Source organism: Lissotriton vulgaris, chromosome 11, assembly GCF_964263255.1.
Source record: "Lissotriton vulgaris chromosome 11, aLisVul1.2, whole genome shotgun sequence".
Classification (NCBI taxonomy): Eukaryota; Metazoa; Chordata; class Amphibia; order Caudata; family Salamandridae; genus Lissotriton; species Lissotriton vulgaris.
The window spans coordinates 747337238-747625595 of NC_141699.1; positions in this window are offsets into that span (position 1 = coordinate 747337238).

A 288358-nucleotide genomic window follows, 5' to 3' on the forward strand; every position below is an offset into this window, starting at 1 on the left:
CTATTTTTTTGTTTAGTTTTAAGTGTACTGTAATTTAGTATTTGAATCCTTTTCTGCCTTCTGCTTGTATTGTGGTCCCCCCTGTGCAGTTTACCCCTGCACCCACCCGCCCCGCTTCCCGCTGCCGAAAGTGTGGACACGCCCCCTTCTTTGTGTGCCCTCCCCGCTCCCGCCTCCCAGCTGCTCCTCCCTCCCTGCACTTGGCCATAAATGGCGACCGTGCGGCACAGGTGAGTGTGACCTATTCGTAGGACACCCCCGCGCCGCACGGCCACCAGCTGTCGCGTGTGCCCCCCGCAGCTCTCAGCCTCGCTGAGCCGTCCTTCCTACTGACCACGCCCCCCGCCGCCGCGCGTGGTTCTGCCGCTCTTCTGCTATTTTTTTGTTTAGTTTTAAGTGTACTGTAATTTAGTATTTGAATCCTCTTCTGCCTTCTGCTTGTATTGTGGGGCCCCTCCGTGCACCAGGTCTGTCAGGCCCGCCCCAGGCTACCAGGTGGAGAAAGAGCCGGTGAGCAGGGGGCACCAGCCCCGAACAGGGTCGTCACACAGGGGGTTCCAAACTCCACCAGGGTACAGCTGTCTGCGGCTCGCTCCGTAAGGGTGTGTCCTCCGGCCACGAGGCCTGCTCAGAGTGAGTATGGCGACTAAGGGCAGCTCTTCCCCACAGCCACCACCCAAATCGTGAGCTTGGTGCCGCGAGGCGATGCTTTACTGTCTTTTGTTTCGAGGGTCTTCCCGACCCCCCAATGGGACTGGTCCGCCGGCTACAGAGATAGCGAGGTAGGGGGAGCAGGCTACAGGAGATTTACAAAGGCCCAAGCTCTGCAGGGGCTACGTCGTGGTCTCGCGGCTCTCCCCCGGCTGGCAGTCTCAAAATGGCATCACCTCCTGGTTTAATGTCCCAGGTCGGTCACGGAACTCTGCACGCCTTGCCCCCTCCTCCTCACCTTGGTCCACCGTTGTTCGCGCTTTCTGGTAGTGTCCGCGGAGGGGGGGCAGGCAGCCCCCGCCGCCGCACAAGGACCGCAGGCCCCGCCTCCGCTAGTCCGGCGATCACCTTCCTGTGAGTCCTGGGATGCACAGGCCCGCCGCCCGGCCACAGCGCTACTCGACCTCCCGGCTTCAGAGGCCCTCGCCGCGATTACCAACCCAGCGCGTTCCCGTGCCGTCCGTCCTGGCCATCCTCCACGCCTCCGCACCAACTCCTGTGCTTCTGCCCCGGTACTACAGCTGTGCCGCACAGTTAAGTGGACGGGTGACCTTCACGGGTTCGTATATGTCGGTGAAAGCCCGGCCGAGCACGGAGCTCTAGCAAATGCCGTCCGCCATCGTGGCTGTTCTGTCACGCCCCCCACGCATCTCGCGTGTGGTGCTAAACCCCACGCATCTCGCGTGTGGTGCTAAACCCCACGCATTTCGCATGTGGTGCTAAACCCCACGCATCTCGCGTATGGTGCCAAACCCCACGCATCTCGCGTGTGGTGCCAAACCCTACGCATCTCGCGTGAGGTCCCAAACCTCACGCATCTCGCGTGAGGTCCCAAACCTCACGCATCTCGCGTGAGGTCCCAAACCTCACACATCTGGCGTGAGGTCCCAAACCTCACGCTTCTCGCGTGAGGTCCCAAACCTCACGCTTCTCGCGTGAGGTCCCAAACCTCACGCTTCTCGCGTTGGGTGCCAAACCTCACGCATCTCGTGTGAGGTGCCAGAAGGTAAATTGTGAATTACTAAAAAAAAAAAAAAAAAAAAAAAAAAACACAAACCACATGTTAAAGTGGACACTCGAATGGCAATCTGAATTCACCTGGTTTCTTTGAGAGCGTATGCAAACTGACTTCTAAATAGTATGTGAATAGTTGTGCAGGAGGCCGCTCGTGATTCTGCCGCTCTTCTGCTATTTTTTTGTTTAGTTTTAAGTGTACTGTAATTTAGTATTTGAATTCTTTTCTGCCTTCTGCTTGTATTGTGGTCCCCCCTGTGCAGTTTACCCCTGCACCCACCCGCCCCGCTTCCCGCTGCCGAAAGTGTGGACACGCCCCCTTCCTTGTGTGCCCTCCCCGCTCCCGCCTCCCAGCTGCTCCTCCCTCCCTGCACTTGGCCATAAATGGCGACCGTGCGGCACAGGTGAGTGTGACCTATTCGTAGGACACCCCCGCGCCGCACGGCCACCAGCTGTCGCGTGTGCCCCCGCCTGCCGCAGCTCTCAGCCTCGCTGAGCCGTCCTTCCTTCTGGCCACGCCCCCGCGCGTGGTTCTGCCGCTCTTCTGCTATTTTTTTGTTTAGTTTTACGTGTACTGTAATTTAGTATTTGAATCCTCTTCTGCTTGTATTGTGGGGCCCCTCCGTGCACCAGGTCTGTCAGGCCCGCCCCAGGCTACCAGGTGGAGAAAGAGCCGGTGAGGAGGGGGCACCAGCCCCGAACAGGGTCGTCACACAGGGGGTTCCAAACTCCACCAGGGTACAGCTGTCTGCGGCTCGCTCCGTAAGGGCGTCTCCTCCGGCCACGAGGCCTGCTCAGAGTGAGTATGGCGACTAAGGGCAGCTCTCCCCCACAGCCACCGCCCAAATCGTGAGCTTGGTGCCGCGAGGCGATGCTTTACTGTCTTTTGTTTCGAGGGTCTTCCCGACCCCCCAATGGGACTGGTCCGCCGGCTACAGAGATAGCGAGGTAGGGGGAGCAGGCTACAAGAGATTTACAAAGGCCCAAGCTCTGCAGGGGCTACGTCGTGGTCTCGCGGCTCTCCCCCGGCTGGCAGTCTCAAAATGGCATCACCTCCTGGTTTAATGTCCCAGGTCGGTCACGGAACTCTGCCTGCCTTGCCCCCTCCTCCTCACCTTGGTCCACCGTTGTTCGCGCTTTCTGGTAGTGTCCGCGGAGGGGGGGCAGGCAGCCCCCGCCGCCACACAAGGACCGCAGGCCCGCCTCCGCTAGTCCGGCGATCACCTTCCTGTGAGTCCTGGGATGCACAGGCCCGCCGCCTGGCCACAGCGCCACTCGACCTCCCGGCTCCAGAGGCCCTCGCCGCGATTACCAACCCAGCGCGTTCCCGTGCCGTCCGTCCTGGCCATCCTCCACGCCTCCGCACCAACTCCTGTGCTTCTGCCCGGGTACGACAGCTGTGCCGCACAGTTAAGTGGACGGGTGACCTTCACGGGTTCGTATATGTCGGTGAAAGCCCGGCCGAGCACGGAGCTCTAGCAAATGCCGTCCGCCATCGTGGCTGTTCTGTCACGCCCCCCACGCATCTCGCGTGTGGTGCTAAACCCCACGCATCTCGCGTGTGGTGCTAAACCCCACGCATCTCGCATGTGGTGCTAAACCCCACGCATCTCGCGTATGGTGCCAAACCCCACGCATCTCGCGTGTGGTGCCAAACCCCACGCATCTCGCGTGAGGTCCCAAACCTCACGCATCTCGCGTGAGGTCCCAAACCTCACGCATCTCGCGTGAGGTCCCAAACCTCACGCATCTGGCGTGAGGTCCCAAACCTCACGCTTCTCGCGTGAGGTCCCAAACCTCACGCTTCTCGCGTGAGGTCCCAAACCTCACGCTTCTCGCGTGAGGTCCCAAAGCTCACGCTTCTCGCGTGAGGTCCCAAACCTCACGCATCTCCCGTGAGGTACCAAACCTCACGCTTCTCGCGTGAGGTGCCAAACCTCACGCTTCTCGCGTGAGGTACCAAACCTCACACATCTCGCGTGAGGTGCCAAACCTCACGCATCTCGCGTTGGGTGCCAAACCTCACGCATCTCGTGTGAGGTGCCAGAAGTTAAATTGTGAATTACTAAAAAGAAAAAAAAAAGAAAAAAAACACAAACCACATGTTAAAGTGGACACTCGAATGGCAATCTGAATTCACCTGGTTTCTTTGAGAGCGTATGCAAACTGACTTCTAAATAGTATGTGAATAGTTGTGCAGGAGGCCGCTCGTGATTCTGCCGCTCTTCTGCTATTTTTTTGTTTAGTTTTAAGTGTACTGTAATTTAGTATTTGAATCCTTTTCTGCCTTCTGCTTGTATTGTGGTCCCCCCTGTGCAGTTTACCCCTGCACCCACCCGCCCCGCTTCCCGCTGCCGAAAGTGTGGACACGCCCCCTTCCTTGTGTGCCCTCCCCGCTCCCGCCTCCCAGCTGCTCCTCCCTCCCTGCACTTGGCCATAAATGGCGACCGTGCGGCACACGTGAGTGTGACCTATTCGTAGGACACCCCCGCGCCGCACGGCCACCAGCTGTCGCGTGTGGCCCCCGCCTGCCGCAGCTCTCAGCCTCGCTGAGCCGTCCTTCCTTCTGGCCACGACCCCCCCCCCCCGCCGCCGCGCGTGGTTCTGCCGCTCTTCTGCTATTTTTTTGTTTCGTTTTAAGTGTACTGTAATTTAGTATTTGTATCCTCTTCTGCCTTCTCCTTGTATTGTGGGGCCCCTCCGTGCACCAGGTCTGTCAGGCCCGCCCCAGGCTACCAGGTGGAGAAAGAGCCGGTTAGCAGGGGGCACCAGCCCCGAACAGGGTCGTCACACAGGGGGTTCCAAACTCCACCAGGGTACAGCTGTCTGCGGCTCGCTCCGTAAGGGTGTGTCCTCCGGCCACGAGGCCTGCTCAGAGTGAGTATGGCGACTAAGGGCAGCTCTTCCCCACAGCCACCACCCAAATCGTGAGCTTGGTGCCGCGAGGCGATGCTTTACTGTCTTTTGTTTCGAGGGTCTTCCCGACCCCCCAATGGGACTGGTCCGCCGGCTACAGAGATAGCGAGGTAGGGGGAGCAGGCTACAAGAGATTTACAAAGGCCCAAGCTCTGCAGGGGCTACGTCGTGGTCTCGCGGCTCTCCCCCGGCTGGCAGTCTCAAAATGGCATCACCTCCTGGTTTATTGTCCCAGGTCGGTCACGGAACTCTGCGCGCCTTGCCCCCTCCTCCTCACCTTGGTCCACCGTTGTTCGCGCTTACTGGTGGTGTCCGCGGAGGGGGGGCAGACAGCCCCCGCCGCCGCACAAGGACCGCAGGCCCCGCCTCCGCTAGTCCGGCGATCACCTTCCTGTGAGTCCTGGGATGCACAGGCCCGCCGCCCGGCCACAGCGCCACTCGACCTCCCGGCTCCAGAGGCCCTCGCCGCGATTACCAACCCAGCGCGTTCCCGTGCCGTCCGTCCTGGCCATCCTCCACGCCTCCGCACCAACTCCTGTGCTTCTGCCCGGGTACTACAGCTGTGCCGCACAGTTAAGTGGACGGGTGACCTTCACGGGTTCGTATATGTCGGTGAAAGCCCGGCCGAGCACGGAGTTCTAGCAAATGCAGTCCGTCATCGTGGCTGTTCGGCCACGCCCCCCACGCATCTCGCGTGTGGTGCTAAACCCCACGCATCTCGCGTGTGGTGCTAAACCCCACGCATCTCGCGTATGGTGCCAAACCCCACGCATCTCGCGTGTGGTGCCAAACCTCACGCTTCTCGCGTGAGGTCCCAAACCTCACGCATCTCGCGTGAGGTCCCAAACCTCACGCATCTCGCGTGAGGTCCCAAACCTCACGCATCTCGCGTGAGGTCCCAAACCTCACGCATCTCGCGTGAGGTCCCAAACCTCACGCATCTGGCGTGAGGTCCCAAACCTCACGCTTCTCGCGTGAGGTCCCGAACCTCACGCATCTGGCGTGAGGTCCCAAACCTCACGCATCTGGCGTGAGGTCCCAAACCTCACGCATCTGGCGTGAGGTCCCAAACCTCACGCTTCTCGCGTGAGGTCCCAAACCTCACGCTTCTCGCGTGAGGTCCCAAACCTCACGCTTCTCGCGTGAGGTCCCAAACCTCACGCTTCTCGCGTGAGGTCCCAAACCTCACGCATCTCGCGTTGGGTGCCAAACCTCACGCATCGCGTGTTAGGTGCCAGAAGTTAAATTGTGAATTACTAAAAAGAAAAAAAAAAGAAAAAAAACACAAACCACATGTTAAAGTGGACACTCGAATGGCAATCTGAATTCACCTGGTTTCTTTGAGAGCGTATGCAAACTGACTTCTAAATAGTATGTGAATAGTTGTGCAGGAGGCCGCTCGTGATTCTGCCGCTCTTCTGCTATTTTTTTATTTAGTTTTAAGTGTACTGTAATTTAGTATTTGAATCCTTTTCTGCCTTCTGCTTGTATTGTGGTCCCCCCTGTGCAGTTTACCCCTGCACCCACCCGCCCCGCTTCCCGCTGCCGAAAGTGTGGACACGCCCCCTTCCTTGTGTGCCCTCCCCGCTCCCGCCTCCCAGCTGCTCCTCCCTCCCTGCACTTGGCCATAAATGGCGACTGTGCGGCACAGGTGAGTGTGACCTATTCGTAGGACACCCCCGCGCCGCACGGCCACCAGCTGTCGCGTGTGCCCCCCGCCTGCCCCAGCTCTCAGCCTCGCTGAGCCGTCCTTCCTTCTGGCCACGCCCCCTGCTGCCGCGCGTGGTTCTGCCGCTCTTCTGCTATTTTTTTGTTTAGTTTTAAGTGTACTGTAATTTAGTATTTGAATCCTCTTCTGCCTTCTGCTTGTATTGTGGGGCCCCTCCGTGCACCAGGTCTGTCAGGCCCGCCCCAGGCTACCAGGTGGAGAAAGAGCCGGTGAGCAGGGGGCACCAGCCCCGAACAGGGTCGTCACACAGGGGGTTCCAAACTCCACCAGGGTACAGCTGTCTGCGGCTCGCTCCGTAAGGGTGTGTCCTCCGGCCACGAGGCCTGCTCAGAGTGAGTATGGCGACTAAGTGCAGCTCTTCCCCACAGCCACCACCCAAATCGTGAGCTTGGTGCCGCGAGGCGATGCTTTACTGTATTTTGTTTCGAGGGTCTTCCCGACCCCCCAATGGGACTGGTCCGCCGGCTACAGAGATAGCGAGGTAGGGGGAGCAGGCTACAAGAGATTTACAAAGGCCCAAGCTCTGCAGGGGCTACGTCGTGGTCTTGCGGCTCTCCCCCGGCTGGCAGTCTCAAAATGGCATCACCTCCTGGTTTATTGTCCCAGGTCGGTCACGGAACTCTGCGCGCCTTGCCCCCTCCTCCTCACCTTGGTCCACCGTTGTTCGCGCTTTCTGGTAGTGTCCTCGGAGGGGGGGCAGGCAGCCCCCGCCGCCGCACAAGGACCGCAGGCCCCGCCTCCGCTAGTCCGGCGATCACCTTCCTGTGAGTCCTGGGATGCACAGGCCCGCCGCCTGGCCACAGCGCCACTCGACCTCCCGGCTTCAGAGGCCCTCGCCGCGATTACCAACCCAGCGCGTTCCCGTGCCGTCCGTCCTGGCCATCCTCCACGCCTCCGCACCAACTCCTGTGCTTCTGCCCGGGTACTACAGCTGTGCCGCACAGTTAAGTGGACGGGTGACCTTCACGGGTTCGTATATGTCGGTGAAAGCCCGGCCGAGCACGGAGCTCTAGCAAATGCAGTCCGCCATCGTGGCTGTTCGGCCACGCCCCCCACGCATCTCGCGTGTGGTGCTAAACCCCACGCATCTCGCGTGTGGTGCTAAACCCCACGCATCTCGCGTATGGTGCCAAACCCCACGCATCTCGCGTGTGGTGCCAAACCTCACGCATCTCGCGTGAGGTCCCAAACCTCACGCATCTGGCGTGAGGTTCCAAACCTCACGCATCTGGCGTGAGGTCCCAAACCTCACGCTTCTCGCGTGAGGTCCCAAACCTCACGCATCTGGCGTGAGGTCCCAAACCTCACGCATCTGACGTGAGGTCCCAAACCTCACGCATCTGGCGTGAGGTCCCAAACCTCACACTTCTCGCGTGAGGTCCCAAACCTCACGCTTCTCGCGTGAGGTCCCAAACCTCACGCTTCTCGCGTGAGGTCCCAAACCTCACGCTTCTCGCGTGAGGTCCCAAACTTCACGCTTCTCGCGTGAGGTCCCAAACCTCACGCATCTCGCGTTGGGTGCCAAACCTCACGCATCGCGTGTGAGGTGCCAGAAGTTAAATTGTGAATTACTAAAAAGAAAAAAAAAAGAAAAAAAACACAAACCACATGTTAAAGTGGACACTCGAATGGCAATCTGAATTCACCTGGTTTCTTTGAGAGCGTATGCAAACTGACTTCTAAATAGTATGTGAATAGTTGTGCAGGAGGCCGCTCGTGATTCTGCCGCTCTTCTGCTATTTTTTTGTTTAGTTTTAAGTGTACTGTAATTTAGTATTTGAATCCTTTTCTGCCTTCTGCTTGTATTGTGGTCCCCCCTGTGCAGTTTACCCCTGCACCCACCCGCCCCGCTTCCCGCTGCCGAAAGTGTGGACACGCCCCCTTCCTTGTGTGCCCTCCCCGCTCCCGCCTCCCAGCTGCTCCTCCCTCCCTGCACTTGGCCATAAATGGCGACCGTGCGGCACAGGTGAGTGTGACCTATTCATAGGACACCCCGCGCCGCACGGCCACCAGCTGTCGCGTGTGCCCCCCGCCTGCCGCAGCTCTCAGCCTCGCTGAGCCGTCCTTCCTTCTGGCCACGCCCCCTGCTGCCGCGCGTGGTTCTGCCGCTCTTCTGCTATTTTTTTGTTTAGTTTTAAGTGTACTGTAATTTAGTATTTGAATCCTCTTCTGCCTTCTGCTTGTATTGTGGGGCCCCTCCGTGCACCAGGTCTGTCAGGCCCGCCCCAGGCTACCAGGTGGAGAAAGAGCCGGTGAGCAGGGGGCACCAGCCCCGAACAGGGTCGTCACACAGGGGGTTCCAAACTCCACCAGGGTACAGCTGTCTGCGGCTCGCTCCGTAAGGGTGTGTCCTCCGGCCACGAGGCCTGCTCAGAGTGAGTATGGCGACTAAGGGCAGCTCTTCCCCACAGCCACCACCCAAATCGTGAGCTTGGTGCCGCGAGGCGATGCTTTACTGTCTTTTGTTTCGAGGGTCTTCCCGACCCCCCAATGGGACTGGTCCGCCGGCTACAGAGATAGCGAGGTAGGGGGAGCAGGCTACAGGAGATTTACAAAGGCCCAAGCTCTGCAGGGGCTACGTCGTGGTCTCGCGGCTCTCCCCCGGCTGGCAGTCTCAAAATGGCATCACCTCCTGGTTTAATGTCCCAGGTCGGTCACGGAACTCTGCGCGCCTTGCCCTGTCCTCCTCACCTTGGTCCACCGTTGTTCGCGCTTTCTGGTAGTGTCCTCGGAGGGGGGGCAGGCAGCCCCCGCCGCCGCACAAGGACCGCAGGCCCCGCCTCCGCTAGTCCGGCGATCACCTTCCTGTGAGTCCTGGGATGCACAGGCCCGCCGCCTGGCCACAGCGCCACTCGACCTCCCGGCTTCAGAGGCCCTCGCCGCGATTACCAACCCAGCGCGTTCCCGTGCCGTCCGTCCTGGCCATCCTCCACGCCTCCGCACCAACTCCTGTGCTTCTGCCCCGGTACTACAGCTGTGCCGCACAGTTAAGTGGACGGGTGACCTTCACGGGTTCGTATATGTCGGTGAAAGCTCGGCCGAGCACGGAGCTCTAGCAAATGCCGTCCGCCATCGTGGCTGTTCGGTCACGCCCCCCACGCATCTCGCGTGTGGTGCTAAACCCCACGCATCTCGCGTGTGGTGCTAAACCCCACGCATCTCGCGTGTGGTGCCAAACCCCACGCATCTCGCGTGTGGTGCCAAACCTCACGCTTCTCGCGTGAGGTCCCAAACCTCACGCATCTCGCGTGAGGTCCCAAACCTCACGCATCTCGCGTGAGGTCCCAAACCTCACGCATCTGGCGTGAGGTCCCAAACCTCACGCATCTGGCGTGAGGTCCCAAACCTCACGCATCTGGCGTGAGGTCCCAAACCTCACGCTTCTCGCGTGAGGTCCCAAACCTCACGCATCTCGCGTGAGGTCCCAAACCTCACGCATCTCGCGTGAGGTCCCAAACCTCACGCATCTCGCGTGAGGTCCCAAACCTCACGCTTCTCGCGTGAGGTCCCAAACCTCACGCTTCTCGCGTGAGGTCGCAAACCTCACGCATCTCGCGTGAGGTCCCAAACCTCGCGCATCTCGCGTGAGGTCCCAAACCTCACGCATCTCGCGTGAGGTCCCAAACCTCACGCTTCTCGCGTGAGGTCCCAAACCTCACGCATCTCGCGTGAGGTCCCAAACCTCACGCTTCTCGCGTGAGGTCCCAAACCTCACGCTTCTCGCGTGAGGTCCCAAACCTCACGCATCTCGCGTGAGGTCCCAAACTTCACGCTTCTCGCGTGAGGTCCCAAACCTCACGCATCTCGCGTTGGGTGCCAAAGCTCACGCATCGCGTGTGAGGTGCCAGAAGTTAAATTGTGAATTACTAAAAAGAAAAAAAAAGAAAACAAACACAAACCACATGTTAAAGTGGACACTTGAATGGCAATCTGAATTCACCTGGTTTCTTTGAGAGCGTATGCAAACTGACTTCTAAATAGTATGTGAATAGTTGTGCAGGAGGCCGCTCGTGATTCTGCCGCTCTTCTGCTATTTTTTTGTTTAGTTTTAAGTGTACTGTAATTTAGTATTTGAATCCTTTTCTGCCTTCTACTTGTATTGTGGTCCCCCCTGTGCAGTTTACCCCTGCACCCACCCGCCCCGCTTCCCGCTGCCGAAAGTGTGGACACGCCCCCTTCCTTGTGTGCCCTCCCCGCTCCCGCCTCCCAGCTGCTCCTCCCTCCCTGCACTTGGCCATAAATGGCGACCGTGCGGCACAGGTGAGTGTGACCTATTCGTAGGACACCCCCGCGCCGCACGGCCACCAGCTGTCGCGTGTGCCCCCCGCCTGCCGCAGCTCTCAGCCTCGCGGAGCCGTCCTTCCTTCTGGCCACGCCCCCTGCTGCCGCGCGTGGTTCTGCCGCTCTTCTGCTATTTTTTTGTTTAGTTTTAAGTGTACTGTAATTTAGTATTTGAATCCTCTTCTGCCTTCTGCTTGTATTGTGGGGCCCCTCCGTGCACCAGGTCTGTCAGGCCCGCCCCAGGCTACCAGGTGGAGAAAGAGCCGGTGAGCAGGGGGCACCAGCCCCGAACAGGGTCGTCACACAGGGGGTTCCAAACTCCACCAGGGTACAGCTGTCTGCGGCTCGCTCCGTAAGGGTGTGTCCTCCGGCCACGAGGCCTGCTCAGAGTGAGTATGGCGACTAAGGGCAGCTCTTCCCCACAGCCACCACCCAAATCGTGAGCTTGGTGCCGCGAGGCGATGCTTTACTGTCTTATGTTTCGAGGGTCTTCCCGACCCCCCAATGGGACTGGTCCGCTGGCTACAGAGATAGCGAGGTAGGGGGAGCAGGCTACAGGAGATTTACAAAGGCCCAAGCTCTGCAGGGGCTACGTCGTGGTCTCGCGGCTCTCCCCCGGCTGGCAGTCTCAAAATGGCATCACCTCCTGGTTTAATGTCCCAGGTCGGTCACGGAACTCTGCGCGCCTTGCCCCGTCCTCCTCACCTTGGTCCACCGTTGTTCGCGCTTTCTGGTAGTGTCCTCGGAGGGGGGGCAGGCAGCCCCCGCCGCCGCACAAGGACCGCAGGCCCCGCCTCCGCTAGTCCGGCGATCACCTTCCTGTGAGTCCTGGGATGCACAGGCCCGCCGCCCGGCCACAGCGCCACTCGACCTCCCGGCTTCAGAGGCCCTCGCCGCGATTACCAACCCAGCGCGTTCCCGTGCCGTACGTCCTGGCCATCCTCCACGCCTCCGCACCAACTCCTGTGCTTCTGCCCCGGTACTACAGCTGTGCCGCACAGTTAAGTGGACGGGTGACCTTCACGGGTTCGTATATGTCGGTGAAAGCTCGGCCGAGCACGGAGCTCTAGCAAATGCCGTCCGCCATCGTGGCTGTTCGGTCACGCCCCCCACGCATCTCGCGTGTGGTGCTAAACCCCACGCATCTCGCGTGTGGTGCCAAACCCCACGCATCTCGCGTGTGGTGCCAAACCTCACGCTTCTCGCGTGAGGTCCCAAACCTCACGCATCTCGCGTGAGGTCCCAAACCTCACGCATCTCGCGTGAGGTCCCAAACCTCACGCATCTGGCGTGAGGTCCCAAACCTCACGCATCTGGCGTGAGGTCCCAAACCTCACGCATCTGGCGTGAGGTCCCAAACCTCACGCATCTGGCGTGAGGTCCCAAACCTCACGCTTCTCGCGTGAGGTCCCAAACCTCACGCATCTCGCGTGAGGTCCCAAACCTCACGCATCTCGCGTGAGGTCCCAAACCTCACGCATCTCGCGTGAGGTCGCAAACCTCACGCTTCTCGCGTGAGGTCCCAAACCTCGCGCATCTCGCGTGAGGTCGCAAACCTCACGCATCTCGCGTGAGGTCCCAAACCTCACGCTTCTCGCGTGAGGTCCCAAACCTCACGCATCTCGCGTGAGGTCCCAAACCTCACGCTTCTCGCGTGAGGTCCCAAACCTCACGCATCTCGCGTGAGGTCCCAAACCTCACGCATCTCGCGTGAGGTCCCAAACTTCACGCTTCTCGCGTGAGGTCCCAAACCTCACGCAACTCGCGTTGGGTGCCAAAGCTCACGCATCGCGTGTGAGGTGCCAGAAGTTAAATTGTGAATTACTAAAAAGAAAAAAAAAGAAAACAAACACAAACCACATGTTAAAGTGGACACTTGAATGGCAATCTGAATTCACCTGGTTTCTTTGAGAGCGTATGCAAACTGACTTGTTGGACAGGCCACATGACGGGCCGCTCTCCCCCGGCTCGACCAGGCCCGAGCCCAGTCACGCAAGCACCACACACCACCATTGCACGCCCTGCGTCCCCTCAGGGACCCCTGCCCTCGAACATGATAACCTCGTGGGTCCGATCCATTGCCGGCCATGCACCCAGCCGGGCCGCCATCTTGGACACCTCGCCACGAGGCCGCCTGGCCCCCGATCGACCTCAACCCTGGGCCTAGCCCAGCCTCAGACAATCCGGCACCACCCTCCACCCAGGAGGTGAGCGGGCTACTTGGCAAGTCAATGGGAGAAAGAGGTGCCGATGGCTCTCCCCCCGCCCAGTGCCGCTCGCCCATCGCCTCCCCGGGCGCTGGCTCCACCCCCCTGCTGGGTGTCTGGACTCCCTCATCCCGGACCTCCCGACCTCCAAGTGCGAGGGTCCGGACATCAAAGCACGCCAGCCCTATAACTGGGGCAGCTCCAGAGCAGGAAGGCAGTTGTATCTTGGAGTCGAGAGACGTAAGAGGAACTCATCCTGGACGGACTACTGGCGCTGCCGTAGCTCTGTCCTGTGCACCATCGTCCTGCCTGTTGGCGCTGCCACAGCCGTCGTAACCTTCATTCTTCACCGTCGTCCGGATCTGCTGGCGAGGCCGCGGACCGTTGTAACCATCATCTTCATCGGGACCTGCTTGGCTTCTCCACGGCCCGTCGACCATCCTTCATCCATCTCGGGACCTGCTTGGCTCCTCCACGGCCCGATCAGCCACCACGCCGAGCTCGAGGATTGAGAGCTATTTAACTCATTGGTAACTAAGACTGTCCCGCTACCCTTTCTCCTCAACCAGAGATCAGAACCGAGGGGACCCCTGAGTCCAGACCTCCTTGTATCATAACGACGTAACCTAAGAATTGCATATAAAGTCTCGTTAACCTTCAATCTTGTGTGGTGTCCGTCTGTGGGGGGGAAGTTACTTACCTGTACAGTCGTTGGAGACGGCTCTCCCTGGAGACCTCTCCCCGTAATCTCGGCCGACCCTCCCGGTCCGTCTAACATTGGTGGCCAGCGGCGCGATCCGAATCACCGCATAACGTACAGAGAGTAGCTCACCCCACAACGAACAACAAATGTCGACTAAAGAGAGCGGATCAACTGAGAAGTTCCAAATGGAAAAACTAGAGGAATACAGCCATCGTGAACTAAAGCAGTTCTGCATCGAACTAGGTATCGCTACCACCGGACTAAGTACCAAGGACGATTTTAAGCATGCCCTAGAATCTTGGGCAGAGACCGGGGATGTCGAAGCCCCTGAGCAAAGCACCGCGAAAAATACCAACACGGCCCCTGAGGGGCAAAGAACCAGTCTCTCGCAAGACGAGATCCAAGAAAGAGAAAAAGCCCGACTACACGAACTCGAAATGGCCCGACTCAAGATGGACATAGAACTCAAATTGGCCGAGCAAAAAATAAACTTAGAGCACCTTCGCCTCCGAGAAGAAAGAGAGGAGAAACAGAGGCAAAGGGAGCTCGAGGAAAAAAGACTAACGTACGAGCACGAACGGAACCTAGCCGAGATCAACCTGCGCAAACAAAATAAAGAGTTAGGGGTGCCCGACAGACCGTCCACCCCAGGGACCGCGGAGAAAAAAGTGCACATCCCCAAGGATGTGGTCCGAGAATATTTTCGAGAAGACGACATCCAGCAATGGTTTAAGGCCTATGAAATCGCGATGACTGCGCACCGGATCGATAGAGCCGACTGGGGAGCCGGCCTATGGGGCAAATTCCTCAATGAGGGCCGCGATACTCTGTTACAGCTCCCAGACCACCAGATGACCTCCTACGACCATATGAAAGCGGCCCTCCTCACCCGCTATGGCCTCACGCCCGAGATGTACCGTCAGAGGTTCCGAGACTGCACACGCATTCCAGGTACAACTTGGGTGGACTATGTAACGTACTTTAGCCGAGCCTTCGAAGGCTGGATCAGAGGGAACAACGTCACGACCTACGAGCAGCTGTTCAATCTGATGGTATGGGAGCATCTGTCCAACAATTGCTTCATTGAACTACGCCAACACCTCCTCGACAGCAAGTTAACCGATCCCCGGCAGCTCGCAGCCGAAGCTGACCGGTGGGAGATCACCAGAGTGGGCCGGAATGGGTCCTACGAGCAGAACAGGAACAACAATGGTCACTACCGACCCAGAGGAGGAGGAGGGGGCCAAGGACGAGGAAGAGACAATACTCCGGCCGCCCCCGCTACCAGCACCACCCCCCCGGCCAACCGGGGCAGCACCCCGGCGCGACCGGGATACAGAGCCAATGTTACATGTCACCGATGCCAACGAGTCGGCCACTATGCAAACGACCCAAGCTGCCCGCAGTATCAGAGTCCAAGACCCCGCCAGGTGGCCGCCGCGGCACTAGGGGAAGAACAGATCTCCGAGGAACAAGAAACAGGCGAGCAAGAGTATCAAGAGTGGGAGCCAGCCGCCATGACTCTCGCGTGCTTAGGGGGAAGAGACATGGTCCCGCGGGTCCCCCTACCCGCTAACACCCAGAAGTACAGCCAATGGGTGAGCATCAATGGACAACGGGCCGAAGCCCTTCGAGACACCGGGGCCAGTGTGACAGCCGTCCGCTGTCATCTGGTGACCCCAGAACAATATCTACCGAACGTTCTCTGCCCTGTGCGATCAGCCGACAACTCGGAAAGTCTGTGTCGGATGGCCTGCGTCCCCTTTGAGTGGGGAGGGGTCTCCGGCATGTTGAAGGTAACGGTCCGAGACGACGCCCCCGTGGAATGCCTCCTCGGAAATGACCTGGAAAGCTCCCCGTGGGCAGCCGTGGAGCGAAAAGAACACTTGGGGATGTTGGGCGTCCCAGACTGGGCGTGCGTCACCACCCGGTCCATGGCCGCCCGTGCCAACCATCACCCGGAAGAACCCGAATGGCCGGCGCCACCGCCTCCGGTCGCCCCCGCCGAGACCCCCGACCATGGCATCCCCCTCGAACTTGCTCAACCTTCCGACCTCGCTAATCTTGATCAGTGGGCTCAAGAAGGGGGACCCACACAAGAACAATTTCGTCAGGAACAGAAGACCTGTCCCTCCCTTGAGGGACTCCGACAACAAGCGCTCGCCCAAAGCGCCGGGGATACCTCCGGAACTCATTGGGTCTACTGGGACAATGATCTATTGTACAGCGAGCAACGAATCGCCGAGCTGGGGGCCAACCGAGTACTAGTGGTGCCCCTCCGCTTTAGAGACTTCCTGCTAAACCTGGCCCACGATGCCCCCCTGGCAGGGCACCTGGGACAGGATAAAACCTACAGCCGCCTAGTGACCCACTTCTTCTGGCCCAAAATGAGAAACGATGTGCACCAGCATTGCCGATCTTGCCCCACGTGCCAAGCCAGTGGGAAGAGCGGCCGCAAATTAAAGGCTCCCCTGCAACCCTTTCCAGTAGTCACAACCCCATTTGAGAGGGTCGGGATAGACATTGTGGGACCCCTGGACCCGCGTACAAGACAAGGCCATCGCTTCATCCTGGTACTAGTGGACCACGCCACCCGCTACCCTGAGGCTATTCCTCTCCGGACCGTGACAGCCCCAGTGGTCGGCCGGGCCCTGATGGGGATCTTCTCCCGTGTGGGGTTCCCCCGGGAAGTCGTCAGTGACAGAGGCACGAACTTTATTTCTAAATATATGAAGTCCCTCTGGCAACAGTGTGGGGTCACCTACCGCTTCACGACCCCCTATCACCCCCAAGGAAACGGACTTGTTGAGCGGTTCAATCGCACGCTAAAAGGGATGATCGGGGGATTGGAAGAGCCCCTCCGTCGCCAGTGGGACGTGCTGCTGCCGTGCCTCCTCTTCGCCTACCGGGAGGTCCCACAGAAGTCCCTAGGCTTCAGCCCCTTCGAGCTGCTCTATGGGCACCCAGTACGGGGGCCACTCAGCCTGATCAAAGAAGGCTGGGAGATGCCTCCGGCCAAGAGTCCTCCAGATGTCTTCCGGTACCTCCTCACCCTCCGCAACCAGTCCCGGCGGTTCAGAGACCTAGCAAAAGCCAACCTAGAGGCCAGTCAAGAGGACATGAAGAAATGGTATGACCAGAACGCCTCATCCATTGAATTCGAGCCGGGGCAACAGGTCTGGGTAATGTCCCCCACAGAACCGTGCGCTCTCCAAGACAAATGGACGGGACCCTTCAAGGTAATCGAGCGCAAGGGTCCTGCCACCTATCTGATCGATATGGAGTCCGCCCGGAATCCGCTCCGAGTCCTCCACACCAACAGACTGAAACCCCACTTTGCACGAACAGAACTCAGCCTCTTGATGGCCACAGACAATGGGGTTGAAGACGACTCCGAGCCTCTCCCTGACCTCTTGCGGACCCAGGAGCAAGACGGCTCCGTGGATGGGGTCCGACTCTCGGAGACCCTCACCAGAGAACAACGGCAAGAGTGCCAAGCCCTCCTATCACGGTTCGCCAGTCTGTTCTCCCTCACCCCGGGTGTCACTTCCTGGTGTGTGCACGATGTGGACACCGGAGACAGCCCTCCTATCCGCCACCGGGCCTACCGCGTACCTGATCGGGTACGGGCCTGCATCCAGGCGGAAGTAGCTAAGATGCTCACGCTCGGGGTCATCGAGCCCTCAGACAGTCCATGGGCCAGCCCGGTCGTACTGGTCCCCAAAGCAGCCGCCCCCGGGACCACACCAGAACTCCGGTTCTGTGTCGACTACCGGGGCCTGAATGAAGTCACCAGAACGGACGCACACCCCATCCCCCGGGCAGATGAACTGGTCGACCGAATGGGCGCTGCCCGCTACCTCAGCATCTTCGACCTGACGGCAGGCTATTGGCAGATCGGCCTCACACCCCGAGCACAAGAACGCTCTGCCTTCTCCACCCCCGATGGCCACTATCACTTTACGGTCATGCCCTTCGGCATGAAGAATGCCCCAGCGACGTTCCAACGGCTCGTCAATCAGGTCCTGGCGGGGCTCGGAGAGTTCAGCGCCGCCTACCTGGACGACATCGCTGTGTACAGCCACCATTGGACCGAGCACCTCCACCACCTCCAAGCAGTGCTGCAAGCCCTTCAGCGAGCTGGCCTCACGATCAAGGCCAGCAAATGCCAAATTGGACAAGGGTCGGTGACCTACCTCGGACACCAGGTGGGAAGCGGCCTAGTGGCCCCCCTACAGCTGAAAATTGCCGCCATCCAGAACTGGCAACCCCCTATCACTCAAACTGAGGTGCGAGCCTTCCTGGGCCTCACGGGCTACTACCGAAGGTTCGTGAAAGACTATGGTACCATCGTGGGGCCTCTCACCGAACTCACGTCAAAAAATCAGCCCAAGAAGGTGAACTGGACCCCAGAGTGTCAAGCGGCGTTCGAACAGTTAAAGGCCGCCATGTGTTCCGCTCCTGTGCTCCAGGCCCCAGACTACAGCCGGGAGTTCGTCGTCCAGACGGACGCCTCCGACCAGGGCATTGGGGCGGTCCTGTCCCAAGTGAGCACCGAAGGCCTCGATCAACCGGTGGCCTTCATCAGCCGGAGACTCCTACCCCGGGAACAACGCTGGAGCACCATAGAGAGGGAAGCCTTCGCTGTGGTATGGGCCCTCAAGAAGCTCCGGCCCTACCTTTTTGGCACCCACTTTCGGGTGCAGACTGACCACCGACCCCTGCAGTGGTTGATGCATATGCGGGGGGAAAACCCAAAATTGCTACGCTGGTCCATCTCCTTACAAGGTATGGACTTCACAGTCGAACACCGGCCTGGGTCCGACCACGCCAACGCCGATGGCCTGTCCCGGTTTTTCCGCCTCGACGAAGAGAGTCCCCAAGAGGATGGGTAACTCTCCCCGCCTTCAGCTGGGGGGGACGCATGTTGGACAGGCCACATGACGGGCCGCTCTCCCCCGGCTCGACCAGGCCCGAGCCCAGTCACGCAAGCACCACACACCACCATTGCACGCCCTGCGTCCCCTCAGGGACCCCTGCCCTCGAACATGATAACCTCGTGGGTCCGATCCATTGCCGGCCATGCACCCAGCCGGGCCGCCATCTTGGACACCTCGCCACGAGGCCGCCTGGCCCCCGATCGACCTCAACCCTGGGCCTAGCCCAGCCTCAGACAATCCGGCACCACCCTCCACCCAGGAGGTGAGCGGGCTACTTGGCAAGTCAATGGGAGAAAGAGGTGCCGATGGCTCTCCCCCCGCCCAGTGCCGCTCGCCCATCGCCTCCCCGGGCGCTGGCTCCACCCCCCTGCTGGGTGTCTGGACTCCCTCATCCCGGACCTCCCGACCTCCAAGTGCGAGGGTCCGGACATCAAAGCACGCCAGCCCTATAACTGGGGCAGCTCCAGAGCAGGAAGGCAGTTGTATCTTGGAGTCGAGAGACGTAAGAGGAACTCATCCTGGACGGACTACTGGCGCTGCCGTAGCTCTGTCCTGTGCACCATCGTCCTGCCTGTTGGCGCTGCCACAGCCGTCGTAACCTTCATTCTTCACCGTCGTCCGGATCTGCTGGCGAGGCCGCGGACCGTTGTAACCATCATCTTCATCGGGACCTGCTTGGCTTCTCCACGGCCCGTCGACCATCCTTCATCCATCTCGGGACCTGCTTGGCTCCTCCACGGCCCGATCAGCCACCACGCCGAGCTCGAGGATTGAGAGCTATTTAACTCATTGGTAACTAAGACTGTCCCGCTACCCTTTCTCCTCAACCAGAGATCAGAACCGAGGGGACCCCTGAGTCCAGACCTCCTTGTATCATAACGACGTAACCTAAGAATTGCATATAAAGTCTCGTTAACCTTCAATCTTGTGTGGTGTCCGTCTGTGGGGGGGAAGTTACTTACCTGTACAGTCGTTGGAGACGGCTCTCCCTGGAGACCTCTCCCCGTAATCTCGGCCGACCCTCCCGGTCCGTCTAACATGACTTCTAAATAGTATGTGAATAGTTGTGCAGGAGGCCGCTCGTGATTCTGCCGCTCTTCTGCTATTTTTTTGTTTAGTTTTAAGTGTACTGTAATTTAGTATTTGAATCCTTTTCTGCCTTCTACTTGTATTGTGGTCCCCCCTGTGCAGTTTACCCCTGCACCCACCCGCCCCGCTTCCCGCTGCCGAAAGTGTGGACACGCCCCCTTCCTTGTGTGCCCTCCCCGCTCCCGCCTCCCAGCTGCTCCTCCCTCCCTGCACTTGGCCATAAATGGCGACCGTGCGGCACAGGTGAGTGTGACCTATTCGTAGGACACCCCCGCGCCGCACGGCCACCAGCTGTCGCGTGTGCCCCCCGCCTGCCGCAGCTCTCAGCCTCGCGGAGCCGTCCTTCCTTCTGGCCACGCCCCCTGCTGCCGCGCGTGGTTCTGCCGCTCTTCTGCTATTTTTTTGTTTAGTTTTAAGTGTACTGTAATTTAGTATTTGAATCCTCTTCTGCCTTCTGCTTGTATTGTGGGGCCCCTCCGTGCACCAGGTCTGTCAGGCCCGCCCCAGGCTACCAGGTGGAGAAAGAGCCGGTGAGCAGGGGGCACCAGCCCCGAACAGGGTCGTCACACAGGGGGTTCCAAACTCCACCAGGGTACAGCTGTCTGCTGCTCGCTCCGTAAGGGTGTGTCCTCCGGCCACGAGGCCTGCTCAGAGTGAGTATGGCGACTAAGGGCAGCTCTTCCCCACAGCCACCACCCAAATCGTGAGCTTGGTGCCGCGAGGCGATGCTTTACTGTCTTTTGTTTCGAGGGTCTTCCCGACCCCCCAATGGGACTGGTCCGCTGGCTACAGAGATAGCGAGGTAGGGGGAGCAGGCTACAGGAGATTTACAAAGGCCCACGCTCTGCAGGGGCTACGTCGTGGTCTCGCGGCTCTCCCCCGGCTGGCAGTCTCAAAATGGCATCACCTCCTGGTTTAATGTCCCAGGTCGGTCACGGAACTCTGCGCGCCTTGCCCCGTCCTCCTCACCTTGGTCCACCGTTGTTCGCGCTTTCTGGTAGTGTCCTCGGAGGGGGGGCAGGCAGCCCCCGCCGCCGCACAAGGACCGCAGGCCCCGCCTCCGCTAGTCCGGCGATCACCTTCCTGTGAGTCCTGGGATGCACAGGCCCGCCGCCCGGCCACAGCGCCACTCGACCTCCCGGCTTCAGAGGCCCTCGCCGCGATTACCAACCCAGCGCGTTCCCGTGCCGTACGTCCTGGCCATCCTCCACGCCTCCGCACCAACTCCTGTGCTTCTGCCCCGGTACTACAGCTGTGCCGCACAGTTAAGTGGACGGGTGACCTTCACGGGTTCGTATATGTCGGTGAAAGCTCGGCCGAGCACGGAGCTCTAGCAAATGCCGTCCGCCATCGTGGCTGTTCGGTCACGCCCCCCACGCATCTCGCGTGTGGTGCTAAACCCCATGCATCTCGCGTGTGGTGCTAAACCACACGCATCTTGCGTGTGGTGCTAAACCCCACGCATCTCGCGTGTGGTGCCAAACCCCACGCATCTCGCGTGTGGTGCCAAACCTCACGCATCTCGCGTGAGGTCCCAAACCTCACGCATCTCGCGTGAGGTCCCAAACCTCACGCTTATCGCGTGAGGTCCCAAACCTCACGCATCTCGCGTGAGGTCCCAAACCTCACGCATCTCGCGTGAGGTCCCAAACCTCACGCATCTCGCGTGAGGTCCCAAACCTCACGCTTCTCGCGTGAGGTCCCAAACCTCACGCATCTTGCGTGAGGTCCCAAACCTCACGCTTCTCGCGTGAGGTCCCAAAGCTCACGCTTCTCGCGTGAGGTCCCAAACCTCACGCATCTCGCGTGAGGTACCAAACCTCACGCTTCTCGCGTGAGGTGCCAAACCTCACGCTTCTCGCGTGAGGTACCAAACCTCACACATCTCGCGTGAGGTGCCAAACCTCACGCATCTCGCGTTGGGTGCCAAACCTCACGCATCTCGTGTGAGGTGCCAGAAGTTAAATTGTGAATTACTAAAAAGAAAAAAAAAAGAAAAAAAACACAAACCACATGTTAAAGTGGACACTCGAATGGCAATCTGAATTCACCTGGTTTCTTTGAGAGCGTATGCAAACTGACTTCTAAATAGTATGTGAATAGTTGTGCAGGAGGCCGCTCGTGATTCTGCCGCTATTCTGCTATTTTTTTGTTTAGTTTTAAGTGTACTGTAATTTAGTATTTGAATCCTTTTCTGCCTTCTGCTTGTATTGTGGTCCCCCCTGTGCAGTTTACCCCTGCACCCACCCGCCCCGCTTGCCGCTGCCGAAAGTGTGGACACGCCCCCTTCCTTGTGTGCCCTCCCTGCTCCCGCCTCCCAGCTGCTCCTCCCTGCACTTGGCCATAAATGGCGACCGTGCGGCACAGGTGAGTGGGACCTATTCGTAGGACACCCCCGCGCCGCACGGCCACCAGCTGTCGCGTGTGGCCCCCGCCTGCCGCAGCTCTCAGCCTCGCAGAGCCGTCCTTCCTTCTGGCCATGACCCCCCCCCCCCGCCGCCGCGCGTGGTTCTGCCGCTCTTCTGCTATTTTTTTGTTTAGTTTTAAGTGTACTGTAATTTAGTATTTGAATCCTCTTCTGCCTTCTCCTTGTATTGTGGGGCCCCTCCGTGCACCAGGTCTGTCAGGCCCGCCCCAGGCTACCAGGTGGAGAAAGAGCCGGTTAGCAGGGGGCACCAGCCCCGAACAGGGTCGTCACACAGGGGGTTCCAAACTCCACCAGGGTACAGCTGTCTGCGGCTCGCTCCGTAAGGGTGTGTCCTCCGGCCACGAGGCCTGCTCAGAGTGAGTATGGCGACTAAGGGCAGCTCTTCCCCACAGCCACCACCCAAATCGTGAGCTTGGTGCCGCGAGGCGATGCTTTACTGTCTTTTGTTTCGAGGGTCTTCCCGACCCCCCAATGGGACTGGTCCGCCGGCTACAGAGATAGCGAGGTAGGGGGAGCAGGCTACAAGAGATTTACAAAGGCCCAAGCTCTGCAGGGGCTACGTCGTGGTCTCGCGGCTCTCCCCCGGCTGGCAGTCTCAAAATGGCATCACCTCCTGGTTTAATGTCCCAGGTCGGTCACGGAACTCTGCGCGCCTTGCCCCCTCCTCCTCACCTTGGTCCACCGTTGTTTGCGCTTTCTGGTAGTGTCCGCGGAGGGGGGGCAGGCAGCCCCCGCCGCCGCACAAGGACCGCAGGCCCCGCCTCCGCTAGTCCGGCGATCACCTTCCTGTGAGTCCTGGGATGCACAGGCCCGCCGCCCGGCCACAGCGCCACTCGACCTCCCGGCTCCAGAGGCCCTCGCCGCAATTACCAACCCAGCGCGTTCCCGTGCCGTCCGTCCTGGCCATCCTCCACGCCTCCGCACCAACTCCTGTGCTTCTGCCCGGGTACTACAGCTGTGCCGCACAGTTAAGTGGACGGGTGACCTTCACGGGTTCGTATATGTCGGTGAAAGCCCGGCCGAGCACGGAGCTCTAGCAAATGCAGTCCGCCATCGTGGCTGTTCGGCCACGCCCCCCACGCATCTTGCGTGTGGTGCTAAACCCCACGCATCTCGCGTGTGGTGCTAAACCCCACGCATCTCGCGTATGGTGCCAAACCCCACGCATCTCGCGTGTGGTGCCAAACCTCACGCTTCTCGCGTGAGGTCCCAAACCTCACGCATCTCGCGTGAGGTCCCAAACCTCACGCATCTCGCGTGAGGTCCCAAACCTCACGCATCTCGCGTGAGGTCCCAAACCTCACGCATCTCGCGTGAGGTCCCAAACCTCACGCTTCTCGCGTGAGGTCCCAAACCTCACGCTGGTCCCAAACCTCACGCATCTCGCGTGAGGTCCCAAACCTCACGCTTCTCGCGTGAGGTCCCAAACCTCACGCATCTCGCGTGAGGTCCCAAACCTCACGCTTCTCGCGTGAGGTCCCAAACCTCACGCATCTCGCGTGAGGTCCCAAACCTCACGCATCTCGCGTGAGGTCCCAAACCTCACGCATCCCGCGTGAGGTCCCAAAGCTCACGCTTCTCGCGTGAGGTCCCAAACCTCACGCATCTCGCGTGAGGTACCAAACCTCACGCTTCTCGCGTGAGGTGCCAAACCTCACGCTTCTCGCGTGAGGTACCAAACCTCACACATCTCGCGTGAGGTGCCAAACCTCACGCATCTCGCGTTGGGTGCCAAACCTCACGCATCTCGTGTGAGGTGCCAGAAGTTAAATTGTGAATTACTAAAAAGAAAAAAAAAAGAAAAAAAACACAAACCACATGTTAAAGTGGACACTCGAATGGCAATCTGAATTCACCTGGTTTCTTTGAGAGCGTATGCAAACTGACTTCTAAATAGTATGTGAATAGTTGTGCAGGAGGCCGCTCGTGATTCTGCCGCTCTTCTGCTATTTTTTTGTTTAGTTTTAAGTGTACTGTAATTTAGTATTTGAATCCTTTTCTGCCTTCTGCTTGTATTGTGGTCCCCCCTGTGCAGTTTACCCCTGCACCCACCCGCCCCGCTTCCCGCTGCCGAAAGTGTGGACACGCCCCCTTCCTTGTGTGCCCTCCCCGCTCCCGCCTCCCAGCTGCTCCTCCCTCCCTGCACTTGGCCATAAATGGCGACCGTGCGGCACACGTGAGTGTGACCTATTCGTAGGACACCCCCGCGCCGCACGGCCACCAGCTGTCGCGTGTGGCCCCCGCCTGCCGCAGCTCTCAGCCTCGCTGAGCCGTCCTTCCTTCTGGCCACGACCCCCCCCCCCCCGCCGCCGCGCGTGGTTCTGCCGCTCTTCTGCTATTTTTTTGTTTCGTTTTAAGTGTACTGTAATTTAGTATTTGTATCCTCTTCTGCCTTCTCCTTGTATTGTGGGGCCCCTCCGTGCACCAGGTCTGTCAGGCCCGCCCCAGGCTACCAGGTGGAGAAAGAGCCGGTTAGCAGGGGGCACCAGCCCCGAACAGGGTCGTCACACAGGGGGTTCCAAACTCCACCAGGGTACAGCTGTCTGCGGCTCGCTCCGTAAGGGTGTGTCCTCCGGCCACGAGGCCTGCTCAGAGTGAGTATGGCGACTAAGGGCAGCTCTTCCCCACAGCCACCACCCAAATCGTGAGCTTGGTGCCGCGAGGCGATGCTTTACTGTCTTTTGTTTCGAGGGTCTTCCCGACCCCCCAATGGGACTGGTCCGCCGGCTACAGAGATAGCGAGGTAGGGGGAGCAGGCTACAAGAGATTTACAAAGGCCCAAGCTCTGCAGGGGCTACGTCGTGGTCTCGCGGCTCTCCCCCGGCTGGCAGTCTCAAAATGGCATCACCTCCTGGTTTATTGTCCCAGGTCGGTCACGGAACTCTGCGCGCCTTGCCCCCTCCTCCTCACCTTGGTCCACCGTTGTTCGCGCTTACTGGTAGTGTCCGCGGAGGGGGGGCAGACAGCCCCCGCCGCCGCACAAGGACCGCAGGCCCCGCCTCCGCTAGTCCGGCGATCACCTTCCTGTGAGTCCTGGGATGCACAGGCCCGCCGCCCGGCCACAGCGCCACTCGACCTCCCGGCTCCAGAGGCCCTCGCCGCGATTACCAACCCAGCGCGTTCCCGTGCCGTCCGTCCTGGCCATCCTCCACGCCTCCGCACCAACTCCTGTGCTTCTGCCCGGGTACTACAGCTGTGCCGCACAGTTAAGTGGACGGGTGACCTTCACGGGTTCGTATATGTCGGTGAAAGCCCGGCCGAGCACGGAGCTCTAGCAAATGCAGTCCGTCATCGTGGCTGTTCGGCCACGCCCCCCACGCATCTCGCGTGTGGTGCTAAACCCCACGCATCTCGCGTGTGGTGCTAAACCCCACGCATCTCGCGTATGGTGCCAAACCCCACGCATCTCGCGTGTGGTGCCAACCCTCACGCTTCTCGCGTGAGGTCCCAAACCTCACGCATCTCGCGTGAGGTCCCAAACCTCACGCATCTCGCGTGAGGTCCCAAACCTCACGCATCTCGCGTGAGGTCCCAAACCTCACGCATCTCGCGTGAGGTCCCAAACCTCACGCATCTGGCGTGAGGTCCCAAACCTCACGCTTCTCGCGTGAGGTCCCGAACCTCACGCATCTGGCGTGAGGTCCCAAACCTCACGCATCTGGCGTGAGGTCCCAAACCTCACGCATCTGGCGTGAGGTCCCAAACCTCACGCTTCTCGCGTGAGGTCCCAAACCTCACGCTTCTCGCGTGAGGTCCCAAACCTCACGCTTCTCGCGTGAGGTCCCAAACCTCACGCTTCTCGCGTGAGGTCCCAAACCTCACGCATCTCGCGTTGGGTGCCAAACCTCACGCATCGCGTGTTAGGTGCCAGAAGTTAAATTGTGAATTACTAAAAAGAAAAAAAAAAGAAAAAAAACACAAACCACATGTTAAAGTGGACACTCGAATGGCAATCTGAATTCACCTGGTTTCTTTGAGAGCGTATGCAAACTGACTTCTAAATAGTATGTGAATAGTTGTGCAGGAGGCCGCTCGTGATTCTGCCGCTCTTCTGCTATTTTTTTGTTTAGTTTTAAGTGTACTGTAATTTAGTATTTGAATCCTTTTCTGCCTTCTGCTTGTATTGTGGTCCCCCATGTGCAGTTTACCCCTGCACCCACCCGCCCCGCTTCCCGCTGCCAAAAGTGTGGACACGCCCCCTTCCTTGTGTGCCCTCCCCGCTCCCGCCTCCCAGCTGCTCCTCCCTCCCTGCACTTGGCCATAAATGGCGACTGTGCGGCACAGGTGAGTGTGACCTATTCGTAGGACACCCCCGCGCCGCACGGCCACCAGCTGTCGCGTGTGCCCCCCGCCTGCCCCAGCTCTCAGCCTCGCTGAGCCGTCCTTCCTTCTGGCCACGCCCCCTGCTGCCGCGCGTGGTTCTGCCGCTCTTCTGCTATTTTTTTGTTTAGTTTTAAGTGTACTGTAATTTAGTATTTGAATCCTCTTCTGCCTTCTGCTTGTATTGTGGGGCCCCTCCGTGCACCAGGTCTGTCAGGCCCGCCCCAGGCTACCAGGTGGAGAAAGAGCCGGTGAGCAGGGGGCACCAGCCCTGAACAGGGTCGTCACACAGGGGGTTCCAAACTCCACCAGGGTACAGCTGTCTGCGGCTCGCTCCGTAAGGGTGTGTCCTCCGGCCACGAGGCCTGCTCAGAGTGAGTATGGCGACTAAGTGCAGCTCTTCCCCACAGCCACCACCCAAATCGTGAGCTTGGTGCCGCGAGGCGATGCTTTACTGTATTTTGTTTTGAGGGTCTTCCCGACCCCCCAATGGGACTGGTCCGCCGGCTACAGAGATAGCGAGGTAGGGGGAGCAGGCTACAAGAGATTTACAAAGGCCCAAGCTCTGCAGGGGCTACGTCGTGGTCTTGCGGCTCTCCCCCGGCTGGCAGTCTCAAAATGGCATCACCTCCTGGTTTATTGTCCCAGGTCGGTCACGGAACTCTGCGCGCCTTGCCCCCTCCTCCTCACCTTGGTCCACCGTTGTTCGCGCTTTCTGGTAGTGTCCTCGGAGGGGGGGCAGGCAGCCCCCGCCGCCGCACAAGGACCGCAGGCCCCGCCTCCGCTAGTCCGGCGATCACCTTCCTGTGAGTCCTGGGATGCACAGGCCCGCCGCCTGGCCACAGCGCCACTCGACCTCCCGGCTTCAGAGGCCCTCGCCGCGATTACCAACCCAGCGCGTTCCCGTGCCGTCCGTCCTGGCCATCCTCCACGCCTCCGCACCAACTCCTGTGCTTCTGCCCGGGTACTACAGCTGTGCCGCACAGTTAAGTGGACGGGTGACCTTCACGGGTTCGTATATGTCGGTGAAAGCCCGGCCGAGCACGGAGCTCTAGCAAATGCAGTCCGCCATCGTGGCTGTTCGGCCACGCCCCCCACGCATCTCGCGTGTGGTGCTAAACCCCACGCATCTCGCGTGTGGTGCTAAACCCCACGCATCTCGCGTATGGTGCCAAACCCCACGCATCTCGCGTGTGGTGCCAAACCTCACGCTTCTCGCGTGAGGTCCCAAACCTCACGCATCTCGCGTGAGGTCCCAAACCTCACGCATCTCGCGTGAGGTCCCAAACCTCACGCATCTGGCGTGAGGTTCCAAACCTCACGCATCTGGCGTGAGGTCCCAAACCTCACGCTTCTCGCGTGAGGTCCCAAACCTCACGCATCTGGCGTGAGGTCCCAAACCTCACGCATCTGACGTGAGGTCCCAAACCTCACGCATCTGGCGTGAGGTCCCAAACCTCACACTTCTCGCGTGAGGTCCCAAACCTCACGCTTCTCGCGTGAGGTCCCAAACCTCACGCTTCTCGCGTGAGGTCCCAAACCTCACGCTTCTCGCGTGAGGTCCCAAACTTCACGCTTCTCGCGTGAGGTCCCAAACCTCACGCATCTCGCGTTGGGTGCCAAACCTCACGCATCGCGTGTGAGGTGCCAGAAGTTAAATTGTGAATTACTAAAAAGAAAAAAAAAAGAAAAAAAACACAAACCACATGTTAAAGTGGACACTCGAATGGCAATCTGAATTCACCTGGTTTCTTTGAGAGCGTATGCAAACTGACTTCTAAATAGTATGTGAATAGTTGTGCAGGAGGCCGCTCGTGATTCTGCCGCTCTTCTGCTATTTTTTTGTTTAGTTTTAAGTGTACTGTAATTTAGTATTTGAATCCTTTTCTGCCTTCTGCTTGTATTGTGGTCCCCCCTGTGCAGTTTACCCCTGCACCCACCCGCCCCGCTTCCCGCTGCCGAAAGTGTGGACACGCCCCCTTCCTTGTGTGCCCTCCCCGCTCCCGCCTCCCAGCTGCTCCTCCCTCCCTGCACTTGGCCATAAATGGCGACCGTGCGGCACAGGTGAGTGTGACCTATTCATAGGACACCCCGCGCCGCACGGCCACCAGCTGTCGCGTGTGCCCCCCGCCTGCCGCAGCTCTCAGCCTCGCTGAGCCGTCCTTCCTTCTGGCCACGCCCCCTGCTGCCGCGCGTGGTTCTGCCGCTCTTCTGCTATTTTTTTGTTTAGTTTTAAGTGTACTGTAATTTAGTATTTGAATCCTCTTCTGCCTTCTGCTTGTATTGTGGGGCCCCTCCGTGCACCAGGTCTGTCAGGCCCGCCCCAGGCTACCAGGTGGAGAAAGAGCCGGTGAGCAGGGGGCACCAGCCCCGAACAGGGTCGTCACACAGGGGGTTCCAAACTCCACCAGGGTACAGCTGTCTGCGGCTCGCTCCGTAAGGGTGTGTCCTCCGGCCACGAGGCCTGCTCAGAGTGAGTATGGCGACTAAGGGCAGCTCTTCCCCACAGCCACCACCCAAATCGTGAGCTTGGTGCCGCGAGGCGATGCTTTACTGTCTTTTGTTTCGAGGGTCTTCCCGACCCCCCAATGGGACTGGTCCGCCGGCTACAGAGATAGCGAGGTAGGGGGAGCAGGCTACAGGAGATTTACAAAGGCCCAAGCTCTGCAGGGGCTACGTCGTGGTCTCGCGGCTCTCCCCCGGCTGGCAGTCTCAAAATGGCATCACCTCCTGGTTTAATGTCCCAGGTCGGTCACGGAACTCTGCGCGCCTTGCCCTGTCCTCCTCACCTTGGTCCACCGTTGTTCGCGCTTTCTGGTAGTGTCCTCGGAGGGGGGGCAGGCAGCCCCCGCCGCCGCACAAGGACCGCAGGCCCCGCCTCCGCTAGTCCGGCGATCACCTTCCTGTGAGTCCTGGGATGCACAGGCCCGCCGCCTGGCCACAGCGCCACTCGACCTCCCGGCTTCAGAGGCCCTCGCCGCGATTACCAACCCAGCGCGTTCCCGTGCCGTCCGTCCTGGCCATCCTCCACGCCTCCGCACCAACTCCTGTGCTTCTGCCCCGGTACTACAGCTGTGCCGCACAGTTAAGTGGACGGGTGACCTTCACGGGTTCGTATATGTCGGTGAAAGCTCGGCCGAGCACGGAGCTCTAGCAAATGCCGTCCGCCATCGTGGCTGTTCGGTCACGCCCCCCACGCATCTCGCGTGTGGTGCTAAACCCCACGCATCTCGCGTGTGGTGCTAAACCCCACGCATCTCGCGTGTGGTGCCAAACCCCACGCATCTCGCGTGTGGTGCCAAACCTCACGCTTCTCGCGTGAGGTCCCAAACCTCACGCATCTCGCGTGAGGTCCCAAACCTCACGCATCTCGCGTGAGGTCCCAAACCTCACGCATCTGGCGTGAGGTCCCAAACCTCACGCATCTGGCGTGAGGTCCCAAACCTCACGCATCTGGCGTGAGGTCCCAAACCTCACGCTTCTCGCGTGAGGTCCCAAACCTCACGCATCTCGCGTGAGGTCCCAAACCTCACGCATCTCGCGTGAGGTCCCAAACCTCACGCATCTCGCGTGAGGTCCCAAACCTCACGCTTCTCGCGTGAGGTCCCAAACCTCACGCTTCTCGCGTGAGGTCGCAAACCTCACGCATCTCGCGTGAGGTCCCAAACCTCGCGCATCTCGCGTGAGGTCCCAAACCTCACGCATCTCGCGTGAGGTCCCAAACCTCACGCTTCTCGCGTGAGGTCCCAAACCTCACGCATCTCGCGTGAGGTCCCAAACCTCACGCTTCTCGCGTGAGGTCCCAAACCTCACGCTTCTCGCGTGAGGTCCCAAACCTCACGCATCTCGCGTGAGGTCCCAAACTTCACGCTTCTCGCGTGAGGTCCCAAACCTCACGCATCTCGCGTTGGGTGCCAAAGCTCACGCATCGCGTGTGAGGTGCCAGAAGTTAAATTGTGAATTACTAAAAAGAAAAAAAAAGAAAACAAACACAAACCACATGTTAAAGTGGACACTTGAATGGCAATCTGAATTCACCTGGTTTCTTTGAGAGCGTATGCAAACTGACTTCTAAATAGTATGTGAATAGTTGTGCAGGAGGCCGCTCGTGATTCTGCCGCTCTTCTGCTATTTTTTTGTTTAGTTTTAAGTGTACTGTAATTTAGTATTTGAATCCTTTTCTGCCTTCTACTTGTATTGTGGTCCCCCCTGTGCAGTTTACCCCTGCACCCACCCGCCCCGCTTCCCGCTGCCGAAAGTGTGGACACGCCCCCTTCCTTGTGTGCCCTCCCCGCTCCCGCCTCCCAGCTGCTCCTCCCTCCCTGCACTTGGCCATAAATGGCGACCGTGCGGCACAGGTGAGTGTGACCTATTCGTAGGACACCCCCGCGCCGCACGGCCACCAGCTGTCGCGTGTGCCCCCCGCCTGCCGCAGCTCTCAGCCTCGCGGAGCCGTCCTTCCTTCTGGCCACGCCCCCTGCTGCCGCGCGTGGTTCTGCCGCTCTTCTGCTATTTTTTTGTTTAGTTTTAAGTGTACTGTAATTTAGTATTTGAATCCTCTTCTGCCTTCTGCTTGTATTGTGGGGCCCCTCCGTGCACCAGGTCTGTCAGGCCCGCCCCAGGCTACCAGGTGGAGAAAGAGCCGGTGAGCAGGGGGCACCAGCCCCGAACAGGGTCGTCACACAGGGGGTTCCAAACTCCACCAGGGTACAGCTGTCTGCGGCTCGCTCCGTAAGGGTGTGTCCTCCGGCCACGAGGCCTGCTCAGAGTGAGTATGGCGACTAAGGGCAGCTCTTCCCCACAGCCACCACCCAAATCGTGAGCTTGGTGCCGCGAGGCGATGCTTTACTGTCTTATGTTTCGAGGGTCTTCCCGACCCCCCAATGGGACTGGTCCGCTGGCTACAGAGATAGCGAGGTAGGGGGAGCAGGCTACAGGAGATTTACAAAGGCCCAAGCTCTGCAGGGGCTACGTCGTGGTCTCGCGGCTCTCCCCCGGCTGGCAGTCTCAAAATGGCATCACCTCCTGGTTTAATGTCCCAGGTCGGTCACGGAACTCTGCGCGCCTTGCCCCGTCCTCCTCACCTTGGTCCACCGTTGTTCGCGCTTTCTGGTAGTGTCCTCGGAGGGGGGGCAGGCAGCCCCCGCCGCCGCACAAGGACCGCAGGCCCCGCCTCCGCTAGTCCGGCGATCACCTTCCTGTGAGTCCTGGGATGCACAGGCCCGCCGCCCGGCCACAGCGCCACTCGACCTCCCGGCTTCAGAGGCCCTCGCCGCGATTACCAACCCAGCGCGTTCCCGTGCCGTACGTCCTGGCCATCCTCCACGCCTCCGCACCAACTCCTGTGCTTCTGCCCCGGTACTACAGCTGTGCCGCACAGTTAAGTGGACGGGTGACCTTCACGGGTTCGTATATGTCGGTGAAAGCTCGGCCGAGCACGGAGCTCTAGCAAATGCCGTCCGCCATCGTGGCTGTTCGGTCACGCCCCCCACGCATCTCGCGTGTGGTGCTAAACCCCATGCATCTCGCGTGTGGTGCTAAACCCCACGCATCTTGCGTGTGGTGCTAAACCCCACGCATCTCGCGTGTGGTGCCAAACCCCACGCATCTCGCGTGTGGTGCCAAACCTCACGCATCTCGCGTGAGGTCCCAAACCTCACGCATCTCGCGTGAGGTCCCAAACCTCACGCTTCTCGCGTGAGGTCCCAAACCTCACGCATCTCGCGTGAGGTCCCAAACCTCACGCATCTCGCGTGAGGTCCCAAACCTCACGCATCTCGCGTGAGGTCCCAAACCTCACGCTTCTCGCGTGAGGTCCCAAACCTCACGCATCTTGCGTGAGGTCCCAAACCTCACGCTTCTCGCGTGAGGTCCCAAAGCTCACGCTTCTCGCGTGAGGTCCCAAACCTCACGCATCTCGCGTGAGGTACCAAACCTCACGCTTCTCGCGTGAGGTGCCAAACCTCACGCTTCTCGCGTGAGGTACCAAACCTCACACATCTCGCGTGAGGTGCCAAACCTCACGCATCTCGCGTTGGGTGCCAAACCTCACGCATCTCGTGTGAGGTGCCAGAAGTTAAATTGTGAATTACTAAAAAGAAAAAAAAAAGAAAAAAAACACAAACCACATGTTAAAGTGGACACTCGAATGGCAATCTGAATTCACCTGGTTTCTTTGAGAGCGTATGCAAACTGACTTCTAAATAGTATGTGAATAGTTGTGCAGGAGGCCGCTCGTGATTCTGCCGCTCTTCTGCTATTTTTTTGTTTAGTTTTAAGTGTACTGTAATTTAGTATTTGAATCCTTTTCTGCCTTCTGCTTGTATTGTGGTCCCCCCTGTGCAGTTTACCCCTGCACCCACCCGCCCCGCTTGCCGCTGCCGAAAGTGTGGACACGCCCCCTTCCTTGTGTGCCCTCCCAGCTGCTCCTCCCTGCACTTGGCCATAAATGGCGACCGTGCGGCACAGGTGAGTGTGACCTATTCGTAGGACACCCCCGCGCCGCACGGCCACCAGCTGTCGCGTGTGGCCCCCGCCTGCCGCAGCTCTCAGCCTCGCAGAGCCGTCCTTCCTTCTGGCCATGACCCCCCCCCCCCCGCCGCCGCGCGTGGTTCTGCCGCTCTTCTGCTATTTTTTTGTTTAGTTTTAAGTGTACTGTAATTTAGTATTTGAATCCTCTTCTGCCTTCTCCTTGTATTGTGGGGCCCCTCCGTGCACCAGGTCTGTCAGGCCCGCCCCAGGCTACCAGGTGGAGAAAGAGCCGGTTAGCAGGGGGCACCAGCCCCGAACAGGGTCGTCACACAGGGGGTTCCAAACTCCACCAGGGTACAGCTGTCTGCGGCTCGCTCCGTAAGGGTGTGTCCTCCGGCCACGAGGCCTGCTCAGAGTGAGTATGGCGACTAAGGGCAGCTCTTCCCCACAGCCACCACCCAAATCGTGAGCTTGGTGCCGCGAGGCGATGCTTTACTGTCTTTTGTTTCGAGGGTCTTCCCGACCCCCCAATGGGACTGGTCCGCCGGCTACAGAGATAGCGAGGTAGGGGGAGCAGGCTACAAGAGATTTACAAAGGCCCAAGCTCTGCAGGGGCTACGTCGTGGTCTCGCGGCTCTCCCCCGGCTGGCAGTCTCAAAATGGCATCACCTCCTGGTTTAATGTCCCAGGTCGGTCACGGAACTCTGCGCGCCTTGCCCCCTCCTCCTCACCTTGGTCCACCGTTGTTTGCGCTTTCTGGTAGTGTCCGCGGAGGGGGGGCAGGCAGCCCCCGCCGCCGCACAAGGACCGCAGGCCCCGCCTCCGCTAGTCCGGCGATCACCTTCCTGTGAGTCCTGGGATGCACAGGCCCGCCGCCCGGCCACAGCGCCACTCGACCTCCCGGCTCCAGAGGCCCTCGCCGCAATTACCAACCCAGCGCGTTCCCGTGCCGTCCGTCCTGGCCATCCTCCACGCCTCCGCACCAACTCCTGTGCTTCTGCCCGGGTACTACAGCTGTGCCGCACAGTTAAGTGGACGGGTGACCTTCACGGGTTCGTATATGTCGGTGAAAGCCCGGCCGAGCACGGAGCTCTAGCAAATGCAGTCCGCCATCGTGGCTGTTCGGCCACGCCCCCCACGCATCTTGCGTGTGGTGCTAAACCCCACGCATCTCGCGTGTGGTGCTAAACCCCACGCATCTCGCGTATGGTGCCAAACCCCACGCATCTCGCGTGTGGTGCCAAACCTCACGCTTCTCGCGTGAGGTCCCAAACCTCACGCATCTCGCGTGAGGTCCCAAACCTCACGCATCTCGCGTGAGGTCCCAAACCTCACGCATCTCGCGTGAGGTCCCAAACCTCACGCATCTCGCGTGAGGTCCCAAACCTCACGCATCTCGCGTGAGGTCCCAAACCTCACGCTTCTCGCGTGAGGTCCCAAACCTCACGCTGGTCCCAAACCTCACGCATCTCGCGTGAGGTCCCAAACCTCACGCATCTCGCGTGAGGTCCCAAACCTCACGCTTCTCGCGTGAGGTCCCAAACCTCACGCTTCTCGCGTGAGGTCCCAAACCTCACGCATCTCGCGTGAGGTCCCAAACCTCACGCTTCTCGCGTGAGGTCCCAAACCTCACGCATCTCGCGTGAGGTCCCAAACCTCACGCATCTCGCGTGAGGTCCCAAACCTCACGCATCTCGCGTGAGGTCCCAAAGCTCACGCTTCTCGCGTGAGGTCCCAAACCTCACGCATCTCGCGTGAGGTACCAAACCTCACGCTTCTCGCGTGAGGTGCCAAACCTCACGCTTCTCGCGTGAGGTACCAAACCTCACACATCTCGCGTGAGGTGCCAAACCTCACGCATCTCGCGTTGGGTGCCAAACCTCACGCATCTCGTGTGAGGTGCCAGAAGTTAAATTGTGAATTACTAAAAAGAAAAAAAAAAGAAAAAAAACACAAACCACATGTTAAAGTGGACACTCGAATGGCAATCTGAATTCACCTGGTTTCTTTGAGAGCGTATGCAAACTGACTTCTAAATAGTATGTGAATAGTTGTGCAGGAGGCCGCTCGTGATTCTGCCGCTCTTCTGCTATTTTTTTGTTTAGTTTTAAGTGTACTGTAATTTAGTATTTGAATCCTTTTCTGCCTTCTGCTTGTATTGTGGTCCCCCCTGTGCAGTTTACCCCTGCACCCACCCGCCCCGCTTCCCGCTGCCGAAAGTGTGGACACGCCCCCTTCCTTGTGTGCCCTCCCCGCTCCCGCCTCCGAGCTGCTCCTCCCTCCCTGCACTTGGCCATAAATGGCGACCGTGCGGCACACGTGAGTGTGACCTATTCGTAGGACACCCCCGCGCCGCACGGCCACCAGCTGTCGCGTGTGGCCCCCGCCTGCCGCAGCTCTCAGCCTCGCTGAGCCGTCCTTCCTTCTGGCCACGACCCCCCCCCCCGCCGCCGCGCGTGGTTCTGCCGCTCTTCTGCTATTTTTTTGTTTAGTTTTAAGTGTACTGTAATTTAGTATTTGTATCCTCTTCTGCCTTCTCCTTGTATTGTGGGGCCCCTCCGTGCACCAGGTCTGTCAGGCCCGCCCCAGGCTACCAGGTGGAGAAAGAGCCGGTTAGCAGGGGGCACCAGCCCCGAACAGGGTCGTCACACAGGGGGTTCCAAACTCCACCAGGGTACAGCTGTCTGCGGCTCGCTCCGTAAGGGTGTGTCCTCCGGCCACGAGGCCTGCTCAGAGTGAGTATGGCGACTAAGGGCAGCTCTTCCCCACAGCCACCACCCAAATCGTGAGCTTGGTGCCGCGAGGCGATGCTTTACTGTCTTTTGTTTCGAGGGTCTTCCCGACCCCCCAATGTGACTGGTCCGCCGGCTACAGAGATAGCGAGGTAGGGGGAGCAGGCTACAAGAGATTTACAAAGGCCCAAGCTCTGCAGGGGCTACGTCGTGGTCTCGCGGCTCTCCCCCGGCTGGCAGTCTCAAAATGGCATCACCTCCTGGTTTATTGTCCCAGGTCGGTCACGGAACTCTGCGCGCCTTGCCCCCTCCTCCTCACCTTGGTCCACCGTTGTTCGCGCTTACTGGTAGTGTCCGCGGAGGGGGGGCAGGCAGCCCCCGCCGCCGCACAAGGACCGCAGGCCCCGCCTCCGCTAGTCCGGCGATCACCTTCCTGTGAGTCCTGGGATGCACAGGCCCGCCGCCCGGCCACAGCGCCACTCGACCTCCCGGCTCCAGAGGCCCTCGCCGCGATTACCAACCCAGCGCGTTCCCGTGCCGTCCGTCCTGGCCATCCTCCACGCCTCCGCACCAACTCCTGTGCTTCTGCCTGGGTACTACAGCTGTGCCGCACAGTTAAGTGGACGGGTGACCTTCACGGGTTCGTATATGTCGGTGAAAGCCCGGCCGAGCACGGAGCTCTAGCAAATGCAGTCCGCCATCGTGGCTGTTCGGCCACGCCCCCCACGCATCTCGCGTGTGGTGCTAAACCCCACGCATCTCGCGTGTGGTGCTAAACCCCACGCATCTCGCGTATGGTGCCAAACCCCACGCATCTCGCGTGTGGTGCCAAACCTCACGCTTCTCGCGTGAGATCCCAAACCTCACGCATCTCGCGTGAGGTCCCAAACCTCACGCATCTCGCGTGAGGTCCCAAACCTCACGCATCTCGCGTGAGGTCCCAAACCTCACGCTTCTCGCGTGAGGTCCCAAACTTCACGCTTCTCGCGTGAGGTCCCAAACCTCACGCATCTCGCGTTGGGTGCCAAACCTCACGCATCGCGTGTTAGGTGCCAGAAGTTAAATTGTGAATTACTAAAAAGAAAAAAAAAAGAAAAAAAACACAAACCACATGTTAAAGTGGACACTCGAATGGCAATCTGAATTCACCTGGTTTCTTTGAGAGCGTATGCAAACTGACTTCTAAATAGTATGTGAATAGTTGTGCAGGAGGCCGCTCGTGATTCTGCCGCTCTTCTGCTATTTTTTTGTTTAGTTTTAAGTGTACTGTAATTTAGTATTTGAATCCTTTTCTGCCTTCTGCTTGTATTGTGGTCCCCCCTGTGCAGTTTACCCCTGCACCCACCCGCCCCGCTTCCCGCTGCCGAAAGTGTGGACACGCCCCCTTCCTTGTGTGCCCTCCCCGCTCCCGCCTCCCAGCTGCTCCTCCCTCCCTGCACTTGGCCATAAATGGCGACCGTGCGGCACAGGTGAGTGTGACCTATTCGTAGGACACCCCCGCGCCGCACGGCCACCAGCTGTCGCGTGTGCCCCCCGCCTGCCGCAGCGTTCAGCCTCGCTGAGCTGTCCTTCCTTCTGGCCACGCCCCCTGCTGCCGCGCGTGGTTCTGCCGCTCTTCTGCTATTTTTTTGTTTAGTTTTAAGTGTACTGTAATTTAGTATTTGAATCCTCTTCTGCCTTCTGCTTGTATTGTGGGGCCCCTCCGTGCACCAGGTCTGTCAGGCCCGCCCCAGGCTACCAGGTGGAGAAAGAGCCGGTGAGCAGGGGGCACCAGCCCCGAACAGGGTCGTCACACAGGGGGTTCCAAACTCCACCAGGGTACAGCTGTCTGCGGCTCGCTCCGTAAGGGTGTGTCCTCCGGCCACGAGGCATGCTCAGAGTGAGTATGGCGACTAAGGGCAGCTCTTCCCCACAGCCACCACCCAAATCGTGAGCTTGGTGCCGCGAGGCGATGCTTTACTGTCTTTTGTTTCGAGGGTCTTCCCGACCCCCCAATGGGACTTGTCCGCCGGCTACAGAGATAGCGAGGTAGGGGGAGCAGGCTACAAGAGATTTACAAAGGCCCAAGCTCTGCAGGGGCTACGTCGTGGTCTCGCGGCTCTCCCCCGGCTGGCAGTCTCAAAATGGCATCACCTCCTGGTTTATTGTCCCAGGTCGGTCACGGAACTCTGCGCGCCTTGCCCCCTCCTCCTCACCTTGGTCCACCGTTGTTCGCGCTTACTGGTAGTGTCCGCGGAGGGGGGGCAGGCAGCCCCCGCCGCCGCACAAGGACCGCAGGCCCCGCCTCCGCTAGTCCGGCGATCACCTTCCTGTGAGTCCTGGGATGCACAGGCCCGCCGCCCGGCCACAGCGCCACTCGACCTCCCGGCTCCAGAGGCCCTCGCCGCGATTACCAACCCAGCGCGTTCCCGTGCCGTCCGTCCTGGCCATCCTCCACGCCTCCGCACCAACTCCTGTGCTTCTGCCCGGGTACTACAGCTGTGCCGCACAGTTAAGTGGACGGGTGACCTTCACGGGTTCGTATATGTCGGTGAAAGCCCGGCCGAGCACGGAGCTCTAGCAAATGCAGTCCGCCATCGTGGCTGTTCGGCCACGCCCCCCACGCATCTCGCGTGTGGTGCTAAACCCCACGCATCTCGCGTGTGGTGCTAAACCCCACGCATCTCGCGTATGGTGCCAAACCCCACGCATCTCGCGTGTGGTGCCAAACCTCACGCTTCTCGCGTGAGGTCCCAAACCTCACGCATCTCGCGTGAGGTCCCAAACCTCACGCATCTCGCGTGAGGTCCCAAACCTCACGCATCTGGCGTGAGGTCCCAAACCTCACGCATCTGGCGTGAGGTCCCAAACCTCACGCATCTGGCGTGAGGTCCCAAACCTCACGCTTCTCGCGTGAGGTCCCAAACCTCACGCATCTCGCGTGAGGTCCCAAACCTCACGCATCTCGCGTGAGGTCCCAAACCTCACGCATCTCGCGTGAGGTCCCAAACCTCACGCTTCTCGCGTGAGGTCCCAAACCTCACGCTTCTCGCGTGAGGTCGCAAACCTCACGCATCTCGCGTGAGGTCCCAAACCTCGCGCATCTCGCGTGAGGTCCCAAACCTCACGCATCTCGCGTGAGGTCCCAAACCTCACGCTTCTCGCGTGAGGTCCCAAACCTCACGCATCTCGCGTGAGGTCCCAAACCTCACGCTTCTCGCGTGAGGTCCCAAACCTCACGCTTCTCGCGTGAGGTCCCAAACCTCACGCATCTCGCGTGAGGTCCCAAACTTCACGCTTCTCGCGTGAGGTCCCAAACCTCACGCATCTCGCGTTGGGTGCCAAAGCTCACGCATCGCGTGTGAGGTGCCAGAAGTTAAATTGTGAATTACTAAAAAGAAAAAAAAAGAAAACAAACACAAACCACATGTTAAAGTGGACACTTGAATGGCAATCTGAATTCACCTGGTTTCTTTGAGAGCGTATGCAAACTGACTTCTAAATAGTATGTGAATAGTTGTGCAGGAGGCCGCTCGTGATTCTGCCGCTCTTCTGCTATTTTTTTGTTTAGTTTTAAGTGTACTGTAATTTAGTATTTGAATCCTTTTCTGCCTTCTACTTGTATTGTGGTCCCCCCTGTGCAGTTTACCCCTGCACCCACCCGCCCCGCTTCCCGCTGCCGAAAGTGTGGACACGCCCCCTTCCTTGTGTGCCCTCCCCGCTCCCGCCTCCCAGCTGCTCCTCCCTCCCTGCACTTGGCCATAAATGGCGACCGTGCGGCACAGGTGAGTGTGACCTATTCGTAGGACACCCCCGCGCCGCACGGCCACCAGCTGTCGCGTGTGCCCCCCGCCTGCCGCAGCTCTCAGCCTCGCGGAGCCGTCCTTCCTTCTGGCCACGCCCCCTGCTGCCGCGCGTGGTTCTGCCGCTCTTCTGCTATTTTTTTGTTTAGTTTTAAGTGTACTGTAATTTAGTATTTGAATCCTCTTCTGCCTTCTGCTTGTATTGTGGGGCCCCTCCGTGCACCAGGTCTGTCAGGCCCGCCCCAGGCTACCAGGTGGAGAAAGAGCCGGTGAGCAGGGGGCACCAGCCCCGAACAGGGTCGTCACACAGGGGGTTCCAAACTCCACCAGGGTACAGCTGTCTGCGGCTCGCTCCGTAAGGGTGTGTCCTCCGGCCACGAGGCCTGCTCAGAGTGAGTATGGCGACTAAGGGCAGCTCTTCCCCACAGCCACCACCCAAATCGTGAGCTTGGTGCCGCGAGGCGATGCTTTACTGTCTTATGTTTCGAGGGTCTTCCCGACCCCCCAATGGGACTGGTCCGCTGGCTACAGAGATAGCGAGGTAGGGGGAGCAGGCTACAGGAGATTTACAAAGGCCCAAGCTCTGCAGGGGCTACGTCGTGGTCTCGCGGCTCTCCCCCGGCTGGCAGTCTCAAAATGGCATCACCTCCTGGTTTAATGTCCCAGGTCGGTCACGGAACTCTGCGCGCCTTGCCCCGTCCTCCTCACCTTGGTCCACCGTTGTTCGCGCTTTCTGGTAGTGTCCTCGGAGGGGGGGCAGGCAGCCCCCGCCGCCGCACAAGGACCGCAGGCCCCGCCTCCGCTAGTCCGGCGATCACCTTCCTGTGAGTCCTGGGATGCACAGGCCCGCCGCCCGGCCACAGCGCCACTCGACCTCCCGGCTTCAGAGGCCCTCGCCGCGATTACCAACCCAGCGCGTTCCCGTGCCGTACGTCCTGGCCATCCTCCACGCCTCCGCACCAACTCCTGTGCTTCTGCCCCGGTACTACAGCTGTGCCGCACAGTTAAGTGGACGGGTGACCTTCACGGGTTCGTATATGTCGGTGAAAGCTCGGCCGAGCACGGAGCTCTAGCAAATGCCGTCCGCCATCGTGGCTGTTCGGTCACGCCCCCCACGCATCTCGCGTGTGGTGCTAAACCCCACGCATCTCGCGTGTGGTGCCAAACCCCACGCATCTCGCGTGTGGTGCCAAACCTCACGCTTCTCGCGTGAGGTCCCAAACCTCACGCATCTCGCGTGAGGTCCCAAACCTCACGCATCTCGCGTGAGGTCCCAAACCTCACGCATCTGGCGTGAGGTCCCAAACCTCACGCATCTGGCGTGAGGTCCCAAACCTCACGCATCTGGCGTGAGGTCCCAAACCTCACGCATCTGGCGTGAGGTCCCAAACCTCACGCTTCTCGCGTGAGGTCCCAAACCTCACGCATCTCGCGTGAGGTCCCAAACCTCACGCATCTCGCGTGAGGTCCCAAACCTCACGCATCTCGCGTGAGGTCGCAAACCTCACGCTTCTCGCGTGAGGTCCCAAACCTCGCGCATCTCGCGTGAGGTCGCAAACCTCACGCATCTCGCGTGAGGTCCCAAACCTCACGCTTCTCGCGTGAGGTCCCAAACCTCACGCATCTCGCGTGAGGTCCCAAACCTCACGCTTCTCGCGTGAGGTCCCAAACCTCACGCATCTCGCGTGAGGTCCCAAACCTCACGCATCTCGCGTGAGGTCCCAAACTTCACGCTTCTCGCGTGAGGTCCCAAACCTCACGCAACTCGCGTTGGGTGCCAAAGCTCACGCATCGCGTGTGAGGTGCCAGAAGTTAAATTGTGAATTACTAAAAAGAAAAAAAAAGAAAACAAACACAAACCACATGTTAAAGTGGACACTTGAATGGCAATCTGAATTCACCTGGTTTCTTTGAGAGCGTATGCAAACTGACTTCTAAATAGTATGTGAATAGTTGTGCAGGAGGCCGCTCGTGATTCTGCCGCTCTTCTGCTATTTTTTTGTTTAGTTTTAAGTGTACTGTAATTTAGTATTTGAATCCTTTTCTGCCTTCTACTTGTATTGTGGTCCCCCCTGTGCAGTTTACCCCTGCACCCACCCGCCCCGCTTCCCGCTGCCGAAAGTGTGGACACGCCCCCTTCCTTGTGTGCCCTCCCCGCTCCCGCCTCCCAGCTGCTCCTCCCTCCCTGCACTTGGCCATAAATGGCGACCGTGCGGCACAGGTGAGTGTGACCTATTCGTAGGACACCCCCGCGCCGCACGGCCACCAGCTGTCGCGTGTGCCCCCCGCCTGCCGCAGCTCTCAGCCTCGCGGAGCCGTCCTTCCTTCTGGCCACGCCCCCTGCTGCCGCGCGTGGTTCTGCCGCTCTTCTGCTATTTTTTTGTTTAGTTTTAAGTGTACTGTAATTTAGTATTTGAATCCTCTTCTGCCTTCTGCTTGTATTGTGGGGCCCCTCCGTGCACCAGGTCTGTCAGGCCCGCCCCAGGCTACCAGGTGGAGAAAGAGCCGGTGAGCAGGGGGCACCAGCCCCGAACAGGGTCGTCACACAGGGGGTTCCAAACTCCACCAGGGTACAGCTGTCTGCTGCTCGCTCCGTAAGGGTGTGTCCTCCGGCCACGAGGCCTGCTCAGAGTGAGTATGGCGACTAAGGGCAGCTCTTCCCCACAGCCACCACCCAAATCGTGAGCTTGGTGCCGCGAGGCGATGCTTTACTGTCTTTTGTTTCGAGGGTCTTCCCGACCCCCCAATGGGACTGGTCCGCTGGCTACAGAGATAGCGAGGTAGGGGGAGCAGGCTACAGGAGATTTACAAAGGCCCACGCTCTGCAGGGGCTACGTCGTGGTCTCGCGGCTCTCCCCCGGCTGGCAGTCTCAAAATGGCATCACCTCCTGGTTTAATGTCCCAGGTCGGTCACGGAACTCTGCGCGCCTTGCCCCGTCCTCCTCACCTTGGTCCACCGTTGTTCGCGCTTTCTGGTAGTGTCCTCGGAGGGGGGGCAGGCAGCCCCCGCCGCCGCACAAGGACCGCAGGCCCCGCCTCCGCTAGTCCGGCGATCACCTTCCTGTGAGTCCTGGGATGCACAGGCCCGCCGCCCGGCCACAGCGCCACTCGACCTCCCGGCTTCAGAGGCCCTCGCCGCGATTACCAACCCAGCGCGTTCCCGTGCCGTACGTCCTGGCCATCCTCCACGCCTCCGCACCAACTCCTGTGCTTCTGCCCCGGTACTACAGCTGTGCCGCACAGTTAAGTGGACGGGTGACCTTCACGGGTTCGTATATGTCGGTGAAAGCTCGGCCGAGCACGGAGCTCTAGCAAATGCCGTCCGCCATCGTGGCTGTTCGGTCACGCCCCCCACGCATCTCGCGTGTGGTGCTAAACCCCATGCATCTCGCGTGTGGTGCTAAACCACACGCATCTTGCGTGTGGTGCTAAACCCCACGCATCTCGCGTGTGGTGCCAAACCCCACGCATCTCGCGTGTGGTGCCAAACCTCACGCATCTCGCGTGAGGTCCCAAACCTCACGCTTATCGCGTGAGGTCCCAAACCTCACGCATCTCGCGTGAGGTCCCAAACCTCACGCATCTCGCGTGAGGTCCCAAACCTCACGCATCTCGCGTGAGGTCCCAAACCTCACGCTTCTCGCGTGAGGTCCCAAACCTCACGCATCTTGCGTGAGGTCCCAAACCTCACGCTTCTCGCGTGAGGTCCCAAAGCTCACGCTTCTCGCGTGAGGTCCCAAACCTCACGCATCTCGCGTGAGGTACCAAACCTCACGCTTCTCGCGTGAGGTGCCAAACCTCACGCTTCTCGCGTGAGGTACCAAACCTCACACATCTCGCGTGAGGTGCCAAACCTCACGCATCTCGCGTTGGGTGCCAAACCTCACGCATCTCGTGTGAGGTGCCAGAAGTTAAATTGTGAATTACTAAAAAGAAAAAAAAAAGAAAAAAAACACAAACCACATGTTAAAGTGGACACTCGAATGGCAATCTGAATTCACCTGGTTTCTTTGAGAGCGTATGCAAACTGACTTCTAAATAGTATGTGAATAGTTGTGCAGGAGGCCGCTCGTGATTCTGCCGCTATTCTGCTATTTTTTTGTTTAGTTTTAAGTGTACTGTAATTTAGTATTTGAATCCTTTTCTGCCTTCTGCTTGTATTGTGGTCCCCCCTGTGCAGTTTACCCCTGCACCCACCCGCCCCGCTTGCCGCTGCCGAAAGTGTGGACACGCCCCCTTCCTTGTGTGCCCTCCCTGCTCCCGCCTCCCAGCTGCTCCTCCCTGCACTTGGCCATAAATGGCGACCGTGCGGCACAGGTGAGTGGGACCTATTCGTAGGACACCCCCGCGCCGCACGGCCACCAGCTGTCGCGTGTGGCCCCCGCCTGCCGCAGCTCTCAGCCTCGCAGAGCCGTCCTTCCTTCTGGCCATGACCCCCCCCCCCCGCCGCCGCGCGTGGTTCTGCCGCTCTTCTGCTATTTTTTTGTTTAGTTTTAAGTGTACTGTAATTTAGTATTTGAATCCTCTTCTGCCTTCTCCTTGTATTGTGGGGCCCCTCCGTGCACCAGGTCTGTCAGGCCCGCCCCAGGCTACCAGGTGGAGAAAGAGCCGGTTAGCAGGGGGCACCAGCCCCGAACAGGGTCGTCACACAGGGGGTTCCAAACTCCACCAGGGTACAGCTGTCTGCGGCTCGCTCCGTAAGGGTGTGTCCTCCGGCCACGAGGCCTGCTCAGAGTGAGTATGGCGACTAAGGGCAGCTCTTCCCCACAGCCACCACCCAAATCGTGAGCTTGGTGCCGCGAGGCGATGCTTTACTGTCTTTTGTTTCGAGGGTCTTCCCGACCCCCCAATGGGACTGGTCCGCCGGCTACAGAGATAGCGAGGTAGGGGGAGCAGGCTACAAGAGATTTACAAAGGCCCAAGCTCTGCAGGGGCTACGTCGTGGTCTCGCGGCTCTCCCCCGGCTGGCAGTCTCAAAATGGCATCACCTCCTGGTTTAATGTCCCAGGTCGGTCACGGAACTCTGCGCGCCTTGCCCCCTCCTCCTCACCTTGGTCCACCGTTGTTTGCGCTTTCTGGTAGTGTCCGCGGAGGGGGGGCAGGCAGCCCCCGCCGCCGCACAAGGACCGCAGGCCCCGCCTCCGCTAGTCCGGCGATCACCTTCCTGTGAGTCCTGGGATGCACAGGCCCGCCGCCCGGCCACAGCGCCACTCGACCTCCCGGCTCCAGAGGCCCTCGCCGCAATTACCAACCCAGCGCGTTCCCGTGCCGTCCGTCCTGGCCATCCTCCACGCCTCCGCACCAACTCCTGTGCTTCTGCCCGGGTACTACAGCTGTGCCGCACAGTTAAGTGGACGGGTGACCTTCACGGGTTCGTATATGTCGGTGAAAGCCCGGCCGAGCACGGAGCTCTAGCAAATGCAGTCCGCCATCGTGGCTGTTCGGCCACGCCCCCCACGCATCTTGCGTGTGGTGCTAAACCCCACGCATCTCGCGTGTGGTGCTAAACCCCACGCATCTCGCGTATGGTGCCAAACCCCACGCATCTCGCGTGTGGTGCCAAACCTCACGCTTCTCGCGTGAGGTCCCAAACCTCACGCATCTCGCGTGAGGTCCCAAACCTCACGCATCTCGCGTGAGGTCCCAAACCTCACGCATCTCGCGTGAGGTCCCAAACCTCACGCATCTCGCGTGAGGTCCCAAACCTCACGCTTCTCGCGTGAGGTCCCAAACCTCACGCTGGTCCCAAACCTCACGCATCTCGCGTGAGGTCCCAAACCTCACGCTTCTCGCGTGAGGTCCCAAACCTCACGCATCTCGCGTGAGGTCCCAAACCTCACGCTTCTCGCGTGAGGTCCCAAACCTCACGCATCTCGCGTGAGGTCCCAAACCTCACGCATCTCGCGTGAGGTCCCAAACCTCACGCATCCCGCGTGAGGTCCCAAAGCTCACGCTTCTCGCGTGAGGTCCCAAACCTCACGCATCTCGCGTGAGGTACCAAACCTCACGCTTCTCGCGTGAGGTGCCAAACCTCACGCTTCTCGCGTGAGGTACCAAACCTCACACATCTCGCGTGAGGTGCCAAACCTCACGCATCTCGCGTTGGGTGCCAAACCTCACGCATCTCGTGTGAGGTGCCAGAAGTTAAATTGTGAATTACTAAAAAGAAAAAAAAAAGAAAAAAAACACAAACCACATGTTAAAGTGGACACTCGAATGGCAATCTGAATTCACCTGGTTTCTTTGAGAGCGTATGCAAACTGACTTCTAAATAGTATGTGAATAGTTGTGCAGGAGGCCGCTCGTGATTCTGCCGCTCTTCTGCTATTTTTTTGTTTAGTTTTAAGTGTACTGTAATTTAGTATTTGAATCCTTTTCTGCCTTCTGCTTGTATTGTGGTCCCCCCTGTGCAGTTTACCCCTGCACCCACCCGCCCCGCTTCCCGCTGCCGAAAGTGTGGACACGCCCCCTTCCTTGTGTGCCCTCCCCGCTCCCGCCTCCCAGCTGCTCCTCCCTCCCTGCACTTGGCCATAAATGGCGACCGTGCGGCACACGTGAGTGTGACCTATTCGTAGGACACCCCCGCGCCGCACGGCCACCAGCTGTCGCGTGTGGCCCCCGCCTGCCGCAGCTCTCAGCCTCGCTGAGCCGTCCTTCCTTCTGGCCACGACCCCCCCCCCCCCGCCGCCGCGCGTGGTTCTGCCGCTCTTCTGCTATTTTTTTGTTTCGTTTTAAGTGTACTGTAATTTAGTATTTGTATCCTCTTCTGCCTTCTCCTTGTATTGTGGGGCCCCTCCGTGCACCAGGTCTGTCAGGCCCGCCCCAGGCTACCAGGTGGAGAAAGAGCCGGTTAGCAGGGGGCACCAGCCCCGAACAGGGTCGTCACACAGGGGGTTCCAAACTCCACCAGGGTACAGCTGTCTGCGGCTCGCTCCGTAAGGGTGTGTCCTCCGGCCACGAGGCCTGCTCAGAGTGAGTATGGCGACTAAGGGCAGCTCTTCCCCACAGCCACCACCCAAATCGTGAGCTTGGTGCCGCGAGGCGATGCTTTACTGTCTTTTGTTTCGAGGGTCTTCCCGACCCCCCAATGGGACTGGTCCGCCGGCTACAGAGATAGCGAGGTAGGGGGAGCAGGCTACAAGAGATTTACAAAGGCCCAAGCTCTGCAGGGGCTACGTCGTGGTCTCGCGGCTCTCCCCCGGCTGGCAGTCTCAAAATGGCATCACCTCCTGGTTTATTGTCCCAGGTCGGTCACGGAACTCTGCGCGCCTTGCCCCCTCCTCCTCACCTTGGTCCACCGTTGTTCGCGCTTACTGGTAGTGTCCGCGGAGGGGGGGCAGACAGCCCCCGCCGCCGCACAAGGACCGCAGGCCCCGCCTCCGCTAGTCCGGCGATCACCTTCCTGTGAGTCCTGGGATGCACAGGCCCGCCGCCCGGCCACAGCGCCACTCGACCTCCCGGCTCCAGAGGCCCTCGCCGCGATTACCAACCCAGCGCGTTCCCGTGCCGTCCGTCCTGGCCATCCTCCACGCCTCCGCACCAACTCCTGTGCTTCTGCCCGGGTACTACAGCTGTGCCGCACAGTTAAGTGGACGGGTGACCTTCACGGGTTCGTATATGTCGGTGAAAGCCCGGCCGAGCACGGAGCTCTAGCAAATGCAGTCCGTCATCGTGGCTGTTCGGCCACGCCCCCCACGCATCTCGCGTGTGGTGCTAAACCCCACGCATCTCGCGTGTGGTGCTAAACCCCACGCATCTCGCGTATGGTGCCAAACCCCACGCATCTCGCGTGTGGTGCCAACCCTCACGCTTCTCGCGTGAGGTCCCAAACCTCACGCATCTCGCGTGAGGTCCCAAACCTCACGCATCTCGCGTGAGGTCCCAAACCTCACGCATCTCGCGTGAGGTCCCAAACCTCACGCATCTCGCGTGAGGTCCCAAACCTCACGCATCTGGCGTGAGGTCCCAAACCTCACGCTTCTCGCGTGAGGTCCCGAACCTCACGCATCTGGCGTGAGGTCCCAAACCTCACGCATCTGGCGTGAGGTCCCAAACCTCACGCATCTGGCGTGAGGTCCCAAACCTCACGCTTCTCGCGTGAGGTCCCAAACCTCACGCTTCTCGCGTGAGGTCCCAAACCTCACGCTTCTCGCGTGAGGTCCCAAACCTCACGCTTCTCGCGTGAGGTCCCAAACCTCACGCATCTCGCGTTGGGTGCCAAACCTCACGCATCGCGTGTTAGGTGCCAGAAGTTAAATTGTGAATTACTAAAAAGAAAAAAAAAAGAAAAAAAACACAAACCACATGTTAAAGTGGACACTCGAATGGCAATCTGAATTCACCTGGTTTCTTTGAGAGCGTATGCAAACTGACTTCTAAATAGTATGTGAATAGTTGTGCAGGAGGCCGCTCGTGATTCTGCCGCTCTTCTGCTATTTTTTTGTTTAGTTTTAAGTGTACTGTAATTTAGTATTTGAATCCTTTTCTGCCTTCTGCTTGTATTGTGGTCCCCCATGTGCAGTTTACCCCTGCACCCACCCGCCCCGCTTCCCGCTGCCAAAAGTGTGGACACGCCCCCTTCCTTGTGTGCCCTCCCCGCTCCCGCCTCCCAGCTGCTCCTCCCTCCCTGCACTTGGCCATAAATGGCGACTGTGCGGCACAGGTGAGTGTGACCTATTCGTAGGACACCCCCGCGCCGCACGGCCACCAGCTGTCGCGTGTGCCCCCCGCCTGCCCCAGCTCTCAGCCTCGCTGAGCCGTCCTTCCTTCTGGCCACGCCCCCTGCTGCCGCGCGTGGTTCTGCCGCTCTTCTGCTATTTTTTTGTTTAGTTTTAAGTGTACTGTAATTTAGTATTTGAATCCTCTTCTGCCTTCTGCTTGTATTGTGGGGCCCCTCCGTGCACCAGGTCTGTCAGGCCCGCCCCAGGCTACCAGGTGGAGAAAGAGCCGGTGAGCAGGGGGCACCAGCCCTGAACAGGGTCGTCACACAGGGGGTTCCAAACTCCACCAGGGTACAGCTGTCTGCGGCTCGCTCCGTAAGGGTGTGTCCTCCGGCCACGAGGCCTGCTCAGAGTGAGTATGGCGACTAAGTGCAGCTCTTCCCCACAGCCACCACCCAAATCGTGAGCTTGGTGCCGCGAGGCGATGCTTTACTGTATTTTGTTTTGAGGGTCTTCCCGACCCCCCAATGGGACTGGTCCGCCGGCTACAGAGATAGCGAGGTAGGGGGAGCAGGCTACAAGAGATTTACAAAGGCCCAAGCTCTGCAGGGGCTACGTCGTGGTCTTGCGGCTCTCCCCCGGCTGGCAGTCTCAAAATGGCATCACCTCCTGGTTTATTGTCCCAGGTCGGTCACGGAACTCTGCGCGCCTTGCCCCCTCCTCCTCACCTTGGTCCACCGTTGTTCGCGCTTTCTGGTAGTGTCCTCGGAGGGGGGGCAGGCAGCCCCCGCCGCCGCACAAGGACCGCAGGCCCCGCCTCCGCTAGTCCGGCGATCACCTTCCTGTGAGTCCTGGGATGCACAGGCCCGCCGCCTGGCCACAGCGCCACTCGACCTCCCGGCTTCAGAGGCCCTCGCCGCGATTACCAACCCAGCGCGTTCCCGTGCCGTCCGTCCTGGCCATCCTCCACGCCTCCGCACCAACTCCTGTGCTTCTGCCCGGGTACTACAGCTGTGCCGCACAGTTAAGTGGACGGGTGACCTTCACGGGTTCGTATATGTCGGTGAAAGCCCGGCCGAGCACGGAGCTCTAGCAAATGCAGTCCGCCATCGTGGCTGTTCGGCCACGCCCCCCACGCATCTCGCGTGTGGTGCTAAACCCCACGCATCTCGCGTGTGGTGCTAAACCCCACGCATCTCGCGTATGGTGCCAAACCCCACGCATCTCGCGTGTGGTGCCAAACCTCACGCTTCTCGCGTGAGGTCCCAAACCTCACGCATCTCGCGTGAGGTCCCAAACCTCACGCATCTCGCGTGAGGTCCCAAACCTCACGCATCTGGCGTGAGGTTCCAAACCTCACGCATCTGGCGTGAGGTCCCAAACCTCACGCTTCTCGCGTGAGGTCCCAAACCTCACGCATCTGGCGTGAGGTCCCAAACCTCACGCATCTGACGTGAGGTCCCAAACCTCACGCATCTGGCGTGAGGTCCCAAACCTCACACTTCTCGCGTGAGGTCCCAAACCTCACGCTTCTCGCGTGAGGTCCCAAACCTCACGCTTCTCGCGTGAGGTCCCAAACCTCACGCTTCTCGCGTGAGGTCCCAAACTTCACGCTTCTCGCGTGAGGTCCCAAACCTCACGCATCTCGCGTTGGGTGCCAAACCTCACGCATCGCGTGTGAGGTGCCAGAAGTTAAATTGTGAATTACTAAAAAGAAAAAAAAAAGAAAAAAAACACAAACCACATGTTAAAGTGGACACTCGAATGGCAATCTGAATTCACCTGGTTTCTTTGAGAGCGTATGCAAACTGACTTCTAAATAGTATGTGAATAGTTGTGCAGGAGGCCGCTCGTGATTCTGCCGCTCTTCTGCTATTTTTTTGTTTAGTTTTAAGTGTACTGTAATTTAGTATTTGAATCCTTTTCTGCCTTCTGCTTGTATTGTGGTCCCCCCTGTGCAGTTTACCCCTGCACCCACCCGCCCCGCTTCCCGCTGCCGAAAGTGTGGACACGCCCCCTTCCTTGTGTGCCCTCCCCGCTCCCGCCTCCCAGCTGCTCCTCCCTCCCTGCACTTGGCCATAAATGGCGACCGTGCGGCACAGGTGAGTGTGACCTATTCATAGGACACCCCGCGCCGCACGGCCACCAGCTGTCGCGTGTGCCCCCCGCCTGCCGCAGCTCTCAGCCTCGCTGAGCCGTCCTTCCTTCTGGCCACGCCCCCTGCTGCCGCGCGTGGTTCTGCCGCTCTTCTGCTATTTTTTTGTTTAGTTTTAAGTGTACTGTAATTTACTATTTGAATCCTCTTCTGCCTTCTGCTTGTATTGTGGGGCCCCTCCGTGCACCAGGTCTGTCAGGCCCGCCCCAGGCTACCAGGTGGAGAAAGAGCCGGTGAGCAGGGGGCACCAGCCCCGAACAGGGTCGTCACACAGGGGGTTCCAAACTCCACCAGGGTACAGCTGTCTGCGGCTCGCTCCGTAAGGGTGTGTCCTCCGGCCACGAGGCCTGCTCAGAGTGAGTATGGCGACTAAGGGCAGCTCTTCCCCACAGCCACCACCCAAATCGTGAGCTTGGTGCCGCGAGGCGATGCTTTACTGTCTTTTGTTTCGAGGGTCTTCCCGACCCCCCAATGGGACTGGTCCGCCGGCTACAGAGATAGCGAGGTAGGGGGAGCAGGCTACAGGAGATTTACAAAGGCCCAAGCTCTGCAGGGGCTACGTCGTGGTCTCGCGGCTCTCCCCCGGCTGGCAGTCTCAAAATGGCATCACCTCCTGGTTTAATGTCCCAGGTCGGTCACGGAACTCTGCGCGCCTTGCCCTGTCCTCCTCACCTTGGTCCACCGTTGTTCGCGCTTTCTGGTAGTGTCCTCGGAGGGGGGGCAGGCAGCCCCCGCCGCCGCACAAGGACCGCAGGCCCCGCCTCCGCTAGTCCGGCGATCACCTTCCTGTGAGTCCTGGGATGCACAGGCCCGCCGCCTGGCCACAGCGCCACTCGACCTCCCGGCTTCAGAGGCCCTCGCCGCGATTACCAACCCAGCGCGTTCCCGTGCCGTCCGTCCTGGCCATCCTCCACGCCTCCGCACCAACTCCTGTGCTTCTGCCCCGGTACTACAGCTGTGCCGCACAGTTAAGTGGACGGGTGACCTTCACGGGTTCGTATATGTCGGTGAAAGCTCGGCCGAGCACGGAGCTCTAGCAAATGCCGTCCGCCATCGTGGCTGTTCGGTCACGCCCCCCACGCATCTCGCGTGTGGTGCTAAACCCCACGCATCTCGCGTGTGGTGCTAAACCCCACGCATCTCGCGTGTGGTGCCAAACCCCACGCATCTCGCGTGTGGTGCCAAACCTCACGCTTCTCGCGTGAGGTCCCAAACCTCACGCATCTCGCGTGAGGTCCCAAACCTCACGCATCTCGCGTGAGGTCCCAAACCTCACGCATCTGGCGTGAGGTCCCAAACCTCACGCATCTGGCGTGAGGTCCCAAACCTCACGCATCTGGCGTGAGGTCCCAAACCTCACGCTTCTCGCGTGAGGTCCCAAACCTCACGCATCTCGCGTGAGGTCCCAAACCTCACGCATCTCGCGTGAGGTCCCAAACCTCACGCATCTCGCGTGAGGTCCCAAACCTCACGCTTCTCGCGTGAGGTCCCAAACCTCACGCTTCTCGCGTGAGGTCGCAAACCTCACGCATCTCGCGTGAGGTCCCAAACCTCGCGCATCTCGCGTGAGGTCCCAAACCTCACGCATCTCGCGTGAGGTCCCAAACCTCACGCTTCTCGCGTGAGGTCCCAAACCTCACGCATCTCGCGTGAGGTCCCAAACCTCACGCTTCTCGCGTGAGGTCCCAAACCTCACGCTTCTCGCGTGAGGTCCCAAACCTCACGCATCTCGCGTGAGGTCCCAAACTTCACGCTTCTCGCGTGAGGTCCCAAACCTCACGCATCTCGCGTTGGGTGCCAAAGCTCACGCATCGCGTGTGAGGTGCCAGAAGTTAAATTGTGAATTACTAAAAAGAAAAAAAAAGAAAACAAACACAAACCACATGTTAAAGTGGACACTTGAATGGCAATCTGAATTCACCTGGTTTCTTTGAGAGCGTATGCAAACTGACTTCTAAATAGTATGTGAATAGTTGTGCAGGAGGCCGCTCGTGATTCTGCCGCTCTTCTGCTATTTTTTTGTTTAGTTTTAAGTGTACTGTAATTTAGTATTTGAATCCTTTTCTGCCTTCTACTTGTATTGTGGTCCCCCCTGTGCAGTTTACCCCTGCACCCACCCGCCCCGCTTCCCGCTGCCGAAAGTGTGGACACGCCCCCTTCCTTGTGTGCCCTCCCCGCTCCCGCCTCCCAGCTGCTCCTCCCTCCCTGCACTTGGCCATAAATGGCGACCGTGCGGCACAGGTGAGTGTGACCTATTCGTAGGACACCCCCGCGCCGCACGGCCACCAGCTGTCGCGTGTGCCCCCCGCCTGCCGCAGCTCTCAGCCTCGCGGAGCCGTCCTTCCTTCTGGCCACGCCCCCTGCTGCCGCGCGTGGTTCTGCCGCTCTTCTGCTATTTTTTTGTTTAGTTTTAAGTGTACTGTAATTTAGTATTTGAATCCTCTTCTGCCTTCTGCTTGTATTGTGGGGCCCCTCCGTGCACCAGGTCTGTCAGGCCCGCCCCAGGCTACCAGGTGGAGAAAGAGCCGGTGAGCAGGGGGCACCAGCCCCGAACAGGGTCGTCACACAGGGGGTTCCAAACTCCACCAGGGTACAGCTGTCTGCGGCTCGCTCCGTAAGGGTGTGTCCTCCGGCCACGAGGCCTGCTCAGAGTGAGTATGGCGACTAAGGGCAGCTCTTCCCCACAGCCACCACCCAAATCGTGAGCTTGGTGCCGCGAGGCGATGCTTTACTGTCTTATGTTTCGAGGGTCTTCCCGACCCCCCAATGGGACTGGTCCGCTGGCTACAGAGATAGCGAGGTAGGGGGAGCAGGCTACAGGAGATTTACAAAGGCCCAAGCTCTGCAGGGGCTACGTCGTGGTCTCGCGGCTCTCCCCCGGCTGGCAGTCTCAAAATGGCATCACCTCCTGGTTTAATGTCCCAGGTCGGTCACGGAACTCTGCGCGCCTTGCCCCGTCCTCCTCACCTTGGTCCACCGTTGTTCGCGCTTTCTGGTAGTGTCCTCGGAGGGGGGGCAGGCAGCCCCCGCCGCCGCACAAGGACCGCAGGCCCCGCCTCCGCTAGTCCGGCGATCACCTTCCTGTGAGTCCTGGGATGCACAGGCCCGCCGCCCGGCCACAGCGCCACTCGACCTCCCGGCTTCAGAGGCCCTCGCCGCGATTACCAACCCAGCGCGTTCCCGTGCCGTACGTCCTGGCCATCCTCCACGCCTCCGCACCAACTCCTGTGCTTCTGCCCCGGTACTACAGCTGTGCCGCACAGTTAAGTGGACGGGTGACCTTCACGGGTTCGTATATGTCGGTGAAAGCTCGGCCGAGCACGGAGCTCTAGCAAATGCCGTCCGCCATCGTGGCTGTTCGGTCACGCCCCCCACGCATCTCGCGTGTGGTGCTAAACCCCATGCATCTCGCGTGTGGTGCTAAACCCCACGCATCTTGCGTGTGGTGCTAAACCCCACGCATCTCGCGTGTGGTGCCAAACCCCACGCATCTCGCGTGTGGTGCCAAACCTCACGCATCTCGCGTGAGGTCCCAAACCTCACGCATCTCGCGTGAGGTCCCAAACCTCACGCTTCTCGCGTGAGGTCCCAAACCTCACGCATCTCGCGTGAGGTCCCAAACCTCACGCATCTCGCGTGAGGTCCCAAACCTCACGCATCTCGCGTGAGGTCCCAAACCTCACGCTTCTCGCGTGAGGTCCCAAACCTCACGCATCTTGCGTGAGGTCCCAAACCTCACGCTTCTCGCGTGAGGTCCCAAAGCTCACGCTTCTCGCGTGAGGTCCCAAACCTCACGCATCTCGCGTGAGGTACCAAACCTCACGCTTCTCGCGTGAGGTGCCAAACCTCACGCTTCTCGCGTGAGGTACCAAACCTCACACATCTCGCGTGAGGTGCCAAACCTCACGCATCTCGCGTTGGGTGCCAAACCTCACGCATCTCGTGTGAGGTGCCAGAAGTTAAATTGTGAATTACTAAAAAGAAAAAAAAAAGAAAAAAAACACAAACCACATGTTAAAGTGGACACTCGAATGGCAATCTGAATTCACCTGGTTTCTTTGAGAGCGTATGCAAACTGACTTCTAAATAGTATGTGAATAGTTGTGCAGGAGGCCGCTCGTGATTCTGCCGCTCTTCTGCTATTTTTTTGTTTAGTTTTAAGTGTACTGTAATTTAGTATTTGAATCCTTTTCTGCCTTCTGCTTGTATTGTGGTCCCCCCTGTGCAGTTTACCCCTGCACCCACCCGCCCCGCTTGCCGCTGCCGAAAGTGTGGACACGCCCCCTTCCTTGTGTGCCCTCCCAGCTGCTCCTCCCTGCACTTGGCCATAAATGGCGACCGTGCGGCACAGGTGAGTGTGACCTATTCGTAGGACACCCCCGCGCCGCACGGCCACCAGCTGTCGCGTGTGGCCCCCGCCTGCCGCAGCTCTCAGCCTCGCAGAGCCGTCCTTCCTTCTGGCCATGACCCCCCCCCCCCCGCCGCCGCGCGTGGTTCTGCCGCTCTTCTGCTATTTTTTTGTTTAGTTTTAAGTGTACTGTAATTTAGTATTTGAATCCTCTTCTGCCTTCTCCTTGTATTGTGGGGCCCCTCCGTGCACCAGGTCTGTCAGGCCCGCCCCAGGCTACCAGGTGGAGAAAGAGCCGGTTAGCAGGGGGCACCAGCCCCGAACAGGGTCGTCACACAGGGGGTTCCAAACTCCACCAGGGTACAGCTGTCTGCGGCTCGCTCCGTAAGGGTGTGTCCTCCGGCCACGAGGCCTGCTCAGAGTGAGTATGGCGACTAAGGGCAGCTCTTCCCCACAGCCACCACCCAAATCGTGAGCTTGGTGCCGCGAGGCGATGCTTTACTGTCTTTTGTTTCGAGGGTCTTCCCGACCCCCCAATGGGACTGGTCCGCCGGCTACAGAGATAGCGAGGTAGGGGGAGCAGGCTACAAGAGATTTACAAAGGCCCAAGCTCTGCAGGGGCTACGTCGTGGTCTCGCGGCTCTCCCCCGGCTGGCAGTCTCAAAATGGCATCACCTCCTGGTTTAATGTCCCAGGTCGGTCACGGAACTCTGCGCGCCTTGCCCCCTCCTCCTCACCTTGGTCCACCGTTGTTTGCGCTTTCTGGTAGTGTCCGCGGAGGGGGGGCAGGCAGCCCCCGCCGCCGCACAAGGACCGCAGGCCCCGCCTCCGCTAGTCCGGCGATCACCTTCCTGTGAGTCCTGGGATGCACAGGCCCGCCGCCCGGCCACAGCGCCACTCGACCTCCCGGCTCCAGAGGCCCTCGCCGCAATTACCAACCCAGCGCGTTCCCGTGCCGTCCGTCCTGGCCATCCTCCACGCCTCCGCACCAACTCCTGTGCTTCTGCCCGGGTACTACAGCTGTGCCGCACAGTTAAGTGGACGGGTGACCTTCACGGGTTCGTATATGTCGGTGAAAGCCCGGCCGAGCACGGAGCTCTAGCAAATGCAGTCCGCCATCGTGGCTGTTCGGCCACGCCCCCCACGCATCTTGCGTGTGGTGCTAAACCCCACGCATCTCGCGTGTGGTGCTAAACCCCACGCATCTCGCGTATGGTGCCAAACCCCACGCATCTCGCGTGTGGTGCCAAACCTCACGCTTCTCGCGTGAGGTCCCAAACCTCACGCATCTCGCGTGAGGTCCCAAACCTCACGCATCTCGCGTGAGGTCCCAAACCTCACGCATCTCGCGTGAGGTCCCAAACCTCACGCATCTCGCGTGAGGTCCCAAACCTCACGCATCTCGCGTGAGGTCCCAAACCTCACGCTTCTCGCGTGAGGTCCCAAACCTCACGCTGGTCCCAAACCTCACGCATCTCGCGTGAGGTCCCAAACCTCACGCATCTCGCGTGAGGTCCCAAACCTCACGCTTCTCGCGTGAGGTCCCAAACCTCACGCTTCTCGCGTGAGGTCCCAAACCTCACGCATCTCGCGTGAGGTCCCAAACCTCACGCTTCTCGCGTGAGGTCCCAAACCTCACGCATCTCGCGTGAGGTCCCAAACCTCACGCATCTCGCGTGAGGTCCCAAACCTCACGCATCTCGCGTGAGGTCCCAAAGCTCACGCTTCTCGCGTGAGGTCCCAAACCTCACGCATCTCGCGTGAGGTACCAAACCTCACGCTTCTCGCGTGAGGTGCCAAACCTCACGCTTCTCGCGTGAGGTACCAAACCTCACACATCTCGCGTGAGGTGCCAAACCTCACGCATCTCGCGTTGGGTGCCAAACCTCACGCATCTCGTGTGAGGTGCCAGAAGTTAAATTGTGAATTACTAAAAAGAAAAAAAAAAGAAAAAAAACACAAACCACATGTTAAAGTGGACACTCGAATGGCAATCTGAATTCACCTGGTTTCTTTGAGAGCGTATGCAAACTGACTTCTAAATAGTATGTGAATAGTTGTGCAGGAGGCCGCTCGTGATTCTGCCGCTCTTCTGCTATTTTTTTGTTTAGTTTTAAGTGTACTGTAATTTAGTATTTGAATCCTTTTCTGCCTTCTGCTTGTATTGTGGTCCCCCCTGTGCAGTTTACCCCTGCACCCACCCGCCCCGCTTCCCGCTGCCGAAAGTGTGGACACGCCCCCTTCCTTGTGTGCCCTCCCCGCTCCCGCCTCCGAGCTGCTCCTCCCTCCCTGCACTTGGCCATAAATGGCGACCGTGCGGCACACGTGAGTGTGACCTATTCGTAGGACACCCCCGCGCCGCACGGCCACCAGCTGTCGCGTGTGGCCCCCGCCTGCCGCAGCTCTCAGCCTCGCTGAGCCGTCCTTCCTTCTGGCCACGACCCCCCCCCCCGCCGCCGCGCGTGGTTCTGCCGCTCTTCTGCTATTTTTTTGTTTAGTTTTAAGTGTACTGTAATTTAGTATTTGTATCCTCTTCTGCCTTCTCCTTGTATTGTGGGGCCCCTCCGTGCACCAGGTCTGTCAGGCCCGCCCCAGGCTACCAGGTGGAGAAAGAGCCGGTTAGCAGGGGGCACCAGCCCCGAACAGGGTCGTCACACAGGGGGTTCCAAACTCCACCAGGGTACAGCTGTCTGCGGCTCGCTCCGTAAGGGTGTGTCCTCCGGCCACGAGGCCTGCTCAGAGTGAGTATGGCGACTAAGGGCAGCTCTTCCCCACAGCCACCACCCAAATCGTGAGCTTGGTGCCGCGAGGCGATGCTTTACTGTCTTTTGTTTCGAGGGTCTTCCCGACCCCCCAATGTGACTGGTCCGCCGGCTACAGAGATAGCGAGGTAGGGGGAGCAGGCTACAAGAGATTTACAAAGGCCCAAGCTCTGCAGGGGCTACGTCGTGGTCTCGCGGCTCTCCCCCGGCTGGCAGTCTCAAAATGGCATCACCTCCTGGTTTATTGTCCCAGGTCGGTCACGGAACTCTGCGCGCCTTGCCCCCTCCTCCTCACCTTGGTCCACCGTTGTTCGCGCTTACTGGTAGTGTCCGCGGAGGGGGGGCAGGCAGCCCCCGCCGCCGCACAAGGACCGCAGGCCCCGCCTCCGCTAGTCCGGCGATCACCTTCCTGTGAGTCCTGGGATGCACAGGCCCGCCGCCCGTCCACAGCGCCACTCGACCTCCCGGCTCCAGAGGCCCTCGCCGCGATTACCAACCCAGCGCGTTCCCGTGCCGTCCGTCCTGGCCATCCTCCACGCCTCCGCACCAACTCCTGTGCTTCTGCCTGGGTACTACAGCTGTGCCGCACAGTTAAGTGGACGGGTGACCTTCACGGGTTCGTATATGTCGGTGAAAGCCCGGCCGAGCACGGAGCTCTAGCAAATGCAGTCCGCCATCGTGGCTGTTCGGCCACGCCCCCCACGCATCTCGCGTGTGGTGCTAAACCCCACGCATCTCGCGTGTGGTGCTAAACCCCACGCATCTCGCGTATGGTGCCAAACCCCACGCATCTCGCGTGTGGTGCCAAACCTCACGCTTCTCGCGTGAGATCCCAAACCTCACGCATCTCGCGTGAGGTCCCAAACCTCACGCATCTCGCGTGAGGTCCCAAACCTCACGCATCTCGCGTGAGGTCCCAAACCTCACGCTTCTCGCGTGAGGTCCCAAACTTCACGCTTCTCGCGTGAGGTCCCAAACCTCACGCATCTCGCGTTGGGTGCCAAACCTCACGCATCGCGTGTTAGGTGCCAGAAGTTAAATTGTGAATTACTAAAAAGAAAAAAAAAAGAAAAAAAACACAAACCACATGTTAAAGTGGACACTCGAATGGCAATCTGAATTCACCTGGTTTCTTTGAGAGCGTATGCAAACTGACTTCTAAATAGTATGTGAATAGTTGTGCAGGAGGCCGCTCGTGATTCTGCCGCTCTTCTGCTATTTTTTTGTTTAGTTTTAAGTGTACTGTAATTTAGTATTTGAATCCTTTTCTGCCTTCTGCTTGTATTGTGGTCCCCCCTGTGCAGTTTACCCCTGCACCCACCCGCCCCGCTTCCCGCTGCCGAAAGTGTGGACACGCCCCCTTCCTTGTGTGCCCTCCCCGCTCCCGCCTCCCAGCTGCTCCTCCCTCCCTGCACTTGGCCATAAATGGCGACCGTGCGGCACAGGTGAGTGTGACCTATTCGTAGGACACCCCCGCGCCGCACGGCCACCAGCTGTCGCGTGTGCCCCCCGCCTGCCGCAGCGTTCAGCCTCGCTGAGCTGTCCTTCCTTCTGGCCACGCCCCCTGCTGCCGCGCGTGGTTCTGCCGCTCTTCTGCTATTTTTTTGTTTAGTTTTAAGTGTACTGTAATTTAGTATTTGAATCCTCTTCTGCCTTCTGCTTGTATTGTGGGGCCCCTCCGTGCACCAGGTCTGTCAGGCCCGCCCCAGGCTACCAGGTGGAGAAAGAGCCGGTGAGCAGGGGGCACCAGCCCCGAACAGGGTCGTCACACAGGGGGTTCCAAACTCCACCAGGGTACAGCTGTCTGCGGCTCGCTCCGTAAGGGTGTGTCCTCCGGCCACGAGGCATGCTCAGAGTGAGTATGGCGACTAAGGGCAGCTCTTCCCCACAGCCACCACCCAAATCGTGAGCTTGGTGCCGCGAGGCGATGCTTTACTGTCTTTTGTTTCGAGGGTCTTCCCGACCCCCCAATGGGACTTGTCCGCCGGCTACAGAGATAGCGAGGTAGGGGGAGCAGGCTACAAGAGATTTACAAAGGCCCAAGCTCTGCAGGGGCTACGTCGTGGTCTCGCGGCTCTCCCCCGGCTGGCAGTCTCAAAATGGCATCACCTCCTGGTTTATTGTCCCAGGTCGGTCACGGAACTCTGCGCGCCTTGCCCCCTCCTCCTCACCTTGGTCCACCGTTGTTCGCGCTTACTGGTAGTGTCCGCGGAGGGGGGGCAGGCAGCCCCCGCCGCCGCACAAGGACCGCAGGCCCCGCCTCCGCTAGTCCGGCGATCACCTTCCTGTGAGTCCTGGGATGCACAGGCCCGCCGCCCGGCCACAGCGCCACTCGACCTCCCGGCTCCAGAGGCCCTCGCCGCGATTACCAACCCAGCGCGTTCCCGTGCCGTCCGTCCTGGCCATCCTCCACGCCTCCGCACCAACTCCTGTGCTTCTGCCCGGGTACTACAGCTGTGCCGCACAGTTAAGTGGACGGGTGACCTTCACGGGTTCGTATATGTCGGTGAAAGCCCGGCCGAGCACGGAGCTCTAGCAAATGCAGTCCGCCATCGTGGCTGTTCGGCCACGCCCCCCACGCATCTCGCGTGTGGTGCTAAACCCCACGCATCTCGCGTGTGGTGCTAAACCCCACGCATCTCGCGTATGGTGCCAAACCCCACGCATCTCGCGTGTGGTGCCAAACCTCACGCTTCTCGCGTGAGGTCCCAAACCTCACGCATCTCGCGTGAGGTCCCAAACCTCACGCATCTCGCGTGAGGTCCCAAACCTCACGCATCTCGCGTGAGGTCCCAAACCTCACGCATCTGGCGTGAGGTCCCAAACCTCACGCTTCTCGCGTGAGGTCCCAAACCTCACGCATCTGGCGTGAGGTCCCAAACCTCACGCATCTGGCGTGAGGTCCCAAACCTCACGCATCTGGCGTGAGGTCCCAAACCTCACGCTTCTCGCGTGAGGTCCCAAACCTCACGCTTCTCGCGTGAGGTCCCAAACCTCACGCTTCTCGCGTGAGGTCCCAAACTTCACGCTTCTCGCGTGAGGTCCCAAACCTCACGCATCTCGCGTTGGGTGCCAAACCTCACGCATCGCGTGTTAGGTGCCAGAAGTTAAATTGTGAATTACTAAAAAGAAAAAAAAAAGAAAAAAAACACAAACCACATGTTAAAGTGGACACTCGAATGGCAATCTGAATTCACCTGGTTTCTTTGAGAGCGTATGCAAACTGACTTCTAAATAGTATGTGAATAGTTGTGCAGGAGGCCGCTCGTGATTCTGCCGCTCTTCTGCTATTTTTTTGTTTAGTTTTAAGTGTACTGTAATTTAGTATTTGAATCCTTTTCTGCCTTCTGCTTGTATTGTGGTCCCCCATGTGCAGTTTACCCCTGCACCCACCCGCCCCGCTTCCCGCTGCCAAAAGTGTGGACACGCCCCCTTCCTTGTGTGCCCTCCCCGCTCCCGCCTCCCAGCTGCTCCTCCCTCCCTGCACTTGGCCATAAATGGCGACTGTGCGGCACAGGTGAGTGTGACCTATTCGTAGGACACCCCCGCGCCGCACGGCCACCAGCTGTCGCGTGTGCCCCCCGCCTGCCCCAGCTCTCAGCCTCGCTGAGCCGTCCTTCCTTCTGGCCACGCCCCCTGCTGCCGCGCGTGGTTCTGCCGCTCTTCTGCTATTTTTTTGTTTAGTTTTAAGTGTACTGTAATTTAGTATTTGAATCCTCTTCTGCCTTCTGCTTGTATTGTGGGGCCCCTCCGTGCACCAGGTCTGTCAGGCCCGCCCCAGGCTACCAGGTGGAGAAAGAGCCGGTGAGCAGGGGGCACCAGCCCTGAACAGGGTCGTCACACAGGGGGTTCCAAACTCCACCAGGGTACAGCTGTCTGCGGCTCGCTCCGTAAGGGTGTGTCCTCCGGCCACGAGGCCTGCTCAGAGTGAGTATGGCGACTAAGTGCAGCTCTTCCCCACAGCCACCACCCAAATCGTGAGCTTGGTGCCGCGAGGCGATGCTTTACTGTATTTTGTTTTGAGGGTCTTCCCGACCCCCCAATGGGACTGGTCCGCCGGCTACAGAGATAGCGAGGTAGGGGGAGCAGGCTACAAGAGATTTACAAAGGCCCAAGCTCTGCAGGGGCTACGTCGTGGTCTTGCGGCTCTCCCCCGGCTGGCAGTCTCAAAATGGCATCACCTCCTGGTTTATTGTCCCAGGTCGGTCACGGAACTCTGCGCGCCTTGCCCCCTCCTCCTCACCTTGGTCCACCGTTGTTCGCGCTTTCTGGTAGTGTCCTCGGAGGGGGGGCAGGCAGCCCCCGCCGCCGCACAAGGACCGCAGGCCCCGCCTCCGCTAGTCCGGCGATCACCTTCCTGTGAGTCCTGGGATGCACAGGCCCGCCGCCTGGCCACAGCGCCACTCGACCTCCCGGCTTCAGAGGCCCTCGCCGCGATTACCAACCCAGCGCGTTCCCGTGCCGTCCGTCCTGGCCATCCTCCACGCCTCCGCACCAACTCCTGTGCTTCTGCCCGGGTACTACAGCTGTGCCGCACAGTTAAGTGGACGGGTGACCTTCACGGGTTCGTATATGTCGGTGAAAGCCCGGCCGAGCACGGAGCTCTAGCAAATGCAGTCCGCCATCGTGGCTGTTCGGCCACGCCCCCCACGCATCTCGCGTGTGGTGCTAAACCCCACGCATCTCGCGTGTGGTGCTAAACCCCACGCATCTCGCGTATGGTGCCAAACCCCACGCATCTCGCGTGTGGTGCCAAACCTCACGCTTCTCGCGTGAGGTCCCAAACCTCACGCATCTCGCGTGAGGTCCCAAACCTCACGCATCTCGCGTGAGGTCCCAAACCTCACGCATCTGGCGTGAGGTTCCAAACCTCACGCATCTGGCGTGAGGTCCCAAACCTCACGCTTCTCGCGTGAGGTCCCAAACCTCACGCATCTGGCGTGAGGTCCCAAACCTCACGCATCTGACGTGAGGTCCCAAACCTCACGCATCTGGCGTGAGGTCCCAAACCTCACACTTCTCGCGTGAGGTCCCAAACCTCACGCTTCTCGCGTGAGGTCCCAAACCTCACGCTTCTCGCGTGAGGTCCCAAACCTCACGCTTCTCGCGTGAGGTCCCAAACTTCACGCTTCTCGCGTGAGGTCCCAAACCTCACGCATCTCGCGTTGGGTGCCAAACCTCACGCATCGCGTGTGAGGTGCCAGAAGTTAAATTGTGAATTACTAAAAAGAAAAAAAAAAGAAAAAAAACACAAACCACATGTTAAAGTGGACACTCGAATGGCAATCTGAATTCACCTGGTTTCTTTGAGAGCGTATGCAAACTGACTTCTAAATAGTATGTGAATAGTTGTGCAGGAGGCCGCTCGTGATTCTGCCGCTCTTCTGCTATTTTTTTGTTTAGTTTTAAGTGTACTGTAATTTAGTATTTGAATCCTTTTCTGCCTTCTGCTTGTATTGTGGTCCCCCCTGTGCAGTTTACCCCTGCACCCACCCGCCCCGCTTCCCGCTGCCGAAAGTGTGGACACGCCCCCTTCCTTGTGTGCCCTCCCCGCTCCCGCCTCCCAGCTGCTCCTCCCTCCCTGCACTTGGCCATAAATGGCGACCGTGCGGCACAGGTGAGTGTGACCTATTCATAGGACACCCCGCGCCGCACGGCCACCAGCTGTCGCGTGTGCCCCCCGCCTGCCGCAGCTCTCAGCCTCGCTGAGCCGTCCTTCCTTCTGGCCACGCCCCCTGCTGCCGCGCGTGGTTCTGCCGCTCTTCTGCTATTTTTTTGTTTAGTTTTAAGTGTACTGTAATTTAGTATTTGAATCCTCTTCTGCCTTCTGCTTGTATTGTGGGGCCCCTCCGTGCACCAGGTCTGTCAGGCCCGCCCCAGGCTACCAGGTGGAGAAAGAGCCGGTGAGCAGGGGGCACCAGCCCCGAACAGGGTCGTCACACAGGGGGTTCCAAACTCCACCAGGGTACAGCTGTCTGCGGCTCGCTCCGTAAGGGTGTGTCCTCCGGCCACGAGGCCTGCTCAGAGTGAGTATGGCGACTAAGGGCAGCTCTTCCCCACAGCCACCACCCAAATCGTGAGCTTGGTGCCGCGAGGCGATGCTTTACTGTCTTTTGTTTCGAGGGTCTTCCCGACCCCCCAATGGGACTGGTCCGCCGGCTACAGAGATAGCGAGGTAGGGGGAGCAGGCTACAGGAGATTTACAAAGGCCCAAGCTCTGCAGGGGCTACGTCGTGGTCTCGCGGCTCTCCCCCGGCTGGCAGTCTCAAAATGGCATCACCTCCTGGTTTAATGTCCCAGGTCGGTCACGGAACTCTGCGCGCCTTGCCCTGTCCTCCTCACCTTGGTCCACCGTTGTTCGCGCTTTCTGGTAGTGTCCTCGGAGGGGGGGCAGGCAGCCCCCGCCGCCGCACAAGGACCGCAGGCCCCGCCTCCGCTAGTCCGGCGATCACCTTCCTGTGAGTCCTGGGATGCACAGGCCCGCCGCCTGGCCACAGCGCCACTCGACCTCCCGGCTTCAGAGGCCCTCGCCGCGATTACCAACCCAGCGCGTTCCCGTGCCGTCCGTCCTGGCCATCCTCCACGCCTCCGCACCAACTCCTGTGCTTCTGCCCCGGTACTACAGCTGTGCCGCACAGTTAAGTGGACGGGTGACCTTCACGGGTTCGTATATGTCGGTGAAAGCTCGGCCGAGCACGGAGCTCTAGCAAATGCCGTCCGCCATCGTGGCTGTTCGGTCACGCCCCCCACGCATCTCGCGTGTGGTGCTAAACCCCACGCATCTCGCGTGTGGTGCTAAACCCCACGCATCTCGCGTGTGGTGCCAAACCCCACGCATCTCGCGTGTGGTGCCAAACCTCACGCTTCTCGCGTGAGGTCCCAAACCTCACGCATCTCGCGTGAGGTCCCAAACCTCACGCATCTCGCGTGAGGTCCCAAACCTCACGCATCTGGCGTGAGGTCCCAAACCTCACGCATCTGGCGTGAGGTCCCAAACCTCACGCATCTGGCGTGAGGTCCCAAACCTCACGCTTCTCGCGTGAGGTCCCAAACCTCACGCATCTCGCGTGAGGTCCCAAACCTCACGCATCTCGCGTGAGGTCCCAAACCTCACGCATCTCGCGTGAGGTCCCAAACCTCACGCTTCTCGCGTGAGGTCCCAAACCTCACGCTTCTCGCGTGAGGTCGCAAACCTCACGCATCTCGCGTGAGGTCCCAAACCTCGCGCATCTCGCGTGAGGTCCCAAACCTCACGCATCTCGCGTGAGGTCCCAAACCTCACGCTTCTCGCGTGAGGTCCCAAACCTCACGCATCTCGCGTGAGGTCCCAAACCTCACGCTTCTCGCGTGAGGTCCCAAACCTCACGCTTCTCGCGTGAGGTCCCAAACCTCACGCATCTCGCGTGAGGTCCCAAACTTCACGCTTCTCGCGTGAGGTCCCAAACCTCACGCATCTCGCGTTGGGTGCCAAAGCTCACGCATCGCGTGTGAGGTGCCAGAAGTTAAATTGTGAATTACTAAAAAGAAAAAAAAAGAAAACAAACACAAACCACATGTTAAAGTGGACACTTGAATGGCAATCTGAATTCACCTGGTTTCTTTGAGAGCGTATGCAAACTGACTTCTAAATAGTATGTGAATAGTTGTGCAGGAGGCCGCTCGTGATTCTGCCGCTCTTCTGCTATTTTTTTGTTTAGTTTTAAGTGTACTGTAATTTAGTATTTGAATCCTTTTCTGCCTTCTACTTGTATTGTGGTCCCCCCTGTGCAGTTTACCCCTGCACCCACCCGCCCCGCTTCCCGCTGCCGAAAGTGTGGACACGCCCCCTTCCTTGTGTGCCCTCCCCGCTCCCGCCTCCCAGCTGCTCCTCCCTCCCTGCACTTGGCCATAAATGGCGACCGTGCGGCACAGGTGAGTGTGACCTATTCGTAGGACACCCCCGCGCCGCACGGCCACCAGCTGTCGCGTGTGCCCCCCGCCTGCCGCAGCTCTCAGCCTCGCGGAGCCGTCCTTCCTTCTGGCCACGCCCCCTGCTGCCGCGCGTGGTTCTGCCGCTCTTCTGCTATTTTTTTGTTTAGTTTTAAGTGTACTGTAATTTAGTATTTGAATCCTCTTCTGCCTTCTGCTTGTATTGTGGGGCCCCTCCGTGCACCAGGTCTGTCAGGCCCGCCCCAGGCTACCAGGTGGAGAAAGAGCCGGTGAGCAGGGGGCACCAGCCCCGAACAGGGTCGTCACACAGGGGGTTCCAAACTCCACCAGGGTACAGCTGTCTGCGGCTCGCTCCGTAAGGGTGTGTCCTCCGGCCACGAGGCCTGCTCAGAGTGAGTATGGCGACTAAGGGCAGCTCTTCCCCACAGCCACCACCCAAATCGTGAGCTTGGTGCCGCGAGGCGATGCTTTACTGTCTTATGTTTCGAGGGTCTTCCCGACCCCCCAATGGGACTGGTCCGCTGGCTACAGAGATAGCGAGGTAGGGGGAGCAGGCTACAGGAGATTTACAAAGGCCCAAGCTCTGCAGGGGCTACGTCGTGGTCTCGCGGCTCTCCCCCGGCTGGCAGTCTCAAAATGGCATCACCTCCTGGTTTAATGTCCCAGGTCGGTCACGGAACTCTGCGCGCCTTGCCCCGTCCTCCTCACCTTGGTCCACCGTTGTTCGCGCTTTCTGGTAGTGTCCTCGGAGGGGGGGCAGGCAGCCCCCGCCGCCGCACAAGGACCGCAGGCCCCGCCTCCGCTAGTCCGGCGATCACCTTCCTGTGAGTCCTGGGATGCACAGGCCCGCCGCCCGGCCACAGCGCCACTCGACCTCCCGGCTTCAGAGGCCCTCGCCGCGATTACCAACCCAGCGCGTTCCCGTGCCGTACGTCCTGGCCATCCTCCACGCCTCCGCACCAACTCCTGTGCTTCTGCCCCGGTACTACAGCTGTGCCGCACAGTTAAGTGGACGGGTGACCTTCACGGGTTCGTATATGTCGGTGAAAGCTCGGCCGAGCACGGAGCTCTAGCAAATGCCGTCCGCCATCGTGGCTGTTCGGTCACGCCCCCCACGCATCTCGCGTGTGGTGCTAAACCCCATGCATCTCGCGTGTGGTGCTAAACCCCACGCATCTTGCGTGTGGTGCTAAACCCCACGCATCTCGCGTGTGGTGCCAAACCCCACGCATCTCGCGTGTGGTGCCAAACCTCACGCATCTCGCGTGAGGTCCCAAACCTCACGCATCTCGCGTGAGGTCCCAAACCTCACGCTTCTCGCGTGAGGTCCCAAACCTCACGCATCTCGCGTGAGGTCCCAAACCTCACGCATCTCGCGTGAGGTCCCAAACCTCACGCATCTCGCGTGAGGTCCCAAACCTCACGCTTCTCGCGTGAGGTCCCAAACCTCACGCATCTTGCGTGAGGTCCCAAACCTCACGCTTCTCGCGTGAGGTCCCAAAGCTCACGCTTCTCGCGTGAGGTCCCAAACCTCACGCATCTCGCGTGAGGTACCAAACCTCACGCTTCTCGCGTGAGGTGCCAAACCTCACGCTTCTCGCGTGAGGTACCAAACCTCACACATCTCGCGTGAGGTGCCAAACCTCACGCATCTCGCGTTGGGTGCCAAACCTCACGCATCTCGTGTGAGGTGCCAGAAGTTAAATTGTGAATTACTAAAAAGAAAAAAAAAAGAAAAAAAACACAAACCACATGTTAAAGTGGACACTCGAATGGCAATCTGAATTCACCTGGTTTCTTTGAGAGCGTATGCAAACTGACTTCTAAATAGTATGTGAATAGTTGTGCAGGAGGCCGCTCGTGATTCTGCCGCTCTTCTGCTATTTTTTTGTTTAGTTTTAAGTGTACTGTAATTTAGTATTTGAATCCTTTTCTGCCTTCTGCTTGTATTGTGGTCCCCCCTGTGCAGTTTACCCCTGCACCCACCCGCCCCGCTTGCCGCTGCCGAAAGTGTGGACACGCCCCCTTCCTTGTGTGCCCTCCCAGCTGCTCCTCCCTGCACTTGGCCATAAATGGCGACCGTGCGGCACAGGTGAGTGTGACCTATTCGTAGGACACCCCCGCGCCGCACGGCCACCAGCTGTCGCGTGTGGCCCCCGCCTGCCGCAGCTCTCAGCCTCGCAGAGCCGTCCTTCCTTCTGGCCATGACCCCCCCCCCCCCGCCGCCGCGCGTGGTTCTGCCGCTCTTCTGCTATTTTTTTGTTTAGTTTTAAGTGTACTGTAATTTAGTATTTGAATCCTCTTCTGCCTTCTCCTTGTATTGTGGGGCCCCTCCGTGCACCAGGTCTGTCAGGCCCGCCCCAGGCTACCAGGTGGAGAAAGAGCCGGTTAGCAGGGGGCACCAGCCCCGAACAGGGTCGTCACACAGGGGGTTCCAAACTCCACCAGGGTACAGCTGTCTGCGGCTCGCTCCGTAAGGGTGTGTCCTCCGGCCACGAGGCCTGCTCAGAGTGAGTATGGCGACTAAGGGCAGCTCTTCCCCACAGCCACCACCCAAATCGTGAGCTTGGTGCCGCGAGGCGATGCTTTACTGTCTTTTGTTTCGAGGGTCTTCCCGACCCCCCAATGGGACTGGTCCGCCGGCTACAGAGATAGCGAGGTAGGGGGAGCAGGCTACAAGAGATTTACAAAGGCCCAAGCTCTGCAGGGGCTACGTCGTGGTCTCGCGGCTCTCCCCCGGCTGGCAGTCTCAAAATGGCATCACCTCCTGGTTTAATGTCCCAGGTCGGTCACGGAACTCTGCGCGCCTTGCCCCCTCCTCCTCACCTTGGTCCACCGTTGTTTGCGCTTTCTGGTAGTGTCCGCGGAGGGGGGGCAGGCAGCCCCCGCCGCCGCACAAGGACCGCAGGCCCCGCCTCCGCTAGTCCGGCGATCACCTTCCTGTGAGTCCTGGGATGCACAGGCCCGCCGCCCGGCCACAGCGCCACTCGACCTCCCGGCTCCAGAGGCCCTCGCCGCAATTACCAACCCAGCGCGTTCCCGTGCCGTCCGTCCTGGCCATCCTCCACGCCTCCGCACCAACTCCTGTGCTTCTGCCCGGGTACTACAGCTGTGCCGCACAGTTAAGTGGACGGGTGACCTTCACGGGTTCGTATATGTCGGTGAAAGCCCGGCCGAGCACGGAGCTCTAGCAAATGCAGTCCGCCATCGTGGCTGTTCGGCCACGCCCCCCACGCATCTTGCGTGTGGTGCTAAACCCCACGCATCTCGCGTGTGGTGCTAAACCCCACGCATCTCGCGTATGGTGCCAAACCCCACGCATCTCGCGTGTGGTGCCAAACCTCACGCTTCTCGCGTGAGGTCCCAAACCTCACGCATCTCGCGTGAGGTCCCAAACCTCACGCATCTCGCGTGAGGTCCCAAACCTCACGCATCTCGCGTGAGGTCCCAAACCTCACGCATCTCGCGTGAGGTCCCAAACCTCACGCATCTCGCGTGAGGTCCCAAACCTCACGCTTCTCGCGTGAGGTCCCAAACCTCACGCTGGTCCCAAACCTCACGCATCTCGCGTGAGGTCCCAAACCTCACGCATCTCGCGTGAGGTCCCAAACCTCACGCTTCTCGCGTGAGGTCCCAAACCTCACGCTTCTCGCGTGAGGTCCCAAACCTCACGCATCTCGCGTGAGGTCCCAAACCTCACGCTTCTCGCGTGAGGTCCCAAACCTCACGCATCTCGCGTGAGGTCCCAAACCTCACGCATCTCGCGTGAGGTCCCAAACCTCACGCATCTCGCGTGAGGTCCCAAAGCTCACGCTTCTCGCGTGAGGTCCCAAACCTCACGCATCTCGCGTGAGGTACCAAACCTCACGCTTCTCGCGTGAGGTGCCAAACCTCACGCTTCTCGCGTGAGGTACCAAACCTCACACATCTCGCGTGAGGTGCCAAACCTCACGCATCTCGCGTTGGGTGCCAAACCTCACGCATCTCGTGTGAGGTGCCAGAAGTTAAATTGTGAATTACTAAAAAGAAAAAAAAAAGAAAAAAAACACAAACCACATGTTAAAGTGGACACTCGAATGGCAATCTGAATTCACCTGGTTTCTTTGAGAGCGTATGCAAACTGACTTCTAAATAGTATGTGAATAGTTGTGCAGGAGGCCGCTCGTGATTCTGCCGCTCTTCTGCTATTTTTTTGTTTAGTTTTAAGTGTACTGTAATTTAGTATTTGAATCCTTTTCTGCCTTCTGCTTGTATTGTGGTCCCCCCTGTGCAGTTTACCCCTGCACCCACCCGCCCCGCTTCCCGCTGCCGAAAGTGTGGACACGCCCCCTTCCTTGTGTGCCCTCCCCGCTCCCGCCTCCGAGCTGCTCCTCCCTCCCTGCACTTGGCCATAAATGGCGACCGTGCGGCACACGTGAGTGTGACCTATTCGTAGGACACCCCCGCGCCGCACGGCCACCAGCTGTCGCGTGTGGCCCCCGCCTGCCGCAGCTCTCAGCCTCGCTGAGCCGTCCTTCCTTCTGGCCACGACCCCCCCCCCCGCCGCCGCGCGTGGTTCTGCCGCTCTTCTGCTATTTTTTTGTTTAGTTTTAAGTGTACTGTAATTTAGTATTTGTATCCTCTTCTGCCTTCTCCTTGTATTGTGGGGCCCCTCCGTGCACCAGGTCTGTCAGGCCCGCCCCAGGCTACCAGGTGGAGAAAGAGCCGGTTAGCAGGGGGCACCAGCCCCGAACAGGGTCGTCACACAGGGGGTTCCAAACTCCACCAGGGTACAGCTGTCTGCGGCTCGCTCCGTAAGGGTGTGTCCTCCGGCCACGAGGCCTGCTCAGAGTGAGTATGGCGACTAAGGGCAGCTCTTCCCCACAGCCACCACCCAAATCGTGAGCTTGGTGCCGCGAGGCGATGCTTTACTGTCTTTTGTTTCGAGGGTCTTCCCGACCCCCCAATGTGACTGGTCCGCCGGCTACAGAGATAGCGAGGTAGGGGGAGCAGGCTACAAGAGATTTACAAAGGCCCAAGCTCTGCAGGGGCTACGTCGTGGTCTCGCGGCTCTCCCCCGGCTGGCAGTCTCAAAATGGCATCACCTCCTGGTTTATTGTCCCAGGTCGGTCACGGAACTCTGCGCGCCTTGCCCCCTCCTCCTCACCTTGGTCCACCGTTGTTCGCGCTTACTGGTAGTGTCCGCGGAGGGGGGGCAGGCAGCCCCCGCCGCCGCACAAGGACCGCAGGCCCCGCCTCCGCTAGTCCGGCGATCACCTTCCTGTGAGTCCTGGGATGCACAGGCCCGCCGCCCGGCCACAGCGCCACTCGACCTCCCGGCTCCAGAGGCCCTCGCCGCGATTACCAACCCAGCGCGTTCCCGTGCCGTCCGTCCTGGCCATCCTCCACGCCTCCGCACCAACTCCTGTGCTTCTGCCTGGGTACTACAGCTGTGCCGCACAGTTAAGTGGACGGGTGACCTTCACGGGTTCGTATATGTCGGTGAAAGCCCGGCCGAGCACGGAGCTCTAGCAAATGCAGTCCGCCATCGTGGCTGTTCGGCCACGCCCCCCACGCATCTCGCGTGTGGTGCTAAACCCCACGCATCTCGCGTGTGGTGCTAAACCCCACGCATCTCGCGTATGGTGCCAAACCCCACGCATCTCGCGTGTGGTGCCAAACCTCACGCTTCTCGCGTGAGATCCCAAACCTCACGCATCTCGCGTGAGGTCCCAAACCTCACGCATCTCGCGTGAGGTCCCAAACCTCACGCATCTCGCGTGAGGTCCCAAACCTCACGCTTCTCGCGTGAGGTCCCAAACTTCACGCTTCTCGCGTGAGGTCCCAAACCTCACGCATCTCGCGTTGGGTGCCAAACCTCACGCATCGCGTGTTAGGTGCCAGAAGTTAAATTGTGAATTACTAAAAAGAAAAAAAAAAGAAAAAAAACACAAACCACATGTTAAAGTGGACACTCGAATGGCAATCTGAATTCACCTGGTTTCTTTGAGAGCGTATGCAAACTGACTTCTAAATAGTATGTGAATAGTTGTGCAGGAGGCCGCTCGTGATTCTGCCGCTCTTCTGCTATTTTTTTGTTTAGTTTTAAGTGTACTGTAATTTAGTATTTGAATCCTTTTCTGCCTTCTGCTTGTATTGTGGTCCCCCCTGTGCAGTTTACCCCTGCACCCACCCGCCCCGCTTCCCGCTGCCGAAAGTGTGGACACGCCCCCTTCCTTGTGTGCCCTCCCCGCTCCCGCCTCCCAGCTGCTCCTCCCTCCCTGCACTTGGCCATAAATGGCGACCGTGCGGCACAGGTGAGTGTGACCTATTCGTAGGACACCCCCGCGCCGCACGGCCACCAGCTGTCGCGTGTGCCCCCCGCCTGCCGCAGCGTTCAGCCTCGCTGAGCTGTCCTTCCTTCTGGCCACGCCCCCTGCTGCCGCGCGTGGTTCTGCCGCTCTTCTGCTATTTTTTTGTTTAGTTTTAAGTGTACTGTAATTTAGTATTTGAATCCTCTTCTGCCTTCTGCTTGTATTGTGGGGCCCCTCCGTGCACCAGGTCTGTCAGGCCCGCCCCAGGCTACCAGGTGGAGAAAGAGCCGGTGAGCAGGGGGCACCAGCCCCGAACAGGGTCGTCACACAGGGGGTTCCAAACTCCACCAGGGTACAGCTGTCTGCGGCTCGCTCCGTAAGGGTGTGTCCTCCGGCCACGAGGCATGCTCAGAGTGAGTATGGCGACTAAGGGCAGCTCTTCCCCACAGCCACCACCCAAATCGTGAGCTTGGTGCCGCGAGGCGATGCTTTACTGTCTTTTGTTTCGAGGGTCTTCCCGACCCCCCAATGGGACTTGTCCGCCGGCTACAGAGATAGCGAGGTAGGGGGAGCAGGCTACAAGAGATTTACAAAGGCCCAAGCTCTGCAGGGGCTACGTCGTGGTCTCGCGGCTCTCCCCCGGCTGGCAGTCTCAAAATGGCATCACCTCCTGGTTTATTGTCCCAGGTCGGTCACGGAACTCTGCGCGCCTTGCCCCCTCCTCCTCACCTTGGTCCACCGTTGTTCGCGCTTACTGGTAGTGTCCGCGGAGGGGGGGCAGGCAGCCCCCGCCGCCGCACAAGGACCGCAGGCCCCGCCTCCGCTAGTCCGGCGATCACCTTCCTGTGAGTCCTGGGATGCACAGGCCCGCCGCCCGGCCACAGCGCCACTCGACCTCCCGGCTCCAGAGGCCCTCGCCGCGATTACCAACCCAGCGCGTTCCCGTGCCGTCCGTCCTGGCCATCCTCCACGCCTCCGCACCAACTCCTGTGCTTCTGCCCGGGTACTACAGCTGTGCCGCACAGTTAAGTGGACGGGTGACCTTCACAGGTTCGTATATGTCGGTGAAAGCCCGGCCGAGCACGGAGCTCTAGCAAATGCAGTCCGCCATCGTGGCTGTTCGGCCACGCCCCCCACGCATCTCGCGTGTGGTGCTAAACCCCACGCATCTCGCGTGTGGTGCTAAACCCCACGCATCTCGCGTATGGTGCCAAACCCCACGCATCTCGCGTGTGGTGCCAAACCTCACGCTTCTCGCGTGAGGTCCCAAACCTCACGCATCTCGCGTGAGGTCCCAAACCTCACGCATCTCGCGTGAGGTCCCAAACCTCACGCATCTCGCGTGAGGTCCCAAACCTCACGCATCTGGCGTGAGGTCCCAAACCTCACGCTTCTCGCGTGAGGTCCCAAACCTCACGCATCTGGCGTGAGGTCCCAAACCTCACGCATCTGGCGTGAGGTCCCAAACCTCACGCATCTGGCGTGAGGTCCCAAACCTCACGCTTCTCGCGTGAGGTCCCAAACCTCACGCTTCTCGCGTGAGGTCCCAAACCTCACGCTTCTCGCGTGAGGTCCCAAACTTCACGCTTCTCGCGTGAGGTCCCAAACCTCACGCATCTCGCGTTGGGTGCCAAACCTCACGCATCGCGTGTTAGGTGCCAGAAGTTAAATTGTGAATTACTAAAAAGAAAAAAAAAAGAAAAAAAACACAAACCACATGTTAAAGTGGACACTCGAATGGCAATCTGAATTCACCTGGTTTCTTTGAGAGCGTATGCAAACTGACTTCTAAATAGTATGTGAATAGTTGTGCAGGAGGCCGCTCGTGATTCTGCCGCTCTTCTGCTATTTTTTTGTTTAGTTTTAAGTGTACTGTAATTTAGTATTTGAATCCTTTTCTGCCTTCTGCTTGTATTGTGGTCCCCCCTGTGCAGTTTACCCCTGCACCCACCCGCCCCGCTTCCCGCTGCCGAAAGTGTGGACACGCCCCCTTCCTTGTGTGCCCTCCCCGCTCCCGCCTCCCAGCTGCTCCTCCCTCCCTGCACTTGGCCATAAATGGCGACCGTGCGGCACAGGTGAGTGTGACCTATTCGTAGGACACCCCCGCGCCGCACGGCCACCAGCTGTCGCGTGTGCCCCCCGCCTGCCGCAGCTCTCAGCCTCGCTGAGCTGTCCTTCCTTCTGGCCACGCCCCCTGCTGCCGCGCGTGGTTCTGCCGCTCTTCTGCTATTTTTTTGTTTAGTTTTAAGTGTACTGTAATTTAGTATTTGAATCCTCTTCTGCCTTCTGCTTGTATTGTGGGGCCCCTCCGTGCACCAGGTCTGTCAGGCCCGCCCCAGGCTACCAGGTGGAGAAAGAGCCGGTGAGCAGGGGGCACCAGCCCCGAACAGGGTCGTCACACAGGGGGTTCCAAACTCCACCAGGGTACAGCTGTCTGCGGCTCGCTCCGTAAGGGTGTGTCCTCCGGCCACGAGGCCTGCTCAGAGTGAGTATGGCGACTAAGGGCAGCTCTTCCCCACAGCCACCACCCAAATCGTGAGCTTGGTGCCGCGAGGCGATGCTTTACTGTCTTTTGTTTCGAGGGTCTTCCCGACCCCCCAATGGGACTTGTCCGCCGGCTACAGAGATAGCGAGGTAGGGGGAGCAGGCTACAAGAGATTTACAAAGGCCCAAGCTCTGCAGGGGCTACGTCGTGGTCTCGCGGCTCTCCCCCGGCTGGCAGTCTCAAAATGGCATCACCTCCTGGTTTATTGTCCCAGGTCGGTCACGGAACTCTGCGCGCCTTGCCCCCTCCTCCTCACCTTGGTCCACCGTTGTTCGCGCTTTCTGGTAGTGTCCTCGGAGGGGGGGCAGGCAGCCCCCGCCGCCGCACAAGGACCGCAGCACCCGCCTCCGCTAGTCCGGCGATCACCTTCCTGTGAGTCCTGGGATGCACAGGCCCGCCGCCTGGCCACAGCGCCACTCGACCTCCCGGCTTCAGAGGCCCTCGCCGCGATTACCAACCCAGCGCGTTCCCGTGCCGTCCGTCCTGGCCATCCTCCACGCCTCCGCACCAACTCCTGTGCTTCTGCCCGGGTACTACAGCTGTGCCGCACAGTTAAGTGGACGGGTGACCTTCACGGGTTCGTATATGTCGGTGAAAGCCCGGCCGAGCACGGAGCTCTAGCAAATGCAGTCCGCCATCGTGGCTGTTCGGCCACGCCCCCCACGCATCTCGCGTGTGGTGCTAAACCCCACGCATCTCGCGTGTGGTGCTAAACCCCACGCATCTCGCGTATGGTGCCAAACCCCACGCATCTCGCGTGTGGTGCCAAACCTCACGCTTCTCGCGTGAGGTCCCAAACCTCACGCATCTCGCGTGAGGTCCCAAACCTCACGCATCTCGCGTGAGGTCCCAAACCTCACGCATCTCGCGTGAGGTCCCAAACCTCACGCATCTGGCGTGAGGTCCCAAACCTCACGCTTCTCGCGTGAGGTAGCAAACCTCACGCATCTGGCGTGAGGTCCCAAACCTCACGCATCTGGCGTGAGGTCCCAAACCTCACGCATCTGGCGTGAGGTCCCAAACCTCACGCTTCTCGCGTGAGGTCCCAAACCTCACGCTTCTTGCGTGAGGTCCCAAACCTCACGCTTCTCGCGTGAGGTCCCAAACCTCACGCTTCTCGCGTGAGGTCCCAAACTTCACGCTTCTCGCGTGAGGTCCCAAACCTCACGCATCTCGCGTTGGGTGCCAAACCTCACGCATCGCGTGTGAGGTGCCAGAAGTTAAATTGTGAATTACTAAAAAGAAAAAAAAAAGAAAAAAAACACAAACCACATGTTAAAGTGGACACTCGAATGGCAATCTGAATTCACCTGGTTTCTTTGAGAGCGTATGCAAACTGACTTCTAAATAGTATGTGAATAGTTGTGCAGGAGGCCGCTCGTGATTCTGCCGCTCTTCTGCTATTTTTTTGTTTAGTTTTAAGTGTACTGTAATTTAGTATTTGAATCCTTTTCTGCCTTCTGCTTGTATTGTGGTCCCCCCTGTGCAGTTTACCCCTGCACCCACCCGCCCCGCTTCCCGCTGCCGAAAGTGTGGACACGCCCCCTTCCTTGTGTGCCCTCCCCGCTCCCGCCTCCCAGCTGCTCCTCCCTCCCTGCACTTGGCCATAAATGGCGACCGTGCGGCACAGGTGAGTGTGACCTATTCATAGGACACCCCCGCGCCGCACGGCCGCCAGCTGTCGCGTGTGCCCCCCGCCTGCCGCAGCTCTCAGCCTCGCTGAACCGTCCTTCCTTCTGGCCACGCCCCCTGCTGCCGCGCGTGGTTCTGCCGCTCTTCTGCTATTTTTTTGTTTAGTTTTAAGTGTACTGTAATTTAGTATTTGAATCCTCTTCTGCCTTCTGCTTGTATTGTGGGGCCCCTCCGTGCACCAGGTCTGTCAGGCCCGCCCCAGGCTACCAGGTGGAGAAAGAGCCGGTGAGCAGGGGGCACCAGCCCCGAACAGGGTCGTCACACAGGGGGTTCCAAACTCCACCAGGGTACAGCTGTCTGCGGCTCGCTCCGTAAGGGTGTGTCCTCCGGCCACGAGGCCTGCTCAGAGTGAGTATGGCGACTAAGGGCAGCTCTTCCCCACAGCCACCACCCAAATCGTGAGCTTGGTGCCGCGAGGCGATGCTTTACTGTCTTTTGTTTCGAGGGTCTTCCCGACCCCCCAATGGGACTGGTCCGCTGGCTACAGAGATAGCGAGGTAGGGGGAGCAGGCTACAGGAGATTTACAAAGGCCCAAGCTCTGCAGGGGCTAGGTCGTGGTCTCGCGGCTCTCCCCCGGCTGGCAGTCTCAAAATGGCATCACCTCCTGGTTTAATGTCCCAGGTCGGTCACGGAACTCTGCGCGCCTTGCCCCGTCCTCCTCACCTTGGTCCACCGTTGTTCGCGCTTTCTGGTAGTGTCCTCGGAGGGGGGGCAGGCAGCCCCCGCCGCCGCACAAGGACCGCAGGCCCCGCCTCCGCTAGTCCGGCGATCACCTTCCTGTGAGTCCTGGGATGCACAGGCCCGCCGCCCGGCCACAGCGCCACTCGACCTCCCGGCTTCAGAGGCCCTCGCCGCGATTACCAACCCAGCGCGTTCCCGTGCCGTACGTCCTGGCCATCCTCCACGCCTCCGCACCAACTCCTGTGCTTCTGCCCCGGTACTACAGCTCTGCCGCACAGTTAAGTGGACGGGTGACCTTCACGGGTTCGTATATGTCGGTGAAAGCTCGGCCGAGCACGGAGCTCTAGCAAATGCCGTCCGCCATCGTGGCTGTTCGGTCACGCCCCCCACGCATCTCGCGTGTGGTGCTAAACCCCACGCATCTCGCGTGTGGTGCTAAACCCCACGCATCTCGCGTGGGGTGCTAAACCCCACGCATCTCGCGTGTGGTGCCAAACCCCACGCATCTCGCGTGTGGTGCCAAACCTCACGCTTCTCGCGTGAGGTCCCAAACCTCACGCATCTCGCGTGAGGTCCCAAACCTCACGCATCTCGCGTGAGGTCCCAAACCTCACGCATCTCGCGTGAGGTCCCAAACCTCACGCATCTCGCGTGAGGTCCCAAACCTCACGCTTCTCGCGTGAGGTCCCAAACCTCACGCTTCTCGCGTGAGGTCCCAAACCTCACGCATCTCGCGTGAGGTCCCAAACCTCACGCTTCTCGCGTGAGGTCCCAAACCTCACGCATCTCGCGTGAGGTCCCAAACCTCACGCTTCTCGCGTGAGGTCCCAAACCTCACGCATCTCGCGTGAGGTCCCAAACCTCACGCTCGCGTGAGGTCCCAAAGCTCACGCTTCTCGCGTGAGGTCCCAAACCTCACGCATCTCGCGTGAGGTACCAAACCTCACGCTTCTCGCGTGAGGTGCCAAACCTCACGCTTCTCGCGTGAGGTACCAAACCTCACACATCTCGCGTGAGGTGCCAAACCTCACGCATCTCGCGTTGGGTGCCAAACCTCACGCATCTCGTGTGAGGTGCCAGAAGTTAAATTGTGAATTACTAAAAAGAAAAAAAAAAGAAAAAAAACACAAACCACATGTTAAAGTGGACACTCGAATGGCAATCTGAATTCACCTGGTTTCTTTGAGAGCGTATGCAAACTGACTTCTAAATAGTATGTGAATAGTTGTGCAGGAGGCCGCTCGTGATTCTGCCGCTCTTCTGCTATTTTTTTGTTTAGTTTTAAGTGTACTGTAATTTAGTATTTGAATCCTTTTCTGCCTTCTGCTTGTATTGTGGTCCCCCCTGTGCAGTTTACCCCTGCACCCACCCGCCCCGCTTCCCGCTGCCGAAAGTGTGGACACGCCCCCTTCCTTGTGTGCCCTCCCCGCTCCCGCCTCCCAGCTGCTCCTCCCTGCACTTGGCCATAAATGGCGACCGTGCGGCACAGGTGAGTGTGACCTATTCGTAGGACACCCCCGCGCCGCACGGCCACCAGCTGTCGCGTGTGCCCCCCGCCTGCCGCAGCTCTCAGCCTCGCTGAGCCGTCCTTCCTTCTGGCCACGCCCCCTGCTGCCGCGCGTGGTTCTGCCGCTCTTCTGCTATTTTTTTGTTTAATTTTAAGTGTACTGTAATTTAGTATTTGAATCCTCTTCTGCCTTCTGCTTGTATTGTGGGGCCCCTCCGTGCACCAGGTCTGTCAGGCCCGCCCCAGGCTACCAGGTGGAGAAAGAGCCGGTGAGCAGGGGGCACCAGCCCCGAACAGGGTCGTCACACAGGGGGTTCCAAACTCCACCAGGGTACAGCTGTCTGCGGCTCGCTCCGTAAGGGTGTGTCCTCCGGCCACGAGGCCTGCTCAGAGTGAGTATGGCGACTAAGGGCAGCTCTTCCCCACAGCCACCACCCAAATCGTGAGCTTGGTGCCGCGAGGCGATGCTTTACTGTCTTTTGTTTCGAGGGTCTTCCCGACCCCCCAATGGGACTGGTCCGCCGGCTACAGAGATAGCGAGGTAGGGGGAGCAGGCTACAGGAGATTTACAAAGGCCCAAGCTCTGCAGGGGCTACGTCGTGGTCTTGCGGCTCTCCCCCGGCTGGCAGTCTCAAAATGGCATCACCTCCTGGTTTAATATACCAGGTCGGTCATGGAACTCTGCGCGCCTTGCCCCGTCCTCCTCACCTTGGTCCACCGTTGTTCGCGCTTTCTGGTAGTGTCCTCGGAGGGGGGGCAGGCAGCCCCCGTCGCCGCACAAGGACCGCAGGCCCCGCCTCCGCTAGTCTGGCGATCACCTTCCTGTGAGTCCTGGGATGCACAGGCCCGCCGCCCGGCCACAGCGCCACTCGACCTCCCGGCTTCAGAGGCCCTCGCCGCGATTACCAACCCAGCACGTTCCCGTGCCGTCCGTCCTGGCCATCCTCCACGCCTCCGCACCAACTCCTGTGCTTCTGCCCCGGTACTACAGCTGTGCCGCACAGTTAAGTGGACGGGTGACCTTCACGGGTTCGTATATGTCGGTGAAAGCTCGGCCGAGCACGGAGCTCTAGCAAATGCCGTCCGCCATCGTGGCTGTTCGGTCACGCCCCCCACGCATCTCGCGTGTGGTGCTAAACCCCACGCATCTCGCGTGTGGTGCTAAACCCCACGCATCTCGCGTGTGGTGCTAAACCCCACGCATCTCGCGTGTGGTGCCAAACCCCACGCATCTCGCGTGTGGTGCCAAACCTCACGCTTCGCGCATGAGGTCCCAAACCTCACGCATCTCGCGTGAGGTCCCAAACCTCACGCATCTCGCGTGAGGTCCCAAACCTCACGCATCTCGCGTGAAGTCTCAAACCTCACGCATCTCGCGTGAGGTCCCAAACCTCACGCATCTCGCGTGAGGTCCCAAACCTCACGCATCTGGCGTGAGGTCCCAAACCTCACGCATCTGGCGTGAGGTCCCAAACCTCACGCTTCTCGCGTGAGGTCCCAAACCTCACGCTTCTCGCGTGAGGTCCCAAACCTCACGCTTCTCGCGTGAGGTCCCAAACCTCACGCATCTCGCGTGAGGTCCCAAACCTCACGCATCTCGCGTGAGGTCCCAAACCTCACGCATCTCGTGTGAGGTCCCAAACCTCACGCTTCTCGCGTGAGGTCCCAAACTTCACGCTTCTCGCGTGAGGTCCCAAACCTCACGCATCTCGCGTTGGGTGCCAAACCTCACGCATCGCGTGTGAGGTGCCAGAAGTTAAATTGTGAATTACTAAAAAGAAAAAAAAAAGAAAAAAAACACAAACCACATGTTAAAGTGGACACTCGAATGGCAATCTGAATTCACCTGGTTTCTTTGAGAGCGTATGCAAACTGACTTCTAAATAGTATGTGAATAGTTGTGCAGGAGGCCGCTCGTGATTCTGCCGCTCTTCTGCTATTTTTTTGTTTAGTTTTAAGTGTACTGTAATTTAGTATTTGAATCCTTTTCTGCCTTCTGCTTGTATTGTGGTCCCCCCTGTGCAGTTTACCCCTGCACCCACCCGCCCCGCTTCCCGCTGCCGAAAGTGTGGACACGCCCCCTTCCTTGTGTGCCCTTCCCGCTCCCGCCTCCCAGCTGCTCCTCCCTCTCTGCACTTGGCCATAAATGGCGACCGTGCGGCACAGGTGAGTGTGACCTATTTGTAGGACACCCCCGCGCCGCACGGCCACCAGCTGTCGCGTGTGCCCCCCGCCTGCCGCAGCTCTCAGCCTCGCTGAGCTGTCCTTGTTTCTGGCCACGCCCCCTGCTGCCGCGCGTGGTTCTGCCGCTCTTCTGCTATTTTTTTGTTTAATTTTAAGTGTACTGTAATTTAGTATTTGAATCCTCTTCTGCCTTCTGCTTGTATTGTGGGGCCCCTCCGTGCACCAGGTCTGTCAGGCCCGCCCCAGGCTACCAGGTGGAGAAAGAGCCGGTGAGCAGGGGGCACCAGCCCCGAACAGGGTCGTCACACAGGGGGTTCCAAACTCCACCAGGGTACAGCTGTCTGCGGCTCGCTCCGTAAGGGTGTGTCCTCCGGCCACGAGGCCTGCTCAGAGTGAGTATGGCGACTAAGGGCAGCTCTTCCCCACAGCCACCACCCAAATCGTGAGCTTGGTGCCGCGAGGCAATGCTTTACTGTCTTTTGTTTCGAGGGTCTTCCCGACCCCCCAATGGGACTGGTCCGCCGGCTACAGAGATAGCGAGGTAGGGGGAGCAGGCTACAGGAGATTTACAAAGGCCCAAGCTCTGCAGGGGCTACGTCGTGGTCTCGCGGCTCTCCCCCGGCTGGCAGTCTCAAAATGGCATCACCTCCTGGTTTAATGTCCCAGGTCGGTCACGGAACTCTGCGCGCCTTGCCCCGTCCTCCTAACCTTGGTCCACCGTTGTTCGCGCTTTCTGGTAGTGTCCTCGGAGGGGGGGCAGGCAGCCCCCGCCGCCGCACAAGGACCGCAGGCCCCGCCTCCGCTAGTCCGGCGATCACCTTCCTGTGAGTCCTGGGATGCACAGGCCCGCCGCCCGGCCACAGCGCCACTCGACCTCCCGGCTTCAGAGGCCCTCGCCGCGATTACCAACCCAGCGCGTTCCCGTGCCGTACGTCCTGGCCATCCTCCACGCCTCCGCACCAACTCCTGTGCTTCTGCCCCGGTACTACAGCTGTGCCGCACAGTTAAGTGGACGGGTGACCTTCACGGGTTCGTATATGTCGGTGAAAGCTCGGCCGAGCACGGAGCTCTAGCAAATGCCGTCCGCCATCGTGGCTGTTCAGTCACGCCCCCCACGCATCTCGCGTGTGGTGCTAAACCCCACGCATCTCGCGTGTGGTGCTAAACCCCACGCATCTCGCGTGTGGTGCTAAACCCCACGCATCTTGCGTGTGGTGCCAAACCCCACGCATCTCGCGTGTGGTGCCAAACCTCACGCTTCTCACGTGAGGTCCCAAACCGCACGCTTCTCGCGTGAGGTCCCAAACCTCACGCATCTCGCGTGAGGTCCCAAACCTCACGCATCTCGCGTGAGGTCCCAAACCTCACGCATCTCGCGTGAGGTCCCAAACCTCACGCATCTCGCGTGAGGTCCCAAACCTCACGCTTCTCGCGTGAGGTCCCAAACCTCACGCTTCTCGCGTGAGGTCCCAAACCTCACGCATCTCGCGTGAGGTCCCAAACCTCACGCTTCTCGCGTGAGGTCCCAAACCTCACGCATCTCGCGTGAGGTCCCAAACCTCACGCATCTCGCGTGAGGTCCCAAACCTCACGCATCTCGCGTGAGGTCCCAAACCTCACGCTTCTCGCGTGAGGTCCCAAACCTCACGCATCTTGCGTGAGGTCCCAAACCTCACGCTTCTCGCGTGAGGTCCCAAAGCTCACGCTTCTCGCGTGAGGTCCCAAACCTCACGCATCTCGCGTGAGGTACCAAACCTCACGCTTCTCGCGTGAGGTGCCAAACCTCACGCTTCTCGCGTGAGGTACCAAACCTCACACATCTCGCGTGAGGTGCCAAACCTCACGCATCTCGCGTTGGGTGCCAAACCTCACGCATCTCGTGTGAGGTGCCAGAAGTTAAATTGTGAATTACTAAAAAGAAAAAAAAAAGAAAAAAAACACAAACCACATGTTAAAGTGGACACTCGAATGGCAATCTGAATTCACCTGGTTTCTTTGAGAGCGTATGCAAACTGACTTCTAAATAGTATGTGAATAGTTGTGCAGGAGGCCGCTCGTGATTCTGCCGCTCTTCTGCTATTTTTTTGTTTAGTTTTAAGTGTACTGTAATTTAGTATTTGAATCCTTTTCTGCCTTCTGCTTGTATTGTGGTCCCCCCTGTGCAGTTTACCCCTGCACCCACCCGCCCCGCTTCCCGCTGCCGAAAGTGTGGACACGCCCCCTTCCTTGTGTGCCCTCCCCGCTCCCGCCTCCCAGCTGCTCCTCCCTGCACTTGGCCATAAATGGCGACCGTGCGGCACAGGTGAGTGTGACCTATTCGTAGGACACCCCCGCGCCGCACGGCCCCCAGCTGTCGCGTGTGGCCCCCGCCTGCCGCAGCTCTCAGCCTCGCTGAGCCGTCCTTCCTTCTGGCCAAGACCCCCCCCCCGCCGCCGCGCGTGGTTCTGCCGCTCTTCTGCTATTTTTTTGTTTAGTTTTAAGTGTACTGTAATTTAGTATTTGAATCCTCTTCTGCCTTCTCCTTGTATTGTGGGGCCCCTCCGTGCACCAGGTCTGTCAGGCCCGCCCCAGGCTACCAGGTGGAGAAAGAGCCGGTTAGCAGGGGGCACCAGCCCCGAACAGGGTCGTCACACAGGGGGTTCCAAACTCCACCAGGGTACAGCTGTCTGCGGCTCGCTCCGTAAGGGTGTGTCCTCCGGCCACGAGGCCTGCTCAGAGTGAGTATGGCGACTAAGGGCAGCTCTTCCCCACAGCCACCACCCAAATCGTGAGCTTGGTGCCGCGAGGCGATGCTTTACTGTCTTTTGTTTCGAGGGTCTTCCCGACCCCCCAATGGGACTGGTCCGCCGGCTACAGAGATAGCGAGGTAGGGGGAGCAGGCTACAGGAGATTTACAAAGGCCCAAGCTCTGCAGGGGCTACGTCGTGGTCTCGCGGCTCTCCCCCGGCTGGCAGTCTCAAAATGGCATCACCTCCTGGTTTAATGTCCCAGGTCGGTCACGGAACTCTGCGCGCCTTGCCCTGTCCTCCTCACCTTGGTCCACCGTTGTTCGCGCTTTCTGGTAGTGTCCTCGGAGGGGGGGCAGGCAGCCCCCGCCGCCGCACAAGGACCGCAGGCCCCGCCTCCGCTAGTCCGGCGATCACCTTCCTGTGAGTCCTGGGATGCACAGGCCCGCCGCCCGGCCACAGCGCCACTCGACCTCCCGGCTCCAGAGGCCCTCGCCGCGATTACCAACCCAGCGCGTTTCCGTGCCGTCCGTCCTGGCCATCCTCCACGCCTCCGCACCAACTCCTGTGCTTCTGCCCGGGTACTACAGCTGTGCCGCACAGTTAAGTGGACGGGTGACCTTCACGGGTTCGTATATGTCGGTGAAAGCCCGGCCGAGCACGGAGCTCTAGCAAATGCAGTCCGCCATCGTGGCTGTTCGGCCACGCCCCCCACGCATCTCGCGTGTGGTGCTAAACCCCACGCATCTCGCGTGTGGTGCTAAACCCCACGCATCTCGCGTATGGTGCCAAACCCCACGCATCTCGCGTGTGGTGCCAAACCTCACGCTTCTCGCGTGAGGTCCCAAACCTCACGCATCTCGCGTGAGGTCCCAAACCTCACGCATCTCGCGTGAGGTCCCAAACCTCACGCATCTCGCGTGAGGTCCCAAACCTCACGCATCTGGCGTGAGGTCCCAAACCTCACGCATCTGGCGTGAGGTCCCAAACCTCACGCATCTGGCGTGAGGTCCCAAACCTCACTTATCTGGCGTGAGGTCCCAAACCTCACGCTTCTCGCGTGAGGTCCCAAACCTCACGCATCTCGCGTGAGGTCCCAAACCTCACGCTTCTCGCGTGAGGTCCCAAACCTCACGCTTCTCGCGTGAGGTCCCAAATCTCACGCATCTCGCGTGAGGTCCCAAACCTCACGCATCTCGCGTGAGGTCCCAAACTTCACGCTTCTCGCGTGAGGTCCCAAACCTCACGCATCTCGCGTTGGGTGCCAAAGCTCACGCATCGCGTGTGAGGTGCCAGAAGTTAAATTGTGAATTACTAAAAAGAAAAAAAAAAGAAAAAAAACACAAACCACATGTTAAAGTGGACACTCGAATGGCAATCTGAATTCACCTGGTTTCTTTGAGAGCGTATGCAAACTGACTTCTAAATAGTATGTGAATAGTTGTGCAGGAGGCCGCTCGTGATTCTGCCGCTCTTCTGCTATTTTTTTGTTTAGTTTTAAGTGTACTGTAATTTAGTATTTGAATCCTTTTCTGCCTTCTGCTTGTATTGTGGTCCCCCCTGTGCAGTTTACCCCTGCACCCACCCGCCCCGCTTCCCGCTGCCGAAAGTGTGGACACGCCCCCTTCCTTGTGTGCCCTCCCCGCTCCCGCCTCCCAGCTGCTCCTCCCTCCCTGCACTTGGCCATAAATGGCGACCGTGCGGCACAGGTGAGTGTGACCTATTCGTAGGACACCCCCGCGCCGCACGGCCACCAGCTGTCGCGTGTGCCCCCCGCCTGCCGCAGCTCTCAGCCTCGCGGAGCCGTCCTTCCTTCTGGCCACGCCCCCTGCTGCCGCGCGTGGTTCTGGCGCTCTTCTGCTATTTTTTTGTTTAGTTTTAAGTGTACTGTAATTTAGTATTTGAATCCTCTTCTGCTTGTATTGTGGGGCCCCTCCATGCACCAGGTCTGTCAGGCCCGCCCCAGGCTACCAGGTGGAGAAAGAGCCGGTGAGCAGGGGGCACCAGCCCCGAACAGGGTCGTCAAACAGGGGGTTCCAAACTCCACCAGGGTACAGCTGTCTGCGGCTCGCTCCGTAAGGGTGTGTCCTCCGGCCACGAGGCCTGCTCAGAGTGAGTATGGCGACTAAGGGCAGCTCTTCCCCACAGCCACTACCCAAATCGTGAGCTTGGTGCCGCGAGGCGATGCTTTACTGTCTTTTGTTTCGAGGGTCTTCCCGACCCCCCAATGGGACTGGTCCGCCGGCTACAGAGATAGCGAGGTAGGGGGAGCAGGCTACAGGAGATTTACAAAGGCCCAAGCTCTGCAGGAGCTACGTCGTGGTCTCGCGGCTCTCCCCCGGCTGGCAGTCTCAAAATGGCATCACCTCCTGGTTTAATGTCCCAGGTCGGTCACGGAACTCTGCGCGCCTTGCCCCGTCCTCCTCACCTTGGTCCACCGTTGTTCGCGCTTTCTGGTAGTGTCCTCGGAGGAGGGGCAGGCAGCCCCCGCCGCCGCACAAGGACCGCAGGCCCCGCCTCCGCTAGTCCGGCGATCACCTTCCTGTGAGTCCTGGGATGCACAGGCCCGCCGCCCGCCACAGCGCCACTCGACCTCCCGGCTTCAGAGGCCCTCGCCGCGATTACCAACCCAGCGCGTTCCCGTGCCGTACGTCCTGGCCATCCTCCACGCCTCCGCACCAACTCCTGTGCTTCTGCCCCGGTACTACAGCTGTGCCGCACAGTTAAGTGGACGGGTGACCTTCACGGGTTCGTATATGTCGGTGAAAGCTCGGCCGAGCACGGAGCTCTAGCAAATGCCGTCCGCCATCGTGGCTGTTCGGTCACGCCCCCCACGCATCTCGCGTGTGGTGCTAAACCCCACGCATCTCGCGTGTGGTGCTAAACCCCACGCATCTCGCGTGTGGTGCTAAACCCCACGCATCTCGCGTGTGGTGCCAAACCCCACGCATCTCGCGTGTGGTGCCAAACCTCACGCTTCTCACGTGAGGTCCCAAACCTCACGCATCTCGCGTGAGGTCCCAAACCTCACGCATCTCGCGTGAGGTCCCAAACCTCACGCATCTCGCGTGAGGTCCCAAACCTCACGCATCTCGCGTGAGGTCTCAAACCGCACGCATCTCGCGTGAGGTCCCAAACCTCACGCATCTCGCGTGAGGTCCCAAACCTCACGCATCTGGCGTGAGGTCCCAAACCTCACGCATCTGGCGTGAGGTCCCAAACCTCACGCTTCTCGCGTGAGGTCCCAAACCTCACGCTTCTCGCGTGAGGTCCCAAACCTCACGCATCTCGCGTGAGGTCCCAAACCTCACGCATCTCGCGTGAGGTCCCAAACCTCACGCTTCTCGCGTGAGGTCCCAAACCTCACGCTTCTCGCGTTGGATGCCAAACCTCACGCATCTCGTGTGAGGTGCCAGAAGGTAAATTGTGAATTACTAAAAAAAAAAAAAAAAGAAAAAAACCACAAACCACATGTTAAAGTGGACACTCGAATGGCAATCTGAATTCACCTGGTTTCTTTGAGAGCGTATGCAAACTGACTTCTAAATAGTATGTGAATAGTTGTACAGGAGGCCGCTCGTGATTCTGCCGCTCTTCTGCTATTTTTTTTGTTTAGTTTTAAGTGTACTGTAATTTAGTATTTGAATCCTTTTCTGCCTTCTGCTTGTATTGTGGTCCCCCCTGTGCAGTTTACCCCTGCACCCACCCGCCCCGCTTCCCGCTGCCGAAAGTGTGGAAACGCCCCCTTCCTTCTGTGCCCTCCCCGCTCCCGCCTCCCAGCTGCTCCTCCCTTCCTGCACTTGGCCATGAATGGCGACCGTGCGGCACAGGTGAGTGTGACCTATTCGTAGGACACCCCCGCGCCGCACGGCCACCAGCTGTCGCGTGTGCCCCCGCCTGCCGCAGCTCTCAGCCTCGCTGAGCCGTCCTTCCTTCTGGCCACGCCCCCGCCGCCGCGCGTGGTTCTGCCGCTCTTCTGCTATTTTTTTGTTTAGTTTTACGTGTACTGTAATTTAGTATTTGAATCCTCTTCTGCCTTCTGCTTGTATTGTGGGGCCCCTCCGTGCACCAGGTCTGTCAGGCCCGCCCCAGGCTACCAGGTGGAGAAAGAGCCGGTGAGCAGGGGGCACCAGCCCCGAACAGGGTCGTCACACAGGGGGTTCCAAACTCCACCAGGGTACAGCTGTCTGCGGCTCGCTCCGTAAGGGCGTCTCCTCCGGCCACGAGGCCTGCTCAGAGTGAGTATGGCGACTAAGGGCAGCTCTCCCCCACAGCCACCGCCCAAATCGTGAGCTTGGTGCCGCGAGGCGATGCTTTACTGTCTTTTGTTTCGAGGGTCTTCCCGACCCCCCAATGGGACTGGTCCGCCGACTACAGAGATAGCGAGGTAGGGGGAGCAGGCTACAAGAGATTTACAAAGGCCCAAGCTCTGCAGGGGCTACGTCGTGGTCTCGCGGCTCTCCCCCGGCTGGCAGTCTCAAAATGGCATCACCTCCTGGTTTAATGTCCCAGGTCGGTCACGGAACTCTGCGCGCCTTGCCCCCTCCTCCTCACCTTGGTCCACCGTTGTTCGCGCTTTCTGGTAGTGTCCGCGGAGGGGGGCAGGCAGCCCCCGCCGCCACACAAGGACCGCAGGCCCGCCTCCGCTAGTCCGGCGATCACCTTCCTGTGAGTCCTGGGATGCACAGGCCCGCCGCCTGGCCACAGCGCCACTCGACCTCCCGGCTCCAGAGGCCCTCGCCGCGATTACCAACCCAGCGCGTTCCCGTGCCGTCCGTCCTGGCCATCCTCCACGCCTCCGCACCAATTCCTGTGCTTCTGCCCGGGTACTACAGCTGTGCCGCACAGTTAAGTGGACGGGTGACCTTCACGGGTTCGTATATGTCGGTGAAAGCTCGGCCGAGCACGGAGCTCTACCAAATGCCGTCCGCCATCGTGGCTGTTCGGTCACGCCCCCCACGCATCTCGCGTGTGGTGCTAAACCCCACGCATCTCGCGTGTGGTGCTAAACCCCACGCATCTCGCGTGTGGTGCTAAACCCCACGCATCTCGCGTGTGGTGCCAAACCCCACGCATCTCGCGTGTGGTGCCAAACCCCACGCATCTCGCGTGTGGTGCCAAACCTCACGCTTCTCACGTGAGGTCCCAAACCTCACGCTTCTCGCGTGAGGTCCCAAACCTCACGCATCTCGCGTGAGGTCCCAAACCTCACGCATCTCGCGTGAGGTCTCAAACCTCACGCTTCTCGCGTGAGGTCCCAAACCTCACGCATCTCGCGTGAGGTCCCAAACCTCACGCATCTCGCGTGAGGTCCCAAACCTCACGCTTCTCGCGTGAGGTCCCAAACCTCACGCTTCTCGCGTGAGGTCCCAAACCTCACGCATCTCGCGTGAGGTCCCAAACCTCACGCATCTCGCGTGAGGTCCCAAACCTCACGCATCTCGCGTGAGGTCCCAAACCTCACGCTTCTCGCGTGAGGTCCCAAACCTCACGCTTCTCGCGTTGGGTGCCAAACCTCACGCATCGCGTGTGAGGTGCCAGAAGTTAAATTGTGAATTACTAAAAAGAAAAAAAAAAGAAAAAAAACACAAACCACATGTTAAAGTGGACACTCGAATGGCAATCTGAATTCACCTGGTTTCTTTGAGAGCGTATGCAAACTGACTTCTAAATAGTATGTGAATAGTTGTGCAGGAGGCCGCTCGTGATTCTGCCGCTCTTCTGCTATTTTTTTGTTTAGTTTTAAGTGTACTGTAATTTAGTATTTGAATCCTTTTCTGCCTTCTGCTTGTATTGTGGTCCCCCCTTTGCAGTTTACCCCTGCACCCACCCGCCCCGCTTCCCGCTGCCGAAAGTGTGGACACGCCCCCTTCCTTGTGTGCCCTTCCCGCTCCCGCCTCCCAGCTGCTCCTCCCTCCCTGCACTTGGCCATAAATGGCGACCGTGCGGCACAGGTGAGTGTGACCTATTCGTAGGACACCCCCGCGCCGCACGGCCACCAGCTGTCGCGTGTGCCCCCCGCCTGCCGCAGCTCTCAGCCTCGCTGAGCCGTCCTTGTTTCTGGCCACGCCCCCTGCTGCCGCGCGTGGTTCTGCCGCTCTTCTGCTATTTTTTTGTTTAATTTTAAGTGTACTGTAATTTAGTATTTGAATCCTCTTCTGCCTTCTGCTTGTATTGTGGGGCCCCTCCGTGCACCAGGTCTGTCAGGCCCGCCCCAGGCTACCAGGTGGAGAAAGAGCCGGTGAGCAGGGGGCACCAGCCCCGAACAGGGTCGTCACACAGGGGGTTCCAAACTCCACCAGGGTACAGCTGTCTGCGGCTCGCTCCGTAAGGGTGTGTCCTCCGGCCACGAGGCCTGCTCAGAGTGAGTATGGCGACTAAGGGCAGCTCTTCCCCACAGCCACCACCCAAATCGTGAGCTTGGTGCCGCGAGGCAATGCTTTACTGTCTTTTGTTTCGAGGGTCTTCCCGACCCCCCAATGGGACTGGTCCGCCGGCTACAGAGATAGCGAGGTAGGGGGAGCAGGCTACAGGAGATTTACAAAGGCCCAAGCTCTGCAGGGGCTACGTCGTGGTCTCGCGGCTCTCCCCCGGCTGGCAGTCTCAAAATGGCATCACCTCCTGGTTTAATGTCCCAGGTCGGTCACGGAACTCTGCGCGCCTCGCCCCGTCCTCCTCACCTTGGTCCACCGTTGTTCGCGCTTTCTGGTAGTGTCCTCGGAGGGGGGGCAGGCAGCCCCCGCCGCCGCACAAGGACCGCAGGCCCCGCCTCCGCTAGTCCGGCGATCACCTTCCTATGAGTCCTGGGATGCACAGGCCCGCCGCCCGGCCACAGCGCCACTCGACCTCCCGGCTTCAGAGGCCCTCGCCGCGATTACCAACCCAGCACGTTCCCGTGCCGTCCGTCCTGGCCATCCTCCACGCCTCCGCACCAACTCCTGTGCTTCTGCCCCGGTACTACAGCTGTGCCGCACAGTTAAGTGGACGGGTGACCTTCACGGGTTCGTATATGTCGGTGAAAGCTCGGCCGAGCACGGAGCTCTAGCAAATGCCGTCCGCCATCGTGGCTGTTCGGTCACGCCCCCTACGCATCTCGCGTGTGGTGCTAAACCCCACGCATCTCGCGTGTGGTGCTAAACCCCACGCATCTCGCGTGTGGTGCTAAACCCCACGCATCTCGCGAGTGGTGCCAAACCCCACGCATCTCGCGTGTGGTGCCAAACCTCACGCTTCTCGCGTGAGGTCCCAAACCTCACGCATCTCGCGTGAGGTCCCAAACCTCACGCATCTCGCGTGAGGTCCCAAACCTCACGCATCTCGCGTGAGGTCCCAAACCTCACGCATCTCGCGTGAGGTCTCAAACCGCACGCATCTCGCGTGAGGTCCCAAACCTCACGCATCTCGCGTGAGGTCCCAAACCTCACGCATCTCGCGTGAGGTCCCAAACCTCACGCATCTCGCGTGAGGTCCCAAACCTCACGCATCTGGCGTGAGATCCCAAACCTCACGCTTCTCGCGTGAGGTCCCAAACCTCACGCTTCTCGCGTGAGGTCCCAAACCTCACGCATCTCGCGTGAGGTCCCAAACCTCACGCATCTCGCGTGAGGTCCCAAACCTCACGCTTCTCGCGTGAGGTCCCAAACCTCACGCTTCTCGCGTTGGGTGCCAAACCTCACGCATCTCGTGTGAGGTACCAGAAGGTAAATTGTGAATTACTAAAAAAAAAAAAAAAAGAAAAAAAACACAAACCACATGTTAAAGTGGACACTCGAATGGCAATCTGAATTCACCTGGTTTCTTTGAGAGCGTATGCAAACTGACTTCTAAATAGTATGTGAATAGTTGTGCAGGAGGCCGCTCGTGATTCTGCCGCTCTTCTGCTATTTTTTTGTTTAGTTTTAAGTGTACTGTAATTTAGTATTTGAATCCTTTTCTGCCTTCTGCTTGTATTGTGGTCCCCCCTGTGCAGTTTACCCCTGCACCCACCCGCCCCGCTTCCCGCTGCCGAAAGTGTGGACACGCCCCCTTCCTTGTGTGCCCTCCCCGCTCCCGCCTCCCAGCTGCTCCTCCCTCCCTGCACTTGGCCATGAATGGCGACCGTGCGGCACAGGTGAGTGTGACCTATTTGTAGGACACCCTCGCGCCGCACGGCCACCAGCTGTTGCGTGTGCCCCCGCCTGCCGCAGCTCTCAGCCTCGCTGAGCCGTCCTTCCTTCTGGCCACGCCCCCGCCGCCGCGCGTGGTTCTGCCGCTCTTCTGCAATTTTTTTGTTTAGTTTTACGTGTACTGTAATTTAGTATTTGAATCCTCTTCTGCCTTCTGCTTGTATTGTGGGGCCCCTCCGTGCACCAGGTCTGTCAGGCCCGCCCCAGGCTACCAGGTGGAGAAAGAGCCGGTGAGCAGGGGGCACCAGCCCCGAACAGGGTCGTCACACAGGGGGTTCCAAACTCCACCAGGGTACAGCTGTCTGCGGCTCGCTCCGTAAGGGCGTCTCCTCCGGCCACGAGGCCTGCTCAGAGTGAGTATGGCGACTAAGGGCAGCTCTCCCCCACAGCCACCGCCCAAATCGTGAGCTTGGTGCCGCGAGGCGATGCTTTACTGTCTTTTGTTTCGAGGGTCTTCCCGACCCCCCAATGGGACTGGTCCGCCGGCTACAGAGATAGCGAGGTAGGGGGAGCAGGCTACAAGAGATTTACAAAGGCCCAAGCTCTGCAGGGGCTACGTCGTGGTCTCGCGGCTCTCCCCCGGCTGGCAGTCTCAAAATGGCATCACCTCCTGGTTTAATGTCCCAGGTCGGTCACGGAACTCTGCGCGCCTTGCCCCCTCCTCCTCACCTTGGTCCACCGTTGTTCGCGCTTTCTGGTAGTGTCCGCGGAGGGGGGGCAGGCAGCCCCCGCCGCCACACAAGGACCGCAGGCCCGCCTCCGCTAGTCCGGCGATCACCTTCCTGTGAGTCCTGGGATGCACAGGCCCGCCGCCTGGCCACAGCGCCACTCGACCTCCCGGCTTCAGAGGCCCTCGCCGCGATTCCCAGCGCGTTCCCGTGCCGTCCGTCCTGGCCATCCTCCACGCCTCCGCACCAACTCCTGTGCTTCTGCCTGGGTACTACAGCTGTGCCGCACAGTTAAGTGGACGGGTGACCTTCACGGGTTTGTATATGTCGGTGAAAGCTCGGCCGAGCACGGAGCTCTAGCAAATGCCGTCCGCCATCGTGGCTGTATGGCCACGCCCCCCACGCATCTCGCGTGTGGTGCTAAACCCCACGCATCTCGCGTGTGGTGCTAAACCCCACGCATCTCGTGTATGGTGCCAAACCTCACGCATCTGGCGTGAGGTCCCAAACCTCAAGCTTCTCGCGTGAGGTCCCAAACCTCACGCTTCTCGCGTGAGGTCCCAAACCTCACGCATCTCGCGTGAGGTCCCAAACCTCACGCTTCTCGCGTGAGGTCCCAAACCTCACGCATCTCGCGTGAGGTCCCAAACCTCACGCTTCCTGCGTGAGGTCCCAAACTTCACGCATCTTGCGTGAGGTGCCAAACCTCACGCATCTAGCGTGAGGTGCCAGAAGTTAAATTGTGAATTTCTAAAAAGAAAAAAAAAAGACAAAAAACACAAACCACATGTTAAAGTGGACACTCGAGTGGCAATCTGAATTCACCTGGGTTCTTTGAGAGCGTATGCAAACTGACTTCTAAATAGTATGTGAATAGTTGTGCAGGAGGCCGCTCGTGATTCTGCCGCTCTTCTGCTATTTTTTTGTTTAGTTTTAAGTGTACTGTAATTTAGTATTTGAATCCTTTTCTGCCTTCTGCTTGTATTGTGGTCCCCCCTGTGCAGTTTACCCCTGCACCCACCCGCCCCGCTTCCCGCTGCCGAAAGTGTGGACACGCCCCCTTCTTTGTGTGCCCTCCCCGCTCCCGCCTCCCAGCTGCTCCTCCCTCCCTGCACTTGGCCATAAATGGCGACCGTGCGGCACAGGTGAGTGTGACCTATTCGTAGGACACCCCCGCGCCGCACGGCCACCAGCTGTCGCGTGTGCCCCCCGCAGCTCTCAGCCTCGCTGAGCCGTCCTTCCTACTGACCACGCCCCCCGCCGCCGCGCGTGGTTCTGCCGCTCTTCTGCTATTTTTTTGTTTAGTTTTAAGTGTACTGTAATTTAGTATTTGAATCCTCTTCTGCCTTCTGCTTGTATTGTGGGGCCCCTCCGTGCACCAGGTCTGTCAGGCCCGCCCCAGGCTACCAGGTGGAGAAAGAGCCGGTGAGCAGGGGGCACCAGCCCCGAACAGGGTCGTCACACAGGGGGTTCCAAACTCCACCAGGGTACAGCTGTCTGCGGCTCGCTCCGTAAGGGTGTGTCCTCCGGCCACGAGGCCTGCTCAGAGTGAGTATGGCGACTAAGGGCAGCTCTTCCCCACAGCCACCACCCAAATCGTGAGCTTGGTGCCGCGAGGCGATGCTTTACTGTCTTTTGTTTCGAGGGTCTTCCCGACCCCCCAATGGGACTGGTCCGCCGGCTACAGAGATAGCGAGGTAGGGGGAGCAGGCTACAGGAGATTTACAAAGGCCCAAGCTCTGCAGGGGCTACGTCGTGGTCTCGCGGCTCTCCCCCGGCTGGCAGTCTCAAAATGGCATCACCTCCTGGTTTAATGTCCCAGGTCGGTCACGGAACTCTGCACGCCTTGCCCCCTCCTCCTCACCTTGGTCCACCGTTGTTCGCGCTTTCTGGTAGTGTCCGCGGAGGGGGGGCAGGCAGCCCCCGCCGCCGCACAAGGACCGCAGGCCCCGCCTCCGCTAGTCCGGCGATCACCTTCCTGTGAGTCCTGGGATGCACAGGCCCGCCGCCCGGCCACAGCGCTACTCGACCTCCCGGCTTCAGAGGCCCTCGCCGCGATTACCAACCCAGCGCGTTCCCGTGCCGTCCGTCCTGGCCATCCTCCACGCCTCCGCACCAACTCCTGTGCTTCTGCCCCGGTACTACAGCTGTGCCGCACAGTTAAGTGGACGGGTGACCTTCACGGGTTCGTATATGTCGGTGAAAGCCCGGCCGAGCACGGAGCTCTAGCAAATGCCGTCCGCCATCGTGGCTGTTCTGTCACGCCCCCCACGCATCTCGCGTGTGGTGCTAAACCCCACGCATCTCGCGTGTGGTGCTAAACCCCACGCATTTCGCATGTGGTGCTAAACCCCACGCATCTCGCGTATGGTGCCAAACCCCACGCATCTCGCGTGTGGTGCCAAACCCTACGCATCTCGCGTGAGGTCCCAAACCTCACGCATCTCGCGTGAGGTCCCAAACCTCACGCATCTCGCGTGAGGTCCCAAACCTCACGCATCTGGCGTGAGGTCCCAAACCTCACGCTTCTCGCGTGAGGTCCCAAACCTCACGCTTCTCGCGTGAGGTCCCAAACCTCACGCTTCTCGCGTTGGGTGCCAAACCTCACGCATCTCGTGTGAGGTGCCAGAAGGTAAATTGTGAATTACTAAAAAAAAAAAAAAAAAAAAAAAAAACACAAACCACATGTTAAAGTGGACACTCGAATGGCAATCTGAATTCACCTGGTTTCTTTGAGAGCGTATGCAAACTGACTTCTAAATAGTATGTGAATAGTTGTGCAGGAGGCCGCTCGTGATTCTGCCGCTCTTCTGCTATTTTTTTGTTTAGTTTTAAGTGTACTGTAATTTAGTATTTGAATTCTTTTCTGCCTTCTGCTTGTATTGTGGTCCCCCCTGTGCAGTTTACCCCTGCACCCACCCGCCCCGCTTCCCGCTGCCGAAAGTGTGGACACGCCCCCTTCCTTGTGTGCCCTCCCCGCTCCCGCCTCCCAGCTGCTCCTCCCTCCCTGCACTTGGCCATAAATGGCGACCGTGCGGCACAGGTGAGTGTGACCTATTCGTAGGACACCCCCGCGCCGCACGGCCACCAGCTGTCGCGTGTGCCCCCGCCTGCCGCAGCTCTCAGCCTCGCTGAGCCGTCCTTCCTTCTGGCCACGCCCCCGCGCGTGGTTCTGCCGCTCTTCTGCTATTTTTTTGTTTAGTTTTACGTGTACTGTAATTTAGTATTTGAATCCTCTTCTGCTTGTATTGTGGGGCCCCTCCGTGCACCAGGTCTGTCAGGCCCGCCCCAGGCTACCAGGTGGAGAAAGAGCCGGTGAGGAGGGGGCACCAGCCCCGAACAGGGTCGTCACACAGGGGGTTCCAAACTCCACCAGGGTACAGCTGTCTGCGGCTCGCTCCGTAAGGGCGTCTCCTCCGGCCACGAGGCCTGCTCAGAGTGAGTATGGCGACTAAGGGCAGCTCTCCCCCACAGCCACCGCCCAAATCGTGAGCTTGGTGCCGCGAGGCGATGCTTTACTGTCTTTTGTTTCGAGGGTCTTCCCGACCCCCCAATGGGACTGGTCCGCCGGCTACAGAGATAGCGAGGTAGGGGGAGCAGGCTACAAGAGATTTACAAAGGCCCAAGCTCTGCAGGGGCTACGTCGTGGTCTCGCGGCTCTCCCCCGGCTGGCAGTCTCAAAATGGCATCACCTCCTGGTTTAATGTCCCAGGTCGGTCACGGAACTCTGCCTGCCTTGCCCCCTCCTCCTCACCTTGGTCCACCGTTGTTCGCGCTTTCTGGTAGTGTCCGCGGAGGGGGGGCAGGCAGCCCCCGCCGCCACACAAGGACCGCAGGCCCGCCTCCGCTAGTCCGGCGATCACCTTCCTGTGAGTCCTGGGATGCACAGGCCCGCCGCCTGGCCACAGCGCCACTCGACCTCCCGGCTCCAGAGGCCCTCGCCGCGATTACCAACCCAGCGCGTTCCCGTGCCGTCCGTCCTGGCCATCCTCCACGCCTCCGCACCAACTCCTGTGCTTCTGCCCGGGTACGACAGCTGTGCCGCACAGTTAAGTGGACGGGTGACCTTCACGGGTTCGTATATGTCGGTGAAAGCCCGGCCGAGCACGGAGCTCTAGCAAATGCCGTCCGCCATCGTGGCTGTTTTGTCACGCCCCCCACGCATCTCGCGTGTGGTGCTAAACCCCACGCATCTCGCGTGTGGTGCTAAACCCCACGCATCTCGCATGTGGTGCTAAACCCCACGCATCTCGCGTATGGTGCCAAACCCCACGCATCTCGCGTGTGGTGCCAAACCCCACGCATCTCGCGTGAGGTCCCAAACCTCACGCATCTCGCGTGAGGTCCCAAACCTCACGCATCTCGCGTGAGGTCCCAAACCTCACGCATCTGGCGTGAGGTCCCAAACCTCACGCTTCTCGCGTGAGGTCCCAAACCTCACGCTTCTCGCGTGAGGTCCCAAACCTCACGCTTCTCGCGTTGGGTGCCAAACCTCACGCATCTCGTGTGAGGTGCCAGAAGGTAAATTGTGAATTACTAAAAAAAAAAAAAAAAAGAAAAAAAACACAAACCACATGTTAAAGTGGACACTCGAATGGCAATCTGAATTCACCTGGTTTCTTTGAGAGCGTATGCAAACTGACTTCTAAATAGTATGTGAATAGTTGTGCAGGAGGCCGCTCGTGATTCTGCCGCTCTTCTGCTATTTTTTTGTTTAGTTTTAAGTGTACTGTAATTTAGTATTTGAATTCTTTTCTGCCTTCTGCTTGTATTGTGGTCCCCCCTGTGCAGTTTACCCCTGCACCCACCCGCCCCGCTTCCCGCTGCCGAAAGTGTGGACACGCCCCCTTCCTTGTGTGCCCTCCCCGCTCCCGCCTCCCAGCTGCTCCTCCCTCCCTGCACTTGGCCATAAATGGCGACCGTGCGGCACAGGTGAGTGTGACCTATTCGTAGGACACCCCCGCGCCGCACGGCCACCAGCTGTCGCGTGTGCCCCCGCCTGCCGCAGCTCTCAGCCTCGCTGAGCCGTCCTTCCTTCTGGCCACGCCCCCGCCGCCGCGCGTGGTTCTGCCGCTCTTCTGCTATTTTTTTGTTTAGTTTTACGTGTACTGTAATTTAGTATTTGAATCCTCTTCTGCCTTCTGCTTGTATTGTGGGGCCCCTCCGTGCACCAGGTCTGTCAGGCCCGCCCCAGGCTACCAGGTGGAGAAAGAGCCGGTGAGCAGGGGGCACCAGCCCCGAACAGGGTCGTCACACAGGGGGTTCCAAACTCCACCAGGGTACAGCTGTCTGCGGCTCGCTCCGTAAGGGCGTCTCCTCCGGCCACGAGGCCTGCTCAGAGTGAGTATGGCGACTAAGGGCAGCTCTCCCCCACAGCCACCGCCCAAATCGTGAGCTTGGTGCCGCGAGGCGATGCTTTACTGTCTTTTGTTTCGAGGGTCTTCCCGACCCCCCAATGGGACTGGTCCGCCGGCTACAGAGATAGCGAGGTAGGGGGAGCAGGCTACAAGAGATTTACAAAGGCCCAAGCTCTGCAGGGGCTACGTCGTGGTCTCGCGGCTCTCCCCCGGCTGGCAGTCTCAAAATGGCATCACCTCCTGGTTTAATGTCCCAGGTCGGTCACGGAACTCTGCCTGCCTTGCCCCCTCCTCCTCACCTTGGTCCACCGTTGTTCGCGCTTTCTGGTAGTGTCCGCGGAGGGGGGGCAGGCAGCCCCCGCCGCCACACAAGGACCGCAGGCCCGCCTCCGCTAGTCCGGCGATCACCTTCCTGTGAGTCCTGGGATGCACAGGCCCGCCGCCTGGCCACAGCGCCACTCGACCTCCCGGCTCCAGAGGCCCTCGCCGCGATTACCAACCCAGCGCGTTCCTGTGCCGTCCGTCCTGGCCATCCTCCACGCCTCCGCACCAACTCCTGTGCTTCTGCCCGGGTACGACAGCTGTGCCGCACAGTTAAGTGGACGGGTGACCTTCACGGGTTCGTATATGTCGGTGAAAGCTCGGCCGAGCACGGAGCTCTAGCAAATGCCGTCCGCCATCGTGGCTGTTCGGTCACGCCCCCCACGCATCTCGCGTGTGGTGCTAAACCCCACGCATCTCGCGTGTGGTGCTAAACCCCACGCATCTCGCGTATGGTGCCAAACCTCACGCATCTGGCGTATGGTGCCAAACCCCACGCATCTCGCGTGTGGTGCCAAACCCCACGCATCTCGCGTGAGGTCCCAAACCTCACGCATCTCGCGTGAGGTCCCAAACCTCACGCATCTCGCGTGAGGTCCCAAACCTCACGCATCTGGCGTGAGGTCCCAAACCTCACGCTTCTCGCGTGAGGTCCCAAACCTCACGCTTCTCGCGTGAGGTCCCAAACCTCACACTTCTCGCGTTGGGTGCCAAACCTCACGCATCTCGTGTGAGGTGCCAGAAGGTAAATTGTGAATTACTAAAAAAAAAAAAAAAAAAAAAAAAAAAAGAAAAAAAACACAAACCACATGTTAAAGTGGACACTCGAATGGCAATCTGAATTCACCTGGTTTCTTTGAGAGCGTATGCAAACTGACTTCTAAATAGTATGTGAATAGTTGTGCAGGAGGCCGCTCGTGATTCTGCCGCTCTTCTGCTATTTTTTTGTTTAGTTTTAAGTGTACTGTAATTTAGTATTTGAATTCTTTTCTGCCTTCTGCTTGTATTGTGGTCCCCCCTGTGCAGTTTACCCCTGCACCCACCCGCCCCGCTTCCCGCTGCCGAAAGTGTGGACACGCCCCCTTCCTTGTGTGCCCTCCCCACTCCCGCCTCCCAGCTGCTCCTCCCTCCCTGCACTTGGCCATAAATGGCGACCGTGCGGCACAGGTGAGTGTGACCTATTCGTAGGACACCCCCACGCCGCACGGCCAGCAGCTGTCGCATGTGCCCCCCGCCTGCCGCAACTCTCAGCCTCGCTGAGCCGTCCTTCCTTCTGCCCACGCCCCCCACCGCTGCGCGTGGTTCTGCCGCTCTTCTGCTATTTTTTTGTTTAGTTTTAAGTGTACTGTAATTTAGTATTTGAATCCTTTTCTGCCTTCTGCTTGTATTGTGGGGCCCCTCCGTGCACCAGGTCTGTCAGGCCCGCCCCAGGCTACCAGGTGGAGAAAGAGCCGGTGAGCAGGGGGCACCAGCCCCGAACAGGGTCGTGACACAGGGGGTTCCAAACTCCACCAGGGTACAGCTGTCTGCGGCTCGCTCCGTAAGGGCGTCTCCTCCGGCCACGAGGCCTGCTCAGAGTGAGTATGGCGACTAAGGGCAGCTCTCCCCCACAGCCACCGCCCAAATCGTGAGCTTGGTGCCGCGAGGCGATGCTTTACTGTCTTTTGTTTCGAGGGTCTTCCCGACCCCCCAATGGGACCGGTCCGCCAGCTACAGAGATAGCGAGGTAGGGGGAGCAGGCTACAGGAGATTTACAAAGGCCCACGCTCTGCAGGGGCTACGTCGTGCTCTCGTGGCTCTCCCCCAGCTGGCAGTCTCAAAATAGCATCACCTCCTGGTTTAATGTCCCAGGTCGGTCACGGAACTCTGCGCGCCTTGCCCCCTCCTCCTCACCTTGGTCCACCGTTGTTCGCTCTTTCTGGTAGGGTCCTCGGAAGGGGGGCAGGCAGCCGCCGCCGCCGCACAAGGACCGCAGGCTCGCCTCCGCTAGTCCGGCGATCACCTTCCTGTGAGTCCTGGGATGCACAGGCCCGCCGCCCGGCCACAGCGCCACTCGACCTCCCGGCTTCAGAGGCCCTCGCCGCGATTCCCAGCGCGTTCCCGAGCCGTCCGTCCTGGCCATCCTCCACGCCTCCGCACCAACTCCTGTGCTTCTGCCCGGGTACTACAGCTGTCACGCACAGTTAAGTGGACTGGTGACCTTCACGGGTTCGTATATGTCGGTGAAAGCCCGGCCGAGCACGGAGCTCTAGCAAATGCAGTCCGCCATCGTGGCTGTTCGGCCACGCCCCCCACGCATCTCGCGTGTGGTGCTAAACCCCACGCATCTCGCGTGTGGTGCTAAACCCCACGCATCTCGCGTATGGTGCCAAACCCCACGCATCTCGCGTGTGGTGCCAAACCTCACGCTTCTCGCGTGAGGTCCCAAACCTCACGCATCTCGCGTGAGCATCTCGCGTGAGGTCCCAAACCTCACGCATCTCGCGTGAGGTCCCAAACCTCACGCTTCTCGCTTGAGGTCCCAAACCTCACGCCTCTCGCGTGAGGTGCCAAACCTCACGCATCTCGCGGTGGGTGCCAAACCTCACGCATCTCGCGTGCGGTGCCAAACCTCACGCATCTCGCGTTGGGTGCCAAACCTCACGCATATCGCGTGAGGTGCCAAACCTCACGCATCTCGCGTGAGGTGCCAGAAGTTAAATTGTGAATTACTAAAAAGAAAAAAAAAAGAAAAAAAACACAAACCACATGTTAAAGTGGACACTCGAATGGCAATCTGAATTCAACTGGTTTCTTTGAGAGCGTATGCAAACTGACTTCTAAATAGTATGTGAATAGTTGTGCAGGAGGCCGCTCGTGATTCTGCCGCTCTTCTGCTATTTTTTTGTTTAGTTTTAAGTGTACTGTAATTTAGTATTTGAATCCTTTTCTGCCTTCTGCTTGTATTGTGGTCCCCCCTGTGCAGTTTACCCCTGCGCCCACCCGCCCCGCTTCCCGCTGCCGAAAGTGTGGACACGCCCCCTTCCTTGTGTGCCCTCCCCGCTCCCGCCTCCCAGCTGCTCCTCCCTCCCTGCACTTGGCCATAAATGGCGACCGTGCGGCACAGGTGAGTGTGACCTATTCGTAGGACACCCCCACGCCGCACGGCCACCAGCTGTCGCATGTGCCCCCTGCCTGCCGCAACTCTCAGCCTCGCTGAGCCGTCCTTCCTTCTGGCCACGCCCCCGCCGCCGCGCGTGGTTCTGCCGCTCTTCTGCTATTTTTTTGTTTAGTTTTAAGTGTACTGTAATTTAGTATTTGAATCCTTTTCTGCCTTCTGCTTGTATTGTGGGGCCCCTCCGTGCACCAGGTCTGTCAGGCCCGCCCCAGGCTACCAGGTGGAGAAAGAGCCGGTGAGCAGGGGGCACCAGCCCCGAACAGGGTCCTCACACAGGGGGTTCCAAACTCCACCAGGGTACAGCTGTCTGCGGCTCGCTCCGTAAGGGCGTCTACTCCGGCCACGAGGCCTGCTCAGAGTGAGTATGGCGACTAAGGGCAGCTCTCCCCCACAGCCACCGCCCAAATCGTGAGCTTGGTGCCGCGAGGCGATGCTTTACTGTCTTTTGTTTCGAGGGTCTTCCCGACCCCCCAATGGGACCGGTCCGCCGGCTACAGAGATAGCGAGGTAGGGGGAGCAGGCTACATGAGATTTACAAAGGCCCACGCTCTGCAGGGGCTACGTCGTGGTCTCGCGGCTCTCCCCCGGCTGGCAGTCTCAAAATGGCATCACCTCCTGGTTTAATGTCCCAGGTCGGTCACGGAACTCTGCGCGCCTTGCCCCCTCCTCCTCACCTTGGTCCACCGTTGTTCGCGCTTTCTGGTAGTGTCCGCGGAGGGGGGCAGGCAGCCGCCGCCGACGCACAAGGACCGCAGGACCCGCCTCCGCTAGTCCGGCGATCACCTTCCTGTGAGTCCTGGGATGCACAGGCCCGCCGCCCGGCCACAGCGCCACTCGACCTCCCGGCTTCAGAGGCCCTCGCCGCGATTCCCAGCGCGTTCCCGAGCCGTCCGTCCTGGCCATCCTCCACGCCTCCGCACCAACTCCTGTGCTTCTGCCCGGGTACTACAGCTGTGCCGCACAGTTAAGTGGACGGGTGACCTTCACGGGTTCGTATATGTCGGTGAAAGCCCGGCCGAGCACGGAGCTCTAGCAAATGCCGTCCGCCATCGTGGCTGTTCGGCCACACCCCCCCCGTATCTCGCATGTAGTGCTAAACCCCACGCATCTCGCGTGTGGTGCTAAACCCCACGCATCTCGCGTATGGTGCCAAACCCCACGCATCTTGCGTGTGGTTCCAAACCTCACGCATCTCGCTTGAGGTGCCAGAAGTTAAATTGTGAATTACTAAAAAGAAAAAAAAAAGAAAAAAACACAAACCACATGTTAAAGTGGACACTCGAATGGCAATCTGAATTCACCTGGTTTCTTTGAGAGCGTATGCAAACTGACTTCTAAATAGTATGTGAATAGTTGTGCAGGAGGCCGCTCGTGATTCTGCCGCTCTTCTGCTATTTTTTTGTTTAGTTTTAAGTGTACTCTAATTTAGTATTTGAATCCTTTTCTGCCATCTGCTTGTATTGTGGTCCCCCTGTGCAGTTTACCCCTGCACCCACCCGCCCGGCTTCCCGCTGCCGAAAGTGTGGACACGCCCCCTTCCTTGTGTGCCCTCCCCGCTCCTGCCTCCCAGCTGCTCCTCCCTCCCTGCACTTGGCCATAAATGGCGACCGTGCGGCACAGGTGAGTGTGACCTATCCGTAGGACACCCCCGCGCCGCATGGCCACCAGCTGTCGCGTGTGCCCCCCGCCTGCCGCAGCTTTCAGCCTCGCTGAGCCTTCCTTCCTTCTGGCCACGCCCCCCGCCGCCGCTCGTGGTTCTGCCGCTCTTCTGCTATTTTTTTGTTTAGTTTTAAGTGTACTGTAATTTAGTATTTGAATCCTTTTCTGCCTTCTGCTTGTATTGTGGTCTCCCCTGTGCAGTTTTCCCCTGCGCCCACCCGCCCCGCTCCCCGCTTCCCGCTTCCCGCCGCCGGGAGTGTGGACACGCCCCCTTCCTTGTGTGCCCTCCCCGCTCCCGCCTCCCAGCTGCTCCTCCCTCCCTGCACTTCGCCATAAATGGCGACCGTGCGCACGTGCAGCGTTGACGCGCAGTGGGCGCGCCGATTGTGCGCCAAAGGTGCGCCAAAGGTAAGACCGCCTGCGCCCGTCTGCGTCTGGACCACGCCCAGTGCCAAGACCCCTGGCTCCCGCAGACACCAACCCACCCGCCGGACCTACGACGCCACCGAACTCTACGCACTCAACGCCGGTCGAATCCCGGGCTGCTGTCGAGCCACCCCGAGACGCACCCACGGACCCTTCTGCTGCCACTCCTGCAAGTTCACCTGCATCCGGACCTGCACTACACCAGCTCCGACCAAGCCGAGCACCAGCAGCACCAGCAGCAGCAACAGCAGATACCACCTGAAGTGCATCCTGCTCAACACCCGCTCCATCCACAGACACGCCGTCGAGCTCTGGAGCCTGCTCGACACAACATCACCGGACGTCGCCTTCCTCACAGAAACCTGGATGAACGCCTCCTCAGCGCCCGACATCGCCATCGCCATCCCAGACGGCTACAAGATCATCCGGAGGGACCGCGTCAACCACACAGGAGGAGGCATCGCCATCATCCACAGAAACACCATCCGCATCACGACCAACACCGACGACACCCTCGCACCCGCCGAACACCTGCACTTCCAGATCCACATCAACTCCAAGACCACCCTCAGAGGCACCCTCATCTACAGACCCCCGGGACCACGCACACAATTCAGCGAAGACATCGCCGACTTCATCAGCCCACACGCCCTCCTCTCCACTGACTACATCCTCCTCAGGGACCTCAACTTCCACCTGGAGAACAACAACGACCGCAACACCAACACCCTGCTGGACAACCTCGCCAACCTCGGACTCAAGCAACTGGTGACCACCCCCACCCACTACGCCGGACACACACTCGACCCCGTGTTCTCATCCAGCAAGGACATCACCTTCAGCCACGCCACCGGACTCCACTGGACGGACCACAGCTGCGTCCACTTCAGCTTCAGAAGGACCACGATCCACCACCACCAGCAACTGGTTGCATGCAGGAGCTGGAACAAGATCACAGCCGACCAGCTCGCGACTTCCCTGAGCATGAACCCTCCCACCAGCGCAACGAACCCAAGCCAGGCGGCCACCAACCTCGCGAAGTGGATCAGCAACTGCGCAGACGACCTCGCCCCTCTGAAGACCCAGCCTAGCAGACCCGGCAGCAAGAAAGCCCCATGGTTCACCGACAAACTCAAGAGCTCCAAGAAGAACTGCCGAGCACTCGAGAAAGCCTGGCGCAGAGACCCAACACCGAACAACATGACTGCCCTCAAGCTCCCCACCCGAAAACACCACCAACTGATCCACGTCACCAAGAAAACTGCATTCAAGGAACGACTGGACAACAACGTACACACCAGCAAGGAACTCTTCAACATCGTTAAAGAGCTCTCCAACCCCAACGCCAGAAACAACGACATCACCCCTTCGCAAGACCTCTGCAACTCCCTCGCCTCCTACTTCCACAACAAGATCGCGGACATACACAACAGCTTCAGCACTCAACCGACGCACGCCACGACTGAACTACCGCCCCCCACCACCACCCTCCGCGCCTGGACTCCGATCAGCACCGAAGACACCATACGCACGATGAACTCCATCCACTCCGGATCCCCGACTGACCCCTGCCCTCACCACGTCTTCAACAAGGCCGACGCTGTCATCGCACCCCAGCTGCGGGACATCATCAACACCTCCTTTGACACCGCTACCTTCCCGGAGAGCTGGAAGCACGCCGAACTCAGCGCTCTACTAAAGAAGCCATCAGCCGACCCCACCGACCTCAAGAACTACCGCCCCATCTCGCTGCTCCCGTTTCCTGCAAAAGTCATCGAGAAGACCGTCAACAAACAGCTGGCCACCTTCCTCGAGACGAACGGATCCCTCGACCTCTCGCAGTCTGGCTTCCGGGCCAACCACAGCACCGAGACCGCCCTGATCGCAGCCACTGATGACATCCAAGCCCTGCTCGACAAACGGAGAAACAGCGGCCCTCATCCTCCTAGACCTCTCCGCGGCCTTCGACACTGTCTGCCACCGTACCCTAGTATGGCGCCTCAGCAACGTCAGAATCCAGGAGAAGGCACTGGAATGGATCATCTCGTTCCTCGCTGGAAGGACACAGAGAGTCCGCCTCCCCCCGTTCAGATCAGAAGCCACCGAAGTCATCTGCGGCGTTCCTCAAGGCTCCTCGCTCAGCCCAACCCTCTTTAACGTCTACATGAGCCCCCTCGCAGCCATCGCACGCCAACACAACCTCAACATCATCTCCTACGCCGATGACACCCAGCTGATCCTATCCCTCACCAACGACCCCGCCACCGCCAGAGCCAAACTACACGAGGGGATGACAGACGTAGCCAAGTGGATGATGAACAGCCGCCTGAAACTGAACTCGGACAAGACGGAAGTCCTCATCCTGGGATCTTCACCCTCCGCCTGGGACGACTTCTGGTGGCCTCCCGCCCTGGGCAGCGCACCCAAACCAACAGACCACGCACGCAACCTGGGCTTCATCCTGGACTCCTCCCTCTCCATGACCAGACATGTCAACGCCGTCTCCTCGTCGTGCTCCAACATCCTGCGCATGCTACGTAAGATCTTCCGGTGGATCCCCACCAAGACCAGGAAGACGGTCACCCAGGCCCTTGTCAACAGCCGTCTGGACTACGGCAACTCCCTCTACGCCGGAACCACCGTCAAACTCCAGAAGAGACTCCAGCGGATTCAGAACGCCTCAGCACGACTCATCCTGGACATCCCCCGTCGCAGCCACATCTCCGGACACCTGAGAGATCTGCACTGGCTCCCGGTCAACAAGAGAATCACCTTCCGTCTCCTCACCCACGCACACAAAGCCCTACACAACCAAGGACCAGGATACCTCAACAGCCGCCTCAACTTCTACGCTCCCACACGCCGGCTTCGATCGACCGGCCACGCCCTCGCCGCCGTCCCCCGCATCCGAAGAGCCACCACAGGAGGAAGGTCCTTCTCCTACCTGGCCGCCAAGACTTGGAACTCCCTCCCGACCCACCTCCGCCTGACCCAGGACCACCTTGCCTTCAGGAAGCAGCTCAAGACCTGGCTGTTCGAGCAGTAGCGGACCCCCCCTCCCCTAGCGCCTTGAGACCCTCCGGGTGAGTAGTGCGCTATATAAATGCTTTGATTGATTGATTGATTGAACTAACTTGATATAAGGGCATTTGTTTAAGAAAATTATTGAATTTGTTCTGTTAGCTAAAGTACGCTTTTTCCCTTGAACATGTCATATACAGTGCCCTTTGTAGAGGGCAGAAAGGTATCGTTAGCTGACAATTCTTAGCGTACTTTAACAATATATTCCTACCTCAAAGACCAATTGTGAATATCATTTTTCTTAAGTGCCATTGGAATGATCATATCTGAAAAACCAAGCCAAAAGGGTAAATGCAATCTGGTAATGGACAACATAACCTGCAAGTTACCAAACTTAATTCCACGATGAGATTTTATTATTGTTCATAAATCGGACACAAGAAAGATTGGCAGATCTAGTTCTGCCTGGTTTCCAGGTTTCCAATACATACAATGGATAAAGCAACTTTCACAAGGCTCTCTGCAGCTTTTAAATGTAGAGGTGCACCCCTTAACTCCATTCATATTTAGAGCTAATTATGAAAGGCTACTGTTTAAAATCACCATCTGTTGTGTTATTCCACCAGATGTTTGCCACCTTGTGAGGAACTTGCTTTTGCTGGCTATAGGCCTCTACCACTGGTCAGCAAGAGTAAAGTGGACAAAGTGCTTGTGCTTGTCAGGTTGCTTCTTCCTCAGAGTCTGGAGTGATGATATAAGGGGCCCACCTCTCAATACCTCCAACTCTGATTGTAATGATTACACAGAGTATTGAAGTGATTAAGCGGGGGGAAAGGTAATTAGGAAGGGAACAGCTGGGAAGGAGATCTGAAAAGGAAAAGTTACTCACAAACAAAAATACACGCACTTTCCTTTGCACAAAGACGTAAATTAGTACATCAGATTCTGTCCTTTAATCAGGAACTAGCTTAAGAGCTTCGTGGCTTGCGTTTATTCAGACAATCTGACTCTTAGCTGGCCTTTCTTAGATCCGCTATATTGTGGCGATAATACTTCACTTCAGTATCAACTGCTCAAAGACATAAGCGGCAGAATTTGGTTTAGGTCTTTCTATGACTAGGTTTTCAATCACCTAAACAATCAGTGTCTTATATTTCCTTATTTTATGTGACTTTAAAAGTATTCCCAAAAACATTCATGGAACTACTATAGAACAAGTATTACACTTGTGAGAATTACACTCGTGAATATGGTAATGAGCTAGAGAAAACGTGCATAGAATTTCTACTGAACAAGAATCACACTCGTGAATATGGTAATGATCTTGAGAATCAAAACGAATGTTCCTAATAATTCACTGAGATGGTTTTAACAAGATTCGCAATCTTACCTGTAGAGTACGACCTACTCTACTTCTGAATCTGGGTTAGTGACAGGTAACCTCCAAAAGCTAGCCTCACCGGGAGCCGATCAAGAAGAGAAGCCTCCGCAGATTCTAAACTCCTCCTGCAGTTCAGCGAGCGTTGTAACAGTCTTCAGGCACCCAGAACTCTCCACCGATCAAAAGAAGAAAGCTGGCCACGCCGAGAAACGGAGCCCCAAGATCCTCTTCCTCCTTCACCAAAAGACGCTGAATAGTGAGCAGGGGAACTGGGCGCGTCCGCTGACGTCATCGTAGGCACGCCCATGCCAAATCCCACGCATCTCGCGTGAGGTGCCAAATCCCACGCATCTAACGTGAGGTGCCAAATCCAACGCATCTCGCGTGAGGTGCCAAATCCCACGCATCTCGCGTGCGGTGCCAAATCCCACGCATCTCGCGTGCGGTGCCAAATCCCACGCATCTCGGGTGAGGTGCCAAATCTCACGCATCTTTTTTTTTCTCAAAACTTTATTCGTGAATGCATATTCATCACATATATATGTTGTTATGGCAGCAGATATGCTATACATCACGCTTTTCAATTTACTCCCAATTCGTAGACAAAGGGTAGAGACTCATCTTCCAGGACAGATCCGTACATTATTGTACACATTATTAGAGTCCTCCATTATTATCAAAACACGCTCCCATACCCACCCTCCCCAACTATCCCTCCCCTACCCAACCAACTCAGGTGTCCAATTCCTCCTAACTGTTCCATTCCAGCTCCCCAGCGCTGACCACTCTCTACCAGGATTATACAATAGAAGCTCATTAAACCACCTCTGTCCCGCCACAGTACTCGGTAGCTACTACAGTAAATCCTCTGGGTCTCAGTGTGCTCAGGTGTCCTGAGACAGCGGCCGATCCATACTATCTGATTCTAGTAGCATGACCTCCCAATCCAGTGCCATGGGGTTTTTCTCCTCCCGCCTTCTTCCTCCTTTCTAAGGGCAACACATTCCGTTCTACCCCATTTCACCACGTCCGCCCGCCATGCCTCCGTCCTAGGCGCCCTCTGGGACTTCCACTGCATTGTAATCTTCCTGATCCCCAAGAGGAGAGCTAAGTCCACAAATCGCAGTTTGGGTTTTAACGATTTAGGGCGAGGGCGGGCTCCCACTAGGCAATACAATGCACTCTCCCTCACCTGGATCTGAGACACTTCTCGCACTGTCCGGCAGACCTCGCTCCAGTAACCGCCCAATTTTGGGCACGACCAAAGCATATGCAGGAGGCCTGCCTCATCTGCCCTGCAGCGCGGGCACTGATGAGAGGCATCGGGGAACATCCTATGGATCCTCACCGGGGTAAGGTATGCCCTATGGAGTATCATGGCTTGGATGTATTTGAATCTCACATTCCGGGAAACTCTTTCGGGATGTTCTAGGGCCACCCGACAAGTTACGTCAGTAAAATCCTCCCCATTGTCCCGTGCCCAGGTCTCCCGCAGGGTGTCAAGGGGTAATGCAGCATGTGTCCTAAGCCCTGTGTACAGCCGTCTTACCAAGTGGCCACCAGCCCCCATATAGTGTACGAGGTGTACTATTTTGTGTTGCTGTGGTTGTATTTGTTGTGGCGCCCAAGCCGTCCTGATAAAATGAGAGACAGTGGCGTGTAAGAAGTAGTGTCTGTCCGAAGACCCAGTCACTTGTACAAAGGTGCGATGGTCCAGCAACAGATTGTCCCCGAAGAAACTGCCCACCCCCTCAATCCCGCATGCCGTCCATTCCCTCAGGGCACATCTGGTAAGTTTCCCCTGCGGTGTCGGGATACCTAGTTAGGGAATATTGTATGCGTATGGCTGTGCCGAAGATGTGTAAGCCAACGCCTTCCTCCAACAAAGAAGGGCAGTGTGGAGCAGCGGATGACATTCTCGCGGAAGTATACACTTGGGCAGCAGTAAAGTATGTAAGTCCCCCCGGCCTAGCCGGCCCGTTGTCCACCCGATCTCATGGAGGTTTCTCCCAGCCAGCCAATAAGACAACCATTGCAGTTGACTTGCATAATAGTATGCCTGGAAGTCAGGGGCACCCAGTCCCCCCTGAGAGGTGCCAAGTTGTAATTTACTCAGACTAATTTGTCTCCTGCCTGATCCCCATATAAGAGTAATCAATAAAGACTTAAGGGTCATAAAGATATGATGTGGGATACAGATAGGTAGATTCACGAAGTAATACAGCAAGTGTGGCAGCATTACCATCTTTGCTATCGCAATGCGTCCCATGACTGATAAGGGGAGTGAGGTCCAAAAACCGATGCTACCACGGAGGCCGGCGATGGCCCTAGAAACATTACCATCCAGCTGGTCCTCCAGTCTCATATATATGCGGATTCCCAGGTATTTAAAGCTGGATTGGGCTACCGGGATCGTGTAGGCGCCAAACGGCAGGGACGGCGGATGAGGCCCGTCACGGAAGTAAAATCCCACATATTTTTCTGGGTTGATGGCCAGTCCCGATACTGTTTCGAATCGGCGGAAGGTGTCATACAACCTCCCATGGTCGGTTTCCAAATCCCTGAGATATAATAACATGTCATCCGCATATACTGATATGAGATGGGACGTCCCCGCCATAGGTATACCCAGCTCCGCTGCGTGTTGGCGAAGGGCAATGGCCAGTGGTTCAAGTGCTAGCACAAACAGCATTGGGGACAGGGGGCATCCCTGCCTAGTGCCCCGGTGGACTGTATATTCAGCCGATACATACCGTCCCGTTCTCGCCCTTGCCGTGGGGTTGGTATAGAGCAGCCTGATCCACCGTATTAACGGCTCAGGAAAACCAAATCTGTGCAGGACTGCGAACATAAAGGACCTGGAAAGTGAATCGAATGCTTGTTTGAGATCTAAAGCTTTACAACCCGCCTGTGGCATCTCCGCCGGCGACGCAGTCATTATAGCGTGAAGGCGTCTCATTTTGAGGGAGGTGTTGCGCCCCGGCAGAAACCCACACTGGTCGCAGTGTATAGGCGCAGTCAGGTGGGGTTGGACTCGGAGGGCTATAGCTTTGCTCATGATTTTATATTCCGTGGCCAGCATGGATAATGGTCTTTAGTTCGCTAGCTCCAAGCTGTCCCTACCCGGCTTAGGTATAGAGATCACCATGGCCTGCATGGTTGTGTGTGGGAGATGGCCTTTCTCGAAGGCTTCCTTGTAGACCTTTTCCAGAACTGGTACCAGTGAGTCGGCATAAGTGGAATAGAACTCCACCGGTACTCCGTCCATGCCCGGCGTCTTATTTCTGTTTAAATGTTTGATCGCAGCGCGTATTTCTTGTTGGGTAAAGGGTCCCTCAATCGACTTTTGTGTCTCTGCTCTCAGTCGGGGGAAGGGGGGGGTCCCGGATGAAGCCAAGTATGCGAGTAGGATCGTCCGACTCGGTCCAGCTATATGGGGCCTTTAAGTGGTCATGGAATGCCCGATTGATGTCAAGTTGTGTGCCTACTAGGTCACCCACATGGTTACGAATCTGAGTGATAGTTGGAGTGTCAGGCCGGTCTCGTACCAGTCGGGCCAACAGCGCACCAGAGCGGTCCGCTTCCGTGTGTTGTCTCTGCAAGTAAGCTTTGTAATCAAGGGTGTGTAGTGTTTCTAATGTCTCTGCGTGTAGGATATGGTGTTCCTGCAGAACCTGTCTTTTCCCCGGCTCTTCAATTACCTCTCGTTCAAGCCCCGTTAGTTGGTCCTCCACCTCGCATAACTTCCTGTGTATCTCTTGCCTGGCACGACCAACTTCCCAATCGCTACCCCCGCACTACCACTTTCATCGCGTCCCAGACCATCAAGTTGGAGGAGGCAGTATCCCAATCGATCTCCCAATAGTGTGTCAGGGCCTCCAAAAGAATCGCCCTGAACGATCTGTCTTCCAAGTGCTGCGGATTGAGTCACCATGTGGGGACTGGGGTCGGGACCCGGCACCAGGAGAAGGTGCATTTTAGTGGCCTGTGATCCGAAAAGGTCTTTGCTAGGTATTCTGGGGCAATCATCCTCGCAATCAGCGCCTGAGAGCACAGGAGCCTATCGATCCGTGTCTGTAAGTCGTGTACAGGGGAGTAGAAGGAATATTCTTTGTGTGTGGGGTGTACCTCTTGCCAAACATCCCTCGGCCTCCAACCCTCCACCCAGGCCTTGAAGGTGGCAGTAAGCTTATTATCGCCGGCAGCCTGTAGGGGTGGGTGTGACCTGTCCAGGGCCAGATCCAGCACGGCGTTCCAATTCCCCCCGAGTATCATGGGGATCTCAGCCCACGAGGAGAGTGCCCTCCCGACCCTCTGTAGGAACAATTCCTGGTCATAATTCGGGGCGTAGATGCTGCCCAGGACAATCAGTTTGCCGTCTAGGGTACCTTTGATTAGGATGTACCTGCCCTGCTCATCCACCTTCCTTTCCACTTCAGTAAACGTGGTCCCGTGTTTCACCCAAATAGTGGCCCCCCTAGAAAATGCGGAGTATGACGTGGAATATATAGTCCCTCTCCATTTCTTCTGCAACTTCTGAGCCTCAAACACCGTGAGGTGCGTTTCCTGTAGGAAGGCGATTTGCGTCTGCTGTCTAAGTAGGTAAAAGTGTACCCTGTGTCTTTTCTGCACTGCCCCTAGCCCTCGCACATTCCAGGTGACAACTTTGTACATTCCAGAGTGATCAGCCATAATCTACCTGTGGCGGAACCATTACTGTCAGTGGTCGTGTTCCGAAAACTCCGGGGAGCCGAACCCAGGAGACTACACCTTTAAAAACATCTAACAGAATTAAAACAAACTTGGCGCAGCCAGTGAACGTGGCTGTGCCCAACATTGATTATAGAAATAAAAAGAACCAAAGTTTGGTGCATTCGCCATTGGGGGGGGTGGCCTAGCACATACGTCTCCATTTTGTTACCAGTTCCAGCCTCCACCGGCTCAACAGTGGCCCGGCCGGGCCCTTGATGCTTATAAAAAAAGTCAGTGTGGTATAAAGACAGCGCCTGTGGAGATGTCAGGGAGCAACCTCAAGCCTTGTCCCCAAGTACCTAGTACAGTGCCAAGTCTAGGGGATGTGATATCTATTGTGGAAAGAGTCATCATGTGTATCACCCCCATCCCCCACACATATCTTCTCAAATAGGGCAGGCATCAGAAGCCCCAAGTTCAACAAAAAAGGATACCGTGCAGTGACAGCTGCAGAGGTGTCAGTCCTGGATATCACCTGACAGGTTAGCTATCGATGAGGACATCAGCGGCTCTGGGCGTGATTGTAGGAAAGAGCAGCACACTGTTTTCCGAGTCGGAATGCACCGTGTTGTCGTCAGAGTCCGTGGCTATTTTCGCCGAGTCCTCTCTGAAGGTACCGGCAAGCGTGAGAGCCGCCAACTGTTCCTCCTTCTGGTGATCCCACGATGGGCCGCGCTCAGCAGGTCTCCCACCTGATCCAGAGGGGGAGCGGCGGCTACCCCGGAGTTCTTCTCAGACGTCCTCACCACCGCCTCCTGGGATGCTTCCTGGCTGCCGTCCAAACCCATCACCTCTAGCCATTCTTCGGCGTCCGCGGGGCTTTCGAAAAAGTGAGATTTCTTCCCGTGGACAACTTTCAAGCAGGCGGGGAAGAGTAATGCATATTTTAGCTGTGCGCCTCTCAGTTTCTTCTTCACCTCCATGTAGGAGGCCCGCTGTTTTTGTACCATGTTCGTATAATCCGGGTAGAGCGACACCCTCTCATTCTAAAAATGGATGATGGATTTCTCACGGGCTTTTCTCAGGAGGGCGTCCCTGTCGCTGTAGTTAAAGATACGAACAATGAGAGGGCGCGGAGGGCGCCCCGGCAGTGGCTGTCCCGTCGGGATCCTGTGCGCTCTCTCCACACAGAAGTACGGAGAGAGCCCTTCCGCTGCCATGTGTTCTCTGAACCACCGCTCCATGAACTCTTCAGCCCGCGGTTCCTCACATTTTTCTGGCAGGCCGATCACCCTTATATTATTCGTTCGGTTGCGGCCTTCCGCGTCCTCGACCCGTTCCATAAGCGCGGCGACCTGGCCTTGTATTTCTTGGATGGACGTGCCATGATCAGCCACCTTGGGCGCAAAGTCTGTGAGTGTCAGGCCATGGTCTTTGACTTTGTCTGCCAGCTTGCCGTGATCGGCTTTTAGAAGGGAGAAGTTAGTAGTGAGGGTTCCGAGTTGGTGCTCCAGCGCTTGTCTGGAATCCCGGATTTCTTGGAGTATAAGGTCCAGCTTGTCCGGCTGTTGGGTACTCAGCATCGTTTGGTCAGCCAGGCCAGGTCCGCCACCGCTCACCCCCGCACCCGCCTGCGGACCGCGTCCCGACGGCTCCCCCGGGCCTTCCATGTTCCTCTGGCCCTTCCGGACCATTGTGCACTTGTCCTGTAGTGTTTTTAGCCGCCCTATAGGTGAGCCGGCCTCCCGGGCGCCCCTCCGTGCACCAGGTCTGTCAGGCCCGCCCCAGGCTCCCAGGTGGAGAAAGAGCCGGTGAGCAGGGGGCACCAGCCCCGAACAGGGTCGTCACACAGGGGGTTCCAAACCCCACCAGGGTACAGCTGTCTGCGGCTCGCTCCGTAAGGGCGTCTCCTCCAGCCACGAGTCCTGCTCAGGGTGAGTATGGTGACTAAGAGCAGCTCCCCCCCACAGCCACCGCCCAAATCGTGAGCTTGGTGCCGCGAGGCGATGCTTTACTGTCTCTTGTTTCGAGGGTCTTCCCCGACCCCTCAATGGGGCTGGTCCACCAGCTACAGAGATAGCGAGGGGGGGGGGAGCAGGCTACAGATTTACAAAGGCCCACGCTCTGCAGGGGCTACATCGTGGTCCCTCGGCTCTCCCCTGTCTGGCAGTCTCAAAATGGCGTCACCTCCCGGTTTAATGTCTCCAGGTCGGCAACGGGACGCTGCGCGCCTTGCCCCCTCCTCCTCACCTTGGTCCACCGTTGTTCCCGCTTTCTGGCAGTGTCCGCGGGGGAAGGCAGGCAGCCGCCGCCGCACAAGGACCGCAGGCCCCGCCTCCGCTAGTCCGGCGATCACCTTCCTGTGAGTCCCGGGATGCACATTCCCGCAGCGCCACTCGACCTCCTGGCTTCAGAGGCCCTCGCCGCGATTCCCAGCGCGTCCCCGAGCCGTCCATCCTGGCCGTCCTCTACGCCTCCGCACCAACTCCTGTGCTCCTGCCCGGGTCCTACAGCTGTGCCGCACAGTTCAGTGGACGGTTGACCTCCACGGGTCCGTATATGTCGGTGAAAGCCCGGCCGGGCACGGAGCTTTAGCAAGAGCCGTCCGCCATCGTGGCAGTTTGGCCACGTCCCCCCACGCATCTCGCGTGAGGTGCCAAATGGCACGCATCTCTCGTGAAGTGCCAAATGGCACGCATCTCGCGTGAGGTGCCAAATGGCACGCATCTCGTGTGAGGTGCCAAATGGCACGCATCTCGCGTGAGGTGCCAAATGGCACGCATCTCGCGTGAGGTGCCAAATGGCACGCATCTCGCGTGAAGTGCCAAATGGCACGCATCTCGCGTGAGGTGCCAAATGGCACGCATCTCGCGTGAGGTGCCAAATGGCACGCATCTCGCGTGAGGTGCCAAACCGCACGCATCTCGCGTGCGGTGCCAAACCGCACGCATCTCGCGTGAGGTGCCAAATCGCACGCATCTCGCATGCGGTGCCAAATCGCACGCATCTCGCGTGAGGTGCCAAAACGCACGCATCTCGCGTGAGGTGCCAAATCACACGCATCTCGCGTGAGGTGCCAAATCGCACGCATCTCGCGTGAGGTGCTAAATCGCACGCATCTCGCGTGAGGTGCTAAATCCCTCGCATCTCGCGTGAGGTGTGAAATCCCACGCATCTCGCGTGAGGTGCCAGAAGTTAAATTGTGACTTACTATAAAAAAAACAAAAGAAAAAAAAAAACACAAGTTAAAGTGGACACTAGAAGTGCAATCTGAATTCACCTGGTTTCTTTGAGAGCGTATGCAAACTGACTTCTAAATAGTATGTGAATAGTTGTGCAGGAGGCATATTTGAACTAACTTGATATAAGGTCATTTGTTTAAGAAAATTGTTGAATTTGTTCTGTTAGCTAAAGTACGCTTTTTCCCTTGAACATGTCATATACAGTGCCCTTTGTAGAGGGCAGAAAGGTTTTGTTAGCTGACAATTCTTAGCGTACTTTAACAATATATTCCTGCCTCAAAGACCAATTGTGAATATAATTTTTCTTAAGTGCCATTGGAATGATCATATCTGAAAAACCAAGCCATAAGGGTACATGCAATCTGGTAATGGACAACGTAACCTGCAAGTTACCAAACTTAATTCCGCGATGAGATTTTATTATTGTTCATAAATCGGACACAAGAAACACTGGCAGATCTAGTTCTGCCTGGTTTCCAGGTTTCCAATACATACAATCGATAAAGCGACTTTCACAAGGCTCTCTGCAGCGTTTTAAATGTAGAGGTGCACCCCTTAACTCCATTCATATTTAGAGCTAATTATGAAAGGCTACTGTTTAAAATAACTATCTTTTGTGTGTTATTCCACCAGATGTTTGCCACCTTGTGAGGAACTTGCTTTTGCTGGCTATAGGCCTCTACCACTGGTTAGCAAGAGTAAAGTGGACAAAGTGCTTGTGCTTGTCAGGTTGCTTCTTCCTTAGGGTCTGGAGTGATGATATAAGGGGCCCACCTCTCAATACCTCCAACTCTGATTGTAATGATTACACAGAGTATTGAAGTGATTAAGCGGGGGGGAAAGGTAATTAGGAAGGGAACAGCTGGGAAGGAGATCTGAAAAGGAAAAGTTACTCACAAACAAAAATACACGCACTTTCCTTTGCACAAAGACGTAAATTAGTACATCAGATTCTGTCCTTCAATCAGGAACTAGCTCAAGAGCTTCGTGGCTTGTGTTTATTCAGACAATCGGACTCTTAGTTGGCCTTTCTTAGATCCGCTATATTGTGGCGATAATACTTCACTTCAGTATCAACTGCTCAAAGACATAAGCGGCAGAATTTGGTTTAGGTCTTTCTATGACTAGGTTTTCAATCACCTAAACAATCAGTGTCTTATATTTCCGTATTTTATGTGACTTTAAAAGTATTCCCAAAAACATTCATGGAACTACTATAGAACAAGAATCACACTCGTGAATATGGTAATGAGCTACAGAAAACATGCATAGAATTTCTACTGAACAAGAATCACACTCGTGAATATGGTAATGAGCTAGAGAAAACATTCATAGAATTTCTACTGAACAAGAATCACACTCGTGAATATGGTAATGATCTTGAGAATCAAAACGAATGTTCCTAATAATTCACTAAGATGGTTTTAACAAGATTCGCAATCTTACCTGTAGAGTACGACCTACTCTACTTCTGAATCTGGGTTAGTGACAGGTAACCCCCATAAGCTAGCCTCACCGGGAGCCGATCAAGAAGAGAAGCCTCCGCAGATTCTAAACTCCTCCAGCAGCTCAGCGAGCGTTGTAGCAGTCTTCAGGCACCCAGAACTCTCCACCGATCAAAAGAAGAAAGCTGGCCACGCCGAGAAACGGCGCCTCTCCACAGGGAGCGCAGCGGGCATGCCGTCAGCACGCCGAAGTCGCGCCAAAGTTCAGCCTGTCTGCACCCGTCCGCGGCCAGACGGGCCCAGGGCTCTTGGATGCTGCTCCCTCCATCACCTATACTTCCGCCACACTTAGAGGATTGCAGCACCCTCCCTGCGCCCTTTTGTCCACAACTTGGGATCGTCTTGTGACCCTCGGCATCTCGGCTGATTTGCCATCTCCCCGACTCACACGGAAACCCCCGTCGGCCCCCACCCCGCCTGAGACCTGTATTCGCATACTTTATCTTAATACACTCTCCCTTCTCCAACATCACGTTGATTTTTTCCTTTTGCTGACAGCTGAGAACCCGGATGTCATGTTGCTCACCGAGACCTGGCTGTCTGATCTCTCCCTCCCTGACATCTTGGCTGCCTTGCCAACTAACTACTACATGCTGAATGCCAACCGGCTTACAGCTCGTCGTGGCGGAGGTGTGGCGGCAATCATACGTAAAGATCTTATATTCATCGCGTCTTCCTCGCTATGCCTCCCCGAGGTTGAGAACCTGGTCATCAGCCTGGCAACGGAAGCTGGAGCTTTGACCCTCATCGTCTTGTACCGCCCCCCCCACCCCTATGCCCTTGTTCCCCGCTGCCCTTAGCGAACAGCTCGCCGCCCTGATGACTTCTTCCGCTCGCATTGCCATGTTTGGCGATTTTAATTACTGGTTTAATCATGCTGATGCCGGTCCTCACGCAACCGGATTGTTTGAGGCACTCCTCAGCCTAAATCTGACTTAGCACGTCACCACCCCTACTCACACCGGGGGTCACACTCTGGATCACATCTGGACGCAGGGGGTATCGCTCTCTTGCCCGATCATCTCCCCCTGTGTCTGGCCCGACCACTCGCTGATCGAGTCCTCTATCTCTGTAAAGGGCCTGGTTAGGCTTCCTCCTTTGGAGGGCGGGGTCGCTCGGAAATGGAATGCTCTTGATTCCTCTGCCTTCCTTCCTTTTCTTGCGGCGACCCAGCCCTTACCCAGCAACACTCCAGGTGTCAATGCATTGGATGCCAATATCGCTCACTGGCTCACGACGGCTAGCAACCAATTCGCTCCCCTGTCCCGGTTCCCTTGCTCCCGCCATAGCAAATCCCACAAATGGTTCAACTCAGCTTTGAAATTACAACACCTTGAGCTGCGCCAATTGGAGCGTAGGTGGAGGCGTAATTATCTCAGTACCGACAGGGAGGCGTACGTGCTCGCACGTAAAGAATATAAAAAAGCTATCACTACCACTAAGTCTGCTTTTGTCTCCGAGAGAATACTAACAGCTCCTAATAAATCTAAAGAGATATTAAGGTCCTCGGCGAATTAACATCGGACGCCAGGACACTCCCGAACCTGGCCCCCTCCGCAGAGTCATGTAATGCCTTAAACACCTTCTTTATTGATAAGATCTTGGCAATTAAAAACTCCATCCCTCATTCCCCTCTCTCAGCTACAGTTGCAGCCTCCCCTATTAATACCTCCATCCTGACTTGTTTCCCTATACTTGACTCCGACTCCCTAGCCAAGCTGGCTACGCGAGTGAAATCCGGCTCCCCCAAGGATTGCTGCCCTCCTTCAGTGCTTCGTGACATCTGCCACACTTTACCGCACTACATTTTACCCTTGCTCAACAACTCCCTCAGCTCCGGCACAGTCCCCAGGTCGTTTAAGGAGGCCGTACTAGTGCCTTTGTTAAAAAAAACTGGCACGGACCCAGCGGTCCTCGCCAATTATCGGCCCATCTCCCTCTTGCCTTACCTGTCTAAAATATTGGAGGCACACGTTACTGCTTGCTTATTGATGATTGGTTGTAAGTCAACCTTATAGACCAGCTATCCTAGTAGCGTGGATACAAGCAGTCTAAGGCTAAAGACTCGAGAGGGCGTGTTAAGCCAGCTGTTATACCACACATATACCCCTTGAACACCAAGTGAAAGGACACCACACAAGTGTTGTGAAAATAAACAGTGTATTTATTAAAATCACAACAGCCCTGTACTCTTTATGAGGACAGGGTACTAAGCACAAAACAAAACTCTTACGAAAATACTTAAGTTAGCACAGTATATACAAATGCCCGAGGGGCACGGAAAACCATATACTCTGAAAGTGGAATGCGAAATTACTAGCAGGTAAGTACAGTACTAATAGGCTTTGGAATCGCTAGGACTTGACTATAGAATCGTTAGATTACTTCTAGGAGGCCTAGGGGACTCGGGTGCAGAGTGTGCACTCTCACGCGTGATGCGGGACAAAGTCTATGATAGCTAGGAATTGCAAAGTTAGTGTTCTCGGGCGAACCCGACCTGGTAGGAGGAAAATGAAAGTGGATCCTGACCCTTGGATAGTGAGGCTATGCTGGGGCACTGAAATGCCGAAGTTACCTAGCCCAGGGGCTGCAGCTGCATATGTCTCAAAAGACGTCGGGAATCCTCGTAGACGGACCAGGAGCCTGGAAGAAAGATGCTGGCAGGCGACCAGTGAAGAGAGTTCGAAGTGATCGAAGCCTGGATCTTGAAGAGAGATGACACCTGAAAGCAGAGGGGACCAAGTTCGTGACTACTAGCCAGTAGTCAGGTGGCACCAGGAGGGCACCGGATGGTAGTCACCTCGACTAGGTGAGTGGGTGACGCTGTGCTCTGCAGATCTCACGGACCAGGAGGCGTTGTCGGCGACCAGGATGGAGGAGCGAGCTGTCCCACGATGGATGAAGCTGTCGGCGTCGCTGGACTCAGGATTGGGCAACAAAGCCTTGGCAAATTCAAGCCCACGCGGTGGACTCAAAATGGCGTCTGGAGTGGACCAGGAGGGTCCGGGGTGCTTCTCATTTGGAAGGAAGCAAGGGCCAGTCTGGAGCAACCAGACCAGCAGCAGTGATGTCGTCGGGCGTCGTGAAGAAGGCCACAAGCCAGCCGGCTAGTAGCCAAACAACGCGGTGAGCAGCAAAAAGCAGAAGGGCCCCACGCAGATCGTGGAGATGCTGGAGGGCTGATCTTCGGTGCTGGAGCTGCTCAGGGTCGGGGCTTCTCGGACCCCAAAGCACTCACCAGTGGAATACTCGGTGGGCTTGTTGCAAAGAAGTCGTGCATTCTTGGCGATCGTCGGTCCCTCGAGGTCTCGTCGCACTCACGGTTCTCAGCTTGGCTGTAGAGGTGAGTAGAGGTCAGAGGTGCCAGGGAAGCCGGGTCTCGTCAAGCTGGGTCGTCGGATTCCTGAGGAAGGACTTGCAGCAGACCGCAGTGTTCTTAGGATGGTGCCTGCGGATGCAGGGTGACTACTCCTTAGCCACAAGGGAGAATCTTGAAGAAGAAATCTTGATGTCCTTTCACAGAAAGTCGGGTCTTGATTCCAAAGATGATCTAATTTGAACAGGGGGCCCGCTCCTACCTTTATACTAAGAAAAGGGGCTGACCCGGTGACTAGGTCCTGCCTATGGGTGGGACTAGGAGGGGGGTGGTTACACCCCTCTCCCATGCCGGACTTTCCCCAGGCCAGGGGCTGGGGTGCCCCTGGAACTGGTTCTGACCGGCCTATGCGTAGTGAGCACCGGGGTGCCACTCAGCAGTCACCTTCCTGTAAAGCCCTGCCTACCCAGGATACACAAAACCCTGTCTGGGATGGTGCTAGCACCGCCCCGGACAGGAAACCCTTTGTCCAAGCTCTCCTCGCTGGAAGGACTCCCAGCAGTAGGAGGTCAGACTTGTGTCTGTGGTGGCAGCATCCATTTTGTGGAGCTGAGGCTTCGTTTAACTTTAACCGGGGTTCACAGTTACATACATGTCGTGTCCCTCTAGAAGGGTGGAATGCTAACCCCGTCGCCAGAATTGGCGAGGGGTTAGTATTCCAATTCGTATGACACCTTACTCGACATGTTTTGATAAAGCAATACCAAAGATAGCATTTAACCGCGAGGATTATAATGCACTTAAGAGTATATGGTATGCGTTATCATGGAACAGCTATTAGGACTTGGTTCCGCAAGCTGCAGACAGGCTCAGCTCATGCCAGAGCACCATCTCACACGATTCCAAGCACTCTGCCTTCAGGATTGTTAAGGCCTGCCATAGGAGTGACTGATAGGAATCTGTGTGTCCATTTTTAGGGTTAGATATAGGTATACTATATCTACAGCAAAGTGTGATTACACGACTTTGCCCCAGCTGTCATGCAGCCAGTTGTGTCAAATTTAGGAGGCCAGCCAGGGGTGGCATAATACATGCTTCAGCCCCTGGTAGGCCCTGGGTACACCTATGCCCTGAGTTACAGGGTCTGATAAGGTGGCCCAGTACCAATTGGAAATGTACCTAGGGTACATGGAATCCATTTTACAGAGAGAGCAGTAGGCCTGGGGTCCTGATTGGTAGGGCCCCAGGTCGACTATGTCAAAAACCAGCTAAGTGGAATAGAGTGTTTCCCTTGGCACAGTTTATTCGTTAAGCCCACATGTTAACTTTGGATATTTAAACATTTAAACACTATAAAACAAACCAATACATATATAAAAAGGCTGATATAAATTTATTCTTCTTAAAAACAATGACAATCACAAATTTAAAAAATATGGTGTTACCATATTACACATGATAAGAACATCCAAGGTAGTGTACATCTTGTTTAAAAAAACCTCTCAATTTCATTTCTCATTTGCTATGTTAGAACCATTTTTCTAACCACCCTTAGCGACTGCATCAGGTTATACCAATGTCTCATCATTAGTAGCCAACTTTGTACCTACAGTTATCCAATCTTACCATGTGTGCTACTACAATTCAATGTCACCCACCCGCATACCTTGGATGTATAAAGTTTGATTGCACTAGGGATAGGTGCGGTAATGTAATGATTAAATTGGCAATATAAAATAGATACTGATGGCCATATGTTTGCTCATAGGAACTTCTAATTTAAGGCAACCATCCAGTGCCGCTGATAAAGGGAGACGAAAATACAACAGTCTTGAAAAAGATGGCAAGAATATGAAATAAGCCATCGAAACGCGTCGACGCAAAACGAATTGCACAACTGAGTAACCGTGTCAATTTTGCAAAGTACAATAAGTATATGTACCCAAGATTGCCAGTCTGAGATTGATACACTCGGTGTGCCATAGCTGGAATGACAAAATTGTATTGTCTTTATGTGTCTCTCTTTGTTGTGGTGTAGCAGAATTTGATTTATTTATCCTGTACTGTCCATTGAGCTCGTCATTGATTTTCCTTCTGATATTGTTTCCAGTTGCATTATAAATTGTTAGAAGAAAAGGTTTTTTGCTTTCTTCCCTTTGTTCTTATCATGTGTAATATGGTAACACCATATTTTTTAAATTTGTGATTGTCATTGTTTTTAAGAAAAATAAATTTATATCAGCCTTTTTATATACGTATTGGTTTGTTTTATAGTGTTTAAATGTTTAAATATCCAAAGTTAACATGTGGGCTTAACGAATAAACTGTGCCAAGGGAAACACTCTATTCCACTTTGAACAAGTACCTTATTCCCCTGGTCTAAGGGGTCTCTCTCTTTTAAATTAAAAACCAGCTAAAACACAGGGCAAAAAGTTGGGGGCAACCATAGTCAGGAGGTACCTTCCTACACAACCCCCCCCCCCCCAAACGAAAGGAGATAAGGCTATCCTTGTCCAGGTAAGCCTCTATTACCTAAGTGGCCATATAAGGAAGGACCAGCTCTGGCTTGGTTTCCCCTGTGTCATGGTCCACTAGGCAACCCCTCACCCTAAGGGTATCTGAGGGTCTTCACCATAGGGAATCTCTGTCTTTGGTGTGTCTTGGGAAAGAAGAAGGCTGATGCTGGGATGGAGTACTGAAGTGAGGCTCCTCTACCTTTGGGCTCAACTTCCTCCAATCACCATTCATCATGTGTGCCTTTCTTTAGCTGAGATGCACTGAGCTCTCAGGGTCAGCCTCTGGCTACCTAAAGCTGGAGGCTGACTGTTTGGCTTACTGGAGGGACAGGTCAGGTTTGGGGTTTTTAGGCCCCGTGTTTGGCTGTGCCCAACAGTGTCCGGCTGTGGGAGGTCCCTATCTACTTTTAAGGGGGATCCCTCAGGAGTCTGATTTATTTTCACTTGGCTAGGGTTACCAGCTTCAGTGATCCTAATCTGTTTATTAAGGAGTTCTGGACAGGGGGCCCTTTGGGGTCTACCACTGACCTCCCTGACCTCCTGTACCGACCGGATTTTTGGACCAGATGGGATCAGCCCCTAGGGGCCCCTCTAACCCAGCCGGAACGTAACCATCTCCCTCCTCAGGACCATCTATCCAGGCACCTGGGTACCTACCTGAGGATGGGGAACTCGCAATATACAAGCTCATATTATCAGAAACACCACTAAATCTATAGGGATACTAAGAGTACTCACTGATCACTAAGGATATCCATGCCCTACACCACACTCATACCTCATAGTCTCGCGACCACATGGGTCCAGACTAATCTACCCTGGGGCAGTTCTGATTATCTACCATTACACACTAACCTCAGTTAGTGCTCTCATTAACGCCTCTTTCTCTAGAGACGATCTCATTACACACCAGTGTCCTCCCTGGCGCTCTCATTAACATGCCACAATCCTGTGGGTATACACACATGGGTCTGCAGCCCCAGTGCTCTCATTTACACACGGTCCGCAATCCGGCAGACCTACACACCCCTCTGTCTTAGGTGCTCTCATTTACACACGGCCCGCAATCCGGCAGGCCTCCACACTGGTCTCCTCCCCAGCGCTCTCATTAACGCCACTTACCAATGACGACCACTTTCCTATGAATACCTTCAGCTCTCTGTCTCTCTATGTTGGGAAGTCTCTCTCTCTCTTCACTAAGGGCTCGCTACTACAATAATATTATGGGATGACCGAATGACTTAGTGTCAACAATTCCCTAGCTCAAGGGCTCCTTGTTCTCCCTATTTATTCAGACTTACCGGATCAGGGGCAGCATCTGTTCTGGCTGTAACATCTGACTAGAAGAAAAAGGTTACCTATGCTCTGAAATAGAAGACGCTGTTTACAGGAGTCTCTCTCCCTATTCACTAAGGGCTTGCTACTACAATATTAGGAGTTAGCCAAATTATAATATGTACCTTCTGCTCTTGGCATCAAATGTTCCCTACCTCCCTTACTCAGTCACTCCTTACCTGACCGGGTTTCGCATCCGTTCATGCAAACAATGTCTGACCAGAAGCAGATTACCTTGATTGAACAAGAATACAAGGCACATGTCGGTTCACTAAGAACAGGGCTCTCTGTTTATTTTAACAATGATAAAATACACATACATAAATCTGCGGGGTTTCTATGACTAGCAGTAACTTTAACACACCGCTGAAAGAAAAGGATTAGACATACAATTTATCTGCGGGGTAACAGGAACTTTTAACACAACGCTGAAAGAAAAGGATTAGACATACAATTTATCTGCGGGGTAACAGGAACTTTTAACACACCGCTGAAAGGGAAAAGATTAGACATATAATAGCCTAGGGAATAAGGACAAGATTAAGGTGTAATTGTAAAGGGGACTAGTTCAGACTACCTCACCTATTAGAAGGAAGATTTCTCTCTGACTCTGGTGGGATCAGGGCTCTCTCTGTCTCTCCCTCCGTCACCACATCACCACGCCTCTGGTTCAATTGCTCCAGCTGACAGCCTTCTTTGATGCTCTCTGCACTGCTCTCTCTCTTCATCTTCAGCAATCATCTGCCTTCTTTCTCCATTCCAGAACTGCACTCTATTCTGCAGCTCCAGCAGACATCCTGCTCTCTCCTCTGCAAGAACCACACTGCTCTGGCTCCAAGCTGAACTGCACACAAGCTGGACTGAACACTCCTTCTCTCCTGCAGCTCGCTATTATGGATTCCTCCCCCCTCATGGAAATTTCCAACAGAGGGCTGCCTCCTACCGAATTCCTGTGCCAGCTCCAAGGCTTCCACGCAACCGCAGTGGCCAGCTGCTTGTTACGTCTGGGCCCAAGAGAAAAACACATTCCTCGGATAAGAAGCAGTCCTAACCGGTTTTCCTCTAGCACACAAACAGCCTTAACTATAAACTCTACCTTTACCCCTGAAGCCTCTCAGCTCCATCAAAATGGAGTCTGTCTAGTTCTGGGCCTATACGCCTGAGAAGGATGAAATAACCCTTAGCTCTGTCAGAATACCTACATAAACCATACCAATGTGTAATATAAAGTCAGGACCACAGGATCCAACCTCTACTATAAGAAATAATGACAGGCCAAAGCCAATAGGCAATAGATGGCCTCTTCTAGGTCTGGAAGAAAGGGCTTAAAAGGGCCAACACAAGCTAGGAATACATATCCTAGATGTGAGCAAGATTAAAGTCTATATCACTGCTAAATAGAGCCAAAACCCCTGTCAAGACATTCCACCCTTAGACTTTATTTTGCGAACATCTATAAACAACAACATCCATATAAACAAACATCAACATAATCTATCAACAAATCAAAAACCAAAAAACTCTCTAAAATGAATGACAACTTAAAGAAATTCCACCTGAAACTTAATGTAGGGAATACAAATCTAACAACCAACTGAAAACAAATCAAAGCACCCTCGACCTGAATGCTGAAACATATCTAAGATTTGATCTGAGAATAACAGAAACTAAACAAAGCATCCTCAAACTAAATGTGCCTCAACTTCTAGTGATAACTGATGAAGTCTAGTGATATTGGGACTTATTTGTTGAATGAAAACAGCAAGGGGCCTAAATGGGGCCTACCTACTTCGGACAACTTAAGAACTAAATGTGCTTCAACTTCTAATGAAAAAACAACAAAGGGCCTAAATGAGGCCTACCCACTATGGTCAACTTAAGCTAATGATAACTCATGAAATCTATTGGTGTAGGGGCTTGTTTGTGGAATAAAAATAACAATGGGCCTAAATGAGGCCTACTGACATTGGTCAACTTAAGGAAAAATTTGGTGAAATCTGAAAAATAAACATGACAAACGGTTCTCAAGGTCTGGGCAAACATTAATAATAGATGTAGGACATAATCATACTAAAAGACACACCTCCCAGGACAACCTAAAGTCTAGGGTAACCACCCTTGGATCAATAAAAGTGAAAGTGTAATAACAGGAAAATAAAGACAACCCCATGTCTACAAAATAGCTGGTGTAGCATTATGCATGTTAAAATGTATCTAAATGTGGCGCATATCTAAAAGACACAATATCATAAAACAGTTAGCACCTAGTTTCTCACACTGTGGAACACATGTGTGTACCACCATTTAAAAGATTAAAATGTATCTGCATCGATCTTTCATTGGCAAAAACTTGTTCTGCAGAAAACAGGAAAATTATAATAGGCGAACACAGTAAGAGTAAAATATATTGGCACTGCATAATCATCAAAATCACGAAATTTTTAAAAGTGGGGCCTGTTTGTGATAATGTCCATCTGGGGGAAAAAAAAGCAAAATGGGAAAAAATGCAAGGCCCAATTATGCAGTCAAGGAAATACTGTTCCGCATTCCAACATTAGGGATTATAGCACATGACTCGTGCAATATTATAATAATTTAGTGTCCAAGGCAGTCAATTTTGGGACATCAGTGTAGGTCACCACCCTGCATCTTCATCCGGTACCAAGGAAGCATTTCCTCCACCGTTGATCCACCACCAATCCGGTCTGGTCTGGTCTGGTTCCATCTTCCAAAAATAATAAACTAACATAAGAAAGTGAAAACAAAAAAAAGTAAAACAAAAAAAGGGAGTGGGAGGGGGGTGGGCCGACGCACGCACCAAACACCACAACCCAGCAACCTAGGACGAGAAAACCAGTATCATTAATCTAGCAAGATAACATTTTCCATTTAAAAAGCACCCCAAGTGCTTTTCATTGTCGAAAAAAAACAACTTAATTAATTAAAAACATTCTTCTAAAGTCAAGAAATAATTAAAATCATATACTTTTAAATTTGTTTGGGCAAAATCTAATTTTTACATACACAGCCAGAAGGGCTGGGGCCTAATAATGCCCTAATCCTCTGTGAGACAGCCCCTCCCTTCAGAAAGATGTTCGTGCTCAGAGCTTTGAATCTGCTCCAAAAAATACGCAGAAGCCAGGCTACAGTGTGAAGTAAATTGAATCACTGCCAAGTGCTGATCTCATTGCAGGAGCAAGGCGCTGCCAAGCACTCGGACCAAGCATCTCTAGTCTCTAATCAGGGAAGCCCACCCAGGCCTACTGTATCTAACTAACTCCAAGGGCCAAGAGTCTGCCAACTACTCTGCATGTACAAGGATCCCTTATCTGAAGGCAATGACGCTGTCTGCGCCGACAGCAAGGAAGAGCGAGTTGACCCCCCCCTTACATAAACATTCCGTCCGCGGAACAAAATTGGATGTTGGCCAATCATAACAAGACAGGCAGTGTTCGAAGCGGAGCCTTCAGAGGAAAAAACCCTCCCTTCACAAAACAGCTGTCTGAGAGCCAGGCTAACTTCAAGGTCGAAAAACACATTCTTTGTAAGCCGTTCCCAGGCCAGAACCTGTATTCTCTAACTAACGAAAGCAAATCCAAATGTGGTAAAAAGCAAATTAATCTGTAACACAGTCATATGCAAGCATTTTAAAATAATTCTGTTACAATGTACTGCTACTTAAAAGCTCCACTTTCTAAAAAGACTTTTGTCTAACTAATTCAGCTAGAAGGCAAGACATTTGAAACATGGGCATCTATTTAGCATGCAGATCAACACACAAAAAGGGGCAATTTGCTTCTGCACACAAGCCCATGCATTTTGCATTTGAAAAACGAATTATCATGGACTGTTGGGTTTAATATTTCTCTGCATATATATATATATATCAGGCAGCATGTTTAATGAACACTGCTTTTACCGTGCAAGGTATTACCTTTCTATCAACAGATTGTCAAAGTACATAGGCGAGCCTTGAAACTAAATGCAAATTAAACTAATGTAAGGGACCAGCAATGCATTAAGATGGTAGTGTGTCATAGTTATCATTTTAAGTCAAAATAGAACAATATATTCTGCTCCACCCTAACTATACACACTAGCATCCAAAAAAAAAAAAAAAAACGAAATCACAATATATACTGTCAGCTGTTGAAAGGGAAATAATATTAAAACAACATAAAATGCAGACACATTTCATCATTGTTTTTTTTTTCAACCAGGGGCAACATGTAATTTTGCATTGCAGCATAATTTAGCGTGCAAGCCTTTCAATTCAACCTAGTAAAACGGCCAAATACATATATTATCAAACAGCCATTTATTTTCTAACTGAGTGGGTTAGCTTACATATGCTGGTCTGCTGCATATTAAAACATCTACATTTGAAAAAAGGTTCAGCTTGCATCAGGGAAATACACATTTATATTTTCTAGAACATTTTTTATAAAACCACACGGTTGCATTTCACCAATTAAAGCACATTTTACTGTGCACTGTTGGGCATGATTGATTATTCTCAACCTGTGATCATTGCAAAACACCGGTCAGCACATTCCTTTCTAGTTGGAAACCCCCTACGAAATAATAATGAAAACCGCCCCATAGCGCGAGCACACCAACTGGGCCATCTTCTAATATTTCACTCATTTTAAATTATGCATTCAAAAATAATTCTCCACACGTCTGTGGATGCATATTAAGTAGCACATTTAAAAGAACACTGCTCCCTCCGTGCAAACCCTTATCTCAATCCGACTGGTTGATTTATAACTTACCGACCTCTAAGAGTCAGACACATGAAACATCAGTTCCAAGGCAAACCCACACAAATTCGTAGACGCAATTCAAAAAGAATGTTAAATGAACAGAGCCCTACGCTCAGCACAAGATGTTACCTTTCCGTCAAGAAGCTGACAAAGCACATAGGCAGACCCAGAAACCAATAAAAGTCAAATCAAACCATAATTCATCTAAACACTCACTGACTTTTAGTGTCAGCTCAAATAACCATGCATGTTAAACAGCATGTTAAAATAAATACTGCCATCTCAATGCAAGATATTAACCCTTTGGCAGCTCAAACAAAATCATTCCCCAATGACTGCAGTACATGGGAAATTAAAGATATTATCACTCCACGTTTTCACATAACATGTACGCACATCTTCAAAACAAATCCCCCAAGCATTTGAAAGAGATCCAGCTCTCTCCTACCTAATGCAACAATAACATGCTCTGTCCAAGCCATGACCACATGGCGCTATTCACAAGCCATATGTACAAAAAAAGTCAACAAGTTCAAAAAACGACATGCTCCTCACAAAGAATATATGCAAGGCGTAATTCACAAGGAACACAGCAAGTCAGAATGAGAACATGCTCCTCACAAGACACAAATACATGGCGCTATTCACAAGCCATATTTACAAAAAGAACTCCACAAGTCATATTACATTGAACACATTTCACATTGCACAGCATAAGCAGACGCAGCAAGCAATTTAATGGGCAATTTAAAAGCATTTTTCACACACATTTGTACAATTGGATCATCACAAAGATGTTACTGGCTCCCTCATGTAATGTCATCCTTCAACCCCGACAGTTCAAACACCAAAATAAAAACCATTTTGTCCACCCTGAATAAGCCAAATGCCATGATGTAGTACAATCTCCTCACACTGCAACTGTTCAAGCCCATAGGTCACACAGGCTACATAAACTGCAAGACCACACCAGATGGAACTGGCACTCAGGGCACTCCCTCACAACACATGGGAAACAATCCAAGCACATGGCCAGGTCACACAGGATTCGTAAACAGCCGACTACGCCAGATGTAACTGGCGCTCAGGGAATTCCCTCACAACATATAGGAACCTCTCCAAGCACATGGCCAGGTCACACAGGATTCGTAAGCAGCCGACTACGCCAGATGTAACTGGCGCTCAGGGCACTCCCTCACAACACATGGGAAACAATCCAAGCACATGGCCAGGTCACACAGGATTCGTAAACAGCCGACTACGCCAGATGTACCGACCGGATTTTTGGACCAGATGGGATCAGCCCCTAGGGGCCCCTCTAACCCAGCCGTAACGTAACCATCTCCCTCCTCAGGACCATCTATCCAGGCACCTGGGTACCTACCTGAGGATGGGGAACTCGCAATATACAAGCTCATATTATCAGAAACACCACTAAATCTATAGGGATACTAAGAATACTCACTGATCACTAAGGATATCCATGCCCTACACCACACTCATACCTTATAGTCTCGCGACCACATGGGTCCAGACTAATCTACCCTGGGGCAGTTCTGATTATCTACCATTACACACTAACCTCAGTTAGTGCTCTCATTAACGCCTCTTTCTCTAGAGACGATCTCATTACACACCAGTGTCCTCCCTGGCGCTCTCATTAACATGCCACAATCCTGTGGGTATACACACATGGGTCTGCAGCCCCAGTGCTCTCATTTACACACGGTCCGCAATCCGGCAGACCTACACACCCCTCTGTCTTAGGTGCTCTCATTTACACACGGCCCGCAATCCGGCAGGCCTCCACACTGGTCTCCTCCCCAGCGCTCTCATTAACGCCACTTACCAATGACGACCACTTTCCTATGAATACCTTCAGCTCTCTGTCTCTCTATGTTGGGAAGTCTCTCTCTCTCTTCACTAAGGGCTCGCTACTACAATAATATTATGGGATGACCGAATTACTTAGTGTCAACAATTCCCTAGCTCAAGGGCTCCTTGTTCTCCCTATTTATTCAGACTTACCGGATCAGGGGCAGCATCTGTTCTGGCTGTAACATCTGACTAGAAGAAAAAGGTTACCTATGCTCTGAAATAGAAGACGCTGTTTACAGGAGTCTCACTCCCTATTCACTAAGGGCTTGCTACTACAATATTAGGAGTTAGCCAAATTATAATATGTACCTTCTGCTCTTGGCATCAAATGTTCCCTACCTCCCTTACTCAGTCACTCCTTACCTGACCGGGATTCGCATCCGTTCATGCAAACAATGTCTGACCAGAAGCAGATTACCTTGATTGAACAAGAATACAAGGCACATGTCGGTTCACTAAGAACAGGGCTCTCTGTTTATTTTAACAATGATAAAATACACATACATAAATCTGTGGGGTTTCTATGACTAGCAGTAACTTTAACACACCGCTGAAAGAAAAGGATTAGACATACAATTTATCTGCGGGGTAACAGGAACTTTTAACACAACGCTGAAAGAAAAGGATTAGACATACAATTTATCTGCGGGGTAACAGGAACTTTTAACACACCGCTGAAAGGGAAAAGATTAGACATATAATAGCCTAGGGAATAAGGACAAGATTAAGGTGTAATTGTAAAGGGGACTAGTTCAGACTACCTCACCTATTAGAAGGAAGATTTCTCTCTGACTCTGGTGGGATCAGGGCTCTCTCTGTCTCTCCCTCCGTCACCACATCACCACGCCTCTGGTTCAATTGCTCCAGCTGACAGCCTTCTTTGATGCTCTCTGCACTGCTCTCTCTCTTCATCTTCAGCAATCATCTGCCTTCTTTCTCCATTCCAGAACTGCACTCTATTCTGCAGCTCCAGCAGACATCCTGCTCTCTCCTCTGCAAAAACCACACTTCTCTGGCTCCAAGCTGAACTGCACACAAGCTGGACTGAACACTCCTTCTCTCCTGCAGCTCGCTATTATGGATTCCTCCCCCCTCATGGAAATTTCCAACAGAGGGCTGCCTCCTACCGAATTCCTGTGCCAGCTCCAAGGCTTCCACGCAACCGCAGTGGCCAGCTGCTTGTTACGTCTGGGCCCAAGAGAAAAACACATTCCTCGGATAAGAAGCAGTCCTAACCGGTTTTCCTCTAGCACACAAACAGCCTTAACTATAAACTCTACCTTTACCCCTGAAGCCTCTCAGCTCCATCAAAATGGAGTCTGTCTAGTTCTGGGCCTATACGCCTGAGAAGGATGAAATAACCCTTAGCTCTGTCAGAGTACCTACATAAACCATACCAATGTGTAATATAAAGTCAGGACCACAGGATCCAACCTCTACTATAAGAAATAATGACAGGCCAAAGCCAATAGGCAATAGATGGCCTCTTCTAGGTCTGGAAGAAAGGGCTTAAAAGGGCCAACACACGCTAGGAATACATATCCTAGATGTGAGCAAGATTAAAGTCTATATCACTGCTAAATAGAGCCAAAAACCCTGTCAAGACACCTCCACAGCCCTGGGCTGACTGAGGCAGGGTAGAGAGGGGCAGGTTACCTGCTCCAGACTGGGTCCCACCTTGGAAGGGTCCACTGACATCCGGGGCCCTGCCAGGCTAGGCCTGACTACCTCTGGGGCAGTTCCTTCACAAGGGGTCAGATCAGTTCCCTGAGGAGGCTGATCCTTTCCTAGAGTCTGGTGGGAGGGAGATTTCTCTTCCTCCTCAATGCTCTCTGTCTGAGTGGAGTGATCCATTGTTTCAGGCTTCACAACACTATCTGTTTGAGTGGAGGCTGAGACCATTACAGCCTTGCCAACCTTTTCAGGAGGGCACTCAGTTTGTGTTTGGGCTGTGACTGTCACAGCCCTCCTATCCTGTTCAGGAAAGTCTGTCTGAGCCTGGGCAGTGGCTACCACTGCTCTTCCAACCTTTTCAGGGAGGAATGGTGCTTGGACTGGGGCTGTAGCTATTACTACCCCACTAACCTTTCTGGGTAGGCCTATCATCCTGGAGTGAGTTTCTTGCTCCACCTCAGCCCATGCTGAGAGTTCCAGGTCATTCCCCAGTAAGCAATCTACAGGTAGGTTATCTGTCACTGCCACTCTCATGGGCCCTGTGACATTACCCCAACTGAGCTTGACTACTGCCATGGGATGCCTTCTTTTCACTCCATGAAGGTGTCTGTCACCTGATAACTGAAACCAGGGGTCAGTTGAGCAGAGGGGACCAGATGGTCAATCACCATGGTGATGCTGGCCCCTGTGTCTCTGAATGCCTCAACTTTCTGACCATTGACTAGGAGCTCTTGTCTATACTTTCCCAAAATGTGGGGTCCAGTAGTGAAGTTGGCAAACCCCATGCCAGTCTCACAGACAAGAGTGTTGTTAGGGGACCTGGCTAGGCCATAGTCCTCCTGATTGCCCAAAGTAATGCCCACCACATTCTTGGGGGCACTCCCACCACCTGGGGGATTACCACTAGTGGTAACAGGAGGTTTGGGAGTATTACCTGGGGGTATATTTCCCTTATTGCTATTTTTAGGGCAACTGGCATCACTTTTGTAATGGCCCACCTGTTTACAGGTATGGCAATAAGGTTTCTTCTGTTCTGAAGGAGTGTTCTGGGACCCACCACCCTTGTTGGAGTTTTGGGGCCCTTGGGAAGTCTTCTCTGTGGATTTATCCCCACCCTTCTCTTGAGGCTTGGTTGATTCCTTCTTCTGGTCACCACCCTGGTTCTTAGGCCTGACCCTGGTTCTGACCCATTTGTCTGCCCTCTTACCCAATTCCTGTGGAGAGGTCAGATCAGAGTCTACCAGGTGCTGATGTAATAACTGGTTCTGACAATTACTTAAGATTTGCTCCCTCATAATTAGATTGTACAATCCTTTAAAATCAGTAACCTTACTACCCAGTAGCCAGCCTTCAAAAGCCTTAGTGGCACAATCAACAAAGTCAGTCCAATCCTGAGACTGAGTTTTCTGGGTGTCTCTGAACAGCATTCTGTACTGCTCAGTGGTTAAACTAAACCCATCAACCAGTGTATTTTTCAGGACTTGGTAATTGTTAGCATCCTCAACTCTAGTAGTGAGGAGCTTATCTCTACCTTTACCTTCAAAGGAGAGCCACAAGATAGCTGCCCACTGACTTTGGGGAACACCCTGCACAGTGCAGGCTCTCTCCAAAGCAGTAATCCATTTGTGGATGTCATCCCCTTGCTTAAAGGGGGGCACTATCTTATTCAGGTGTTTTGTATCAAAACTCCTTTCCCTATTGCTAGGTATAATGCTGCCACCAGTGGGGTTTGACCCACTCAATTCCTGCTCTCTAGCAAAGGCAAGTCTTTCTTTGGCCAGGGCAAGTTCTTCCCTGGCAATCCTCAGATTGACTTCCCTTTCCTTGGCTTCGTAAACTCTCCTCTGAGGGGAGGTCATCCTCCTCAGAGCAGAGGCCTGAGAGCCATTGGTTTGAATGGATCTGTTAGAGCCTCTGGATAGAGACCTAACTCGTCCATTCCCAATGTTAAGCTGGCCTGAGAGGGGTCCCAGGGATCTCCTAGTACCATTCTCATGCCTGCTTAAGTTGTCCCTAGTTAGCTGACTAACTATTTCTGGACCTTTGTCTGCCTCATCCCCAGATGTCTCCTGATCATCATCCTCCTCACCTGAGAGATGGATGAGATCTGGGTCACCCCTGGTTCCTTCTAGGGCTGGCATGTCCCCTTCTGGATGAGAAGAGCTAAGAAGTTTCTCAGCCTTTCTAGCATCATAAGTCTCTAAGAGACCAATCAGAAATGGGATTGTGGGGTTAGACCCCTGTTTTAGCTTCCTGGAGGTACACACTTGTCTCATCTCCTGGAAGCTAAGGGCTGCATATCTAGAAGAGGCCTGTGGAGGATCCTCAACCATCAGAGGGGTCTCAGTAGACTCTCCGAGGTTAGACATGCTTCTAGTGTGGTGTAAGTGATGCACCTACCTACACTATGTGTTTGTCTACTGATCCCTTGCTAAGAGTTGCAGCCAAGGTGTGCTAAGCCTTGAGGAGCTGCAACAGCTGGTTCAGTAGAACTCAGAGTATTCTAAGCTAAGTTATATGTACCTAAAAGTACTTATGTGATCTTTCAACAAGATATTCTTAGGATACGTGTGGTAAAACAACAGCAAGCTCAAATCCCAAACGCTGCTCACCAATGTGAGAAGGTGGCCTGATATGCAGTGCTCACTATTCTAGTGAGCACTATGTATCAGTTCAGAAACCCTTATTGATGATTGGTTGTAAGTCAACCTTATAGACCAGCTATCCTAGTAGCGTGGATACGAGCAGTCTAAGGCTAAAGACTCGAGAGGGCGTGTTAAGCCAGCTGTTATACCACACATATACCCCTTGAACATCAAGTGAAAGGACACCACACAAGTGTTGTGAAAATAAACAGTGTATTTATTAAAATCACAACAGCCCTGTACTCTTTATGTGGACAGGGTACTAAGCACAAAACAAAACTCTTACGAAAATACTTAAGTTAGCACAGTATATACAAATGCCCGAGGGGCACGGAAAACCATATACTCTGAAAGTGGAATGCGAAATTACTAGCAGGTAAGTACAGTACTAATAGGCTTTGGAATCGCTAGGACTTGACTATAGAATCGTTAGATTACTTCTAGGAGGCCTAGGGGACTCGGGTGCAGAGTGTGCACTCTCACGCGTGATGCGGGACAAAGTCTATGATAGCTAGGAATTGCAAAGTTAGTGTTCTCGGGCGAACCCGACCTGGTAGGAGGAAAACGAAAGTGGATCCTGACCCTTGGATAGTGAGGCTATGCTGGGGCACCCAAATGCCGAAGTTACCTAGCCCAGGGGCTGCAGCTGCATAGGTCTCAAAAGACGTCGGGAATGCTCGTAGACGGACCAGGAGCCTGGAAGAAAGATGCTGGCAGGCGACCAGTGAAGAGAGTTCGAAGTGATCGAAGCCTGGATCTTGAAGAGAGATGACACCTGAAAGCAAAGGGGACCAAGTTCGTGACTACTAGCCAGTAGTCAGGTGGCACCAGGAGGGCACCGGATGGTAGTCACCTCGACTAGGTGAGTGGGTGACGCTGTGCTCTGCAGATCTCACGGACCAGGAGGCGTTGTCGGCGACCAGGATGGAGGAGCGAGCTGTCCCACGATGGATGAAACTGTCGGCGTCGCTGGACTCAGGATTGGGCAACAAAGCCTTGGCAAATTCAAGCCCACGCGGTGGACTCAAAATGGCGTCTGGAGTGGACCAGGAGGGTCCGGGGTGCTTCTCTTTTGGAAGGAAGCAAGGGCCAGTCTGGAGCAACCAGACCAGCAGCAGTAATGTCGTCGGGCGTCGTGAAGAAGGCCACAAGCCAGCCGGCTAGTAGCCAAACAACGCGGTGAGCAGCAAAAAGCAGAAGGGCCCCACGCAGATCGTGGAGATGCTGGAGGGCTGATCTTCGGTGCTGGAGCTGCTCAGGGTCGGGGCTTCTTGGACCCCAAAGCACTCACCAGAGGAATACTCGGTGGGCTTGTTGCAAAGAAGTCGTGCAGTCTTGGCGATCGTCGGTCCCTCGAGGTCTCGTCGCACTCACGGTTCTCAGCTTGGCTGTAGAGGTGAGTAGAGGTCAGAGGTGCCAGGGAAGCCGGGTCTCGTTGAGCTGGGTCGTCGGATTCCTGAGGAAGGACTTGCAGCAGACCGCAGTGTTCTTAGGATGGTGCCTGCAGATGCAGGGTGACTACTCCTTAGCCACAAGGGAGAATCTTGAAGAAGAAATCTTGATGTCCTTTCGCAGAAAGTCGGGTCTTGATTCCAAAGATGATCTAATTTGAACAGGGGGCCCGCTCCTATCTTTATACTAAGAAAAGGGGCTGACCCGGTGACTAGGTCCTGCCTATGGGTGGGACTAGGAGGGGGGTGGTTACACCCCTCTCCCATGCCAGACTTTCCCCAGGCCAGGGGCTGGGGTGCCCCTGGAACTGGTTCTGATCGGCCTATGCGTAGTGAGCACCGGGGTGCCACTCAGCAGTCACCTTCCTGTAAAGTCCTGCCTACCCAGGATACACAAAACCCTGTCTGGGATGGTGCTAGCACCGCCCCGGACAGGAAACCCTTTGTCCAAGCTCTCCTCGCTGGAAGGACTCCCAGCAGCAGGAGGTCAGACTCGTGTCTGTGGTGGCAGCATCCATTTTGTGGAGCTGAGGCTTCGTTTAACTTTAACCGGGGTTCACAGTTACATACATGTTGTGTCCCTCTAGAAGGGTGGAATGCTAACCCCGTCGCCAGAATTGGCGAGGGGTTAGTATTCCAATTCGTATGACACCTTACTCGACATGTTTTGATAGAGCAATACCAAAGATAGCATTTAACCGCGAGGATTATAATGCACTTAAGAGTATATGGTATGCGTTATCATGGAACAGCTATTAGGACTTGGTTCCGCAAGCTGCAGACAGGCTCAGCTCATGCCAGAGCACCATCTCACACGATTCCAAGCACTCTGCCTTCAGGATTGTTAAGGCCTGCCATAGGAGTGACTGATAGGTATCTGTGTGTCCATTTTTAGGGTTAGATATAGGTATACTATATCTACAGCAAAGGGGGATTGCACGACTTTGCCCCAGCTGTCATGCAGCCAGTTGTGTCAAATTTAGGAGGCCAGCCAGGGGTGGCATAATACATGCTTCAGCCCCTGGTAGGCCCTGGGTACACCTATGCCCTGAGTTACAGGGTCTGATAAGGTGGCCCAGTACCAATTTGAAATGTACCTAGGGTACATGGAATCCATTTTACAGAGAGAGCAGTAGGCCTGGGGTCCTGATTGGTAGGGCCCCAGGTCGACTATGTCAAAAACCAGCTAAAACACAGGGCAAAAAGTTGGGGGCAACCATAGTCAGGAGATACCTTCCTACACACGTTACTGCTTGCCTCTCGCAATTCATCGAGGAGTCCAAGTTCCTGGAAATAAACCAGGCCGGCTTTAGGCCAGCCCACTCCACCGAGGCTGTGATTCTTGCCGTGTTGGACCACCTCAGAGGCAATGCCGACAGAGGACTTTCCCAGGCACTGGTCCTACTGGATCTGTCGGCGGCATTCAACACGGTGGATCATAACATCCTACTCCACCGTGTCGAGTCAGCCGGAGTCCGTGGGCCTGCCTTGTCCTGGGTCAAGTCTTTCCTAGAGGGAAGATCTCAAGCAGTCAGCTTGGGCCCTTTTGTGCGCCAGCAGCGCTCCTTCGCTCTGCGGTGTCCCCCAAGGATCATCTTTGTCCCCCCTCCTTTTTAATTTGTATCTTCAACCTCTTATTCCCTCCCTGGGTAGGTGGGACGTCACCGTGTTCAATTACGCTGACGACCTACAAATTATTTTTCCCCTCACTTCCCCTGACGCCATCACCAACTTTCAGGCGGTCATGACACACATCCAGCATTGGATGAATCAAAATCAATTAAAGCTCAACCCTGGGAAAACTGACCTCCTCCTTCCTGGGAGGAGCGCCTCCCACTGGGGCCCCCAGTATTGGCCAACTGAGCTTGGTCCACCGCCTCTTCCTGCTGGCTGTGTAAAGAGCCTCGGGGTCATTATTGACTCTGAGCTCACTCTCAAGGCCCAGGTGAGCGCCGTAACATCTTCCTGCATGTTCCAGCTACACAGGATACGGAAAGTCGCCCACCTCTTGACTCCTGAAGCCTTGTTACAAGTCCTAATAGCACTGGTGATGTCCCGTTTGGACTTCTCTAATTCCCTGTACCATGGCCTTCCCAAATCCCTGCTGTCTAGGCTACAGATCGTCCAAAACCAGGCCGCCAGACTGGCATTCAAAATTCCAAGATGGCAGTCGGCCAAACCTTTACTACATCAACTACACTGGCTACCAGTCAGCGAAAGAATAGCCTTCAAGGTTTGTTGCCTGGTCTTTAAAGCCTTGACTGGCCCTTCCCCCGCTTTCTTGAAGTCCTTGATCACCCCCTACTGTCCCCCCCGCACTTTGAGGTCTACTCACCTTCAGCTTCTGGTCACCCCCCGTTTCAAACTCACCAAACTAGGTGGCTGCAGCTTCACTCACCTGGCTCCCAAGTTGTGGAATTCTCTTCCACTCTCACTTAAGACCTCGTGTTCTCTCTTATCATTGAGGAAATCCTTAAAAACTTTGCTCTTTTCACACCCCCGCTAAGTCCCTCTTGCACAGCCTCAGTGTCCAATCAGCGCCAGGAAACTCATGGTGGCAGTGTGCTCAATAAATTCCCTTTAACATTAACATTAACATTAAGATCCTCTTCCTCCTTCACCAAAAGACGCTGAATAGTGAGCAGGGGAACTGGGCGCGGCTGCTGACGTCATCGTAGGCACGCCCATGCCAAATCCCACGCATCTTGCGTGAGGTGCCAAATCCCACGCATCTAGCGTGAGGTGCCAAATCCCACGCATCTCGCGTGAGGTGCCAAATCCCACGCATCTCGCGTGGGGTGCCAAATCTCACGTATCCTGCGTGGGAAAAAGTTAGTAAAGAGAACAAACATACTAGGACACAAGAACATGCATCTTTAAACATTTTCGCCACCACAATCCTCCAGGGGCTACTCTATGGCTTTTACCACATAAGGGTTGATCGCACAGGAACAGGCGTATGTGCCTACAGGATGGGGCGGGCCCTAGACCGCAAGCCGCCCTAGTCCTGACAGTGCTCTCCTTTTTGAACATGTTAGAATTGGCATAAACCTAATTGGCACATTTAATTTACTTGTAAGTCTCTAGTATATGGTACCACTGTACCTAGGGCCTACAAATTAATGCTACTGCGAGAAATTTGGTATTTGTTTGAGGGGTGTGGAGGCCCCACTCGGGCAACTACCATAATCCTTGTCAGGGAGAACCACATGTCACTAAACTAACCTGTGCTTAACCTTTGGGTAGCTTGGTGCAAATGAAGGAGTAGGAAGAGATAAAGTGTCTTTCGAGTGGTGGCACGTTCTGTGTGTCTTAATACTGCCCTCACTCACACAGTTGTGACATGCTTTTTCATAGGGCTGCTACAACACACCCCTGCGCAGCAAACTCCTGGCGTGGAGCAATAGGGTAGGGGAAGACTAACACAACACACGAGAAGCAAATGATTTCTAAAGTGACTGGGATCACCAGAAGTGAATGTGCAGTGTAGATTAAAATGAGCTCGGAGGTGTTGCTGTGCCTATAGTAGTGAATAACTTTATTCAGTTAAATAACCAAAGTATACACAACAAATAAAACCAAGCTCAGACAATCAATTCACGGGAAAAAATACAGGGTCCTATATACACCAATACAGCCTCACTACAATTATCAAACATTTCAATCAGTTCAATAAAATATTCTTAATAGCAATAATGTACATAATTTTAACATTTCCCTCCAGGCAGTTTAAATAAATTATAAAAACACAAAAAAAATCCCATATAAAGTACATCAAACTTAAATATATATATACAAGTTTACCCAAAAACGAAAGGGCCCAACAGGTAGGTATGGCTTCCAATCTTTAATGGACGTTGTTGATGAAGAGTCAAAGGCATGTCAAACCAGGAATAAGTTCAGCCTCATGCCGACGCGTTTTGTGTACTTCCACTTCTTCATGGGCTTGGCTGACTCGGGCATGCACCAACAATTTTCAAAAGAGCACCTGAGTTCGTTTCTAAATACCTGCCCGGGTGGGCGTGGCCAACCGCTCGGCCTGCTGGTATTCGTAGTGCTTTTCGTCTTACAACAGTGAGCTTGTAGTGCATCCCAAATGAAAAGTTAATAAAACCACAGTGGGTTGTTGCACATCCATGAATCACTTCACCAACACCTTAGCTCCTCCATTAGCAGCTCCTGTCCCTCACACTGGTTTCACCAACTGGAGTTACCGAGGGTCTGCCTTCGTGCAGCGGGCTTCTTTCACGGCGTAGGCGAGCCGTTCACATCAAAACACAAGTTTACCCAAAAACGAAAGGGCCCAACAGGTAGGTATGGCTTCCAATCTTTAATGGAGGTTGTTGATGAAGAGTCAAAGGCATGTCAAACCAGAAATAAGTTCAGCTTCATGCCGACGCGTTTCGTGTACTTCCACTTCTTCATGGGCTTGGCTGACTCGGGCATGCACCAACAATTTTCAAAAGAGCACCTGAGTTCGTTTCTAAATACCCGATTCATGGATGTGCAACAACCCACTGTGGTTTTAGTAACTTTTCATTTGGGATGCACTACAAGCTCACTGTAGTAAGACGAAAAGCACTACGAATACCAGCAGGCCGAGCGGTTGGCCACGCCCACCCGGACGGGAATTTAGAAACCACACTTTTTAGAAAACCTACCGCAGGTAACACTACTCTACACACCTCCAGTCTCCACCCCAGGCACACCATAAATAGCATTCCCTTTGGAGAAATTCTGCGTCTCAAAAGAATATGTATATATATATATATTGAAGTATCGACCACTCTGACTATCAGGTTCACTTTATAGTCATTTGTTTGAACCAGCAACCATTTAAAAAAACAGTACATGCTTTTCATCTGCAGGTGCCAGGTTGCAAATAGGGCAGATTTCAGTTTCTTGGTTTGCTGACCATTTGCTTGTAAGGATTCTCAGTGGTAAAATTCCATAACTAAATCTTCTATACAAGTTTCTGGTTTCAAGATGGGAAAATTAAATCTAAACATTCGTCAAATAGTGGAGAGTGCTTATGAGCCAAGAACATATTAGTAGCAGGGGCATTGTGGGTATTCATAACAGATTCGTCATTTATATAAGCCCAATACCTATATTTAAGTACTTTAATATCCGATTTTAAAATAGAGTTGGGCTCATCCCACAAGTTCTGCATACAGAGTTTGGAAAACCATCCAGAAACAGATTTAACCCAAGAATTTCCCTGGCTCCTTGAAGGTTCATTACCTCTACTAGAGAGTCTTTAAAGCCTATAAGTTCTGGTGTAGACCACAGTCTGATCCAATTTATTAAAGTTTTCAAAATAGCCCGGTGAGCAACTCGTTTTATTCCAACATGAAGATACATGGGGATTAATGGGGTACTAGATGGTAAGCCTAATAGTCTTCTGAAAAAGCTGTTCTCAGCAATGGTTAACAACTGTAAATTACAATAACCCATATCTCTGCCCCATAAAGAGCGGCACCCTGAGCCGTTGCTTGGTAAACTTCCACAACCGGGGAAATAGTACTCAAGATTGTTTGATTATAAAACCTTAAAAAGGCATTGGATCGGTGTTCAGTAATTGGTTTTGATTTCTCCAATTGGTTTTCCCACCCTAAATTGTCTTCAAGTCTGACCCCCAAATAATAAAAACTCTGTACTCTGCCCAGGGCCTCGCCCCCGGCATGAATACTACGACTTCCTTTTTTCTTCTTTCCAAAAACCATAAACATAGTTTTGTTTATATTCAGTTCTAAGCCTCTCAAATTACAACATTTTAAAAAGTATCACTTAAAATTTGGAGGCCCATCGAAGATTTAGATATGAGGAGGGAATCGTCAACAAAAAGTAAAATAGGTATCTTTGTTATTTAAATTTTGAGTCATTTTTACAATGTTCTAGGGTGTACACAACATCATTAATATATAGAGAAAATAGGGTGGGCGCTAGCACACAGCCCTGGCGAACTCCTCGTTCTATATGAATATGATCCATCAATTCTCCATTTGGACCCCAGCGGACCTGTGCAAAAATATTCACATTTAATCTACTTATTAAATGCACTAGGTTGGCCAGAGCACCCATGTTTATCAGGGCTTGCCAAAGGGCCGATCGTGGTATAAGTTCAAACGCTTCTCTAAGAACAATAAATGCCACGTAAAGGTGTTGTTTCTGAAGTGAAATATATTCCAATATAAAACAATATATCTAAACATTTGATCTGTTGTACTAATTCTTGGTCTGAAACCTGTCTGGAGGGGACAAAATCTCTTATGTTTCAACCCAATCCAAAAGTCTCATCGGGATTTGTTTTGATAAAATCTTTTGGGCATTATCAATGAGGCTGATAGGCCTATAATTAGATAACTCCCCTAGATCACATGTTTAATGTACAGCTATAATTTCAGCTCCAAGCCATGAGTCGAGTACCTCCCCCCCCCCCCCACCCCAGCTGCAATGGCTTTAAATAACATATTAAGGTAGGAGGACCATATCAAAGGTTCAGATTTATATAAGTCCCCGGTTATTTTATCTGGTCCAGGGCTGTAGCAGATTTCTGTGAATCAATTGCTCTAATTGTTTCACCTAAGCTAAAGACAATAGGAGTGGGATCTAATATAGGCCATGCATTTAGAAAGCTAGTGCTAACAGGGACCTGGCAGTCACCAGAAACATAAAGCATTGTAAAATGAGATACCCATTTATCCGGGGAAATATTATATTGATGTAAATTAGGTTTTTCTGACTTAGTTTGGGTAACAAGGCGCCAAAGTAGTCTGTCATTCTTTTTCCTGGCATCCAAAATATCTTGCCGTAAGTTTTTATTCCAATTACTCTTGGCTTTAATCAAGATAGATTTGTAGTGAGATCTTGCTGCTTTAACATTAGTACTATTTCCCTCTAAGATAGCCTTCTCAGAGCTGATTTGGCTAACTTGCAAGCCAAATTAAACGGTTTCTCCAACTTCAATGAATTCGAGGGTCCTAATAGTACAATTTTGGTAAAAAATCTCCCATAAGGCATTAGACAGGCCAACATGAATGTCTAGAATAGGACCTACATCCATATTCAGTCCTACATATGCTTCAAAGTACTTAACATAACGTTTGTAAATCTTTGATAACAGTTCCTGATTAGACATAACATTTGGCCATGAAACATAACGGCGATTATTAGTTACCACCAGGGCAGGTACCATAGTTTTGTGGTTATTTTTTATATTGGTTTAAAGAGTCACTGGTCAAAGTTACTTCAAGGGAATTATGATCACTATCAAAGCGGACCACCACTTCCATATCATACAGTAGAGGCCATAAACTTACATCGACCAAGACATAATCAATAGTGCTGGTACATACCCCTCTCTTAAATGTAGCTGCCCTTGTAGGATCAGAGCGAGTATGCCCATTACACGTTCTAAGGCCCTTGCTTATTGTAAACGAGGCCAGTTCTAAGGCAGTGCTTGAAAACGATCTCAAAGTGGGACCAGCCAAAGGTGGTATACCCCATACTTCATCTTCCTCTCTAGTTATCTCATTTAAATACAATGAGGTTCAAAACTGGCATTAAAAACAACTGCTACAATGACTTTTACACTAGAATACAAATTGTCTAGAAGTTTCTCCAAAAGAGATAGTATAGGTGATTTATCCAATCCCCTAGGACACCTAAGATAAATATTAAAAATAGTCAGTCGGAAACCCGAAGAAAAGGTTAAAGTAATCCCCATCAGATCTAAGTTATCAATCACCATCAAGGTAGAGCTGCTAACACAGCCATTATTAATTAAAATCAAAAGCCCACCTATGGCTCTCCCAAAATGGGCTGCAGGTTTGGCCTCCACACTATAACTAGTTAATCTATCAAGAGGCACTTTTTCTGTCGCCCATTTCTCTTGTAACAAACAGATATCTTGATTGGCTATATATGCCAACCAATCTGGATCTACTAGTTTTGGTCCCAAGCCAGCAATATTCCAAGATAATATCTTGAGAAAGGGGAAAATACTATTCTGCCGGATCAAATAATTTCCAGACTTAATAACTAGTAATTCTGCCTGGTCAGGTTTTTCTGTAGGATTAGTACTCTCAACATGTGAGTACTTACACCTATTATCAGTAGGATTCATGTCCAAATAACAAGGGGATAGAATTATTGATGATTCATTAATGTAACCCCCTCCCAACTTGGTTAGTTGTATCAATAGGCCCCACCCAATCATGGGGCTTATAAGGGGACACTACCTCCCTTTAACTCGATTCACAGGGATTACTTGGGGCAACAGGAGATAAAACATGGGCATTAATACACCCAGTATTGCAAGAAGCTACATAACCCTGGTTACCAATTGTAACCTGGATCACCATACCTTCCCCAGTTAAATGCTTTATGGATGAAACAGTCTTCATTGAGGCACCACAAACCTCTCCCCCTTATTCACATGAGGATCAGGAGTTCGATGTCCAATAAAGACATCTGGTGTCCTTGGAACCATACTGGGGGTAGTTGAATTTGGCACAGAAGAACCAGGTAAATCCATTACATGCCTACTCCTACAACAGTTTCTTCCTATGTTTCTCTCTAAGACATAGGGCTTTAACCATATCCATCCCCGATCTACTAGTTCGCCAAATTGAGCCCGCAGTCAGTCAATCTCTATTAGGCCAGAGAGAACACCAAAGTGATTTGGATGGATAAATGAACAATGATGGGGAGGAGGGTATCTTTTTGGGCCATGCCCCAGAGAATGTTGCCACCCATTTGGCTCCTGTTGGGGAGGGGGGGTAAAAAAAGCCCAAGTGGTAAATCTTTATTGTATTGTTAAATAAGGTTGTGACATGCTTTAGGACAAAAGACGCACACCTTACATCGTTAAAATTAAGTACAATGCAATTACATTCACTGGATTTAATTTTAGAACCCAACCATCCCACTCTCGTAGCCATAATAATAACATTGAGCCAATTAAGAGGGGATGGAATTCTTGTTGAGCACCAGTGAGCTGCCTTATTAATCAGACTTGAACAGCTTTTTTTGTTGTCCTGGAGGAAGATGAGTAACACCTGTCAAGACAACTATATAGGGGGTGCAGTCAGGGAGTAGGTTTAAAATAATATCCTCCCCTTGGCCCGCAGGTACTCTATACCCTGGGTCCAAATTACTTCTTGCTTCTTGCATATGTCTCACTGCCCCAGGTGTTAGAGTTCTTGGGTCAATTTGTCCACCTTGCCCATTGTCCACCCCCCCCTAGTCCAATCCTACTATACTTTATTCCTGGACTCTCCGGCCAGGATTTAAAACGTGAAGGATGGTAGTGATTGGGAGATGTAATGTGCTCCTTACACCCCTACTTACTGCCAAATTGTCGACATGTTTCGGCCGTGTATTTGTGCCCCTCAATTGGGTACACGCCGGCCTTCTTCGGGACTCTGCGGGTCCCAGAGTATTTGTGTATTTCTCTCACCTTGTGTTGAGATAAGAGGGTGTTGGAACCAATGTTTTCTCAAATTTTTTCCTCTGTGTGTAGCAGTGGAGGGTCTCTGTGAGCTGCAACCATGGCTGTGTGTGCCAGGAACCAGACCACGTGCGTGTTCAGCGCCAAATGTCACTCCAAACGTTTACTTAAAGTGAAAAGATGGTGCATTTTCACACATACAGCGCCACATTAAGGGTCTTGAGACCGATTTGTAAACTGGATAAACATGCCTTGACATGAATTGGTTACACAGGCAAGTACACTTTTTGTTTAGAAAAGCACAAGACTCCAACGGTGGTAGCATCATAAGATTTTACTAAATATTCTTAACTGGAGCACTGTTCATTGGGTGGGGAAATGTTGAGAGCCTATACAATATCACATATACACAATAAGTTACAAAATGACATAACATATTTACAATTTGATGTGAAAGCTACTGAGTAATGTTGGGCTATCCTGCCAGAGATAGTTTGTAAAACTCTTACATCCAGGCAAACATGGACTGTGGGAGAGGGTTGTTCAGGCACGTCAAGTGGCATCACTAGATGGGTGACTGGGTTGCTTCTCACGGCGATCCTTGCCATTTTTCCAGTGCTGATAAACTCACGCTGTGTTGTAAATATGCTGCATTTCCTTTCTAAAAAGATAGAGGCTGCGGGGTGATTGTGTGCCTTTGTTAAAGTTTTCAGGTAATTGCAGCTCATGGGTGGCACTGTGATTAACCTGAAAACTTTATCAAAGGTATGCAATCACCCCGCAGCCCTGATCTATTTAGAAAGGAAATGCAGCACATTTACAACACAGCGTGTGCTTTTTAGGTTAATCTGCCTTGTTTGCAGACTTGCTGTATTGTTTTGTTAGTAAAGCGAGGCTGCGGGACAGATTGTGTGCTTTTATTCAAGTATTCATGTTAATTGCAGCCCCTTCACGAGCTGCAATTTGGCACGGAGTAGGTGAGTCCGTTATTATAGCTTGGTGCAAAAACATTCAAGCTTAACTTGGAGCTACTGTGTTAAGTATTTATGCAGCACACAATAACAAAGTGAAAATACAATTCAAGACCAATCCCAAATTAATTGAGAAAAAATTGAGTACATTTTATTAAATAAAATGACACCAAAACAAATTAAATCAGTAGAACCGGTGTTATGAATTTTTAACGTTTTTAGTGTGAAATGGAGCCTTAAAGAGCCAAACGCAGGCATCTAATAGTGCAAATCTGGGACAAAGTTGAAAGGTATGGCCGGCTACAATGGAGTGCAGTAATGGAAACGAGTCATGGATTGGGACCGGTCTCTGCTTACCTTAGGAAGTAAAAAATTATTGAAGAAAAATGTCTCGGATTGTAAAGTGTAGCCGAGCCGATGAGCCCTTACTAGAGCGAAACCAATCCTAGTTTGCTTGTATTCAGGGAGAACCTGGATTGGCAGTTCAGGCTGGACTGTTTCCATCGGAGCAAGGTCAAGACTCGCCTGCTGAAGTTGAAACTGAGATGGCATGGTGTACAAAATATCGATGGATTGGGATGTGGCCCGATTGGGATGTGGCCCGAGTATTTGCCAGTAGCGGAGAAAAGTGCAAGCAATACATCCTTCACTTTTTTGCATACTTTAGTGAGTCACCCTAAGTTGGACGTGTATGTCCAGACGCTGGTCCTGTGCACACTGTCATGGGAACAAAACTATACCTCGCTAATAAGCCATACATGGGGCAAAACTGGCTCCAAGTTGCATGTATTCTGGTGAGACCTGGCCTGGACGTCTAGGCTGGACTGTTCCCATTGGATCAGGGTCAAGAGTGATTTGAACATGACAGCAACATGGCTGAGTAAGACGTGCCTGTTGCTAGCTCTAGCTGGAGCTACCAAATCCGACCTAAATCCTGCAGTTCAAAAACCTTGAAGCCAGTCAAACTCTGTTAGCGCTCACCCCATAGGGTAGGGGGTCCTTCTGACAGCTGGGGGCCAGAATATATATCGAAGCGAAAATTCTGTGAATTACGGGTCAACGTAACTGAGATAAGCTTGAATTGGGCCCACCTGTGGCGGAAACCGGAGAAGCTGCCAGAGTCACGGATAATGAGGGAGCTTCCTGGCCTCGCTCCCGCATGACTTCCGGGAGAGAGTGGAGACAAGATTGCATCGGGCGGAGACCCCACTGGGTCAGGTGATCCACCCACTGAAATGGAGTCCTGACAAGGGTACCTCGCTGGGCCTGTCCAGAGGCCTGATTGGGAGGTACCCTGCAGCTGGGGGAAAGAAACGAGACCGCCCGGAGTGACTGCGTCCGGCCTGAGGACCTGGAGGGAGTGACTGGATTCAGCCCTGAGGCTGCAGCCCCCCCCCCCCAACCAGACATTAGAGCAGAGAGAGGAGGCCGAGGTAGATGGCTGATTAGTGCCCCGAGAGATCAGCCCAGGCCCTGGGACAGTAAGGATTCTCCACTCCCCCGAGCAGACTGCATAAGGTAGGAGATGCACCCAGGAACACAGAAAATGATCTGGCTTCTGGACAAACAGAGTTGGGCTGTGCAGCGGGAGGGGCCGCAAGGAAGCGGCCACGACATTACTCAACCACCAGAAGAGCTGGCCCGTAGGCCCGGAAATGCCAGCCTCTGGATAAGCTTAGAGGCGGACCGGTAGGACTGAAGGGACCGCCTAGACACTCTACTCATCTGCCACAATCGCAGGCCTGGAAAACACTGGTGAGAGGCCACACAGAACGTGGCCAACCTACCTGGAGGTGAAGGACTCCATCCACTGCCAAGTAACTGGTGAGCAAGGCTGTGCGAGCAAGAAACACACAGGTGACACCCAGGGCAGCAGTGAGCAAGGATTGGAGAGGCTTGGGACTAAAAAGCCTGAGAGACTTCTGCCCAGGCCTCAGGAATCGAAATGCAGAACAATGGGGAGCCCTGAGATCATCAACATTTGGGGTCCCCCCTACAGCACAGACTCTGCATGACCCAGCGCATTTGGTCATGTGAAGACAAGGGACACAGCAAGAGAAGATAGAGGGTGGAGGGGACCCTGGAATAAGTTGAGTCTCCCTTGCAACAGAACATTTCCACTAAAACGGTGGAGAACTCCCTGTACAAAACCCTAAGAGAGCCTCCCAACCCCATGACGAATTAATTTGGCAATTCGAGGAGTAAACTCCTGGTGAAGAATACAGACCAGGGATCCGGGAACCAAGACCATTGTGAAAGGATGTAACCCGACCCCTCTGCCATAATAAATACAGATAGATGAGAAAGGATTGCTACCCACTAGAGAAGCCATATGTTGGATGCTCCGACACGATAAAACAGGGAGGGGAAGACCTGAGAGGGCCAGACACCGTCCTAAAGATTAAAAGTGAGCCCTGAATGAGAGACTACATACATCATGGGCAAAGACCCTAACCCCCACAGAGAAGGAAAGATTGACCAGTATACCAGAATGGTCACCCACCTCCTGACACAACAAAAATACCTCTCCCAGACATGGCTGCAAGTGATTCAGTTGTCCGACAACACTGGAAGATAGGAGAGGTCCGTTCAGAAGTCGCACTACTCCATCAAGACCTACGGAAGCTTGCTGATAGGGTGACTGAATCTGAAACCTGTGTTACAGAAGCGGAGGAAGCATTTAAAAAAAAATTAACTTCTGAAAGGGGTTTATGAGCTACAGATGACTGGCAAAAACATCCTTTTGTGCATCGAAGATGCCAAAAACAGGGCACCCAGAAACAATCAATGATTTGTGGGCTTTCAGGAGGGGGTTGAAGAGACAAGTACCCCGGACTTTCTGATTTCCTGGTTAAAAAACATCATCTCACCAGATAAGTTAGCTTCTTGTTGGAAAGCTCAGGGCCCACCAAATCCAATATATGCTTATGTTCCTGGCAAAGCTCAGTTCTCTTCTTGAGAAAGAGGCGTGGTCATGGGTGGAGAAAAGACCAGTGCTTTGCCCGGCCGAGAGGTCACAAACAGAAGGGGTGCCACCCACGTAACAGAGACCAGTCCCAAGGGATTGCAAAGTAGGAGGAGGAATGCGGAACAATGAAGGAGACTTATGATTGGGGGAACCCCCTATGCCTTGCAGGGGACCGGAGTTCACAGAGAAGGGACCCTGGCTCCAAGGGAGTCTGCCAGTGAGACCACACTTATACCATGGATGGCGACAGCAAAAAGACTCCCTAACGAATTTGGAGAGCCAAGAGTTATCCTTGGGAGACTAGGCCCAAAACCCCCTGGCTATCGAAATGGGGGTCCTGGTACAAGTTATGGAGACGGACTATGTCTGCCTCTTTCAATAACCTGTTCACTGCAGCCCCTTTATCGTGCAGGATATGTGAACTTTTACAAGGCAGCTACTTCTACCGGGGCAGGAACGCCTTGAGGATGAAGCCGGGTCTGGTGGCTAAGTGGACTAATGTATCCACTGCAGGGGCCTGTGTTAAACCTCATGGTCACAGGTTCAAATCCCGGCAGGTCCACTCATCCATTTGAGGTTGATAAAATGAGTACCATTGAGTTGGGTAACACTATACATCTGTTATTTCAGCGCCAAGATGCCCTGTTGCTGAGGTGAACATGCACTTTACAAATACACCTGTTATGTTATGTTATGTTACAATATAGGGGAAAACCACCATCTTAGGCTTGGTGAAGGAGGTTACAGTTAACTCCTCAGACATTATATCCTTTAGTTTGGCCGCTCACCCGGAAGTGACATATCTATATATATAAAAACTAAAGTATGTCTGTTTGTCCTTTATGCATTACTACACCATTCATCCGATCGCCATGAAACTTTGGGAAGTTGTTGAGTTCACTCCCGCGAAGGTTTCTGACAAAAATAAATAAATAAATAAATAAATATCGGCCCCCCAGGGCCCTCCTAATCTTTCGAATACTGAACCTTTACAGTTTACGGTGCGATCGCTTTTGCAATGACCATCAACAAAGCACAAGGACAATCGCTGCAAGAGTGTGGACTAGATTTGGAGAATCCGTGCTTCTCACATGGACAACTGTATGTGGCCAGCTCACGCGTCTGAAAACCATCTGATTTATTAGTGTACGCACCAGATGGAAAAAGAAAAAATACTCTGTATCCACAAGCACTCGAATAAATAAACAGAATTAAAACAACTCTTTAAAATGTTTTCCATATTAAAATGAATAAGTTTCAATAAAAATGACACAATGTAAATTGAATGTTATCATAACAAGTTTCCTTTCTTCGGAGATCGCAGCAACGCGCGACGGGAAAGCTAGTTATATATACATTGTATACTGTAGTCCCATTAGGAACCGGACAGAATTAAATGTTGTAGATCTGAATGAGAATTTAGCTTCACTTCCAGCTTCTGCAAGGAAGATAGTAGGGGGAGATTTTAACTGTCAAGTCGAACCATTGAGTACAGATAACTAAGTGCTGACCGCAAATGTCAGAGAATTGTAATGGTCGACATGTTTCAGCCAAACGCCCCCGTTAGAGATGAAGCTGCTTCTGCAGGGCCAAAGTATGTAAAGGCGTCCTAACTTCTGACCGTTGGAAATATTTGTACAATTCCTTTACAGCCATTTGAAGGTTCTTGTGTTAGAAAGCATTACTTTCTGCAGCATTTCCTTTCACAATTGCTTCCCCAGCAGGCTTGTTACATACTTCCCTTTACAGAATCTTCTTTCTTTGCAGTACGAGAAAAAAAAGTAAACGCCAATCTCTCATGTTAAAAAACATAAAAGCAGCAATTTGTTAGAAGGCATAGCCTGTTATTTGACCTGTCTTTGAGCACAGAGAATATGACCAGCTAGAAACACAATTTCAATATATTTCTCTACTTATTGGTCATTCACCTTCTGAACTCCAGCGTAGTTATTTTGGTAGTGGTGCAGCACCCTTACTACCCCTACTACCAGCGCCTGAGACTAACTTCAATCTAAGTACCTATTAGAGGGAAAGCCTCATTTGTTCAGATTTCTTAAGTAATGTTGCAGGGAATAGAACTCTGCTTAGGACCATAGAACATCAGTTCAGCACCTATGAGCCAGACTACCTATAGTTCCTCACTTGCCCTTTTAACCTTTCCAGAGGAACAAGTGAATTGGCACCCCATAACACAACCTTCACCCTCACTGTGATCGCGGTGACAGACACACTATTTTGCTCTTGCTCGTTCTTGTCCACAATATGATAAACAAGAGGCACAAAGGAAGCTTATAATAATTATTTAAACTATATCATGCTGTAAGATGCAGTATTGCACCACAATTGGAAAACAAATGCATTCCAAAAATATCTTTAGCATGGTTAATCAACCAAATACCATAAAAATCCCTGGCATGTTATAAGATAGTGAAGCTAAATGATTATATAGCAAATATCTCTGGAATTAGAGGTGGACCCCGTACCGTAAGCATACATAGACGGATGTTGTACATTTCAGCTGACAGTTATCATGCTTCAGGACCTTTGCTCAGTGTGTTTTTAGAACTTCTGTCGATGACAAGACATGTTTGCTCACAAACAGCAACCAAATTCTCGTGTTATGTTTGGGTGCTAGTGCTTGACCAGAGAGAATACCCAGGGGTATTGTTGTTTGACCTAGTTTATGGTGTTCAAACAAAATCCCAGGAAAAGAAAAAAACACAAACGTATGCAGGTTCGGTGTGAAAATACAATGTGGCCCAAAAGCAAGCAGTTTTATTGTAGTGATGTGTGCAAAAAGAAATATGCCCTACAACTATGCAAACTAGGCTAATGTAGGGAAAACGACAATGGGCCATGCTAGAAAAATGACATTAAGAGATGTTAATTCTTATGGTTATCTTCAGTGTATCCCAGGAAGTGGAGGCCTTCTAGTTAGACTGACCAGATTTTCAGAACCAAAAACTGTGAGCCGTTAAAAATAGTAAAAGGACTATGGTGGCACTGGTCAGTGCAGTACCCACATTTAGTCCTATTTCTGTGTAAGTATATATCATATATATCCATGTGCATGAAATATTAATGGCTCCCTCTGCCATGGGCAGGTTTATACTATCCTTGGGTGATAGGCCCCACATAGTTTGATTAATCCCTCACATAAAATCCTGCTATGCTACGTCAGTGAGGTTAGACAACACAGCAGGAGACTCTTTAAACACACTTTGTTCCTGGTGTGAGGATAGGGTTGCTGTGAAAGTGAGCTTTCACAGCATTGCAATAAATGTGCATGCTTGGTAGGCAATACGACACGCACTGGCGCTGAGTGAGCTGGTTCCCCCTCCCTGTCCCACAACTCTGTGCTGAGATTTCCTCTTCCGAGTGCATAAAATTTGACGTTGCCACCAATGCTTGAACCGCTGAGGGACGCTCTGACACGTCAAGACGCGTAGCAACGGTAAGGGCTGCTTTCCTTGGTAGTACTGCCTCACTGACCCAGACCAAGCTATCTCTCATGGCTCTGGTTGCTGTGGGGTGCTGCTCCCCGGAGGTGCGCCGGCTGAGCCTTGGCTGCTTTGGATCCTCGTGGCTGCTCCAGGGCTCTGCTTAGTGAATTACCGTGGGAATATCAGGACAGTCCTGCAGGATGCTTAAAAAAAAAAGGGTGGAAGTTGATGTGTTTTCTTCAGACTTCAAATCCCGAGCTAAAAGCTGTAAGACCTTGAGGATTATTAGAGCGCTGTTAGACATGGAGTCTCTAGTTGGCAGAGGTAGGTACCTTTGTCCAAATAGGGACCCTTGCTTCTAATCAGGGTAAGGGGGATACACACCTAAAGTGACCCCTGCTCACCCCTTGGTAGCTTAGAGGTGATGCGTCACTTCCTTATTGCGCGGGGACTTGATGCGTCTGTTTCTTACTGCGGAGCCCAAACAATGTGACAGTCTTTGGCGCCTCAGTGCAATGCCTCGATCCAGTAAGATGCGAGTCTTCGTGCAGCCCCGCAGCAGGCTTGTGTTGGGATCAGTGCGGCGGCAATTTCTCAAGCCGCGGCAGGCACTGCGACTGTTTCCCCGTGATGCGTCCGAAAACCAGTGCCGACGAGACACGCTTCTTCTGTGTTGCATCGATTTCCCAGCTCCCAGCAACAAACAGTCTCCAGAGGTCCTAAACAGCCAAAGGGACCTATTTGCAGGTTGGAATTCCAAGCTAGGGAATTCAGGGGAGCTGGTGCTGAAGTCTTTGTGTCCCTGAGACTTCAGAACAGGAGGCCAGCTCCGTTTCAAGCCCTTGGAGATATTCCTCTAGATTACAAATCAAACAGCAAAGCCCTTTTCTCCTTTCCTTGGCTGCAAGTAGCCGCTGCAGGCCAACCCCAGACATCAAACTGCACAGGGACAGTGTTCCTCCTCCGCCAATCAGGCTCTTCTCCTTGGCAAAGGTTTCCTCTTGATTTCCCTGATGTGATCTAAAAGTCTGGGCCCCTCTTTTTATACACCAAAATCCTTTTGCTTTATGAAGGCAGAGAGTGTCTGTACCCAGCCAAAACCAGTTCTGTGGGGCACACTTTGAACCTCCTTTGTCTGTGTGAACCCTGGCACAGCCCTATTCAGATGAAGGTTCTACTCCTCCCACCATTCCAAATGCAGATCAGGCCTTTTCAGCCCAGCCCTGACTCATCAGACTTCTGGAACCACTATCCTCCTACAGCCCCTGTCATCCAAAAGCCAGACATGCAATACATAAACCGAGCAGATGCATGCTGGATGGTTAGGCAAGAAAATACCCACTTTCTAAAAGTGGTATTTTCAAATGCAGAATGTAAAAATCACCCTCACTAAAAGATGCACTTTAGCATTCTGAGTTAAACTTTATTTTCCTATCTTGTTCCCAGGCTCAATTATGTTTATACGATGTTAGAAACTAACTGCCCATTCTGGTCTATGAGAACAGATAGCCTTGCAATAGTAAAAAAACAAAGTTGGCAGTATTTCACTATCAGTACATGCTACACACATCAGGGCATGTCCTACCTTTCACATACAATGCATCCTGCCCACAGGGGTACCTTGGGCCTACCTTGGGGGTGACTAACGTGTAGAAAAGGGAAGGTTAAGGGGCTGGCAAGTGTGTGCACTTGCCAAGTCGACATGGCTTTCCCGGACTGCACAAAGCTCTGCAATGGCAGGCCTGAGTCACATTTTACAACCTGCTTCTGTGGGTGGCACAATAAGTGCTGCAAGCCCACCACCAGCATTTGATTTACAGGCCCTGGTCTCACACAGTGCACTGTACTGGGGTCTGGCAAGTAAATGAAATAGACATTCATGGAAACACTGATCCATAACACAATTTACAAAAGAGAGCATATGCACTCTAGCACTGATCAGCAGTGGTAAAGTGCCCAGAGTCATAAAACCACCAACCGGTCAAAAAAAAAAGTACAGGAGGAAGGCAAAAAGTTCTGGGATGACCCTGCAAAAAGGGCCAAGTCCAACAAGCGCCCTGCAAGTTTTTTTTGGTTCTGTTGGTATACTGTGCCCTCTACGAACTGAGCTTCATATCTATTGTCTGGGACTTGCTGTGTCTATTTTTCTTGGGGTGGTCCACTACATAATTTAGGGGTGTAGAAATACCTCATTCTAGGATTTTAGAGGGACACCTGAACCCCTAGTCCGTGTTGAGGGGATCACCAGGTTTCACTACAGACGCAGCCTTCCCATGGTTTTTCTCAGAAAAGCTTCCTGGGAGTGGGTCGACGGTGGATCCCCTGCCAAATCTACTCTAAGATTTAAGAGTGAATATCCCAACCTAACGCAATGGGAATTTCCAGCAAGATGATCAATACATATTCTACTGCAAGCCTCAAAATGAAAGCACGCTTTTCCCAAGTGAAATATGCGGCAGCAAGGGCATACAGCAATCTAAAATCCCAGCATGGGTCTGCTGCAGTATGAAGCCCATTAAGTTCAGAGGAAGATATTGTGGACAGTGGAATCGAAGTTCGGACACTCAACAGGCGAGACCACAAGACCAAGAAGGAAAGGAGCCCAATCCGGTTCCACAGGACGTGCCTTTAAACCCCTTCAGTGCGAAAAAGATGGCAGGGGATAATAAAGAGGCATGACCAAGCAATCTTACTGCAGGAAGGGAGTTCTTCTATAACTATAACAGTTGAAGGGATTGCGTGTTCAACCTCAGGGCAGGCGAAAGAGTATCCACTGTTCTTCAAACCTAAAGCTACTACAGCCACACTTTGGGGGTCTCCCATTAACATGCATTAGTCTCAGGACTTCAGTTATTCATTCCCAGCTCAGATCAGGTGGCCCTCTTGAAAGAAACCAGTACTAAGCAAGGTCCTTCACAACAAAATGCTCTCATCAATACGCAGCGGCTGCCTCGGCCTTCCATAACTGATGTAAGCAAGGATGTCACTCCACAAGAACAAAGCCAGGCTGATTCAGAAAGATCATTCTAGATGCATCAAGGGGATGAGGCAGCTGTACAATGGGATATAAAAACCATGTTAAACCTCATCCTGGGTGAAATAAGAGAACTGAAATACAAGCAACCAAGATGGCTTCTCCGCATCATAGCCTAACGAAAATCGAGGACGCAGTGGCAAGCTTCCTGCTCAGGAGGAAGAGTCCAGGATTTCACAGGTCAAGGATCCGATCAATAGAATGCAGCAGCAAGTGGATTTAGTGCAGAAACAAGTCCTTGCTGGAGACTAAGAATGCATTGGAAAACCACTCGAGCTGTTCCAACCTTCCATTTGTTGAAGTACCAGAAGGCTGTGAAGAGACCCAAACTATGCAATGGGTCGAGACATTTAATGCAAACTTCGGGTTTTAGCGAAAGGGAAGTTTCACATGCTCACCAATCTCGAAGCTTAAAAACTACTGAAAAGAATGTCTACTTTGAAAGTCAAAAGAAGAGCGAAATCAAGTATTAAGATCTGTCAGGGAGAGGGGGTTGGGGGATTTTCACCGCGGGAGCACCATCATGGCCCCTAGCACATGTAGGTGCCAGTCGAGGGAGGCTGGAGAGGGGTATTGTGGGCAATTCCCTTTCTCCCAGGGTGGGAGGGGAAGTGATGGGGGTTGGTGGTGGGTATGGTATGGCAGTCCTAATAAAAGAGTAGAAACCTAGATAAGAATGCAACAGCAGGGGATTTTTTTCAGATTTGAGGTTTTAACTCAAAACTTATTTGGGGAGATGGGGCTTGAAATGCATATTATATCCGTAAATATTAATGGCGTATCCACTGAGCAGGAGTACGGCCGTCTAATTAGATGGGTAAACCTCTTTAACCACAGTCTTTTTCTTCAAGAAACTCCCTTAAAGACAAATACACCTAAGCTTTTCATTTCTAAATATTATTTGAAGGTGTACTTTGTTTCTTCCGGATTGGCTAGAAGGGGCGTTTCTATCTATCTATCTATCTGAGAAAGGGGACAGGCTGGCAGGTCACACAAGTACAGAGGAAACTCCAGGGTGGATGGATTTGGATTACATTTGGGGTAAATGGCAATTTATTTAATTTTGTGAACTATTCCGCCCAGGTGGGGGATGACCGAAGCCTATCATTGTAAATGTAAATGTAAATGTATTTGAGCTTATATAGCGCACAGCTACCCGCAGTGGGTTTCCCGGCGCTTGTTTAGGGAACCCGTCCTGGTATTCCCCTGTGAGATAGCCCCGGCAGGGTATCCACAAGGTGAAAGCCAGGCATCCCGCTGCGAGGGGCCGTTGTGGAGATTAAGCAAGCTATTGCCCAGAGTCGCAGAGTGTGAACCCGTGAGTCGAGAAGGCACCGGAGCGAGAATTATCGAGTCCGTGGAATTTTTAGCCCAAGACCCGCCGGGGCGGGGAATTGAACCCTGGTCCAGGGCCGATCTCAGCTTCCGGGTCTGCCGCCTCTAACCCCTGAGCCACACTTCACACTTCTCCTCATTAAGATTGAGTTAGCCAGAGAAACTGTTGGCCCCATAATTTTCGGGAGGGGATTTTAACTACATTCAGGACCTAGCACAAGACACTAAGAATACAACTATTTAGGAGCTAAGGGATTTTTTTCATAATTGAAGAATTAAATATTTTGCTGACATTTCACCAACAGATGTATGAAGAAAATCAGTTGCTGGATACATTTTTGACCTGGTCAACACGGATGAAGTAGGAGGCTGCAATTTACAGAAATGTGGGAACCAGAAACTGGGGTTTTGGTCTCCAAAAAGAAAAAAAAATAGCATTTTATTAGCACTACGTTAACCTCTTTGTGACTAAATATAGCTTTTCATTCCTAAATATTATTTGAAGGTGTACTTTGTTTCTGCCGGATTGGCTAGAAGGGGTGTCTCTATCTATCTGAGACAGGGGATAGACTGGCATGTCACACAAGTACAGAGGGACATCCAGGATAGATAGATTTGGATTACAGTTGGGGTAAATGGCAATTTATTTAATTTTGTGAACTATTACACCCTGGTGGGGGATGACCGGGGGTCTATCATTAAGATTGAGTTGGCCAGAGAAACTGTTGGCCACATAATTTTCGGGAATGGATTTTAACTACATTCAGGACCCAGCACAAGACACTTCGAATAAAACAAAAAAATCTGCTGAAGCCAACTACTAAAAAAATGACTAGATTTATTGATACAAGACCATCAGTTGATTGACCCATGGCGCAGAGTCTCTTCCACTTTTTATTCTCAACGGTTCCAATCAGCCTCTCGTATAAATGATTTCCTTGTGTCTACCACCCTAAGGTGCCTAAACTCTCAAATAATGGCTAATTATTTTTCAGACCATTCACTGATTAGTCTGAAGATAGAAATGGAAGCTAGGCGAAGGGACAGGCCCAGTTGGCATATGGACAACATCATGCTCTCTAATCAAGAGTGGCTGTTAAATATGAAAAATTGGATAACCATTTTTTTCAGATCAATAAGGGCACTGCCACACCTTTTGCAGTCTGGAAGACTTAAAAAGCATCTATTTGTGACCAGATCATTACCTTTACGATAGCCCAATCAAAAATGTGTGTGGCAAGCATAACTGAACTTCAACTATCAGTCAACACTGCCTTGCAGGCAATGTCTTTTTCCTCTGGAGATTGCATGGTGGTTGACCTTGCAGTTGGCTGTAGCCCAACAGGAACTAAGATTTTTTTTCATAATTGTAGAATTAAATAATTTGCTGACATTTCACTAACTGATGCATGTAGAAAATCAGTTGCTGGTTACATTTTTGTCCTTGTCAACATGGATGAAGCAGGAGGCTGCATTTTACAGAAATGGGGAAACTAGCAACTGGGGTTTTGGTCTCCAAAAAGAAAAAAAGGAGCATTTTATTTTAGCACTATATTAACCTCTATGCGACTAAATATACGGCTTTGAGGGAAGCGATATGACAGTATGTCTTGGAAATTAATTTGCAGCAGATGTCAAGTTCCCAGGCAGAGGAAATAGTGGCTGATATCACTACATTAGGAATCTGGGAGGCTTCAGCTTCAATGCCATCTGGCAAGGCCAGTGGAAAAGACTTCCTTCCAACTGAGTTCTACAAAGAGTTCATACCTTTTTCAGTAGAGCCTTTTAGTTTTGTAAAAGCAGGCAGTGAGGTTCCATCAATTTTTAAGGAATCACAGTAGTTAGCTTTGTTAAAAAGGGAAGAATCCCAGAGATATAAATTCTTACAGACCAATAAGTTTGCTAAGCTCTGATTATAACGTGTTAATGAAAATCTGGACCAATCTGGCTGGTTGGCAAATGTCATCTAATACTGCTTTTTTAATACATGCATTAGATTTCCTCAACGTCAATCAGATTTTTGAATTTATAATGTTGGTATATGCTGAGAGCTTTTGCCTTGGTCAATTGGGAGACCCTTTTGTATGGCATTAAGGTGGGTTTCCTAACTCCATTACTAACATTCTATGAAATCTAGAGCAAGGAGTTCAGACTCAGTTTTTCGTGAATTCTAACTTAGCCAGAGTTGTAGATCTAAATTGTGGAAGTCCGAAGTGCTATCATTTCTTGCCTGTTTTATTTACTTTTTAATTGAAGCATTGGCAGCCAGGATTAGGGCAAATGTAGGTTTAGAAGACCCTGTAGTGGGCATGACTAAATGAAAGCTGTTTGCAGACAATAATATTCTATACCTAAAGCTGCTAGAACAAAATCCAACATCTATGTCCGCTGAGTTTGCTCAATTTCAATCAATCGGAGGGTATAAAATTAATCGTAAGAAAACTGAAGTTTTGATATTTAACACCTCGATTAACATCCTTACCGCTACTCTTCAATGTCAAGCTCTATCCAACAATCCAATTCGATATCTCATAGTATACATAACTAATTCTTATGCAGGAATGTATAATGTAAATTGTTATCATGATGAAGAAAATTAGAGCTTTATTATATAGGTGGTCACTTCTGCTGCTCACCTTAATTGGTTGGGGTTCTCTAATTTAAATGTCAGTTTTACCCCTGTTAATTTTTCTTTTTACCAACGTTCCGATAAAAGCAAATTCAGCATTATTTAAAGAATCTAAGCACTATTTTGCCAACTTGTTTGAAACAAAAGGGCACCCAGAGTTAAATATCCAGTACTTACACTGGAAATTAATCGGGGGGAGGGGCATAGCTCTGCTCCAGATCTGAACATATGTTCACATAATCGACCTCCAGGGATTCTTAGATTGCTTCTTTTTGGAGAAAACGGTAAAGGAAGCAGGGTCCCAGCTCTCAGTAGTGATAAAGATAGTAAAACTCCCACATACACTTAATTTTGCAAAAAAGTTCTAGGAGAGTCCTTGGAAAAACCAGGATGTCTGGTCACCCCACTGCTGGGAGGTGTGGGAAACATTCCATTGGAGGTGTACCAAGAATATCAAGTACTTTAATTCAGGCATCCTTGTAATCTGGCACAGTTTGGAGTAGTGGTTGGTTTGTCAGTCAAATCAGTGGCTAAGTTGAAGTGGGAGATGGCGTAAAGTACGACCAAAATGGACACTCTAATTGAGCAGCAGATCTGTTCATTCCACATACATAGAGCTTACGAAGTGGATAGTTGAAGGACTGTTATTATTGGAGCTGCACAAGATAATTCCGGGCACCTCAACATTTACCTAGAGGTGTGTTTGTGTCATTCAGTTAGATACAATAACTTTGTCCATATATTGAGCTGGATATTTTCACCAATACTGATCCCAGGGTCAACATCTGAGAATTTTTATATTACTGCAGCTTCCTTGTTGCATAAAGGATCTGTGGACTGTTTGTTGGAACAGTGTGTAACTGGAGCTATGTTGTGCCATCATTTCCTATTGTAAGTACTGTTTCATTCTTTTTAGGGCCTGCTGATGGCTACCATAACTCCACTATCGACCGCTATGCAGAAACTTGAGGATGTAGAAAGTAACTGCAAAAAGAGAATACGCCATTACAAGGTGAGTGGGTGCTTCTCTTCTGTGTCAGGGTAAATGGCAGGAAGTACAGTTGAGGTTAGTATGTAATGTTTATCATGATCTAGACACAAAAGTACAAATGAAGTAAATGAACTTCCACCATCATTCATCTGCAGTTTCGTGCATTTTCATCCTCGTCAAGAAGTTCCCCCAAATCCCCTTTAAAAAAAAAAAATTTTTAAACACAAGAAGCTCATATTAGTTACACTGGAACAATAAATGTAGGTTGGTAGCAAGATGTTTGACAGATTAGAATGGACTAACCCACATTTTATGGTTAAGTCGTTGCCGTACTAAATCTCAGAACACTGTTTACTTTCACTGGTGACTAGACTGAACTGGTTTTGCAAACCCCCTGCCCCCCTCACTTTATTTTAGGACATTATCTTACTTTTCCTTGCAATATTTTTAGATATTTTTGTTTTTTTGTTTTTGCTACTGTTCTTGCTAATGTTTGGCACTATCTTTCTGTTCGGTCTGTGTACCTGCCCTTCTATGGTAGTCAGGAGGTTCTAGGGGAAAATGTCCAGGAAGGGTTAACATGTGTGCGGTCTGCCTTATGTCCTCTTCTACCACTGAGGAGCATGATACTTCTAAGACCGTGACTGGGATGAGAAGACTTTTATATCAATGTAACTACAGTATGTCAGAATCTGACATTTGGCAGCAGATGTCCTGCTGAAGGATAGTGTCTGGCACTGAGCCCTATGTATAAACATCAACGTAGGCACTGTTACTCGTATATGCTTTCTTTGAGGAAAACTGTAGAAGGGCGTTTTTCTTGTTCCTTCTCTACCCCGGAGAACTACATTGATTTCACAACCCATTACTGTGTTTTTGATTTCTGATCCTGCTCACAGTAGAGGCGTGTGATATTCTAGGATGTCAGTGCACTCGAAATTGATGCAGAGGTATACTTGGCTACCCATGTTATACCTCCTATCCTTGGTATGGTCCTCCCGCAAACTTTTTGCTTTCTCCCCTCTGGTTTTCTGAATTTGTTTTTGTTGGTAATGGGACTCTGTCCAAACTTTCACTTCTAGCCAGTGCTAAAATAACTTTTCTCTCCCTCCAAAATGGTAAAATTGGCTTACAAGAAAATTAAATGTGCCAATTGGGTGTAGGTGCCAGGTACTACATGTATCCAGGACCTGTAAGTTAAATGCTACTTGTAGACTTGCAGCACATAGTGTGCCACCCAGTAGAGTAGTACTATAACATTTCTCCGGCCTGGCGTAACAGCCTGTAGTGCAGTTATCAACTGCCAATTTGATCTAGCAATATAAACTTTTTTGCTTGACCCAACCATTTATTTTTAATGTGTATGTCACTGCTAAAGTAGGCCTTAAACAGCCCATAGGGAAGGGTGCATTGTATTTAAAAAGTGGGATACATTTTTAAGCATAACAAGTCAAGATAGTAAACTAAATTCGTTATTCACTATTCTAAGACTTGCTTTTACCATAGGATCGCTTTCGTTTACTTTATTACGTTTGATCAGTGCTATTTCATTTAGAACGGGTATAAATATGATGTTTGGCCTCAAATGAATTGTAATTTATAATACTTCTTAATGGTAAAGGCGAATTTTAAGTCACAATTCTGAAAATACCACTTTTAGAAAGTTGGTAGTTTCTGGTCCTAGCCATTTGTTGCCTCATGCCAGTGAGCCTGCTGTTGGGCTTTGTGTATGCATCGCAGACCATGAGACAAAAGGATTTAGTTGTGGGCAGGATGGATGGAGGCGGAGCTGTTCCCTGCCCCACTTGGACTTCAATAGGGACTGCATCCAGCACACACAAATAAACCTAACTAGTCTTCTGTTACCATAGAGTTCTTGGAGCCTTGGGAGGGAGGGGAAGGGACTACTTTCTAGACCCGGATGTGGGGGTATCCTAGAAGTTTACCCCATTTCAAAGGCTAGCACTAGTTATAAATATTAGACCCTCAGCAACTTCTCAGTACATTTGCGCACCTGCGGAGGACATCACAACTGCCTTGGATCCCCAGAGGCCTGCTTTAATGCTTGAACTCAGGACTAAAATAGTGACTCCAAGGGCAGGTTGGCTGCCCTCCAACCCCCCCCCCCCCATTCCTGCCAGAGCAACAGGGACATAACCGACTCCAGGGACCTTAAGCCCTGCATCTAGCCTCTGATGGAGTGACTCTTTACTCTGCAAGTGGTGCCCAATCAGTCCTGGACATTTGGGAGTGTTGGTTTTATAAATGTGGTACTCATGACTAACCCTAAAAGTTGGGACTTAAATCCTTTTCACCAAAAAAAAGCATGGGAACTAACACAAGACAGGACCTACTTGCCTGCCGATCCACCTGAGGTGTATTGTTGCTCGGCCTGACTTTGCTGTAGCTCCTGCTAAGTTCTTTTCCACAGCAGCAAATCCCGTTCAGTTGGACCTATTGCCTATGGTATTCGGCATCGTGAGTCCTTCCTGGCTACTGCCTTCAGCTTTGTCCTGTTGTAGATTTTCCGCTTCCAAACAGGTGACTAAGACCGAATGTAGAAATCTTTACGTCAACCCTGTCCAAGGGGTCCCAGACAACACATCCTGCTCTACCACCACCAGCTGCCTAGCTCTGCGGTACTTCACCTTTCAGGAACATTTTGTTGATATTTCTTCCAAATCAGAAGGTAAGCCTAGGCCCGGCCCAATCCATCTTGTGTAGGAAAACCACTCTTTATCGTGGTTGGCCTTAACTTTTAACTTAGACCATGTCTTGTGTGACCAGATTGCAGCAGTTAGCACTTTGATCTTTTAGGTGTTATTTTTCACTTAAAACTTTAAAGACTCATAACTCTGAGATTTCTTTTTTTGTGTGTCATTTTATGTATTTAATAATAGTCTAGTTTTGAAAATTGATGTGGGATTATTCTTGTGTTTTTACTTTATTACGGTTTGTGTGCTGCATAAATACTTGAAGCAAAAACAGCTGATGGACAGAATGCAGAACAATGTCATACATTCCCCCCAGTACAGAGATCTGAGCCTAAATCCATTGTTGTTTTGCACTCCGCACCCCCCCCAGTTCACACATAGCCATATGCAAATCAGCCTTCACCCTGTGCCTCATGGGAACAGTCCAGCCCGAACTGCCAAACCATGTCTTCCCTGGACCAGAATCCAGCATCCTAGGACCGGTTTCTGGCTATCAGCCGTCATCAGCCAGGATAGCTTGACTCCAGTGGTGTGGAGAGCACGGAACTCACGTCTGAGCCTACCCGTCCCACTCGGGGTGACGAATGCAAAAACAGTGTAATGGCATGGTGAGCAAAAAAACGATGGATTTAACCCAGATCTCTGTACTGGGGTGAATGTATGACATTGTTCTGCATTCTGTCCATCAATTGTTGTTTTTGCTTTTGTCACCCCGAGTGAGTCGGGTATGCTCAGACGTGAGTCCCATGCTCTCCATGCCACTGGAATCAAGCTATCCTGGCTGATGAGGGCTGAAAGCCCGAAACCGGTCCTAGGATGCTTGTTTCCAGTCCAGGGTGGACCTGCATTAGCATTTTGGGCTGGACTGTTCCTATGGGGCACAGGGTCAAGAATGAATGAATGAACAGAAACTTATAAAAGCGTAACTTAGCCCAAGGGCATCAAGGCGCTGAAGCAGGTCATCCAACACACAGTCAGAAGAATCGGCTTTACAAGTACGCTTCAGAGAAAAGCCAGGTTTTTAAGGCCTTCCGGAACAGAGAGAGAGAGGGTTGCCCTATAAGCTCAGGGGGGGAGAGTTCCACAATCGTGGCGCCACAGAGGAAAACGCTCTACCTCCCCATTTTGCTCTTACAAACCTGGGGACCTCAAGAAAGTTCTTATCTGAGGAGCGAAGGGATCTACTGGGGTATAGAGATGTACAAGTGACTTGATCCCCTCTGGACCAGTACCATAAAAAGCTCAATGAGATAGACAAAGGATTTTAAAATTGATCCTATAATGTATGGGAAGCCAGTGTAAATTTTCCCACGCTGCCAAGGCTGAGGCACATCTAGGGAGGTTCAGAACAATTTCGCCGCAGCATTCTGGACCATTTGAAGACGATGGATCAGGCTCTTGTTAATGCCCAGATAAAGGGCATTACAATAGTCTAATCTGGAAGAGACTAATGCCACCGTAGCATGTTTCCGAGCAGCAGGGCAAAGATAATGAGCGATCTTTTTAAGAACCCTAATAATGCCACAGCAGGTGGAGACAGTCCTATTGACCTGACGGTCAAAGGAAAGGCAGTGCCCATTAGCACCCCTAAGTTCTTGCCGTAATGGCGAGGGAGGGGGCATTCCCCAAGTGAGGGTGGCCACCAATCCCTTGACCAGATATCTTGATTGCCCCCAAAGATTAAAACTTCACCATCCACTGAGAGCCTCCATACAGCTCCTAAAATTCTGAGCAGAATCCTTCACTGAATGAGTGAGAGAGACCATTATTTGGGTGTCGTCAGCGTAAGACAGCACCTCCAGCCCAAATGATCTAACCACCCTGGCAAGGGGGGGCCCCAGAGATGTTAAACAATGTAGGGCTCAATGAAGAGCCCTGAGGGACCCCACAGTGCACAGGCTTAGGGGCAGACAGAAACTGGCCCAGTTTCACTCTGTTCCCTTTCATTAAGAAAGGAAGCAAGAAGACTCAGGGCAGGGCCTCCGACCCCTATCTCCCTAAGACGTGACACCAATATAGATGGGGACAGAGTGTCGAAGGCCGCTGTAAGGTCCAACAGGACCAAAATAGTGGTATGGCCCTTGTCAACCTGAGAGCGAATATTATTAACAACGCAGTGAGAGCAGTTTCAGTGCTGTAAAATCTCCTGAACCCATGTTGGGAGGCATCCAAAAGGGCGAAATCCCTGAGATAAGTTTTAAGATGAAGATTGAGATGGGACTCCAACATCTTTGCGGGGGCGGGAAGTAGAGAGATGGGGCGAACATTTTTCAAGACCCCTGGGTCCAAAGCAGGTTTCTTCAAAAGTGGTTTTACAACAGCCGTCTTCCATAGGGAGGGAAAAACTCCCTCCAAGAAGGTTCATAACCTTCATAAAAGGTGGAATAACCACTTCCCGACAGGCTTTCAGTACTTTGAGCGCGCAAGAATCTAAGGGAGAGCCAGAACTAATATTGTCAAGAAGCTGCGTCATCGTCTCAGATGATAAAAGAGGAAAAGACAGAAGACTTGGGAGCTGCTCACCAGGCAGACTCACGACCTCAAAAGAGGCCGGAGGATTAGTAGGTCCCTTACAGGAGTTTAAAGATTCAAGCGTGCCATAAATATCCAAGATCTTTGTATGAAAAAAGTCAGAGATATTATCGCACAATTATTGAGATTCCACTATTGAATCTACTACCTGGGGAGAAGATAAAGAATCTATGACCTTAAAGAAATCTCTAGGAGAGTTAAGTAAGGCAGTAACTTTAGAAAAGTAAGCTCTCTTTTCCTCCACGATGGGTAGCTTGTATTCCTTTAGGCAGAGTTTATGTGGTTCCTTCTCCAAGGGATCAAGATGGACCCACCAAAGCCTCTCCTGTTTTCGGCACCCTTGTCTCAGTTGTCTAAGTCTATCTGAATACCAGGGAGCCGAGGGGCTCTTCCTTGCTGAATAATGCTGTTTAGGAGGGGCCAGGTTATCCATAGCTCCTGAAAGAGCATGCAAGAGTTCACGAGCAGCAGAATTAACATACTGCAAGTCAACAGACGCCAACTCATTCAGATAGGGAGAGAGTACGTCGTTATTCATGAATTTAAAATTCCTTCTGAATTCCTGCTTCTTACAGTCTGACAAGGGAAAAAGTGCTTCCTGAAAGGACAGGTCCAGCGGTACAGCAAAGTGGTCAGAACATGCTAAAGGGACCGGAGGTCCCACCCTCAGCCTAGGGTCATTAGAAAAGACTCCATTGAGGGTATGTCCTGCCAGATGGGTAGGGCCTACCACCAACTGAGCCAGACCACAAGAGTCCAGAGTTTCCAGGAGAGCCTGAGTATCTCTAGATCCTGTATTCTCCAAATGGAAATTAAAATCACCAAGAAGGGTAATATTGGGTTTCTCAATAAACGGCTCTAACAATTTGCCAATGTCCTGACTGTAAGAGGATCTAGGTCCAGGTTGTCTATAAAACAAAATGGCGGAAAAGGAGACCGAAGGACAGGAATTAATAGAAAAATAAAAGGCCTGGAAAGGATCTGAGGGAGTAGAAAGAAATTCAGTGCGACAGATAAGAGAGTCCTTATACAGGATTCCCACTCCTCCTCCTCGGCGACCAACTCTGTCCATCCTAGACAGCGCATAGCCGGTAGGAATGGCATCTACCTGAGCAGGTCCCGAGGCATCCGTTGCCCTGGTCTCTGTGATAAACACCCAAGTCAGGTTCCTGGCTGAAACAAAGTCTCTAAACAATATTATTTTTTACTAGCGACCTAGCATTAATAAGAAACCCCTTTTCAACCATCAGACTAGAGGCGGGCTTACACACAGTAGGATCCGACAGTGACTTCCATACATTCCCCTTTCTAAAATCACAGCATTGGCACCCACCAAACATTCTATCTAAAAAAGCCTCCAGGTTAATGGTTTGGTGGCAGGACTTAGTTGTGGGCCTAAGTTCAAACAAGAGCCTTCTTTCATAGCAACGCCTTACTTGTAAACATGTGGCCGGTAGAGCAGCCTCCCTGGCGCGATCTTGGCGCGGACGGGCGCAGACGGGCTTGCCTTTGGCGCGTGTCTGCTACGCGTGGAGCAAGTCATAAGATTTAAGTAGAGAGGCACCGGGACGCTGATCCAACGCGTGACCCTCGCTCTCCAATCAGGGAAGAGCTACAATCTGCGCCTCCGCCATCCACGACAAACGGGAAAACCCATGGTGGAACGGGGCGCGGCCGAGACCCCTGACTAGAGCAGGGAGCAGAGAATAAGGTAGGCAGTCAAAGCCAGAATAAACACAGTAAAAAGTTTTAAATGTTAAAAACACAGCGCAATGTAGGACACAGCCAACAGCAACTAAAATGCATCAGAACCGCTGATTTGCATATGGCTGGGTTCAAACTGGAATGGCATCTTGAGCAAAAAAATGATGGATTTAGGCCCAGATCTCTGTACTGGGGTGAATGTATGACATTGTTCTGCATTCTGTCCATCAACTGTTGTTTTTGCTTTTGTCACCCCGAGTGGGACGGGTATGCTCAGACGTGAGTCCCGTGCTCTCCATGCCACTGGAACCAAGCTATCCTGGCTGATGAGGGCTGAAAGCCCGAAACCGGTCCTAGGATGCTTGTTTCCAGTCCAGGGAGGACCTGCCTTAGCATTTCGAGCTGGACTGTGCCCATGGGGCAGAGGGTCAAGACTGATTTGCATATGGCTGGGTTCAAACTGGAATGGCATGGTGAGCAAAAAAACGATGGATCTTGGCCCAGATCTCTGTACTGGGGTGAATGTATGACATTGATCTGCATTCTGTCCATCAACTGTTGTTTTTGCATAAATACTTTAGACATTGCCTCTAAGTAAAGCCTAACTTCTTTTGTGCCCAGCTACGAGAGCATTAAGCACAGGTTCAATTATTGACTTTTGTGGTTCACCCTGACTTGGATTGTGGTTGTTGCTCTAAGGATTTTCAACACCTTTCAACCAATAACCCAATTTCTTAAATGCCTCATTTGACGTAGATGGCTCTGACTTCAGTGAAATTATCAGTCTGCGCCATCAACTTAAAGACTGAACACAAGGATACGGAGTTGTAAGTCTTTAAGGATTAAGGCATTTGTTTTTCTTTTCCAGAGCTATCCACTCCAGAGCTTGTGGCAATCTTGGCGTCTGAGGCTTGTATTTGCACACTTATTGTGCTAGCTTTAACTCCTGACCTTACTAAGATGGGACAACCACTGCCCGATTACTTTCACACTCTGTGGTCAGCATAAAGATGCATAGCAAGAACAAATAGGGTATCTTGGAGAACTTCTAGACCTTGTCAGCGAAGATCAAAGGAAGACCACCACAAAAAAGGATTGAGTGACCGAGGAGGAGCCAAGGATTGTGTTGCATGGCATAAGTGTCATCCCTAGGCATCATCAGTTGTCCTTGACATTCGAGGAATGATGTCATAAATACACAGCTGACCTTTTCAAACGACGCGCTGTCCCCATTAAACCTGTTTCTTTCCTTCTTCAAATGTGTCTGGCTATGTTTGTGGCATTCCAGGAGGGTTTCCACCATAGCAGAAATAAACTGAACATCACAATTTAATCTCTTGTAGCCTTCAGTAATCTTTGTTCTGCAGCAAAAGAATCTGCGAGACCCATTCTTTCTGTGGTCTTGGATGTTGTGGGTCTACCGTGGGCATGTTTCCCCATGCTTAACTTCATACTGCGTGTATGATGTCTTCTGAACGTCTTAAAAAATGCCAATTCAGTTTTTTCTTGCACATGGATGTGTTTGTTTGTCTATAGAAGCCGGCTGGTATGAAAACTTGGAAGGAAGCAGATGTACTACTTTACATGGATAGATCTGGCTTTCAATTTTACTGTTGTATGTGCCAGTTGGATGCCATTACTGCTTATTGAAAGTGCCCTATGATCCATGTGATTAAAGATTTCTTGCAAAAAGAACAATTGATGGACAGAATGCAGGCCAATGTCATACATTCACCCCAGTACAGAGATCATAGCCTAAATCCACAGTTTTTTGCTCACCATACCATTCCAGTTTGGACCCAGCCATATGCAAATCAATCTTGACCCTGCACCCAATGGGAACAGTCCAGGCCGAACTGCCAAGACAGGTCCTCCTCCCTGGACTGGAAACAAGCATCCTAGGACCAGTTTCGGGCTTTCAGCCCTCATCAGCCAGGATAGCTTGACTCCAGTGGCATGGACAACACTAGATCATTAAAGATTTCTTGGCCTTAGACCAGTAGTATGGTTCTTTTATATAAAATACTGAATTCCGCTGACTTACTGTGTATTTGTCTCAAAGAAAAGAAAGCGGGGTTTGGTCAAGATGGGGACTTCGGACGGTCTGTTTTGAGAACTGGAAGTTTCACAATCCTAATCGGTAGGTAAAGCGGTTTTGTAGAACACTTGGTAGAAAAATGTGGTATATTGAACCGACTTCAAAAATGGCTTGCCATTAATACATACTGAATGTCTTTGGCTTTTTCCCCACAATAACGGAGGTTAAAGATGTATTTGGCAGGCTTGCTTTATTAAGAAGACACCATCTCCATGAGAGCTATATATACCCTGTAGTTTAAATGAGTGGGCCCACCTTTTTGAGATAATGGACGCAGCAGAGTGCAAACATCTGTTCTGAAAGGTCGCCATTTTAGAACCCAAATGAACGTTGTGGGAACACCACATCAGTAATCCTCTGCACAGAACGCCGTATAGCAACGATTACAGTAATTTCAAGGAGAGTAGCTCACCACAAGGTCACTTGGAGTTTTCTGGAATAGGGATTTGCATGCGAGATCGACGTGTTTCAATCCTTGCCTGTTTTCCCGATTATGGACCTTTTCTTTGAAGACTCATCACCGGTCTTTACTGCTGATGTGCCCAGGTGAAAGCTTCATGTGTGCTATGTTCTCCCACTCTTTGCATACTAAATTCTGCAATTGTCACGTTTGTCTGAATTGGATTAACATCCCTCCCTTCTTTCTCAGGATGTATCCCATGCTAGGGAAGGGTGAGTGAGCGCCTTACATAGTCTGATAGTGAAGGTGGTGGTATACGTCTGATATACTAGAAAGCTAGCATATGCAATAGTTGAGCAAAAACCTAAAGCAATCTGAAGCACTCCATGAAACTCTTAGGACTCTCAGTAATTAAACTTTGTGTGCTAAAGTATTGATGGGACTCAAAGGGGTAAATGTGGTATGCGTTGTTTGATCACCATGCCTCTGCTCATCTTGTATGCTGATCTTTGATACCCAGATTTCAGTGTTCTGTTTCGTGAACACATTAGCAGGTGGTTTTCTTGCAGAGCTGGGTCAAAACACAGTTTCCAATCTGGAGGCCTTGTGCTTGATGCTGAACTTGTTTCTTTAACGCTGACCTTTGCCTTAAGCTTTTCCATAAAGGGGATGTATAGATGCTAGATCAGGCAGTGCCCATGTATGTGTTGTATGTTGCACATGTTAAGTGATGTATACTTCAACCAGGACCCGGTTTCCCGCCCTGTGATCAAATTTAATTGTAACCTTATTGAGCTGCTTGAGGGATGGTGAGAAGAACTATAGGAAGACTAGTGTGTATAGCATTGTTCTGCTCGCAGTCAAGGCTACAGTTATATCCTGAATCAAGTTCTCAGTGTGTCTTCCCCTCAAATCCTTTGAAAGTTGCTAGCTACTGGCCTTTCTGTGATCAGTTTGATCCTCCTATGTGGAAAGCAGGTAAGAGTTTCACAGTGAAAGGGCTCACCTGGTTCACAGAAGAAATTTTGGAAGCTTTGTAATTTGGTGATAATACCTTTTGAAAGGAGAGACCACCTATTCAGTCATGGCACGTGGAAACTCGGAAAACAGACCTGATACTACCACTCTACAAGAAAGGCAAGACCTCTGATCCCAGCTCCTATTGACACTTCTCTAAATTCATCCTGAAACCTCTGATCTTCATGCGGTTATGGGAATCACTTAAAGAACCCTATAAAGTGAAGTTTCAGGCGTGGACTTTCTGTTCTAAATGAGACCTTCATTCTCTACTATGTCTTCTATTAGTTACTCACCAGAAGACTTCTACCCCTGTCTGTGGACTTTGCAGAAGCATTTGGCCTGGTCAATAAGCAGCTGCTTTGGTCTGACTGTATATGCGGTCTCCCTTCAGCCCACTTCAGGTTCAGTCTACATTCAGTCTGAAACGAAGGCACAACAAGCAGGTAATTTACCAAAGCAATATGATGTAGCCTTGTTCCTCTCCTGTTTAACCTATTCAAATAACCTGGAGGGCAAGAATGGCCGCATCCCCAGATATCGTGAGTCAACCAGAGAAAGTTTATTTTGCTTCTGCACACTGAATTTTATCCTTCTTGCAAGAATGCAATATGCCTGCAGTCCCAGCTCTGAGCAGTAGAAGACAATCACGATAAACGTACCTGCAAATGAACCCAGCATAAACTTTGGGATCTAGGGACTGTAAACAAAGGCATTACTCAGTCCATCAATACTGTGAAACCAGATAGCAAAGAAGCACTTATAAATATCTTGGAGTGACCGCGAACAAGTCACCTAGTGAGAAGCAACCATGAAGATTCCCTTACCAGGGCCAATGACACTGCAAAGAGAATATAACTGGTTACAGGACATTCTCACAATCCCTAAGAAATCTGAAAGCAGTGTTACAAGCAAAGATGGGAGGCATCTGTTACAGTGGTGAAAAGATGAGTGGGTGCATCAACCATCATGTCCGGCATAAACCATATGGCGAGGAGCCTGTGGAAAAAACATTCTACATCCCTCAGTCAACATTTATGTGCCCCGCTCAAAATAGACCTGGAGTATGTCTCCACTGAAGATTGAGCTGCATACACCACACTCAAAAGTAGCATTAAAAGGAAATTTACCTCAACCAACCCCCTGTTAAACCGTCCTTGGGATGAGGCCACAGCATCAAATAACAGAAGTGATCCATCTAGGAAAACTGTTTGTAGCCATAAACAAAAAAGATCTGCTGGACATGCACCCTAGCACCTACTAAATTAAAGATGTGAGGGATGGCAAACGTTCACTCTCATGGAGTTATTACACAAAAAGAAACCAGGAAGGGACGAAGCAAGCAGTGCTAACATTTGACCTGTGTCTTTTGAATGCACAGCAGATCTGACGAGATGAGAACAAGATCAGGTCTGTTTACATAATATGCAGTTTGGGCCGAGTGAAAACATGAGTGCTCCTGTGAACTGCTCTTCAACAAAGCAAAAATTAGTTCCTACGACAGTTCCTGAAATGGGAGCAGTGGTGGTATAGTAGTAATTGGTCCATACTCTTTGGGAGGGCTGAATACAAAAAGAGGCATGACTCATCCATAATGTTATATCCTATGTCTCCTAGTTCCTTGGTGCTCAGCCTGTGTGAGTGTGATGTAATAGAATGTTCATGAGTGCATGGTTTGGATGAGTGGTCAGTTGGAAGTGCGGCTGAGCAGCAGGATACTTCTCCCGGTGGGGCTGTACCATCTTACCTGTAACTGAATAAACCTACATTATCTACAATACTGGACTGATTACTACAAGGGCTTACCTTCATTTACAAAACATACCATGGACAAATGGGGAGAAAGAATGAGCGCAGTGATTGAGCCAGCAAATGGGAAGCCTATGGGTGGGCTGGAGACTCTTTCTGAGACTTCTAAACAAAAGCCCACAAAAAGCAAATGGTCTCTGAGTAAAGAGTATCTCTAGGCCAAACGTTTATGGCTCCCTCCACAATAGGCCAGCTGCCTCCTCAAGAATCTTTCCTTAAGGCAAGGAATACTGCTTCTAATGGCTCAGAGCAACAACTTTCACCAAACATCTGGCCGGAGATGCGAAGTCTGACCTTTGGCACGCCCATGTTACTATTATCTAGAAACCTTAAGTCCTGCATTAATGCAGGTCATACGACAAAAGGTTCAGAAACATATGGGCACTTGTGAGAATCACGCTTATACAGAACCATGACTGCAATTTACTTTTTGACAGTTGAATTGGGCCTTTCTGTGCACTGGCGTTCACTTTCAGGGGACATGTTGCTATACTGACTCCTAAACGTCAGCAATTTCTGAATCAAAGATTCACTCAATTTTTCTGTTCCTTACTTGGGCACATACCTCCATCTGCAGGACTAGTTTACAGCTCAAACCTTTCTGCTCCAAACCGACCATTTCTGTCATCTATTATCCACCATCTAACTGGCCTGCTAACCAGAAACTTCTTTGTATGCATTTTTTGCTTCCCACAGGTCTTGGTCTGAGTCCTTCAACTTGGCCTCCATCACTCTCTCCCTTCTTTTCTGCTTAATTACCACTCCGTTTCGCAGGTTGAGTCACTGTATAGAACCTGTATAACACTTAACGGATCCTACATTTTCAAGTACTGCATATGTTGGTCTTTTAGCAAAGTCCTTTTAGGACTTCCAAACTTCTTTTTAGGTCTAAGCATACCAGACCCTGCAGCTCTCTGGTTTTAAAGACATATTGGGGACATGTTGAAAGCTTCCCTGGGAGTGCATTCTACCCATTGCTTAACATGGGCTTTGTGTTATGTAACTGACATGTACGTGTTTGCTATTTGCTGGCTTTGTTGGAAGCTATCCAGCATGTTTGTCCCTCCTTTGAAGCATAGCCTCTTTATCACTTCTGACTGGCTTAATGTAATCTTACAGGAGTGCTCTTTCTGCGAATTACTTTTTCTTTTTTGGCTGAGGCACTCCACGAGAGAACATGCGTTCAGTTCTCCTCGTATCCTAGTTCACATTAGTAAATGTGCTGCATTTCTTTGAAAAAGTTTCCTGTCTCATAGCTTTCTGCTTGGCTGATTCTGCTAATCCTTGCCACTACCAGTCTGTTAATCTTGTATACCTGTGAGGAACAATGTTCCCTCTACCAGCTTGTTTATTTTTGGTCAGTGATCACTGCAGATAACTTAACTTAAACAATCCTGTTCCTCAAATAATCCTGTTCCTCAATTTCAAGTCTATTCCTTAGACACTGGAAGGAGAAGTGTCCCCAAAATAACCATGCTGGAGTTCAGAATTTGAATGAGCAATAAAGTAGCCTTTAAATGTTATTCTTGTCACATCTCCTGCACATGCAAAGATAGAGCTCAAATGTCAGGCTCTGTATTCTGGCAAATTGCAGTCTATTATTTTTAAAGGGAGCTTGGTGTTTGCTTTTCATTGCCTGACTGCAAAGTGAGAGGTTTTGCGTTTAAATTTTGCTGGGTACTGGAAGTGTGAAATGAAAGGCTGTAGGATGTTTTTATCCTACCACAAAACAACATTTAAATGCATGTAAATAAAGTATACTAATTTAAAATATATCAATTACAAATAAAGTGTATCTTTTCTGCAATTCTTAAGTGTGCTGGAAACAAAGATTTTAATATGATCAAAATAAATCCATACATTTGGTAATACTGATTTCCACGCATTATAGCATTTGTGCGCTGTATAGTTTTATTAGTAGATCTGTTTGTCTGTGGAAATGTAATGGGCATTTCAATGGAAAATGAGTCGTCTGTAATGGCACCCCTACCACACCATGCTTTAGCTCTAAATGTGTGGTAGTGTGCTCCCAATTTGTACCTCCAGCTACAGACCACATCCTTGCCACTCTTCTGCTGAATATTTTGGCGACCCGTTTTTTGTGACACCTGGATTTTTACAAACCCTAAGTCCTCGACGACGTAACCAATGCAGCACCCCCCTCAATCACCACGGGCGCTGCCAATAGCGAAATGTCCATTTATGCATGAGCCCTTGTTGGTACACACTTTTTCAGCCATCCTGTTTCTACGGAGGTCTTTAAAGAAGCAGCCCAATGTAGTTTAAATAGCATTTTTTTAAATATCTGGCAGGCACTTCTGAACTTAAACTATACTTCAGCACTGAACGTTTACTAATCTTTAGTCTTTAAGGATGAGATATCTATTTCCTAATGGCAGTCATCATTAGGTAGTTATAGTTAAGACTATTTTCCATAGAAAGTGTTTTTTGACTTGCCCATATCTTTACTGCTGGTTGACAAAGCTTCACAAACTTTTTCAGAAAATGTGTGCCAATGTTTTTGGTTGTGCATGGAAAGTTTTCGGGATGATCAGTCAAGTGGGGGTGGTAAAAAAATTAATACATTTCTCATGTTAATTTCTATAGTGATTTTTTTAGACTGGGCTACAGCCCAAACTGCTGGATGGAATTACATCAACTTTGACAGAAAGGTAGCTCTTGGTCCGCAGATAACACTTCTTCATTTTTGGCGTAAATCTGTTCAGTAGTTTTTGAGAGATTTTATTTTTAATTGTCCATATAGGGACGCCAATCTGACAGTCTTGGTTATCAAATCTGATTGCCTGCCAATACTTCAACCAGGAAGTGTTGGCAGCCATCTTGTGACTCTGCTTCAGCTGAGCTCCACAAAATGTATTTTTTTTTAAAGGGGGCAGGGTAGGAATACCCAGACCCCCTTGCTGGGGTCCCCCTGGGATCCTGACAAGGCCAAAAGGAACTTTGAAAAAAATTGTAGCCTCCCACGTTTGTTTTATTCATGAAGACCCCAATTGGGCCAGGTCGAAGTTATTTTTTTTATTTTTATTTTTTCAAAAAAGGGTGCGGTGTTCCTAAAGGTACCCCCTCCCAAAGCGTTGTACCCGGGGACTTCCTTCTCCCTGAGGCTTTTTTACAGAATGAAGGTCCCCCTCCCTCTTCATGGCTCTCTTGATCCCCGGGGACCATCACTCCACTTGGTCAGCAAGTAAAATACTTGGGGGGGGAGGGAGATGCGGACCCCTTCCTGGATCAATAATGGCCTTGGGGACCTCCGCCCCCAAGGGCTGGCTCCTGCTATGTCCTGCGGTGCCCACCCTGGGACATAGTTGTTTGCTTTTGCTCAATTAGAAGCACTCAGGCCAAGTTACTGTGCTGAGGGCCCCCTGAAGCTCTGGCCCCTCCGCACAGCAGTGGCCTAGGTTATGTCACTGCATACAGTCTCTCTCACATACACACACACACACACACACACACACACACACTCACAGGCTTGTACAGCACCTCCCCTACCTATGCAGCCACTCACCCACCCCCTCTCAACAGTTATAGGTTTCAGTTGGGAAATACAATTTTTTTTTAAAGTAGAAATTCTCTTAAAAAAAAAAAAAGACTATAGGGACGTTCTAGTTAGGCTCAGATTTCACTTGTACAAAACCATTGAAATTCATCAGTTTTAGTTAACTGAGCAAACTAGAATTTGCGACCCCCACAATGCACTGCTTAGGATTTCACATATTACATCACTCGTGACCAAATTTGTGACCTCACTCATGATGTTATTGATGACCTCCATAGAACCTCTTGCACGTCCACCCGCTCACACCCCCATGCAACCTCTCATACACCCAGTCACACACCTACACAACCATTAACATACCCATTCAGACCCATACAACTACTGACACACACTCGTGCGTCCAGCTACTCGCACAACTACTCTCTCCTTATCCAGCCACTTACTCATACAGATACTAACGGAGCTACTCACTGACACATTCAGCCACTCACGCAGCCAGAAATCCGTTTGTATACCCATTCACACATCAATACAATCACTAATATGCTCTCTCACTCATCTATATAGCCACTCACACAAATACTTACTGTGTAAAACAGCCACTCACACACTCCCCTGTCAAACGGCTACTCACTTACCCATACATCTGCTTAAACATCGTCACTCACTCAGCCATTCACAGTCACTTAATCACCCACACAGCCACTCACATTTGTCCACTCATAGAGCCACTCAGTCACTCACTCAACCATTCAGCTACTCCCACCCTTACAGCCACTCAGACACCCACTCCCACACAGTCACAGTGCCACTCAGATGATCTATATTTGAAATGGTATCACTCCGTAGTAAAAAATGAATAGTAATTTAATGTATGCAGTTGCTTAGAATACATCTTTAACTCTCAAAATTTTACAAAACTCACTGGATGATATCAGTGATGTCCCTGACCACGTCATGAGTGATGTAATATGAGATCATAGGGTGTGCATTGCGGGAACTTAAGTTATCGTTAGCCCAGGTAACTAACTGCTGCATTTCTATGGTTTTGTATCGGTGAAATCAGAGCCGAACAAGACGTCCCTGTAACCTTTTGGTTTTTCAGTATACATACATACATACAGGTTTCCCTCCACGTCCGTTTCCCACAAAGGATATCTAATTGTCATTTGCTGGCCCAAGGAAACGGGCAGCACAGCCTGGTGGGTTTACCACAAACAGTATTTATTTAATCTTTTTCTTCTCCTTAGTGCAAATGATACAGGTATAGCGAAGCTTTTTGTCTGGAGCCTTCAACTGGCCATAGAGTTTAAGGTGCTCAAAAGGGACAAAGCCCCCCCCCCGCCCCCCCTCCCCAAACTATACAAATACTACACTGCCAAGGTCCGTTTTTAAAAAAGTGCTCTTGAATTGACTGCCATCTTGTTTGTACCGTGGAACCCCTGCCCTGAGCGAAATACATTTGTAATGCATTCAATACAATTCACATTATAATAATTTCACAATCCTGGTAAAATTCAAATATGGGCATGGCCTCTTTATTCAACAATTTTGAAAGCTCTGGCATGAAGTAATTGTGTATATTATGCTTTTTTTTAAAATACTTCTATAGGTAAGGGTATACAGTGGCAAACAGAATAAATATCCAGTCGGAAAGAATGGTTACATTATAGAGGGGGGGGTGGAGTGTAGGCTGTGCAAACGATGATGAATCAGATGATGGGATGAGCAGCCCAAAACTTAAGTGATCAGTATAATGCATTGAATATAAAATATAAACACGTAATTCCAGAACATAAAGGATGCATATCCTGGCAGTATGGTCTGAACATATCTATTACAGATGGTCATAGCTGTTGAAACAAATGAACCGGTTGTATAGCATGCATACCTAACAGCAACGTTATACACTTGATAATTAGCGATGTGTTGAATAAGACTAGACAGAAGGATACACCATGGCAACTGTTATCGTACGGAATGCACAGGGGAGAATAGAAAGGATTTGCCTCACAAGTATGCAGGGGGGTGTTAGTGAGATAGATTGTGTGATCTAGTAGCGAGGAACACTGATTTGTATTGAAGGAGAAGACACAACATAAGGAGATAATGCGGAGATGCGGAAGCCATAACGTGAATCATGGCGGTTTGGAAGTAAAGCTCCTTGAATCTAGCATCTGCCAGATTGAAAGACGTGAGGCCCTCCATGGGGAAATTTAGAGAGCAATGGTGTCAGCACCCCTCAGGAAAGGGAGCCATTCCTGCCATTTGGTGGAGGAGACCGCTCTGAAGTTTTTCCAGTTGGCTAGGATTCGTTTTCAAGCTAGTGTAAGCATTTAAATCCAGGAGTAATCGGTCATTGTCGCATTTGAGTTGGGGATCCAAAGGACCAAGTAAGATGTATGCGATCTCTCTTATTGGGAGAACCTTTAATGTGAGTGCGATGTAATCAAAGACCTTCGTCCAATAGGTATGAAGTAGTGAGCAGCTAAATAGCATGTGTTCAAGGGAGCCTTCATATTTGTTGCAGGACCAGCAGGTGGGGCTTTAAGTAAGACAGAGCTTGAAGAGTTTTGCAGAAGTCATCAAGTCTTGTTGATTAGCATGACTTTAGTTTATGATAGTATTGGTGATACTTAATGTGAGAAGGGGGATTTGTTAATGGCTGGCCAGTTGAAGGCAGTGTTTATTTTGGTTAGTTCAGATTCCCATTTCTTTTTGCTAAGAGATAAAGATTTGCTTTCGTTCGGTAAGAGGATTTTATATATGTGTGACACTAGGTGTCCTACCTTGGATAGGTGACAAAATAGGGCAGCGATAGATGGCCGAGAACACAATAGGTTTATTTTTGTAAGCCCTACTTTAAGCTGAAGGAATTTGTAGACATCCAAGTTAGTAAGATTAAACCGATTTTTGTATGGTTGAGAATGGTAGTGGAGAGTTCTCCAGTATTGGGGTGTCTTTCATAGATTCACATGCTTGAATATTCCCCGTCGTCGGAGTGGGAGTCCCACGGTAAATAAAATAGCAATAAATACTAAATATATAATAATATACAATAAATATATATATAAACATAGTAAGGAAAAACCCAACAAATGCATACAAGAAGCATAGGGTTCCTAACCAAAAAGTTCTCCATAGGAATGCATGGGAGTATAACAGTTGCAATGCAGCCTATCCTTGTCATTATGTTAGTCCAAACTGCAGCCAATCAGGCGCCAGCAGCCCTCTAGAACATTCTCCTCAGAGCTCAAGCCCTCAGATTTTCTACCGCACGTCGTGTGTAAGGGAGTCTCCCTGAGCTCTGCTCAGTTTTTCTTCTCTTCAAGTGTTTCCTGTTTCTCCACAATGTCTTCAAGTAAGAAGTCTCTCTTCAGAGCTTGTTCCTCCTGTGGAAAGCTGAGATTATTTCATGATGACCCACACAGTAAGTGTATTTACTGCCTTTACCCGGAGCATGAAGTGGGAACCTGTAAGCTCTGTAGAAAATTCTCAGAGAAAACTCTTAAGGACAGAGAAGGCCGCTTACTAGTTTGGCTTCAAAGGCTGAAAGACAAAGACAATACACTTTCTGATGCTGAAAGTCTTGTGTCAGGCCGTTCTAAAGCAGCTTCTAAGCGTGGTAGTGTGCAGGAGGTGCCTTCCCCATTTCTTAAAAAGAGGAAACTATCCCTCGCTTTGACCCCTGCGGTGTCCTCACCACTACCTACCACGTCTGGGCCCACGAGACATAGCTCTCAGGCTCCTTCTGCTTCAAATTCCAGTTTTTCTGTGAAGAAAACGGATTTTTCGTCGACGACGGTAGTTTCAGCTCCGTCGACGAGAATGGCTGTCTCTGGATCAAAATCGACGACGACAGTCACGACGACGCTGGCCTCTGGATCGTCGTCGGCTTCGGCGTCGACGTCTTCGTCGTCGATGAGAGTGGTTCTCAGTTCTAAGACTGTTTCCTCTTTAATTCCAATTTCATCTTCGTCGACGAAGGGAGTTCACTCGTCGACGACCCGGTCGTCGTCGACGAAAGGATCGAAGACTCTGGGTTCGTCTACGCCCTCGACGACGAGTGTACCGTCGACGTCTGTCCCGTCGACGAGAGGACCTGCTCCATCTGCCCCGTCGACGACCGCTCCGTCGACGACGGCTCCGTCGACGAAGACCTTGAAAGTGAAGGTTCCGTCGACGACGGCAACGACGATGATGCCCGTGAAGATTACTCCGTCGACGGTCTCCTCGTCGACGACGGCATCCAAGACAGTTCCCTCGCAGAAGACGACTGATGTCATGCCGTCGACGCGTACGCAGGACACAGTTTCCACGCCAGCCTCTTCATTTGCTTCAATGCCTTTATTGCCTCTACAGTCCAGCAAATCTGTCCAGATCGGGACTTTTACAGAAGGAGAAATGCTTAATCCTCCATCTCCTTTGTTGCTACTGACTCAGATCAAGAGTCTGATGACCAAGCTCAAAGTCTTTCGGACTTGAACATAAAGTGCCAAGACTTCAGTAACGATGAAGAGGATCAATATGGCCAACATCAAGCAACTCACCCTCAAGTACCAGCTGCGATGTTGCCTATATCAATGATATCGAACCTCCAAAGTATGTTGGAAGATTACAATCGACGATTCCCACCATCTCCACAGGTTACCGCAGTCCCATCGGTGTTGAAACCAATAACGGAGCCGGCACAGGCTCCTCCACAACCGGCGCCGCCTGTTACTGTTCACAGGAGTACATCAGTTCGTGTTCACACAACCATTTATCCAGATGATGATGATGACGAGAATCCTCCAGAGCGTGAGGATGGAGAAGTTTCTGAGGTGGATGAGGATGGTGAAGAACATTTAGCGGAGTGGGATGACTATCGTGCTCAAACACCATCCCCTTCTCAAGTGCCGCCAGGGGATTCTCCTCCAGTAGATATTGCAGGCTTCCACCAATTAATGGACAGGGCGGCGCAACGGTTCAAATTACCACGAGCCCACAGAGAGGAGGATTGCTTCCTATATGATTTCAAGAACCAACCATTAAAACAGATACACACAGTCCCAATTATAGACTTCATCTGGACTGAAGGGGTCAAATTAATGAAAACGCCTAACTCTTTACCAGCACAACTGCCGAGGTTGGAAAAGAAGTATAAGGCGCCGGTGGGATCTCCAGCATGCCTTACAGGTCAACCTAAGCCCGATTCTGTTGTCACGCAAGCAGCTCAAAGAGGATCCAAAAATCCAGCGTCTACAATCACCGCTCCTCCAGACCGAGAGGGCCGTCGCCTAGATGCTATTGGGCGTAAATTTTCCTCTATGTCCTCTACAACGGTTCGAGTAGCTAACGCTATGGCTATCTTGGGTCGTTATGACCGTCAGGCTTGGTCTGATATGTCCGCCTATGTGGCGTTACTCCCGGATGCTTCCAAGGCAGAAGCACAGAAAATTCTGCAAGAAGGAGAAAGAACTGCAGAGGAACTCATTGATTGTGCAGTGGATGTGGCCTGCACTGGTTTTCGCCAACTCGCTGGAGCGGCCGTCCTGCGTCGACAAGGTTGGTTACGCTCAACTTCGTTTCGACAGGAAGTTCAGACAAGAATCCTGGATATGCCATATGACGGCGAGTCATTATTTGGAGAGCATATTGATGAAGCGCTACAAGCCATAAAAAAGGACACGGACACTGCACGTGCTTTGGGTACCCTTCAATTTAAGAAGCAGCCCTTTCGGGGTGCTCGAGGACATGGCACTACATCCACTTTTCGTGGAGGAAACAGTCAATATCGGTCCTTTAACCAAGGTAACCAACGTTTCACCGGTAACCGTCAACAGTCTTCCCGTCAGCAACCTGCCAGAAATTACAGAGGAAAGTCCACTTTCAGGGGACAATCCAACAAACGTCAATGACTTGTCTGTCGAACGGAGAATTGGAGGTCAAATCTCTCTGTTTGGTGCTCAATGGTCCTCCATTACTACGGACCGTTGGGTACTCGACATTGTGAAAAGAGGCCATGCATTGGAATTTGTCGAGGTACCTCCTCCGACGCCACCTTCCGGACCACCACCTCCGCACCTCAAGGAACTATTTCATCAAGTTCGCCTTCTCATTCAAAAAGGTGCGGTGGAAGTAGTACCAAAGTCTCAGAGAGGGAAGGGGTTTTATTCCCGTTTTTTCCTTGTTGTCAAGAAGAACGGAGAATGGAGACCCATATTGGACTTGAGAGCACTCAATCACTATCTCAAGGATCAGACCTTCCGTATGCTAACGCTTACAGAAATCTTGCGTTTACTCTCTGTCGGAGATTTCATGACGACCATCGATCTCCGAGACGCCTACTTCCATGTCTCAATACTCGCAGGTCATCGAAAGTTCCTGCGCTTCAAGGTGGGGCACCTTCATTGCCAATTCAAGGTCCTTCCATTTGGCCTCCGGTCGGCCCCCCGAGTCTTTACAAAAATGTTGGCTCCGGTCATGGCCTTTCTTCGTCTCCAAGGCATCCAGATATTCCCATATCTCGACGACTGCCTCCTGAAATCGCAATCCCGCTCATTACTCCCAACACCATACTTCCATTTGTCAGACAGTATTCCGTTCCTTGGGTCTGTCCATCAATCTGGAGAAATCTCAATTGCAGCCAACAACTTGCAAGGATTTCCTAGGAGCAACGCTGGAGACCAAACTAGCAAAGGCGTTTGTCTCCCGGGAGCGTCAGCAAAGGATTCTCTGATTAGTTTCGCTGCTTCTGACAAAGAGGTGCGCTTCAGTCCGTTTGTTGAAGTCCTTTCTAGGGATGGCCTCGTCGTGCATCGCTCTTGTCCCTCATTGCCGACTACGAGTGCGACCTATCCAACAAGCTCTAGACAAACAGTGGCGCCAAGTCACCGGTTCCTTCAACGATCAGGTGACCATCACCGTCTCCATGAAGAAAGCGTTCAGATGGTGGGTACAACCACATCAGTTAGCGGCAGGCACGTCCTTTCTGCTCAACACCCCTGATCTAACTTTAACGACGGATGCATCCCTGGAGGGTTGGGGAGCTCACCTCCAAGACCTTTACGTCAAGGGGAAATGGACTGTGCATCAAAAGACCTGGCACATCAACAAACTGGAGCTAATGGCTATCTTTTTGGCCCTGAAATCATTTCAACCAGTGCTGCAAGGGGAGTCGGTTCTCATACAGACGGACAACACAACCTGCATGCATTACATAAACAAGCAGGGCGGAACAAAGTCTCCGGTGTTATCCCGCCTTGCAGAGGCGATTTGGGACTGGTCCATCAAGCATCAGATCACAATCACCGCAGTTCATCTTCCGGGGTTGTCCAACCTTCTGGCGGATTCCCTAAGCAGATCCAGATCATCCAACCACGAGTGGGAACTCCACCAGCCAACACTCGATATGGTCTTTCGTCGTTGGGGATTCCCGGAAATCGACCTCTTTGCAGCTCCAGAGAACCGCAAATGCCCCGCTTACGCAAGCTGGCATCCCCACAAAGGATCCCAAGGCAATGCCCTTTTGATGGATTGGTCGAATCTCTTCGCCTACGCCTTTCCTCCGATCCCTCTAGTGCCACGAGTACTTTGGAAGATCCGGAGAGAACCCTGCCACATCCTTTTGATTGCTCCCAGGTGGCCACGACAGGCGTGGTTCTCGGAGCTGCTGCTCCTGTCTCAATGCAAACCCATTCTTCTTCATCCTCAAATGGATCTTCTTTCCATGAACAGGGGTCAAATCTACCATCCAGACCCCTCTTCTCTGAGCTTATCAGCCTGGAACCTGAACACTGTGAATTTGCACATCTAACCATCCCTCAGGAGTGCCGTAACATCCTTTCTCAGGCCAGGGCTCCATCAACTATAAAGACCTATAAGTTGAAATGGAAACGCTTTTGCCACTGGTGTGCAGACGCCGGAGTACATCCTTTGCGTGCCACGCCCGCCGAGCTCCTCCCTTTCTTTTTCCAACTGGCTCAGTCGGGTTTGTCACATGCTACTTTAAGAGTCTTTCTGGCGGCAATATCACGCTTCCGCCATGATGGCTCCGCCTCCCTATGTTCATCCAGATTAATACGTCAATTTTTCAAAGGACTTCTTCGGACTTTTCCACCAGTTCGGCGTCCCCCTCCCGAGTGGCGCCTCAACATTGTCCTATCACAATTAATGACTGCACCTTTTGAACCAATCCATAAAGCAGACCTCAAGTATGTCACCTGGAAGGTCGCGCTTTTACTTGCTTTGACGTCTTCACGTCGAGTGAGTGATATGCATGCATTCACGATCAAACCACCATTTCTACAGTTTAAACCAGATTCTGTGCTTTTACGCACTAACCCTACTTTTCTTCCAAAAGTGCCTTCAGACTTCCATATTAATGAGCCTGTTATACTGAAGTCTTTCTTTGCCAACCCGCAATCTCCTGCGGAACAACGCTTGCACTCTTTGGACATTAGAAGATGTTTAAAGGTTTACATCAGCAAAACTGCCCAGTTCCGAAAGTCGGATCAGCTCTTTGTGGCCTATGGCCGCTTTCAAAAAGGGCGGCCAGTCACCAAACCTACGGTAGCCCGCTGGGTGGCTTCGGCGATTGCTTTCTGCCATCAGAAAGCGGGAAAGCCTTTACAGACTGCAGTACGGGCCCACTCTACCAGATCTATGGCCTCTTCGACTGCACTCTTTGCCGGAGTTCCATTGCATCAGATTTGCAGAGCACCCACGTGGTCCAGCAGGCACACGTTCACAAAGCACTACAATCTGGGTGCCATGGCTGAAGGAGATACCGCAGTGGGACAAGCTGTGCTCCGTATCTTTTTCAATAAGGTGAGCCTCTATTCTACCCTCCTCCTACTAGTTTCCAGTTTTTATGCATGTCTTCTCTATGTACACATATAGTTGTATAACTTTTATGACATGGGTCATTACACCCGTTGATTCCAACCTTTTGTTTATACATTGCATTCTGGAAACTTTGTGTTGGGATACGGACTGCTAACTATTCTATATTCAAGCATGTGAATCTATGAAAGACACCCCAATACTGGAGAAGAACAATTGTTACTTACCTGTAAACAGGTGGTTCTCCAGTATTGGTGTCTTTCATAGATTCACATGCGACCCTCCCATCCTCCCCTCAGAGGCTCTCTTCTCCTCATAGACTCTATGGTCACTCTTGTGCTACGAAAATCTGAGGGCTTGAGCTCTGAGGAGAAGGTTCTAGAGGGCTGCTGGCGCCTGATTGGCTGCAGTTTGGACTAACATAATGACAAGGATAGGCTGCATTGCAACTGTTATACTCCTATGCATTCCTATGGAGAACTTTTTGGTTAGGAACCCTATGCTTCTTGTATGCATTTGTTGGGTTTTTATTTTATTTACCGTGGGACTCCCACTCCGACGACGGGGAATATTCAAGCATGTGAATCTATGAAAGACACCAATACTGGAGAACCACCTGTTTACAGGTAAGTAACAATTGTTCGCGTTTTTGAAAACGTCTTGCACAAGGTTAATGCCTTTGCCTGACCAGAAGAATGAAGAACCATCAATTTTGAGGGCTTGGTTATCCCATAGAGTGGATAAGTGGGTACGTTTTATTATGATCTCGAGTTGTCTAAACGCAAGATGGCTCTTTTGGTGTTCTGTATGATCAATCAATCAATCAATCAAGGCATTTATATAGCGCACTACTCACCCGGAGGGTCTCAAGGCGCTAGGGGAGGGGGGTCCGCTACTGCTCGAACAGCCAGGTCTTGAGCTGCTTCCTGAAGGCGAGGGGGTCCTGGGTCAGGCGGAGGTGAGTCGGGAGGGAGTTCCAAGTCTTGGCGGCGAGGTAAGAGAAGGACCTTCCCCCTGTGGTGGCTCTTCGGATGCGGGGGACGGTGGCGAGGGCGTGGCCGGTCGATCGAAGCTGGCGTTTGGGCGCGTAGAAGTTGAGGCGGCTGTTGAGGTATCCTGGGCCTTGGTTGTGTAGGGCTTTGTGTGCGTGGGTGAGGAGACGGAAGGTGATTCTCTTGTTGACCGGGAGCCAGTGCAGGTCTCTCAGGTGTCCGGAGATGTGGTTGCGACGGGGGATGTCCAGGATGAGTCGTGCTGAGGCGTTCTGGATCCGCTGGAGCCTCTTCTGGAGTTTGGCGGTGGTTCCGGCGTAGAGGGAGTTGCCGTAGTCCAGACAGCTGGTGACTAGGGCCTGGGTGACCGTCTTCCTGGTCTCGGTGGGGTATGATGTTACTAGCATGTTGGAGGTATCCATTGTGGCTAGTTCGGTGAGTGGGATGTTCTGTAGGAGGAACTTTTCTATCAACACCCAGGGTGGAATGCATGATTGGTTGGCAATAATCCAGTTTGTGCCCCGTTTGCATAGAAAGGCCGTTTGATAGATTCTGAAAATAGGAAGGGAGATGCCCCCATTTTTTTGGGCCGGTTTGAGCGTTTTCATAGAGATTCTGGACTTCTTACCCTGCCATAGAAATTTGCTGAATGTTTTATCCATGTTTTTTAGGAATTCTTCTGAAAGGGTCATGGGTAGCATACTGATGAGATAATTGACGGGTGGAGTTAACATCATTTTTAGGGTCTCTGCTCTACCCCACCATGATAAAAAATGTTGGATACCAGGTATCTAGGAGAGAGTTTTTGTTGGTTAGTACTTTTTCGTTAGTATGCAGGGTAGTAATTAAATAATTTGTGAATTCATGATCTAGATACTTGATTGCTTCCAGTTGCCAGGCTAGTCCTGAATGGCCTAGAATACTTTTATCACCGTAGCAGCTGATAAGTTTTAGCTCAGATTTATCTTTATTAAGGGATTATCCGGAAATTTCAGAGAAGTGGTGTATGGTATTCATGAAGGTTGGGATTGCAGGGGCGTGGCTAAGCACGCAATGGCGACGGACGCTCTTGGGTAGAGCTCCGCTACCGGCTCCCCTTCCCTGAGCCAATTATCCGGCAATTTTGGACGTGGCCGCTCGAAACCTCGAGCGGACCCCCCCGGAACCCGCCACGACGCAGCTGGAGAACTTTTGATCTCGAGCTCCGGCGGGGCCGACCCCGACCTCTCTCACAGCCCCCTTGCGGGACAGAGCGCTCCCGGGCCGGCGGCGCATCCAAGACAGACCGGGGCTTGGGCCCAGAAGACAGGCCCGACGGCCCACACTCACCGAGCTGCCCGGGCCTCCCGGGCTGCACACTGCCTTGCCAGGAAGACCCGCTAGTGGTCCGGAGGACACCCTGCACAGCCACAGACCACCAGGGACGAGCCCGGGCGACGGGGAGAACGGGACCCCCCCCATTCGCGCCGTGGCCCCCACACACGACCTGCCCAGACCAAGGAGAGGCACGGCGGGGCGGAGGTCGACCCGGAGAGGACGCAGGCGACAGCGGTTGCCCCGACGGCGGACTGCCCCCCCCCCCGGAGGGACCACACAGCAGCCGGAGCCACCCGGGGCACCCACCACACTGAAGCGGACACCGAGGGGCCGGCAGGAGGCAGCGGCCCCCGAGCCAGGCGCTGAGGGCCTGGGACTCTGACCAGGGGGCAGCGCACCACCGGGGATAGAACAGCCATCCCCCCCCCCCCGCATTGTAGACGCACGGAGGGGCGCTCCTGCAGACCCCCCCCCACACGGAGGTGAAGGCGGCCGGAGAGGAAATGGGGCATGTGTGATGAGAGGACCAGGCCCCGACCGACCTACCCAGACCTCACGGGCACCTCGGCCACAGCGACAACCGAGCCGGTGAGGCGCAGCCGCGGGACGGTAGGGCGAAACACCCACTGGAGGACCCCCTCCCCCCCCCCCCTTGGGGGCAACAACGACGGCCTAACCTGAGGGACCAGCTAGCTCTCGTGGAGCCCCAACCCAGGAGCGCAGTCCTTCAGGGGACACCGTCACTGGAGTAGCACCGGGGGACGACCCTGCAAGACAGGCGCCACCCGCACATGTCCGGGGGAGTGCGGACCCGCACTGGGACTGGTGGGGCCCCGCCGAAGGGGAAGACGGGCAGACCGATACACAAAATGGCCGCCGAGCAACTGGCTGCGAGGCTCGACAGCGTGCTGGCAGCGGTGGAACGGATGGAGCAGTCCCTCCAGCAAACTAGAACCTCCCTGGAGTCCAAGATTGATGGGGTCGCAGTGGACCTGACCCTCCTGCGTGATGACCACAGGAAACTGTCCGACCGAACCAAGACCCTGGAAGGCGCAGTGAAGGAGATCGAGCCCAAGGTCACTCAGACGGACAGGCAAGTGCAGGACCTCCTGAACAGAGTGGAGTTCCTGGAGGACAGGGCCGAGGACGCGGAAGGGAGGGCGAGGCGCAACAACATTAGACTTGTGGGGGTTCCTGAAAAATGGGAGGGGGCCCGCCCGGCCGAACATGTGGAAGACTGGCTGCGGACACTTTTGCCCGAAGGCTCGCTGTCACCGCACTTTGTCGTGGAGCGCGCACATCGGGTGCCAACGAGGCCCTATACCACCGGCGCCAACCCGAGGCCGCTGCTCTTCAGGTTACTGAACTATAGGGACAGAGACACGGTGCTGCGAGAGGCACGGCGATTGGGCGAGGTACGCATAGACAACGCGTCGATCATGTTCTTCCCCGATTACACCATCCAGGTACAGCGCCAGAGGCACGACTTCATGGAAGTGAAGAGGAGGCTACGCACTGCGGGCCTCAAGTACTCCCTACTATTCCCTGCCAAGCTGAGAGTGGTGGCGGGAGACAACACTTACTTCTTTAGCACACCCGAGGAGGCCAGCGAGTGGCTGGACGGGGGCACGGACACGGCACCGAAACACTCTCGCGGAGGCGAGGCGAGGGCCAGGCCACGAGGACCGCGACGACGCCGCAGACACAGGACCCAACAGTCCCAACACGCGGAGGAGGGGGCGGGACACTCCCCCACACTGGACCAGATGCTCCAAGAACAACGCGATGCATTACAGAAGGTTTCCCAAATAAGCAACTCACCCTCCCATGAGACAGCCCAGGAGGACGGCCAACAGCCGGTACCTAGCGACGACGACGAGGCCATATACGGGATCCCGAACTCACAGATCTCGGTGGAACTGCCCATCGTCACGCCGCAAACCTCTGACCTGATCCACTGATCCTACAGGAGATGTCTGCATTGGCCTTGCCACAACGAGGGAGGGCTGGCAGTGGTCGACTGGACGATGATGCGCAATCGGCGCCCGCCACTGTTGGGGCCACTTCCCCCCCGTCCCCCCCCCCCCCCTGCCAGCTGACCGAACTGTGGACACTTGGAACAGTGAGTAATGCCCTTATGGCACTAGTGGTAAGCAGGGAGGACACTGAAGGGGGGGTCTTTTAGCACGCATCTGCGCCTGGCCACACACAGGATGGGCTACTTGGAGCATTGGACCGTAGTGGGTGGCCACTAACGTCCTGTATTGGATGGCTCAGGGAAGCGACTTGCTTCCCCTAACTGACTATATATCTGTCTTGCCGAACTTGTGCTTAGCACGCACTGCCCCTTAAACAAGTAAGAATGTTCCTCTCCCTTGAGAGCATGGACGGTGGCCCGTTCCGCCACTGCCCTTTTGGTATTTTAGTGGGGATAGCCCGCTGTTGGTTGTTGTTCTTTATTGTTTTTTTTCCCTATCCTAATGTTTTCCCGAACTTTGCTGAGTGTACTGTGGGGGGTGGGAACGGAAGAGCTGGGAGAGCCACTGCTGGGGCCTTTGGTGGAGCCGCTACTATTGGGAATGTCAGGGAGGACTGTGTATTGCCAAAATGTCTGCCATAAAAATATGCACATGGAACATTAGAGGTATGCACACACCCGCGCGCAGGTATCAAATCTACTCCTACTTGAAGAGGCAGAAAGTGCAGGTCGCGCTATTGCAGGAAACACACCTGAGTGGGGCGGAGGTGACAGCGCTGAGGCGGAGATGGAGGGGACAATTGTATGCCACTGAGTACTCCTCATACGCCCACGGAGCGCTGCTGTGGGTAAAGCCGGGAACCCCCTTCGTGATGTCAGAAGTTCACATAGATGCGGAGGGGAGGTATGTCCTGGTGAAGGGTCGCATAGACGGGCAACCAGTGGTCCTGGCGTCCATTTACGCTCCAAACACGGATCAGGGCACCTTCCTGGCGCGCATCTCAGAGAAATTGGCGCCCTGGCACGGCGTCCCATGGATACTGGGAGGCGACTATAACACGGTACTGGACCCAGTGCTGGACCGCTCGGTCCCGCCAAGGCCAGAGGCGACATACCAGGGGGCCACGAGGGCACTCACACAGTGGGCGACACAGTGGGATCTGAAAGATGCATGGCGTGCGCACAATCCGGACACTAGGGTGTACTCATATTTCTCGGGAGCGCATGCGTTACACGTTCGCCTCGACAGATACATGGTATCAACGGAAATGTTGCCCCATATCACCGACTCTCAATACCTGGGTAGGACACACTCGGACCACAACCCCCAGACACTACACATGGCTTGGGAACGCCCGCGCCCACCAATCCCCACGTGGCGATTGCAACCTGCATTACTGCTGGATGGCCCCTTTAGAGACTCCCTGCAGGCCTGCGTAGCGCAATACTTCGATGACAATTCAGGTACAGCATCCTCCCCGAGAGTAGAGTGGGACGCATTCAAGGTGGTGATACGGGGACATTGCTTGAGCACTCAGGGGAGCATACGGTGGAAGCTGGAGGAGGACTTGCGCAGGGTGGAAGCGGACCTACTCGGCGGGGAACAGGAGGCGGTGGGAGGCGCAGGAGACCGGCTGCGGGCGGCCCGGGCGGAGCACGAAACGCTTCTGGAACGGCTGCGACATGTCAACTTTGCGGCCCATTCGGCGCGAGTGCACCAGCACAGTGACAAGCCCGGTAGGCTATTGGCCTGGTTAGTCAGGCAGGAGGAACGCACGGAGCCGGTCTCCGTCATCCGCACGGCTGAGGGAGAGCTAGTGTACACCCAAACCAGGATACATCAAGCGTTTGTGGGACACTATCAGGCCCTATACAAATCGCAACTGAGAATATCCGCGGCCTACATAGCAGAATACCTGGCGGATATCCCGCTGCCCTCCCTTATAGGCTCGCAGCAAGACGCCCTGGGGGCACCATTCTCCTCGGAAGAAATACGCGAGGCCGTTTTCGCACTGTCCAACGGCAAATCACCTGGCCCGGATGGACTACCCGCCGAATTCTTTAAGGCGTGCTCGGACACGCTGGTTCCGGAGCTGCTCAAACTGTACAATACTGCGATGGAGGAATCAGCACTCCCAGACTCGCTTAACGAGGCAAACCTGGTCTCGCTGCTGAAGCCGGGCAGAGATGGCGCACTCATGGGGTCCTATAGGCCGTTGGCCATGCTGAATACTGATTATAAAATCTTTACCTCCCTCCTGGCCCGCCGCCTGGCCCTGGAGGTATCAACTCTGGTGCATGCGGATCAAAACGGCTTCATGCCGGCGCCGAGCACGTCTCGTAACCTACGCCGCCTCTTCCGGATTCAGGAAGCGGCTCTGACGCATTGGCCTAGATCGGGGTGTCTGGTCTTGGACCTGGAGAAGGCCTTCGATTCAGTAGAATGGCCGTACCTGGGAGCAGTGCTGGACAGATTCGAGGTGGGAGATGCATTTGCTGACATGGTCGGACTGCTCTACCAGAGACCCAGTGTCCGAGTGAGGACGGGTGGGCTGCTGTCGGAGAAGATCGGGGTGCGTAGAGGCACCAGGCAAGGCTGCCCCCTGTCGCCCCTCCTCTTCTCCTTAGCCATTGAACCACTGCTCTGCTACGGGACAGAGGAGCGGAATGGGGGATCCCATTGGCTGACGGAACGCACACAGTCTCACTCTATGCAGACGACCTGCTGCTTTATGTGCGGGACCTCACCGCGGTGCCAGCCGAGCTATCGGACATCTTCCAGACCTTCGCAGAGGTCTCGGGCCTCAGGGTCAACTGGGCCAAGTCCGGGGTATACTCGTTCAGCCGCGATCAGGAGGAATGCGATGTGCATCTTGGAGGGGCCAGGCTCGCTTGGTACCCGACCACGTTTAAATACCTAGGACTACACATCTATAGAGACCCACAGGACTTACTAGAGGGCAACCTGGTGCGCGCCATTTCCTCTCTGCGAGCCCAGATGTCCTTCTGGAAAACCCTGCCGCTGAACGTGCCCAGCCGAATAGCTCTTTCTAAAATGATAGCGCTCCCTAGGCTACTCTATCACTTCGCGAATATCCCCACGTATGTCCCCCAGCGGATATTCCGTGACCTGGAATTAATGCTTCGCGGCTTGATCTGGAACGCGGGACGACCTCGAGTGGCGCTGGCTAAACTGTACTCCCCGACCGCGGAGGGAGGATTGGCTGTCCCCAACATGGAGTTGTATTACCTGGCCGCACAGCTCCAATGGGTGACGTACTGGCTCAGCGATACACATCTGGACGATACGGCCACTGCGGACTACCAATGGACCCACCCCCAGATCTGCGCCCTGTTTCACCCATTGACCAAGGGACCCCGTCCCCTGCCCTTGCATATGGCCTTGGCCCGCAAATGCTTCCTCCGCAGCCTGAAGCTGACACAAACTACCAGACCATATGCTCCTGCCCTCCCCCTGGTGGGCACCCCCAGGAGGAGCGGGATGGTTACGCCGCGCAATCTGGACCACTGGATCACAGCTGGAGTAGAGACCATGGGTGACCTGTATGCTGACGGGGCCCTGCTCCCGTTGGCGGAATTATCTGAAACCACGGGACTCCCGGCCGGGCAATTCCTATTCCATGCGTCGGTACTGCGGGCATACACTGACTCCTGGGGTGACATCCAGGATGAGCCGCCGATGCACCACCTGATCCAATATCTACATGTAATGGGCAGAGGCTCGCACATCACGCATTGGTTAGCACAGGCGCTTCTCATCCACACGCAAAAACCCACACAGCAGATTAGGGCTAAATGGGCGGCGCACCGAGGGAGGGATTGGACGGATAAGGAGTGGAACCTAGTACTAGCTAGCCCCGTGAACGTCCCCCGCAATTCCCGCTTCCGTATCATCCAGCTGTACATACTACACCAGGCATACCTAACGCCAGATAGAATAAACAGATACTTCGCGATCGACACTGCCGTTTGTCCCAGATGTGACCTGCTGGGTGCAGACATCCTGCACATGCTTTGGCACTGCCCAACCCTGACCGCGTACTGGGGGGAGGTGATTTCACTCCTGAATCACAGCACGGGCCCGGGTCTGCCGGACACGTGGGAGGCGTGCATTCTCGGACTCTATAAAAGAACCAAGCTGAACAAAACACAGGCACGATTCTGGGATCTGGGCCTCATCACGGCCAAACGGCTGCTTACACGACACTGGAAACGGCGGGACCCGCCCACCCCGAAACACTGGTTCGCATCCTTTACAAACTGGGCCAGGGCGGAAGGCACAGCGCTCCACCGGGAAGAAATAGCGGGCCTGCGGCAGTTCCCGATAGCACAGCTCTGGGATGGTATCCTGGGGTCCCTGCAGGGGGAGGGCACTGTCAGAGGGCTCACGTAGAATAAGCGACACCGGTGGTGGGCCACAGAGGCTAATGCTCTATAGCAGGAACCACCGCATGCGGCGCCCCCCCCCCCCCCCCCCCCCCCCACCCCCCGACACAGACAAGAATCAACCAGCGCGTAGACCTCAGACACGACCCGACGCCCACACGGGCGCCCACCAGCAGCCATTGCTCAGCAGTGCGCCCCAGGCACAGAGTTGCTGACATCGCCCCCGCAAGCACACTCCACCCCCCCCCCCCCACCCACCTTCACGCATATGTTTACATGTTTGTGGTATCGGACCCCTGCTCACAGACGATAGCCTCTCCAACCCCCCATGCTACGGTGGGTAGAAGCAGCCGGTGGCGCTCCAGACGGCGACTGCAGGCGTAGACGCCGCTTGCTACACCGACAGCGAGGCTACTCCACCTGACTGCTACATGCTCCACTGGCAAGGCCGGCGATCGGCGAAACACCATGGCCCAAAGGAGCCGTCCCACTCCGAGTGCGAGCACACTTGCGCATGCACACCTCTGACCTCCTGTAGTACTGTAACAACATCGGCAAACACCACACTGATTAGAGGTGGCTCCTACTAACGCCGTGCAAGTGGGACGGACTTCAAGTGGTGAAGTCGCGATAGGAACATTGGGACATACCGATACGAACTGTTTTGTTTAGTTTGCCGATTTCATGGCTCAGTTCTAGAAAAAATTAAAAATAAGACGTCATTTATGGACTTTTCTTTTCTTGATTTAAGGTAATGTGACTATCTTATCTATGTCCTGGTGTACGGAGGACACAAGGGGCGCAATGACACGCCCTCTTATGCTGACCTACGACCCTACGATTAACCGTTTATTTGCAGCCGGCCCGCAGGGTTGTAGGCTTTGCTATATGTACTGCACCTTTGAACATTAATAAACGTCTTAAAAAAAAAAAAAAAAAAAAAAAAAAATGAAGGTTGGGATTGCAGATGTGGCATATTGAGAGAAAATTAACATGTCTGCGTAAGCAGCGTGTTTTACATTGTAGTCATCAAAAGAGATGCCAGTAATGTCCTTATTTTCCCTCATATGTTGGAGAAAAGGTTCCAAAGCAAGGAGGAATAGGGGGGCGAGATGGGGCAGCCCTGTCATGTTCCCTGCTTTAGGTTGAAGGAGGGGAAAGTTATTCCACCAGCTCTGACTTTAGCGGTAGGATTATGGTACAGAGCCATTATCGTTTTGATCAGATTGTTTCCCAAGTTAAATTTTTCTAGCACAGCCTTTAGGTGTCTCAATCTACCTTATCAAAGGCTGTTTTCGCGTCCAGTATGATGGCCACTGTGGGGGAATCAAGGAGTCTAGCTTATTCTATCGCATGACAAGAGGGGCGTATTGTCACTAGATAGTCTGTGTTTTAAGAAATCGACCTGAGATGGGTGTATCAGTTTTGAGATGTACTGTTGTATTCTATATGACAAGATTGATGCATACATTTTGAGATTTAGGTTTATTAGTGATATTGGTCTGTAGTTTTTGGGCAGGAGGGGATCCTTACCTTCTTTGGATATGACAATTATGGTTGCTTCCGCTGGGGTACCAGTGACTTGCCCAGTTTCTGAGAAGTGGGTAAATAGTGTCAATGGTGGTGCCAGCAAAGACAGAGAAAACGTTTGCGTTGAACCCGTCGGGGTCTGGGGCTTTGCCTGGCTTCAGGCCATTTATTGATGTGCTCTCCTGATTTATTTTTAGGTTTGGGAGCAAAATATTGTTTAGGAAGTCTTGACATTTTGCGGATTTTACATTAGTATATGTAATTTCTCTAGGTCTGCAATTCTTTCTCTAGTTTCACCAAGTTAGAGTTAGTTACTTTGTTCATTCCTGCTCTGATCCTAATTATTTCCCCTCTTATTTTTGTTTTTAGTGCCTCCCACCGTGTTAGGTCAGACGTCTCGCCTGTCTTATTTTCCTCAAGGAAGTTAAGAATCGTCTTTTTAATTACCTGGACGTTGTCCTCATCCGCGAGTATCTCATCATTGAAACGCCAGTTTAATTGTTTTTTCTGTGGTGCGGGGTCAGAGATAGAAAGCGTGATACACGAGTGGTCCGAGATCACCCTGGGTTCAAAAGAAGTTTGATCTACCTTACAAACAGTATTGTTGGATAGCAGAATATAGTCAAAACGTGAGTATGTCCTATGCAGAAAGGAGTAAAACGTACACTCCCTTTCTGTTGGATATTGTATTCTCCAGGCATCGGTCAAATTGAATTTCAAGCAAATTTTCTTTAGGATTGTATGTGATTTTATTTGGGACAAATGGACATCTGGTGTTTTTGTCTAGGTGTGGGTCAATAGGTAGAATGAAGTTGCCCGCTAGGATAATGGTGGCTGTGTCTGGGATTTTTTTCGAGTAAAAATCATCCCAGAAGGATGGGTTGTCTTTAGTAGGTGCGTAAATATTAACTACAAAAAATGTATTCATGTCTTCAGTAAGCTTCAAGATGATCCACCTGCCCTCTTACTCAGTGGATTTCGAGAGTACATTGATTTTGGATTTACTGGAGATAAGTGTTTGAACACAGGTTTTCTTCCCCACTGTGGCTGAGTAGGCATAATCCGACGAGTGACTGCTAGCAAAACTCTCAGATAGTGAGTTATATAATTTTATTTCTTGTAGGAGAATTATATCTCCTTTTGAGTCTATGTAAATATTCGATAATCTTTCTCCCTTTTATCGGATGGTTTAGGCCATTTACAATTAGGGGAGACCACTTTAATACTTTGGTTCAAACCTGCCATATGATGTGTCCTAATAGGGTAGTACAGAATAGTGGCACCTTTGGATGAGGATGCGTAAAGTGAAGCCACAACAGAATTGAACACTTCCCCATGTGTATGTTAGGTTGGTATGAGGTATGTGAAACTTGTGAGACAAGAAACAAGGTGTAAAACCTTAGAAAGGAAGAACAGAATGATCAGTAGAGAACCCATCCCTCAATACCCCACCCCCCATAGTCTCCAACGGGCATAGCGATAAGAGGAAGGTCGCTCCCCCAGAGGAACAGAAGTATACAGAGCCACCATAACTTTTGGCGTAACATCCCTGTGAGAAGTTGGCCTGATATATGATGTTTCCAATTCTGGAACCACCTTGTATCAGTCCAAACAACCCTTATGATGATCGGTTGTAAGTCAACCTTATAGACCAGTTATCCTAGTGGTAACGTGGACAAAGCAGTCTTAGGCTAAACTCTGAAAGGTATGTGAAGCCAGCTGTATTACCATACACAACCCCCTTGAATACCAAATGAAAGGACACCACACAGATATATATTGAATATATATATATATTTATTAACTACAAATATCCCCTGAACTCTTTATGAGCACAGAAGCACAAGCGTTAAACAAAACACAGTTTAAAATACACAAAAGTTGCACAATATGGATGAGCCCTAGGGGCCACCTAAACCATATACTAAGAAAGTGGTATAAGAGATACCAATGTGTAAGGAAACAAGCCTAGGGCCTTGGGAATCGCTAGAGCTATTCGGGACTAGCAGTGACTAAGTCAGGAAAGGCCCGCGGGACTTGGGTGCAGTGTTTAAAGTGCACGCACTCACCACTACAAAGTCTATGGTGCGTAAAAGTAAGAAAGTTAGTTAGTTCGGAACCTTCCGAGTGACCTAAAAAGCTGAAACTTGAGACACAGGCCCTAGAGGTGTGTACCAGTGTGGGAACACCGGCGTTGCTGAGTTACCTCACCCACAGGAAGCGGGTGCATAGGGTCGAAGTAGTGTCGGGTTTCGTCACGCAGGTCGATGGTGCTTGGAGCTGAAGATGCTGCAGGCGGCTCGATGTGAAGAGTTCCGGTGGATCCAAGGGTGGATCTGAAGATGTGAAGACCTGAAAGCAGAGGGGACAATGTTCAAAGTCACTAGCCAGTGACTACAGTGGAACCAGAGTGGAACCAGGCGATGTCGGGTGCAAACAGGCGTTGAGGTGTAGCTTCTCTCTGCAGCCACGTAGACACCAGGGGTCGAGGACGTCCAGGAGTCAGTCACGAGCGGTCCCACGCAGGCTTCTCGCTGTTGGCGGTGTCGGCAACTTGATTGAAGCAAACAGGCCTTGGCTAATGCAAGCCACGCAGGAATTGAGAAAGGCTTGTTACTCGGACCAGCAAGGTCAGAGCGGGTGCTCCTTTTTACAGGAGCTAGGGCAAGTCCGGAGCAACCAGACCCGCAGTGTAGTGCTTCGGTTTCATCGCCAAGATGGCCGCTGACCACGTGGCTAGTGGCCGGTATGGCGCGTCGAGTGGCACAATGCAAAAGGGTCCCACGCAGATCGTGGAGATGCTGGGGGGCTGATCTTCGGTGCAAGGGCTGCTCGGTGGTGGGGGTTCTCAGTCCCCAAAGTACAATGTTGAGGATGCCTCTGATGCTGGGCAGTCAGCTCTTCGGGTGACTTCCAAGATGTCTAAGTCCCACGTCTTTCGGTGCCTCCACGGGTCCCTTCTTTGCAGGGACTGTGGATCGGGCGGTGAGAAGTCTGGGAGTCTGGGTCTTGTCAGGCTCTGGGCTCGGGCTCCGGCGGGAGGCGGCGGCAAAGCAGACGTCGATTCGCTGGTTGGTGCCTGTGTTCACAGGGTGGCCACTCCTAGGCCACAAGGGAGATGCCCTTCAGTCTTCTGTGCAGCAGAATGTCGAAGTCCAGTCGTCTTCTTCATTTTAAAGTTGATTCAGGATGATCTGAGGTGCTCTGGCACTGCTCCCACTCTTTTTCCCAAACTGAGGGGTGGATAACCTGCTTAGGTCCCTCCTCTGGGTGGGACAAGGAAGGGGGGCAGTTACACCCCCTTTCCTTTGTCCAGCTCCTCGCCAGGCCTGGGTCTGGAAAGTCCCAGGACCGGTTTGGACTGGCTTATGCACGGGGACACATTGTGTGCCCCGGGCATGTCTCAATCTGTTCAGCCCTGTCCTACCCAATGCACAAAATCCTGTCTGGGGTGGTGCTCGCACCTCCCAAGGCAGGAAACCCTTTGTCCAAGCCTCCCTCGCTGGAAGGACTCCCAGCAGCAGGAGGTCAGACTTGTGTCTGTGGTGGCAGCATCCATTTTGTGATGCTGAGGCTCTGGTTAACTTTAACCGGTGTTAAGGCTACACACATGTCGTGTCTCTCTAGAAGGGTGGAATGCTATCCCCATCGACAGAACTGTCGAGGGGATAGTATTCCAAATCGTATGACACCTTACTCGACATGATTTGATAAAGCCAAACCAAAGTTAGCATATAACCGCAAGGATTATAATGCACTTAAGAGTATATGGTATGGCAATATCCTGGAAAAGCTAAGGGAGTGGTTTCCGACAGCTGCAGACAGGCTCAGCTCATGCTAGAGCACCATCTCACATATTTCCAAGCACTCTGCCTCGAGGATTGAAGAGGCCTTCCATAGGAGTGGCTGATAGAAACATATGTGTCCAGTTTAGTGTTAGATATAGGGATACTATATCTAAGTAAGAGGTGATTACACCAACTTACCCCAGCTGAGTGATCAGCCAGTTGTGTCAAATATGGAGGCCAGGCCAGGGTGGCACAATACATGCTGCAGCCCCTGGTAGGCCTTGGAAACACCTATGCCCTGGGTACCTAGGGTACACTGTTACAGGGGCCAATAAGGTGAACCAGTTCCAATTCGTAATGCACCTAAGGTACATGGAGTCCATTTTAAGGAGAGAGCAATCAGCCTGGGGCCCTGAATAGCAGGATCCGAGGCCAACTATGTCAAAAACCAGCTAAACACCAGGCAAAAAGTTTGGGGGTAACCATAGTCAGATATCCACCTTCCTACATAATCCCCCCCCCCCAAACGAAAGGAGATAAGGCTATCCTTGTCCAGGTAAGCCTATATTGCCTTAGTGGCCTTATAAGAAAGTACCAGCTCTGGCTTGGTAACCCCCTGTCTCATGGTCCACTAAGCAATCCCTCACCCTAAGGGTATCTGAGGGTCTCCACCATAGGGAATCTCTACCTGTGGTGTGTCTTTGCAAAGTCAAAGGCTGGTGTTGAGATGGAGTACTGAAGTGAGATTCCTCTGTAGGACTCAGCTTCCTCCAATCACTCTCCACCATGTGTGCCTTTCTTTCTTTGACTGAGTTGCACTGTGCTCTCAGGGTCAACCTCTGGCTACCTAAAGCTGGAGGCTGGGTCCCTCTGTTTGGCTTACTGGAGGGACAGTTCAGGTTTGGGCCCTTAGGGTCCCAGGTTTGGCTGTGCCCAACAGAATCCATCTGTGGGAGGTCCCTAACTATTTGGGGGCTCCCTCTGGAGTTTTTAAAGTTTTCACCTCACTAGGACTACTAGTTTTGGTGCCCCTAATCTGTTGATGGGGGTGCTTTATTTGACAGGGGGCCCTTTGGGTCTCACTGTCCTTCTTGTCCTCTGCAGCCCTGGGCTGAGTAAGGCAAGGTAGAGAGGGGCAGGTTACCTGCTCCAGACTGGGCCCCACCTGAGAAGGGTCCACTGCCATCAGAGGCTCTGTCAGGCCAGGCCTAACAACCTCTGGGACAGTTCCTTCATGAGGGGTAAGACCAGTTCCCTGAGGAGGCTGATCCTTTCCTAAAGTCTGGCGGGAGGGAGATTTCTCTTCCTCCTCAATGCTCTCAGTTTGGGTGGAGTGATCCATCATTTCAGGCTTCACTACCCATGTATCAGTTTGAGTTTGGGCTGTGGCCATCACAGCCCCCCAAACCTTTTCAGGAGGAGACTCAGTTTGGGTATGGGCTGGTACCAGTACAGCCCTGCTACTCTTTTCAGGAGGGAAGTTAGCTAAAGATGGGGCTGAGGTTTGCTCAGCCCTCCCAACCTTTTCAGGAAGGACATCTTGGATTGGGGCTGTAGCCATCACAGCCCCACTAACCTTTCCATTGAGATTTACCATTCTAGAATGGGTTTGCTGTTCAACCTCAGCCCAGGCTGAGATTTCCAAATCATTCCCCAGTAGGCAATCTACAGGCAAGTTTGCTGACACTGCCACTCTCTTTGGGCCAGTGACACCTCCCCAGCTAAGATTGACTACTGCCATGGGATGATTGGTTTCTATGCCATCAATGTTTGTCACCTGATATCTGGCATCAGGTAAAAGTTGCCTTGAGGGGACTAGACATTCAGCCACCATGGTGATGCTAGTCCCTGTGTCTCTGAAGGCCTCAACTTTCAAGCCATTGATGAGGGGCTCCTGTCTATACCTTGCTCAAAGTGTTTGGGCAAGCAGTGAAATTGGCAAACCCCATGCCAGTCTCATAGACAAGAGTATCTGAGTTAGGGGTCCTGGATAGGCCAGAGTCCACCTGACCTCCAAAAGTAAACCCACACAAATTCTTGGGGGTGCTCCCACCACCTGGGGGACCACTGCTAACAGTGACAGGAGGTGTTGGAGCCTTACCTGGAGGTATATTCTCCTTATTGCCATTCTTGGGACAACAGCTGTCTGTTTTGTAAAGCCCAACCTATTTACAGGCATGACAATAAGGCTTTTTCTGGGTTGAAGAAGTGTCTTGGGACCCACCCCCATTCCTGGAGTTTTGGGGCCCTGGGGAAGTCTTTTCCTTGTTTTTATTCCCACCCTTCTCTTGAGGCTTGGTAGTCTCTTTCTTTTGGTCACCACCCTGGTTCTTGGGCCTGATCCTGGTTCTGACCCATTTGTCTGCCCTCCTACCCAATTCTTGTGGGGAGGTCAGATCAGAGTCAACCAGGTGCTGATGTAGAAGCTGATTTTGACAATTACTTAAGATTTGCTCTCTCATAATTAAATTATACAATCCTGTATAGTCAGTAACCTTACTTCCCAGCAACCATCCCTCCAGAGCCTTAGTGGCACATTCAACAAATTCAGACCAGTCCTGAGTCTGTGTCTTCTGGGTGTCTCTGAACATTAACCTGTACTGTTCAGTGGTTAAGCCTAACCCATCAATCAGAGCACTCTTCAGGACCATGTAGTTTCTAGAATCCCCATCACTAACTGTGAGGAGTCTGTCTCTGCCTCTACCTTCAAAGGAGAGCCACAAGATTGCTGCCCACTGCTCCTGAGGGATCTGCTGTACCTTGCAGGCTCTCTCAAGTGCAGTCATCCATTTGTGGATATCATCCCCAGCTTTGTAGGGGGGCACAATCTTACTCAGGTTTCTTGTATCAAAAGACCTGTCTTTATCCTTAGGGATAGTGCTGCCACCAGTGGATCCTAATCCACTCTCTCTAGGGTGTCTTGCTCTAGCAAGTTTCTCTTGGGCCAGGGCAACTTCTAATTCTTGTCTCTGGATCCTAAGCTCAGCCTCTCTCATTTTGGCCTCATGTTCCTTTCTCCGAGGGCTAGTCATCTCCCTTCTGGAGTGACCATGAGAACCTCTAGAAGCCTGGGAGGTATTGGATTCACCTGAGTGATTCCTCCTCCTCCTATGCCCCTGGTTAAGTCCACTTGGGTGTCTGGGCAAGGTCAGCCTTGATTCAGTCCCAAATACACTTAAGTTAGCCTGGTTAAGCCTACTGACTAGCACCTGGCTATTTCTACCATCATCAGAATCACTGCTCCCCACTTCTGTCTCTTCTTCCTCTTCCTCCTCTGGATCTACCTGGGGAGCTCCAGTGATGGGGACTTCCTCATCTACAAGGACTATAGGGACAGGGGCATCAGCATTGTCATCCTCAGAAGGAGAGCCTCCTTCAGCATTCCTTGTGGGGTCTGCTTTAGAGGTCTTTAGAGTCTCGGACTGATCCAAGATCTCTCTAAGGTGGTCTGTAGTAGGGGAAGGCCCTGTCTTCAGACCCCTTAAGGCACAAAGCTGCCTTAATTCCTTAAAGGAAAAGATAGCAAATTTGGATGGTGCCCTGGGAGGGTCACTCTCAACAGGAGTAAGTCCATTGGACCCCTCTGCTCCAGACATTACTCTAGTGTGGTGGATGTGTTGCAATCTACCTACACTGGTGTTTACCTACTAACCTATCTAGTAGTTGTAGTCAGGGTGTGCTACTCCCTATCCTCTACAACAACTAAGTTCAGTAGAACTTATGTATACTAGTCTTGTTTTATATGTACCTAACAGGTACCTGTATGATCTTTCAAATGATAATCTCAAAGATTATAATGGTAAAACAACAGCAAGCTCAGATCCCAATCCGCTGCTCACCAATGTGAGAAGTTGGCCTGATGTATGATGTTTCCAATTCTGGAACCACCTTGTATCAGTCCAAACAACCCTTATGACGATCGGTTGTAAGTCAACCTTATAGACCAGTTATCCTAGTGGTAACGTGGACAAAGCAGTCTTAGGCTAAACTCTGAAAGGCATGTGAAGCCAGCTGTATTACCATGCACAACCCCCTTGAATACCAAATGAAAGGACACCACACAGATATATATTGAAAATATATATATATTTATTAACTACAAATATCCCCTGAACTCTTTATGAGTACAGAAGCACAAGCGTTAAACAAAACACAGTTTAAAATACACAAAAGTTGCACAATATGGATGAGCCCTAGGGGCCACCTAAACCATATACTAAGAAAGTGGTATAAGAGATACCAATCTGAAAGGAAACAGGCCTAGGGCCTTGGGAATCGCTGGAGCTATTCGGGACTAGCAGTGACTAAGTCAGGAAAGGCCCGCGGGACTCGGGTGCAGTGTTTAAAGTGCACGCACTCACCAATACAAAGTTTATGGTGCGTAAAAGTTAGAAAGTTAGTTAGTTCGGAACCTTCCGAGTGACCTAGAAAGCTGAAACTTGAGACACAGGCCCTAGAGGTGTGTACCAGTGTGGGAACACCGGCGTTGCTGAGTTACCTCACCTACAGGAAGCGGGTGCATAGGGTCGAAGTAGTGTCGGGTTTCGTCACGCAGGTCGATGGTGCTTGGAGCTGAAGATGCTGCAGGCGGCTCGATGTGAAGAGTTCCGGTGGAGCCAAGGGTGGATCTGAAGATGTGAAGACCTGAAATCAGAGGGGACAATGTTCAAAGTCACTAGCCAGTGACTACCGTGGAACCAGATTGGAACCAGGCGATGTCGGGTGCAAGCAGGCATTGAAGTGTAGCTTCTCTCTGCAGCCACGTGGACACCGGGGGTCGAGGACGTCCAGGAGTCGGTCACGAGCTGTCCCACGCAGGCTTCTCGCTGTTGGCGGTGTCGGCAACTTGATTGAAGCAAACAGGCCTTTGCTAATGCAAGCCACGCAGGAATTGAGAAAGGCTTGTTACTCGGACCAGCAAGGTCAGAGCGGGTGCTCCTTTTTACAGGAGCTAGGGCAAGTCTGGAGCAACCAGACCCGCAGTGTAGTTCTTCAGTTTCGTTGCCAAGATGGCCGCTGACCACGTGGCTAGTGGCCGGGATGGCGCGTCGAGTGGCACAATGCAAAAGGGCTCCACGCAGATCGTGGAGATGCTGGGGGGCTGACCTTCGGTGCAAGGGCTGCTCGGTGGTGGGGGTTCTCAGTCCCCAAAGCACAACGTCGAGGATGCCTCTGATGCTGCGCAGTCAGCTCTTCGGGTGTCTTCCAAGATGTCCGGTCCCACGTCTCTCGGTGCCTCCACAAGTCCCTTCTTTGCAGGGACTATGGATCGGGCTGTGAGAAGTCTGGGAGTCTGGGTCTTGTCAGGCTCTGGTCTCGGGCTCCGGCGGGAGGCGGTGGCAAAGCAGTCGTCGATTCGCTGGTTGGTGCCTGTGTTCACAGGGTGGCCACTCCTAGGCCATAAGGGAGATGCTCTTCAGTCTTCTGTGCAGCAGAATGTCGAAGTCCAGTCGTCTTCTTCGTGTTAAAGTTGATTCAGGATGATCTGAGGTGCTCTGGCACTGCTCCCACTCTTATTCCCAAACTGAGGGTTGGATCACCTGCTAGGTCCCTCCTCTGGGTGGGACCAGGAAGGGGGGTGGTTACACCCCCTTTCCTTTGTCCAGCTCCTCGCCAGGCCTGGGTCTGGAAAGTCCCAGGACCGGTTTGGACTGGCTTATGCACGGGACATCTTGTGTGCCCGGGCATGTCTCAATCTATTCAGCCCTGTCCTACCCAATACACAAAATCCTGTCTGGGGTGGTGCTTGCACCTCCCAAGGCAGGAAACCCTTTGTCCAAGCCTCCCTCGCTGGAAGGACTCCCAGCAGCAGGAGGTCAGACTTGTGTCTTTGGTGGCAGCATCCATTTTGTGATGCTGAGGCTCTGGTTAACTTTAACCGGGGTTAAGGCTACACACATGTCGTGTCCCTCTAGAAGGGTGGAATGCTATCCCCGTCAACAGAACTGTCGAGGGGATAGTATTCCAAATCATATGACACCTTACTCGACATGTTTTGATAAAGCCAAACCAAAGTTAGCATATAACTGCGAGGATTATAATGCACTTAAGAGTATATGGTATGGCAATATCCCGGAACAGCTAAGGGAGTGGTTCCTGACAGCTGCAGACAGGCTCAGCTCATGCTAGAGCACCATCTCACGTATTTCCAAGCACTCTGCCTCCAGGATTGAAGAGGCCTTCCATAGGAGTGGCTGATAGGAACATATGTGTCCAGTTTAGGGTTAGATATAGGGATACTATATCTAAGTAAGAGGTGATTACACCAACTTACCCCAGCTGAGTGATCAGCCAGTTGTGTCGAATATGGAGGCCAGGCCAGGGGTGGCACAATACATGCTGCAGCCCCTGGTAGGCCTTGGAAACACCTATGCCCTGGGTACCTAGGGTACACTGTTACAGGGGCCAATAAGGTGAACCAGTTCCAATTCGTAATGCACCTAAGGTATATGGAGTCCATTTTAAGGAGAGAGCAATCAGCCTGGGGCCCTGAATAGCAGGATTCCAGGCCAACTATGTCAAAAACCAGCTAAACACCAGGCAAAAAGTTTGGGGGTAGCCATAGTCAGATATCCACCTTCCTACAATCCCCCAATAGAACTGTAGCCTAACGAGGGATTGATGATAAGTATCCAAGGCATATCACAAGGTAATAGGGGAATGTATATATAAATCGATGGACATAGAAATGTGTGAGATGTGAATGTTTGAGTGCATAAGTTCACTGTGTGAGCGTTAAGGAATTGGTGTGTTTAGTTGGACACTGAATAGTTAGTGAGTATAGACCTAAGACGTAGACAGGGTTATGGGTATCTGTAATAAGAAGCAAGCACTAATCGAGGCAATTATGTATGGAAGTATGAGCCAGACTTGAAAGCATGTGTTGTCTTAATAGTACATATTTCATTATACATATTTTAAACACTGTTGAAACATTTTTATAGCTTATTTCCTTACACATAGGACTTAGTGCTGAACTGGTCTGCATTTTGAGCAACAGTAAACAGTTATTTTACACTTAGGTGGAAGTAGTGGACAAGACTTTGAGGGCAGAAGTGTCCATACATGTATCAGCCTTTACGTCTAGAAATTTGTTAAGCGAGCCTTGGTCTGTGAAAATGTGAGGAACGCCCTGTGCGAAGATTCAGAATTTTGACGGAGCGATGAACAAACCCTGTAGACCAGCTGCTTTCATTTTTGGTCGGAGGTCAAGAAACCCCTTGCGGGAGGCCATTTAGTTTTGAGTAATCCTGGGATATAAATATATTTTTGCCTTTCCATAGTATATGATTATTTACTCGTGTGTTTTGGAATCAATTCGACATGCTAGTACCTTAGTGGTTTGCAAACTATAGGTCTGGGAGTTTTGGTATTGTGAGATATCCGAGTCAGGACCCTGTAGGTCCTGTCAAATTCCAGCTCTTTATCAAATTTTATGTTGGCGGCCTGGGTGAATCATTTCTCTAGGAAGACAATACATGAGTGGTCAGTATTTTCTTCTCCCTCGGGCAGGCCGAAAATACGTAGGTTGCCGCGACTGTTTCTATCCTCCAATTCCGAAAGATCTTTTGCAAAGGATCAGGGAGCCAACATTGAGCGATTGAATGTATTTCTCTATTGCTTTACCGTCGACTAATTCTGTTTTCAGCCTCTAACTCTGGTGTTTGTTTCCTTCATGTCTTGGCAGATGGCTGCAATTTTGGTCTGCATGAGGTCCGTATTTGTTTTTGTGGACTTGGCCAGGTCGTGTACATCTGCTAATTTCTTGAGGATCGTTTCCAGTAATGTCCTGCTTCCCTTTTGTTGGCGAGTCCGGGTGTGGTGGATCAGCTTTCGCTCTTTTTAGAGATTGTTTACTTTCTTTGTCCGTCGTTTTGGCAAGCCTGTGTATACTGAGATTATGACGCTGTCCTGCCGGAGCAGTGAGAGCGGTAAGACGTCAAAAGTTGGTGACTACAGAGGATCCATGGTGGGACTCTTGGGGGCACTAGGATGTTGGCACTTGACTTACTTGATTCTCTTGACTCCCTTGATACTCTTGTATACTTGACTCTCTTGACTAATTTGACTCACCCGGTTCGCTTGGTACTTTGAGCTTTGCACTCCTTGCTCTCTTGGTTCTTAGCACTTGGCTCTTGGCCATTGATTCTTGGTTACTGGCGAAGGATACTTGAATTCTTGTTACCTCGTACTTGACGGTTGGCGCATGAAGTTTAGTGTTTGGTCCTTGTTACAGCTTTTGGTTCTACTTTTGGTACTACAGCTTTTGGTTCTAAGCACACCGCAATTGGTGAGTCCCGGTATATGGTCTGCTGGCCCCTTGGTTTTTTGGGTCTTGGCACTTGGCACTCATCGCTCACCTGTGCCTTTTAGCCTCACCTGTGCCTTTTAGACTCTTTTTGTCGTTTTGTCTCTTTTTGTCTCTTGGTGCTTCGTACTTGTCTAGATCTGGTGTATGGTTATTTGGCTTTATGATTTTTTTATTTTTTTTTAGTTTCTGGCTCGCATGTCATTTGCCACACACTACTCTTTTTTTTTTCTTGGCTCTTCGCACTATGCACATGGTACTCTTGGAAACTGGAAGCTGGATCTTGGCATGTGGGACTTGATGTTTGGTATTGGTGCTTGGCTCACGTTGTTGCAGATACTAATGTGCAGCTCCCATCAGTACCGGTGATTTAAGGGCCATCTTGGTGATTAGTTTGATAAATTGATAGGTTGTGAGCAATGTGGGCGATGGTTGTGTTTGACAGTGAAGCTTTAATTGGTTGAGCTGGCTAAACTGGCTAAGACATGATGATTTTGCCCTTATTATGCCACTATTGCATTTGCTGTCGTGATTTTAAAACTGGTGTCTTTAATGACTTCAGTATAACTTTAGACCATTGTTATTCCACTGCTATTGTGTTATCACCGCTGTTGCTGCTAGCAATTCGAAAACTAAACCTCTAATATGCCGCCGCAACCGCCATTTTAAGGTCAGACCGTTGGTGATGCAACGAGTACTCCAGAGAACCGGGTATGTGCTCCACAACAAGGTTTTAATATGCACATGCACGTTGATAAAACATCATGAAGGGACCACGAATGTTTGAATCCTGGGCGAACCACTGGTGATTACCAGGTGATTAGAAAGTCATGAGCACAACCAAATTTTCAGCCACCATTTCGAGCGCAGAACCACAAGTCCACAAATCTGTGTCAATGCCAAACCGGTGTCTTTGGGTATAGCACAGATTGTCGCTATTGTAATGCTATTGCACTGTTACTGAGTTATTGCGATGTCTCCACTGTCGCTGCCCTCATTGTATCGCAATCGTTACAGATCATTTTGTTCAATGGTACACATGGTTGTTTTAGTGGTAGAGCGCCCTTTGTCAAGCCTTAATGAGCCTCTATGTCGACGCAGTCACCATTTTAAGGGCAGGCATCCGGACAAGTAACGAATGTTCAGACGATCCAGATATATACTTTACGGTTAGCCTTTACATGCACATAGACGATACTACATGGGAGGGTTGAGATTCCACATACATAACTGTACTAATTCACAGGCATTACTTACATCCCTTAGGGACCGTTGTGTTTTGGCAGGATTTGGGCAAATGAGTATTAACTTCCTGCTTCTGCAGTATGTCGCATAACCATTCGCCCTACCTCCGTACAGCCTCGGTTGTTACGAGTCCCCTGTGTACCTCCGTGTGTCCTCAAGGATCTGAGTTGAGGTTGGGACAGAAGGTGTCTTGAAGCATTGTTGGTTGTTGGGGCGTCTTTATGGCAATCTATGACCAACTAGTATCGGTGAAAATGAGGAGTTTATTTCTCTGGAGCGGAGCTGAACAGTCACACCGCCAGTTACCTCTGCGTCCAAGCCATGCCCCCTGTATATGAAGCATTTTTTTTAAAGATTCTCCATAATTTACAATCTATAGAAAATTCTATTACATAACCAAATGCAATGTGTTATCCATTGCTAAAAAAGTGTTACAACAGCAGTTGGGAAAATCTATCCAACATAATTTTTAGCGTTGGTAACATTCTCTCCAGTAAAGTACTATACGGCTAAGATTGTTGAAAAAAGGAACACAATCAATAAAATACATTACCATGTCAGAATTGCTAAATAATGTACTATACAAGTTCCCAAATCACTAAGTTGGTAAATCAGAAGTCATATGAAACACAAGTCTTCAGATCAGTTGCTTGTTACATGTGTGAAATTTAGCCAGACTAGACTATGCATTTTAGTCCACCAATATTATTCCATTCACAATGACACAATACGATCTCCTTACTGTGCATGTTTGAGTATTCATTCCTTTGAGTGAAGTACTCAATGACTCACCATGCATGCACTATCAATGCCACTTAATAAATATAGAAGACCGAAATACCATACTCATGTAGGTTATGTTATGTTACACCATTCTTTTAGAGCGCACGGCTACCCCAGGGGGTGTCCCGGCGCTTTGACAAAGACGCCTGAAAACCCAGAAACACAAAGGCTAAAGAAAAACGCTGCAGTCACAGGATTACACGGAGAAGAGCGTGGTCTTAAGCTCCTTCCTGAAAGCTAGGAGGCTGTTGGCTTTGCGAAGGGAGAGAGGGAGCTCATTCCAATGGCGAGCCGCCACATATTGGAAAGACCGTCCTCCCATCCGAACGCGTTTGACAGCCGGCACCTCCATTTTAGCCAAATCGGCTGACCGCAACATCCTCCACGGCGCATAGAAAGCGGTACGCTTTCTGATGTAATTAGGACCAACAGAATGAAGGGCTTTGAACGCCAGCGTGAGGATTTTAAACATGATTCTACTAGAAATAGGTAGCCAATGCAACCTATTTAGAAGCAATGAGGCACTGGCTCTCCTTGGCAGGCCAAATGTGGCTCTGGCCGCCGAGTTTTGAACAATTTGCAGTCTAGCCAGTAGGTACTTGGGCAGACCTGCATATAGCGCATTAGCGTAGTCTAACCGAGACCCTACTAGCGCCTGGACAACAGTCTTTCGATACTGCAGGGAAAGCAGTGGAAGAAATTTTCTGAGCATCTTGAGGATGCCGAAACATTTCCCTGATAACCCCATAATGTGGGGTCGAAAAGAAAGGTCGTCATCAAACACAACTCCAAGATTTTTCACTTGGGAGGACGTCTTCTCCGGAGGGAACATGTCCTGGGGCCACCACGACTTCCAGCCGGGATCAGGGGCACAGCCAAAGAAAAGCAACTCAGACTTATCCGAGTTGCACTTCAGGCTGTGCCGTTGAAACCACGCAAAGACCGCACTCAGACAGTCTTTGATCCTGTCGCCGTCAAAAACCTCTCCTTTCCTGCAAGTAAACAGGAGCTGGGTGTCATCAGCGTAGGAAATGACCTGGGCCCCATAAGTCTCTGCTACCATCGCCAGAGGGGCCATATAGATATTAAAGAGGGTGGGGCTCAGAATGGAAGCTTGCGGAACCCCTACCTCTAGCGATGGCATTTCAGCGGAGAACGGTGGAGCTCAGATCACCTGGCGACGGCCCGATAGGAAGGATTGAAACCAGTCCAACACAGTCCCACGCAATCCGATCTCCCAGAGTCTTGAAAGGAGACCTGCATGTGGGACGGTGTCAAAAGCCGCCGACAGGTCCAGCATGACTAACATAGCCTTTCCCCCATGATCGAGCGTCTCCCTGATGGCTTCGGTCACCTCCACGAGGGCTGTCTCCGTGCTATAATTAGCACGGAAACCAGATTGAGAATCATGGAGAATGTTGTTACTCTCAATAAAGTTGGTGAGTGTATGCTGAACATGTTTCTCAACCACCTTCGCCAGAGCAGGGAGGAGGGAGATCGGTCTATAGTTAGCCTGCAACAAGGGATCTAACAGAGGTTTTTTGATCAGCGGCAGAATCAATGCGTGTTTCCATTCCCGAGCACCGCTCCGGAGCTCAAAGACAGATTGAGCAAGGGGTTCAGCAAGCTGTTTACTGCCGATTCCACTCTGCCCAAGCACTTTGCTGGACATACATCCAGGGGTGAGCCAGATTGAAGCCGGAACAGTAGCTCAAGCGATGTTGCACAGGACATCTGTGGAAAGACCGATAGTGTGGGCCCAGGCTCTGCCCCTAAGGATGGTACAGGCCTCCATTTACAAGCTGAGGCGTCCATGTCCATGGAAAGATCCACGGGGGGAAAGGAGTCATGAATGGTTTTAATTTTCGTGACAAAAAAGTCAGCAAGCTGCCTAATCCACCCTTCAGTCTGAGAGTGTGAAAGGGCACCTGCGGCAGGATCAACAAACTCCTTCACAATTCTAAAAAGTTCCCTACTCATGTTATCCGCCTGATCTATTCTGTGCTCAAGATATTCCTTCTTGGCTTCCGAAATATGTTTGTGGTACTGTTTTATGGCATCACGGTACTTTATTTTCTCAACTGGGTCGTATTTATGACGCCATAGTCTTTCCGCCTTTTTACAGTCTTGGCGCAATTTTTCGTGGAACAAAATACATTGAATCAGTCATTATGATGGTCCTTTGGCATTTGTATGAGCCTTCACCTATACTCAGGGCATAACTGTACATGTTATATGACATTCAAGCAGGTGAGATACTACCTTTTCTTAGTGGTTAGTATACATTAGTATGAGTTACCACCTATAAATCTACTTGAAATATGGGACACTACACTTATACACTTCCCAGTATATGTATTTATATCTGAGGTTTATCATATTTCATACATAGTGCATGAATACATTGACAATATGAGAATATGGAACTGAATCCTAATCATTGAGGCATGGATTGTGTTATTTATTAAGAGACTTGTTGCACAACATCACCTTGTAGACACACTGTGAATACATCAGGACGTATCCCTGTGTGGGTATGTTTTTGTGCCTTAGGAACATTAATAAACAATTTGCTGAAAAGCAAGAACGATTCCGTGACCCCCGCAATTGTTTTGTGCACACTCGGAAAATTGTTGGACACGTTACCAGAACAAATTTAGGTTCCCGCATTTTTATATTCTTGGACCTTTTTTAATGAATTAACCAGCTCTAGGTCACGAGTTTAATTATTTCAATGGATGCATATCATTCATTCACGTTACGAGACATAAAGCTTTGTTAGTTTCGTGTAACGTGACTATCAGTCAAGATCTCGCGAGAACTCTTCTCGTTGGGGCATGTTACATTGAGGGTAATGGATGTCTGCCCAATTCAATATGGCGGCCGCGTTTTAACGCGAGATCACGCCGCGTAGTATATACAAACACACCATTCTTTCTCTAATCACGCAGGGGCTGAGTTACGGCCCGTTACTTTCCACCATCACGGTAAGGAGTAGGGGTTCTGGTATTTCGTTGTGTCCTGAAACTGTAATATGAGTATAGCTTTAAGGAAACGGCCAGTTTCTAGTATATTGGTGATAGAGGGTTACGGTTACGAAGTCGTTATCGTTACAATACGATAGAGCCAGAAGGGTATTTTAAATTTTTGAGCACAAGACTAACATTGAACAAACAGGCTGCGCTCTGAATTTGTACTGTTTAATAGAAGAGGCATGATGAGTGGCTAAGTGATGTCTATGCCAAATGCTCTACTTTTGTACAGCAATTTTGGTGAAAGACTCTGTGATTGTGAGGTTAAGTCAAACCTTTGGAAAGAAAAATGTTTTAATTTCTTCACAAACATGACAGCAAAGGCAATGTTGTATCGTTTGCAGAATTTTGAAGGGGAATATGGAATAATCGACTTCTGGCGGTTTTCCTTTTTTATGAGATCTGCACCTCCTCGGCTGGTAGGAGCACCTATGGCCGTTTGAGGGTAATTATCATGAGGCTATATGACAGAGATTGGAGCGGGCATGCATTATGTAAGCAGGTTCATTACAATAAGTGTGTTTTATGTGTCATTCCAGTTGTGAAGATTTATCGGTCCATATGCAGTGGCTTTAATATACATGACGCCCTGAAGAAATTGCCTAGAAATTTGTTTGGCAATGAAACATGTTGGCAAGTGAAGTAGTATTGGTTAGATAGGTGACAACCAAGACTACTCTTTCCTTTTTAAACCCCATACCCAACACAAAAGACAGAATAAAATTGCATATCTGTGTTGGTGTGTGTGTTTTATGTGTTGTTTGACACTTTATTGGTCACTTCTTTTGTCTGTTTTCACTGCATCTTTTCACAAACTCTCCTTGTTGAGTTCCTGGACACTATTCTTTTTCTTTTTGAGCATGATGGTGCTAATGATGAGAACAGGGCTATCTTGGCGAGTACCAGCCAGGTTCCAGTTGGTGGTGCGCCCGTGAGGTGCCATCTTGCTCTAACACACTTTTTTCGTTTCAGCACATCACAATTTGACATGAGTGTGTGTGGTATGAGTGGTCTCACAACTGTCTTTTAGTTTTTTGGGAAACCAGGTGAATGTTTAAAGGAGGCACAATCCTAAGATATACCAACTACCCCATTAATTAATGAAAGGGGAGTAAGGTTTGCAAAAATAATGCAACAAATGGTATATCCCAAACAAAGGTAAACTTTATAAGTGCCTATATAGTCTAGGTTTTTGTTGTACTAGTTGCATATTGAGTGGAGGGCAAACTATGACTAGCTTTACCCTCTAAGCTCCTGTTTGTTTTTTGAATAACAAGAATGCTGACCAATTATCTGAGAATGTTCAGGACTGCAACTCTCATGAGTCAATGTTATTACACTTTCAAAAGTGCATAATAAATTAGCAAAAAAGCGTAAAACAAGGCCAATTGTAATAGAGAGAGTGCTATGTGCAGAGGATACTGCAATGAGGGCACCATTGTCGTGCCTTATATTGCACTGAATCATAATTGGTGAGACAAAGTACTATGTGCGAGACATGTCATCAGTGGTCTGCAGTGCCCTGTTTATCCTAGTTACATAATCCAAGTTTATACAATATCTTGGAGCCATCGGACCACATAGTGCTACGAGTAAAGTGCCTAATGCAAAGGAATCCAGTTTATGCAGTATCTTGAATCTCTCTGACCCCATAAAGTGCTGAGGAAAAAGTGCCAAATGCAGAGAAATCCAGCTTACAGTTGGTGTCATGTGTGTCCTCCGTTAATTCATACATAGATAAAATTAAAATTTCAGCAAAGCAAATACTGATACTTGATATCTTGTTTGTAGGGACAGTGCAACTACAAATCATGCTCTTCGAGAGAGCCTGGCAGGCCAACTGGTAGGGTGAATTCAAAGTTTCAACCAATCGAGGGCTAAAGAGTACATATGGCAAATGCAAAGCTGCAGGGTACCAGATGCAGTCAACTCTCATAGATGTACATGTAATTCGGTGTCTGCATTCAGTCCCCTTGGTACCGCTGTACCTATTAAGATGATCCATTTCGACTCTGATCTCAGTCAACTCTTGGCCACCTCCTCTTGATGCCTTCATGATATGTTGAGTACCATAGTAACTCACCTTCGACTTCCTGCCATTCTGATTTTCCCAGATATGTTTGGCCAAGGAATATGTTAAGTCCCTGTTGGAGATGGCCTGAAGATTGCAGAATCCATAGTTTCAATTATTTGTTGACAGTGCTTACTACATATTTCTTTCCACATTTGCACCCCAGGACGGATAAGACATATGTTGTCTCACAGTTTATCCATTCCTTTATGACCGCAACATCCTCCGTGGCACATAGAAAGCGGTACGCTTTCTGATGTAATTAGGACCAACAGAATGAAGGGCTTTGAACGCCAGCGTGAGGATTTTAAACATGATTCTACTAGAAATAGGTAGCCAATGCAACCTATTTAGAAGCAATGAGGCACTGGCTCTCCTTGGCAGGCCAAATATGGCTCTGGCCGCCGAGTTTTGAACAATTTGCAGTCTAGCCAGTAGGTACTTGGGCAGACCTGCATATAGCGCATTAGCGTAGTCTAACCGAGACCCTACTAGCGCCTGGACAACAGTCTTTCGATACTGCAGGGAAAGCAGTGGAAGAAATTTTCTGAGCATCTTGAGGATGCCGAAACATTTCCCTGATAACCCCATAATGTGGGGTCGAAAAGAAAGGTCGTCTTCAAACACAACTCCAAGATTTTTCACTTGGGAGGACGTCTTCTCCGGAGGGAACATGTCCTGGGGCCACCACGACTTCCAGCCGGGATCAGGGGCACAGCCAAAGAAAAGCAACTCAGACTTATCCGAGTTGCACTTCAGGCTGTGCTGCTGAAACCACGCAAAGACCGCACTCAGACAGTCTTTGATCCTGTCGCCGTCAAAAACCTCTCCTTTCCTGCAAGTAAACAGGAGCTGGGTGTCATCAGCGTAGGAAATGACCTGGGCCCCATAAGTCTCTGCTACCATCGCCAGAGGGGCCATATAGATATTAAAGAGGGTGGGGCTCAGAATGGACCCTTGCGGAACCCCTACCTCTAGCGATGGCATTTCAGCGGAGAACAGTGGAGCCCAGATCACCTGGCGACGGCCCGATAGGAAGGATTGAAACCAGTCCAACACAGTCCCACGCAATCCGATCTCCCAGAGTCTTGAAAGGAGACCTGCATGTGGGACGGTGTCAAAAGCCGCCGACAGGTCCAGCATGACTAACATAGCCTTTCCCCCATGATCGAGCGTCTCCCTGATGGCTTCGGTCACCTCCACGAGGGCTGTCTCCGTGCTATAATTAGCACGGAAACCAGATTGAGAATCATGGAGAATGTTTTTTTTTTTTTTTCCTTTTTTTTTTATCCTCATTTGCCGTCTTGCCGCCCCTTCTTCTCTCTAATCCACCTCTGGGCTGTTATTATCTCTTGTGCTGGATTCAGAGTAATGGGGCATAGACACCACATATTCTGGGACTGGCCTTCCTCTAAACTGTCCTTCTTCCCAGCCTGACCCAAGATGTGTGTCCTCCACCATCTCTCTTTATCGTACTGGGGTAGTTACAAGTTCCAGCGAGACAGGCACGGGCTTAATCATTGGACTTTAACATAAAATTAATTTTAACCAAACTTTTGCAGGAAGGGTAACCAGAATCCTCTGTTTCTTTTAGAGGGCTCTAGCATATCAAGCTTTGCCGTGTACCTCATGGCTAAAACCCAATCTAATAAAGTGGGACTAAGTGGTGAGACCCACAATTTACATAACTCTCGCCGTGCCAACAACATAGCGTAAAAAATAAGTCTGACATTATTATTCAGAAAATTATTTTGTAAATCCATTCTCCCGGTAATAATTAATTCAGGGCTTACCTCAATGGGATGATTCAAAGTTTTGGAGAGGGAATTACTCACGTCTAACCAGAAATTCTTGATAATTGGGCAAGATACGAACATGTGTAGGTCGTCAACATTTGGAGCTTTACATTTTGGACATCCAACAATCCCTCCATCCTTAAATTTAGAAAGCCTGTATGGAGACCAGTATGCCCTGTGAATGGTAAACAAAAGATTTCGCCTCAGATTTGCCGGTTTAACAATTTTATATAGCATGCACATAGTTACTTGCCATTGGTCTTCTGTGGCGATCCTTGGCAAGCTTTCCTTCCACAGGGTCTCTGGCAAATCAAATGATCCGTCCTCCAAATCTAGTATTCGCCAATACCAGAAGGCTACTTCCTTCTCAAATGCCCCCGTCTCCAGCTTTGACTCAAACTCATTTTCCGCTCCAATCTTTACTTCCAGGTGGCTCGCCCAGCTTTGAATCTGTAGATACTTATATTTAGAAAAAACTGAGCCCCACTTTTGTCGGCAGCTATCCCAAGGAATTAAATTGCCATCTTGAAACAAGTCCTTCCACCTTTGCAGATCAGGTTCCATTTTCAAACTTGAAGCAAGCAGATCTCTTGTCCAAGAGGGGGCTCCAGGAGAATCCCATATCGGAGCACTATGGCTAAAGTACGAGAGATTAGATACTTTTCTAATCTTATACCATGTCTCCGCAAGGTCTCTCAGTGTCTTGAGTTTCACCTTTTTAAAAAACTTAGGGTCTCCAAACTTATACAAAAAACCAAACTCATGATAACCTGATCTCTTCAGCATTATCGCAAAAAGGCCTCCAATCTGAGAGTTAACAGGGGTACCCAACAACATCCTGCAGTTTTTTAAACAGAAAGCCCATGCATACATTCGTATGTCTGAAGCCGCCAGTCCTCCTTTTTCAACTTTCCTCCTGATTTTCCTCCACGAAATTCGAGAGGATTTTGATGCCCATATAAATGATGTTATCATACTTTGTAACTTCGCCAGCCATTCCTTTTTAAAGCTCAGTGGAATAGTCTCAAATAAAAAGGTAATCTTAGGTACAATGACCATCTTAACAAGATTAGATCTTCCATATATTGACAGGGGTAAATTCATCCAACCTTTTAACGTCTCGCCAACCTCTTTCCTCACCCTATCGTAATTAGTTTTAGCCATATCTTCGATTTTCTGAGTAATCCTAACTCCCAAGTACCTCATCTCTTTTGTTGTCTTAACATCTTCAGTATCAAGGTTCCAAGTCATTATTTCAGTTTTGTCCTGATTTAACTGATATCCAGAAATCCTACCAAACTCCTTTGTCGTGTTGACTAAATTTTCCAAGGTTCCAACTAAATCAGTAGAATAAACAACAATGTCGTCCGCATAAAGCCCAAGTTTCTTGGACCAATCCATCACAACAAAGGGGGGTATCTCTGCTGAAGCTCTAATTTTACATGCAAGAGGCTCTATATATATGTTAAAAAGCAGCGGTGACAAGGGGCAACCTTGTCGGGTGCCCCGCATTACTCTGATGGGAAGTGTGAGGGTTCCATTTACTAGTACTCTTGATGTAGGTGCATGATACAGAGAAAAAATAGATTGTGTGAACTTATCGCCTAAATTAAGATGGTGCAAAAGAGATTTTAAATATACAAAATTGACTCGATCAAAAGCCTTGGCAGCATCTAACGCAATGACTGCCAAGGGATATTCATATTTAGAGGCTACATCAATCATACCTATCAGTGAAAAAGTAAGATCTTTTAAGTACCTCTTCTTAATAAAACCTCTTTGATCTTCATGAATCAATTTATGAATGACTTTTCCTAGCCTATCAGCTAAGATTTTGGAAAAAAATGTGTAGTCGCAGTTCAAGAGTGAAATCGGCCTATATGCATCCATACTTTTTGGAGGTTTCCCTGGTTTTAATATTAAAACAATAGTAGCTTCGTTCCATGAGCTTGGGATTGCCACTTCTCCTCTAAAGATTTTATTATACAAAAGACACAAAGTGGGTGCCACTGTATCTCCCAAAGCTTTATAAACCTCCACAGGTAGACCGTCTGGCCCAGGTGCTTTCCCTCTTTTGCCTTCCTTAATAACTTTCATCAACTCTTCCTGAGTTATTTCCCTATTTAATTCCAACATATCCTCATTTGCAAGGGGTGGGATTAGAGGCAACCAGGAATCAATCTCAAGCTGATCTGGACAGAGATCCTCTGTATAAACATCTGCAAAGTATTGCTGAAACGCTTCTACAATCTGTTTATTTTCTGCAATAACTTGATCTGTCCCTGGTTTCTTGATCTCCTTAATTTGATTCCGTATAGCATCTTTCTTGGCTTTCCACGCTAGTAGCTTACCACATCCCTCTCCATATGAAAAGTGTGCCAACTGACTGGCCTCCCATCTCTCCTTAACTCTTTGAGTGAGTGTTGCAGTAAGTTGAATTCTCAAATCTAAAAGTTTTTTCTCGCATGACCCATCTAGGATGGTGACTCCTTGTGAAATTCTAATAAGTTCAGCCTCTCGGATCTCTTTTTCTAGATTAGAAACTTGGCTATAATATGCTCTACGTTTTTTTGCACCTAGAGCTCCCATTTTACCTCTCATAAAAGCTTTGCATGTTTCCCACACTATATCTTCCCTAGCCGATCCCAAGTTAATCTCCAAAAAGATTTGTGTCTCTTCTTTAAGAGTCTCTAAGATTTCAGAATCCGCTAAAATTGTGCGATCTAATCTCCAAACCGGGGTCGTGTCTTCTGGTTTCAGGCTTAAATTTAGACCTACAGCAGAATGGTCTGATAAATGTGCCCCTATATGTTCTACACTGATAACTTGGTCTTTGATCCTAATATCTGTCAGGAAAAAATCAATCCTTGAACTATGTTTATATTTCTTATTAAAGAACGTATATCCTGGCTGATTTGCTGCTTTAAGTCGCCAAATATCACACAACCCTAACTGGGCCATAAGTGACTTCACTTTAGCAGTCATTTTACTATTCACTATTGCCCTAGAATTACCAGTTCTATCCAACTTAGCATCTAGTACTGTGTTAAAATCTCCTGCCATGATAATTTTACCTGAGAAGTCCAATAGTTCAACTTCTATTTTCTCTAAAATTGTAGGATCATCAATATTTGGGCCATAGTAACCGACTACTACTAGTATTTCCCCCGGCAATCGTAACTTACATATCACCCATCTCCCTCTGTTATCTACCAAACTGTTTTCAACTACAATATCAGAACCTCTTTTAATTAGAATAGCCACTCCCTTTGTAACCAAATCTTGCGATGTATAGATAGCCTTCCCAATCCATTTTTGAGTAGTGAATATATCCTTACATTCCTTTTGTGTTAAGTGTGTTTCCTGCAAAATAATAATCTGTGCTGGCGAATCTTCTAAGTATTTCAAAATTAGTAATCTCCTTGATTTGACTCGGAGCCCGTTAACATTCCAAGTGAGGAACTTTAGCTCCTTTTTATTAGCCCTGCTCATGATATTTATCATATAGTGACAAGATTTCCCTACTAATTAGGACGCAGCAAGATAGCTCATGAGGAATATTTTCTTTTTTTCTCCCTAACCCTGTTCCCTCCCCTCCCCTCCCCACATTCTCAGTTCCCTCCCCGGAAAACCCAACCATTACTCCCATGGCCCAGGCCAGTGGACGTCTCAGTGGTGATGTCACATTTTAAATATATATATATATATATTTTTTTTTTTGGTCAGGTTTCTGTTTCTAAGCTATTACTATGCTACTTGGGTAACATCCAAAAAAGCATCAACTGCCTCGACTGTACGAAATGTGTACATTTTGTTGTGCCACATAACTTTTAGGAAGGCGGGAAATTTTAGCTGAGCTGTTGCCCCTATCTCCCTTAAGGGTGTCAAACGTTTTCCCATCTCCCATTGCCTATTAGCTGTTGCTGGAGATAGATCCGACCTAATATCCACGGGTACTCCGTCTATCAAGATAGACTTTTTCTTCAATGCAACTTGCAAAATTTTTTCCTTCAATGAGTATGTTGCAAAGTTAATTAGGATCTTTCTTGGCTTAACCCGATCTGGATTTAGCCTGAAGGGGTCGCGATGTACTCGTTGAATGTCACGGGCCAGCGACTCCTCCGTTTCATCTAATGACAACTCTTTCTTTAACATTTGCACAACAAAGGTCTTTATGTCTGTTCCCTCTTTCCCTTCTGGGAGTTTAAGAATTTTTAGGTTGTTTCGCCTTTGCATGTTTTCCAATCTTTCTATCCTCTCCTCTAATTCTCTATCCTGAGAGTATAATGTCTCTATCTCCTTGCGGTTGTCCAACACTCTTCCATGCACCATTTTTATCTCAGATTCCATCTGGCTTGTACGTATAGTCAGTTTGTCGATCTTGTCCTCTAACAAAGTGCATGTAGCGCTAATACGCTCTTGATTTTTTTTAGAGGCTTCAAACCCTAACTGAATGTCTTGCTCCAGTTTTCTTAAAAGTTCTATTACGGACAGATCTGTTGAGGCATACTTCTCATGCTGTATGGGACTGACTTCCTCTGGAGGACTTTTTTCCCCATTAACTGACGTTCCATCTCTTTTTATAGATATATCAATTGCTTCATTCTCTTGGAATTCAGTAGGAACCACAGTTGGACACCCCGTGTCTGATGTGTTAGTTTGAATTTGAGTTTGAGGTTTCTGTTTAGTGAGAGACTGCGCTGAGTCTGTATCAAGGCTAACAGCCATTTCTGCCTCCATCTCTGTATTTAGAACTTGAAAAGGATTAGGGGATAAGAGGGTTGACCAATCCTGATCAGCAATCTCTACTACCTCTTCAACCCTAAGCTGGGGGGAGGAACCCGGTTTCAAGATCAAAACCTTAGGGACAGGTTTAAAGTAAGAACTAAGTGAGGGGGTTATAGAGGTCTTTAAACCAGCCCTTTCTTTTTTTTGTCTCTTTTTTCTCTCTTTCTTAGAAGGTGAAATCGTAGGGTTAGACACTATCTCTGGTTTTGCCGCCTCGTTTTTATAACCCTTCTTACACTTGCCTGAAGAATTATCAAAATTGCCCCCTTCCAACAGACCAGCCTGCCTCCCTGGTCTGTTACTCCTCAACTGATATCTAATTGTTTCCTTTCCCACTTTCAGCCCCCTGCTTACTTGCTCCACTCTTAATTGCTCCACGCCAAGATCTGCTCCTTCAGGCCGATTACTGCCACACAGCTGCAAAGGGCTAGACGTAAGTGTCTCCACTCCTTGACCCCTGCCGCCACTGGACGGTGTTCCGATTTTTGCCAGCACTCTTCTCCCTCTGCTGACTCCAGAGGCTGCTCTCTGCCAGCTCCCCACCGGTAGATGTCGTGACTCCGCCCCCTCACTCTCAGCGGATTGTAGAGCTGAGCCCTCCGCCATCCGTTTTGGATCGACTGGATCGAGCCGACAAACGGCCTCCAAAATAGACCGGTAACTCGCCGTGATGTCTGCCAAAAGCTTCTCTCCTCTTCAAGTATGGATTTCTTTTCACCCGCTATGCCGCCATTGACTGCAGCTTACGGCTGCAAGCCGAGATTGCTGCTCCGCTCTGCTGCTCGATAGCGGTAGCGTAAGCCGGGATTGCTCCGCTGTGCTCGATAACAATATTGTGGCTTTCAGCTCTTAATGCCGGTGTCACCCCATAAACCCTCGCTCTCCACTCTTCGCTCTGTATGAGGAAACTGTAGAAACCGCCAAAACCACTCGGCAGCGGTACTACACAGAGCCTGACATCACCACTCCTCGGACGTCCGCGACCCGCTTCCTAGCCGGCCGCCATGTTTTCCAATCATGGAGAATGTTGTTACTCTCAATAAAGTTGGTGAGTGTATGCTGAACATGTTTCTCAACCACCTTCGCCAGAGCAGGGAAGAGGGAGATCGGTCTATAGTTAGCCTGCAACAAGGGATCTAACAGAGGTTTTTTGATCAGCGGCAGAATCAATGCGTGTTTCCATTCCCGAGCACCGCTCCGGAGCTCAAAGACAGATTGAGCAAGGGGTTCAGCAAGCTGTTTACTGCCGATGCCACTCTGCCCAAGCACTTTGCTGGACATACATCCAGGGGTGAGCCAGATTGAAACCGGGACAGTAGCTCAAGCGATGTTGCACAGGACATCTGTGGAAAGACCGATAGTGTGGGCCCAGGCTCTGCCCCTAAGGATGGTACAGGCCTCCATTTACAAGCTGAGGCGTCCATGTCCATGGAAAGATCCACGGGGGGAAAGGAGTCATGAATGGTTTTAATTTTCGTGACAAAAAAGTCAGCAAGCTGCTTAATCCACCCTTCAGTCTGAGAGTGTGAAAGGGCACCTGCGGCAGGATCGACAAACTCCTTCACAATTCTAAAAAGTTCCCTACTCATGTTATCCGTCTGATCTATTCTGTGCTCAAGATATTCCTTCTTGGCTTCCGAAATATGTTTGTGGTACTGTTTTATGGCATCACGGTACTTTATTTTCTCAACTGGGTCGTATTTATGACGCCATAGTCTTTCCGCCTTTTTACAGTCTTGGCGCATTTTTCGTAGTGTGGAGGTAAACCAAGGAGCGGAGTCGTGGCTGGGGGCTGTTCTAGTTGACTTCACTGGGGCTAGCTCCTCAAATCTTGTTTGCAGGCATTTCTGAACCAAAGCCAGGTCAGCGTCTAGGTTCCCTGTAAGTTTACACGGATGTTGACAGAGAGCCTCCGAAAGCATATCTGCTGTAACTAGATGAAAAGCTCTAGACTGTCGAGTCACACCCTTCTGTGCTCTCTGGCTGGTCCTTGTCTCATGTAAGATAGCGAAGTTAATTAAAAAATGATCTGACCATAAGACAGGGAGCGGCGGGGACACCTCAATCAAAAGCCACTTCATTGACAATCTTCAGGACCCTTATGTGAAAGACCACATGGTAATGAAGCAAAGCTCTGGCTAACGAGAATGCTGCTAGTACAACAAAAACCTAGACTATATAGGCACTTATAAAACTTACCTTTGTTTGGGATACACCATTTGTTGCATTATTGTTGGTGTTGGAGAAAGTAACAGGAGACACACATACAGTGGAGCGATTGCTAACTAGAAAAGAAGCCAAATGGATTTTTCAAGAAAAATCTGATAGACTAGGGTTGAACGATCTACTGGAGTGGAACAAAATACATTGAATCAGTCATTATGATGGTCCTTTGGCATTTGTATGAGCCTTCACCTATACTCAGGGCATAACTGTTCATGTTATATGACATTCAAGCAGGTGAGATACTACCTTTTCTTAGTGGTTAGTATACATTAGTATGAGTTACCACCTATAAATCTACTTGAAATATGGGACACTACACTTATACACTTCCCAGTATCTGTATTTATATCTGAGGTTTATCATATTTCATACATAGTGCATGAATACATTGACAATATGAGAATATGGAACTGAATCCTAATCATTGAGGCATGGATTGTGTTATTTATTAAGAGACTTGTTGCACAACATCACCTTGTAGACACACTGTGAATACATCAGGACGTATCCCTGTGTGGGTATGTTTTTGTGCCTTAGGAACATTAATAAACAATTTGCCGAAAAGCAAGAACGATTCCGTGACCCCCGCAATTGTTTTGTGCACACTCGGAAAATTGTTGGACACGTTACCAGAACAAATTTAGGTTCCCGCATTTTTATATTCTTGGACCTTTTTTAATGAATTAACCAGCTCTAGGTCACGAGTTTAATTATTTCAATGGATGCATATCATTCATTCACGTTACGAGACATAAAGCTTTGTTAGTTTCGTGTAACGTGACTATCAGTCGAGATCTCGCGAGAACTCTTCTCGTTGGGGCATGTTACATTGAGGGTAATGGATGTCTGCCCAATTCAATATGGCGGCCGCGTTTTAACACGAGATCACGCCGCGTAGTATATACAAACACACCATTCTTTCTCTAATCACGCAGGGGCTGAGTTACGGCCCGTTACTTTCCACCATCACGGTAAGGAGTAGGGGTTCTGGTATTTCGTTGTGTCCTGAAACTGTAATATGAGTATAGCTTTAAGGAAACGGCCAGTTTCTAGTATATTGGTGATAGAGGGTTACGGTTACGAAGTCGTTATCGTTACAATACGATAGAGCCAGAAGGGTATTTTAAATTTTTGAGCACAAGACTAACATTGAACAAACAGGCTGCGCTCCGAATTTGTACTGTTTAATAGAAGAGGCATGATGAGAGGCTAAGTGATGTCTATGCCAAATGCTCTACTTTTGTACAGCAATTTTGGTGAAAGACTCTGTGATTGTGAGGTTAAGTTAAACCTTTGGAAAGAAAAATGTTTTAATTTCTTCACAAACATGACAGCAAAGGCAATGTTGTATCGTTTGCAGAATTTTGAAGGGGAATATGGAATAATCGACTTCTGGCGGTTTTCCTTTTTTATGAGATCTGCACCTCCTCGGCTGGTAGGAGCACCTATGCCGTTTGAGGGTAATTATCATGAGGCTATATGACAGAGATTGGAGCGGGCATGCGTTATGTAAGCAGGTTCATTACAATAAGTGTGTTTTATGTGTCATTCCAGTTGTGAAGATTTATCGGTCCATATGCAGTGGCTTTAATATACATGACGCCCTGAAGAAATTGCCTAGAAATTTGTTTGGCAATGAAACATGTCGGCAAGTGAAGTAGTATTGGTTAAATAGGTGACAACCAAGACTACTCTTTCCTTTTTAAACCCCATACCCAACCCAAAAGACAGAATAAAATTGCATATCTGTGTTGGTGTGTGTGTTTTATGTGTTGTTTGACACTTTATTGGTCACTTCTTGTGTCTGTTTTCACTGCATCTTTTCACAAACTCTCCTTGTTGAGTTCCTGGACACTATTCTTTTTCTTTTTGAGCATGATGGTGCTAATGATGAGAACAGGGCTATCTTGGCGAGTACCAGCCAGGTTCCAGTTGGTGGTGCGCCCGTGAGGTGCCATCTTGCTCTAACACACTTTTTTCATTTCAGCACATCACAATTTGACATGAGTGTGTGTGGTATGAGTGGTCTCACAACTGTCTTTTAGTTTTTTGGGAAACCAGGTGAATGTTTAAAGGAGGCACAATCCTAAGATATACCAACTACCCCATTAATTAATGAAAGGGGAGTAAGGTTTGCAAAAATAATGCAACAAATGGTATATCCCAAACAAAGGTAAACTTTATAAGTGCCTATATAGTCTAGGTTTTTGTTGTACTAGTTGCATATTGAGTGGAGGGCAAACTATGACTAGCTTTACCCTCTAAGCTCCTGTTTGTTTTTTGAATAACAAGAATGCTGACCAATTATCTGAGAATGTTCAGGACTGCAACTCTCATGAGTCAATGTTATTACACTTTCAAAAGTGCATAATAAATTAGCAAAAAAGCGTAAAACAAGGCCAATTGTAATAGAGAGAGTGCTATGTGCAGAGGATACTGCAATGAGGGCACCATTGTCGTGCCTTATATTGCACTGAATCATAATTGGTGAGACAAAGTACTATGTGCGAGACATGTCATCAGTGGTCTGCAGTGCCCTGCTTATCCTAGTTACATAATCCAAGTTTATACAATATCTTGGAGCCATCGGACCACATAGTGCTACGAGTAAAGTGCCTAATGCAAAGGAATCCAGTTTATGCAGTATCTTGAATCTGTCTGACCCCATAAAGTGCTGAGGAAAAAGTGCCAAATGCAGAGAAATCCAGCTTACAGTTGGTGTCATGTGTGTCCTCCGTTAATTCATACATAGATAAAATTCAAATTTCAGCAAAGCAAATACTGATACTTGATATCTTGTTTGTAGGGACAGTGCAACTACAAATCATGCTCTTCGAGAGAGCCTGGCAGGCCAACTGGTAGGGTGAATTCAAAGTTTCAACCAATCGAGGGCTAAAGAGTACATATGGCAAATGCAAAGCTGCAGGGTACCAGATGCAGTCAACTCTCATAGATGTACATGTAATTCGGTGTCTGCATTCAGTCCCCTTGGTACCGCTGTACCTATTAAGATGATCCATTTCGACTCTGATCTCAGTCAACTCTTGGCCACCTCCTCTTGATGCCTTCATGATATGTTGAGTACCATAGTAACTCACCTTCGACTTCCTGCCATTCTGATTTTCCCAGATATGTTTGGCCAAGGAATATGTTAAGTCCCTGTTGGAGATGGCCTGAAGATTGCAGAATCCATAGTTTCAATTTGTTGACAGTGCTTACTACATATTTCTTTCCACATTTGCACCCCAGGACGGATAAGACATATGTTGTCTCACAGTTTATCCATTCCTTTATCATTGGTTTTCCATTCTGCAACTCAAGTTGTCTTATTTTGGCCATGGGAACATGCTTTGATCTTGAAGCAGCGCCAGAAACTTTTTTGTCTAGTAGAAGCCAAATGGAGTTATCAATTTTGCAACTTTCCTCAAACCTTTGTTCAATGCTCTTCCCATAAAGCAATCTTTTTATAAGTGATCTTAGGATAATCAGGCAGTATTTGGCTCAGTGTCGTCCATTTTGAGGAGTTTCAAGTTTCTTTTTAAGAGTCCCTCTCCCCATTACTTAAGGAATTGCAATCCATAATATACCTGATAGCATTACTTGAATACTCTGTTCTCTGCTACCTTTTTGGGGAACAATAGTTCTTCCCTTTTACTCTTCCAGGCTCTCTTTAGTGCATCGTCTAATATAGCCATGTCGTTAACTTATATGGCAAACTCATTGTCCTCCGAGCAGTTGCATCTTTCTCTGAGGAGTTTGTTGAACATCATAGTAATTTTGAGTGTGCTAGGATGTCCACTATTGGCATGTAGTAAGCTATTACCGCTTGTGGCCTTCCAGCGGTTTTTGGTACACATTTTACCATCCCATACTTGAATTTCTATGTCCAAATAGGTTATTTACGTGGCACTGATGCATGGGTATAACTGAATTTCTGGGGGATTGCTGTTCAATGAGTTAAAAAGATCTCTCACTTCCTTCCCAGATTAAAAGCCAATGATCAATATATTGTACTCAAAAAATCATGTGGTTTTCGAGTTCTGTTGGGTCCAGATCGCTTCTGCCTCCCGCCACCCTATTGTTAAATTGGCATTTGTGAGGGCAAAGCACATACATATGGCAGTTCCTTTCTTGTGTAGGTAATAAGTTATCAAACCAAGATGGTGTGTGTAGATTTACACTGGAAAAAAAAGAAATCTTAAAGTAACATTATAGTGAACTAATGTCAGTGACCACACTTTAACGTTTTGAACTCAAAAACCCACATTAACGTTTTGACTGAAACAAACGGGTGAATGTTATCACTGACCTATTCGCCGAACTGTTATTTTAACCCTTGTGTTTTTTCAGTGCATTTCTGTGTTTTACCAGTGAGTAATGTATTACTGTACTCAGAACCAAGCAGCAGCGGGTTGTCTGCAGCCAAACCTACTCAGCACACAGCCTTTGGCAGTGCACAGCAGGGGGTTGGCAACTGTCCTTGGCAGTCAACCCACTTGGAGGCAGCCAACCCTACTCTTTGCGTGGCCTTTTGTCGTATGCAGCGTGGGGTTGGCTGCAGAGCCTGGCTTACAGCCAGGCCCTGCGCCCAAGTCTCCTCAGGCAGCCAACCCTACAGTGCATGAAGCCTTTGGCGTGCGCAGCTTAAGGATGGCCTTTTGGACCCCATCCTCTGCAGCCAAAACATAAAGGAGAGAGTGGCATGCACCCCCTCCCTGGCTCTTAATTGGCTCCAGGAACCCCATCCCCTGGTGCCAAATACAGTAAAGGTGAGGGGGGTGTGAGCCCCCTCCCAGAAGCCTTCTTATTCCCTTGGGCTGGCCTCTTTAAAAGGGGAAGGGAGCTGTGTTGACCCCCCTGCCTATTTTGGCCCCAAGGCTGCGGGGAAGCCCCAGGGCCTGCCCCCTTGCGGCCCCATCGGGCTTGATGAATGTTGCAGTAGCTGGCATTTCCCCCACCCAGAGGGTGCAACTATTTATGCTGCTTCCTCCAGGCAAGACCACAATGTTCTGTATTGCGTGCAGGGGAACAGAAGACTGCTTTCAGCCGGCGGGAGCATTTTTAAAGTTTCTGCTGGCTGGGAGCAGACTTGATGTCTGCTCCCATCTGGTGGGAAATTAGAAAATGCTCCCGCCAGACTGGAGAAAACATGTTTCCCTGCCCATGGTAGTGCGGGCAGGAAAACTGTGTCCAGAGGGTGGCTCCTTTGGACAGAGTAAGTGAGCCGGCCCTGGGGGATGTAGTGCCCAGTGCAGAAAATGGTGTGGGAGCCCTTATTGATGCCCCTCTCCACATATAAATATCAAAATGACTGGCGCCTTTTTAAATTTTATTTTGCTGCAATCTTGCAGGATTGCGACAACATTTCCTTTTCCGTTTCTGTTTCTGTTACGGTTTGATGGGGTCTAAGCTGGGCAGGGTATCCCTACTAGATTGTTTTATTTTTGTTTATTGGCACTTCTGCAAGCTCTCTCTAATCCAACCGTCCAGATATAAAAATATATATTGTTTTACAGTCATAGAGTAGTAGAATTAATTTTACTACTTAGATATTTTCTTGGGTATGCATATCCCTTTTTTTCTTTTGACACTGATATACAGTGGAATTTGAAGTAAGAGCACTAGGGGCCTGGTTCACAAATGTTACATACACTTTTTTTGACCACATTAACGTTTTGAACTCAAAAACCCACATTAACGTTTTGACTGAAACAAACGGGTGAATGTTATCACTGACCTATTCGCCGAACTGTTATTTTAACCCTTGTGTTTTTTCAGTGCATTTCTGTGTTTTACCAGTGAGTAATTTATTACTGTACTCAGAACCAAGCAGCAGCGGGTTGTCTGCAGCCAAACCTACTCAGCACACAGCCTTTGGCAGCCTTTGGTTTCTGCTGGCTGGGAGCAGACTTGATGTCTGCTCCCATCTGGTGGGAAATTAGAAAATGCTCCCGCCAGACTGGAGAAAACATGTTTCCCTGCCCATGGTAGTGCGGGCAGGAAAACTGTGATATTTTCTTGGGTATGCATATCCTTTTTTTTCTTTTGACACTGATATACAGTGGAATTTGAAGTAAGAGCACTAGGGGCCTGGTTCACAAATGTTACATACACTTTTTAATAATACGGATAGATCTTTAAACCTTAAATTATGAAATTACTGAACAGATTTACTCCAAATTACAAAAAGCAATATCTGCGGATCTTCCTGACAAATGTGGTTTGATTCTGTTCAGTGGTTTTTGAAGTAGTGCTTCTTAAAGTCTTTTTTCGTCTCCCCCCCCCCCAATCCCCCCCCCCCACCGCCCCGGTCTGCATTTCACTTGGCAGATTACACTGAAACTTTCCATGAACAAGCAAGGCAAAAAAAGCACTTTTTATGGACCGCTTTGAGAATGTTCGTATGTTCGTGAAATGGTGCCAAAGATGACTACCAACTCAACTCATAGATTTGTGTGTGTGTGTATATGTATGTATGTATGTATGTGTATATATAATTAAGATTCTCAAACACTTCCATCGGATCCTATTAAAATCGGTTATAATAAGTGCAGGAACTTCAGAGGCCTTTTCACCAGTATTTAAAACTACATAGCGATATAAGCAAAAATAAAGTATGTGCATGGACATTACAAACCACAATTAGAACAGTCATTGGTAAATGCATTAGGTTTTGCCTGTATGATTAACAATAAGCAGTTTTTTGTTGTAAGCTGTAGCTTGCTGAGTAGTTGTACAATATAAGATACAGAGACTGTTAAAGTGTTATGAATTGTTTATGTACAAAAAAGGCAATATATTGCACAATTACTAGTGCTGTTACATAATAGCAAATATATTAAAAACAATAGATTTCACAAGCACAGTTCAAGCGTTGTGCAGACGAAACCTAAACAAAGTAAGTTCCTGCTGTTATTATTACATTGGTTTCTGCACCTCTGGCCATATCCAGCACTTGCCAGTGAGCCAGGAAGGTGTGCTCAAACTTATTATTGGCATCTTCTGATTGTAAAGCCCTATGCCCTGAATACCGACATCAGATTTCACTAAGTGGCAAATAGGCCATGACAGCATAGAGTACCCAAAGGGGGTCGTAGAGAGCCAGAGAACGATGCGCTCATGAATACCATCTACAAACACTAACATTATCTGATGAGACAGTCCTCGAAGTGACTGCCTACAGCCAACTTCTCAGTGAAACTGAATCCGCAAAAACAGACTGTGATATTCTCATCTCAATGGTTACTGATATGGTCTCCTTTCCTCCAGCACACATTTCTATGGTATTTCTCACATCATTGTTTAGAATGCATATATGTCAAAGTGTGAAGGGACTCAAGTGGTTGAGAGGCAGTTGCAACTTGTAACCTGCCTGGATGGGATCTTCTGTTAAGAATAAACTTCAGTCAATTCTATCTTTATTTGGAGCCTGTCTTTCTTAAATTTCACACTGACATAGTTAGAAGCTTCATCAGCTTCAAGAAGATCTCCACACCAATGAAAATGCATCTTCATCTGTGGTGAGATAATAAGTTTTTACCTTGCCATCTCTTAAGACTTTAAACTACAACCTGATTTGCCTCTTAAGACTTTAAGCGCATGCTAAAACCCTCCCACTTGCCACTCTTCACCCTGCACTTTGTTCAATTTAAATTTAATGTTTGGGAGCATTTCAACACCTGCTCGCTTTTAGTTTAAACTAATATAAAGGCTGGGATCAAATCGATGTGGCTCACTCTTGTGCATGGGTTAAAGTGTAACTGGTAGTATATGATGACATTTTACTTCAAGTTTTAATTCATATAAGTGGTAGGCAGCACACTGGGTTGCGCGAGCAAATTTCAAATTGAAACATTTGAGCATTCCAAAGAATTTTGGCTTACTGTTGCCTCTTGATTCCATTCACGTGTCTTCTGCCAAGTTCTACACTTCCTCAACTAGCATTATAGAGAGAGCGTGTGCTGTTACGCTAATAACGCTATGCGTCTCTACGTTTTGACGCTTAAGCGTGACGACTATCTTGGGTTTACATGTTTCCAAGCAATTGTTCTGCATGCTCCTTGACAACCAAGAGTCAATCTATTTGAGATGTCACTACGCTTTGACGCTGAAACGTGGCGGCCATCTTTGAGGTTTACAAATCTCCTAGCAACCCAGCGCACGCTTATGTATTGCGCGTTACAACTGATTGATTACAGCGAGCGATACGCTTGATTTCCCAGCGATTTCATTTCACAGCTGATGGGCTTTATTTTACAAGTTGTCTGCAGTAACACGCATGCTTATATTTTTTGTCAATTTGCACGTTTATTAGTGTGCACCGTGTGTATTCAACTGACATGTCGTTCAGCGATTACACACGCTTGGATCTTGGATTCCCACCGATTTCACTTCACAGCTGAAGTGCTTCATTTTTACAATTTATCTGCAGCGATACGCATGCTGGATTATTGACCATTTGCACTTTTGTTTGGTGCATTGTGTCTATTCAATTGACACGTCATTCAGCGATTTACACGCTTTCAACACGTTGTGGGTCTATACTTTGCAGCGTCTCGCACGCTTTCAAGCGTACAATTTTGAGTTTATAAACACACGATTCCTACACGCTTGGGTTTGTGCATCAATATTCTGTTTGATATTAATGTTTTTCAACCTAATTTACTTAATTTCAATCTGCTAAGTACATGTAGGTTTAGCAAATTTGTTAAACTTTACTTGATCATTTCTGTTACATGTTTGACGCTATGCTACAGTGGCCCCATTTTTTCTTGCTTGTCCTGGTCAACCTCCGATCAAATAAAAAAAATTGAAAAAGGTTTTTGAGATATGCAAGGGTATGTGGAGCTTCATTAAGTGCTGAAAGAAAGACGTCTGTTGCTTCATTGTCTAGGATCTGAAGGGCAGGATGTTTTCCATCGCTTACCTGAGTTAACTGTTTCCGAAGCAGAAGGTCTAAATGATTATGAAATATGTATCAGTAAACTAGATAAGCACTATCTTCCAAAAATAAGTGTGATTTTAGAAAGATACCATTTTGGTAAAAGAATGCAGAAAGAGAAGGAAATGGTGGATGGTTATTTAACTGATTTGAGAAAACTTGCTTCATTGTGTAAGTTTGAGAGTTTAACTGACGACCATATCCGGGATCAATTCATGTTAGGTTGTAACATGGAAAAGGTAAGAGAAGAACTATGGTTACGTGATGAACCCACACTTGATGAGGTTGTAGCTGTGGCAAAAAGAATGGACAATTCACTGAAGTGTGTAGCTATCATTAAAATAGATCGCTCACAGACTGTAAAGTGCAGAGTGTTAATAAGAAAAACTCTGACACTAAGATTAAGGTGAAAGAGCGAGATGTTTTAAACAAAGGTAAATCTAGCAGTATGCCTGTAACTTTAAAGTGTTATTGGTGTGATAGAATTGGGCATCTTGCTAATGATAAAAATGTCCTGCTCTGGGTCATGTTTGCAATAAATGCAAAAAGAAAGGACACTTTACGTCCATATGTAAAAGTAAACTGACTCCTAGAGTTAAAAAGATAGAAATGTATGAAGATGAAGGTGCTGATACCAGTCCAGATGATTTTCAATTTGGCCAATTTGGCCAGATGATTTTCAATTTGGCCAGATTGTATCTGAAATTGAAGTGATTATTCAAAGAAGTCGTGTCCATTTGATGACATTTTGGTTGATGGGGCATGTACTCCTGTATTCGGTTCGGGTGCAAATATCACTATTGTTTCAAATGATTTTTATGTAAACAAGCTGAAGCATAAGATTAATTTGTTTAACCTGATAATACTCCTCTAGCCTATGGAGGTGAACCAATTAAATTACATGGTTATTTTTTGGGTTTAATTGAATACAGAGGTAGAATGATTTCAGGGAAAATCTATGTCTTCAAAAAAAGGTAAGTAAGCATTTTATTTGTTGATTAATTAAAATCATTACAAGCAAGAAAAAAAATAAGAGCCACCAAGAAAAACAAGCATATACTAGACACTGAGTTATTAACATCTTAAAATGATCCACCAATAATAGATGACCATTCCATTAAAACATTAAAACATTACACAATATTTAAAATACATAAAACTTACTAAAATGCCTTATAATTTGCACCAAGAACTATTATAGCAGCATTTACCTAAAGTGACTTATGTTAACAGTTGGAATTACAAATACAAATTTTTAGCTGTTTTTCATTTACAAGCGGTAATAAAGTGCAATGTGCGTGCCTATATTAAATTATACTCATAGTCCCTTAAGCTAGCTTAACACATTGCCTCCAATGAATCTTAAATTATGTTTCTTAAGTATTTTATATCGCAATACAGTTATTTACCCGTTCTACTACTTTTAGTTTATTCTCTGCAATAATGATAAATTTAACAAAACAATAAGTAAGTTTAATATTGACTCCACTCAAACAGGTAATAATAGCTTGCCTACATGTTCTAATACCTAGTTCATTAAAGATCGGTTTTAGGATGGACTTCCGGGCGTCTGCCAGAGATGGGCATAAGGTTACTATATGAATTATTGTTTACTCGGGGCGTGGCTAAGCACGCGATGTGAGCGGACGTGCCCGGGCTGAGCTCCGAGTGAAGCTCCCCTACCATGGGCATTTCTCCTCCATTTCCAGCGGTGGCGAGCCCAAACTCGAACCGAGTGCACCCGGGAACCCAATCCGCCACCAGAGCAACTTTCAGACGAATCAGAGTGACGGACCCTCCGACCGGCGACAACCCCGGCAACTACCTGCCCGGGGCTCACTTCCGGTCGGCGACCCCAACCACTTGAGACCGGGGATCCGGCCTTACGAGGTAGGCCGCGGCGCGAGTGTCTTACCCGGCGCAATCCAGTGGGAGAAGGAGATCACGCCACGACACCTGACACCCCCCGGCGACCCAGCTACCCCGGGGCCCCGGACACTGGCGGTGGACACACCACCCTGGCTCACGGCGAGCTGTGACGCCGGCCCACCCTGCCTGCCGACACTAGGGACGTCCCGCCAAGCCTCGTGGACACCGGGGGGAGATCGCACTCGACTGATTGGGGGACCGCACTGACGACATTGCTTCTGGGTCCCGATGACCAACAACGGAAGCTGACCAGCCCTGTTCCCTGGGCCCCCTTCACCCGCCCACCACCCTGAAATAGGCCCAGCAAGGGGAAAGAGATCGCGCCACAGCACCTAATACCCCCGGCGACCCGGCTGCTCAGGGACCCCAGACACTGAAAGTGGACACACCACGCTGGCTCGCGGCGAGCTGTAGCACCGGCCCACCCTACCCGCCGCCATTGGGGGCGTCCCGCCAAGCTTAGAGGACACCAGAGGGAGATCGAGCTCGATTGTTTGGGGACCCACACAGACGATACCACCCCTGGGCCCGAGCGACCAACAACGGGGGCTGTACGGTCCTGTCTCCGGGGCGCCCGTGCCCGCACACCGCCCTGAAATAGACACTAACCGGCGCCGGACCCGTCCAACACTCGGGGGCCCGGCCCGCACGGCACGCAGACTGCGACCACAGCGGAGCAGCCCCTTTGGCAGCCGGCCCTACGTTGGAAGGATTGCCCGGGTCTGCGCGGGTGAAGAACCAGAGTGGCCCCGCACTCTTCACCTCTACTAGCCTTCCGCTGAGCTGCACGGAGCCCCACGCGGCGCTTGGTGGCGCCTGGAGTCGCCCGACGGAGCGTACCTTCCCAGGCCCGAGGAGCGGACACGATCGGAGAGACCAAGTGGTCCGCCCTGGCGGACCGCCACGAGGCACAGCCGAGAGGTGACTTGAAATAAGGACGCTCACAGAGGCAACCGGCGCACTTGGGAGATCCCATACCAGTCAAAACACGGCCATCTCGTCCTCCCCAGACGGTGTCCTAGTGCCAACCCCTGAAGATCAACGGCATAGCGGTCCCCCCCCCCCCAGCGGACCACGCACCGCCCGGCACGAGTGGAGCAGAGTGCCTAACCAGGAGGCCCACGCGCACAGGCCCCAACAGTGTTCATTGCGGGGACCTGCCCAACCGGCTGCCTCGCAGAGTCGACCAGCCACATGTCAGGGGGGACCAGAGCTAAGACCGGCACCGGGGGGACACAGAACAAAGGAAAGATGGTGAAGAACTCGGAGGCTGACCAAACCGCCTCCAAGCTGGACACTATGCTGGCGGCCATGGAGCGCCTAGAAGAATCCATGCAGCTGACCCGTACATCACTAGAGAACAGGATCGATAAGGTGGCATTGGCCGTGACGCTTCCCGGAGCGGACCACAAGAAACTGTCCGACCGCACCACGGCCCTGGAACAGACGATAGCGGAGACCTCACCCAAGCTGGCACAGACAGATAAACACGTCCGAGACCTGCTCAACCGGGTGGAGTTCCTCGAAGATAGGGCGGAGGATGCAGAAGGACTGGCCAGAAGGAACAATGTGCGCATAGTAGGCCTGCCGGAATGATGGGAGCGGAGGGAGACGGCGGAGCACATGGAGACCTGGCTCAGAGAGCTACTACCGGAGGGCACACTGTCACCACACTTTGTGGTGGAAAGAGCGCACAGAGTACCATCCCGTCCGCCCCCGGAGGGCTCCAACCCGAGACCAATGCTTATGCGGGTGTTGAACTACCGTGATCGGGATGCCATCCTCCGCGAAACGCGGAAACTGTCGGACATACAGGTTGACAACGCCAAGGTGATGTTCTTCCCTGATTACACCATACAAGTTCAACGACAGCGTCAATCGTTCCTCGCGGTGAAGCAACGGCTCAGGCGCCTGGCTCTCAAGTACTCATTGCTGTTCCTGGCACGCCTCAGAGTGGTGGCACAGGACAAGACCCACTTCTTCGATACTCCAGAGGCGGCGGCAACCTGGCTGGATTCGGGAGTGGACGCGAACCACGGGCCCGCACCGATGGAGCAACGCCGAAACCGAGGCACCCGCAGGCGGAGACAGCGGCGCGCCTCGAGGGCCGGATCGCCGGCCGTGGACACAGAAGTCGGCCCCACTCCGGAGCAAATTCAGAACGAACAACAAGAGGCCCTCCGGATAGCAGCTGAGATCAGCGGATCACAATCATCTATCCTGATCTCCAACGCCAGCCCACGGTCACGCGGGAGCGAAGACGACGACTACATGTACGGACTGCCAGATGATTCGAATACAGAGGGCCTGCCGGATGTCACACCCCAAACGTCGGACCTGATAGCATAGGCAACCCTCCTCAACCTAGCCCTGGCTAGGCCACTGCCACTGTCATCATGGAGCAGTTTGTTCACTTCCAAGGCTGACCCGATCGGGGGTCCACATCGGCACTCCTGGAGACCCCGGTGGCTACGACCGTCCCCGTCCCTGAGGTCTATGCTCTATTCCCGAACCCCCCCATCTGCCGGGCGGTCACGGAGCCGCCGCGGCCACCGGGAGAGGAGCCGGAGCTGTTCCACTGGAGCACCACCGGAAACACAGTTTTGGTGGGGTGGACGGACCCCTAGAGGTGAGTGCCCCCCCCAGGGAATAACAGATGAGACCCACCCTGGGACTAACCATCCGAGTCCAGTGACATTGGGAACTCTGACCTGTCTACGGGCACTGCCACTGACTTTTGGTGCCCTTTGACCCACTGCCCGTGGAGGGGGGCCACCACGGCTCTCTTGGCGTACCAAACTAACTTGTTCTACCTAAGTGCTGCACTTTGTCATCCCCCCATTGAACTCACGGATTGATTAAGCTCGATAGAGCGTTTGGGCGGCGACTTGTTCTGTTGTTGCCCTTTTGGTATTATGTTTCTGTTCAAGTTCTTCTTTTTGAGACTAGTGTTGGCACTGAAGTGTTGCAGCGTGCATCCCTGGGTCTGTGGGAGGGGGCGGGGGGGGGAAACATAGTCTTTGTTAACTGCTGCTGGGCGTGTGTGGGCGGGCGGGCTGGTGGCTGGGGGGGGGCGGGCGCTTGTGCGCAATGAATACTGTGATGGCTACGGTTAAATTTTGTACCTGGAATGTCAGGGGCATGCACACGCCCTCACGTAGATATCAGGTGTACTCCTATCTTAAAAGACATCAGATCCAGATTGCACTACTGCAGGAGACACACCTAGTCGCCACTGAGGTAGCCACGCTTCGCCGTAGGTGGAGGGGGCAGATATTCGCCACGACCTTTTCAGCGTTTGCGCGAGGGACCCTGATCTGGGTTCGGCCCGGGGTTCCATTCGCACTGACACACAGTAATGTCGACACCGAGGGGCGCTATGTCTTCATACAGGGCAGACTAGACGGGCAGCAGATTGTCATAGCCTCCATCTACGCACCTAATGTAGAGCAGGGGAAATTCTTCACGCGATTATCGGCAGTAGTTGCACCTTGGCCAGACTTACCCCTGATGTTGGGCGGGGATTACAATTGCGTACTAGATGTCTCCCTTGACCGCTCGTCCCCCCCAGGGGCAATCGCCCCAGTGCAGGCGGCCTCCAGGGCCCTACTTGATTGGGCAACGCAGTGGAACTTACAGGATGCCTGGCGAGTCAGAAATCCCACCGCCCGGGTGTATTCCTACTACTCGGGGGCCCACTCATTACAGGTCAGACTAGACAGATACATGCTGTCCCGCGACCTGATCCCCTCCGTGACAGACACTGACTACCTAGGACGGACGCACTCGGACCATAACCCACACACTCTAGTATATGGATGGAGGCGCCCGCGCCCACCTGTACCCACGTGGCGCTTACAACCAGATCTCCTGCTCGACACCCCATTCCGAGAGGAGATATCCAGGAGGATCATACAGTATTTCGAGGACAATAGTGACTCGACCTCCTCCCCGAGAATCGAGTGGGACGCCTTCAAGGCGGTGACCCAGGGTAGCTGCCTCAGTGTACAGGCGGGCCTACGAGGCCAGGTAGAGAGAGATCTGATACGGGCGGAGGAGGCACTACTGGATAAAGAACGGGAGGCGGCAGAGGGCGATGACTCCCAGCTGATCTCGGCCAGGGCGGATCATGTTGTTTTGATGGAGCGCCTAAAGAACATTAATTTCGCAGCACACTCCGCACGCACCCCCAACACAGGTGATAAACCTGGCAGGCTCCTATCGTGGCTGGTACGACAAGACACACAATCAGCATCGGTCCTGTCGATCCGCACAGCCCAGGGCGTTGAGGTCTACACCCAGAAACAGATTCACGAAGCGTTCATGTCGCATTACAGGTCCTTGTACAGCTCACGGCTGCGGGCCACAGTAGTGGAGATCACGGACTACCTGGCGACACTGCAGCTCCCGACAGCTACTGCTGCCCACCAGACAGAGCTGGGTGCTGCGCTCACCGGTGAGGAACTGCGGGAGGTGATCTTCTCCCTCTCCAATAGCAAGGCACCGGGCCCTGACGGACTCCCGGCTGAGTTCTACAAAGCCTACTCACTGGTGCTAATACCGGAACTGTTGAGGGTGTATAAGGCGGCATCGGAAGATGCTGAACTCCCGGCGTCCCTGAATGAAGCTAACGTGGTCTCCCTACTAAAACCGGGTAGAGAAGCGAATGAACTAGGCTCGTACAGACCATTAGCACTCCTCAACACCGATTACAAAATATTAGCAGCGACAACGGCTCGGAGGCTTGCGCCACTGGTCGCCACACTGGTGCACTCTGATCAGAACGGCTTCGTGCCCACCCGGAGCACGTCCTACAATCTACGCCGCTTTTTCAGAATCCAACGGTATGCGACCACCGCCTGGCCACGCTCAGGATGCATCATACTCGACCTGGAAAAAGCGTTCGACTCGGTGGAGTGGCCATATCTCCTCCGAGTCCTCGAGAAATACGAGCTGGGTGATGCCTATGTCCAGATGGTGGGGCTCCTCTATCAAGAACCCGAGGTACGAGTCCGGACTGGGCGGTTGTTCTCTGACAGGATCCGTATTGGGAGGGGTACCAGGCAGGGCTGCCCCCTCTCCCCTCTATTATTCGCCCTGGCGATGGAGCCGTTGGCGGAACTGCTCCGCACCTCCGGCGACACCTGGGGCATCCCACTGGCGGATGGCATTCACTCGGTGTCTCTGTACGCCGACGACTTATTGTTATATATCAGAGACCTCACCTGTATACCCGCGGCAATCACGGACATCTTTCAAACGTTTGGGGACATGTCGGGGCTCCGCGTTAACTGGGCCAAATCGGGAGCCTATGCATTCAGTGGCGAGATGCCACAATGTGATGTGCGCATGATGGGGGAGACACTCCGGTGGCACCCGACGGTATTCAGGTACCTAGGGATCTTAATATATCGAGACCCTGTAGACCTCCTGGAGGGCAACCTAGTGAGAGCCATATCCTCGCTCTCGGCCCAGGTCAAGTTCTGGAACTCCCTCCCACTGAATGTGCCGGCCAGAGTGGCGCTAACCAAGATGACAATGCTCCCCCGGCTCCTCTATTATTATACTAACCTGCCAGTGTATGTACCGGCGCGCATATTCAAAGGGCTGGAAACCCTCACCAGGCGCCTCGTCTGGAATAAAGGGAGACCCCGGGTAGCGTTGAAGACCCTATACGCGGCCACGGACACTGGAGGCTTGGCGGTTCCCAATCAGGAGCTATATTACTTAGCAGCCCAGCTACAATGGGTCGCTTACTGGCTGAGTGGCAAGAACCTGATGGACACGGCCACGATCGACGCCACCCTGTCCCCCGTGCAGGTGCTGACACTCTTCCACCCCCTAACACGGGGCCGGCCCCCCATTCAGGTCCATGTGGCAGTCGCGAAGCGGTGCTTTGTGCGGAGCCTCAGACTCACCAAAAGTACGGTACCCTATGCTCCGAACCTACTTCTACTAGGGACTCCCTTGGGCAATGGCATACTGTCCTCGACCGAGCTGCGCAGTTGGACTGCGGCAGACTTGGACGAACTGGGCGGCCTGTACAGCGACGGAGAATTGTTGCCCTTCGAGGCCTTGGCCGCAGATACCGATCTGCCAGTGGGCCAATTTCTGGCACACGCCAGACTCCTCCATGAGCTAACGAAGGCATGGGGTGACATGAGCCACGAGCCGTCCACTCATCTGCTCATCCAGTACCTACATGTGATGGGTGATGGTTCCCATATAGTGCATTGGTTAGCACAAGCACTGCACAGTCATACCCAATTCTCCTCCCACAGACTGAGGGAGAAGTGGACGACCGACCGGGGCACCGACTGGACAGACAAACAGTGGGCCGCGGTATTAGAGGGCGCTAGAAATATTCCTCGCAACGCGCGATTTAAGACCATCCAATATTACATCATCCATCGCGCGTATTTGTCTCCAGACAAACTGAATCGCTACTTCGGACTCACGTCGTCGGCGTGTCCCATATGCGGCCTCCTGGATTCGGACTTCCTGCACGCACTCTGGAGTTGCGCCCACCTCACCTCATACTGGTCGGCGGTCACGGACACGTTGACGGCGGCCATGGGCGAGGCCCTCCACAAGACGTGGGAAGTATGCCTGCTGGGACTCTACAAAAGAACCAAGCAGACCAAGCTACGGGCGCGTTTCTGGGACTTGGGACTCATTACGGCTAAGCGCCTTATCACGAAACGGTGGAAAAGTGCCACCCTACCGCGCCCTGCGGACTGGCGTCGCTCTCTTGGCAACTGGGCATGCGCGGAGAGTGTGTCTCTACACAGGGAGGAGACCGCGGGCCTACGGAAGTACCCGATCGCCCAGGACTGGGACGCTACCCTGATCGCGTACCATCGAGCGTGCACCCAGGCTGGTATAGAGTGCCATCCCGACACGGAATAGAGGGGGCCCAGTTGACTGCTGTCCAGACATGACGCGGGCTCCCCCCCTCTTCTCCTCCGCCCCCCCCCACCACCTTCCCCGACCACTGAGACCTTACCCAACGGGAGAAGTCCCCTGCCGCTCCCCGCCCCCGCCTTTCCCCCCCCCCCCCGCCCTGCAATCGCAGCGACACCACATCCTCAGCTGTCCCTGCCCCCACCCCCACGCGGCCCACATAGGGTACACCACGCACAGCTAGGGTTCCAGATACACTACTGCACACGCAAATACTAGTCTAACAGTTGTTGAAATGTTTCTCCCTCCCCCTCTTCTTTTAATTCCCAGTTAAGTCTCTTGGTTGACAAAGAGATTGTTTATGCTGTACTCGTGATAATGCTCGATTTCCCCTCCCTGTTTATGTTTCACACAACACTGGTTGGACACTGCCATGAACAGGAGCCTGAAGCCCAGCGACCCATATGACTATGTGGGATATGATCCTGCCTTTGACTGCCGCTGTGCTAACCGAGGAACACGACTCAAGACATTGGTTGCTGGTCTTCATGACCACTTTGGTCCTTTTGCAGTGCTGCGGGCCGCGAACACTGCAGCACAAGACATTTCCTGGCACTGCCGCTTGCGGACTAATGCATCTCCTCTGGCTACTGTTTATTTTCACTCATGTATACCTGACATGTCAATATGTGCTACTCGCTGAGTACCATTTGTAGTAGTGATTCCTTGTTATGACATTGTATGAATGATTACCAACTTATGTGTGAAACTAAATAAAGTTTGGGACCGTTGGTCTTAAAAAAAAAAAAAATGAATTATTGTTTACTCCCTTTGCCTAAAAAGCCTGCAAATGCTCGATGACCACTGATTCTCCCATTTTGGTATGCCATCCTTTGTCGGATATCTTCCCAACCTTAAATGCATAAATTTATTCTTAAACCTAGGTTTTATATGATATGCCAAATAAGGTTGAGGCGACAGCCTACCAAAGGAATTAGCAATTGTCCAAAAATGATTTTTTTTCCTTAATTCCTCCTTGTCAGCTATAATTGTTAGCAGTGCGGCCATTTGATTCATTTTTTTAAAAAACTACTTTACTCCTCATTTCATCTTCTAAATTAGAGCAATCAAAATTACATAAGCATTCATTTAGGAACAGCTGCCAGTTTTTTAAGTATTCCCCCGCTGAAATTTCTAGCCAACATAGCTTTGCTAAAGATCCTTCATCCGAGCGGGCTAATGATATTAAGGATTTCAAGAATGCTGACTGACGCGCCACAAATTGGTTTTTCAGTTCAAATTCCAGTCTTATGTTTGCTCGACTGATGTATTTAGGGATTTTAAACACAGCTTTATAAGTTCTAATTTCTATATCGTCGAGCACTTTCGCGTCTTTTCCCCGAAAGATGATTGAGCAATAGTCCAAAGATGGAATTAACTTTGCTTTCATCACCTTCATCAAATGATCATAATTAGGGCATACTAATTTGTCTCTTAATTTCCTAAAAGCAAATGCAAGAGAGCAGCCCCTGGCTTCAACATTGTTAAAATGTTGTCTAAATATCAGTGCATCATCGAACATGATCCCAAGGTATTTATATGATTTCACATTTTCGATTACCAGGCCATTGATATTCCACTGTTTAATCCTTGGTCTCCCTTTTCCTATAGTCATTATTTTTGTCTTTTTTTATATTAATTGTTAGTCCATTTTGTGTGACATAGCCATTAAAAGAGTCAATTAACCTTTTTAGCCCTATTTCTGTTTGGCTCAATAAAATGGTGTCATCTGCATATTGCAGGTATTTAATTTCTTGACCATGAATAAAAGGTGAATGTGAATTAATATTTTTAAAATGAGTTGGCAAATCGGCCATAAAGAGATTAAAAAGGCAAGGAGCCAAAACACAGCCTTGTTTCAATCCCACATTTGTATCCAAACGACGAGTCATATGTTTTCCATCGCCAATTTTGATCTGCACCCAGGTATTGGAGTATAAAAGTATAATCATCTTTAATAGTATTTCTGGAATACCCCAATTCCTTAATTTACCCCAGAGTATTTCGCGGCACAGAATCAAAAGCGGCTTTTAGATCAATAAAACACACATATAATCTTTGCTTCCTTGTTTTGGCTCTCTCTCCTAATAATGTTAATAAAATCAAATTGGTATGGGTGGATTCTCCCTTTCTAAACCCTGTTTGAAAATTAGGGATCAGCTAGCTCTTCCAGCAGGCAACTAGCGAACATTTTTGCCTCTACATCAGTGAGCGTAATCAAGCGATAATTAGCCGGATTATCCTGCGGGCCACACTTATATATTGGTTGTATAATACTCCCATGCCAAGATAACGGTATAAGACCTGATTTAAGGACTTCATTAAACAAAAGCATTAGTAACTCCGGCCAGTTACTTAATTCAGCTTTAAATATTGCGTTCGGGATACCATTTGGGCCTGGTGCTCCGTTGGATCTAATTCTCTTTATCGCTTTTTTTACTTTATCAAGCGACCAGGGCTCCATATCCACTCTACATTGAGGAGAGGGAATACAGCCTTCACTCCTTGTATCTATTACTTTATGCCTATCAATTGGACTATTATTAAAACATTTATCATTATCTAGATTTTGGGAATCAATTTTTTTTATTGAAAAAGCTCACCCAACTCACTTCATCAACATTAGCACTATTGCTTCTATTATTACCGTTCTCGATTGTCATTAATAATGCACCAGAATAACCGTGGATCTTTAGATTTACAAGCATGATGGACTTTTGCCCATATTGATTCATAATATGCTTGCTAAGCCATCCAGACTTCCCCCTTTTATCTCTGTTTTAACTCTCTGATTTTAAGCGATGCACTTTGAAGCGATAGCCTGTTTTTATTCCGGTGCAATAATCTTATTTCTTTATTAAGCTTTCTTTTTTGATATAGTAAGTGGGAAGAATACCATCCTGGTTTCCTGGAATTTAATATTATGCCTTTGGAGGGCTCATCTCTAACAGATTTAGCCAATAGTTCATCACACAAGTGAGCCCATAGATCAACCATAGGTTTCCCTTCCTCATAAGCAGCAGGCGCATCCTGAATTAAACAGTCAAGCACTACCAAAATGTTATCCTCAGTTTTTTCATTCCATATTAACCTTTTAAGATTAAAGGATGTTGGAGCTTTTACCAGAGTCCTGGTTGCTGGTAGATAGTCCAGATCTATGTCAAAATGAATCACTTGTGGGTTGTGATCACTTTCAATCCTTGGGGCAATCACATAGCTTTTTACTAACTTATATAATTTCTCAGACATTATAGTATAGTCTATTACAGAGGAGCTATCTGCTTTGTTATAAGTCGGGATGTTATCAGGGTCATGCATAATCTTTAAATTGTATTTTTTAAACTCACAATCTGTCCATTGAGCTAACCATTTTAAGTCAGGTGTCTGCTTTTTAGACGAAACAAAATGCATATTAAGTCACCTGACATAATAAATACTGAATCCAAATGCATAATATAAGGTTTTTACCGTCCCCCATAGCTGAGTAATTTGTGTGGATCTAACCTTTTTTTGCAGCTTAAATACACATTTATTAAAATAATCGAATGGCTTGCTATTAGTTTAAGATAAAAATCTTGTGCCACTGTGTTTTTTATTTTTGAAACAAAAGTTTGTCTGTATTATTTTATGAATTTCCTTGTTGATGTATTTGCTCTCTACTTCTGAGTCATACATCCTTTTAAATGATGTGTTTTTGTGTATAACCTTTTATTTGAATTAATAAAAAGCAACATTTCTATATATGTCATTAATAATTTTTTCTGCCTCTCGATTATTAGACTTGACAAGCAAATAGTAAATTGCCTAGGTTTTTATTTCACATATTGCTATTAATTTAACACACTGTAGCCATTTTACATGAAGGTCAATTTCAAAATGGGAAGCTTTTAAATTTGAAGAAATATATATAGAAAGACCACAGGGGTGACCTGAGTTGGCTTCTCGTGTTGCGACATTACATTATTCAATGTAACCTATAAAAGGTTATTTTAACGTGGTCCAAGTTTCCAGAAACATTAATATATTGAAAGCCTTCAAAAAATCAATTACATATTGGTCTTCGATTAATGATTTTAAGCCATTGGAGTTCCAGGAACAAAGAGTCAATGAATTTGTTCGACATCAATCCTTCTTTTCAAGATTTTGCTTTGTTAATATTCCTGGAAGCCAACTCCAATCATCTACTAACTCTGGGACTTTCTTTAACGCCTCACAGGTTCGCAAACCAGACTGGCTATTCCTTATCTTTATGCCATATGCTAAGTTTAATTCCTTAGATGCGCTTGACGCATTTTTTAAAACTCTAACATGTTCTACTATGGCTCTATTTTTGTCATCAATTTTTTGAGTAGCAGTAGATATTTTTTATCATCCCTTTTTGGTTCATTTGGAATCAGCAACATTGGATAGCAAGAAGCTTGAGCTCGCCAGACTTTAATGCCCCATTTCTCAAATACACTACCATTCGCCATTATTTTATCAACAATTTCCCTATTTAACCAAGTAGTAATTGTTATCTCCCTATCAAGATATTCACTTTATTTCTTAAACTCCACGGATTCCAAATCCGTATTTACCACATCTTTAAGATCTGTAATAGCATGTAATAATTTTAGGATGTTACCGCGGTTTAAAATATTGTGTGGGCCTCTGGAAATGTATTGGGGACTGAAGGCTACTTTCCTCATATCAGTCGACAAATTTAAATGCTCAATTTTATCTTTCTCAATAATAACTGGCGGGCATGAATTATCCATAACAGAAACAACAACCCTTTCAGACGGCAAATAGACTTTTTTAACTTCCTTTATTAATCGCTCTTGTGTCCCACAGTGGACCAGTTGATCGGCTCTATTATCACCTTGCTGATGACTATGATTTACTAAATTCTGATTTCCAATATTATTTTGTGCACCTTGGTCGACCACTACTTCATTACATTGTTTCCGGCCTAATTCAGTCCCCAATTCATTACTCATACTGCCCTCTTGACCATTAGAGTCAACTAATTTCTCAATATGAATACATTGCGCACTATGGACTTCCGCCCTTACATTAATCGATTGATCTGATGCTTTTTCTTTTATTGTTATTGGAACTTCACCTATGTGGCCAGAACTAAATTTGGGATCGACGTCCCCTAGTTTTTTAATGTCACACTCCATTATTTGATTCACCTTTACCTTAACACCATGCGCGCTAGCGGAATTCCGCTCGCACGCTGGGATTTGCGAAAACGCACTTTACGTGACGAGCTGGGCTCATCATCAGCGTGCGAGGAGGCTACGCCATGACGAGCCCAGCTCGTCATGAGCGTGGAAGGGGTTAAATCCCAATTTCTTATTGGGCCCAAAAATCGGGAAGTATGATTTCATTTCAGATTCCTTTATTTTCAAGACTTTAGGATCTTCACTCGCTTTTTTACCAATAGTTTTTAATTTATATGCTTTCTTGTTGTGAGTTTTCCTTAACCTTTTCCTAGCCCTTTTCGAAAGATTTGTTGATTTTAATGGGCCGATTGAATCTTGGCGTTGTTTTGAGCATGGCTTTTTCATATCTCTTGAATCATCGGTTAGCCTTGAAAAATCACTACTCACACCTTCTATTACCAAGCTATCATTAATTATGTCACATTCAGATTTCGAATAAGGGATCTCAGTAACTTGTGTATTGCTATCATCCTTTACAGGTGGCAACTTATCAACATCATTTGATCTACTTAAACTATTTGATGGTTCAACGCTTTCATTACTACCATGCACTTTTCTACCCGACAACAGTTTAACTTCTTGCACCATAGAACTTACTATTGACGGCAAATCAGAGATCTTATCAATCAACTGTGCACAGGTGCAGGATATAAATGGGCTATCCTTATCTGCTTGCACCTTCATAATCAAGTTAGTCAAGGTACAAGAGTTTTGTGTCAATACCCGCCACATGGGATGCTAGCGTGTTTAAAATATCCACCTGAACATCCAGTTTGTCTGAGTGGAAATTAAGTGCGTTAATAATTGAACCCATGGTATGTAATAGGCATTCCCATAAACCCTGCTACGTACTAAATTCACTCCCTTTTGAGTCACCTGGGGATGTCTGGGGGTTGGCTTCTGCTTTAGATAATGATAATGTATTCATTGCTTTAGACGGCCCATTAAGGTCTAGGCTACATTGTTTATTTATATTAGTAATCTTCTCAAAGCTGCCAGCACCTTGATCGAATAATGACTTATTGATAATAGGGCTATTCTCCATTATTATACTTGACTGGTCCAGGTTAAAAAAGCTAACATTACCACCTTTAACTGTACAACTATTTGGACTAGGCAGTAAGTCCTCTGTAACTAGAATTGATTCACTGGATCCGGCCTTGAGAGCTGACTTTCCAACTTCGGTACCCACTTCAGCTCCAGGGTCATACACAATATCATATTTATTTTCGTTCATAGACCTACAAGGAGACAAATCACACACTCCAGCCCACCCTTTATAATCCAACACTTGACTGGTAATTTGGAGATCATCAGCCGGACGAATCACCATCTGAGATACAGGGTCACAGACGTAACTTTGCGCCTGAGCCTGTAACAGCCCTGCTACAATTAAAGGATGGGGTGAGGGTGTTGGAACAAGTGCCAATTCTTTATCTGTTACAACTTCTTCGCCTAATGCCCTCCTGTCCTGATTAACCACCACAGCATCCGATTTTTCAGGCAACTTAGGTTGGGTCAGATCACTAACAGAGCAACTTTTTTTCTCTTTTTTACACAGTGGGGAGAGCAAAGGAGAGAGAAATGAACATTCACTAGCACTCCCACTAGGTTCTTCCTTTTCGGTGGACTTTCTTTTATGATTATCTTTATGATTATCTTTGTCAGACTGAATTTGATGATACTTAAAAAAAATAGCTCTTTATAGACGACTGCGCCACACAAGAAGACCTCGTATGACCACAGTCTTTACTAAGAGAAACGGAAAAAGCTTTTTCCTTGGCTGGAGTACACAGTTTCTCCTCTGAACAGGCCCTTCTTCTGTTAATTAGCATGTTTCCCTCCTGTTCTCCATTTTCCTTGTCCCTGCTCGGTCGGGTTTAAGTTTTTTTTGGAGCTTCTGTTGTCTCTGTTATCTCTTTAGACTTCTGGTTTTGTTTAATGTTTTGTGGAGCCCCACGCTGGTGACCGGACCTCCTCATTAGGCACGCTAAATCCACCTCGCACAAGATCGCACAAGGTCGCACAAAATCCACTTCGCACAAACACCTCCTCCTCCTCTCTCGTGAGATCCTTAGCTTAGTTTCTTAGACTCGTTCAGGTTCGACAAATTCACCACCAATTGCTGGGAGGATGAGGATGAGATAAATCAAGCTTCCTAATAATCGGTCCCACTACCCTTCCACAGCTGCTCCTTACTGATCTGATGAGGGGGGGGGGGGGGTCAGAGCACCTCTCAGAGCACACACACCGCCACCCCCGGCACCTGGGCGATTTGGCAGTACGCCGACCCCCGTCTGGCCACCAGGACTACACTGTGCACTGCTCCGACAGTTCCTGTTTTCAGCTCCTGACAAACCGCTGCCGAGGGTAAGGCAGCGGTAAGGCAGCGGAGCTCAAGGGCCACTAGCTTCACGAACCTTCACCCTTCACCCTCACCGTGCCTCACCTCACCTGCCGGCTTCCGCAGTACTTCAACGGGCAGCAGGGGATATGGCAGAACAGGGTAAGGCACGGGAAAAGGCAGGGGTAGAGGGTATTGGATATTATGGCAACGGAACTCAGGGGCCACGTATCTCCACCCTCACCTCGTCTGCCTGCCTGCTGCTTCCGTGGCTGTTCAAGCGGACATCAGCGGTTTTTTTTCTGCGTCTTTTCGGCCTTTCGGCTTATGAGGGCTTCCGCGGCTGGAGCTTGTTCCTGCTCAGCTCCTCTGCCTCCAGAGCCGCAGCCACAGCCGCAGCCGCCGATAGATGGATAGCCGTTAACCAGTGACCGGTCGCCAGTTCCTGCTTCTGCCTCCTCGGCCTCCGCAGCAGCAACCTCAACGGATCGACGTTCTGGTGTTTTCTGATGTCCTGGTGTTTGCAGCTCTCCGACAACTCTCTAGCACCCTCCAGTGGTTCAGACCTGACTTAATTAGCAACATGCAGGGTTTTCCCTTCTCTCACCCTCTCAATTTTTGCTTTTTGAGGTTTATGTAGGTAAAGTCACTCCAAATGTTGTTGTTCCGAGAGTGACATCTCGTTGGAGTCACGGGTCACGCAAGCGCAGTACACTACGGTCACAACAGAGGACGGATTGCCAATCTCCTACTTCAGCTTCCGGCCACGTTAAGCAAAGTTTTAGCGGCGCCGGCCGCAAAAAAGAACTGCTTTGTGGCTCCGGCTGCTTTGCGGCTCCGGCCGCACTCATCCAAACCTTAGCGGCTCCGGTCACAAAAAGAGATGCCTGGCTGCTCCGGCCGCAATTAAACAAAGTTTTAGCGGGTCCGGCCGCGCTCGAACTCCAAACGTTTTAGCGGCTCTGGCCGTAAAGGGAAATGTTTGGCAGTTACGGCCGCAAAGAAAAATGTTTGCCGTTCAGCAAAGTCCCAGCAAAGCCCCAGCCGGCCGCGTCCACACTACTCGGCGGCACCGGCACTAGCCGCAAGGAAAATGCCCAGCGGCTCCGGCCGCGTTCAAGCGATGCCTTTGTGGTTCTCTGCCTTGCCGAAAAATGCCCGCTGACTCTGACCGCGTTCAAACGCCAGGTCAAACTCCGCAGTTCTGGCTCTACTCAGCTCGCTCTGCTCTCTCGCTCGAAAAAAGGTGATCGCATTATTAGTTGGATACACCAGGGCGACTTAGGTGTATATTTAGATCCAAATTCAAATCCTCCAATCTTGTTGAAAAATATGGTATGCACGGTGAGGAAGTCTGATGAAGGTGAGCTTACGAATGTGTTGAAAAAAGAATTCCCTAAAGTATTCAGAGAAGGTCTTGGTTTTTTGAAGGGATATCAACATAAAATAAAACTTACAAATAATTCTATCCCAGTGACCAGTAAAGTCAGGTGTGTACCACTATCAGTTAAGGAAGCTATGGAAAAGGAAATTATTAAACTCAAGGAAAGTGGCATTATTGAAGGGGTCGAAGGAACAGAATGGCTAGCTCCAGTGGTTGCTGCTCGCAAACCTAATGGGGATTTACATCTATGCATAGACTTGCGCCAGTTGAACAAAAATGTAGTTGTGGATAGGTATCCTCTTCCTAATATTAGTGAATTACTTGTTTTGTTGAGAGGCATGAAGATTTTTAGTACAATTGACTTAACCTCAGCGTACCATCAGATTGACCTTGAGCAATCTTGCAGGGACCACACTGCGTCTATCACACCATTTGGCACTTTTAGATTTATTAGGATGCCTTTTGGCTTAGTTTCTGTCTCTTCAATATTTCAGCGTGCTATGGAAAATGTTCTCAAGAATCTGGGAGGAGTCTGTATCTATCAAGAGGACATACTTGTTTATGGTGATGATGTTGATCAACATGATGATCGTTTTAGAGCTGTTCTTGTGAGATTGAATGATGGTAAATTCACCATTAAAATGGAGAAATGAAAGTTCAGAGCTGATTCTTTAAATTGTCTAGGTCATAATATTACTGGAAGTGGAGTTAGGCCTAAAGAGAATTTGGTAAATACGATCAGTAACATGTCATCCGAATCCACTGAAGAGGAGCTTATGAGTTTACTGGGCATGATTGAATACTATGCAAAATTGTTAAGGGATTTGCAGATTTGACCACTACTATGAGATCTCTTTTGAGAAAGGGTGCCAGTTTTGTGTGGTCTAATGAGTGTCAAGAAGAATTTTCCCTTGAGAAAAATGTGGGTAATGCCCCTTTATCAAAGAGTTTTGATACTAAACTTAAATCAATTTTAACTACGGATGTAAGTGAGAAAGGATTGGGTGCTGTGTTGCAACAGGTTTGTCCACATGGCATGAAAACCATCATGTTTCTTTCTCAAGGTTTGAGGGATCCTGAAATGCAGTATTCAGTAGTTGAGCGTGAATCACTTGCTGTCTTCTGGGCTGTGAGAAAACATAAGAGATTTTTGTGGGGTGTTCTTTTTGAGATTAGAACTGACCACAAATCACTAGTGGAAATTTTTGAAAAGAAAGGTTTGGATATGATCTCCAGTCGCATAACTAAGTGGATTGTAGGTCTTCATGAATATTCTTTTTCTCTTGGGTACATATTCCGGGTGTTGATGATAAGATTGCTGATGTTCTTTCTCGTTTAGTCCCTACTGAATGTTGTGAAGATGATGAAATTGATGTAAGTAGTGATTGGGTGTGTGCACTGGACCTTAGTCATATATATGAAGAAAAATGGTCTCAGGAGGTTGAGCTTGCTGCGACTATCAAAGAAGTCATGTCTTTGATTCAGAGTAATTGGTCAAATGTTAGAATTGCATCAGAAGTGACCAAACCCTTTTGGCGTGTGAGGAATGAATTATCAGTTGATAGAAACTTTTTGTTTCATGGTGCTAGATTGGTTCCTCCTGTGAGTCTCAGGAAAGATTTATTAAAGTTGGCTCATGTTAGCCATCCTGGGATTACTAAAACTAAAGAAGGGTTATGCTTATCTTACTGGTGGCCAGGGATGGATAAACTTTTTGAGAGAGAGATTCTGGAATGTGTTCCTTGTGGTATAAGTGACAGATCTAAATCACCTAGGGTACAACCTATGATCTTGAGGAGTTGTCTCAAACGTCCCTGGGATGATCTTGCATTGGACATTTTAGGACCCATTCATAGTAATGATTCTCAAGTGTTCCTTTAAGTGGTGATAGACATGTATTCTCGGTGGACTGAAGTATTTTTTTTTTGTGCAATGTTGACTCTGCATGTATTATCAAATGTTTTAAAAAAATTGTTTTCCATAGAAGGGATGCCCAAGACTGTTGTCTGACAATGGTTTTCAGCTGATCTCAAGAGATGGAAGAATTTTTATCATCAAGTGGTATAAAATATAAAAGAAATTCTCTTCATCATCCCTAGGCAAATGGGATGGTGGAAAGGTTTAACAGGGTCTTGAAGGAGACCTTTACTCTTGCAAAGTCTCTTTCGTTGGAGTGGAGAGGTGAAGTTCCTAAGAAGATTGAAGAATACAGAATGACACGGCTTTCCACCACAAGGAAAACACAATTTTTACTGTTTCATGATAGAATTCCCAACACGTATCTTGAGCCTTATTGGGTCAACAATTATTTTTCTTCCATGGGAAGGGAATATGAATGCTATAGTTAAGATGTTCAATTGAAAGAAAATCAAAAGGCTTTGTAAAGGAAATGTTATTTTGATTTTTAAAAATCTGTTAAGTCATTAAAGGTGAATGTTGGGGATTTGGTTGCGATAAAACGTCCTGGATTGATGGAGAACATGAGTTCTTAATACCTTGAAGCTATGGTGGTCATCAAGGTCTTCAGGAATGCTGTAAAGACACAAGACCATTGTGTTTGGAATCTCAATAAAGTAGTCATAGTGGGAGGTAAACATGAGGTTTTGGAAGGAGTTAATCATGAGCACCGTTCTGATGTATCTAAAGATTCCAGAATGAAGAACTTTGCTTCTCCAGGTATGATGAATCACCAGCGTTCATCTAGATTGATCAAACTTCCAGGTTATCTTAAGGAATATGTATAAAATGTATTAAGACATCTATTTGGTACATTATTATTTATTACAGTTTTAATTCATGCTTTTGTTCTTGATTTTGTGTTGGGTTATATTTTGTTTGCTGAAGAAGAGAGATGTGTGATGTTCTCATCTCAATGGTTGCGGATATTGTCTCCTTTCCTCCTGCACACATTTCTATGGTCTTTCTTACATCATTGTTTAGAATGCATATATGTCATAGTGTGAAGGGACTCAAGTGGTTGAGAGGCAGTTGCATCTTGTAACCTGGCTGGATGGGATCTTCTGTTAAGGATAAACTTCAATCTAATCTAACTTTATCTGGAACCTGTTTTTCTTAAATTTCACACAGACCATCTTGTGCACTCTGACTGCACATCTCCACAAACCACACCATGCTCCGGTCTGAGCAGGTAAAATTAGAACCACTGGAAAAAGTCACTCCGGACTCTCAAATATGCTGTGATGCCATACTAGGGGACGACTGTGTGCCGTGCAAATAAAAATAAAATAAACCTCTGGCTGGTGGTGATCGTCCGCATCAGATCGCGTGAGCAGAGGAACAAATCTTCAGACTGGATTCTGCCTGTTCTCAACATCTAAAATTACACAGCAGTGTTAGCCCTGGCATGGTACACTAAGTATGGGCGCAGACATCTGAACATGCAGCACACCTGGTCCCAACGTACACCGCAGGTGCCCCTTGCACTGCTGAAGCTGCGTGTCCGCTCCATATACTAAAACTATGGTGGAGCAGGCTGTTTGAGGGGAGCAGGCATGATGGTTTGGGTCTCAGTGGTGCAATAGCTAAAGCTGCAGTCTAGGATTGAGATGGGACAGTTGTGTACACTGCTGCACAGGCAGAGCAGACTGGAATGGTGCAGAGTATAATTGGCGTGCTTTGCCACAGAAGCCTATTGTTAACATGGCTGAAGAAGGAAGGTACAGTACTAGACTGCAGTGTACCCCGGGACAAGGCAGTACAGTAGATAAGCACTAGATTGAGGCCCAACTGCAGAGCTGTGCATCGGGCCTGAGTCGGGGGACAGAAGGAAGTAGTAGGGCTTGAAACGGAGATGTGTGTGGGCAGACCTGCACAGTCCTACTGATATATGTGATGAAATGGCAACAGTGGTCTGGGCTGCGGCTGAGGCACCCTTGAAGAGCTGTGTGCTACGTATAAATGCAGGGGTGTTGAAGGTCACGGATGGATTGCACTGGCGGTTGTTGGAACAGCAGCCTTGTTTATATTCCAGAATAGCGCCGCTGCCGCGCGCTGAGAACAAGTTCTCTCCCTGTCTCATAGTGCCAATATCGGCCCACTGACCATCCCTCCCGCAGCAACGTACATGCAGCATAAATAAGCAGACAAGACAACTTTTTTGTTGGGAAAATTCGCTGCAGGTTTATTAGCATAACAATCTGCCAACAAGGTGGGTTATCTTACACACGATCCAAAGGCAAGCCGCCCCTCGCGGCTTACCACCTGATGGGCCAAACTTGCATCGTGGCCTTAGCCAATCGATGCTTAGTGGGTGTGGTGAGGGAGTAGCCACTCCCACTTCCGGTGAACCATCGGTCCACCCTCTTGCTCACGCCCGCCCCCCCTACGAGGGGCGGAGCGTTCAAGCGACCCCCGGTTGTACAGGTTTCCAACTGCCCGTAGGATAACGGAGCACCGTCACACCCCAGGGTCCACCGCACAGACTTCCTGGGGATAATTGGCTTCAGCATCCTTTGTGCTCCTGAAGAGGGTACCTCTGAGAACCTTTCCGCCTCTGGATCGCCCTGTAACTCCGCCTGCAACACAAATAAAAGGATTCAAAATATTCCCCCCCCACCCTGAAGGCCGGGTAAGCGGTAGGGAGGGAAACGGCGTCAGGGTGAGGGGGCAAAGAGGCTGCCAGGGGGGCATGGAAGGACTTTATACTACTCCCCGCCCCAGGCCGGAAGTGACGAGCTGTACCCACTGGGGTCCGGAGACACTAGGCTGCTCCGTGTGCCATCTTGTGGCACTAAGAGGCCGCCCTCTTATGAGGGTCCCCTGCGGGGACGAGTCGGTCAGCCCACATAGTGCCAATACCGGCCCGCTGACCATCCCTCCCGCAGCAACATACATGCAGCATAAATAAGCGGACAAGACAACTTTTTTGTTGGGAAAATTCGCTGCAGGTTTATTAGCATAACAATCTGCTAACAAGGTGGGTCATCTAACAGACGATCCAAAGGCAAGCCGCCCCTCGCGGCCTACCACCTGATGTTAGCGGTTGTGGTGAGGGAGTAGCCACTCCCTCTTCTGGTGAACCATCGGTCGACCCTCTTGCTCACGCCCCCCCTTACAAGGGGCGGAGCGTTCAAACCGGTTGTACAGGTTTCCAACCCCCCATAGGATAACGGGTCGCCGTCGCAGCCCAGGGTCCACCGCACAGACTTCCTGGGGATATTAGGCCTCAGAATCCTTTGTGCTCCTGAAGAGGGTACCCCTGAGTACCTTTCTGCCTCCGGATCACCCTGTAACTCCGCCACAGCCCTGGGTGTGACGACCGTCGCAGCCAGTGCCCCCCACCAAGGCCGGCATTCCTACTTACATCCTACTATTTCTAGGGCCACTCCTTTAACCAGCAAGAAATGGGTCAAGCTTAACTGGTGAATCCACCTGTGACCCTGATACCTACACCAAAGACGGTGTAGAACTTCACAATTGTGTGCCAACATGTTTGGCATCAGTCTTTTCTGGTGTATCCACTGGGACCCATCGGTGTTAATGCCAAAGCTATGCCGCGTACTACAGCCCTGTAATGCCCCTGCCCGTCCCTCAAAGACACCTTCCAGCCTGATGTCCCATGGAGCCCTAGCGAGGGGTTTCTTGTCCCAGACTCCCCAGTCTGTGTTTCTAACTTTTATCTACTCTCCATGCTCCAGATAGTGTGATTGGCCATCCCTGTCCTGGCAAGGCTGTCCCCCCTCCCTTTGGTGACTATCCTGCCCGGGGATACGTGACCTAAATACTGGTGCCCTTGCATACTAGCCGTGAGAGGGGGGGCCAAACATGACGATAACTTGCCCCTTCTAAGCAATGTGAAAGCTAAACACTCATTCTTCCATCTTTATAGCCACAACATATCTGGCAGCTTCTGCCAATGCCTGTCTATAGGGCTGGAGTGTTTGTCTGTCCTGTATGGTCTCGAGGATCCATCTCTTGGTGTATGCTTGGAACCTTAGATAATCTCACCATACTTGGGACAAGGCCCCGCCAGGCCACAAGCTTAGCTACGCCCCTTGCTGAAATCGCCTGCCAGTGAGAGCAGACCAAGCGGTCTCCCTCGTCAACCAATCCCATTAACATCAGGTTTGCCTCTTTTATTCATGTAAATAATAGTCTCCCTCCTGCGATAAGGTTAGTCTGAGACCTGTATAGACAGCGTCCCTTCTACTACAGTGCAGAGTAACTTTTCAAATTAGTCTCTTAACACGTCGCCCCGTTTGGGCCCTCTTTGGACCCCAGGTGGCTACTAGCAGGCACCCTATCCAAATGAAATACCATGTGTGCAACTTGGGACCCTATTACTTCCTCATTACACACTTCCCTGTGTGAAAATATGGCCTAAGAACTCACGCCCTTCGCCTGAATAACCATACTCAATACTGTCTCTGATCGAACGCTCACCAGTGTACCTAACCAAGGGGCCTCGACTGCATGTAAACCCCTGCCGTTCGATGTAGACTGTTGTTGTTACTTGCCCACCTCTGGACCCTACCAGCAATTCCTGCCAAGTCAATTGCAGGTCCTCCTGCCAAGACACAACCCTATCTGGCCGGAAACGTGCCAGACCGTGTAAAATTATACTGGGCACCAGAAATCAAAACACGCTGATATCTCCAACAGCAAAGGTCACCCATGATCTTGACTTACTCCGTGCCTGTTGTAGTGGTCATCTCTGAATGCCCAGCAGTGCTACTTAGAGACCATTGAGGGACGGTGCTGCGCACCAGTAACCCCCACCCTGGTTAAAAAAAGCACCGGTGATCTTGTTGCTGAAAGTAGCATAGGTGGGCCGTCTCCGCACTTGAGGAAGTCCCGCCTTGACTTTCTCATGTTGCTGGGTAAGACATTTATCAATATGACCAGTGTGTACCCCGTAACCAAGTAGGCAAGGAAAATAGTAAGGGCACCTCCCCCTTGTGTGACACAGGTGACTTTGCTATGACAGAAAGCATAATTTAATTATACTTTAGTGAGTCCCGGTGTATTTTTGCACATTAAGTGAAAAGTGTTCCACGATGATTGCTTAAAACCCAGTAATAGCTTATAAAACAATTCCACCAGCTGCACTTATTAAAGTAATGCCCTCCTGCGAGCCCTGTCAGTGGATACTTAAACATAGCCTGCCAGTCACATGTGCATGAGATAACATAACCAATTGTATACCTGAGTTTAAACTTTAGTACATGTCAGAGGCACTAAACCCCGATACTTAAGTGCAACAAGCACGCCCCTTTATTACCATACTCTTACGGCCCTAAATGTACACTACGGGTGGAGCCTGTGTATTTGCTCCCGTTGTCCTGCAATTCGAAAAATGGTTACACTAAATCCTGGACGTGCTGACCCAGAACCGCACTCACTGGCCCCCAGTGGGTTCTGCAAGGCTGCTAGTCAACTCACCTAACCGTCGGTACTCCGGGCATCCCTCTGGGCCGTCTCGGGGAGATACGTGAACGGTTGATGCCGCCATCTTTGTAGTGCAAATCCATTTCACAGTGGAGCCAAGGAAAGGAGAGGGAAAACAAGTTTATTGAAATCACCGTTTTGAAAGAAAACTAAACTAGCGCTTAAGTGTCACACCCAAGTGGCGCTAATGTGTTTGGATGTGAATAAAACCAATGTGGGCACTTTTCAACCACTCTGTTGCTTTATTTAATTCATTGTTGATTTTTAGGATTGTAAAGACGACATTACACAAATCTAAAAAATACTTTTTTTAATTTGTGGTCCTTCATTGTCCACTTTGAATACATTCCAGTGAAATGTAACTTCGTAATCACAGCTTGCTTTGTAAGTAGGGCTCCATACTGAGCCTGCCGTTTTTAAGGGCTGTAAAAATCAGGAGGCACTTTTACCAATTTAAATGTATGTCTTGCTGGGATTCGAGCTACTGACATATGGATAAATGCTAATAGCAGCGGTGAGAGTTTAACTAAATGATCCATTGTCATAGCTTCTATAGCTCCATTAAGAAATATGTCTTAAACCCCACCTGGCTAACACCGTGACCTCTGCTCCTGGCAGCAAGGCTGGATGTGCACAGAGAGAAGTGGAGAAAATATTCCATTCTGTCACACTGCAAATGCAAGACCTATTGCTGCATCAAATGTAAAGAAATTGAAAATAAAAGGCTTTCTATTTCTTTACTTTTTATGAAACCACGGCATCATGTTTTTCTATTCTTTACTTTTGATGAAATCACAGCACCCGTGTGGGAGCCAAGATTGTAACCAGAGTAAAGAAATAGAAAAGACATGGCAGGGTGGCCGCATTTAGCATGCGGCTTGCTCCGCCGCTTAAAAAACAAGCATTTGAAATGCAAGAAGAGGAGCAGTGAAAACGTACTTTCTGAGATGTGCGCTGCCGCCATTAAAGCACAACAGGGCACTGGGAGGCAGTGGGCCATATTGTGGTTTCACATAGTGGCTGTCCTACATGTACGCTCCGTGGCAGCCTGGGAGGAGGGGGAGTGGTGCAGGAGCAAGCAGTGGAGCGACGATAACTAGAGTGATGTGCCGTGCTTGAAAGATAACGCGGCACCTATGTATATCAAATACATGTGAATGACAGTGTCAAACAAATCATCATAATAAATTAAGACTGCCAAAGAAAAACAAGCATTTCAAATGCAAGAAGAGGAGCAGTGAAAACGTACTTTTCAGAGATGTGCGTGATAACGAGCGTAAGGTGTCATGCAACCTGGGGGTTGCGGGAGAGGGTGGAGGAGCAAGGAGAGGAGCTGCGATAATGAGTGTGGGGTGAAATAAAGTGCAGCACCTATGTATATGAAACCCGTACTTGACTGCGATGAAAGCAGCACCAGCGGGTGTCATGGTTGACATGTATTGGCCGTGCTGCAAGCAAGACGTGCCGCCGCCGAAGACAGGGAAGCCTCTCAGCCCGGGCTGCCATACCGCGAAAGTAAAAGTAATGGCCAGTGATGCAGAGGAATAGATAAGAAAGGCAGATGGAGGCTGGGCGCGTGCACGCGAGCGTTCACACAAGCTTGAGGCCAGGAAAAGCTTGTGGGTAGCACTTTGAAAACCACCTTACTAAAAGTCGAGCAAGCAGCGCATGCGCTGCTCTAGGCTCGACCTAAAAACTACTGGTGGTCAGCACCGGTGAGATCCGGCCCACTGAAAGCCCTGTCTCTAGAGCGAAAACGACAAAGGCGCACAGCGTATCACGTGGCTTTTAAACCTGGTCCACCACCAAGATGTTTGTGAGCCTCATTATTTGACTGTCCACTAGGTGTCATTAAAGGACCACTTTTAGCGAATTTGTCTTTTAAAGCAATGGGATGTTTTAAGAAATTTACAATCCTTAGAAATAATTAGTAAAGCATCTGTTTCGATGAATAATAAACTGTTTTATCAAACGCCGACTAGGACGATGGAAAGAGCTCCCTTACAAGTATCACTGGAGAAGAGTGTATGGCACTCCAGCCAGAGCTGCTGACGCAAGAGCTCGGGCTCCCGGTTTGAGTCTCGGAGGAGCAACATCCTTTGAATCTGGGCAAATTACTTAAATTCTCCCAGATAAATTATGCTATATAAACCTGCATTGTATAAATCTGCTGCAAATCGAAAAAGCAGAAAGTGGCAAACTTGTATGAAATGTTAACAGTATTTTGGCTACGGAAACTGATAACAGACTAAGAACAAGCATTAGTAAATGCAGGAAAATGTGACGGCCAACAGAAATGGAGTAAAAGAAAGTAACCATCACAGGAACCAATGAAAAGCCAAGAAAGCTGTAAGTCGGTTTTAAGATTTATATTAAAAACAATAGATTTCTCAAGCACACTGCAAGCGCTGAACAGGTGAAGCCTAAAAGCCACTCATTATGCTCCTTTTATCAGCCTTACTTATAGTGACAGTCTCAGCAAAGCATTTGTATGGCACTTGCTACCTTATCTGTGCCAGTGTCTAAGCATTCCTAATGTTTACAGATGAGACAAAACGCATGAGGATATTGAAGCCCAAGATACTACTTCATTTCAATTCAATACCCAAGTTACATCCTTCACCCACTTGCCTCACTAAAGGGAGTGGTAGCAAGCAGACCAGCCTTATCGAAGGTGTGGTAGATGGACAGCGACTCAGATGCAGCAAAGCCCAGTGTTGTTAAATCTGTCTCTCTCTTAAAGACTAGTGGCATATTTTATAGGGCAGTATGGAATGAAACTCGCAAACTCCACAACTCAGTCCACACAATGTACATCCTTCACTTTACCTACCTTACGTCCACCTGCTCCCCTGACCCCCAATCTGCTAGCTTCACTGCAGCCCTTGTCTGTCGCCTTTTGGAAAAGATTAACTGTAGCCCAATCTGCTAAACCTTCCTCGGTCTCTACTTCAGGAAACTATCAAATTGGCCCATCCATTTTGTTGTAAACATTTATTAGAAAAGTGTAATGTATTGGACGTGAGCTTTGTGCCTCCACCCCCCCCCCCAAACTCTCTATTTAATGCATGCACTTTCTTAAAAATAAAGTCAATGCATTAAGCTCAACCTAGCTGAGTCCTAATTAGGGTTACTCTGATAGGGCTGTCGATCACAGGCTGCTGGTGGCTTATATCCACTTGAAATGCATCATGGTAAGCAAATACATATGGAAGCTCAAGATTATGATTATCCCTTTCAGGTGATTGAACCTATCCCCTTTAGTTCAGCAATTGAATCAAATCTAGTTGTGTACATATTCTTGCAATTGGTGACGTAACGTAAGGTTTTGTGTTTAATCCTCTGAAGTGTTGAGAATACTTTATTGGCTTCCTACTTTCAACAAGCATGGGCATAGCCAATAGGTTTCGCTTTTGGGACCTTATAAGTATTTAGTTATGCAGCACAATATCCTTGGTGCAACAACAACTGTTGCCTGGCTAAACACTTATAAGGTCTCAAAGGTGAAGCCTGTTGGCTATGCCAATGCTTGCTATCTAGTGTGATGTAATAGTTACGACTTACGTCTTATCTACTGAAAATGCACCAATTGAAACTTCCAGTGCTTTGTGGTAGGTCAGAGATGCTACTTCGGGTGGCCTCAGAGTGGTCTCGCAGATAATGTGGAGTTGCAAGAGAAGTGCGAAGTTGTGCAAAGTTGGTCCAGATGTGGTTGAACTTCTCAGGCTTTAATATACAGCTGAATATAGGGTGGCTTTGAGGGGTGTCCGTGAGGAGTTGGGGATAAGGCTGAGCGGAGGACAGCTTCCAGGAAGGTGAGAGAAGTAATTGAACTTTCGTCCGGGGATCTGTTTCGGGTAGGAAGGGTTTCAGTGTTCCCAGGAGGGACATTTGGAACCACGCAGTCTTGGCTTTCCCAATAAAGGACCCTGTATTAGACAATACGGGGGTAAATCTGAATAGTCATGGAGCACTGATAGGTTAATACTGATGGTGCTTAGAAGTGAGGGTAATTCCAGCCAGTTTTGGGTCACATTAGGTAGTCACAAGCACCTGCACCATGGTACCAGTGTCGGGCGTGGTCAGCCAGCCAAACATGGCGGACGCAACTCGATAAAGCTCCGTCCACAGGGCCCCTGATATCCTTCATTTCTCCTGCTGAAGTGCCGTTTTCTGTCCCCCCCCCCAAAGCGGAGCCGGCGTGAGGGCATGCCAGGGAGCCTCCGGGACGCGGCGAAGTTGGATAACTGTGGAATTGATGGTGGCGAGGTGACCAGACCCCGGCGCTGCTAAGTAGCCGGCAAGGGCGCGAAAATTGCCCGCAGCCACGGCGCCCGTAGGAACCCCCCGCGGCACGGCGTGGGGCAGGCCCGGCAGCGACAGACCCTGCCTTGAACCCCGAGGCCACCGGGGAGAAGTGGGGTGGGCTGAGGTGGCCACGGAAGGTGGATGCGGGGGGAAGGCGGAGCCTCAGGCCTGGGGTCGGGAGAGTAGCGGCTGCGGAGGCGGCGTACCCCGGCACGCCGGAACCGGAGTGCGGCGGTCTGCAGGAACAGCGTTGAGGAGCGGGAACGGGGCCTGGCCTGCGACACCCACACGCCAACACAGCGGGCCTGGGCGGGAGACGGTGACGCACTGGACCCGGGAGGGAGCGGTGACATACCGGGACCTTCGCGAGGCTCCGCCGAGGACCCCCACAGCGACTACAAGCTGCAGGAGAGATACCCTGCTTCTGGAACGGGCCCGACGGGAGGCAGCAAAGGCACCAGCCGCCGGACACCCTGCCTTGGACAGGAGGAGCTCCCGAGTGGCAACGCAGGCATCACTGGACCCCCTGAGGGAGGATCCCGGGGGTTGGCCTGTGCCGAGCCGCATAAGGCCTGATGAGAAACTGTCGGTAGAGGCGGTGAATCGCTGCACCAAGTCTGGTGCATCCAGAGGGGGCAAGAGGAGGCGGCGGAGGCCACTGAATTTGGTCAGCTGACCGAGGCAGCGAGACGCGACTAAGCGCATTGCCCCTGCGCGCAGCTGGACGGAGGCTGGGCCCGGGCGACATTTTGATGCAGCCGCCATCTTAGATACTGCTGCGCTGGGCGGTTGCTGCCCTGGAGACGCCTGTGGCACTGTGCCCCATTGCTACTACTGGTGGGGTTTGGGGCTGTGCAGGCTGCGCTGTACCACCAGAACTGTTATGCCCCTCGGTGCAAGCCGCCGCTGGAGATTACACCTTCCCCTGGGTGGCACACAAGCCCAGGGGCCTTCGGGCGATGACCCCTAATGGCGGAGACCCGCCTGGCTGGCCCCATTCTTCACTGTGCGCGCCAGCGCCTGGAATGGTGGAGGTACCCCTAGATGCCCACAGCGCAGCTGATTGTGATGGGCCAGCTTCGGGACAAGTCTCAAACGAAGCAGCAGGGGGCGAAAGACCCGGGCCCCACGCACGAACACATGCGGGATGACATGGAGCCCGTGACCACCCTGGCGGCGAATATGGACACCATATTGGCGTCGGTGGAGCGCATCAGAGTCACCCTGGCGCAGACTAAGACCTCCTTGGAAGCCCGGATCAACAAAGTCACATCAGACTTTACGTTACTACATGCAGACCATCGAAAATTATCAGAATCAGTGGCTGCACAGCGCCAATCGGTCCAAGAGCTCCAGCCCATAGTGCAAAGCCACACCTCAGCGCTGCAAGACCTAATTGGTAGGGTTAACGCACTAGAAGATCGAGCGGAGGACGCGGAAGGGCGCTCCCGGCACAACAACGTCCGGGTAGTAGGCCTACCGGAGGGAGAAGAAGGGACGAATCCTGAGCAGTACACAGAGCCATGGCTGCAGACACTTGTGCCACCTGGGACGCTGTCCCCGCACTTAGTGGTGGAGAGAGCGCATAGAGTGCCGGCGCAGGCCCAGCGGCCCGGGGCTCGGCCTCAACCATTTCTCTTCAAACTCCTGAACTACTGTAACCGAAACGCGGTACTCCGCGAAACCAGGAAGATGGACGACCTCAAAGTGGGCAATAACCGAGTGATGTTCTTCCCAGACCACACGGCAGCAGTGCAGAGGAGGAGAGGCTCATACCTGGCAGTAAAGAAGCAGCTGCAAGAACTGGAGTTGCCTTACTCTCTGCGGTTCCCCTCCCGTCTGCGGGTGGTCACCAAGGAGGGCACGCCCTTCTTCGAGGCCCCATTGGAAGTCTGTTACTGGCTGGAAGAGACCGGGCAATGGTCGGGGACGAGGCCCACAGACCCAGGAGAGGGCGGATGGCAAGAGCAGCGCTCCAGGAGACGGAAGAGGAAGAGGGGAACCCGGCGGGGAGCGGGCCTGGGACAGGTCGTGCCCAGCCCAGAGAAGATGCGGCAGGAGAGGCAAGAAGTATAGGAGGCGGTCGCAAAACTGGGGGCGTCGAATACAATCTGCTGTTCAGACTACCGGCAGCAAAACGAGCAGGACGTGAGCAGCCCGTCCTCACGATCTACTGAGATGTCGGAGGACACTGGCCTGAGCGTGGTGACGCCCCAGACTGTTGACCTCCTTATATGACTGACTGCTGAAATATCTATGATGGTCAGATAGCGGACTCTGAAGTCAATGTCCTGCTTGATGTATCCTTTATGTGCCTGCTGCACTGCGCTGACAGACTACGTTACTGGCTCCCCTAGTTGGCGCAACATTGTGATCGTGCATAGCCCACACACTGCAGGCGTGCCTCCCAGCTTAGGATTAGGCGCCGTTTGGAGGCCAGCGCGCATGATGGCACCTATTGGGGGATCACACTGGCCTTGCGCGATACCCGTACTGCTCCAGCACAGGCATTTCTCAGACACCCAATGGCCCGAGGTAATGGGGCGCCTTGGTTGGACTGCTGACTGCATGCTTCACCACACACTCTTTGCGTTGAGTAAACGTAACATTAAGAAGTAGATCCCTTTTTCTAGTTTGGACGTATGCCCCGTTGGGAACTCGCCCACCTTGTTGAACTGTTAGTTCTGGTTTATGCTTTTCGCAAGCGACACACAGAGTCCCCCCCCGGGAGGCCACCCCCTGGGCCCGTAGAGAACCCCCTCCTGATCCCTGGGTGGCTACTATACGACCACACATATGTCATGCACTAATATCATGATGTGGAACATCCGCGGCATGCACACCCCCTCACGCCGCTACTCACTCTTCTCCTACATGCAACGTCACAAGGTGGGGATCGTGCTTCTGCACACACATGTCCCAGATAGAACTAGACAGACTCCGTAGGGGCTGGAGATGGCAGGTCTACGGCACAACATACTCAGTGCATGCGCGCGGCATGTTGATCTGGGTGAGGGCGGGGGTCCCTTTTGTATGCGAAGACACTCAGGTGGACCCGGAAGGGAGATACTCCCTCGCGGGGGGGGAAGTTAAACGGACAGGAAGTCCTATTGGGATCCTTATGTGCCCCCAATACGGACTAGCCCTCCTTTCTGGCGAATTTAAATCAGGTCCTTCATCCCTATATGGGTCTCCCTTGGTTGCTTGGCGGGGACTTTTAACATGGTTCTTGACACTCACTTAGACCGCTCATTCCCGCCTTTGCGTGCCGCGGCAGCAACGTCGATGGCACAAGCTCTGCGGGACTGGCTGGCACACTGGGGAATGCACGATCTCTGGCGCATACAGCAACCGACAGACAAGTGTACTCATACTACTCGCTGGTTCATGATTTGCACGTCCGTTTGGACCGCATTATAGGCTCTCAGTCCCTGCTCCCGCTCCTGGCTAGGTCGGAATACCTCGGTAGGACACACTCAGACCACAACCCCTTGTGGTTCCAGCTTAGCTGGGAGGCGGACCGGACCCCGGTACCCACATGGCGGCTGCAGCGAACCACATTGGGAAGAGGCCGAGTTTAGGTCCTCACTGGGCACGGCCATTCTAGCCAACTTTGAAGTGAATGCGGAGACAGCGAGTGACCCCAGGGTGGAATGGGATGCGCACAAAGCGACTATCTGCGGGCATTGTATAGGTGCCACGTGGAACATCCGCACCACAGTGTCTGCTTCCCTGACTCACTTGGAGTCCGAGCTTCTACAATACGAAAGGGAAGGCAAGGGGACTGGTAAGCACTCGACCAGGCTCAGTACCCTTCGAGGCGAGCATGCGGCGCTAATTGAAATATTGAGATGCCACAATTACGCGGCACACACGGCCAGGACGCACGCTAAGGCGGACAGAGCTGGCCGCCTACTGGCCTGGCTGACACAAAAGACGGGGTGTGGCGCTCCGATCGGTGCCATTTGCACAGGAGGAGGGGCCATGGTGTATACACAACATGAAATTCACCGGGTGCTACCTGACCACTACCGGGAACTTTATAAATCCCGAGGTACTGGCCCAAGACATATCCTAACGGAGTTCCTGGCTTCAGTTGAACTACCCGCAGTCACTGAGAAACAGAAGGCTTTGCTCGATGGCCCGCTTACTCTAGAAGAGTTGGAGATGCGATTCAGGCACTGGCGACCGGGAAATCCCCAGGGCCTGATGGCTTGCCAGCCGAGTACTACAAGGCAAACAGGGAAACACTAGCGCCCCGGCTCCTTCAGCTATATAATGCAGCAATAGACGCAGGTCTATTCTCACCGTCCCTGCGAGAGGCATTTCTAGTGTCCCTACCTAAGCCTGATAGAGACCCCACGGCCTTGGGCTTCTACCGTCCGCTGGCCATGCTTAATACTGACTACAAAATGTTTGCCAAAATCCTTGCAGAACGCCTGGCACCGTCGGTTTCCACCTAGTTCACCCGGATCAAAATGGGTTTGTGCCAACGCGGTCCACATCCCTGAACCTCAAGAGATATTTCAGGGTAGCGGCGGAGGCAACGAGGGACTGGCCCAGGGCAGGGTGCCTGGTGCTAGATCTGGAAAAGGCATTTGATAACCTGGAGTGGGGATATCTGGCATCGGTCCTGGTGAAATACGGGCTGTACGTAAATTTCCTGCAGATGGTAGACCTCCTATACCGGGATCCTGTGGTCCATGTGCGGCTGGGACCATACGTCTCGGAGGCAGTGGCGGTGGGCAGGGGCACCCGACAGGCGTATCCCCTGTCCCCGTTACTCTTCGCGCTGGCCATGGAGCCCCTGGCAGAGGCCATGAGGCGGACCCTAGATGATGGCACCCCCCGGGGTGACAGCACTCACCAAGTGTTGCTATATGCTGACGATCTGTTGGTATTCGTGAGGGATGTGGGCCGCATTCCGGAGCAGCTAGCCCAGTTGATGAGCCGCTTCGCTGGCCTATCAGGCCTCCGGGTAAACACAGGCAAGTCCTGCCTCTACGCATTCAGTGATGAGGTGGGAGATCCAGAATACCACCTCCATGGCACGAGAGTCCAATGGAGAGCAGACGCGTTCAAATATTTGGGCCGGCTGACCTCTTTGACAGGAACCTGGGACGGGCGGTGGCAGCGCTCAAGTCCCAGATTGGCTTCTGGTCCACGCTCCCCCTGACGCCCACAGGTAGAATGGCTCTCGCTAAAATGGTCATGCTCCCCCGCCTCCTGTACCATTTTACTAACTTGCCCATATATATACCTACCTTCTTCTTTTCCATGCTCAATAAGGTCCTGTGCGACTTTATCTGGGGAGAGTCCCGGCACCGGCTGTCGCTGGGCAAGCCGTTCCTGCCGGCAGACATAAGTGGATTGGCCGCTCCCTGCTTTGAGCATTATTATCTGGCGGCACAGCTCCAGTGGATCGCCCGTTGGTTAGCGGATAGGGGGAGAGAGGACACTGCCACGAACGAGCCGCCCTACTCTTTAGAGAGGGTCACCGCGCTTTTCCATCCACAGGCAACACCGGCTGGCCCTGCCCCGCTGCTATTAGCGGTGGCATTTAAATGCTTCTGCAGAGCATTGTCACTCACGAAGAAAACGCTCCCCTACATGCCGGCGGTGCCGCTGGAGGGCTCGCCAGGAGGTGAGGGGGTCCTCACAAGCCTCATGTTGAAGCAATGGCATGATGCGGACGTCCAGACGCTGGGCGATCTATATAGGGACGGAATACTGCTACAATATGAGACGTTAGTCGCCGAAGATGGACTTCCCCCTGGGGGGTTCCTGATGCATCGCTACCTCACGGCGCATATGACTGCTGGGTGGGGAGACATTACAACGGAACCCCAACAACACCTGACCGTACAATATCTCCATGTCATGGGTAGGGGCAGGCACTTAACTAAGTGGTTCGCTGCATCCCTGAGGGCGCACACTGAGCTGGATTTGGCCCCATTGCGCGGCAAATGGGAGCGGGACCTAGGGCGAGCACTAGTAGATGAAGAGTGGGAGAGATTCCTTAAAAGCCCGGTGCGAATCCCCAGAAATATGCGCTTCCGCCAAATTCAAGTCTACATAGTGCACAGGGCCTACCTCACTCCTGACTTAATAAATAAATACTTTCACAGGACCGACGCATCCTGTCCCAGATGCGGCAAGGTGAATTCAGATCTTCTCCATATACTGTGGCATTGTCCAAGATTAAGCGCTTACTGGGGAGGCGTCAGCGAGCTACTTACACAGTGCAACGGCCGCGTCATCCCTTGCAACTGGCCGGAGTACCTCCTACACCATTTTAAACGCGTGCCCAAGGACAAGTTAACGTCCCGCTTCCTAGACCTGGGGATGATGGTGGCAACGCGCCTCCTCACTAAGAGGTGGAAGGCGAGTGACCCGCCTAATGTGCGGGAATGGATTCTGTCCCTTCAGGCGTGGGCTCGGGCGGTGGGGCCCGCAATAAGACTGGAGGAAACGGTAGGGCTCCGCAGGGAGCCTATGGCAGAACAATGGGAACGCATGCTTAACGCCCTACAAACAGCCGGAAGTGCTATAGGCGAGGAGATAGTGAGGGATTAGACATGCGCACTAGGCGACAGGGGGGTGTGAGGCGGGCAGCACACCAGACACCTAGGTTGGTACACAACAAAATGCTGGGGTGCTCAGGTTCCCCTATGATATGGATGTGCTTAGGCGCCTACCCTGCTCTTTGTATTGTTCATGCGTAACGTGCAATGCTTAGTGGCATTTTATTCTGTTCATGCACTGCAAATTTAGCATAACCAAAGAAATTTAATGTTTGAAATGTTACACTAGCTGTAGTGCCTAAATAACATAAATGCCAATGAACAGACTTGATAAATAAACCATGGTACCAGTGTCAGCAGGAAGTTTGATCCTAATACCTAGAAACGAGTTGCAACATACTTTTGACTTTGACTGGTGTCAGTTGTGAGGATTATTTAATAATAGGGGAGACTACTAAGCAATGTGAGGTTAAGGGCTTATTAAGTAGCGATAATATCATGAGAAGTACAAAATATTACGAAAACACATTCCCTTCCAATGGAAAAGAAACCCCCGAGAGGTGACTGTGATGGACACAGTGTGAACGAACTGCGCTTCGCACCACGATTGAGCGTTGCAGGCCTTCTCCAATTCCATGCTTACCTTTCGCCTTCTGCATCTATCGGTGAAGGTCTGTGAGGCGATTCAGGCTTTCCTGTATAATCGGTGGCGTGTGCTGGGTGGCTCCGGACTTTGCAAAGGCCAAGTGGGTTTAACAAAAAAGAAATGGCCAGAAGAGGCAGCCATGGGTCAGATGGGTGGAAGGTCGCGTAACGCGCTTTCAAGTCCAGTTACTACTAGATAACCATACGCACAAAACAAGTAAAATAATTGTTTTCTACTGAGAGCAAGCCACTCTGTGACTGTGCAGTACTGACTCTAGGCACAGCCCCCTCCCCGCACAGTGTTGCAATTGTGCTGCCTCATCTCTGGTGAGGGATCGCCCGAAGTCACTACCAACCTTCGTTTACCTCCTGAAATTGCTGTTGCAACAGTTCCTGCGAGGCTTCCTAATCCAGTCACCAAGAGCCACAGAGCACACCCTGCCAGGGCGGGGTAGGGCTGGAGACTTACTGCGCGATTTCAGGGCACTGCCCCAGAATGGAGTTCTGAAAGGATGGGGGCAAGGGGATCTCCACACGGGGCTGCGGAACGGGGATGCAAGACTCGATAAAGAAGGCAGGGCCTCTGGCGAGAACAAGCTGCTGAAAGTTCAAGAAGGGACCTCAGAAGAGATGGGGCAGCATACATATGGAAACTGCTAAGAGGATTGCACAGTGGTTAAATGAACTGCGGAAAGAACAGAATGGGTCAAGGGAGATCAGGGAGCATAAAAACAGACTTGGTCATAAACTTATAAAGATGAAAAATGAAATCGCTGGGTGCAGAATTCAAAATGCCCCTTGCTACAATGCCATCCATGCCTGGATTAAAGTATGTATGTGTCACATGACCAATTTAGAAGCACCGTGCACAAGGACTGTACGAGGAGTAGGGAGGAAATGTGGGAACTACTAAGAGAAAAAAGGCCATTGGAAGGAAAAGAGGAAAACCTTAATTCACAAGCATGAGCTGCCGAAGGCAGCATAAATGTGGGAAAAGCACAAACTAATGAAGGGAGATGGAAAGGGACAAAGACTTATGTTGGAAAAAAGAAAGACAAACATTAGCTGTGCGGCCCTGAAAGTGATCGCGCACTGTAAGGGTGCCCGACGAGAGTTAATGAGCCATGAGGAAAGCCAGATGGCGCCTGTGCTCGTAATTGTGTGCGTAACCGCATGCTCTAGCCCACACAAAAAGCGTGTGGTTGGCTTTTTGAAGCCCACTTACTAAAAGTCTCGCCAGGGCAGCGCATGCGCTGGCTCAGGCGAGACCTAAAAAGGATGTGAACCTTTTTATGGTGGAGCCCTATAATAAGAGGTTTTATCTTATTCAACTGGTGAGATTTCTTATAGTAACAACTCTTGGTAAAATAGTACTGCAATCACTCCTTAACCAAGTTCCAATAGGTTTATGCTATACCAATTTGGATGTATTAATGTCATTTCAGCCCAGAGTTTCATTGGGCTCTCCTTCAACCGTTCCAAGGCATCCCTTATCTGTGGTGCCAAAAATGTAGCTTTCAATATTCGAGAAGCTAAGGATTCAATCGCCTTCCAGTACTACGAGTTGATCCTACTACTTGGTGACACTTGTTGTTCCATTTTAATGCTTCCAGCTTATGCCTGAAGATTTTAAATGTCTTCCTGGGAATTTTCCTGGATAATGACTATGCCACATAGAGAAGCTCGGGGAAAGAAGTTCATTTTAATGCATGCCAATAGGTCAATCCAAGTTACTCCCAGTCTTTTCCCACCAATAGAGATTGTGAGAAAATAATCCTAGATCTTGTAGAAATTGAAAGTGTAAATATCTTTAGTGTTTCTGGTCACATGATGTCAAGCTATTTTATCCGCACTCTTCGACCATTGGATGCTGTGATCCTAGAGTATAGAATATTGTATCTCCTGATATTAATATGCATTCTCTTTGATACTGAATGGTTGATTTTAAATCCTGAAAAGGTAGGGATTTACTTCAAGAAACTAGAGACCTCAACAAAATATGTATTCAAATCATTCTGTACTTTACAGCATACCTGAAAGACCAATGCTGGTTTGCAACTCATTTGTGTCTTCAAAAATAATGTGCAAAGAAATAATATTTTTAACATTTTGTACATAGGACATAATAAATAAGGGTCCATGCTGTCATGAATAGCCTCTTCGCTGCTGATGACAAGCTCAGCTCGTCATCAGCTACGGCGCTCGGATGCTGATGACGAGCTCAGCTCATCATGTAATGCGGTATTTTTAAAAATGCCTCACACAGCGGAAAAACGCCGCTGCAGCGAAGCGGTTAAGGCACAGACAAGTTTCAAAAAGCACAAAAATACCAGAGTATTTATTGGGGCACATCTTTTCTCGCATGGTCCCTATGTTGCATGTCTCCTCAAGTTACTTGAATGTATGTTTTATCCAATATTCCATGTGTTTCGTAGACCTGTAGTAGATCAATACATTTTGGTAAGGATGGTGTGGAGGAATTCTAGTAAAAATGCTGGGAGTGGGGGTGGGGGGAGTGTAGATGGGTGGAGAGATGGCAGAAAAGTGATCGAAATGAATACTATTAGTAGTGGGAATGGTGAGGTGTTGGTAGTGTATGAAAAAAAACTACTTAGAAAACATCTTAGTTTTCAATACATTGTAAACTGGATTTCCAGGAATGATTTGCTACAATGTAATGAGCTTTTCTGTCTTGACGCAAACTCAGCAACACAGACTGAAGTGCCAGCACTTTTATTATAAAAGGGCACACTGAGGGGAATATTTAGAGAATGGCATTCATATGCTTACTATCGCAGTGTCCCCGTGAGTAGTCGTTGCATCAGCTTAAGGGTCGGGATGGCAGTTCTGCGAAAATCGGCTGGTGCAAGTAATCTTTTGGCTAATCTATGATTTAGTGATATTCACTTGGTCTGATAGTTTGTTGATGTGCCTGCTCCCCATGCCCCCACTCCACTTTGGCAACTTTCAAATGAATGCAAGGTGCCTGTCCATGAAAGCTATTATGGGCATATTGGTTCTGGATTGATTTTCCTTGGGAGTCACTGTATGGTTGAACATTGCATTAGGGGAGTATGTAATTTCCTAACCTTTTGACATGCCCTTCTAAGGTATGTCTTGAATATTTTACTATGAGATGAATAACAAAATATTTTTGGCCCATTCAACTACTATGTGGGAGAACGGATCACATGGTATGGTCCAGTACTGTATCCAACCTCGTGTTGTCTTTGCCCTGAAATGTTTACCTCTCTTAACCGTTGATGGACTTGTGGATCCTGCCTCTGCCTCTCAGCCCAACTCACCTGGATCTGACTAATTGCACTGAACCTTGGCATGAGCCCTCGTGCTGTCTCCCTGGTATCTGGCTCCTTGTTTAATTGGGTCCTGTTTGACCGACGACCGCCCCCCCCCCCCCCCCCCCCCCAAATGCCTGGGAGACTCACCCCCAGTATTTGCTGCTGTCCTGTCTTGCTGAGTGTCTCCTCTTTATTTTCACTGTATAGTGTATATTTCTTCCACTTTGCTCCTATACCCATACATTCATAAAGCCACAAAATAATGGACTTCTGCTCTGTGACACCTACTAGTTCTAGATTGAAACAGTGACATATAGGCCATTTTGAATGGTCCTGGTGAATGACCCAGAAAAGAATCTCCCGGCATCTCTGAGCACAAGCATCCATTGCTGCGCCTAAAGAGGCAACAAATCTGAAGAACCGCCATCTACTCTCTACCCTCACCCAGCAAGGATCACACCCTTGCCAGAAAGTGGAGTGCCCCATTACTCCCCCCCCCCCAAACCAGGAAATGACTTGTTAATAAACTATCTCCCCAACCTAACAATGTCATGAGAACTCACCTTCATAAAGAAATGTATTGCTGAGCCCTACTTCTGCTACAGAAAGGGTACCCTACTGAATGACCTAATCTTCACTACTAATCGGCATACTAAATAGAGGAAAGTCATATCTTCCTTACTCAACACAACCATCACCAAGAACATTTCACACTGCCACTAACTCAATATTGCGCCCTCCACATTATAGAATGCAGATTCCACCATCTCCAACAATGGCACCGTGCATATTCAATCATTAGATTGCAATCTTGAACTTTTTGTTGATCTCTTCTTCTACTTCAAGAACAAACTAGACACAACCCGCCCCCATTTGCTCCCTCACAACTCTCCACTGACTCCTCCTCTTCTGACAACATGGTCTCTTCCACCCTTCCTAACCCCTCTTCCCACCATGCATCCCTGGTGATCAACCACCCATATTTGGGCTCTACTGCAGTCACCCCCCAGAGTTAATGCTAGCATTTCTTCCCCCATGCCAACACTAATCAGATATCCTCACTTTCCACTCTTCTTGAGGGGACTGTAAGTGTCTGAGGTCTATAGATCATTATATCCAGGGCCTTCTCTCAACAAACCATTACCAAGGCTTCGATTGTGAACCTTACAGATGCTGACCTAACCAACCACCCTAATTCAGCTAGTTATCTACACTTAAGTGCTCCTCCCTGCCAGGAACCTCTTAGGAGTCGTTTCACTGACTATACACGACACTATAAATTCTGACCTGCCACTGATTAGGGAAGAAATCTACAACTGGTTCATATCACCTACAGCCTTCAACACAAGAGGTCATCACACTTGACACGCCGCCAGACTAGCAACACTATTCACTTCCAAGTGGCACTCTGCTTCTATCCCTACTTACACGAGGGTCACATACCCTTATTGGAAATCCATACTGAACCAGACCCACTGCTACCAGACAGCTATGGAATGATATAATCTCCTTCCTAGACACCTATAACCATAGTTTAGTTGACCATGCCATACCCACTAAAAAAAAACTCAGACTATCACTCATCCTCCAAGGACATCCCACCCCTGCACTCGGTATTTAAATAAAACGAACCTCAAATAAGTTCTAATCTCATGCGCCCACGACTACACTCAAAACATCCCTTAAATGACAAATTACTTAATCGCCGTCCGCCGTGAAACACAGGGTGGCCATAGCCGATCTTGTATTTAACCCTGACATCCTTCTGCTCATTCAACCAAGTGAATCCTCAGCCCTAATCCTTGACATACTATTTACCCTCCCACCCGCGTCAGTCATGACCTCCTCAGACTAGGCCATTTAGACCGTTCTGGGGGGTAGCCTAGCCTGTACACAGTAGCTTTGAAGCAATCTCATGCTCTCCCACTGTCCTCCTGCGAATACTTTGGATCACCCCCAATGACAACTCAAGGTGCTCTCTACTATTATCTGCCTTGATATAATCATTCCTTTATCGAAGAGAGCAAGGATATTATCTCCTCTAACAATGAAGTACACAACAACCGGCTTTTTCTAGGTAACTTCATCATTCATTTGAACAATGCCAGTGACCCTCTCATGAGTAGTTTTAAATCCTTCCTCCAGAACCTCAACCAAGCCCGTAACAGTCCAACCCATAACCAAGGAGCCACCCTAGACTTAATCATTGCAAAAGAGAACATAGTACAAATTTAATTTATCCTACTTTGCAATTGGACTGACCACTACTGCATCACCCTCCTCATCTCCAAATGGACAATTATCACTAAGGGCCAGCTTGTACAAGCCAAATACTGGGTCTGAGACACCTGCAACATGAACCCACTCACTAGGTCGACTGTTCATAGGAATGACACCCTGCTCACACCACCCCCTCCATGTAGGACACTCATGACCTCACTGAGCACTACATGTAAATGTAAATGTACATGTATTTATATAGCGCAAATCACTGACCGAGGTCGGTATCTAAGCGCTTGCTTAGGGAACCCGTCCTGGTATTCCCCTGTGAGATAACCCCGGCAGGGTATCCACAAGGTGAAAGCCAGGCATCCCGCCGCAAGGGGCCGTTGTGGAGATTAAGTAAGCTATTGCCCAGAGTCGCAGAGTGTGAACCCGTGAGTCGAGAAGACACCGGAGCGAGAATTATCGAGTCCGTGGAATTTTTGAGCCCAAGACCCGCCGAGGCGGGGAATTGAACCCTGGTCCAGGGCCGATCTAAGCTTCCAGGTCTGCCGCCTCCAACCCCTGAGCCACACTTCTCCACACTTCTCTACATAAACTCGATGTCAAAAATCATGGACATCCTTGCACCCAACAACTTATCAGAATCCCAACTAAAGAAGCCAACCCCTGGTCCAACTTTAACTTTAGAGGAACACCGACATCTCAGTCTTGCAGAAAGAGCATGGAGAGACACCCCCTCTGTCCAACCTCAAACTTTTATGAAAAAGACTGAGAACCTACAATAGGTACATCTGGAACTTAAAAGCTACTTGCTTCCAAAATCAACTAAACACAACAACTAATCAACCGAAAAAAACTTCTAAATGATCAAGACCCAGACGAGTGTAAATGTGTTTTATTTATATAGGGCACTTCTACCCTGAGGTCTCGTAGCGCTGTATTCATACCGCTGTGGAACCCTTCCTGGCTTTCCTGTGAGATGTCCACTCATGGGCACCCCCGAGGTGAAGCCAGGCATCCAAGCGCTGCTGGGGCCGTTGTGGAGATTAAGCAAGCTATTGCCCAGAGTCACAGAGTGGGACCCATGATTAGACTAGGCGCCGAGGCGAGAATGATCAGGTCCGGGGAGATTGAGTCCAAGAGCCGCCGAGGCGGGAATTGAGCCCTGGTCCCGGGCAGACCTCTGCATCAGGGTCTGCCACTCTAACCATTGAGCCACGCTTCTCCACGAATCACAAAAGCTATCCCCCTTCCTTTGACAAAACACTACCTAACTGTAAGACCCTTGCCTCCTCCTTTGCTGAGAACCAGGCTAATCACCAACGATAGTCATAATGCTATGTAATGCCTACCGTCTGAACCGCCCCTGCACACCACCCCTTTCGATCATGAAGATGCCTGAGAAACCCCCATAAACTCCTCAAAATAACACCAACTGGTCTAGCTTTAAAACATTTGACTAAAGTGACATCCTAAATCCCTAACCTCTCTGAAATACTCAAACCACTTCAACATCCCTCTTCCCTCCATATTCCTCAAGTCCATTCACCTCCTACTCACATTATGAATAAGGATAATCAATGCCTCACTCCTCTAAAGCTCCTTACCACACTGCCTCAAAAGTGGCCAGGTTGCACCTATCTTTAAAAAAAAAAACAACTCCAACCAGTCTGAACTCAGCAATTACCACCCTACCTCCAACATCCTAACATTTGCCAAACTCTTTGAAAATTGTGTGCAGTTGGTTCACAGTCCCATCGAGCAAGGCAAACTCCCCAACCAATGTCAGTCTGGTTTCCGATTGGGTCAAAACACGAAACCTTCCCTGGTCAACATTGTTGAAGATGCTTTCTCACTCCACTAGAATTAATCCAGCCTTCTCATCCTACTTAACTTGTCAGTGGTGTTCAACACTGTAAATCATGATACTCTTTTAAACTTCTATAACACAAGATGGGTCTCTCCTGCACAATACTAAAATGGTTCTCCTCTTTCCTTCACAACAGATGTCAGTGCTTTCTAATCAATCACATAATTTCTGAACAGTCGCCAATGTCACTGGTTGTACCCCAGCGCTCTGCACTCTCCCCGACATTGTTTAACCTATATATGGGACCCCTAATTGAAATCCTCTAACTTGCCCACATCTCCTACCGTATCTATATGAGCGACAACTCTATAGGAAATACGTACTCCTGATAACCTTAATATTCTAAATAACACCCTGAAATCACACGCAACATTGACTCGTAACCACCTCAAGCACCAAGCCACAAAAATATAAAAAACAGAAAACCTGCAACTGATCCTTCTGTTATTGCCCTCAAAATCTAGAACGCTCTCCCTCCTGAGATTAGCTATCGACACATCCAGCTTGAGGAAAAAAGCAAATATTCTACTATCTAACAAATTCATCTCACACTGAGGTCGTACTCTCTCCTCATGAGTGACTCTTCCCTGCCAGTATGGTTGTTGTCTGGTCATATCGCCCATTCCCTCCACCCCAGAGGTCAGCGCTACACTTTCCTGCGTCTCTCTACCATCTACACACTGCTCTGTTACCTTTTGCTCTAGGCGCAGACCTGGATTTATGTCCTGGCCTTTTGAACTAATTTCCCCTCATAACATTCATGTTTATCAATATTGTTTTCATGAACTATACCATGTTTTGTGCATTGTCAGAGTTTTTCTTCTTCCTTTGCTAAGCGTTCTGTCAGCTGAAAGGGTCTTGTTTGTGCTATATAAAACTAAAAAAAAAAAAATCAAATCAATATCTTCATATGACACAAAGCCGAAATATTAAAGTAAATATCCAGCAAACGACTTGCTTTTATAAGAAACATAGTATTTTATATCTAGCTTTACCCATGCAACAAAGTATGACACTCAGAAGCAAAACAATCCTCCTTAAGGTTAGGGTTCAAGCAGTTGTCGAGTGAATCCCTAGCTCACCAGTAACAAGTTTAGGGTTATGCCCCACTCACTGGTGGTGCATCTGGGAATGCAAACTAATAGGCCCTACTCAAGAGTTCTCCCTTTGACTCTTTAGGAATTTAGTCAAGTGTCTATGGTGCAACAGTGCCATTACAGAGTCCTCTTGGGCCCAGCTGGTTCAGTTTACGTCTTACTCGCTCTTGCAGCTAGAGTTCAAGTGGGTGCAGCAGGTGCCTTCAACACGCATGTACAAGTCCTGCTCATTTTGGAGAAGTTGGACTGCTCGCAGGCTGCATAGTAGTACACCCCGGCAGCACAGGCGCTCTCCTGAGCGGTACTGCCAGAGGTGTCTCAGATATTGGGGCAGCTCCCTGCTTGTGAAAAAGTTGCACATTTACTCTTGTTCAAGGAGGTAGAGGTGGGGGGGGTGGGTTTAGGGGGATGAAGGGGGAGAATCCTTTCCTCAGCTCCCGTCTGGAGCAAGTGAGGACGTGGCTTCTGTCAGTCCTTCACAGTGAATCTGGGGCAGTTCCCTCGCACTGTGGGTCCAACCCACAGGTCGTAGCCTCGGTTCCTCCTTTTGGGCAGCTGCCTGAATCATTTGGCAATGTTGTTACCAGCAGCCACCCTTGGCATTTTGGGTTGCCAATGTATGTGCTCATATGCACGCAAGCTCCAGACTGTCTGGGCCAGGGTGCTTGTGCTGAAGTCTTAGCACTCCTTAAAGTGGTACCTTTATTGGTGTCTCCCTCTGGCATACGGGGTCACTGCAGTGCAGTGGTTATGGATGTAGCCAGATCTGCACCACACTCAACACATTGCTCAGTCTATGGCTGCCGTCTCCTGGCATTCAGGGGTACTTGAGAACAATGATGCACACAGGCGATGGCCCAATCTGCGCACCGCAAAGTCCTCACAGTAGGGCTTCTAACTGGACCTTGCTACATCCAACTCTCTTCTCTTCCTCACAGGGCTGGGGCTCCAGGCTCTAGGGCAGGTGGTCTTAGTTTCCCTAGGTGAAGTCCCTTTACACAGCAGGGAGACTAGCAGGCCTTGGTCACCAGTCCTAGTCACGGAACGAAGTCTTGCAGAGCTTCTCCTTTTCTCACTGAACATCTGGCTGCTTGGCAGATGACAAATGTTTGAGGAGTAAACCAACCTTTATAGTTCTTTTCCAGGCACCAAATTGAATTTATGGACTGGATCTTTTAACTTTTACGTTGGTTCTGCTTCTTTTGAAGTAGGCCCTTCTCCTTTTCTTTCTTAATGCAAGAGGTCTCTCGCTGCAGGCACAGCTCTGAAGCTGGTTGTTCACAATACAATTGATGGTAGTGGCCAAAGTTCACACCTGGATGTCAGTCTCCCTGATATGTTAATTTCAGACCTCCTAGCTCTTCGCTTAACTTGCTTATCAGTCCCATCTCCTTCCCTGAGATGTGTCAAAGCCCCTTTCTTGTGATCCATCACTGAATCAAAGATCAGTCTTTTGCAGTGTAAAGGAAATCTCTTCCTTTTCCCTTTAGTGTCCCTCCCAGTTCACCAAGTATGCAGCAATACAATAATCTGTCTGGGATGGGGTTCCTCTCCTTATGTCTTCACCAGGCTGGTCTGGCCTTTCCAAACTGGAACCCAGGGTTCTCCATTTAATGTACCATATACTACTGCAGGCAGGTTCACTTAGTGTAGATTCACAGCGCACTTTGGTTCCAGCACTGTTACTTCCTATGCATTGTACCCTCAAATGTACTCCGTAAACACTCAGTCTGCAAACACTGCTCAGCACTGAAGCTTTTTTTATGTTTAAAAGCTTTATTTGAATAATGACGAGATACAGAAGACCAGCAATACAATTAAGCATGTATATCAAAACTTAATGAAAGGAAAACAAAAAATGGCTGGTATAAGGACAAGTGAAAGCTGTTTATGATTTTTTAAGTAGTAGTAAGGAAAATAAGGGGGAAGGAACGGGGAGGGTAGGCAAAGGTAAAATCTTACACATTGATAGGATAAGAAATGGATATTTTCCAAGGAATGTGAATAAACTCCTTATAAAATTAATTAGAATAAAAAATCTAAACGTATGTGTAAAGCGAAGAACAGAAAATATATGCATTCAAGGAGGTTTACATTTTTCAGAATTTAAACAAGAATCATCTGCTAACACTAGTTTGTCAAAATAAGTAGTAAGAGGCAACCAAAAAAGATCTCCATTAACCCTTGGTTTGCAGGAGGCGAAAGCTATGTCATAGACTATTCCACCAGTGTTGGAAAAAGTTTTTAAAGAGATTTCCAATTGAGAAAAGAAGAGGAATTTAATAAGGAATGGAAATATTAAACATACTAGAGATATAGGTCCAGGTTTTGTCCCAAAAATTAGAAACTGAATGGCAAAAGAAAAGGAGAGTTCAGCATTAGGAGAGTCACAACAGTTTGAGTCAGTGGAGCGGGAGAAGTGAGCTATAGAGATAGGGTTAAGATGGAATCTATGGTTTTTGAAGCGTTAATCTCAAATCCAGAGATTTCTCCAAAATACTGTGCTAGTTTAATCACCGATGGAAGGGCTGTAGACCATTCCGAGAAAAAGATCAGGATGTCATCCGCGTACAGGGCCACCTTCTTCTCCCATTCCCCATACTTGAAGGACTTGATGTTAAAATCGTCCCTCAGCTTCTGGGCGAAGGGTTCAATATATAAGTCAAATAGGAGAGGGGAGAGTGGGCAGCCCTGACGCGTTCCCCTTGTGATGTTAAACGGGTCAGACAATGCACCATTCACCAGGAGGCAGGCTGAAGGATTCTGATATAGCAATCTCACAGCTCGACGAAATCGGTCTCTGATGTTAAATTTACCTAAGACCCCCCGACAGGCATGACCAATTCACCCTGTCGAAGGCCTTAGTAGCGTCTAGTGTAAGAACAGCCAATGGAAGAGAATTAGTGAATGCCATATCTATAGCCCCTATCCGGTCATAGGTCAATTAAAAAAGTTGTCGACCCTTAACCAAACCCCTCTGGTCTTTGTGCAAGATGTCACCTGCAACAGACTCCAGTCTATTGGCCATGATGGAGGCAAAGATTTTGTAGTCAACATTAAAAATGGAAATCGGCCAGTAGGACCCACAGTTTGATGCCGGTTTACCAGGCTTTAAAATCAGGGTAATAGATGCATTATCCCATGAGGCTGGAGGTGACATCCCATCCTGGAGAATCTGATTGAATAAGGTAGTTAAGAAAGGAACAATTGCCGGTTCCAATGCCCTATAAATCTCAGCGGGAAGGCCATCTGGGCCTGCCGCCTTTCCCTTTTTACTACACATAATAGCCGCTTTAACCTCGTCCTGCGTGATAACCCGATCTAAAGAGGCACATTGATCCAAGGTCCGCGAAGGAAGTCGTATCTCCTTCAACCAATCTTCGATACTTCCCGCCTCAATAAGTTTATCCTCCTTATAGATGTCTTGAAAACACAGCCTAAAAATCCTCCGAATATCTTTGTTCAATGTAGAGACCAGGTTTTCCTGGGTAATTGAACTAATGTTATTTCGAACCTGCTCAGTCTTAGATTTCCAAGATAAGAGTCTGAGGAGTCAGTGGAGGGGGTGCAGTCTAGCTTAAAAATGAGGTACCTCGGTATCACTATCGTCCCGGATGTTAATAAAATCGCTAAAACTAATTTTTCGGTAGTAGCAAAACACTGTCGGAAACTTATGAGATCATGGTCTTCACTACCTTTATCCATTTGGGGAAGAGTTAATCTTATAAAAATGTCCATTTTACCTAAAGTCACTTTCTTGTTTAATACTATTCCGTAATATATTTTGAACCCTCATTTTTATCAAAGTTGCAGAGTGATATCAATTCGTTTATTTGGGCACAGCACATACCCAGGATTGCCAGGAAAAAACGTAGGCGCCGAAGGGAAAAGGTAGGTTTAGCAGCCCCTGATCTTCAATTGTATGCATGGGCATTTCAATTTACCCATTCTCGCATGCTATTGAAGATGCCTACTAACACCGGGATAGGCTGCATGTTTAGAACTATGCTTAGTGGGGCAAGTCTTTCACAGGAGGGATTTCTGTTTAAATTTGGGGACCCCAAATAAAAAAAAAAAAAAGAAAACAAAGTTCTACAAGGTATGGCTAAATCGTGGTTTAAATTGCGTAGGTATGTCTTGCTTGGGTATTTCTCCAGTAAGGCACCCCTGTGGGATTCACCGGGGGCCAGAGTTGGCTCAAGGATAGTCTTGCCTTACCCATGAGAGAGGCAGGGGTGGAAGTATGGGGCGAGTTGTTTGTAGAAGGGGTTCTTTTACCATGGGAATCTCTTAGAGATGGAATCAGCTCAGACCTTTCGAGGTTTAAATACCTACAGATAGTCAGCTGGGCTCAGTCACAGTCCATAACTAGAACTATATTCCCAGTTGGTGGAAGTAACCATCTTGAGCTTCAACTTTTAAATAAAATCCCTGCTAAAAAGGAAATCTCCTTTTGGTACCATACAGTTCTAGAGGAGATGGACGGTGAATTTCAGCTGGCCGATAAGCTTTGGGGGAGCTCCTTTTTTCACCAGGATGTGGCTATCCTTTGGCTTAATTCTTTTAAGATACTGTGGGATATTGTCAAACCGGCATGGCTCCGATGGAATCATCTTTTTACATTGCATAGGGCCTATTATTCACCGCAGAGGCCCTCAAATTTTTCAAAAGATTCACCAATATCCTGCATGAGGTGTGGAGCAATTGCTGCCTCTGATTTACAGATGTTTTTTGATTGCCTCAAAAAAACGTCTCTTAAAAATCCCGAAAGTGCGTACTGTCAGGAATGGAGATAGAAGCTTCTCAAGAATTGGCCCTGCAACTTGGAATGCACTTCCCCTTACTCTAAGAAGTGATTCCAATCATAAGTCGTTCAGAAGAAATCTGAAAACCTGGCTATTCTAACCATTACATATCAAAGGCTTCCGCTCACACACAGGGTAATCTTTTCACAGCGCTATGAGACCTAAGGGTGACCTACGCGCTATAAAAATTAAAATACATGCCATAACATAACATTGCCCAATTTTGTCTCTTTTTTGGGACTCTATAAGCAGCTCACGGTCAACTTCCCTCGACCAGCAAATTATAATAAATCCGGTACGTGCAATATTTGGTCTGATAGATGGAGTCACGGGTCCAGCTAAAAATCTTTTTTTCTATTCCATCCTCTTGGCCAGAAGAGAAATTTGCAAAAAGTGGAAAGACTCTACACCACCTTCTTTACATGATTGGCAGACATCAGTATTGCAGGTTTCTAGGCTAGACCTAACGAGATCTGGCAATCAAAATAAGAGCCTTTTGGCATCTTTTGAAGTGGGGTCAACAGTGAGATTTTGAACGGGTTTTTTTCCCCCCTGTCCAATGATTATGCTACCCTCGCATCTTTTTCTGTATATTGAGATACATCAGGTTGTGTCCTGATCATTGGGCTATATGCGTTGCAATGCAGCTTTCCTTTGGTCTCTGTACGAAGGTCTTGGTGGGTACGACATCACTATTGGCGTAGCCTAATGGATCTAAGGCTCTGTCACCCAGTTTACTGAGGTAGTGTGTCACTCTCCTTAGACTTTAATGGTACGACCAGGGTAGAAAATGACGACATAATTTTTTTTTTTAAATTGAATCTATGGTATAGAAAACGCATAGATTGGGGAAGAGAAGCAGATCAAGAAATTCTGAGAGAACAGGACCAAAATGTGTCCTAGAAGATAATGGTCAATTCACACCCCAGGTCCGGTTCCGTAGAAAGTTCCAATTTGGATTTAGAGCGTTGTGGATTAGGAGCCAAAAAATATTTATAGATGAGAGATGCTTTGGGTAGAGAGAGAAGAATCTTCAGAAGAGAATTGTTAGTAACAGGAAGAGGGAAGAGAATATCGAGAATGGTTGACATTAGAATAGTACATTTCTGTAAAAAGAACCGGGGACTGTGAAATAAAGCTTGGGATTGGGGAAATTAGCATGGAGATAAACCATCAAAGATTTTTAACCCAGATTATACCCTTTAACCTCCAAGCCTTCCAAAAAATGATTGTTATTAATGAGAATAAGAGAATTATGCCATATTGGAGATTCTAAAAAGGATTCTCTATAAATGGGATTGGGTTGCACCAAAGGTTTCAAAAGAGAACATGTATGTTTAAACAAAGGAAGAGAGGTAAAAGTAGTTTTGGCAAAAAAGCCATAACTTCCTTCAGAGATAAGGGTAATAGTAAGGTTTGTTCAATAGAAAGCCAAAGGGGAGTGAAGAGGGAAGATTCAGAAAGAAGCCATTTGGAAGCTTGACGATGAGAAAACAACTTATGATATTGTAGTGTAGTTCCTATATTCCCAATAGGCTCTGTGCATTGGAATAATATATACTGTAGTTTAGACGTAGGACTAGGGTCTACTAGGTCTCTACAGAATATATTAAACTTAATAGTGAATGCCAGCTAGCTCAGAGGTCACTAGAAACTTTCTCGAATTCACAAGAAGGGATTCGTTTCTGACAACCGCATAACTATAACAACTTTGTTTCCCCAGGATAAGAAACGTATCTCTAGAGTCGCGGAAACAATAGATAACTATTTTACTCAGTCAATCGTGCATGCTTCGTTTCACCAGAGATGCAGAGAACTAGAGAGACGGGCATTTTCAATAAAAAGTATTTATTGAACAGTCTTCTTTCTCAAGCATTGAAAATGAACTGCTACAATCGTAATACTGGTTATAAAGTACAATGCATATAATACAAACAGTATTATAAAGTAGTACTGTAAAAGCATGATGTGGTTTCTAAGCCATAAAGTGCATAAAACGTATAAAATACAAACAGTAACAAATAATGACTAAAAGTACTCAACTGGTGCTTTGAAAAATGCGCCTACTCCGGTGTACCTAACCTAAGTCTAGTACGAGGGAGGAAGGAAGTGAGGAGTAGCCTAAGTTTAGTAGTTCTCTGCCAGGAATCTATTCCAAGAATTCTCTAAGAGGTCTAATCCGCTCCGTACCTTGGTTTTAGAATGAAGGAGGTCTTGTATCTCTCTCTCAGGACTTGATTTCCCAGATACCTGCAAGGGTAAGCCGGACACACTGGAGCTGGATTTCTCGGCAGAGAAAAGACAGCGTCTCTCACTGTGCATCAGCTAGAAGGTCGGCTCCCTTCGGCAATTGCTGATGCAGGGAGTCGGGCAAGTAGATAGTCGATCTGCTCCAAACCACTGTGTGTTTGACTTGGCAAACCTGGGCATATTTATACTCTGAAGGTGCCGAGTTTGACGCATGTTTGGACTTAATATCGTCACTCAAAGGCTAAATTCTTGGAAAACGCCAGGAGTTCTTGGAGAACTTGATATTCAAGCAGGGGGCAAGTTCCTAGCTGCTGAAGGTGGGTTTTTCCAAGAAATTGTTGTTAATTCTCGGAACCTAGTGGAAGTAACCATGCCGTATTTGGGCTGTATGGCTTAGGCCAAATAGTGTAGTGATTTCTAGGCCTATATAAGGATATGATAAAGTATACCTATATAAGGGCATGAATCGGGAAAATTCACTAGGGGCCTAGATTTGTTTACAGCAATATAGGCGGAAGTCGGGGAAATTCACAACCCCATTAGGCTTTGACTTGCGAAGTAAAGATAAGGGGATTTTGGCCTTCTTGTTTTTCCAAAGAAATTTAGAAAGGCAAGAGTCTATACGCTTAAAATAATAGATAGGAATATGAACGGGGAGCATGGAGAGAGTATACATCAGAATGGGGATAATCCTCATTCTGATTGAGTCTAACCTGCCCCACCAAGAGAGAAAAAGGGAATTCCAAGAAGAAAAAGTTTGTCCATTTGAGAGAGGACTGCAAACATATTTAATTTAATAGTAGACCATGGAATTGGAGAAACACATACCTAGATATCTGATGTTTTAATTATTCCATGAAAAGCCAGTAGAAGAAAGTGAGGAAAACAAAATTTAGTAAGGGTAAGGATTTCACTTTTATCGGAATTTATTCCATAGCCAGAAACTAGGGAGAAAGAAGCAAATTCTTGTAATAAAGGAGGAATAGAGGTTTTGGGAGAAGAAATGAAAAGAAGAATATCATCCACATAGGCAGAAAGTTTTAAATGATGATCACCATAAGAGAACCCAGAAATTGAGTCATTATTGCAAATTGATGAAAGGAAGGGTTCAAGAGCTAAAATAAAGAGTAGAGGGGAAAGGAGGGCAGCCTTGACGAACACCGCATTGGAGAGGAAAGTAGGAGGAGACGCAGCCATTAACTAATACCGATGCTCTGGGAGCAGAGTATAACACAGAGATAAGTGAAATCCATTTGGGACCAAAAGCATGCCAATTCAAAGAGGCAAATAAAAAAGACCAGTCAACTCTATCAAACACTTTTTCAGCATCGACAGAAATGGCCGCCAAAGATGAAGAAAGGGAGGGGATTTTATTTAAAATGCTAACAAAGAGACGAGAATTATCTGAAGTCAGCCTGCTCTTGACATAGCCACATTGCTCCTTACCAACTAAATGGGGCATAAGGGGATCCAAACATAGCAAATGATTTAGCAAATAGTTTATAATCAACATTGACTAAGGAGATCGGGTGGTAGTTTTTACAATACATGGGGTCTCTACCATCTTTATGTATGAAGCAAATTGTGGCTTCCTGAAAAGTGCCTTCTGTCTTACCGGCAAGAAAGAATGAATGAAACAGATTTAAGTTTTTAGGGAGTAATACATTAGAAAAATGTAAATAAAATTCAACAGAAAAACCATCCAGGCCAGGAGTTTTCCCTTTTGTTAAGGTATTTAAGGCAGTGGATAACTCGTTAAGGGATATATATTGATTCAAAGTCCGATAGGTTGAGGTGAGAGTTGGACGGAGTAGGGAGTTTATTAAGATAAGAGAACTGGAAGGAGGAGCTTCTGGGGTATAGAGGTCCTTGTAAAACAGCTTAAACTCATTAAGAATGTCCTGGTCTTTATGTATGAGAGAACCATCGGAAGAGTAGATGGAATCAATCAAAGTTTGATCCTAACGTGTTTTGAGAGAGCTCGCTAAAAGTTTACCTACTTTATTACGACCACTATAGTATCGGGCACTACTGCGGAGAAGTATTGAAGAGGCATTGTCCATTGAAGATTTATTAAATGCTAATTTAGCACGTATCTGGGCTGGTGGTACAGAGTCCATCGAGGAAGTATTGAATTTGTGTTTGAAAGCTTTGATATGCACCAATGTGGCTTTTTGTTGTTGAAGGAAGCGTTTCTTTTTCTTTGAGACAGAGTCTATTATAAAGCCTCTTACGGTAGCTTTAAGGGAATCCCACAGTCGATAGGGGGAGGAAGAGGGGTCACTATTGAGGTAAAAAATTAATTAGCAAAGGTTTTGAAAGAGGTGGAAAAAAGAGGGTCAAGGAGAAGAGAATTATTAAAGTGCCAACAGGACCAAATCTGGGTTATAGGAGGCAAGAAGGGAAATTATTCTCTGCCTTTTCATTGGGTTAATAAATCCTTTCACATTCCTGGAGATAACTCTAAATTTAAGACTTTTGAGCACTGACTTTGCCGCGAGGACGCTTGTGAATCACTTTCCAGGATCTACGCTACTGCTTGCCAGACCCGCTGCGCGGGTCCCGCTTCGCTGGGGAGGACCTTCGAATCCACGAACTTGCTCCCTTCATCGAGGTCTGCTGGGGTGTGTGTGGGCTAAAGGCAGGGCTGCGAGTGGCGCTACAGGGACTCCAATTCCCAGGAGTCCCTGCTCAGCTGACCGGCACCACCTGGACCGCTCTCCCTGCTTGCCCCGCCCCCAGTGCATACTTATTAGTCCCAGTTGGCCGCTGCGCTGGAGCGCGCTGGAGCGACCGGGCGAAGACCGGGCCAAGAGCGGGCCCGTTGAAGCCCGTTAGAGCCTGTGTAAGACAGGACCAGGCCAATCCTCTTGGTTTTCAGTATTGTATCATTTTCATTGTTTGTGCCTATAAGTCTTTTGAGGGAACTTAGGAATAATGTCCATGCGAGAAAGTAGAAGCAGGGCTGCCAAAGGGGGGAAACAGTTAACCGGGACCCTTGACGACTTTATAACCAGGACCAACATTGCCCTAGACATAGAGATCAACAAAATGCAACAGAGAGTATCTATGGACTTAGAAGCTGCTAGAAGATTGTCCCAGGATCCTGCAATGGCCAAGAAATCATCTTTAGGTGGTATAGCATCTGCAAAAACTCCTGAGCGCTTGACTGGTCCAGTACCAATTATAACATTGGCGGATGTGCATTACACTTCCGAAATAACCTCCCTCGTGTCAGCCCCAAATCTAGGGTTACTCAATCCTCCCACCAACCAGACTTTACCTTTGGATGTGGTGGATTTAGTACCAGGGGTACCCACAGAGATTATTCCCAAGGGAAATGGGGCGTGTGTGATTAATTTGTGTGAAAGTAAAGAGGGTGCAAACCAAAAAAGGAAACGTAATGTTACATCTGCCTATACTAGGAAAAAGGCTAAAGTAGCAAAGGCCCAGTATTTTAATGGTGGGAAGT